This window comes from Mustela nivalis, assembly GCF_964662115.1.
Source record: "Mustela nivalis genome assembly, chromosome: 6".
NCBI classification, from domain to species: domain Eukaryota; kingdom Metazoa; phylum Chordata; class Mammalia; order Carnivora; family Mustelidae; genus Mustela; species Mustela nivalis.
The window spans coordinates 151953304-152197373 of NC_139025.1; the positions used below are offsets into that span (position 1 = coordinate 151953304).

At 48.2% G+C, this 244070-nt stretch overlaps 6 protein-coding genes and 3 long non-coding RNA genes across 31 annotated transcripts; 4 read left to right on the forward strand and 5 right to left on the reverse strand.

The window, feature by feature from the left end:
- Positions 1-11107: 11107 nt before the first annotated feature.
- On the reverse strand, positions 11108-13856 carry RPS17 (ribosomal protein S17). The gene is made up of 5 exons (XM_082736201.1): positions 13604-13856; positions 13187-13338; positions 12922-13027; positions 12458-12523; positions 11108-11234 (listed from the first exon to the last, which is right to left on the reverse strand). Exons 1-5 carry the CDS (start codon positions 13604-13606, stop codon positions 11154-11156), a joined length of 408 nt encoding a protein of 135 aa, XP_082592327.1. The 5' UTR covers positions 13607-13856; the 3' UTR covers positions 11108-11153.
- A 7-nt stretch (positions 13857-13863) lies between these two features.
- LOC309867391 lies at positions 13864-15761 on the forward strand. Its single transcript, XR_014313146.1, has 2 exons — positions 13864-13986; positions 14603-15761. It is a non-coding gene; the product is annotated as an uncharacterized lncRNA (long non-coding RNA).
- Positions 15483-112994, reverse strand: CPEB1 (cytoplasmic polyadenylation element binding protein 1). 11 transcript variants are annotated; one of them, XM_082736168.1, is made up of 12 exons: positions 112872-112994; positions 92759-92933; positions 40110-40301; positions 28438-28664; positions 26454-26706; positions 24498-24611; positions 24074-24178; positions 23039-23175; positions 20371-20569; positions 18994-19088; positions 18380-18460; positions 15483-16938 (listed from the first exon to the last, which is right to left on the reverse strand). In XM_082736168.1, the coding sequence occupies exons 3-12, from the start codon at positions 40261-40263 to the stop codon at positions 16828-16830; spliced, it is 1476 nt and encodes a 491-aa protein (XP_082592294.1). In that variant the 5' UTR covers positions 40264-40301; positions 92759-92933; positions 112872-112994; the 3' UTR covers positions 15483-16827. The 11 variants fall into 11 exon arrangements, with proteins under 11 accessions (XP_082592294.1, XP_082592299.1, XP_082592292.1 ...); XM_082736173.1 differs by lacking the exon at positions 112872-112994 and adding an exon at positions 112431-112551; XM_082736166.1 differs by lacking the exon at positions 112872-112994 and adding an exon at positions 111966-112277.
- LOC309867387 lies at positions 110873-125136 on the forward strand. Of its 2 annotated transcripts, XR_014313141.1 has the most exons (6): positions 110873-111322; positions 119082-119187; positions 120434-120619; positions 122174-122363; positions 124129-124214; positions 124750-125136. It is a non-coding gene; the product is annotated as an uncharacterized lncRNA (long non-coding RNA). The 2 variants fall into 2 exon arrangements; XR_014313142.1 differs by lacking the exon at positions 124750-125136 and having other exon boundaries at positions 124129-124733.
- AP3B2 (adaptor related protein complex 3 subunit beta 2) lies at positions 122893-151745 on the reverse strand. Its single transcript, XM_082736148.1, has 26 exons — positions 151464-151745; positions 143953-144028; positions 143746-143820; positions 143390-143485; positions 140309-140469; positions 139968-140034; positions 139686-139868; positions 139311-139594; positions 138924-138978; positions 138524-138595; positions 137203-137265; positions 136732-136864; positions 136365-136474; positions 135749-135925; positions 130448-130634; positions 129563-129681; positions 129040-129148; positions 128628-128745; positions 128050-128233; positions 127813-127873; positions 127376-127482; positions 126958-127186; positions 126484-126568; positions 126175-126272; positions 123448-123586; positions 122893-123343 (listed from the first exon to the last, which is right to left on the reverse strand). The coding sequence occupies exons 1-26, from the start codon at positions 151574-151576 to the stop codon at positions 123193-123195; spliced, it is 3252 nt and encodes a 1083-aa protein (XP_082592274.1). The 5' UTR covers positions 151577-151745; the 3' UTR covers positions 122893-123192.
- Positions 151746-152026: 281 nt separating this feature from the next.
- On the reverse strand, positions 152027-172783 carry LOC309867377 (uncharacterized protein). 7 transcript variants are annotated; one of them, XM_082736187.1, is made up of 5 exons: positions 172678-172783; positions 172108-172167; positions 153380-153581; positions 152824-153113; positions 152027-152130 (listed from the first exon to the last, which is right to left on the reverse strand). In XM_082736187.1, exons 1-5 carry the CDS (start codon positions 172705-172707, stop codon positions 152098-152100), a joined length of 615 nt encoding a protein of 204 aa, XP_082592313.1. In that variant the 5' UTR covers positions 172708-172783; the 3' UTR covers positions 152027-152097. The 7 variants fall into 7 exon arrangements, with proteins under 7 accessions (XP_082592313.1, XP_082592318.1, XP_082592312.1 ...); XM_082736192.1 differs by lacking the exons at positions 172108-172167; positions 172678-172783 and adding exons at positions 155168-155185; positions 156789-157619; XM_082736186.1 differs by lacking the exon at positions 152027-152130 and having other exon boundaries at positions 152138-153113.
- A 34-nt stretch (positions 172784-172817) lies between these two features.
- On the forward strand, positions 172818-178683 carry LOC309867383. Of its 5 annotated transcripts, XR_014313136.1 has the most exons (5): positions 172834-173603; positions 173845-174053; positions 176032-176076; positions 176217-176355; positions 178360-178683. It is a non-coding gene; the product is annotated as an uncharacterized lncRNA (long non-coding RNA). The 5 variants fall into 5 exon arrangements; XR_014313132.1 differs by lacking the exon at positions 176032-176076 and having other exon boundaries at positions 172818-173603; positions 177188-178683; XR_014313133.1 differs by lacking the exon at positions 176032-176076 and having other exon boundaries at positions 172818-173603; positions 177210-178683.
- On the reverse strand, positions 178646-223697 carry FSD2 (fibronectin type III and SPRY domain containing 2). Of its 2 annotated transcripts, none has more exons than XM_082736152.1 (16): positions 223598-223697; positions 220054-220243; positions 218494-218664; positions 202261-202306; positions 200596-201217; positions 200364-200459; positions 198615-198845; positions 197332-197354; positions 196302-196423; positions 194086-194241; positions 192229-192363; positions 191336-191486; positions 189045-189178; positions 186967-187099; positions 182811-182987; positions 178646-180867 (listed from the first exon to the last, which is right to left on the reverse strand). In XM_082736152.1, the coding sequence occupies exons 5-16, from the start codon at positions 201178-201180 to the stop codon at positions 180615-180617; spliced, it is 2196 nt and encodes a 731-aa protein (XP_082592278.1). In that variant the 5' UTR covers positions 201181-201217; positions 202261-202306; positions 218494-218664; positions 220054-220243; positions 223598-223697; the 3' UTR covers positions 178646-180614. The 2 variants fall into 2 exon arrangements, with proteins under 2 accessions (XP_082592278.1, XP_082592277.1); XM_082736151.1 differs by lacking the exon at positions 223598-223697 and adding an exon at positions 222305-222431.
- Positions 223157-240101, forward strand: WHAMM (WASP homolog associated with actin, golgi membranes and microtubules; the record flags this gene model as incomplete). Its single annotated transcript, XM_082736150.1, has 10 exons — positions 223157-223750; positions 225055-225228; positions 227505-227655; positions 229031-229200; positions 230129-230294; positions 231886-232073; positions 233314-233400; positions 233661-233756; positions 237571-238036; positions 239288-240101. 10 exons carry the CDS (start codon positions 223157-223159, stop codon positions 239587-239589), a joined length of 2394 nt encoding a protein of 797 aa, XP_082592276.1. The 3' UTR covers positions 239590-240101.
- Between the last annotated feature and the right edge of the window lie 3969 nt (positions 240102-244070).

Here is a 244070-nt window from a genome sequence, read left to right on the forward strand (position 1 = left end):
CTGGGGACAAAAACTAAATACGTATTTATTACATCACAATATCACAATCTAAAAGAATAAAATACCTGGGAATAAATTTAATCTGTGAGAAAAATATTTGTTGCCTGAAAATTAAAAACATGTCTGAAAAAGCTTAAAGACTTAAATACATGGAAAGATACCCCATGCTCATCAATTGGAAGACTTAAATGTCAGTATTACCCAAAGCCATCTATAAATTCAGTGCAACTCCTATTAAAATTCCAATGGTGTTTTTTTGTTTTTTTTTGTTGTTGTTGTTGTTTTTTTGTTTTGTAGAAATAGAAAAGCTGACCCTAAAATTCATATGGAATTGTATGGAGTCCATGTGTTGGGCTCAGCTGTGTTCCCCAGAATTTGTATGCTGAAGTCCTAAACCCCCAGTACCTCAAAGTGTGACCACATCTGGAGATAGGACCTTAAAAAAGGTAATTAAGTTATCATGAGGCCTTTAGGGTGGGCCCTAGTCTGCTGGGACTGGTGTCCTTATAAGAGGTTCGGACACACGGCAGGACACAGGGTTGCACATGGTCAGAGGAAGACCGTGTGAGGACAGGCCTCTGCAACCCAAGGAGAGAGGGGTCTTAGGAGAAACCAAACCTGCCAACACTTGGATCTCGGACTTCCAGCCTCCAGACATGCAAGGGAATAAGGATCTGTGTAAGCATCTCCCCTCCCTGGTCTTCGGTATTTTGTTATGGTAGCCCTAGCACATACAACCCAAGCAGCAAAAAAGAAAAAGAAAAATCTGATATGAAACAAAGCTGGAAGACTCACACTTCAAAGCTTACTACAAAGTTACAGCGACCAAAATGTTGTGGTACAGGCCAAAGGACAGACTAAGACCGAGGGAACAGAACTGAGATTTCTGAAATTAACCCATACATTTATGACCACGTGATTTTTGACAAGGGTGCCAAGTCCATTCAACGGGGAAAGTTTCCTGAAAGAAAACATAGGGATGATTCTTCATGACCTTGGATTTGGTAAAGGAGTCTTAGATGTGACACCAAAAGCACAGGTGACAAAAGGGAAAAAAAAACTGGACTTCACTGAAATTTAAAACTTTTGTGTATTAAAGGACAAAACTGACAGAGAGAAAAGGTCACCTACAGAATGGGTGAAAAGGTAAATCATATCTGATAAAGGACTAATACCCAGAATATACAAACAACTCCTATAGCAACGACAAGATCCAGTTAGTTAAAAAAATGGACAAAGGACTAAAGAAGATACAAAAGTGGACAAGAGACACATGAAAAGATGCTTGATATCCCTAATCAGAGAAATGCACATCAAAAGTATAATGAGGGGCATCTGGGGGGCTCAGTCAGTTGAGCGTCCCACTCTTGATTTCAGCTCAGGTCATGATCTTAGGATCCTGGGATCCAGTTCCGCATCAGGCTCCTTGCTCCGTGGGAAGCCTGCTTCTCCCTCTGCCTGCCACTTGCCCTGCTTATATGCACTCACTCTTTCTATAACAAATAGATAAAATCTTTTTAAAAATATATATAACAAGATATCATTTCACACCCATAAGGATGGCTATTACTTAAAAAAACAAAACCAGCAACACAGAAAATCCCAAGTGTTGGTAGGATGTGGAGAAATTCGAACTTGTATGCATTGCTGGTGAGAATGTAAAATGAAGTAGCAGCTGCAGAAAACAGTCATGCATTTCCTCAGCAGATTAAGCGCAGAATTACCAGATGATCCAGAAATTCCAATCTTTGGTATACACTCAAAAGAACCAAAAGCAGGAGTTTAAACAGACACCAGCACACCCAGGTTCACAGCTGCATTTTTCACAAAAACAAAAAAGCAGAAGCAGCCCAAATGTCCATCAACAAATGAATACATAAAAATACATACACACACACACACATTCTGTTTATCCATATAAATATGAAGTATCATTTAGCCATAAAAAGGAATGTAATTTCCTATATGCTACAACATGGATGGGCCATTGACTGATGAATGGATGAAGATGATGTGGTAGATACACACAATGGAATATTACTGAGCCATAAAAAATGAAATCTTGCCATTTGCAACATGGATGGATCTAGTGAATATCATGCTAAGTAAAATTAGAGAAAAATATTGTATTTCACTCATATGCAGACTTTTTTTTTTTTAAAAAGATTTTATTTATTTATTTGACAGAGAGTGAGAGAGAGAACACAAGCAGGAGGAGTGGGAGAGGGGGAAGCAGGCTCCCCTAGGAGCAGAGAGCCCAATGCGGTGCTCGATCCCAGAATCCTGGGATCATGACCTGAGCCGAAGGCAGACACTTAATGACTGAGTCACCCAGTTGCCCCACTCATATGCAGACTTTAAGAAACAAAGCAAACAAGCAGAAGGGAAAAAGAGAGAGAGAGAGAAGAGACAGACCAAAAATCAGACACTTAACTCTAGAGAACACACTGCTGGTGACCAGAGGGGCGGTGGCCGGGGGAGCAGGTGAAACCGGTGAGGGGGATGAAGGGGGGTCCCGGTGGGGAGCACAGGGTGATGCATGGATGTGATGACTCGCTGCAGTGCACACCTGAAACTAACGTAACACTATATGTGAACTGGAATTAAAATAAAAACTTAAAGGAGAAAAAAAAAAAAAGAAGAAAGAACCTGCCAAGAGGCTTTCGTAATTGAGGATTCCCTCCTTTTAGTAGGTTCCTACTTCCCTGGTTAGCGATAAAAGTAAACGAGTCTATGATGGGAACTTCTCCTTAATTTGTAAAGTTATTGCATTATCTGCTGCTTTGAGTCTCTGGCCAAAGCTGATCTTGAGAATGGAACAGTTCTAGCTCCTCTTTCAGCTCCGCAAGGAGACCTCCGTGCCGTGGCCGACACCACCAGCTACACCTGGATTGACACTCCCGGGAAGCTGAAACTCGATTACATAAGGTCATAAAACACAACAAGCTGCTTGGCTTACAAAGGCGATTCCTTCTACACGGACTTTCTTGGACTCATTTGATTTCGACGGACTTGGGTCCTTGGGGATCACGGCTTCAAAGCGCACTCCACACACCGGACGTCATCCTGCTTCGACTAAGCACACTAACCTCCCCGCTGCCTTACGTGCTCTCCAGTACTCCCAGCGCATGTCTGTAGCTGCTCACCACCCGGCAAACAACCCCCGCAAGACCGCAGCATCAGAAAGGGAAGAGAGAGGACCGAGCTGGAGCCATGACCTGTGAAGGCCACCGAGTGTGCAGAAGCACGACCTGTGGCCACCATGCAGGGGGCAGCACAAGCTGCGGGAACCAGACCGGTCACCCTGCAGGCTGCGACCACAGGACCTGAGAAGGTAGAGGCAATTTCACTCCCCCCAACAGCTGTCAGGAGGAGGACAGGGTGTCGCTGGCTGGGACACCCTGCTCACTTTGGAGGCTGCAGCTGAGCTCCTGGGGACCCCTGAGAAAAGGCGGAGGAAGGCTGCTAAGACACAGGCCTTCTCTACACGGGGGCAGAGCACCTATGAACAAGCCCGATCACCAGTCCCCCTGTCACCGTACACTGTCGCTGCTTTAAATCCTGCTACACTGGGACATCTGGTGGCTCAGTGGTTTAAATCCTGTCTTCAGCTTGGGTCATGATCCCAGGATCCTGGGATCAAGCCCCACATGGGGGGGGGGGCTCTCTGCTCAGCAGGGAGCCTGCTTCCCTCTCTCTCTCTCTACCTGCCTCTCTGCTTACTTGTGATCTGTCAAATAAGTAAATAAAATCTTTAAAAAAAAAATCCTGCTACACTACTACCTCTCTCCAATGAGAGCCACATTCCATTCCAAGGCTGCCTTGCAACTATAGAGATGGCTACAAAGCCACAAGAAAATCTCTCATATATCCCTCAGACAACCCAAACTTACTTCAACTTTATGATGGCTTTATTTTCCCCTAAGATTTATTTATTTGAGACAGAGTGTATGCCGCGCACGCATACACACACACATACACACACACACACACACACACACACACACGAGAGCAGCGGGAGGGGCAGAGGGGGAGAAACAGACTCCCCACCCTGTGTGGAGCCTGACTGGGGGTGAGGGGAGGGGGGATGGGCTCCATCTTACGAAGTGAGTTCATGACTTGAGCCAAAACCAAGAGCAGGATGCTCAACTGACAGAGCCGCCCAGGTGCCCCTGATTGCTCTATTGAGAGAGAGAGAGAGAGAGCGCGCACGCGCGAGCACATGAGTGAGCAGTGGGAGGGGCAGAGGGAGAAGACTCCTTGCTGAGCAGGGAGCCCAGTGTTGGGCTCTATTCCAGGACCCTGCAATTATGACCTGAGCCAAAGGCAGATGCTTAACGGACTGAGCCACCCAGGCACCCCCGATGCCTCTTTCAGACAAAATCCCAGGAAAATGCAACTGTTACACCATAGCTTCCCCATACGGCCCCCTGAAGGCATAGTCTGCATCCCCTGTAGTATCAGCTGAAGACAGTGAACCCACAGCTTCCTCGAGATGTGCACATTGGCAGAGTGGAACAGGGGCCCCATTTACAATGACACCAGGTAGGTCTTCGGAGTCTACCACCTTGTTGGCACAACTGGGAAATCCTATGGATTTCTCGACCTCTTCTGACACGACTACTGCTGATGAGCATCTGACTTACTCTACCACAGTCCGTTCATCTTGCTACCAAAATTACCATTGTTCGTGGCCCAGCCCATACTAAGGAGACGGATACTCCATCACCGGGAACAGTAGGGCTGACAAGACTGATTGATGCGTGCTTGAAATGGGTCCACTATCCTTTCTCTACCGATTCATAAACCTGCATTTATCCCTAGATGATGTTATGGACTATCAGGCAAATATCATGCAATCTGAAAATTTGTATCACAAAGTGATATAAAAGGGGGCCATCTACATCAGGGAAACACAAATCAAAACCACAATGAGATACCACCTCACACCAGTCGTTCTGACTACTGGCTAAAATTAACAAGCCAGGAAATGACAGATGCTGGCGAGGATGCGGAGAAAGGGGAGGGAATGCAGGCTGGTGCAACCACTCTGGCAAACAGCATGGAGGTTCCTCAAAAAGTTGAAAAGAGAGCTACCCTATGACCCAGCAATCGCACTACTGCGTATTTACCCTAAAGATACAAATGTAGTGATCTGATCTGAAGGGGCACATGCACCCGAATGTTTATAGCAGCAATGTCCACATAGCCCAACTATGGAAGGAAACTAGATGTCCAGCCACAGATGAATGGATCAAGAAGATGTGGTAGATATACACAATGGAATACTATGCAGCCGTCAGAATAAATGAAATCTTGCCATTTGCAATGATGTGGATGGAACTAGAGGGTATGATGCTGAGCGAAATAAGTCAATCAGAGAAAGACAATTATCCTATGATTTCTCTGATATGAGAAATTTGAGAGGCAGGGAAGGGGGTCGTGGAGGGTAGGGAAGGAAAAATGAAACAAGATGGCATCGGGAGGGAGACAAACCATAAGAGACTCTTAATCTCATGAAACAAACTGAGGGTTGCTGCGGGTTGGGAGGTAGGGAGAGGGTGGTGGGGTTATGGACACTGGGGAGGGTATGTGCTATGGTGAGTGCTGTGAAATGTGTAAGCCTGATGATTGGCAGACCTGTACCCCCGGGGCAAATACTACATTATATGTTAATAAAAATAATTTTTTTTAAAAGGGTACAGATAGGGCGTGCACTGGGCCAAATGGACATCCTGAACACCCCTTCCACTTGCTCTTACCTCCCATCAGATGGGACAATGGTACAGATGACAGAATATTAAGGAACCAGAAGACAGTTTGTCCTCTGAGGCTCACCCTGTACCCAGCAACTCTGAATGGATTTTACTATGTCAGCTTCAGGCTGTTCCCACTGTTCTGTTATTGTCTGCATGAACAGAATGGATGGGGTGCTGTCTAGCTAGACATCCTGATGCCGCAACACTGGTAAAGAAATTAAGAACATGTTTTGTCTTAGCCTTCCTTTGTAGACTAGATCGACCACAGAACTCATTTTATAACAGAAACGAACTACTTGCTTACAAGAACTCTGAATTCTTGCTTATAAGAATTCGTTACAATTTCATACCTCACACCATTCCCGATCATAAAGGCAAGTATAATGTAAAAATCTAGGCCATTAGAAAAACCTGTGAAGAAAGGATTTAAACGGTCAGAAGTACCACCTCCGCCCTCTGGAAAAATCCAGAACACTGTCATTAGGGGACATTTTAAGTGTCTGTTCTCCCTGAGGGGGGAAAACAATTTAAATTAACCTCACCCTTCTTGCTGTGTACTGAAAGACTGACTGATTGCTGGTTATATCAATTCTTCGGCGGCATTAAAGAACCAGAACTAGAATTTATTGTTGTCAATGTGAGGACCTTTGGACCAGCAGACGAGGATGAAAGCGTAGGATATCCAGGAAAGAGAAGAACAAGTTCGCTCCATTTCTCCTTAAGATGAGTCAGCTGGAAAAAAAAAAAAAAAAGATGAGTCAGCTGGGCTCAGAGAAACCTTAGTGGAAACTCAAGGACTGTCCCTTGCTCAGGTAAAGCTATAGGGAGGAAACAGAGCTAGTGCTCGTTAGCCAGACCTAGGTGACTCACGAAACAAGACTCAATCAAACCCCTCGCAGGGGTCCTGAGTGTTTCACACACAGCCTCTTAAGGCACAAACATTTGCCAAATCATCAAATGATTCAGCTGGTTCATAGGCCATCCTCCAAAACTTCAAGAAACAACAAAACAAAACAACAAAAGCACGGATGGGCCATGCTTACTACAAGCCGGTCACCAAAATTCACATTATATGAATCTGGTTATGTGGGGCACCTAGAACACGCAAATTCGTAGAGACAGAAAGCAGAATAAAGGTTACCAAGGGCGGGGTTCGGGAAACAGGAAGTAACTGTTTAATGGGTAGAGTTTGTGTTAGAAACAATGAAGTAGGGGCGCCTGGGTGGCTCAGTGGGTTAAGCAGCTGCCTTCGCATCGGGTCATGATCCCAGGGTCCTGGGATGGAGCCCCGCATCGGGCTCTCTGCTCAGCAGGGAGCCTGCTTCCTCCCCTCTCTCTCTGCCTGCCTCTCTGCCTGCTTGTCATCTCTGTCAAATAAATAAATAAATAATCTTAAAAAAAAAAAAAAGAAACAATGAAGTAGTTTTGGAGACAGTGTTGGTAGTCATTGTGAGAAGGCAAATGTATTTATGTCACTGATTTGTATACTTACCAGTGGCTAAAATGATAAATAATATCTATCTGTTACCATAATTAAAAACAAAATTCATGGAACTGATGATGGTTAAGTCTATGAGAGCAAATGAAATTTACTGTTAACGGTACTGGTTCAAGTACTGTGAGGTATTTTCTGCAAGATACCTACTGATGATTAAGGTTTTGAACATTTTACATTCTTGCAAGCTTTGAAATTTGTCCAAAGAAATCTTTTTCTGCCCCACACAGATTTCTATCACCACTAATTGCCACATTAGCTCAGGCTGATTCCCACTTCAGGTTAGATTGAATTAGTTCTCATCCTTAAAAAATTCTCACCTGTAGGCCCTCTAAGCAACTGAGTCAGAGGCTAATTCCTCAGTCTCTTTGAATTCAGTTTAACTCCTGCACGGAGCGGTATGGATAACATTTTCTGACTCATTAAGACAAGGAAAAGCACTCAAAATCATTTGTCTTCTTTTTAAATTCTCTGTGACTCCCAGTGTTGTCACCTCTTCAAGATACCATTTGGCAACTCAAAGGCTAATAGTCTGAAACAGGAAGTCTCTATTCTCTAGGCATCTTTCTTCCGGAGAACCTCACTCACCTTTGATAAGCTTTCCTTCTTGCTTGGCTCACACATGAGCCACGCAGACCTTGAAAGTGCAACACTCGAAGCCCAGTTTTCGCTTTTTAATGTCGAATATGCACCAGTGATTTTCAGAAACTAACATATCATGACGTGGTGAGAGGTATGGCCCTTGAAACGCTATTGAGTTATAAATGTGTAATTTGCAATTTGTCAGGCAAAGTGATGAGTGCCCCGTCCTGTGTTGCAACAATCTACATCCAGCCTGTTAGCAGGGAGACCCGCACGCGTAACATGGGAAGGAATGCGGCTGTGTCCCAATAAGACGGACGGACACATGAGCTTCATACCGTTGTCACAGCTCACATTACTGTCCTGCCGTGGTTATTTTAAGGCACCTGGAAACGCAGAAACCAGGCCTAACCGTTCCCGCCGCCCGTCCTGGTGTGCTGACCCCCGCCGTGGGAAGAGAGAACGAGCTGGGTTCACGCTCCTCACCACGGGGAGGCTGTTTGTCTCCCCACCCCCACCCCCATGTCTAATGAGAAACAGAGGGGACTCCAGGGACCGCAGAAAAAAGGGTAAAACTTCACGCGCTGTTATTTTGAAACAATCGATACAAGTCAAGCGTCCGACGAGTTGAACTTCGCAAAGAAAGAAAACACGTTTGAAACCAGTGACAGGGGGGTTTCTGGTGTCGAGCGGACACTGTGGTCTCCACGAAGGGCGCTGGAAGTCCTGCCGGCGGACACGACAGCGAGCAAGTCCGCACTTGCGGGAGGAGCGGGGAGCCCGCGCCCCGGCACAGCCACGCGCTGCGAGCGGCTCCGCGCTCCGGCTTCGGCCTGGGGTTCCGGGACGCGGCCGGTCCTGCCCCTGCGGCTTCGGGCTCCGTCACTGCAGGCGGCGGCGAGCAGAAGGCCAGCGGACTGACTTCCCGCGCAAAAAACCGGTTTCGGGTCCATTTACACCTTCACCTCGACACTCCCGGCCTCCGCGGCCGCCGGGCTGGGGCGTCTCTGACCCGAGCGACGTGCTCTCAGCTCCCTCGCCGAGAATGAATGAATGAATGAATGAATGAATGAATGAATAAATAAATAAATAAATAAATAAGCTTAACTTGCGCATTTGCTCTCTCCGTAGGTCCCTTTTCTGTGTGCGTAGTAAATCCTCCGTTAACACCATCACCGAGGATGATACAGAGAAACGGGAAGACATTACCTCGGAAGGTTCGGGAGCTCCGTGCGGCTGCGAAGGAGCAGCGGCCCCCGGAAGGCTGTCCGCTGTGCTTGTGCCGACAGCTTCGCGGGCCCCGAGCCCCAGGGAGACCCGGGGAGACCCGGGGCGTACCTGCGTCGGCCCCGCCCACCCCCGGAAGGGCCAATCCCAGCCCCCGAGGGGCGGGGACTGGCCACGTGCTTCCCACAGGTGCCGCACGAAGGTGGGAGGAGCACCTGTCCTCCGCAACTGAGGCCGAAAAGCCCCCAGCCGGCTGGAGCCTAAAGCAGCTTCTGCGGGCCGCTCAGCTCCCGTGGGAGCCCGGTCCTGCACGCCTAGTCCGGCCCCAGGTCTTGGGGTGCGGGCCCGGCTCAAGTCCAGGAGCAAGGGCACTGCCTCACCGTGTGGAGCGCAACAAAAGTCACAGCGAGCTGCCCCGCTGTGGCTTCACGTTTTACCCTTTAACAACCCCCCCACCCCCCATGCAGAGCCCAACCCTTTCCTCACCGCTGATCAAAACCCAAGGCGGGACGTGGGGGCAAGGAGGCGCTTCAGGGACGGTCAGGTTTAGAAGACAGTAATATTAGCTGGCAAGGCCCCGAACCCGCACCAAAAGATGGAAACAAAAGTTTACTGTAATAAATGAGACAAAGCTGCCTCCTGGAGTCAAAACATCATCACAACAGTATCTCCTCCCAAGTCTGTAATCACAGTGGGAAAGTTCATAGTGGAGACGCTCCTTAACCCTAGCCCGAGAGCACCAAGTAAACACCGCTAGTGTGACAGGCTGATCCTGCGCCTCTCAATTCCATGCGCCGGGAGCAGTGTCACTTCTGGGGGCTTCCTCCAGAAAAAGGCTGTTGTATCTGAGGAAACATGAAACCACCCAAACTGAAGGACGTTCTACAAAGTCAGACCATACTTTTCAAAAATGTCATGAGAAGACCTGGAAAGGAAGCTGGAGGAACATGAACCCTAGGCGCCCTCCGTCATTCTGGGTGGGATCCCGGACCAGGGAAAAATAACTGAGACATTGGGACATTAGCTAAAATCGATCCCGGTTGGATCAATGTTAAATTTCCTGATTTTGAACACTGTACTGTGCTTTTGTAAAAGAATGTCCTTGTTACTAAGGAAACAGACACTGAAATACTTGGGGCAAAAGTCTTGCCTCTAAACCTCAGTAGACCTGAATTGAATTAGTGCATATGCATGTATCTTTGCTCACACGTGTGTGCACACATACAGAGTCTAAAGTGACTGGGGCAAAATGAACAATTGGTAGATCTGAGCATTTGATGTTCCTTGTACTGTATTTGTAACATTTCTCTGAAATGTTTTTCCATCAAAATTGTTGTGCATTTTTACGCTGCTTGCCGTATCTGCCTCATAGAAGCAGAGGGGCAAGGGTCCGGTCACCTCCTTGCAGAAGTCTCCACACCCATGCTTGAGAACATGCGCAGCTCCACCATGGACAGAGCAGCAGATAAATGTGTAGATCACCAACTGAGTAACAACTCCTCCTCCTTTCCCTCTCTACTCAGGACCAGCCCCGGTCTCTATTTGACCCACAGCCTCAGCAGACCCCTAAACTCCGTGATCTATCCAGGATCCAGCCAGCGAGCAGCCCAGCTGCACTGACCCTCCCCACCCCCTCCACTCACACTTGCATCTCCTGTGTGCCAGGTCCTGGGCAGACACCACCCACCCAATCTCCCACCCATAAAGGCCAACCCTTGAACATGCGAGGAGTGTTAGTTACCCTTTCAGGACAGGTTCATTAGCCCAGACTGAGTGTATCTGGGAGAGGCAGAGGATCAAACACCCGGGGCATGCAAAACAAGAGGAAAGCATCTCCTGACTTCCACCTGCAGACAAGGTTAGTGCTCAGGGCCTGCCAGGACGAGGCAGGGTGGCTGAGCTCTCCAACACGTCTGTATGGGCACTGCCCAGAGGCCACTTACAGATACTCCCACTGCAGAGCGCTCTTCAGGATTTCTCCCTCTGGAAAGAACTCCTGCCCTTAGCACTAGTGCCACCCAACCCACACAGGACGCAGGCAAGGTTGTTGTCCAAGGTTTATTGATGATATTACAGCACAGCAGAAAGATTCAAACGGCTCCACGTGGTGTTTTGAAATTCATCCCGACTGTAGGCTGAGTGACCTGCAGGTTGGACAGGCTGCCAAAGTCCTGGAAAAACAACAGAACAGGTTCAGTGTGGCTATACCAGTAAGACCTATGATGAATGTCCTATGAACACCACCAGGCCATGCCTCCACTAGCTTGGCGTCAGGTTGGTGGGACCCTGCAGAATCCCAAGAGGTGCCTTCTCCCTGCCCCAGAGCAATAAACTCACAAGGGAGCCTACCTGAGATATGAAGGCACATGCGTCCCAACACCCACACCTAAGGGTGCTCTCCTGTACCCCGTAGGATTTCTAACAGCATCCTGGCCTCTATCCACCAATGCCTGCTCCTATCCCCCAGCTCCGATAACCAAACATGTTCAGACATTACCAAATACCCTGAAGACCAAAATCGCTTGCTTTGAGAATCACTGCTCTAGGCCGCATTCAGTGTCCTTTCCTTTCCAGGCCTGACACGACTAGGAAACATCACTAATGCAACTGTTAAGAGCCTGCCACATACCTGAACTTAATATCCCTCCCATTTTATCCTCGAAAACCAGTTTTACAGTTGAGACAATAACGCTGCATTGAGGACAGTGATTATTTCTGGAGAAAATACCCCACAGCTGACTTCAGCTATACCAGTGATGTTTTTCTGAAGCTGGAGGCTGAGTACACTGCAGTTCATCGTGTCCACTCCCTTTCTGAGCGTCTTAAACATTTCATGATCATAAAGAAAAAATGAAGCTGCTTCAAATCACTGTGTACTGGACTCCAAAGCCAGGCTACTGTCACCGAGCTGTGTAGAGCTAGAGAGGCCCCATGAAGACAGCTCAAGCATCTGGGAAGCACAGAGAAAGCAGGGCACAGGTCTCTGGAGAGGTCAGCACGCACACAAGGAGTGACGGCCCGGATGGAAAGCACGAAGAATGAGAGGACAACCACAGAGGCAAGAAGCAAACAGAAGGGAGAGCGTCCTGGAAGTCACGGGGGGGACAGCCACCGGCTTTAGAACTCTCTTCCTGTGGAGGGCCATCTCCCGCCTCCGTAACCAGCCGACCCCATTATGGAGGCAGCTGTCCAGGGGTTAGCAGTGTAGACTGAATCCCCAACACTGCCGCTCATCATTTTCCAGTGACCACTCCCTCGGGGAGAAAGGCAGGTAAGAAGATGTGGCTCCCTGGACGGGGAGGACGGCGGCAGCTGGTGTGGCTGCAAGAGGAGAAAGCTAGCGATGGTCCTCACCAGCGGCAAAGTCCTCCTGCAGGAACCCGCCAGCACTTACCAAGAGTTTCAACATTTCCTTAGTGTCAGGATCCACTTCAATGATCTCCTGATCCAGGGCCGAGACCTACAAAGAACAGGGCAGGCCCCCAAACGATCAGAGGGTCGTCTCTCCCTCTCCCCGCCCTTTCTCCAAGAGTGTTCAACCAGAGATGGAGGGGGGATGCCCACAGCCCTCCACGGTGAGCAGCCTGCTGAAGGGCTCCCGGTCCCGGGCTGCCCTCTCCCGCTGCCCCTCTGTAAGGCCCTCGCTGGCGCCCAGTCTGCAGAAGACCTCAGGCGGCGGGCAGCGGCCCGGGCGTGCTAGGCTCCGGCAAACCACGACACGCGCAGCACCAGGGGCTCTGCGGCAAGAGCGCCGGCAGGGCCGAGCGGGGCTGTCCCACCGGCACCCACACTGGGGGCGGGGCGACCGCGGGTAGGAGACCCCCTCAGACTGGCCGGAGGCGGACCCCGCGAGCTCACCTCGGGCACGTAGTTGTCCCTCCGTTCTCGCTCCTCCTCCTGCAGCTTGATGGAGATGCCCCTCACCGGGCCCCTCTGAATGCGCTTCATCAGGTGCGTGACGTAGCTGCGGGACACACGCCCGGCAGCCGTGAGCCGCGGCCGCCGCACGGACGACGACCGGCGCCCCGGGCAGCCCGCGCAAGCCTCGGGGCCGCACGACCGCCCGCAGGGAAGCCCGCCGCGCGCCCCTCGCGCGCCCCCTCCGCCGGGCCCGCCGGCTCACCCTGCGATCTTGTTGCGGAGCTTCTTGCTGGGGATGATGGCGATCTCCTCGCACACGCGCTTGTTGGTGTGGAAGTCGTTGCCCAGGCGCGTGTAGTACTTCTCGATGATGACCCGGGCCGCCTTCTTCACGGTTTTGGTGCGGACGCGGCCCTGCGGGTGGGAGAGCACAGCGTCATCCGCGAGCCAGGACAGCCCTCCGACGGCGGCGGCGGGGTCCGCGGGCTGGGGCTGAGCCCGGGACGGGAGGAGGGCGGGCCGGGCATCGCCGGAACGCGGGGCTCAGCGCGGAGGCCAGTGACCCGCGGAAGCTGAAGCCTGGTGGGGCCCCGCGGCCCTCCTCGAGGGCTGGGGGCCGCGGAAAGCAGCGGATGGAGGACGATTGTAGCGGACCGAGGCCTCGGGACAAGATACCTACCATGTTGGCGGGTATAGTAAAAGAGGAAACAGGAAGCACAAGCGAGGCCTATAAAGCGCGGCCAGAAAGGCGCTTCCGGGGAACCCGGGACACTCAGAGCTGTCTCAGGTGCTCCACAGCGACCCCCGGCTCAGCGGGGCGGAAGTGCAGGCGGCCCGCCGCAATCTGGTAGGCGGGGCAAGCACCTGGCCCGCCCCACCGTGGGCGCGGCTGCCGCTCACTCCGTTCCTAAGGCCTCTGTCCACCCGCGTCTTCTGCTCCTTGGTTCTACAACAGGATCGTTTTATGTTCCGTAGACTAGAAGGCGTGCAGGTCTTCTGCACACGCCTGAGACGGAGGGAGGCTCTAGCGTCGCTGGGATGGCGATTCGGGAGCGTGGAAAGGTAAGGAGGTAGGGATGGTGCCCCGCCCATGACCCTCAGCCTCAGGGACTTGCCTTTTCTAGTCTGGGAGAGGGGTGCCACTTGGATAGGCTGATCCCGTTTCTTTCAAGTCTTTGCTCAAGGGTCACATTATCAGAGGGGCTTCTCCTCCTTTGATCCTTTTTTAGCATCATCATCTTTTTTAAGCTGCTTGTCATGGTGACTTGTCTTAGTTTCTCCACTGAGGGTGAGCTCCAAGACTGGAAGGGCCGTTTTTGCTTAGTGAGTCCCCAGGACCCCCCATAAAGCAAGCTCTCAAACGTGGAAGCAGAGGACCATGTTTGCCAGCAGCACTCCCAACCATGGAGGCAACTCCCGGTGAGCAGAGTCTTCAGGCTGTTGCTGACGCTCCCATCCCCAAGCCAGGCCCTTCTGAAGCCCACCAGAGCAGACCACCCCTGGCATACCCTGCCCCTGCCCTCCAGCTCTGCCCCCACCCCCCCACCCCAATCTGCTGAAGCAAGTCCCATGCCCCCCGCTGACTTCAGGAAAGGCTGCCTGGCTAGGTTGCTGGAGTTAAGGGCCATGGGGCTGAGCCTCTCTCATCCCTCAACTCACTTCTGGTCACCTTGGCTAGTGCCGTCTGACTTTGAACTGATTGGGAATGGAAGGCCAGAGGACAGGAAGCCCTCTACCTGAAAGTGGCCCTGGACAAAATGGGGACAGAAGGGAGGAAAGATGTCACTGCAGGAAAAGGAGAAAAAGCAGAGACCAAAAGGGAGGATCACACTCCTCCGAGGGAGTTGCAGGCACTTACTTTACCAGCAAACTTCTGTCAAGCAGCTGCTAGCCAGGCCTCGAGGGAAAGCGAAAGTCTCTCCTTCTTGGCTGGAGGACTCCCCCACCCCCTCCAACAGTGAGTTCTTGCACCTCTCACCAGAATGATGCTTCGCTGTGCCAGGTTCCCTCTACCTCGGACTAAACTGGAATCCAAATGATCAATGCAGGCGCTGGGCCCAGGCACAGCCTACCTGGAAAGATCATCAGTGGACACGCTCACAAATCCTGGGAGCCTGTGACAGAGTCCAGAGTAACGGGGCTCTCTGAAGAATACCAGCAAGTGCATTTCTCCCTCTCAGAGAGGAACTGGGTCAGCACAGGTGAGTCCAAGATGATGGAAAGCCTTCCCAGAAGGCTTGGGAGAGCTTGAGAACAAGTGGCCTGAGGAGCTGTGCCTCCAGTTTCTCCACGCTGGGTCTGGGGCTTTGAGAAGCATAAGGGATTTTTATGCTTGGATCAAAGCTACCCACCTGCCAGAGAGGCATCTCCAAGATGGATTTGACCCCGGAAGTGACCAAGAAGTGCTTGCAGGGGCAGGTCTCCCCATGGCCCCACCGTCAACCTGGGCTGGAATCCCATCACAGAAAATCCAAAGAAACACAAATTTTTACTCTGCAGTCTTGTGACCCTGCGGCCCCCTGGCTCCCACACCGCAGACACAGAGACAGAACGAGAACTCTGCTGCAACGTGTTTATTATGTGCCAAAAAAACTACACCACAGCTTACTCCACACATCTGTAGGAGAGTGCAGTCTTGCCTGCATATGCTACAATGAGGTAGAGACTTCACACACAGCTTCACGAAACCCACAGAGTAGCTGGGATATGCAACAATGCAACGGCAGCTCAGCAGGAGGGAGAGGGGTTATGACACTGGTTCTTTGGCACACAGCTTCCCAAAGAGGGGCAAGTAGGTTTTTTGTTGTATTTTTTTTTTTAAAAAGAAGAAAGAAAAAGTCAAGTTTTCAAATTCCAGTAGCATTTCAGTGACTGCAACTGTTGCTTCATACACTTCTCAAATGAAAGAAATAAGGGAAGGGTACTTGTCCCCTCTGAGAGAAAGGGCTCCTGTGAGCCTTCATCTGCCCCCACCGAAAAGCAGCCCTTTTTTTTTTTAGCTCAGTTACAAAAGAAAAAAGTCCTGTGACTTTGTGATTAAAAACTTCTATCAACCCTCCCCCCCACGTAAGTGCAACTTAAGAAGGTGCCATAAACCATTTAAAACTATACACAGCAGCCGCTCAAATACCGCTTATCCGGTCCAGTTTCAAATCCGAAAAAAAATTTTTATTCTTGGTTGCAAATGCCTTGATTTGCAACTGTGAGAAACAGTGACCAGCAGTCCCCCAGACACAAATTTGCTATAATGTTAAAAGCTGCCAGGAAAGAAAAAAAAATCTCTTGTTCCAAACGACTTAAAAACTGTTTTAAGGAGTGTAAAAAGGAACCGGTAAAAACCCTCGAGCGTAAAATATGAAATATGATTTTGGTTTAAATGAAGAGCAAAGTCTCCTTGTTGTTTACAGTAAAAAACACCAGCTGAACACTCAGTTTATGCCGTTCAGGTGGGGGTTAAATAAATGGAAAGGCACTGTATGGCAACTGCAAGAATGAAACCGAGACCTGCGTATCACCACCATCAGTATTGCAAGGAATGTAAAAAAGCGCTTTTAATAAATAAACCTAGATGTAGGCATCGTGTCAATACCTTCCGGACACGTAGTTCTTTTTTTGCTTTTCATCGGCAAAATGAGGAACTAAAATCTGGGAAAACTACAGAGTCGCTTGGAGGGTGAGCCAGAGGTCCTTGCCCTGGCGCACCCCCTGAAAACAAAACCCGACAGAACTCATTGTGCATTAATTAGTGCAGAAACAAAGACAGATTCAGCAAGTGCAAAGGTGACTACGATTTTCCCTTGTCCTTGGGAAGCCAGCTCCCTGGTCGCCAGGGGCAGGATGCTGCAGGCAGCTGCTGACCTGCCAGCCTTGGGCGCCACAGGCCACTGGGCCCGGCCAGCCCCTCTAGCTGGCATCTCGGTTCTTCTGGTTCCGCATCAGGGGGCTGTGGTGGCGCAGGCCCTCCATGCTGTGCCGCCAGTGCCAGCAGCTCCGGCAGAAGTACTTGAAGCACACCTGGTTGGGGGAGAAGGAGGAGAGAAGCCACACTGTCAGCACCAGCTGTGTGTGTGTGTGGGGGGGGGGGGTGCTGCAGGAGCTGCCCACCTGCTCTGCTGGAGAGGGAGCAGGGATTCCTGGCAGCCTCCATGCAGTTAGAAGGTATGGTCTCGGGGAACATTCTCCCCACCTTCCCCCGACCCGACCCGACAGAGGCCTGACTAACCGCAGCAAACCCACTAAGTGCCCACCTCAAGCAAACGTGCTGGGCTCCTACCATGTACCCGCACTCCCTCCTACCACCGGGCTGCTTGTCAGGGCCCCTGCCCTGCTCACCTCCTACAGAGCAGCTATATCATATGGCTGCTCATTTGGGAGAACATTCAAAGACAGCTGCTCCCGTCCTAATGCTAGGCATGCTGCACTGAGAAGAGACAATGGGGTATGCACCACAGTCCCGGTCCTACCTCTGGCTAGCCGTGCCACCTCAGCCAACCCACCAGCCTTTGAACAATTACCCAAACATGGGGTCATCTGTGAACAACAGGGACATGCAGGAGTCTGCTAGAAGAGGCTCATCAGAGAGATCCGTGCTCTGGGCTTTACCTAATAACCTGAATTTACTCACACCCCCCGACCCCATGGAGCTTCCGGTTGAACTCTTCCCTGCCTGAGCCTCTGGTCCTCTGCAGTCAGCAACACTGCAGAAAAACCAAGCATGGCTGACCACTAGTGGCTGAATAGGCCCTCCCCAAACCTCCCCGAACTCTCATCCCAGTATGGTACCAGGCCAGCCGCATGAACACCCCTGGGAAGCACTGCCCAAACACACCCAGAGCCCTCCTCCCTGCCACCCAGGAACATTCAACAGAAAGCTCCCCACTTCTGACAATTGTGGAGAGAAACCAGGTACGAATATCTGGAGTCTGGAGGCTCACAAGTGAAGAAGGGGTCCTCAAGGAGGGGATGACCAGTGGAGAAAGGCCTGATTCGAACTACTGTGCCCAGGGACACCTGGGTGTGATCCCAGAGTCCTGGGATCGAGTCCTGAGTGTGGCTCCTTGCTCGGTGGGGAGCCTGCTGCTCCCCCTGCTTGTGTGATCTCTTTCTCTCTCTCTGACAAATATATAAACAAACCTTAAAAAAAAAAAAAAAAAAAAAAAAAGAACTACTGTGCCTGGCTCACAGGTGCTGCTAACCATACCTACCCAGGTTCCTTTCACCCGCAAAGACATCCTGTTGGTGGTCATGCCACCAGCAAGGGGAAGGGCAGGGTATCAAGACTCAACAAAGTTTCCCAAGGACCTGTTTCCCTGGTCTGACCATCAGGGAACATGACTGCTGCCTCCTTCATGCTTTTGTAGACAACCCCAAGAGCACCAACCTTCTAGGGAGAAACGCGGCATGATAATTTTTAATTGAGGGCAGGGACTTCCTAGATATCACCCTGGGGACTCACCTGATCTCGACAGAAGAAAGGACCAGGCTGAGAACTGCAGATATGACACAGAGAATCCTCTAGGTAGGGGTCAATCTGAACCTACACAATGCGAAAAGAGGAGAATGAGCACTCTTCTCACCAGGAGGCCAGATGGGCCAGGAGAGAGGGGACGTTACTGGGGTATACACGGGATTGCAGGAGGTCTCGTTTTTAAAGGGGAGAATTATGGGCAGAGCACAAACAGAGTCCATCGAGGACAGATGCGCACACACAAGGCCAGGCTGGCGGGCTCCAACATCCATCACCGCGTCGGCACGGGTTTCTGGGCACATTAGTGCCAGCAATCCATCACCCGGCAAAAGGTGTGTTCAGAGGATACACATCAGGTTGGAGAACGGGAAGCCAGGCTGCCCGAGCAACGCCCGTCAAACTACCGGTGAGCGGAGACCCCTCCGATGCTGAAGCGGCTCAAAGTTCCCAGCTCCCCTCCCTCCTGAGGCTGCCACCGCCTGGCCACGCCCAACCCCAGCCTCACGGGGCTCCCTGCACACCCCCAGCTGGGACCGGCTCCAGGCCCAGGCTTGCCCTGGGTAGTGAAGACCCAGAGTAAGGGTACAGACTGGCGCATTCACCTTCTTGGTAAACTTGGTGGTTTTGATCTCCACAAAAGCAGCGCTGACTGCTTTCAGGTAACTGCGCTGGTTATTGAAAGTCACACGGCCAGACCCTAGGAACAAGAGAACAAACCTACCTTCTAGCCAAATTCTACCAAATGCTATTTGTCAACACTCAGGAAACCCTGGCTCTAGAGCAGGGCTGTCAGACAAACATATATAAGACACTTATGTAATTTTAAGTCTTCAAGCAGCCACACTGAAGTAAAAAGAAAGTGGTGGAATTAATTTTTATAATATAATTAATTACACCCAATATATCCCAAATATTATCATTTGAACACGTGGCACTAGGCATATTTCAAGCATTCAGCAACCCCGTTTATCAAGTGGTGTAGTTCCGTGGACCACGGGGGCACAAACCACTCAGGAACCAGGAAGGATCTGCTGACGGAGATGGGGGCAGGCAGAGACTGGTGGGGTGCACACAGATGCACAGGCAGGGTCAACACTGGGATCCAAGACGCAGAGAGAACACCCTTCCGAAGGGACAGCAGCAGGCAAACCCCTCCTGGCCTAGAGGCCCTCCAGAGATGCAGCAGGGAAGCCAGAAGAAGACTCCTCCTGCCCAATGCTGCCTCTGCCCTGCAGCCTCTTGTGCCCCTGATCCACCTCTGCCCTGCAGCCTCTCTGGTCCCTGTTCCCAGCCTGCAGTGCAGCCCTACACGGAACTCCTTCCCGACCAGACTCAGGGTGGGCAGGCAGAGTAAGCACCTGGGGAGGCTGGTTAGCCCTGCCTTGATCACACAGGTCAGGCCCTGCTCCACCTCCAAACCCCACCACCAAGATTATTCTGCTATGGCTGAGGAATGAACCTCCTTTCTCAGGGGGCTGACCAAACACCCAGCAGTGAGGGCCACAGACTTCCTTCAGTGAGGACAGCATAGGCCATGAATATACTCTGCTGCCTGAGTCACCCGGCCTTGTCCTTCAACCTGATCTGGTCTCTGACCCTAGAGACAAGGCCACTTTTCAAGAACTCTTAATTTGAAAAACAGTCACGTTCAGGGAGGTCCCGGCCTTTTAATGAATTTTTGTTGCTGATGCAAACTGGTTTGGCTATGAACTCTTAGCTTCCAAACAAAGTTCTGGTCTCCCCGTCACCTCCTGTGATCTCCTACCACTTTCTCCCCTTTCATGGGCAGCGGTGGGACAGCGGAGGGTGCAAGGAGCAGTACCGACGGCTTATCTAGACAATGACGCTGCGCTGCTGGTGGATGTTGACCTGCAGACCTGGGCCAGGCCTCCCTCTCGGCTCCCGTGGGAAGAATTACGGTCTCGGTCTAGCAAGGTCCCAGGGGCCACCAAGCTGTCCCACACAAGTGGGACACTCACCAATGGGATACTTGTGCTTATCTGTGTCAATGCCAGCGTACACCACTCCACCAAACAGGTCATTCAGGATGGCTGCCAGGGCCTCGGCGTTGAGCATCCCATGCAGAGCGCCGACAAACACCGTCCTGCTGGGGTCGAGTCTCTGAGATGGGCTCCGGACAAAGTTGCTGTCAGCCAAGACCCAGGGGATCACCTGTACCTGGAAACCACCCAGAGGTGTGTGAGCCCTGGCAGGGAGCCAGAGAGAGACAGGCTGTCGTGTCGCGAGGCACATGCCCAGCAGCGGGGGCGCGGGTGTACTGCCCAGGCCCAGGTACACAGGCGCTCAGCAGCCACCTCACCCCAACCACAGCTGGGTGTCACGCAGTCTATTGTCCCAAGTGGGGAAAAGAAGTGGAACAGCAGCCGCTCATCCTGGAGAGCAAGCACTAGGCTGTGGTTCCAGCAGAGGAGCACAGAGCCACCGAGAGCGCAGAGCACGTCCTTGGCGCAGGAAGGACTCCGAGACTGAAGGAGATGAGCTGGAAGGACAGAGGGTGGGGACGCTCAAGGCCCCGCTAGGAGACGGCCACTGCCCAATGTGTGCGTGAGCAAGCGTGTGCCAGGGGCAGTGGGAGTGACTGGAGACAGGCAGGGTGGACAGCTCACAGGGCAGTGTCACGGCACAGCAGGAGCAGTGTCCTTTGCCCCATGAGTCCCCTGAGCCTAGAACAAAATCTGGCACGGCAGGCAGAGTACCTGATGAGGAAGTGCTCCGACAGAAAACTGGTGTTTTTGGAAAGTTGGTTCATGAAGATCCAACAATGACAACACCAGAAAGTCTCAAAACGGGAAGAGATCGGAGACAGAAGCTACAGCTGAGAGGACCTAGAGGTCCAGGGGACACTGGGCATAGAACAGGCCAAGACCAAGAGGATTCTTTGACAGAGGAGGCCACATAAGTCAGACCATCTGCCTGGTGGGAGACTGAAGAGTTGGGGCTGAGGGGGTCCAGGCCGAGAAGACCCTGGGATGAGCACCTGACGCCAGTTACCAGGGAAAGCTCATTTCAGGGGAAGATGAAAAAGGCCATGTTGCTTTTCCCACCCTCATGGGGAGAAGTATCATGTCCTGGCCTACATCCCAGGGGCCAGCAAGCTTTCTGAGCATTCTCTTACACTGGGTGCAAGAATCTAGGATTACAGGACATCCCCAAGAAGGGCCCCACAGGAAGGTGGGGCTCAAGGAGGACATGAGGCTGGAGAAGGGAGTGGAGCAGAGCCACAGGAGTGACTGACTGAAGTGACAAGGAAAGAAGAGAAGAGAGTCCAGTACTGATGCCCTGGTGGTGGGGAGGGGACACAGGAGAGGAGAGTCTGAGAGGAAGAAGAACCAGGACAGCCTCGAGTCAGCACATCATAGACCGATTGCAAGGTGAAGACGTGGGGACAGGAGATAGGGGCCAGCAGGGGCACTGAGCCAGGGGCCTGTAGGATGGCCATGGCAGCCCCTCACCATGAAAGCAGGGGACAGGGATGATGGAGCGGGTTAACCAAGTCCTGGAGTGTAACAAGGTTGGGGAGCTGCACAAGCCCCATACAGCAAGAAACGGCAGCCCCCAAGACCAGCTTACTGTGCCACTAAGAGTGTGAATTCACATGAGGAAACAGCTATAAAGAGCCAGGCTTGTTACTTGGATTATTTTATTTTAAATCCAATGTGACCAGCTCAATAGTGCTTTTCCCCCTTCACCCTACAGATTTTAACTGACTTTAATTCCTAGAGCAGTTTCCAGTCCACAGAGAAATGAGCTGGGAGCAGAGCTCCCACGTTGTCCCTGCTCCGATGCGTGCACAGCTCCCCCGCTTGGAACAGCCTGCCCCACGATCAGGGAACCTGCGCCAATACAGCATCACCCCTGAAGTCCATGCTTTACCTTAGGGCTTACTCTCGGTGCCTGCTGCACATCCTGGGAGTTCTGACAAACATGTGATGATAGGAGCCCCCCACTGGGGTGCCAGCCGGAGTGGTCCCGGGGAGCTACAAACCCCCAGTGCTCCACCTACACCTCCCTCCCTCCCTCCTCCAGCAACCCTGGTAACTGCTCGTTTTTTTACTACAATAACCATTGCATGTCCCATTTTATAAATGAGGAAATGAAGGTTCAGATATATTAAATATCTAGTCCAGTACTGCAGAAGTGATGTTCTCTGGAACCAGATTTTTAAAACGACAACATTGATCTGAACACAAAACTTCTTTTGACCATTGGCCAAGAGGTTCTCCGTGGATGGTGTGGGCTAAGGAGAAGTTCACCCACCACGGGCTGGGAGGTCAGGAGGCACAGCCTGAGGGCAGGACTAGGGAGAAAGAGCTATAGATTAGCAGTTAATTCCAAGTACAGAAAGCTGCTGTTTTCTATTTCATTTCTAAGACCAGATGTTTGGGACAGAGATGTTGGCTGGAAAAAGGGCTGGAACATAGTCTCATCACCACAGGCAGGAGCACACATATGCCAGCCAGTAAGGTCCGGAGGTTGGTTGCTTTTCTACTGTAACAGAGTATCTTGTTGTCCTTACTGTAGCATGGGAGGAAAGCTCTCCCACAGTTCGCGGGGTCGCCTGCCCCATGAAATCCACTGCCTCACATGCCAAGCACCCAGCCCAGAGAGGACATCGTGCCGACTCACCTCCTTGCAGCGCATCCTTCGGCTGGACATCTTAAAATAATATTCACTCAGACCATCTGGGCTCAGCGGGTCATGGGAGCAGGCCTGAAGCAAGGCCCGGACAGACTTCTCTAGTTCGAAGACCAGATACACATACCCTATTTCCAATGAAAGGAGGAACAGCATTAACATCCCTGGGGTGGTTACTCCTCAGCCTTGGTTTTGTAGGAGGGGGTTTCTTCCAAGAGAAATGGCCTCGTGTGTAAGATACATGTCTGTCCTACTCCCGGAATGTCTTTCTGAATAGAAGCACTTGCCAGGTCGGGTGGCTGGGCCGAGGGAGGAAGAAGCATACGGTCTCCCACCCAAGGGAGGGAAAGGACAAGGTGGGACACAGGATCTCATCATAACCATATGGATCTTCATCCCTGAGCACACAACACGTTCCAGTTAGCAAAGCCAGGCTGGCCTGAGGCAGGGAGGGTGACAGGTCTGTGGCCAGTCTGCCGGGGCAAGGGCGTATTGCTTTAAAAGCCTAGTTAGAGCACTGGTTTGGTTCATTGGAACACTTTCGGTGGAGACGGGGCAGAGTGAAAATAGCACCTTTCTACAGGGAGGGGATCTCGTTTCAGACCAGTAAGGAATCAGATGCTTGGTCCTCATTCCTGCCAACTCCAAAGGGATCTCAGAATTAGGTCAGGCAACAATGTAACTGGGCAAGAAAGGCAGGCAAAGGAAAGCTTTTCGAATGCCTCAGTTAGAGAGGAAAGTAGCTGCCGGGGTTCAGGTTTGGAGGGAAGTGCACAAGGAAGTTGCCCACAACAAGACTCACAAGCAGCCCCGACTGCAGTGTAAGTAAGTGTGGACAGACGGGACGTGAGCTCAAGGAAGCAGAGGGCGTGTGCGGAGTTGGAGAGGAGTGCCAACAGCTGAAAGTTCTGTGCCCTGGAGTGCCCAAACCATGTTACCAGCATGCAGCTGGGCCAGCCCAGCATCCCTCAGTGCAATTGCATACTAGGGAGGGGAAAAAAAAAGCTCCTACCATGTCTGTATTACCTTTAGGCATATTACCTTTGGGAGGACACCGGGGGTGCTTGCCATCCTTACCAGGCCACTCCACACTCAGAGAGCCAAAAACACGGAAGGTGTTAACCAATCCAGCTGCAAGAAGATGGAAAAGAATAGCAGAAACTGATAAACCCCCCACCCCGGGACAGTGCAGCACAGGACCACCAGTGCTCTTCTCCCAGACTTGTCTCCCTTACAAACAACTCAGAATTGACCCTGGGTCTCCGGTGACAAGTGTAAGCACCAGACACAGAAGCAATACATGGTCTATAAAATGCACCCCTGCCCTCACTTATTCCTGATACCCTGAGCTCGGGCCCTGCTTCAGCCCTGGCCTCAAGTCCAAATTTAAGGTTCTTGAGACAAGGCCCACCTTCAGTGCTCAAAGCAGCGGGTTTCAGAGGCAGCTCACCTTCCGTAATATCCCAAGGAACACCTCCTAGGAACACCTTGCAAGAGTAGATGGGGTTCTTGTAGTTCCGGGGAGGAAGCTGGCCACTCCAGGTACAGGTGGCTTCATTCACAGCTTTGGTAGACAACAAAGAGAGAAATGGGTCAGAGGATCAACACAGTCACTGTTCTTTTCTGGGATGAACTTATCCAGGAAGAACGAGACAGAGGACATCCATGAGTATTCTGAAAGACCAGAAACCTCACAACTCATCAAACCAGTCAGCCTGGTAGGACAACTCTAAATCACTAATTCTGTTGCCACTAGAACACAGAGGAAGAGCAAAGCAGATGTGTAGGGTGAAATGATCACAACCCAAGCGATTTTCAAACACGTGACTGATAAGCTAACCACAAAGCTGTTTTATCTAGTCATGGCTTACAATACTAATTTCTACTTTAACATCAACAAAGCAATTCTGTTTACAATGTCCTATATGCTTACTGATCCAAACTGGCCTTCTCCCCGGATGTTCGAATGAAGAACATACACTACTGTTTCCCAGTCTTCACTCTGAACTCAGTCACAGAAGTCAGGACACAGCCAATAAAAACTGGCAGGAGCAGCCCAACGAGATGAGAATGTCTCCATTGTTCCCCTCCTCAGAACCATGTCCTATCACTGCCAGAGCGAGCTTCACGGCACCTGAACAGACACTAGGCCATCCTTGATGCCAATGCTGTGAGATAATAGATTTTTTCCCCCCAAACACCCCGCTTCCTATTTATACCAAATGCAAGTCTTTCTAAACCCACTGTGACATTTCTCTGACTCAAACAGCTCGTTAAGGAACCCTTCTCACTGTACAGAGTAGAAACCATCTTCTGGTTGGCCTGTTCTGGAAACTTCTAGAGGCCTCTCTGTTCTTGGCGACCAGCTTGGCCTTTAGCCCATCTCAGTCTGTTCCTTTCCAGATCAGTGGGGACTGGCCCATTTTAGTCCTTCAGCCCTAGGGCAGCCAGCCAATGAAGCCAACCATCACGTCCATCCAGGACAACGACATGGAAGCTCATTCCTTAAAAGGCACAGGCCCGATGTGATGCTATGCCAAGAACTTGGGTACCATCAGCAATATTTCGCAAACAAAAACATAAATCAATATAATGGCCTTATCCAAAAGCAAGGTAATGTCATTTCACAGGCAAACAATGGCACTAGTACAAACATGGGTTGCCAAAACCACTAAGCGAACAAGGCGGCAGAAACAGCAGGGGAGAATGAGATCAGGTCCGGCTCTGTGATGGGAAAGATGGACAAACTGAAGCCTACAGAGACAAATGGATGGAAACACTGAATATTCACTCAGTCTTCAACTCCAGAACCTTAGGAGAGCGATCAGTGCATCTCCCTAGAGCTTTGACAACTTACCAAGACTCCTTAACTTCCAAGTACTGGTAATAAGATGAGGAACAGATTCCATACGTGTTTAAGAGAATGTAATGATAAAACCTAAACATTCCTGAGAGACCAGGACATCCCTTACCTTAGAGGCTGATCCAAGGACCACCTACCCCACAGTACATCCCTGAGGAGACCAGTCAGAAAGCCTCAGGGAAGAAAGCTCCAGCATGGGTTGTATCTGACCCATCTCTGAATTAGAAAGGGGAGAGGTAGACACAATCCTGGACATTGCTTCCAGGGTTTCTCCTGAACACACCCACCCGTGAAAGAACCAAAGCAATGCCCGTACACAGCCAGTCTCCATGGGAGAGCACAACAGAGAGGTGGGTCCAACCCCATATGGGCACAGCCTCTTTCCTCTCTGCTCGGCCTCAGAGACATTCTGGAATTTGTCCCACTAGTGCTTACTCCACAGAATGGACCACAGACAGTTCAGCAGTGTGTGAACTAGGGTCACTTACTAGGTGTGACCAGAACCAGGCCCCAGGCCCCAGGCATGGCCACGGCCACACTCACCTGCAGCTTGCCGGTGCAGCCTGGCCTCTCTCTCGATGCTGAAGGGGTCTTTGGGAGCTTCCAGGAGGTCCCAGGATGGCCACACAGAAGCCCCTGGCCATCTCTTGGATGCACTGGTTGGGGACGGGCTGACAGCAGCGAGAGCAGCTTGCTCTTGGTCCATCCGGGACGCAACCCCCATCTTTAAAGGATCTCTGGGACCACCGCCCGTCAGAGACAGGAAGGGCAGGGGAGGGGAAATACGAAGACTTGACTAGGAGAGGAAAAAGGAAGATGCGAGTTTTTAAAGGACAGTTTTGTTATAAAAGTAATAATCATAATCTATTTAGAAATTATACCATTTAGCTCTGGTATTTTCTCTTATGCATTTTCTTCCTATGCATGTTTTATTAGTTGTCCTTACACTAAAATTTAAACAAATCCTTTTTTCCACTTTTTTTCATATTCCCAGGCAGTCTTCACAATCATTTTTAATTAATTTATGATAATCTACTTAGGGAACAAGCTACATTTCACTAACCTATTCCCCTACTGTTTAATATTTAGACGCATTCCAAGTTTTCAGGATTATAAATATAAATTTTAAGATACAGCTTCTTGCTTTGTGTAGCTTTTTTTTTTTTTTTTGGTCCAATTCCTAGAGATAAAATGACAAAATGCTTTCTAGGAAGTTCTGCTTTCTGTCAGAAATATATGAGATTGTGGATTCCACTATAAGCTTGTGTCAAGGTTCTATATTTTACTAACTTAAGTGGGTAAAAACGATACATTATCAAAAAACACACAAACTAATTGTTCAGAATGTTTCCTGGAAGTTCAAATACTGCCTCTATTTCCCTCTGCCGTGAGCTGTCTGCCCACAAATAACCCTTGGGGTTGGGTATCTGAGAGAATTCTTTCAACAAAATCCCAAAATATCGAAGCCAGTTTTGTGGTAAATTTCCAAGGCTGAGCCCCATCCGAATCAGCACAGGCAGAACCAGAAGCATCTAACCCCATTTTACAGGGGAGTCAACTACAGCCCAGACAATCAAAGGGACCTGCTGCTGGTCGCTGTTCTGGAAACACGGCCTAAACGGATAAAACCAACAGGCAGTGGAACACCAATACCAGCTTTCGTATTCTAGGACAGGCTGACAGGAGACCAGGCAGGTGCTAAAAGGTCACAGGATGGATGGGAAACTAACTATGTCCAGCACTACCAGTCTTGGATACAGACAAGAGGGTAGGAAGAGCAGCCATCGCATGCTCTCAGCTGTGAGTTGGTGAGGGGGAGCGGCAGCAGAGAAAGTCGGGTGCAGAAGGCACCTGAAATTGTATTTGATTTGAGGATGATTTCTCCCTGCCATTCCCATGTATGTACTTGCCCCGCCCCCATCTTTTGTCTAGTCTAATCCACCCGCCAATCCTCCTCAGCGCAGGTGCTGCTCCCATCACACACGGCTGTGCACAAGGGGCGTGTGGTCACGAGTTAACTCTGAGGCAACAGTTCACAGATTCGTCACAGCCTCACTCGGAGAGGTGACACAGGTCAGTAAGAACAGAGGAGCTACAGTCAGTCTGATCTGGATTAAAATCCTGGCTCTGATAATTACTAATGTGTGATCTGTAAAATCTTCACTTAGAAATTTTGAGAGAATATATGTCAAGGTATGTAAACATACTGTTTCAAGGCTAAAGAAAACCACCAAGCAGGTCAAGAAAGACAACAGTGCAGGACTCCCATATTAACTTTTGAAATTAACTATTTCTCAAAGTGCTTGAAGTAACTTGTAAGAGGAGAGTCTACTGCTTGGGTCCTGAAATGTACCGCTCAGTGAGCATACACGGCATCATCTCCTCCGTGGAGGAGGAAGGTTCTCAGCACATTCCCCGTGGCCTCCTCGGATTCCGTCATTCCACCTCCCGCCGGCACTCTGGTGGACACGCTTCCCACAGCAGGCTCACTGGCCCTGCCCACCTCACTCCCTGACAAGCTACGTACAATCAAATCTGAGAGATGATCTGATCCAGAACTGAAGCCACTGGTGTCTGAGTCAGAGGGACTGCTAGAACGGGAGTCCAAGATGGGCCGGGTGTCCAGGCGGGATCCTCTAACTGACGGTGCTGGGAACTTGTCCACCAAGTCAGATCCAAGGGGGTCCAGAGGCAGGAAGCTCAAGGGGGGTTTCCCCAGGACGTTGCTGAGTGGGTTATGAAGCATGCTCAGTACTAGGAAGAAAAAAAAATAAAGACATCTCATGACCTCTTAGTTTTCTTCCCAAACAGCAGTCCTTCCCTTTTTCCGCACAGCCACCTGAGAAGATACACAAAGGCACCACCGCAAAAGCATGGCAGAACCACGGGGAGAGTGCAATGAGCAGAATGACGTCCCAACACCAACCATGGCCCCATAAGAAGCAGCTCCAGGACGGCTTTCTGAAGACCAAAGTTCTTGCTGCAGCAGCAGCAGACGTGCTCCCTGCCACCCAGACTTAAGGGTCAGTGCCAGTATTTGGGAAACTGTGCTGGCAGGAACCCTGGTCGTAGCTGCTATTAACGCTGGATACACACGTCTTGCTGCCACAAGAGACACCTTCAGCACAGCTAGAAAGCCCAAACCACACTCCTTCCTCACTGCCTGCCAACGTGTTTATTCGAAGAATTCCCACCTTTCTAACAGTATCTAGCTACATTACAGAATTTCATGTCACACCCCATAAGTCTGGTTCAAAAGGAGCACACCATCTCTTCTGCAAACCTCCCTCGTGCAAAGTTCTTGCCTCTACAGACTCTCTCCTATTCACCCCTGAACTTCAGACACTGAGGATGGGAGCAAAAGGACAGTGAGTGTAAGCCAACTCTGGATTAAGACAAACCAGGCTGGAACCCTAGGTCCGACACTGCCTCTCCGCGGCTGTGTGCTCGGTGAGGCTCGTGGAGTCCCCGTTTTCTCATAACATCTTGAGTGGAATATCAACTATTTCGTAGCTTGTCAGGAGGGCTTGACAATCGAGACAGCAGATGGACAGTGCTCAGCAGAACAGTGCCCAGCGCGCAGTAAATATTTAAATACCAAATGTCAAGAAAGAGTGAACCAAAGCAAGAAGAGAGGAGGGAGGTAAAGTGGAAGAAGGGGACGACATCCTTCCACCCTCAGCCTTGAAGACATAAGGAATCCAAAGGAAAATGTGTCTTTTACCCACGAGGATAAAGAATAAAAGGGCTTTGCCATGGAGCATGGTGGTATGAAGCCGAGGAAGAAGCGTTCATCTGATACTGTTTCCATCTAAAGACAGAGGAAAGTGTCCACCTCCAAATGGCTGTGAGGTGAAGCCAAAGTCATGTGTGCCTGTGTCAGCGAGTGTGTGTGTGGACGTCTGTGTGTGGTGGGGGGGGGAAGCGTGTGTGCACCACTGCATGTGTCTATGTGTGTGTGGGTGGTGAGTTGTGTGCACACACCTATCTGTGTGTGTGTCTGGGTGGATGCATGCTTCAGTGTGTGCACTGCACATGTGTGTGCACGCACATCTGTGTCTGTGTGCAGAGTCCCTGTGTGCGTTTATGTGCACCTGTGTCTGTATGTGTAAGTGCACATGTGTGTGTGTGGTGCAGAGGCTCAGTAAGTGGTGGCCGTGCCCAGCTTCCCAACCCAGGTCACCGAGTGACACACAGGTGGCCAGAGTTGAATGCCAGCTTCGGGCTGTGCTGCATCCCAGGCGACAGGCAGAAGCCTCTCCTGAGACAGAGGCCAAGCGAAAGCACACTTTCAAGGCCGCTCACACACACGCCATTCACGACAGAACGCGTGTGCCAGAGGAGACCAGCCCACTCTCCTGCAGCCCAAAGATGAAGATAAGGTGGGCGGATCTTCAACTTTCCAAGCACAGGGGATACTGTGGATGTGTGTGTGTGTGTGTGTGTGTGTGTGTGTGTGTGTGTTATGCTGGTAAATATATCCTAGATTCACCAGAAAACGGCCACCCCAGTCCCAAGCAGAGGTGCTACTCTCCATTCCTACCATGTGGAAGAGCGTTTCAGTCCCTCCACGTGGCAGCCACCACGGAATGCGCTCGGCCAACCTCATTCTAGCCGATCGGACACATGTGTGTGCGGGGGGGTGGGGGGAGGGGGTGGGAACTGCACCTTGCTACAGCAAGGAGTCTGTTAGTTTATCACTTTGTCTTTAAGAAAACATTCTTTTAACTAAGGCCTTTGTAATCCATTCCTAAGCACAGCCCATAGCTGTTTAACGTGTGTCTCTCAATGCTGGATTCTGACATCCACCAGAAATAACCCTTATCAAACTTCTCAAACACTCCTGACAAGAACCTGCGTCCCCGCAGCACAAAATCCAAGCCCCCGAGCTCATGCCCTGAGAAGGCAGTGGGTTGCCGACTTACTGGAGCTCCTTCCTGGTGCTGCAAAGCCTGGCATAAAAGATCCATGAGAACAGCAGCTCGTCCCCACCGGCCTGAACCTGGACCCAGCGCCCCAGAGGCCACATATCCCCCACATGCTACAGAAGTAAGCGTAGGTGCTGAGTAACAAGGGAGCAACCACATCATACACAGCTTCAAAAACCAAGTTCAGGTGCACAGACTTCATGGTGACGGTATGAGGGGAGCAGCAGAGGCGGCTGACAGGACGGCCCCCTGCACCTGGGGCCCAGCTGAGAGACTGTGTCTACGCTCGACGGGCCACTCTCTCCACACAGGACCCATGCAGGGCTGTGAAGGAGGAACTGGGACAAGAGCTCCAGGGGAGGCGAAGGACGGGTCACACGGTGCAGGTGAAGGACAGAAGCAGGTCAGCACAGAGGATGCAGACGCAAGCCAGCCATTTCAGTGTGCTGACAGCTGCAAGAGGAACGAAGGGGCAGACAGAAGAAACAGGAGGGGCTGGGATGGCGAACACTGAGCTTTGAGGATGGCAAGACGAAGGACAGTGACCAGCCGTGGGCTGACATGGAACGTGTGGAGCCTGAGAAGCTGGACAGCTCATCCAAAGGGATATTAAAGGGACCCATGGTAATAACTGGGCCTGGGGTTAAAACAAACAAGCAAACAAACCCCGAAACCCTCAAAGAAGGAAAGAATGGGGAAACTGGAAAGAACAACAAAAGGAATGGCTGAAGTAAGTGGCCTATGAGGCCTGGAAGAATGAATGCTCTCTCTCACTTGACAAAGCAGCACCGGGGAGGAAAAGCAAATGCACGAGTCAGAGGCAGCATTCCCCAGGGAAAGACAAGACAGGACTGTGTGTCAATCCGAGAAAAAGGTACAGCACTGTAGGGAGCCCCAGGAGTTGTCGAGGGACACACAGCATAGAACAGCAGAAAAAAGCTCAAGAGAATGTAGCTGGCCCATAGGGTTTGTGTCTGGGGATGTCAAGGACAATAAATACAGGCTACAGTAACTGTCTTCACCCAAGGTTTCTTAAAAACATGTTATTTGGAAGAGTCAAAAAGCAAAATGGGTGTCCCTGTGACCACTCTTCTCATTCACATCAGCTTCTGTTCACGACCGTGCTGTATTTCTGTTCTCCAGCCACAAATCCATCCACCTCAACTAACTCGCTTTTTTTTTTTTTTAACCATGCCCGCAAAGATATCTTGAGAGTCTGTCAAATTCCTGTGTCAAAGCTAAGAATTAGGTCTATGGCACTCCGCTCAATGTGATAATAAGCCTGTCTAAAAAGAAAATGGCATGACAACCCACGTTGGCCACTAATGAACTCACTTCCTTAAGTGCCCATGGTTCATGGTCAGTCATCTGTTCTACAATCTGAACCAGGTTCAACCAAGCTCCTACCATCCACTAACAGCAACTTCCACTTCCTACACACAGAGCATGTGCCAGATGCTCGGTCAGAAGCACTTCAGGAAAGTGATCTTCACTAAATCCGAAGCAGTGATTACTAGTACCAAAGAGAACCCAAGGCTCAAAGGTCAAGTGTTGGGCAAAGTAACAGCTAGTGAGTGACAGGATGTGTCCCAGCTCCTTCTGATTCTGAGCTCTATCTTCTGTAATGCACCATTCACTAGCTACTTTTTTTTTTTTAATACCCAGGACCTTACATCTTTTTGTCTTCATGTTCCCGACACCTTTTATTCAAATTCCTTTAAGACCATCAACTACTGACAAAGCTCTCACACCTACCAAATGTCAGTGCCTTGGGATCTAAATCATCCAGGCCTTGAAACTTCTCTAGGGCCCTGCCACTTTAGGAACTCATTAAAAATGCATCGTGGGCCCCACTCCAGACCTACTAATTCAGAACCTACATTTTGAACAAGATCCCCAGGAGGATTACGTGCACATTACAGTTTGAGAAGCACTCATCTAGAAAAACCTGAGGCTTGCTACATCAAGCTTCTGATCAGTTCCCCTCACCACACCCCAAAAGCTTTTCATGTCATCATTTCCCTTGACTTAAAGATTGTAGGTTAAACACAGCTCTTACAGCATAATGGCAACTAATACCTAAACTAACAAAAGCACGGTGGCTATATAGGACATTTCCCAAAGAATCTGATCTCTGAAAACATGGGTGGGGTGTGCAGTGGGGAGTAGGGAGGAGAGAGGGAGGTGACAATAACCAGGAGCAAAGAATACACAAGTCTGGTATAGACTGTGGTAACAGTTTCGGGAAAAATGTTGACTAGAGCAAGCTGAATGTCGAGAAAAATATTCAGGACAGCTGGAAGTCTTTGTAAGCTCATGCTGGGGAAAAACAAAGGGAGCTAGGGCCTACTGCTTGAAGCAGACACCGGTGAAGAGACAAGGAGAGGTGCCACGAAGGACACTACCGGGTCACACGACAAAACCGGACCACGAACAACAGTTTAATGAAAGTGTAGCAACGTTGCGTTGACTGGAATTGAGAATGTCTCTGTTACATAAGAACATCTCTGTTCTTAATGGGTCAGGAAGAACTTATATAGAGACAGAGAAAGAGAACACGCAAGTGATAAAGGTAAATGCCAACAACAGGAGAATCCGGATAAAAGAAATACAAGTATTCCTTGTGTAACTTTAAGACTTTGGTAAATCTGAAATTATTCCCGAAGTTTTTTTTTTAATGACATGAAGGAAAACTAGTCAATTCCCATTGGACTTTCTCTGCCTCTTGCAAGGTAACTGGATCTAGCCCAAAAAGGAGAATCAAGCACAAGAAATAGGGCCTAGATTCCCCAGCGGGGGCGGTGTCGGAGGGAGGGTGATAATTAAGTACCTTTCAAGCCTTAGCCTATAAGAAGAAATAATCTTCTTTTAAACAAGCTTTTTAAAACCTCAGAAACGTGCATGAATATTTGCAGGCACACATGTGGACAAAGTTCTGCCTTCTCAACCAAGCATGCCGACCCCTCCAACAGTAATTAGCTTACACCTGGCAGAGAGCAGGTGACCCGCATCTGCGGAAGAGTCCCGGAAGGCTGGAGACCTCGCCTCCCTTAGAGCTGGTATGCTCACCGAGGCTATACTCTTTCCAGCAAAGTTATTTGACTTAAGGACACAATATTGACATGGAGGCAACACAGAAGTAGGGAAAAAAATTTTAGTTCATCCCAGCCCATTATCAAAACAGAGGCTGGCAGAAGTAGTTACTTGCCACAGCCAATTTGTGACCGTACTCCTTCCAGTGGCTTCAAATACTTTCTTTAGAGAGAACTAAACATATATAGGTACGGGTAGAAGACAGTTACTCTACTCGAGGAAGGCAAGACAGCAGAGGCACCTCCCTGCCCTCTGTTGGGATCCTTGCAGCCATTCGTAGACACTTCCATATGCCAGTCTGGAAGAACAGGACAGAGTGCTCCACTGAATGCAGTGCCAACCACACAAGAACAAGGGCGAGGGGCTTCAACTGATAGCTCTGGAAATGACAAGGCCATCCAGCAGACCTAAGATCAGAAGGCCCCGGGATTAACACAGCTGGGTCACATCAGCCCCTCCACGCAGTTTCTTGCAAATATTACAGTGGAAGGGGCCAAGGATATGGAGTTTGACTAGAAGATATAGGGAAGACAAAATCTTGTATGAAGAGGCATAGGATCTTCCAGATGTTCTGATATTTCCTTCAACCCACAAAAGGAGCCAGGTTTCTGGAAACTGTCACCTATGGTCAGATGCCCTGGAGTGACCTGTCCTATAGTCAGCTCACACAGGGCCTGGCCAGGTAGTTCTCTCAATAACTACAGATCAAAGGAAAAGCTTCTGGGGAAGATGGCACCTCATTTCAAGAGATGGAACCTGACTTACTCCCGGCCCAGGCCATGAGATCATAATTCCCTTGGTGTAAGGCTGCTGGGTGGCCAGCATTGACTTTTACCAGCTGAGAATCGGGAGGGAAGGAGCCAAATAGCTGGCAATTGACAGGTTCCCCTCTTTCTCCTAAAATAGGAAGTACATTTTTTGGAAAGACACACTCTTTAAGCTACATAACTTAAATCCCGGGGAAGTGACAGGTCACTCATGTTGCAGGCCAGTAACTTATCTCGAAATCTACTTCCCATCACAGGGCACAGAGCTTCACCAAGGCCAGATGTCGAGTATTAACCCAGATGGCTTGGGGGGTGGAAAGTGTGGGAGAGAATTCCATAGTCACCCTTCAACGAGAGCCAAGGCCCTGACCTCTGTGCTCTATTCCTCAACTCCACAACTCGGGGACTGGAGAAGTCTGAGCTTCTGGTGGCCAAGTGTATATAACTTGGGCCTTCCAAAAGTGACTAAGAAAAGCCGTGTTCGCTTTCTGGAGCAGAGGCACTCATCCCCACTCCCATGCTGGCAAGAATCGGCATCAGCGACAGACAGCTCTCAGGGAAGTCACGGGAGGAGAGGACCTGGCAGAGGGTTCCAACTCATTAAAGCTACCTCCGAGGGTACAGGAGACCAAATCAGCAGTAATATTTTTAGACCGATTGTTAACTTTCTCCACTTTCACCCTTCTATGCCAGTTCCTGTGGGTTTTACAGCTGAGTCACTGTTCGAATTTTCTGAAGCCTTCCCCAAGAGTACAAAGTCACCCCGAGTCTGGTGGTGGCAACAATAATGGCAGCAAGAGCTTGGCACGGGATATAGGGATCGTAAGACAGTGTCTGAGTTTGAGCTCAGCTTGGGGAGAGACCAGGCCCAAGACATCATAGTCAGATGCCTGCTATCTACTGGGAGTAGTCATGGGGAAAAAAACCCAGACCAGGGGCCATTATTTCTAGCCTGAGATTTAGGGCCACATACCTACAATACCTCCTTTCCTATCTTAACCCTTGCAGCACACATGCTCTCCTACACAACTTCTTTTTCATCCAGGAGGCACCACACGTTTACTGCTTCCCAGGCCCTCCCGCTTCTCTGCACTGAAAGCTCTCCCCTCAGTAGACTGCCTGACTCCATGACAGTGTTCACGTCCTAGTGAACGACAAAATCTTCTGTAAATATGTGTCTTCATGCTTTAGAAGCTAGGAAGGTTCACAGATACTGATCTTTGAAGAAATCTATCCATCCAGCCGATCAAAACAAGTAGGAAGCAGAAGAATGGAAGAGACCTTGACCAATCTACAGTTCAAAAGTACCCAGGATTAACAACAAGAACAGTGGCTTGGCATTCATTATTCATTCAAAACACCCTTATAAAAAGCCAGGAGCCAGGCACTGTGCTGCATGCTGGGGACAGAAGTGACAAAGTGGATAAGTGAATTAGATTTGTAGAACTTGGTCAGGCCCAGGAGGACCATGTTCTATGGATGAGAAGCCCAACTCTGTCACCTCAGAAAGGCTGAATGTCATCTCAGAAAGGCTGCTTGGAAGGACAGCAGCAGAAGCAAAATGCCAAGAGTGCCCCTCTCATCCCACGCTGACCCAGCCTGCACACCCGACAGGGAGCCTGCAAGTAACAGTACAGGGAACATACCATTCATAACCTGACCAGTTAGTGGTCAGAGTAGAAACCAGAGAAGGCTGACAGGTTAAGAATCCCTGAGGAACTTCTAAAGGACAGGGGTCTTTAGAGATGCCTCTGGCATCCTCAGCCTGAACATCTGGTCTACCTGCTGGGCTTCGGTACAAGGCACACAAGGACTCCCTGGCTTCCAGCTCCCCCAACCCGAAGTAGATTCTCAGCCATGCCCCTTCCTGCTGAGTAAATACTATGCATGCAAGGGTCCCCACGTGGGATCAGGAAGACCAACCCATCAGCTACTGCTGCTGATGGGCAGACACCCAGGTGGAGGGCAGTCAGAACTGTCCGCTGCACGCCCTGGCCTTGAGGGGCCTCGGCAAGGGAACACAGCCCTTCTGGCTGGACAACCCAGGGCTGATACAGAGATACTCCAACGCAAGTGTTCTCATCCACATGTTCAAGTTCTGCTTACAGGAAGGCAGGTGTAACAGAAAGCACAAGAGTTTTAGAACCAAAGAGACATGGGTAGAATTCCGGCAGCTGTGTGATTTCTGGCACTTCACAACCTCATCTTTACAACGAAAGTAATGTCTGTACCCACATCGCAGAACTTTGGAGGCATTAAAGTTATGTGATAGACTGTGTGTGGGAAGCAGTCGGTAACCAGTGGTTTTTAGGCATTCCACCCCCCATCCTGAGCTCCTGGGGGCAGCTTTCAGAGCCCTGCTCCTCCATTACAGGACTTAAGACACTGCCAGGAAGACAAAGGAAGAGCCAACACATGCCCTGGGGTCTAAGGGAAACACCCACTTCTAATATTAAAAGGGCTTCCTTCCCAGCAACAGGTGAGGCCTCAGGGTAGGCACTGTCTTGAGAGAGGGACCCCACAAAGTGCCATATCCAAACCAATGCTGGCACAAATCTCAAAACCAGATTCCACCTCCAGTGGAACCAAGCAGGCCTCTGAGGCCAATGGAACCCAGGTAACAGAAGGACCCTAGTCCCCTGAGAAAGGTCTCCATGTACCAGCCTCATGCTGAGAACCCAATGAAGGGTAGTCCCTATGCAAAAAAAAGAAACCTAGCTATCTCTCTGTACACATCTGTATCACCTAGGGGAGAAAATGAGAGTGCCCGTCATGCTTGATGAAAGCGATATGAAGCCACTACCATGCAGCATTTAGTACACCTTCTCACCGGTTTTCCCTGGACAGTCATGGGGGTTTTATTCACTGACGAATAACCTAGTACGTGGCTGACAGCCAGAACTCGATGATTGTTGAATAATTTGAGCCAAGATATTCAGTCAAGAGCCCTGCTAGCTCTACCCATGCACCCAAAACTGCTAAATACTTAACAGTGGCAGAGGATGGTCAAAGGTAAAGCCATGGGTGCCTGGGGCAACAGATCACCAAGCAGAGCCCGAGGACGCAGCCTGGACCTTGTGCACCACACGGACAGCCCAGTGCCATGGTGTCTGCAAGGGTGACTCCCGGACTGTCCAGAACTCTTAAAATACCTCCTCCCCGCTGAAGAAAGTGAGCTAGTTGGTCTTCAGATGGGAAAGCAGTGTAGGCACTGGAATGTGGGCTGCGTGTTCCCGCATTGCTGGCAAGGGTGCCCGATCTGGCACTGCAGCTGGCTGGTGGGAGGGCTACAGCCTACTCCAGGAGGCAGCACCCTCATGTGAGCTCTCCGTGAAGGGCCCGAGCTCAGAGAAAGAAGAGGGATGGCTATCACCAAAGTTTCAAAATTCAAAGACATCATGGTTATTAGGGATGAGTGTGTCTTTAACTCTCAGAAAGGAAGACAGAGCTACACCAACCCTGCCCATAGCCAGATCATACCACCACGGCAGCCCTCTAGTCCCTGTGAATGCTAGGGCCACAGACTGCAGTCCCTTCTTGATCCACAGAATCATGCAGTGTTTGTCACTAACGCCTGAGATGAAAGGCGGAGAAATAAATGCATCCCCACTCTGGAGACAAACAGCTGTAAGACAAGACATTCAGGTAGTATGGAAGCCAGAGAAATTTTGGCTGGGTCCAAGCTATTTTTTTATAGCCCAATTTCACAGTAACTTTCAAGCCATGTCTCCAAGACCCAAGTTGGGTCCTCCTGCACTTCTATGTGCTATAATACCTTTCCAGAGGACCCTTGTAGCTAAGACAAACCATAGCCAAAGAACGGCCACGCCCCAACCCGGTGTCAGTGAAAGATAGTGCCTTAGTAAAACGTGGATCACAAAGACAGGTGCCCACCTCCTCTGTGAGCTCCTCCGTCTTTTCCTGAGATACCATGGGAGTGAGGACAAGGTCAGATTCATAGGCCATCCAGGTCAACCTCAGAGTACCACATAAAAGAAGTGACCATGGCCTCTTAGCCAAGATCCCCAGGCACAGGATACTATACTTGCTTGCGTGGGGGAACAGGGCATCTACCAACCTTTCTGGAAAAACCTGAGTCAGCTGAAGGCCAGTACTTCAAGAAATTCTATCTTAATCCAGACGTAGTTACTTATGGCAAAGTTCTTCCCTATCCTCAATCAAATTAAAAAAAAAAATCCAATCCCCTAACCCCAGTCAAATGGGATTTTGCTGAAACAACTGGCCATTAAAATGCCAACAAACACAACAGTCCCAGGCTCTGCAAAGCATTCTAAAAAAAGACCTGCGCCAAATAGGGTGGAGGCCAGAGAAATCAACAAGACAGTACCTTGCTGCCTTGACTGCCAGTTTCTGGAGCGGGGGAGGCAAGGAAAGGATGGCAGGCTCAGTGAATCCCACAGTCGGCATCAACAGCAAATGGCTGCCCCACCCCCACTACCTTTCCATCTCCCCAAAGTATCTGCTGCCGACACTCTTTTTAATAAGACACAATTCACATAAAGCAAGATACGTGGATCTTAAGTTACCTATTCTATTTCCTAAGTTCCCATTCTTCCTGAATACTCCAAGCCTTGGGTCTGGCCAACACCCCCACACCCACCCCCGTGCACCACGAGAAGGAAATAAATGGGCACTGGGAAGGTCTCACCAGAAGCAGCTCAAGGGGTTGCCAAGAACCCCCTTCAATCTGTCCCCATCAAATCCTCCCAAGGCAACAAGGGGCCCTAAAGGGGAGTGGCTCTTCTCTGTCCATTTGGTTACCCTTCACACAAAGAAAAACAAAGCCTCTGCAGCTTAGAGTTACTCCACCCTACTGACCCTGCCTACCCCTAGCCAGGGTCAATGCTCTTACCCATATGTTAAGCCAATTTCAATATCCTAGTGCCACGCAGCCTCACCTGAGGTTAAAATTATTCCCCTGCCATGATTCTGGGACCACCCATCCTCATATACAGACCCCTAGTTTTCAAAGCCACTGAGAAACAGAATCTGGACCTCCAGTGATCAGCCCCTGAGGTCCCCCTCCCCCACCTAAAAGTGTTTTGCTTCATCATCTCCAAGACAGGCCTGGGCACTAGGGGGTTAGCTGGATCTTTTCTGCATAAGACTGTCACCTTGGGGACCCTTCTCAGGGCCACCACAGGTGCAGACTAACAACTCCAGGGAATTTATCAGGGTAAGTGGAAAAGCCATGCCTGCCTTTACGAGCCACCATCTGTCCTGCCACACTCACAGCCAGCATTTTCATCTCTTGCAAAACAGCTCCATGTTGTATTGGGGGGGGGGGAGTGATGCAAAGGGGAAGAGAACAACTGTTGCTGTGGACAGACGTCTTCACTCGCCACCCCATGCGTCCCCCTCCCCCAGCCAACTCATTTTCTGGCACTCACCCGAGTGTGTGCTGCTCTGGGCTGAGGAATCCGAATCCTGGGTGCTCCAGGGTCGGTCCCAGCCTGTGAGACTGAGGGACTGCAGGCCAAGGCACAAGTCATTTGCATCTGGGAGGCCCCGGGAAGAATCTTGCGCAGAGGTGGGGAAAAGCATCCTGCTTGCAAATGTTTCTTCAGAGTCCTGGAAGTCTGCTTTGGACAGGAGGACAGCAGAAACCCCAGAGTTAAGGGCTGTTTTCCCCAGTATTATCAACAATAAGTCTTATTAATAGTAGTTTTCCCAAGCCCGAGGAGCAGACATCCAGGCTGGCTGGACGCTGTGGCCACAGCCTCTGCACTTTTGGGGGCGTTAGAGCAAGAGCAGTTGCCATACGGCCCCCTCCCCACATACACACCCCTATCCCGTCTGCATTACAGACGGGGCCAGCATGTGATCAGGCTGCTGATGCTTCCCGCTGCCAGTGACATCAGCCGGCTGAGCCGTGCAATAGAGAGCGGCATCATCCCTCACAGAATGGGGGAGGAGCAGGAGGGGACGACAGGGAGGAGACTTGCCTCCCCGGGAACAGATAGCACAACAGCTACTTGGAACAGTCCGGGTGCAGTGCTGGTAAGTCTGGGTTCCGAGGCAGCGCCCTCCGGTCTCCAGCAATGGTGGCCAAGCGGCCCTCAGGCAGGACTGAAGTCCTCTCCGCTGACAGCAAAGCCAAAGCAGCCGACTGCCTGCCTGTGTAGCTCTGCCCTCCTGCCCCTCCCTTCCCCTCCCTCTGCTCTCCACCCCCAAACCCAAAAACACTCTAGTCCTGGACTCTCTCCAGCTGCTTGCTCAAGCCCTGGTTTTGCAGCCCAATGCAAAGCTTCACAATCCTGCTAGCAAAAATCTATGTGCTCCAAGTGGCCCCTGAGCAGCACCCTGACACAGCAGTGTTTACCACTGGAACAGGATCACCTTCGGAAAAACGCAGCACTCTGGGACCCTGGGGGACAGCCCCTGGTGCTCCAGGCTTGTCTGGAGCAGTTTATCACAGAGAAAGAGGGTCAGCTGTGGCAGAGGGAAGGGAACCACCGGGCTGCTCAGGTGTCCCACAACCCACACGCCCAGGTAAGTACTGCCCTCACCAGGACGATCCCTGTCCCCAGCGTTCCCTCACCGCGGCAGGATGGGCCCGAGTCATAAGCAGATCTGTCAGGTCCAGCTCCCCCACCCTCCAGCAACCACAGGGACAGACTGGGGCGACACCGCTAAAACAGGAGAGACAGAAGGAGGAGAAACGGTCCCAACCATATTCTGCCTCATCAGACCTCCAGTGTTCAGGAGCTCCCCCCACCCGGCTCTGCTGATACTCTCTCTCTGGCCTTCCAGGCGCACTCCGAGCTACGCCGGCCAGCTGGGAGGCTCACGGATGCCTCACTCAGGGGTGCTGCCCAGGACCCAGGCCCTGCTCCTGTGACCACTCACAGCTCCAGCAACAAAGTCCAGCTCTGCCCGGAGATGGTGGAACTTCCGCCATTTTCTCTTTGCCTCCGTGCTCTCTCCCCCATCAGTCCTTTTCCATCATGACCTGTAGTCACAAGGCTTCCCCCTCTGAGAAGGCAGAGCCAAGTCCCAGCCTCGGCAGGCAGGCCGCTCCCACCTAGACCAGGTGGGAAGCTCTCCACCTCGCTTGTTCCTGTGTTCCACAAGGAGTAACCAGATACAGGAAGCCGGCCCACCTGGGACCGCCTGTGACAGGGTCCCAGGTGGGCAGAGGCAGGGGTGATGCTGTTAGCCACAGGAGAGGCCAGCCAAGCTCCCTGCACTGTACACCCTCACGTCCTGGGGCACTCAGGCATAGCCGGGAGGGGAGAAATGACCGGTCCGTGGGAGGGACTCCTCCCCTCGGTGGTTTTTTCCTTTTCCTTTTCTTTCTTTCAGAGATCTGCTGCTGTGTCATCCATCCACGTTATTCCTGTCTGGCTGTAGACACTGCTCGCTTGCGCTCTGTGTTTGCTAAAGCCCCGCTCACCGCTGCACCAGGCCAGTGTTGCCCTCACCCCAGAATACTCCCTCCTGCCGCTCGATGCTCATACTTTGCACAAGCTAAAAGTACACTTGAAAAATAATCTGTACATATTAATTACAAAAATGTAATGCTACCATTAAAAACATCCACATTTAAATATCCAATCCCCCTTAACCCTGCTATCCGTATAGTCCCTTCCACCCCACAACGAGGTCAACTGTGCCCAGAAGCCCCTATCCCCACCCAAACCTCTCAAGTGAGGATTTTGTACTCCTGACTACCCTCCTGCCCCTGGCAAAGGGAACCTGATCGCCGACTATATTCTTGCTGCCCACAGTCTAGTGTGGCCCGCCAGCAGCACCAGCATCGTGGGGGCTTGTTACAAATACAGAATCTCAATGCACCCCACCCCCAGACCCACAGAAAGGATCTACATTTTAACAAGATTCCTAGTTGATATGAACCCACGTGAAAGTCTGAGTGATACGATCTATGCCACTTCTACAACCTTCCCACCCAACCTAAGTTGACAGACCCAGGCCCAAGCAGCAACGCAGTCCGAGGACACTGATGTGTAAGCGCATCCGGGGCACTCCAGGATCAAAATACAACCTGACCTTCACTCCCAGTGTGCCCACTGAAGGCATCACCTCCAGCCTCATCCAGACATTCTCCATTCCATGGTTTCTTCCAGAAAAAGGTTTTCACCACCACTGCAGGATTCCTTCACTAGATCCTAAAAATCAGTGGAGCCCATACCCATTAAATGCTTAACACTACAGGCTGGGAAAAGTTAAATAGCTTTACACGTCTGATGGATCCTGCTTTGGCTCACAAGGTCTGCCACTGTGCGATCTTGGCCAAGTTACTGAGCCATTCTGAGCCTCTTCTTATCTGCAACTGCAGCTCCCTTTCAGGATCGCATGAAGTGTCTGGTACACTGCCTGACACAAAGCGTTTTATCAGTGTTCTATTTTCAATAGGGTGACTGCATAATTTATCATCCAAACCAAGGCATTTTTGAGAGAGAAAGGGGGCAGATTTTAATAACTATACCAGAACAAACATCCAATTTTAAAGTCAGTTACAGAGGGGTGCCTGGCTGGCTCAGTGGGTTAAAGCCTCTGCCTTCGGCTCAGGTCATGATCCCAGGGTCCTGGGATCGAGCCCCACATCAGGCTCTCTGCTCAGTGGGGAGCCTGCTTCCTCCTCTCTCTCTCTGCCTGCCTCTCTGCCTACTTGTGATCTCTGACTGTCAAATAAATAAATAAAATATTTAAAAAATAAAAAATAATAATAAAAAAATAGAGTCAATTACAGTAACAAGAAGTACAGCATCAGGTAAACAGTTAACAATACCGCAGGTGACGTATGGGGACAGATGGCACCGCTACTTACCGTGGCAAGCACTGAGTATCATGGAGAACTGTCCGATCACTAGGCTGTACACCAGAAACTAACAGTACACTCTAGGTTAGTGATACTTCAGTGAAAACAAACTCATACCCGGATAGCAGGCTTAAACAGAGACGGTGGGTGAACTGGCTCGCACGATCACTCCATCTGCAGCCAGTTGTGTTCAGAAACATTTTACTCAAAAGACTTCTTTTTTTTTTTTTTAAAGTAATCCTTATACCCAGCGTGGAGCTCAAACTCATGACCCCAAGATCAAGAGTCACACACTGTACTGACTGTACCAGCCCGGGGCCCCTCCAGAAACCTTGTAGGCCTTTCCAATGGCTGCCTGATCCCATCTCTCCAACTTCCCATTCTGCTTCACCTCTTCCCTCTGTACTGAAAGAGAGCTGGAGAAGTACACTCCCAGCCACACTAACTCGAGGGAAGAGGTCTCAAAGGCTCATTTCACTGAGCAAAAGCTTTTCTTTGCTTCTCAAACTCATGGCAGATGCTGGACAGGAACCTGCCCCTTTTTACTGGATGCTGGTCTTCATGATCTCTTGCTGAGCACCAGGTGGGCACTCTGATGTACTAAAGGCTGGTAACCAGTGCAAGATGAAGTGAAAATTCTCACTCTAAGGCAACCTTTTGAACAATCTCTCTCTTAAATGCTTTTTCCTACAAGTTTTCTTTATCCATACCTATACAAAGCTTCTGATTTAAGTTTCTTAATTTGGTTCAAAAATTTAAAGTCCTTTCTGGCAAGTTAGGGGAGTAAGACGAGAGCAGCGCCAGGTCCTCATTTGTGACACCATGAAGGCAGGAGCCATCGCCCAAGGGTTGATGGTGATTGCAAAAAGCTGGCTGAGGCCCATGGGAAGCCTGAGTTGGGTTCAGAGCAGATATCACAAGCTGATCCTAGGGAAAAGGAGACCTAATTTTGAGGAGGCAGGAGGGAAGAAGGTAAGCAAGGTAAACATGTTTGCATGAGTCTAGCCGTGGGAGAACAGAGGCTGGAATGTCAAAATGCTGCTCTGCCGAGCAACGAGGAATGCCTGTGAACTCAAACAGGAAACAATGTGCGAAAGGGCCCAAGAGGAGCCAGACGTCAGAGCTGGGAAGGCCGGAGATGAGAGGGAGAAGAGGGAGAACCGCTGGGGAGAAAGAAGATACGTACACCAATGGCATAAACAGACCACAAAGCTGCATCTATACCATGACCAGAACATGACAATTCTGTGCACTGATGGAACTTTTGGTAAAGGAACACAGAAAAATACCAACAGCGAACATGTGAGGTTAGCGGGCTGCTAGTGCACATTCCTTTAGTAACTGCACAATCACAACAATGCAAAAGTAAGATCTGTCCCCTCTTTTCTTTTCCCTCTTTTGTCCTTAAAGCAGCACATATAGTTTGCTCAGCAACCACACTGGAGCACTTTTACAAAAATCTCAACTTCATCCCCAGATTCCAGTCCCTGGAACAGGAGAGGACGACACTGGATCGTTTGTCCCCATTAGATTCTTTCAAATGACTAACTTTATAGTCAGCCGAGTCTACTTAAGTCAATGATTTATGGTTCTTAAGGTTTTAACAAGCCCATAAAGTAGCATTTCTAAGAATGTATTTCTAAAAAGACTGAAAACAATTTTCTCACCCAAACATCCAGAAAGCCAAAATGATCTTGAAAATCCATTTTGGCAACTTAAAGAGAAAGAACAAACATGCAAGGGGTCAGACATCTCAAGATCATTTCAACTCCTCTGTTTGCTCTATGTCCCTTAACCCTCGTAAGCCAAGGAGACTGTGGGCTTCTCCAGAGCAGGACTCCTCAAACTTTAAGGGGCACATGAAGGACAAGGGCATCTTTCTGGAACACAGATTCATATGCAGTGGGTCTGGGTCAAACCCAGAACTTGCAGACCTAACACACTCCCAAATGATGTCAACACTCCCGGTATGCTGGCTACACTGAGGAACCCAAGTTTAAAAGGGTTTTTCTGCCCCCAGATTGTCTCTTCCAGGTAACTCAGCGCATTCTTACTCAACACCACTTTTTTCACCGTGTTCGCTCCACTAAACAAGTACCTTCAATGGCTCCCTGTGGCCTCTCAGATCAAAGCCAACCTTCAGGCCTAGGCTTACTTATTAACTTTCTCTTACACTATTCACCAAACATTAAAGGTTAAGCTTGAGTTAATCAGAACTCCCCGGAAGTTCACACTCGAGAGAATAATTTAATGCCAACCTGCATGCTCATAGGTGAAACAAGTTTAGACAAGAGAGCATCCAGGACAGCTAAGACATTGAGGGAACACTTACAGAGGACTGTAGTTATACGTCCTATCACATTACAGATTAAGGTATTAAGGTAGGAAAGACGACAACTGACTTTTGATGCCCAACCATAAAAATGGGATCCTTGGCTTTAGTCCTGAGTAATCTTCAATTAAAGTCCACAAATTATTTCCATGAAAATAAAAAGTGGTTTCTACAATATTCTTAAAATGAGTATTAACAATGTTTAGATTCTAAAGTGTCATGTACCATGTTCATATACTGAAAGATTAAATATTGTTAGAAAAGCAAATTCTCACCCAATTGATCCACGTGGTCAATGCGAACCCAACAATATACCTGGCCTTTGAGCAGTTCAGGGGGGACAGACCCTTCAACACACGGTGCTGGAGCCACCACATAACCACATGAGAAAGAAATGAACTTTGACGCCCCCACCTCACATCATATATGAACATTAATTCAATGTGGATCAAAGAGACCTAAAAAAGTTAAAACTAAAACTTCTCTAAGGAGGGGCGCCTGGGTGGCTCAGTGGGTTAAGCCGCTGCCTTCGGCTCAGGTCATGATCTCAGGGTCCTGGGATCGAGTCCCGCATCAGGCTCTCTGCTCAGCAGGGAGCCTGCTTCCTCCTCTCTCTCTCTGCCTGCCTCTCCATCTACTTGTGATTTCTCTCTGTCAAATAAATAAATAAAATCTTTAAAAAAAAAAAAAACAAAAAAAAACTTCTCTAAGGAAACACAGACTCTCTGTGACTTGGGGTGGGGGAATGGACAGAACCAAAGGTTTCTTACAGAGGACAAAGAAAGCAATGATCATTAGAAAAAACTTCAGGGGTGCCTGGGTGGCTCAGTCATTAAGCATCTGCCTTCAGCTCAGGTCATGATCTTAGGGTCCTGGGATGGAGCCCCGGGGACCCGGGCTCCCTGCTTGGTGGAGAGCTTCTCCCTCCCCCATGCTCCTCTCCCTCTAGAGTTTGCTTCTTCCTCTGCCCCTCCCCCCACTCGCACTAAAAAAATCTTTAAAAAGTACTGAAGAAAAAAACGTTTGATAAACTGAACTTATCAAAGTTAAAAACTTCTGTTCATCAAGACATCATTGAGAAAATAATCGGGCAAGCTACGAAATGGGAGGAAATATCCACAGATAAGATCTGGTAAGTGGCGTGTATGTAAAGTGTATAAAACCTTAACTCAAAAATGAAAGAAAAAAATATTTTTCAAAATATTGAAAAAGGGCAAAATATTGAAAAGGTATTTCACAAAGATATGCAACTGGTCAGCAAGCACTTGAAAAAGTACTCAACATCATTAGTCAAAGAAATGCAAACTGGACCACAGGAACTACTCCACACCCACCAGTCTGAAATGAGAAAGAACGGTTCCACATTCCACCAGCATTCAGGGTGGCCGATCGAAACTTCCATGCATTATTACACGTGGTGCAATCGCTTTTGAAAAAGGTCTCGAATTTCTTACACAACTAAACAGAAGACGATTCTATGACCCAGCAATTCCACTCCTAGTTCTCCCAACCAAGAGGAATGAAAGTATGGGTTTACAAGCAGGTCTGTACTTGAACAGCCAGCAGTAGCCTTATTCCCAACCACCAAAACCTGGAGACAGACCAAGTGACCATTAACACAGGAATAAAATGTGGCACATGTAGTAGGACCCAGGGGTCAAAAGGAACAAGCTGATAGATGAAACACGGAGGAATCTTAATCACCAAAAGCAGCTTTCCATAAATGGAATTCTATCTAGGTACTCTTGTCTGAAGTTCTAGAACAGGCAAAACTCACACATGGTGAAAAGAAATCTGGTGGTTGCTTCTGCGGGAGACCAAGTGGAGAGCAGAGGGAGCTAACGGGAACCTTTGTGAGGGGACGTAATACGGGCATTGTGATGGGAATGGGGCCGGCTGTGAGCGTCTGTAGGGATGCGTCTAGTGATCCATATGGGATCTGTGCATTTCACCCCGTAGACATTTTACCTCAAAAAACTGTAAACGAGGGGCGCCTGGGTGGCTCAGCAGGTTAAAGCCTCTGCCTTCGGCCTGGGTCATGATCCCAGGATCCTGGGATCGAGCCTTGCATCAGGCTCTCTGCTCAATGCAGAGCCTGCTTCTCTCTCTCTCTCTGCCTGCCTCTCTGCCTACTTGTGTTCTCTGTCAAATAAATAAATAAAATCTTTAAAAAAAAAAACTGTAAATGAATATTGAACATTACTTAATGACGTACATACTGACGATTTAGGGGTGAATTATATCCACATCTGCAACTTACTTTGAAGCACCTTATGAAAGTACGACAAACTGATAAATGGTTAAAGGGATAGCTAAGTGGGTATGTGTTAAAGCAAACTGACAAAATGTTGACTGTAGACTCCAGACGGCGTGCAGGATGGGGTTCACTTCATAGCTCATTCAGCTTTTCTGTATGTCAGAAAACTTCATAATAAAATGTCGGGGGAAAATTAAGTCAGACTTTTTCTGACAAAAGGCAAGTCTGATTGAACTAATTGGTTTGACAATAAGAACTGACTTCGTTAGATTTTATGGTTGACATTTTCCATAAGCACAGCAAGTTAGAATCTATAGACCCAAGGTTTTGACAGTACATACTTAAAGCAAGTGGTAAGATAAAAAGAATTTTAAGATACTTTCTTGGCAAAGATGTATTTTTAAAATTTTTAAAAAGATTTTATTTATTTATTTGACAGACAGAAAGCGGGGGGCACAGGCAGGGGGACTGGGAGAGGGAGAAGCAGGTTCCCCGCCAAGCAGGGAGCCTGATGAGGAGTTCAAACCCAGGACACTGGGATCATGACCTGAGCCAAGGCAGATGCTTAAATGACTGAGCTACTCAGGCACCCCTTAAGCTAACAGTAATTTTCCCAATGTTTTTGGTAAACAAGGTCTTTAAGTTAAACAACGATAGACACAGGAGTTATCTAAAACTCGTATAAAGTACTCTCGGTACACTTTAAAAAAAACTGAGAAATTCAGTAACTGTTAACTTAGGTAACAAGTCTTTTCACAAATTAGATGGTTTCCAGTTCCTTCTCTGTCACAAATACGAAGGAGTGAATGGAACTGTCAGCAAGTACAAGACTAAAAATAATGACAGATGTCTGATTTTTTGCATAGAACTTGAGGAGTTCAAACAACTCAGAGATGCTGCTCTAATAACTCCTTCATTTCCCATCTATTTATTTATGTGAATAAGTTTACTCAGAGCACAGATCTATAAAAACAAAAAATAGGAATATATTTGGTGTTGAAAACCCTGAGTCATTCCAGCAATAAGTGAATCATCCAAAATTACAAGGGTTTTGAAAATGTCTCATCTATCTAATTAAGAAGCACTTCCAACAAACAATTATTAAAGAAAATCTTATGAAAATTTGTAACACTGAGATTGTCTTAATCAATTGTCCGAGCAAAGACCACAGCCATTTAGTCACAGAAAATAATTTAAAACTTCAATTTATGTACTGGTTTTTTTTTTTTTTGCAGAGAAGTACAGCCTATGATCAACAAAAGACCCATAAATATAAAATATCACATTAGGAGAAAATTCCATAGGAGAAGTAGACTAGAGATAGGACAAAAGGAGAAGAGGAACCGTGAAAAATATCCTACCATTAAAGAATGGGCTTATATATTTTTCAGATAGATAATAGGTATCAAATAGGTCTATTCCACCAGACACACTTTCACTTATGACATCAAATTACATATATGCAAGAAGTACGTTGTATTTTTTTAATTGTTTTATGGTAAACTATACATGAAAATTTACCATTCTAGCCATTTTTAAATATATAAGTCTTTTTTAAAAAAATATTTTATTTATTTGATGAGAGAGATCACAAGTAGGCAGAGAAGCAGGTAGAGAGAGAGAGGGAGGAAGCAGGTTCCCTGCGGAGTGGAGAGCCCGATGTGGGGCTCGATCCCAGGATCCAAAGATCATGACCTGAGCCGAAGCCAGAGGCTTTAACCCACTGAGCCACCCAGGCGCCCCTATACAATTCATTTTTAAATATACAATTCAAATTGCATTTTTGTGTAACCTGTCAACACTATGTATTGCCAGAAAGCTTTCATCTCAAATTGAAATTCAGTGCCTATTAAACACTAACTCCCCACAAGCCCCATCTCCAGTCCCTTGGTAACCAATTTCTGTCTCTATGAATTCAGCTACTTCAGGAACCTCCAAGAAGTAGACTCAGATATTATCTGTCCTTTGTGTCCAACTTAGTTCACTTTGTAGGATCTCCAAGGTTCATTCACATTGTAGCCTGTATCAGAATGTCCTTCCTTAGGCTGAATAATATCCCACTGTAGGTAGATACCTTCTGTTTACCCACTCAACTGTCAGACATTTGCATTAGTTCTACATTTCGGCTACTGTGAAGAGTACTGCTGTGAACACTGATGTACAAAAATGGCTTCAATTCCTTCACATATATACCTAGAAGTGGAACTGATGGCAATTCTACGTTTCAGTTTTATTTTTGGGAAACCCACACTACTTTTTACTCTGGCAGTACCACTTCACATTCAGCAGTGCACATGTGTTCTAAATGCCCCACATCCTCACCCACACTCCTCTCTCTTGTTTTGACAATGACCATCCTAGTGCGTGTGAATTGGTATCTCATTGTGGGGTATACTGGTTGTGGTGGTTTGTTTGTTTGTTTTAGATCAATGGGATGTGTACAAACCCACATTTCAAGACTGCTGCTGCCCCATTCCTGAATCTCCTAGGCCATGTTTTTAAAAATCTCCCCCACACCAGGGTTTTGTTTGAACTGTTTTTCTTCTTATGGCATCCAAGTGGTCCCTTTATTTTTATTTTTATTTTTTTAAGATTTTATTTATTTATTTGTCAGAGAGAGAGAGAGAGCAAGAGCGAGCACAGGCAGGCAGAGAGGCAGGCAGAGTCAGAGGGAGAAGCAGGCTCCCTGCGGAGCAAGGAGCCTGATGTGGGACTCGATCCCAGGACGCTGGGATCATGACCTGAGCCGAAGGCAGCTGCTTAACCAACTGAGCCACCCAGGCGTCCCCAAGTGGTCCCTTTAGACAAAAGCCATCTTCCCGCAGGATTCTGCCTCACTGATCACAGTGATGGTCCACAGGTGAACATGGGAGCCAACCTGGGCCAGAATAACCCATTCCTAGGAAGGAGTGAAGGCCAGTCCAGGTATGGACACAAATCACACCAAGCTAACTGGGAGTACTTTCTGAGATTTTTCTAATTAAATATAGTGGAGGAAGAACCATTTCCTAGCTTCAGGATGCTAGAGAATGTGAACATATCCCTTTCCTCAGATAAAAGGGCAACTGTGCAAAAGGAGAAAATGAAACCCACACTTGGGGAGAGGCTGCAAAGAGACAAGATCTTGTCCAGATTGAAGGCCCTGGTTTTAGCATCCTTGCTTAGTTTTCTGGCCACTTCTTCCTCTCTGTGAGGTATATACCAAGAGCCTTCCAACACATCTCACATTTTGCTAAGGCTGGTTCTAATCAGTGTTTGATCATTTGCCAATAGGAGTGTTCTGCATAGTTCAGGCCCTTTAGCCAGAACTGACCAAACAAGTAATTACTTCCATTAGGATGAGAATTTCTGGGACAGAAGTCCCTAATGTCCCACACCAGATGAGGGTCAGCCACAAAGAAAAGCAGGAAAGGGTCTAAAAGACCACTTGGTTCAATCTTTTCCACTAGAGAGCAAACAAGGCCCAGAGAAGACCAAAGTGACAAAGCTACTAAGTGGCAGAGGTGGGATCCAAATCCAGGGACAAAGATGTTCTGCCTCCCTCCTACCCTGGGAAACTTTCTTATGCCAGGTCTGCACTCATGCATGTCCCAACTCAGGCTTGTTTCATCCATAAATTATTAGTGGATTCTCTTTTTTCCAATTAAGTGAACCTATCCCATCCTATCAAGGGTTCAATTCTTAACACTCGCTTCTCTCCTCTCTTATTATCGTCCCCCCAAGCTCTCAGTTTTTCAGCGAAATGTCAAGTTCACATTTTGGTGTTTTCAAGACTCCAATGCCACGTGCATGTGGCGTTTCTGAAAGCGACCACTTAAATTCTTCCCCGTGGAAAGCAAGAGAGGACTGCTGATTCAAGTCCAGCTCCACCTCGTCTATGGCTCCCGGTGGGGCAGCATCTGAAACAGAAGGTCTTGAAGACTCTGGTCCAGGGTCCTGGCCTACAGTATGCTGTCAGAGGCTGTGCCTGAGCTGTATGGAAAACTAGTGTGATCTAAACACAATCAAGTGTGAGGTTCTCCTGTTCAGATTTGGGGTTTGCACAAGTTCCTTAAACAGGATGCCAAGTTGGAGACCCCTTACAGTGCCAAACCACAGCAGATCTAGAGAACATAACAGCTATTTTTAAAAGGACTGGGTGCTTTCATATACTATGGAGAGACTAATCTGGTAAGTTTCTGAAAAGTGATCTGACAAGTCCGCTTAAAGCTCTGAAAGATATTAGATAAAGGATTTTACTTCAGAGATTTATTCTAGATCCAAATAATCAGATATAGCCAAAAGTTTTAACTTTAGGTACTTTCTACTAGTGTTTAAAACAGACACATATGTAAGCAAATGATCTCCAATAATTTGAAATTCTTAACTTTTAAAACCATGAACAATTTAGCAGTCTGCTAAAGTCTATTGCTACCTTCTAAGAATAATGTTGTTAAATATGTAAAATAGTGATAATTTGGGGTTTTTTTTAAGATTTTATTTATTTGATGGGGTGCCTAGGTGGCTCAGTGGGTTAAAGCCTCTGCCTTTGGCTCAGGTCATGATCCCAGGGTCCTGGGATTAAGCCCCGCATCAGGCTCTCTGCGCAGCAGGGAGCCTGCTTCCCTCTCTCTCTTTGCCTGCCTCTCTGCCTACTTGTGATCTCTGTCTGTCGAATAAATAAATAAAAATCTTTTAAAAAGTAAAAAATAAAAAAATAATTAAGAAGTTTTATTTATTTGAGAGAGAACGTGCAACTGGGGAGTGGTTTAAAGAGAGAGGGAAAAGTAGACTCTCTGCTGAGCGGGGAGCCTGACACAGGACTCTATCCCAGAACCCCAGGATCGTGACCTGAGTTGAAGGCAGACGTTTAATGGATTGAGTCACCGAGGCATCCTGATCCCCCCCCCCAAACATTTTACTTACTTGAGGGGGAAACAAGGGGGTTCAGAGCAGAGGGAAAAGGACAAGCAGACTCCACACTGAGCGCAGTCCTGTCATCGAGCCAGATGCAGGGCTCGCTCTCATAACCCTGAAATCACTACCTGAGCTGAAACCAAGAGTCAGACACTTAACCAACTGCCAGAGTATTAGGCCCTACTATTTTGTGATTTGCTGCCAATGTTTACAATAAAAATAAATGCTACATTTCAGGTAAACATTAGTGAAAATAAAGATCTATTCACCTAGATCCAAGTTCCTAGATTCCCTGAACTCTATCCACGGATCTGGGTTAAGAATTCCATATTATGTGTGTTTACACAGTAATATGCTATGTAACTTTAGAGACATATAAAAGACAATGACTTATAAAGAGACATATAAAATCAATGACTCTAAAAGATAAGAGAAAGAGCAAAATCACTACTAGTGTGTTCACAAAGCTTTCACTTTAATAAATATGTGTGTGTTAGAAAAATACTGGATACGCTAAAATGTTAGTTATCCCTCAGCAGTGGGACTACATAGGACTGTTTCCCCTTTGTCTGTTTTACAATGAGCATATTGAACAAGAAAAACATTGGTTATAAAACAGGGTAATGTAACTAGGATTTAATATCCCCTAAATAAACTCAAAAACTTTTCTAAAAATTTTTATAAAGAAAAATTGGTATTAGAAGATTTTAAATTTGACACTAGGAGTTTAATAACAATACAAAATTGGGATCATAATTTAAATACAGTAAGCCACAGAATATTAAAAATAGAAGGGGCTTTGGAACCCACTTAGTCCAGGCCCTTCACTTCACAGCAGAAACACCCTCCCTGCTGTGGATTCCAGCTTTAACCCCTGACCTCTGCACAGTTCCCTCTCCCCCCATAATTGTACTCACTACTTCTTCAGTCAAGAAGAAATAAGAAGACCTGCATTCAGAAGCTGCCATACACACAACACAGTGGGAGTTTTCCTCCCTGTGATCAAAACCATCAAGGCTTAGTTTTGAGCGGCAAAGCTCTGACATTCCAGCAGATGGGGATGGTACCACACAGACCAAGGATTTTAGAAATCATATTCGCTACTTCATAAAGCGAGAAAAAGAGCAGAATGCATGGACAGGCTCTAGAATAATCTGGTAAGGTACAATTCCTTCCACCAACTGGAGTCTCAGGATTGGTTCCCCCTCCCACTTTCTACCACAGCTCCTCTACACGGTACTCTTCTCCTCAAGTCCAAGCTCACCTGGAGCTGGGCTGAGAAAATCGGAGCATGAGGTTGACAGAATTGGACACAGTGAGGGACAGACACAAAGATGCCAGCATGGAGCTCCAGCTTGCTCTCCTCCATGCCACATCTGTGATCCCACCCTACAACAGGCCCTGGAGAAAAAACGAGCCCAGATCCACCTCAGGGAGGCACCGGCTCCCCTGCAGGCCTGACCCTCGCAGCCAGATGTCTCTCGCTTCCTAGAGCACCCTGTGAGCCCTGACTGTCCACGCACACCAGTACTTCAAGAGGCCTGCTCGGTAATGTTTCTGTGATCCTTCACCTCCACTGGTGACGTAATCTAAGTCCTATAATATCTAAGTCCTCTAATAAATCCTTAGTCCATTATGACCATTGTGGTTCTGCTTTCTGGTCAAACTCAGAGACTATCTCCTAAGAGGACAGTATATGGAGCAGAAAAGTCATCCCCACAGTAAACAGGACAGCAAGAAATTTCACTTCGAGAGCCAAGGACATAAGCAAATTTGGACTGGCTGCCAGGCTCAAGAATCCAAAGGTGAAGCCAAGAGGATGGCTGGCACCCCCTGGCCTGCCAGTCTGACCCACATGCCTCCGGGACTGCTGTGTCACATTCAGAACACACTAGCCACATGGGGCTACTGACCTCTTAAAAAGTGGCTGTTCCAACTAGGGAAGTGAATTAACATTTTAATGAAAAAACTGGCAACTTGGGTCTCTTATTGGAACACTTTCAGTATGGTTCAGTACTGAAAGATATTAATCTACATTTTCAACTTTATATTTTATAAGACTTAAATACATAAACTATTTCAGATGAAAATTTGCAGTTCAAATCAAGATAGGCTGCCAGTGTGAAATATAATGCAGGTCATTAGAATAAACTGCATATACTCTTGCAATAAATTCATGTATCAAATGATGTTATACACCTAACACTAACACAATGTTATATGTCAAGTGTATCTCAATGAAAAACTTTAAACTATATATTCCCTGCATTTTGAATCATAAAACACCTCCTAATGTTTACATAAATCACATGTTGAATATTTTGGACTAAAATTATTAAAATGAAAAAGATAAGAACACATGGAGAAGGCATTAAATCCATTTTGTAAGTGTTGACACGGAAGCTCAAGCAAGGTGAAGCCCAGGTGGCCAGGGGGGCTCTCCGATGCCGACATGACATACCAGCACTCAGAGCAGACAGAATCTTCACGGGTCAGACAGACACTCCACATTTCGGACAGAAAAGGCAGTATCTCAAGAATAGACAAGCACAGGGTAGAAAGTAAAAGCTCACTCTCATTCCTGCAGCACTGTTTCATCTCACTTCTAATCTCCTCCGATTAGTGGTTTAAAATAGATTTCTCTTATATCATTTTCTATGCATTTGTGAACACCTGTACCAACACTGCTGTTATCCAACTCCAAGTTGTGTCAATGTGTTAGGTTTTAAAAAAGTACTTAAGTGAGATTCTCATGTGTCAGGCACCAGCTAGTATGAGGAGGGAGGAAAAACAGCTCCGGCTCTTGCCTTTGTAGATTTGCAAGTCAGTGACTCTAGTGTGGAGCACAACCACAGCGAGCTGCCATGGGAGTGAAGAGACATAATGAACAACAGTACGCAAAGGAAATTCTGGGCCCTGGGGCTCCTGACTGCCTCAGTCAGTGGCGCATGCTGCTCCTGATACTCCTGATCTCAAGATTGTGAATTTGAGCCCCAAGTTGGGTGTAAAGACTACTTAAAAATAAACGTTAAAAAAAAAAAAAAGAAAGAAAGAAAGAAAAGAGGTTCCTGGCCCCATGGGGGAAAGTAGGTTAGGATTTCCCTGAGGAAGTATACTTTCCAAATATCGTGTCTAATTTACAACATCTCTATTAGATAGTTGAAGCACCATTTTCCTAATAGAAGAATTAAAAACAGCCAGTAGCTCTCAATTTTCAGTTCATAACCCCTGCCTACTTTCTCTGAGGATGAGATCTAGTCAGGTAGCCTTTCCTTTACATTAATAAGCTGGTATTATTTTCTTCTTCAAGGTTAAAATAATAAAACAAAACTCTAAAAAAAATTCTGACTACATTTTCCCAAGCACTCAGTTAAGGTTTAAAAGCACTTTAAACTGAGGCACTGTTTGCAGAGACCCTTACTTCTAAATATTAATTCCCTTAAAAAAAAAAAAAAAAAAGGCACATTAAATTTGTTCTCTCTCCTACTCTCTGAATTTTGGTCAGAACAAAAAGTTACGTAAGTTATATTTTGTCTGAAACAGACCGACTGCTGGTAAAAAACAGGAACTCAACTGATGTGCCTAAGAATGAACACTTAGAATTAGCCAGTATTCCGTATTCTGGGGAAGAAGCGAAGGACAGAGGCTCAAGGTGAAGTCAAATACAAAACCGGACTCCTTCCTCCACAGGGACGGGGAGCTACACAGGTGTGACTCGGGACAATCACAATTCTGGGCCATCATTAACATCTTGAAGAGTCAAAAGTGTCTGCCCGTCTAAGCCCATTTTAACACATTCTCCTCCCGGGATTTTACTCACAGGAACTAGGTAACAATGAATTAAAAAGCTACATGTTTTCTTTTAACATCACAACAAAGGAAGGAATCACAATGGTCTTTCAGGCAGTTTGGTTTATCCAGAGTTTCTGGTAGTGTTTGCACTCAAAGAGAAAAAGAAGGTCAGTAGGAAATTCAACAAGGGAAAAGATAAAAGACCAACACTGTTTAAAAAAAAGAAAAGAAAAAGAAAAAAAGTTGTTCCATTTTAAAACAAATGGGAAGAGGGTTGCTGGGGGGAGGGGGTTTGGGAGAAGGGGGTGGTATTATGGACATTGGGGAGGGTATGTGTTTTGGTGAGTGCTGTGAAGTGTGTAAACCTGGTGATTCACAGACCTGTACCCCTGGGGATAAAAATATATGTTTATAAAAAATAAAAAATTATATGAAAACCAAAAAAAAAAAAAAAAAAAAAAACAAATGGGAATTCAACTAAGAAGTCTGCTTACTGAGTGAAATAAGTCAAGCAGAGACAGTCAATTATCATATGGTTTCACCTACTTTGTGGAGCATAAGGAATAACTCGGAGGACATGGGAGATTGCGAGAAGGGAGTTGGGGAAATCGGAGCGGGAGACGAACCATGAGAGACTGTGGACTCCAAGAAACAAACCGAGGGTTTTGGAGGAGAGGGGGTTGGGAGGTTGGATGAGTCTGTGGTAGGAATTGTGGAGGGCACATATTGCATGGAGCACTGGGTATGATGCAGAAACAATGAATTCTGGAACACTGAAAAGAAATTAAATAAATATTTTTTTAAAAGAATGGCTGCTTCTAAAGATTGGAGTTGAAATCCCATTTTTTTCCTGTATTATTTCTAATGGCTATTGGAAGTTTCTCTAGAAGCAGTGAGAGAATTATAACGTAACTGCAATTCTAAATACTGTGGTATTAGGTCAGAATTTGGCCTTTCTTTATGCCATGTCCATATCTGCCTAATGGTAGAATAACCAAATAAAAAATGCAAGGTACATTCTTAATTTATTCTGCACATTTCTGTTCAGTATGTATTTTGTACATAATATCAGGAAGCAAGAGATATGCTGTAAATTTCTGCCTAGAAAGATATAGCTTATCAAAGAATTTTCCAATAAAAAAAAAGTCTACTTACCAAACCAGAAAAGTTAAAGGTATAATATGCAGAGCTGAGGAGTCATTTTGATAATTTTCTTCTCTGCATAATACATAAGACAAGCATTCTCAAATTTCTGGAGGGACCATAAAAGGATAGCATTTCCATAAATCATAAGGAGCTTAAAAAATTAAAACTGTTCAACTTAGTAATTGTATTGCTAAGAATCTCTAAGTAAATACTCATAAAGGCAGAGAAATGCCCACCTATAGAGAGGTTTATCACAAAGCTATTAATGTTGAGAAGCTGAAAATAACTATTTCGCTCATTAAGAGGTAGGAACTTAGCCGTTAATATTCCTGTCTCTACACATGATGGAGTAGAATGCTTAAGTAGCTGGGGAAGGAGAATCAGCTACAGAAAGCAGAATTAGAACTGCATGGAAATGTCCAGAAGTACACAGAAAGGGATGAACAGTCTTCCAAACAACCCAAAAGTAGACCATAGGCAGGACATATAAACTGGCACTGAATTTTCCAAATCATCTCTACCAGACATAAATCACAATAAAATTCAGAAAATGGTTTTAAGAATTTAAAATCTGGGTAAGCTCTCTGACAAAGGAATTCATGATATATTGAGTTTTATTTGAGAGAGCACACACACACACACACACACACACACACGCACACGGCGGGGAGGAGAGAGAGGGAGAGAATCTTAAGCAGCCTCCACGCCCAGTGCAAAGCCCAACATGGGGCTCAATCTCATGACCCTGATGATCGTAACATGAGCTGAAATCAAAAGTCGATGCTCAACCAACTGAGCCACCCAGGCGCCCTGGAACTCATGACATATTTAAAAACAAAAAACAAAACAACAACCCACAGTGTTTTCAAATAAAAACGAGCTGTCTTTTAAGAAAAGAACTTGGTAAACCTTCTGGGATGCTCTTGGTCATACGTATCAAGAGTCTTTTTGGGCTTATCTCCTGTACAGATGTTAGCAGTCTAGTTAGTATTTCTAGATTCTATCCTGAGAATGAGACATGGTCAGAGACTGTCCAACAGGGAAGTTCACTGCCACGTTCAGAGTTAATGTCAGTAGTGTGCACAACTTCACCTGATCTTGGCCAAAAGACCAAGAAGTGATGTGCACAACTTCTAATAGGAAAGGAAAATATAACATGAGAATTATCTCCTTCCTCAAGTTCCCCAGCTTGGAGGTACCTTTAGAAGATTCTTTCATGTGCACAAAGCACATAAATGCATAGCTTTTAAAAAGTATACACACAGAGCCAAATGTACTATTTTACATCTTTCTTCAAATATTGTATTTTGGAGCCACTTTTTTTTGTGGCAGGATGGTAGTCCATCCCATGAGCTTTTGCCACGTCTCCACTGATGGACATTTAGGTCTTTCCTAGTAGTTATTTCTTCTTCTACAAACAGTAAGGCAATATACATCCCTCTACATTTATTTTTAATTTCTTGGGCAAATATGCTTGACAAGTGCATTATTCCTCATGATCCACTATGTTTAAAACTGATAGATGTTGGCCAAAATTGCCCCAAGAATAATTACAGTCTGAATTCCCAACTATACATGGACTACTTCTCCACACCCTTAACTTTACTTTGTATGAATCTAATCAGTACAAAAGAGAACCCCAGGTGCACCTGGGTGGCTCACTGGGTTAGGGCCTCTGCCTTCGGCTTGGGTCATAATCCCAGGGTCCTGGGATCAAGCCCCACGTCGGGCTCTCTGCTTGGCAGGGAGCCGGCTTCACCCCCCTCTCTCTGCCTGCCTTTCCGCCTACTTGTGATCTCTGTCAAATAAATAAATAAAATCTTTAAAACAAATACAATCCCATTGTTTAAGTTTGTCATTAAAATTCTTAGACTAAATGACAAGGGTCTACTCTCTCTTTTTAACTTCTGTAAGATTTACCATTCTTTCATTGGTTAATTGTCCCTTTTCCCTCCTAGTATTCATCTCAGAAAATGGATCCACCTAAGTTTGCCAAATTTGATCCTACTCTCTCTTATCTGCCACAATCAGCAAGTCCTACTAGACCTACTCCTGAAATTCACACTAAATCTGTCCACTTGCCCTTGTCTCCATTGTTACCATACTAGTCTAAGCCAACACATTCCTCACCTGGACTACTGCAATCACTTCCTTTTAACTCCACTTCACACTTAACACACTTCCCACCCCACTAAAGAGCCTTTCTACCCCTCAACTATAATAACTTCGACCCATCCCACCTACTGCAGGACACTCCCATTTGCTCTGCCCTGGTTTTAAGTCACTTCCTCTATATGGCTGGCTCCTTTTCATGGAGGTCCTAAGCATAAATGTCACGTCTTCAGAAAGATAATCTCCCTTACCGGTATGCAGGGAACTGATTCCTGCAAGCACTAACCCCTCCCACGCTGCCATTCTCTAGCATATCCCCTCAGTTCAGGTGCTTTCCTGGTACTTAGCATAACCTGAACTGTGTGTCCCTGGATCCCACTAGACTCCTACAGTCACATGCATACAGTTCACAGCTCCTCTCTACAGAGGCGCATCTGTATTTCCAGCACTGAGAGCAGTTTATTGTATGAGGACTAAAAGAACGGTCTCTTCATGTGTGTTCTGACCATTTTTAAAAGAGGGTTTAGTCTAATTCATAAGAACACTCTGTAATTTAGTAAAGTTAAGCCTCTGTTACATACTGCAAATACTCCTTTCTCCTTAGTCACACATTCACCCACTAAAAACAAGCAATTTAATGTTGTTTTAATTTCCACAGAGTTGGGCAATCACGATCACAACCAATTTTAGAATATTCCATCACTGCGAGAAGAAATGAGTATCCTTTAGCACTCAACCACTTCCCTCCAACTTAACCCAGTCCAAGGAAATCTATTATTTGGGTCGCCTGGGTGGCTCAGTCAGTTCGGTGTCCAACTCTTGGTTTTGGCTCTTGCCACCATCTCAGGGTCATGAGACAGAGGTCTGTATCAGGCTCTGTGCTCAGCAGGGAGTCTGCTTAAGATTCTCTTTCTCCCTTTCTCCCTTTGCCCCTGCCCACAACACATTCTCTCCCTAAAATAAGTATTTTTTAAAAGATTTTACGTACTTATTTGACAGAGAGAGCCACAGCGAGAGGGAATGGGAGAGGGAGAAACAGGCATCCAGCCGCACAAAGAGCCCGATATGGGGCTCAATCCCAGGACTCTGGGACCACAACCCGAGCCAAAGGTAGAAGCCCAACAACTAAGCCACCCAGATGCCCCTAAATAATTCAATCTTAAAGAAAAAAAAAAAAAAAAGGAAGTCTAATAATCTACTTTCTAGATCTGCATTAGTTGCTCATTCTGGGCATTTCATAGAAATGAAATGATGTAACACGTGGTCTTTAGCTTTTCTCACTTTAGCATATTGTTTTCAAAGTTCATCCATCTTTTAGCATGAATTAGACCTTCATCCTTGTCTATTGCCAAATCACATTTTATTATATGAACATATCACACCAGTTCGTTCATGTACTTATCAGTTGACAGACACCTGTTTCCATGTTTGGGATATTATGAATAGTAAGTTATAAATATTCATATGCAAGTTTTTGTGTGGATATGTTTCCATTTCTCTTAGGTCTACACCCAGGAGTACATTTCTGAGTCATATAGTAAACTGTTTGTCCTTCAAAACTGCTAAACTACTTACAAATCAGCTGTAATATTTTGCAGTAACAACATCTGAGGGTTCTAGTTGTTCTACAACTGTTATTACCCATTTTTTTTTAGTCACCCCACTTTCCAAACACTGGACAATCTGAACAGAAACAGGTAATTGCAGTGGATCAAGACCCATCAAACACATGACATCCGTGAGCTCAGTCATACTGGAGAAGAATTTACTGGTCAGCTTCGGAGAATGCTGGAGACTCAGTTCAATATTATGGAAGAAAGTAAATGAAGAAAAATAATCAAGCACTTACGTAGCTTTACTAAGTGTTTCATTCTTCCATGTAACCAAATAATTGATAAGTGAAGTTTACTTTTAAGGAAGTCTGTCAACTAATAAAGGCATGAGAATTAGGGAAGCTGTCTTTGGCAATCCCCAATTATTACTGCATCCCTGTGGTAACTGTCAGTGGCTGCACAGCCAGATTACAGCAATGCTCACAGTCACCTGTGAAGGTACCCTCCACAAGGTGCCCTGAGGGCAGGCTGGAGGCCGCTGCACACCTGCTTTCAGGCAATATCAAATGCAGAGTCCCTTTTAAAATACAAGTTATAGGGGCACCTGGGTGGCTCAGTGGGTTAAAAGCTCTGCCTTCAGCTCAGGTCACGATCCCAGGGTCCTGGGATCAAGCCCCACGTCGGGCTCTCTGCTCCGCAGGGGGCCTGCTTCTCTTCCTCTCTCTCTGCCTACTTGTGCTCTGTCAAATAAATAAATAAAATATTAAAAAATAATAATTATAAATAAATAAAATAAAATAAAATAAAAGTTACAACCAATACTGACCAAATATTTTCATAAGACCAACAGAATCATGAGGCAGCAAGCGTAACATGAAATCTACACCTGAGAAAATAAAGGCTAATAAAGGCATGAACAAGTAATTTTGAAATAAATATGCCCAGAAACTACAAGATCTCAGGAGACCTTAAAAGTTAAAATTTGATTATGTAAGTAAAACTGGTGAATGCTGAGTTTGGTATAACAGAGCTAAAAAACTTAACTGGAAAGACAAAGTACTTTTCCAAGAATTATATTAAGCAGGAGGACAAAAAAAAAAAAGTTGAAAAATGAAAGAAAATTGGAAAAATTATTCGCTACCATGCAACGGATGTGCGCTAAGCTCCTTAGATAGGCCATCTCTTACACATTTCTTTACAGCAACCGTTCACAACAGGTACCGGGACTAGAGAAGAATTAATACAAAGGTTAAGTCAAAATTGAAAACCATACAACCTTCCAGAAAATAAAATATGCTGATTAAGACAGACATTATCTGAGAAACATCTGAGATCATAGAAGACAGAGAACTACAAGTTTAGATCTGAAAGAAAGCAGGAACCTGGAAGAGAAAGTAAAACACCAGAGGACCCAAGTCACGGATCCTCTGACGGTACCTGTACTGCTCAGTGACACTGGGGTTTCGGTTTAAGACCTGAAGGAACAAAGGGGAAGAGGTTAAGATGGCCCTACCCAGCAGGGAGTCTAACAGGACACCCTGTCCACTAGGCTGGGACCCCCGCAAATGCACCTCTCAGGGTAAAAATGAACCAGAATGAAGCCAGGGACCAAAACCTCTCATCAAAATACCAGAAATTGGAAACCAGAGCTTAACAGCAAATGAGGCACAGTACAGGACAAGAAGTGACTAGAACACAATGCCAAAATGTCCAAAACAAAGGGAAGAGACAAAAAAAAAAAAAGAAGAAGAAAGAAAGAAAGAAAAAGAAAATAGTAGAGAGAGGATGAGAGACCAAGGATCGAATGAGTAAGTGGAGTCAATGTTTAATTGCAGTCACAGGGAAAGAGAAAAATGAAGCAGAGCACATACGTGAAGAGATGATTGTGAATTGAGCAGGGAAAATACCCATCCACATATATAAGAAGCCTAAGAACCCACAAGTGAGAAAAATAAAAGATATCATATGCGGACTCAAGAGTGAAACAGCAGAGAAAACACCAGGACAAGATAACAAATCACAGAACATTAAAAAACAAGAGATTTGCAAAAAAGAGCAACAGATTTCTCAACTAAACCTTAAAAGCCTAAAGATAATAAACATACATGGAGTGGAATGATAAATGCCAACCAAGAATTCTATAACCAGTAAGGTATGTCCTAAGAAATGAAAGTGAAATAAAGACACTATTAGGGAAAATTTTTTTAAAACTGATTGCCAGTAGACTCACACTGAAGAGAACACAGACGATGTTCCTCTCAGACCTGGAAAGTGAACCTATATATTCAGAAAAGAATAAAGGAAGAATATATGTGAGTTAAACTAAATAAATTATAGTTATATAAATTCCTTCTAGAGTTTAAAAATGCATATACCTGGAATTAAAATGCATTGTAACAATACCACAAAAAGTGTGGGGACAGGGCAATCAGAGTTCTACAAATTTCGTGCATTTTCCAGAAAGGGATGAAAAAACTAGAGTAGAACAGTGAAAGAATGTTTAATCAAAGAGCAGAAAACGGCAGTCTGAATAAAGAATACCTGATTAACCTAAAAGACAGTCACAGAGGACATGAAGGACAAAGAGAAGATCCAATAAAGTTGACAGGTTTAAGCATAAGTATGTTAATAGATGTTTAAAAAAACCCCAAACTACAATTAAGACACTCATTGGTAGAATTATTTTTTAAAAAATCAGAATTTCTACTAGCTGCTGCTTAACAGAGTCTATTCTTAGAAATATAAAGTCAACGACAGGTTGAAATACATAGTAAAAGGAAGGCCATGCCAAAGCTAATCAAAGAAAGGTGCAACTAAACAACTGTAAAAGTCAACTTTTAAAAGATTTTATTTTATTTATTTGAGAGAAAGAGAGGGAGAGAGCATGAGCAGGAAGGAGGGACAGGGAGATAAACAGACCCCCTCCCCACCCCGCGAGCTGAGCAGGAGGCCTGACACAGAGCTCCATCCCAGGATCCTGAGACTATGACTTGAGCCAAAGGCAGTCACTTAACAGACTGAGTCACCCAGGTGCCCCTCAAAGTAACTTTAAGTCAAAACTAAGATAAAAGCAGGACATTTCATAAGTATAAAGGGATTAATCCGCAAGTAGGCTACAATTCTAAAATTTTATCTCTAAAAATCCATAAAACAAAACAAAACAAAAATATTGTTTTTAGTAACTGGTCAGATAAACAGACCAAAAATTTAAAAAATACAGAATATGTGAAATGTAAAATCAACAAACCAGACCTTCCAGACACAAGAACAGGGCATGAACATATCTTTCTTTACAAATGCACACTTTCTTTAAAAATGTACAGAGAACATTTAACAAACTAGATCGTATGCTAGACCTTAAATAAAGTCTCAACAGATTTCAAGACTGAAATCATATGGAAGGTTTTCATCTTCATTCCACTATGATTATAGAACAACTCCATTACAAAAAGACAAGAAGTTCCAAATATTTGGAAGATAAATCATGCACTTCTTCAGGGGTTAACAAGACATCTTAATGGAAATCAGAAAAGATTTTAAAATAAGTGATAACTAAAAAGTCACCACAAGTTCTAGAATGCACTTAAAGCCATACTTAGAAGGAAACTTATAGCCTTTGATGAACATATTGGAAATATTAAAAAAAAAAAAAAAAGATCAGGGTGATGTCAGGTAAATGGCCAAGTAAGTACCTCCAAAAATTCTTCTATAAAAGCAGTGAAAGCATGGCAAAAACTGTTAGAATCAACTTTTTCAGAACTCTGGAAATTAAACAAAAGCTTACAGTAGTTGGGGAACATCAGCTGGATACTGGTAAAAACAGTATGTTTTGTGGCCTTTTAATTTGCAATATTCCATCTTCTCCTCCCTAGTTCTGCAGTCACCCTGAAAATAAACAGCCCACAATCACAATGAAAATTAGCAGCCTGACAGCTGCTAGGAGGAGTAGAACAAGGTCAGAGCTCAAATCCCATCCTTTGAGACTGTCATTACTTGACCTTTCTAGTGGTTCCCTGAAAGTTCCTGTTTTTATTAAGGCTAGCTTTGCTTTACTGGCTCTGGATCTCACCTAATATTAATAGCCTTACTCCAGGGGAAGTTTGTTCAACAATCAAAGGCAACTGTTAAGCATCTGGTGCCTCAAGTGGTAAATAATAATTTGTGCAACAACAGACTGCCAAAAAATGCTTACAAGGAAATACTAGGGAATGAGATATCTATAGCGGGATTTTAAAAGTTCAATATAGTTCTGGGCATTTAGAGGGCCACATACATGCTAAGACCTAAGAAGGCCCTGAGAACTTGCCCCTTCCTGGATCAAAGTTAAGGCTCTGCACAAGCAGCGAAGTGAAGGCTACTACAGGGCCATAAGCTATATGGCTCAGCCTGGAAGATATGCTGAGCCCCTTACCAAAGGCTGGAGACTTACTGGTTCCAAGCACATAAGGAAATCTCATTGCTGTCATAAGTTGACCAATAGGATAACTAAGTAGAGATTCTACAGAAGTAGTTGAGGAAAGCCACTGAACAACAGAAAGAACAAGCAGCCCTGGGAAAGAGGGCTAATCTGATTTCTAGACTTGTCATATTAAGTACCCACTTTTCAACAAAATGTTTACAAGATTTACAAAATCTGCAAAGAAGCAAGATAATATGGTCCATTCACAGGGGAAGAAAGGAAATCAAAAGAATTACCCGAGAAAGACTAGACATTCCAAGCACTAGAGAAAGACATCGGTCAGCGGTTTTAAATATGTTTACATAAATAAAAAGAAACAGCTAAGAGATTAAAATATGAGAACCATCTCTCCCCAAACAATAAAAGAGTTAATATTATAAAAAGGAACCTGTTGGAAATTCTATGGCTGAAGGGTACAATAAACAAATGAAAAATTCAGTACAGCATCTCAGGATTTAAAAAGAAGAAAGAATGAGCAAACCAAGAGACTGGTACAATAAGATTATCCAGTTTGAGGAAGAGAAAGAAAAAATAATGAAGTAAAGTGAAGGGAGTCTTGGATATCTATGGGATATAATCAAGCATACTGATACACATACATTAAAAGTCCCAGAAGGAGAGAAAAAAGGGGAAGACGGACTAAAGAAAAATGACAAAAAACTTCCCAAAGCTAATTAAAAACATCAACCTACACCTCCAAGAAACTCAGTAAGTCTAAATAGAATACATACAAAGAAAGTCTCACTGAGACATCAGAATCGAACTGTCAAAGCCAGAAGCATGGAGAATCCTGGAATACACAAGACTAAAGCAACTCCTCACATACCATATACAAGGGATCCTCACTAAGATTAAGGCAGTGCTATTTCTCATCAGCAACCCCATGGAAACCAGAAAGCAAGAAGAAACGCTCAGGGTTTCATCTGGTTGAAAGAAATAATTCAACCAAGAATTCTATGGCCAAGAAAACAATCCTTCAAAAATGTTAGAATTTAAAACATCTTCAAATTAAACAAAAACTGTGCCATCTGTCATTAGCAGACCTGCCCTACATAAACATGTTACTCAGTCCTTCAGGCTAAAATGAAAGGATGCTGGACAGTTACTTTAATCCACACAAAGTAACAAACACACCACAGAAATTACACAGGTAAATAAAAAAAGACTACAAATGTATCTATTTATATTTTTTCCTATCTTATCAAAAGATCACTGAGTAAAAGCAGTAATTATATATCTGTGTTAATGATCATACAATGTATGAAGATGTAACCTGTATGACACTATCAGTACAAAAGAGGGAGGGAATGCTGCAATACTGGAGTCAAGTTTTTGTATATATTGAAATGAAATTGCTATTAATCTGAACTAGACTGTTATAAATTGATTTTTGTAATCTCTAGGGCAACCATCAACAAATTCAAAAAATATAGTAAAAGAAGACAAGGAAATTAAAGTAGTACACTAAAGAATATCCACTTAGGGACGCCTGGGTGGCTCAGTTGGTTGGACAACTGCCTTCGGCTCAGGTCATGATCCTGGAGTCCTGGGATCGAGTCCCGCATCAGACTCCCAGCTCCATGGGGAGTCTGCTTCTCTCTCTGACCTTCTCCTCATTCATGCTCTCTTTCACTGTCTCGCTCTCAAGTAAATAAATAAAATCTTAAAAAAAAAAAAAAGAGGGCGCCTGGGTGGCTCAGTGGGTTAAGCCGCTGCCTTCAGCTCAGGTCATGATCTCGGGATCCTGGGATCGAGTCCCATGTCGGGCTCTCTGCTCGGCGGGGAGCCTGCTTCCTCCTCTCTCTCTCTCTGCCTGCCTCTCTGCCTACTTGTGATCTCTGTCAAATAAATAGATAAAATCTTTAAAAAAAAAAAAAAAAAGAATATCCACTTGACACAAAAGAAGGCAACTAATAAACAGAAAAAGGACATAAGAGGGTGGGAGGTTGGGGTACCAGGTGGTGGGTATTATGGAGGGCACATAAGGCATGGAGCACTGGGTGTGGTGCATAAACAATGAATTCTGTTATGCTGAAAAGAAATTAATAAAAAAAGGACATAAGAAATATTGCAAAATAATAAAGTGACATATATTCTACCTTACCAGTAATTACATTATATGTAAATATACTAAACTCTCCAACTTAAAAACCAGAGAGTGGCAAAACGGATTTTTAAAACCCTGAACCAAATATACACCATATAAAAGACACACTTGAGATTCAAAGACCCAAAAAGGTTGAAAGTAAAAAGATATAAGAAGATATACCCTGAAAACAGTAATCAAAAGAGAGATGGAGAGGCTATACTAACATCAGACAGTATAAATCTTAAAACACAAATTGTCCCTGGTGAGGCACCTGAGGGCCTCAGGTGGTTCAGCAACCACCTCTTGATATTGGCTCAGATCATGATCTCAGGTTTGTGAGATCAAGCCCCATGCTAGGCACACCCAAGGCAGAGCCTGCTTAAGAGTCTCTTCCCCTAAAAAAAAAAAAAAAAAAAAAAAAAAAAAAAAAAAGAGTCTATTCCCCTTTTCTCTCTGCCCCTCCTCCCTCGAAAAAAAGGTCTCCATGAAACAGATGTAACGATTATAAACATAGTGAACCTAGGAATAGAGCCAAAATATATGAAGTTAAAAGACAACTGATGAGATAAAACATATTTTAACAATAGTTGGAAACATAAATACTTCACTTTCGATAATAGAACAAGAAGACATGAAGAAGATCAACAAAACAGAAGACTTGAACACTATAAGCCAACAAGAACTAAAGACATCCATATGACATTCTGTCCAACAAACACAGAATACACAATCTTTTTTTTAAGATTTTATTTACTTATTTGTCAGAGAGAGTGAGCACAGGCAGAGTGGCAGGCAGAGGCAGAGGAGAAGCAGGCTCCCTGTTGAACAAGGAGCCTGATGTGGGACTCGATCCCAGGATGCTGGGATCATGACCTGTGCCAAAGGCAGCCAGTCAACCAACTGAGCCACCCAGGAGTCCCCAAAATACACAATCTTAAGTGCATACTGTATATTCTACAAGACAGACAATATGTAATGCCACAAAATAAGTCTAAGTAAATTTGAAAAGAATGAAAACAAACTGTGTTCTCTGACCATGACGCCATTAGCAATTAATACAGAAGGAAAACTGGAAAATTCACAAATATGTGGAAATGAAGCAACATAATGGATCAAAGAAGAAATCATACAACAATCCAAAAATACTTTGCAATGAATGAAAGTATCACATACTAAAAGTATCACATACTATCACATACTAATAGAATGTAGTGAAGGCAGTACCTGGAAGGCAAGTTACAGCTGTATTAAAAAAAGACAACCTTAGGGGTGCCTGGGTGGTTCAGTGGGTTAAGCCTCTGCCTTTGGCTTGGGTTGTGATCTCAGGGTCCTGGGATAGGGCACTGCATCGGGCTCTCTGCACAGCAGGAAGACTGCTTCCCCCCTCTCTCTCTGCCTCTCTGTCTACTTGTGATTTCTGTTGAATAAATAAATAAAAAAGACAACCTTAAATCAATAACCCAAGCATTCTGCCTTAAGGAACCAGAATAAAAGTAAAAACAAAAAGTAGGAAAAGTAAAAAAGATTAAAGGAGAAATAAATGAAAAAAAGACTAGAAAAACTATAAAGAAAATTCAACAATGGGGCCCTAGAGTGGTACAATTGGTTGAGCATCCAGCTCTTAGTTTCAGCTCAGGTCATGTTCTTAGGGTTCTGGGATCCAGTGCCACATGGGGCTCCCTGCTCAGTGGGAAGCTTGCTTGGGATTCTCTTTCCCTCTCTGCCCCTCCTGCTTGTGCTTTCTCTCAAATAAATAAATCTTTAAAAAAAAAAAAATCAACAATACCCAAAGCTGGTTCTTTGAAAACATCTGCAAAACTAACAAATCTTGAGCCAGATTGACCATGAAAAAGATCAAACACTCAAATTACTAAAATCAGAAATGAAAGTGTGGGCATCACTACTACCAATCTTACAGAAATAAAAAGGGGAAAACTGTATGCCTACCAGTTAGAAGACTTAAGAGAAATGAACAAATTCCTACAAAAACAAACTGCCAAAACTGACACAAAAGGAAACAATCTGAGTAGACCTATAATGAGGAAAGAACCTGAACTACTGATCAAAAACTTCCCACATGGGGCGCCTGGGTGGCTCAGTGGGTTGGGCTGCTGCCTTCGGCTCGGGTCATGATCTCAGGGTCCTGGGATCGAGTCCCGCGTCGGGCTCTCTGCTCAGCAGGGAGCCTGCATCCTCCTCTCTCTCTCTGCCTGCCTCTCTGCCTGCTTGTAATCTCTCTCTGTCAAATAAATAAATAAAATATATAAAAAAAAAAAAAACTTCCCACAAAGTCCATGACCATATGGCTTCATTGGTGAATTCTACCAAAGGCTTAAAAAAAGAAATTATACCAATTCTTTGTAAAGTCTTATGAAAAAAATGCCCAAGAGACAACACCTTACAACTCAGTAATAAGGCCAATACTGCCCTGATACCAAAAGCAAACAAAGACATCACAAGAAAAATCATAGGACCTATTGACCATATCAATATAAATAAAAATCCCCAACAAAATATTAGCAAACCAAATGCAACAGTGTATGAAAAGAACTGTACACACCATGACCAAATGAGATTTTTTCCAAGAATGCAAGGTTGGTTTAACATAAAAATCAGTGAAATATACTATATTAATAAAAAACAAAAATCACATGATTATCTTGACACATAAAAATTATTTGACAAAACTGAACATCTTTTCATGAGAAAATAAAATTCAATAAACTAGCAACAGAAGGGAATAACCTCAACCTGATAAAGAGCTTCTACAAAACTCCATAGCTAACATCATACTTAATGGTCAAAGACCGAACGCTTCCCTATAAGGCTGGAACAATACAAAAATGTCTACTCCTGTCACTTTTATTCAAAACTGTACAGAGGTTCTAGCCAGTGAAACTAGGCAGGAAAAAGAAATAGAAAACATCAGACTGAAAAGAAAAAGTTTTATATTATTCAAAGACGACATTATCTTAGACATAAAAAAAATCCTAAGGGATACACACACACACAAAACAATTAGGGCTAAAGGATTTCAGTAAAGTGGCAGAGTACAAGATCAACAAACAAAAATCAATGACATTTTTATATACTAGCAACGAATAATCTGAAAATGAAATTAACAATTTACAACAGAATCAAAAAAGAATAAACATATTTACAAATACAGGACAAGACTTGTACAAAGAAAACTATAAAACATTCTTTTTAAGATTTTTATTTATTTATTTGACAGAGAGAAATCACAAGTAGATGGAGAGGCAGGCAAAGAGAGAGAGAGAGGGAAGCAGGCTCCCTGCCGAGCAGAGAGCCCGATGTGGGACTCGATCCCAGGACCCTGAGATCATGACCTGAGCCGAAGGCAGCGGCTTAACCCACTGAGCCACCCAGGCGCCCAACTATAAAACATTCTTGAAAGAAACTAATAGACACCTCATGTTCATGGATTGAAAGACTTAATATATGATGTTGATACTTTCTAAACTGAACTACAAATTCAAGAGCCCAGCTGTATTCTTTGCGTAAACTGACAAGCCAATCTTAAAATTCAGATGGAATTGCAAGTAACCATGAATACCCAGAACAATTTGTGTTGGAAGACTCACACTCTTTGATTTCAAAGCTTACTACACAAAGCTACAATAATGGAGACTGTGTGGTACGGGCTAAAGGATGGACATAAATCAATGGAACAGAACTGAGAGTTCAGAAATAAATGCTTACATTTATAGTCAACTGATTCTCTTTAGGGATGCTAAGCCCATTCAAGGAGGATAGAATACTCTTTTCATCAAATAGTTCTTGGACAAGTGAATATCTACATGCCAAAAAATGAATTTAAACCCATTCTTCACACCATATGCAAAAATCAACTCAAAATTAATCTTTTGGGGGCACCTGGGTGGCTCAGTGGGTTAAATAAAGCCTCTGCCTTCGACTCAGGTCATGATCTCAGGGTCCTGGGATGGAGCCCCACATTGGGCTCTCTGCTCAGCGGGGAGCCTGCTTCCTCCTCTCTCTCTGCCTGCTTCTCTGTGATCTCCGTCTGTCAAATAAATAAATAAAATCTTAAAAAAAAAAAAAAGAATCTTTTCATTCTAAATGTAATAAGTGAAGCAAGAAAACCCTGTGCTCGATAGAGGGAAGACACTATCAAGAAAGCTAAAAGACAACTTACAGAATGTACAAAATATCTGCAAACCATATTTGATAAGCGTCTAACATGTAGAATACATAAAGAACTTATAAGTTCAACAGTAAAAAAAAAAAAAAAATTACCTAAGTTTTAGATGAACAATAAGGATTTAAAGAGATATTTGTCCAAAGAAAATATACATGGTTAAATAGATTAATTATCATTACAGAAATTAAAACCATAATGAAATACCATATTTACTACCCACTAGTTTGGCTATAGTATAAAAAATAAAAAGTACTGATAAGAATATGGGAAAAAACCACCCTCAGGACGACTGGGTGGCTCAGTGGGTTGGGCCTCTGCCTTCGGCTCAGGTCATGATCTCAGGGTCCTGGGATTGAGACCCCCATCAGGCTCTCTGCTCAATGGGGAGCCTGCTTCCCCCTCCCCTCTCTTCCTGCCTCTCTGCCTACATGTGATTCTCTCCCTGTCAAATAAATAAATAAAATCTTTTTTAAAAAATCACCCTCATACATTGCTGGTGGCAATGTAAAATGGTTGCAGCTGCTTTGGAAAACAGTTAAGCAATTTCTTAAAAAGTTAAACACTGAGATACCATATGATCCAAAAATTAATTCCTAGGTATATAACTTCCATAGTAAATATTCTTAAGAGTATTATTCATAATAGCCAAAAAAATGTAAACAAGCCAAATATCCACCAGTTGATGAATGGATAAAGAAAACATGACATATCTATATAATGGAATATTACTCAGCCAGAAAAAGGAATTATGTACTGATTCATGGTAAATACAGATGCATGTTGAAAATACTATGCCAAGTCAGGAAAGCCAAACATAAAGGACTACATATTACATCATTCCATTTACATGAAATATCTAAGGTAGGCAAAAATCTATAGGGACCAAAAGACTAGTAACTGCCAGAGAACAGGGAAATAGTAAAGGAGAGTCATGACTAAGGGTTGTTTTCTTTTTGGGAAATGAAAAGATTCTCGAATTAGTGGTGATGATTTCACAATTTTATGAATATACTGAAACCACTAAATTGTGAAACTTTTAAATATGGACATATTATATACAAACTTTATCTCCAAAAATACTACCAAAACACTTCTATTTTGAGAAGCTAGAAAAAGAACTGTAAATTAAACTAAATAAAACTATCAGGAAGAAAAAAATTGATGACATAAAAGCAAAGTATTAGAGAGTGGGGGGGAATATTCAAAGTCACAAGCTCATCTTTTTTAAAAAATTAATAAACCTAAAAAAGAAAAAAGAAGCACAAATTACCAATGTCAAGAAATGTCAAGAATTCTATCATCAACAAAATGAAAAGGAAACCCACTAAGTGGGAGAAAATATTTAAAAATCATGTATCTGTAAGGAGTTAATATCCAAAATATTTAAGAACTCATACAACTCAACAGCAAAAAACTAAATAATCCAATTAAAACAGGCAGAGGAGGGGTGCCTGCGTGGCTCAGTGGATTAAGCCTCTGCCTTCAGCTCAGGTCATGAACTCAGAGTCATGGGATCGAGGCCCACATTGGGCTCTGCTTGGAGGGGAGCCTGCTTCCTCCTCCCTCTCTCCCTGCCTCTCTGCCTACTTGTGATCTCTCTCTCTCTCTCTCTCTCTGTCAAATAAATAAATAAATAATCTTAAAACAAACAAATCCAGGCAGAGGATCTGAACAAGTATTTTTTGGGAGGAAAAAAAAAAAAAGACAGATGGCCAAAAGATCATGAAAAGATACTCAACTACTACTAAGTTATTGAAAAAACATGAATCAAAACCACAATCAGATTATCTAACCCCATTCTAACCCCACAGCAGTTAGAATGGCTATTATAAGAAAAAAAAAAAAAAACAAAAAAAAAAAAAACAAGATGTAACAATCACTAATGAGGATGTGAAGAAAAGGGAACACTTTTACTGTTGGTGGGAATGCAAACTCATATAGTCACTATGGAAAATGGTATGAAAGTTCCTAAAAAAATTAAAAACAGAAATACCATATGACCCAGCAATTCCACTTATGGATATTTATCTGAAGAAAAGGAAAACTAACTCAAAACTAACTCAAAAAGATATATGCAGTCCAATGTTCACTACAGCACTATTTACAATAGCCAAGATATGGAAACAATCTAAGTGTCCACGAATGAAGGGATAAAGAAAACAGGCTACACAAATGTAACAGAATATCATTAAGCCATAAAAAAGTACTGAAATCTTGCTATTTGCAATAATCTGGACGGAATGTGAGGGCATTATGCTAAGTAAGTCAGACAGAGAAAGACAAATACCGTGTGATCTCACTTATATATGAAATCTACGAAACAAAAACAAAATAAATTCAGAGAACAGAGCAGCGGTTGCCAGTGGCAGCAGAGGGGGGTTAAAAGAAGGGAGTCCAAAGGTACCAACTTCCAGGTATAAAATAAATAAGTCATGGGGATGTAATATACAGCATGGTGACTACATTAATACTATACTGCATATTTGAAAGTTGCTGAGTAAATCTTAAAAATTCTCTTCACTAGAAAAAAATTCTTTATGTATGGTAATGGAGATTAACTAGACTTAATGATCTAGCGTACATTTTGCAGTATATTCAAACACAAAACCAAACCATTATGTTGTATGCCTGAAATTAGAATGCTGTACATCAACTGCATCTCAATAAAAAAAGAAAAAATACTGATAATTCTAAAACATTAAAAGGCTACTATACATAAGTTTATGCCAATGAATTTTAATTTTTCAATGGAACTGGGAGAAATTCCTAGAAAAACTCAAAAGAAGAAACAAAGTATGAATAATTCTGTCTCTATTAAACTGAATCCATAATTTAGACCCTTTCCTCAAAAAACAATACAAACACTCCAGGCTCAGGTGGATTAACCACAAAATTTAAGCAGGCACACTATAAATTTTATATAAGCTCTTCCAAAGAAAAGGGAAAAAATAATTCCCAGTTTGTTTCAAAAGGCTAGCATAACCTTGTTACCAAGGATATTTTAAGGAAAGAAAACTACAACCTAATCTCTTACTTGCATGGATACAAAAATTATAAAGAAAACATTTGCAAGCCAAATTCAGCAATATACTAAATAAAATATATTACGACCAAACTGGGTTTATTCTGGGAAGGTCAAGTTGGTTTTAATTTGGTATTCTTTCCTGAATGTTCTCATGTTTGTATGATAAGTGAAAAAAGCCAAATAAATACCAATGAAAACTAAATTTAAGATTCATTCATGGGGGCGCCTGGGTGGCTCAGTGGGTTAAAGCCTCTGCCTTCGGCTCAGGTCATGATCTCAGGGTCCTGGGATCGAGTCCCGCATCGGGCTCTCTGCTTAACAGGTAGCCCTGCTTTCCCCCCTCTCTCTCTGCCTGCCTCTCTGCCCACTTGTGATCTCTCTGTCAAATAAATAAATAAAATCTTCAAAAAAAGAAAAAAAAGACCCATTCGTGATTTAAAACACACACATTCCACCAACTCTGAGAAGAAATTTCCTTAATCAGATAAAAAAAAAAAATCTCCAAAATTTCAGCTGAAACAATTAATGAAATGCTCAAGATTTCCATTCCTGTAACCCCTTCCACAAAACTAGCAATAACACATATAGGCTTGTTATTGTCATTTCTATTCATTGCTCTTCTGTGTAATCTAAAGCACTGAAGTAAGTTACTGGAAAAAAAGTAGAAGGACTGGAAAGAAAGAACAAAACATTCATAATTTGCAAACAACTGTGTATGTAGGAAATCCACAGGACTCTAAAAAAACTAGTATTTTTAAGTAAATTCAGCAAGGTCACTGAATATATTATCAATATACAAAGAGCTATTCTTTCTAGGTGCTAGCAAACAATTAAGTAAAAAATTTATAATTGTTTGATATTATCTAAAAAAAAAAAAACAAAACAACCAAGACAGCTCCTCAAAGAGAACACAAAAAATACCATTTCCTCAAAAAAAGATTTCTTAAATACAGCATTAAAATGCTGACAGTACAGAAAAAAGCTCAATAAATTGGAACTATCTTAAAATGAAAAAAGAAGAGCTCATGTTCATCATGCTCATCTTAAAAAGAGCTCATGTTCATCAAAAGACTAAAAAGCCAGTAAGTTGGAGATATTAGCAGTGCATAGATCTGACAAAGGACTCCACTCCACAATAAAGAATGCCCTACAAGTCTGATTCTCCCAACTGGAAAAAGGCACAAAAACCCATGCAAACTTGTTGCAGAATATTCAAAATCACCAATAAAGACCTAAAAATGCTGAACTGCAGTGACATCAGGAAAATACAAAAGTTAAAACCACATGAGGTATTACACTGCATAAGAACAGCTCCATGGAAAAGAGTGACAATGTCAACAGCTGGTTAGGGTGTGAGGACTTCGGCGTAGATATATTCTCTCTGGTGGGGAAATAAACTGGTACAACCTCTTTGGGAAAGGCTAAGGATTATGTATTGATTTTGAAGATACTCATTCCTAGATGTTAGAGAATTTGTGTACCAGGACTCACCCACAAGAACGTTCATGACACCACTATTTAACAGCCAAAAACTACCAACAGCCCAAAAGTTAAACATTAGAATCAATAAGTTATGAAATATTTTATAATGCTAAATATATCCATCAATTTTAACTACAGTTGCATGCAACACAGATCAGTTTCAAAAACAAAGCAGTCATAAAAGAATACAGTATGGAATAAAGTTCAAAATGTAAATACTTTTTAGGGATATAAGCATGGGGATGAAATACTAGAGAAAAACCACAGGAAGACAATGGTTCTATCTGAAGATGGAGAAATGATCATTAAAGAAACATGGGAAACTTCCAGAGCATTGATGATGTTCTGTTTTTTAAAAATTTATTTATTTTAGAGAGAGAGCGCATTCAAGCAAGCAAGGGAAGAGGCAGAGGGAGAGTCCTCAAGAAGAACAGACTTCTGGGTGCCTGAGTGGCTCAGTAGGTTAAGTCTTTGCCTTCGGTTCAGGTCATGATACCAGGGTCCTGGGACTGAGCCCTGCATCAGGCTCTCTGCTCAGCAGGGAACCTGCTTCCTCCTCTCTGCCTGCCTCTCTGCCTACTTGTGATCTCTATCAAATAAATAAATAAAATCTTTTAAAAAAGAAGAAGAACAGACTTCCTGCTGAGCACAGAGCCTGACACAGGGCTCAATCCCAAGACCCTGAGATCATGACCCAAACTGAAATTGAGAGCCACTGCTTAACCAACTGAGCCACCTAGGTGTCAAATGTTCTATTTCTTGACCTAGCTAAAGGCTATGTGGGTGTTTACTATATACTTTAATTAGAGTAAAACAATGGTTTTAGCAATATCCTATACATGTGTGCTACACTGCATGATATGAAAAGTCAAGGAAACTGGTTCAAAAATGAAAAAACAACAATACCAACAAGTAATCTAAAAAACCAGTAAAAATAAAGCCAAAATAAGTGATGATGTATAAACATACAAAACTAAAACCCTAGATGCTAAGAGGATTTTCAGAAGATGGAGGTATAGAAAGCACCAGCAATTAAGCTAGCACAATCAATATGATGTAACTATTTTCAAAAAAAAAAAATTTTTTTTTGAGAGAGAAAGTACATGCATGAGCTGGGAGGGTGGGCACAGAGAGGGAGAGAGAGAATCTTAAGCAGGCTCCACACCCAGCCCAGAGCCAAATGTGGGGCTTGATCTCACCACCCTCAGATTGTGACCTGAGCCAAAACCAAAAGTCATCCGTGTAACTGAATGAGCCACCCAGGCCCCTATGTAGCTATTTCAGAACTCTGGAATCGGATGAAGGCTTAAAACTTGAGGATAGGCTGCATCAATTTTGGTCAATTTCAGTTTCCAGCTCAGCCGCAGCTACACTCACCCCAGGACCAGCTATGTATCTGTGCACATGTTCCTGGAGCAGTCTGCATATGGTCTGGAGGAGTTAAGGTGGGTAAAAAAGACCTGATCATCCAAATATTGGGGATATGTGCTCTGAACACTGATCACAGGGGAGCCAACACAAAAACAGACAGACACTGCTGCTGCTCCTCCCCCAGCACTGCAAGACCTAGCCCCTCTCCCTCCAAGTGAAATAGCTTCCAGGGCATTCGAACAGTAGGTGCCATGTTCCCCCCTTCATTTCCCACCTTTTCTCCCTACAGGAGTCAGGCAATGGCTAGGACACTGTAAGATAACCATCTATCTGGAAAAAATTACAAAGTGCCTGTACATGCTCAGGTAAAGGCTCAGGAAAGACCTGAGAAAACACCTAAGTATAAACATGCCTCAGGCTGATCCTCAAAACAGACTGTCTACAACAACCAAAAAACAAAAACAAACAAACAGAAAATAAATCAAACCACAGAACTAAAGCCAAAAAATGAAACAAGCTGAAAAGCTCAGCAAGAACATTAACAAGAAAAAAAAAAACAAAAGAAAATGCTGGGAAAGGCAAAGAATCTGTTGTCCAGAGTTACCTTATAATCCAGTGTTCAATAAACCAATCTAAAGGCACACAAAGAAACAAGTATGGCCTATTCAAAGGAAAAGAAATCAGTAAGACTGTCCCGGAAAAGACCCTGGAAGATAAAGAGTGGTTTTAAATATGATAAAGTAATAAAAGAAAGATGTGGATTAAGTCAAGAAAACAACGTGTGAACAAAATGGAAATGTTAATAAAGAAACAGAAAACCTACAAAGAAGAAAAAAAAAAGCAGGCAGAAGAAAAGAATCAGTGAACTTTAAGACAGGACAATGGAAAATGGAAATGATCAAGGCCAAAGAAAGTAATAAAAAAGACTTGGGAGAGGGGAGCCTGGGTGGCTCAGTGGGTTAAAGCCACTGCCTACAGTTCAGGTCATGATCCCAGGCTCCTGGGATCCAGCCCCACATCGGGCTCTCTGCTCAGCAGGGAGCCTGCTTCCGCCCCCCCCCCCCACTGCTTGTCTCTCTCCCTACTGTCTCTGTCAAATAAATAAATAAAATCTTAAAAAAAAAAAAAAAAAGATTTCACATAACAGCTCCTTGGGGACAGATGTGGGATACCATCAGGAAGACTAATATATGCATCCTGGGAGCCTCCAGAAAAACAGAATAAAAGGTGGCAGAGAGCGTACCTGAAGAAATAATGGCTTAAAATTTCTAAAATAGGGTGAAAATGAGCATGAACCCTGAAGCAGTACAAAATAATCCAAGTCAGATGAATTCAAAGACCACACTGAGGTACAGTATAATCATATTTTCAAAAGACAAAGAGAGGGACTCCTGGGTGGCTGAGTTGGTTTGGCATCTGCCTTGGCTCAGGTCATGATCCCAGGGTCCTGGAATCGAGTCCCACATCAGGGAGCCTACTTCTCCCTCTGTATGTTATCTGTCAAATAAATACATAAATTCTTTAAAAAAAAAAAGAAAAAAGAGGGGTGCCTGAGTAGCTCAATGAATTAAGTCTCTGCCTTCAGCTCAGTTCATGATCTTGGAGCTCTGCATCAGGCTCTCTGCTCAGCAGGGAGAACCTGCATCCCCCTCTCCCCCTGCCTGCCTCTCTGCTGACTTGTGATCTCTCTCTGTCAAATAAATAAATAATATCTTTAAAAAAGGGGGGGGGGCACCTGGGTGGCTCAGTTGGTTAAGCGACTTCCTTCAGTTCAGGTCATGATCCCAGAGTCCTGGGATCAAGTCCCGTATCAGGCTCCCTGCTCCATGGGGAGTCTGTTCCCTCTGACCTTCTCCCCTCTCATGATCTCTCTCGATGTCTCTCTCTCAAATAAATAAATAAAACCTTTAAAAAAAAAAAAAAGAAAGAATGAAAAGATAAAGAGAATCTTAAAAGCAGCAGGGAGAAGCCAATCACCATATTCAAGGATGCTCAGTAAGACAGTCAACAGAGTCTCATCAAAAATTTTTGAGGCCAGAAAACTATGGGCCCATATGTTCAAAGTGCTAAAAAGAAAAAAAAATACTAAAAATCCTATACCCACAAACACTGTCCTTTAAATGTGAGTAATAAATTAGGACATACAAACAAAAGCTGAGGAAGTTCGTGGCCATTAGGTAGACCTGCAAACAGGCTCCAGGATGTTCTGCATAATGAAATGAAAGGACACTCAACTGTAACCCAGAGCTACATGGAGAAATGAACGTCTCCACAAGAGTAATCACGTGGGCAATTACAAAAGCAGGTGTCACTGCAATGGAATACTACTCAGCCATAAAAAAGAATGAAATCTTGTCATTTTCAATGACATGGATGGAACTAGAGGATATAGTGCTTAGCAAAAGAAGTCAGAGAAAGACAAATCTCTATGATTCCACTCATATGTGGAATTTAAGAAACAATGAAAAGAAAACAGACATTTCAACACAGAATATACTGGTGGTTGCCCAATGGGAGGTAGGTGGGAAAATGGAATAGATAAAAGTGGATTAAATAATGGACATTGGGAAGGGTATGTGCTATTGTGAGCACTATGAATTGTGTAAGACTGATGAGTCACAGACCTGTACTCCTGAAACAAATAATACATTATGTTATTTTTTAATTTTTTTAAAAATATTTTATTTATTTATTTGACAGAGAGAAATCACAAGTAGTCGGAGAGGCAGGCAGAGAGAGAGAGAGAGGGAAGTGGGCCCCCTGCTGAGCAGAGAGCCCGATGCAGGACTCAATCCCAGGACCCTGAGATCATGACCTGAGCCGAAGGCAGCGGCTTAACCCACTGAGCCACCCAGGCGCCCCACATTATGTTATTTTTTTAAAAAGTAAAAAAAATGGATTAATACCACACTTAACATGAGCTCTGAGTAATGTATGGAAGTGTTAAATTACTATATTGTACTATATTATATTACTATAATACTGTAAGTTAATGATACTGAAATTTTTTAAAAGCAGGGATCATTGTAATAATGGTTTATAACTTCTTTCCATGTGCTTTCAAAGATTACTGAATTTAAAGAAACAGAATAATTACTGTGAAAATTAGTATGACTATAACTTTGGTTTGTAATTTGATATTTTGTTTTCTACATTAAGATTAATCTTGTCACAACAACTGAAAGGGGTGAGTAGAGACTTGTAAAAGAGCAAAGGTTTTGTATGTTACTGAAATTAAGCTAGTATAAATCCAAATTAGAGTGTTATAAATTTATGATGTCAAATGTAACCATGGCATAGGAACCACAAAGAAAAAAACTATAGGATACACAAAAAGGAAAAAGGAAAGGGATTTAAAGGTCTCACTACCAAAAAAAAAAAAAATCAACATAAAAGAAGACATTAATATAAGAAATGAGAAGCAAAAAAAAAAAAAAAAAGCTGTAAGACATATAGAAAACAACACAATGACAGAAGTACCTCCTTATAAGTAGTTAAATGTAAATGGATTAAACTCTCCAATCAAAAGATAGAGATTAGGGGTGCCTGGGTGGCTCAGTCAGCTAGGTGTCCAACTCTTGATCTCAGCTCAGGTCTTGATAGTAGGGTTGTGAGTTCAAGGCCTGTGCTGGGCTTCACACTGGACATGGAGCCTACTTAAAAGAGAGAGAGAGAGAGAGAGAGAGAGAGAGAGAGAGGCTGGCAGAATGGATATAAACACATGACCCACCCACATGATGTCTACAAAAGACTCAAGACACAAAGACACAAAGACAGGTTGAAAGTGAACTGACAGGGTACCTGGGTGGCTCAGTGAGTTAAACCTCTGCCTTGGGGGATGCCTGGGTGGCTCAGTTGGTTAAGAAGCTGCCTTCCGCTCAGGTCATGATCCCAGCATCCTGGGATCGAGTCCCATATCAGGCTCCTTGGTCAGCAGGAAGCCTGCTTCTCCCTCTGCCTCTGCCTGCCACTCTGTCGGCCTGTGCTCATTCTGACAAAAAAAAAAAACAAAAACAAAAACAAAAAAAACAAAAAAAAAAACCACACCTCTGCCTTTGGCTCAGTGTCATGATCCCAAGGTTCTGGGATTGAGCCCCGCATCAGGCTCTCTGGCGGGGAGCCTGCTTCTCTCCACCCTTCTCTCTGCCTGCCTCTCTGCCTACTTGTGATCTCTGTCAAATAAATAAAATAAAATATTAAAAAAAAAAAGAAAGTAAACTGACAGAAAGATGTATTCTATGCAAATAAAAACCAAAAGAGAGCAGAGTAGATACACTAACACCAGACAAACAGATTTAAACCAAAAAAGGTTACAAGAGACTAAGAAAGAATGCTCAATTATAAGGTTCAACACATCAAAATAGAAAAATTATAAATATTTACATACCTAGTGACAGACCCATACAAATTTATGAAGCAAATACAGATAGAATAGGAGAAAAAGTCTACAAGAGTTCAATATTTCAATATCCTGTTCACAATAATGGATAGAAAAACCAAAACGGAGATATTTAAAGAAGGAACTACAAGACTTAACATGTCAACCAGTCAGATCTGACATACACAGAACATTTTACCCAACAACAATGAATACACACTCTTCTCAGGTGCACATAGGACATTTTCTTGGATAGACTGTATGTTAGACCACAAATTAAGCCTCAATAGATTAAAAAAGATATATATCACATGAAGTATCTTTTCTGACTACCACAGATGGCGCTAGAAGTCAATAATAAAACTGGAAAATCCACAAAACTGTAGAAATCAAACATTTTTTTAAACATATTTTAAACAACCAATGGACCAAAGTAGAAAGCACAAAGGAAGATAGGAAATAATTAGAGACAAATGAAAATGAAAGAACAACATACCCAAACTGTGGAACACAACAAAAGTGGTAAGAAGGAAATTTATAGCTATAAATGCTTTCATCAAAACACAAATCTCAAATCAACAACCTAACTTTACAAGGTAATAAGCTAAAAGAGCAAAAAACTAAGCCCAAAGCTAGAAGGGAAGTAAGAGCAGAGATAAACAACATAAGAGACCAAAAAAAGAAAAAAAATCAATAAAACTATAAGTTGGTTCTTTGAAAAGATCAACAAAATGGACAAATCTTTGGCAAATGAACTATAAGAGAGAAGATCCAATTATTAAAATCAATGACAAATGTGGGGCAAGTACTACCTACCCTACAGAAACAAAAAGGATTGTGAAACAGTACTATGAACTATACATCAAAAAAATTGAAAAATCTAAATGAAACAGGTGAATTCCTAGAAACACAAAACTTACCAAGACTAAATCACAAAGAAATAGACAATCTGAATCAACAACTAAAAATCTTCCAACAAAGAAAAGCCCTGAACCTGATGGCTTCATGGTTGGACTCTATCAGACATTTAAAGAAGAGCTAATACCAACCCTTCTCAAACTTTCCCCAAAAACTAAAGAGCAGGGAATACTTCTCAACTCATTCTATGAAAGTGGCATAATCCTGATACCAAAGACACTACAAGCAAACTGCAGACCAACATCCTTTATGAAGAATGATCCAAAAATAAAAACTGAACAAAAACATTCAACAAAATACTAGCAAACACAACTCCACATTGCACTGAAAGGATTACACACTGTGGCCAAATATGATTTGTTCCTGAAATGTAAGGATGGCTCAATGTACAAAAAATCTATATGCCACATCAATAAAATGATAAAAAGGAAAAAAACCCCACATGACCACATGACGATTTCACTTGATGTGGAGAAGTATCTGACAACATAATTTCATGATAAAAATCACTCAGCAAAATAGAAATAAAAGGAAATATACCTTCACATAATAAAAGCTTTATATAAAAAAAAACATAGCAAACATAATACTCAATGGTGGGACACTAAAAGCTTTTCCTTTAAGATAAGGAAAAAAAATAAGGATGCCCACTTTTACCACTTTGATTCAACATAATGGAAGTTCTAGCAAGAATAGTTAGTCAAGGAAAAGAAATAAAAGGCATCCAAATTGGAAAAGAAGTATAATTATCTCTGTTTGTAAATGATATGATTATATGTTTAAACCCCAAAGAGTCCACAAAAAACTTCCCTTAGAATAAATAAATTCAGCTAAGTATCAGGATACAAAGTCAACATAAAACAATCAGTTGCACTTCTATACACAATGAACACTCTAAAAAGGAAATTACAAAAACTATTCCATCTAGAAAAGCATCAGAAAGAATACTTAGGAACTAACTGAACCAAAGAAATGAAAGACTTGTGCGATGAAAACTAAGAAAATAACTAAGAAACAAAATAAGTTAAAGACAACATAAATAAATGGTAATACATCTCATGTACATTACAAGGATTGGAGAACTTAATACTGTTAAAATGTCACTACAACCCAAAGCAAACTGCAGATTCAGTGCAACACATATCAAAATCCTAATAACAGTGTTGCAGAAATAGAAAAACTCAACACCTAAAGCAAAGGCAACAAAAGCTAAAATACACACATAGGAATACATTACTAAAAACATTTTAACTATCAAAGAGATGAAAAAGTTACCTACCAAATGGGAGAATATTTGAAAATCATGTCTGATAAGGGATTAATATCCAAAATACATAAAGAAAAACCCATCCTAAAATTCATATGGAATCTCAAGTGTCCCTGAATAACCAAAGCATCTTAAAGGAAAAAAAAAAAAAGAACGAAACTGGAAGACTCACACTTCCTGATTTCAAAACCCAATCTAAAACTACAGTATCCTAAACAGTGTGGTATTGGCATAAAGACAGATATATAAACTAATGAAGCCGGATAGAAATCCCAGAAATAAATTCTTACGCACACGATCAAATGCCAAGACTATTCAGTGGGGAAGGGCAGTCTTTTCTACAAATGGTGCTGAGAAAACTGGACACACACATGCAAATATAGTTGGATATTTAACTAAAACCATAGAGAAAAATTAACTAAAAAATGGATCAAGGACCTAAATGTAAGACCTTAGAAGAAAACACAGGACAAAAGCTTCATGACACTGGATTTGACAATGTTTTCTTGGCAACAACACCAAAGGCACAAGTAACAAATAAAAAAATAGGCAAATCAGGTTTTTAAAAAATTTTTAAACTTTTGTACATCAAAAGGCACTCTCCAGAGGAAAAAGGCATCCCACAGAACAGTAGAAAGTATTCGTAAATCACATATCAGATGAGGGATTAACATCTAGAATTTACAGAGAACTCCAAAAATTCAGCAATATATACAAAAAACAATCTGATGTACAAAGGAATTTGAGTAGATGTTTCTCCAAAGAAGATACACAACTAGGCCATAAGCACATGAAAAGGTGCTAAACATCTCAAATCACGAGGGAAATGCAAATCAAAACTAAGATAACACTTCATACCCATTAGGATGGCACTATTAAAAAAAAAAAGTGTGTGTGAGAGTGTGGAGGAACTGGAACACTTGTGCACTCTTGGTGGGAATGTAAATGGTATAGCTACTGTGGAAAACAATAGTGATTCCTCCTCAAAAAATTAAAAACAGAACTACTGGGGCACCTGGGTGGCTCAGTGGGTTAAGCCGCTGCCTTCGGCTCAGGTCATGATCTCAGGGTCCTGGGATCGAGTCCTGAATCGGGCTCTCTGCTCAGCAGGGAGCCTGCTTCCTCCTCTCTCTCCCTGCCTGCCTCTCTGCCTACTTGTGATCTCTCTGTCAAATAAATAAATAAATAAAATCTTTAAAAAAAAAAAAAACACAGAACTACCATGTGATCCAGCAATTACCTCTTTTGGTACATACCTGAAAGAACTGAAAGCACAGACATGAAGAGATTTGTACACTTGTGTTTATGGCACTGCTAAAACGTGGAAGCGACCAAGTCTCCAATCATCCAATCAATGTATGAATGGATAAGAAATATGGCATATGTATAATAACAGATTATTATTCAGACTTAAAAAGGAAGAAAATTCTGACAAATGCTACAACATGGATGAACCTTGAGGACATGATGCAAAAGGGAGGGACATACGCCACTCCCAAATGACAAATACTGTATGGTTCCACTTACAGGAGGTACTTAGAATAATCAAAATCATGAAGACCTAAGGCATAATGGTGGGTGCCAGGGGGTGGCAGGGAGGGAAGAATGGGGAGTTCTTGTTCAACATGTACAGAGTTTCAGCTTTACAGAAAGAAGAATTATAGGGATGAATGGTGGTAACTGTTGCTCAACAATGTACATGTATTTAATGTCACTGAACTGTGCACTTAAAAATAGTTAAGATGGGGGCACTTGGGTGGCTCAGTGGGTTAAGCCTCTGCCTTCAGCTCTGGTCATGATCTCAGGGTCCTGGGATCAAGCCCCGCATCGAGCCCTGCATCGGGCTCCCTGGCCAGTGGGAGGCCTGCTTCTCCCTCTCCCACTCCCCTGCTTGTGTTCCCTCTCTCACTGTGTCTCTGTCAAATAAATAAAATAAAATCTTTAAAAAAAAATAGTTAAGATGGGGAATTTATTTTACCACAACAAAAAAGAAAAATCTAGACTTTAATCAATATAGAATGTGGGGAGAGAAGAACTAATTGGAACATAAAATTAGGGCCTCTTTCAGCTTCGGTACCCAGTTTGTGAGAAGGTATACATTAAGCAATTGTATAAGGACACCCACCCTATTGCACAGTACTCAGCAGGGAACCCATGGGTGTTGAACACCTGGTCCTTGACGGTCTAAACCTGAAACCAGGAATCCAACTCTTCAACATCATGACCCTAAAGCATGTTCTCTCACAACTGTTCTCTCTATATACCCAGACTATCACCATCAGTACCACCACATGGTGTGTAAGTGCCATTATGGGCATTAGTCTACAAATTCAACACACTTATTCAATTGCCCCCCCAATCCTAGAGAGGGGTACGGCTCTTGCTCCCATGTTACAGGTCAGCAAACATAATCTCAGAGGGATAGCCAAGATCAGAGCAAGTAAGCACACGGCCAGGGTCTGTTCTCAAGTGAATCTGCAGCCAGGGCTTGCACCTTCGTGCAGGTTTATTATGAAACAGGCAAACTGAGTACGCTTCTTCAAAACTATACCTTATCTCTTCCCTGTTTTGAGACTGTGTACGTTTACATTTAGAACACCACACAGTGGGATCAATGAACAATTTGAAATAGCCAAGAATGATCTCGTTACATCTAACAGAAGCAAAGGAATGTGAGAAGATCTCAGAGGTGAGAACCAAACCACACTTTAGAAAGAGAAGGATTTTTCTAGGCAGAGAATATTCAATTTTTGAATATTCAATTTTCTAGGCAGAGAATATTCCACTTAACAGTTCAGCTATGTAGCTGAACAGCATTTCCTACATGACTTCATCTAAGCCAGTGATTTTTAATTATATACAATGGAATCTCAAGAAACAGCCCAGGATAAAGGAAAAGAACCCTGAGGCTGAGGTCTAGAGATCTTTCCTGGTGATGCAGATCATATATGCTACCTGTATTCTTTAACTGTAGAAAATATTTCACAATATAGACAGAAACAAAATTAAGTAGGCTCTACACCTAAGACTGACTGAAATTTTGGATTATGACAACAATTAGGGTCTACAAAGATGTAGGAAAAAACTCTCATGAAATCCTGGCAGGACTGTAAACTGATTAATTCACTTTGAGAAAGAATTTAGCAACTTAAGTTTGAAGACAGTATATACCCAATCACTCTGCAATTCACTTCTAGGTGCGCAGGCTCAGGAAGTGCTTGTTACATGCACAGGAGTCAGTAATACAAGGATGCTAACCAAAACACTGTTTACAATAGCAAAAATCATTTACCAATAGAGGATCAGGTAAATATTATATTTATGTAAAATATTACTATTATACAGTGATTAAAATACACTGATCTGACTTAAAAGTATCAATATGAAGACCCTGTAAATATAATACATGGAAAAAGGCAATACAGGCATATCTTGTTTTACTGCATTTTACAGATACTGCATTTTTTATAAATTGAAGATTTATGGCAACCCCATCTAGCAAGCCTATCGGTGTCATTTTTCCAACAGCATTTGCTCACTTCTTGTCTCTGAGTCACATGGTGGTAATTCTTACAATATTTCAATCAATACGCTAATAAGGCTTTGCAGTGTGGACAAAATAGCCTTCTCGCAGAGGAAGATGCCATCTAGGACGTTCACAGCTAGAGAGGGAAGGGCAGGGCCTGGCTTCAAAGCTTCAAACGACTGGCTGGCTGTCTTGTCAGGGGCTCATGCAGCTGCTGACTTTAAGCTGAAGCCTGTGCTCGCTGAAAATCCTAGGGACCTGCAGAATTAACACTAAACCCACTCTGCCTGTGCTCTCCCCACAGAACAACAAAGCCTGGACAGTACATATGTTTACAACATGGTGTAATAAATATTTCAAGCTGGCTGTTGAGGCCTACTGCTCAGAAGATTCCTGTCAAAACATTACTGCTCATTGACCATGCACCTGGTCCCCCACGAGCTCTGATGGAGATGTACAAGGAGAGTGCTGTGGTTTGCACACCTGCTGATACACATCCATTCTGTAGCCCATGCATCTAGAAGTAATTTCAAGTCTTACTATTTACAAAACACATTTTGTAAGACTATGGCTGCCATAGATAGTAATTCCTCTGGTGCATCTGGACAGAGTAAACTGAAAAACCTCTGAAAAGGATTCACCATTCTGGATGCCCTTAAGAACATTCGATTCATGGGAAGAATTCAGAATATCAACATGAACAGAACTTTGGAAGAAGCTGATTCCAAACCTCACTGATGACTCTGAGGGGGTCATGATTCCCATGGAGAAGTCACTGCAAATGTGGTAGAAAGAGCAAGAGAACTAGAACTAGAAGTGGAGCCTGAAGATGGGACTGAACTGCTGTGATTTCGTGACCAAACTTTAACAATGAGGAGTTGCGTCTTGTGGGTGAGCAAAGATGCTTGAGATGGGACTGACTCCCAGTGAAGAGGCTGTGAAGATTGTTGCAAAAACAACAAAGGATTGAGAATATTACATATACTTAGTTGCTAATAAGGCGGAGGCAGGGTTTGAGAGAAGGGACTCCCAGTTTTTTCCACTGTAAATATTTATATTATTATATTAATTTTATGTCTCAAAATTGAGAATGTGTCCATGTATTAGTATTCTATCTTAATTTCATGTTATGTTACAAAAATTTTTATGTAACTGAACACACAGAAAGCCATTATTCTCAAAAGGTATTATTCTAATAACTACATAATACTCCATCACATAAATACACAAAAATATATTTTCCTCTTAGGAGACACTTGGGTTTTTTGTTTTTCTTTTTTTCTTTCCAAAATCTTCACCATCATAATGATGCTCTAAATATCCTTCTACATAAATCCTTATTTGTCTTCATTATTACTCCTTCAGAGACATTCTCAGATCTGGACATAGTGAGTCAAAGAACATGATGATTTTTAAAGCAAAAAAGTGATCTTTGAGGCTGAGTTGTAAAGAAGCTGCAGTGGCAAACCCAGGAGCAATGCCAGGAATCTTTCCCAAGCACAAAAGAAAACTATGAGTCAACACTCGTTTTCTCCATCATGGGAAGGCAGCCCGCTCAGAGGTGTGGCTTCCATTTTGTCCTCCACCTTTTTGCTGGAAAATGGGAAATCAGAGTTCAGAGGACAAATATTTCTTTCATATCACTGGCCACCGACCTCTGACAACTCTCACAAGAACAGCCAGGGTCTTTGCCCAGCCCACAGTACCTGCCCACTCTGGCCCTCCCACCCCCTTCCCTACTCTTCCTTCCGTGCCTCAAACATGCCAAGCTCCTTCAAAAGCCTTAGTCCAACCTTTTCTGTCTGGAATGTTTTCCTCACACTCTTTACATGATCCAGCACTTTCTCTCCCTTTAGGACTCCATTTTAAACACACCTCCTCAGAGAGTTCCTACCTAGGTCACTCAAAATGTTATTACTTCATAGCACTTACTAAAACTGTCAATTATTTTACTTATTTCTCCACTTTGTTTTTTCCTTCTGTTTCCCATCCATGATGGGAGAGGAGGTTCTGAGGATGCCATATCAAGTCAGGAATCCTTGGAGCCTAACAACAGTGACTGGCACGAAGTAGGCATTCCCTATTTGTGTTGAATTTCTGATGAATTCGGTCAATTGTGGCAGTGGGACCAAGTGTACAGTAAGAGATGTGGACTCTCAAGCCAGATTTTGCAGGGATGGACCTGAACTACAGGTCCAAGGTTGAGCTGATCATTACTTAATGTTCTAGCTGAATGAGGTCTCTCAAAGATGTCCATGTCTTCATCCCTGGAACCTGTGAATGTCTCAGAATGAAATAATGATGTCTTCTTCACCCAACAGCCAAACAAGCCATCCCAAGGCCAGGGCAGCATGATCCAGGTGCAAAGGCCAGGGCTCTATGGAGTAAGCCCCGGGTACAGTGGAAATCTGACCTGCAGTATCACAGCTTCTTCTGGAGCCCAAGACCAGCCCAGACACAGAAGTCAAAGCTGGGTACACACCTGCGGACACCTAAAGATGCTGTCTGTGGGAGCCCAGCATGAGGAAGTGCCCTGATGCTAAACAACATGCACTGTTACAGCAGACTTTGGTGTGCCTCTGAAATTAAGCCCTTACTGACTAGCTAGGTAGCCCCGCATAAGTCCTCTAACCCAGAGGAGATTTGGTTTTCTCATCAGTAACATGGCATCGACTCCAATTTTAAAAGAAGTTCTACTGTCGGCAAAGTACCATCAGGCCCCATTGGGCGTTAGGGAGAACTCATTCCTGAAAGGGTCGAATGATGCAGCAAACTTCATTGTTGTCTTATTTTAACAAACTGCCACAGCCACCCCACCTTAGCAACCACCACCCTCAAAAGTCAGCAGGCAGTGACATCAACACAAGACCCTCCGCCAGTGAAAAAACTAGGACTTTATGATGGTTAATATTTTTTAGCAATAAAGTATTTTGCTAAGTATTGCTAAATATTTTTATTAAAGTATTGCTAAAATATTTTTTAGCAATAAAGTATTTTTCAATTACAGTATATACTATTTTTCAGACATAATGCTATTGCACACTTAACAGACTACAATATGATGTAAGCATAACTTCCATTGCTGGGAAACAAAAAAATTCCTTTGGCTCGCTTCACTGCAAAATCCACCTTGCTGCAGTGGTCTGGAACCCAAACCACAATTTCCCTGAGGTGTGCCTAAGTTCCCAGCATGTCTGAGGTAACTCAGTGAGATTTAAGCCATTGTTGGCTGTCATTCATACTGGAATAAAATTCATACAATTTTCTCAAAGAAAAACAGAACACGTATGTTGAATCAAGCAGATTTTCTGAGTTTTTAGCTTGGCATAAGCTAAAGGACAATAAGGGTCATTAGCACATGACATATACCAACAAACAGAATAATAAACTTGTACTTTCTTGGAAGTTAGAAGAGATAAGACCAACTAGCATTCTTAGTTCCCACTGAGTCCTTCTCCCATTTGCCCTCCAGTTAGAACAATTTAATAAAAAAAAAAAAAAATTTTTACAGTTACCACAAGTCAGTCTTGTTTGTCATGAAATCTCTCCTTCAGACATTTAGCTACTTCATGTTCACATACACCTGCATCTTTAAGGGAATTATTTCCACTGTCAAGTTAAGATTTAAATCAAAGGATACATGATGAAAAAAACCAGCAATTACTAGTACTTTTTCTGCAAACCCCACTACTGCCAAATTTCTTCAAGGCACATTTAAAAAATTAAAAACATGTTCATTTTCAATTAAACTAATTCAAACAAGAAACATTCCTTCAACATTCTTACAGCATTCTGCAACGTCCACAGAAGATTATGAAACGACACCTTTTAGGACTTCCAAGCCTTCTTGTGAAGTGCTGTCTTCGGGTATGCTACTGTCTCCCCTCCACTAGCCCATGGGATAGCCCACATTTCATCAGAACTAAATGCCTGTTGACCTGCTTTCACAGTTAAAAGCAATTAAAATATTTAAGAGATTCACTGTCCACCACAGCAGCCACTAGTCACATGGCTACCAAGCACCAGAAACATAGCTAGTTTCAACAGAGCCACACTGAAAATGTGAAAGACACTAAGAAGAGAATATGGTATCTCACTAGTAATTTTTATATTAACTAGATATTAGCTTATTTTATATATGTTAGTTCAGATAAAATGTTAATATCCCTCTTAAAAAAAAACCTTCTTAAATGTGACTACCAGAAAACCTGTAATTAGATCCATGACTCACATTATAATCCTCTACATAGGTAGTCCTGCTATATTTGACCTACCCCTTTTTATCCAGTCTTTTTATGTGTCATAAAAGAGATCTGTGCATCATAAATCGAAGGCAGTCTTCATCCAGAGGGGAACCCAATCCACAAAGTAAGCTACAAAAAGGGGCCAGTATTACCATTCAAGGTCATTCTTCATAGGCTTCACAAGAAAGCCACTGAGAAACAGGTTTACATACATAAATCTAAGTCACCTTGTAAATGATCATGAATTCCTCGGTTTACGGGTGTAGTGCAGACTCTATTGAAATCCAGAGAATTATCCAATATGGCATTTATCCTTCGAAAGATATTGGCATTGCTACAAGTGGAGAGCGCGGGTGCTTCCTGGTTGTCCCAGCAATCTTTTATCCGCCCAGCTTCTTCTTCCTAGACACAGGAAAAAGATATTTAGGTTTTCATCCTAGACAAAAAAAAAAAAGACACTTAGTTTTTTTCTATACTCCTTTATGGTAAATAAGCCCCCCACTTTCTCCCAAGCCAACAATGAGTTAGATAAAGTAACAAGGACTTGAATTTTTTGCCTATATATTAAAACACTTAATGAATCCTATAATGAGCAAGGTTTCCTGAGAGGACTAGAAGAGGGAATAAGAAAAACACAGAAAAATACAAGATACTACCCCCCAAGAACCTTCTAATCTAATGAGACTTGTATAGGAATTAGTATGGTGTGGCAGCAGCAACTGTAGAACCAGAAAATTCTGGAGGTAGATCTATATAACAGAATATTATCTTGAAATTTAAAAAATGAGGGGCACCTGGGTGGCTCAATTGTTAAGCATCTGCCTTCTGCTCAGGTCATGGTCCCAGGGTCCTGGGATCAAGTCCCACATCCCAGCTCCCTGCTAAGCCTAAAACCTGCTTCTCCCTCTCCCACTTCCCTTGCTTGTATTCCCTCTCTCACTGTCTCTGTCAAATAAATAAATAAACAAACAAACAAACAAACAAACGTAAAGAAATCTAAAAAATGAAGCACTTGGGCACCTGGGTGGCTCAGTCAGTTGAGCATCTGACCTGGTTTCGGCTCAGGTCGTCATCTCATCAGGGTCCTGGGATCCAGCCCTGCCTGCATCAGGCTCCCTGTGATTGTCTTCCTCTCCCTCAGCCCCTCCTCACTGTGTGTTTTCTCTCTTAAATACATAACTCTTTTTTTAAAAAATGAAGCACTGAAACGTGCTTCCCATGGATAAACCTCAAGCACTTGATGCTAAGTGAAAGAAGCCAGTCACAAAAGACCACCTATTATGAGCCCATTTATAGGAAATGTCCAAAACAGACAAATCTAATCTAGAGGAGTTGCCTTCATCTAGGGGTGAAGAGAGAAGTAGTTTTGGAAATGGTGGCTAACGGGTTCAAGGTTCCTTTCTGAGATTCTGAAAACATTCTAAAATTAGATTTTGGTGATGACCACAAAACTGTTAACTATACTTAAAAAAAAATCACTGAATTTTATGGTAATGTGGATTATAGCTCTACATAGCTGTTTAAAAAGTTTGGTTCTGCCCTTTATTTTCAGTTGCTTAACCTCTTTGCCTCAGTTTCCCCATTTGTGAAACAGGAAGAGTACCTACCACCTTTTTTTCCTACCACCCTTTTGACAAGATGTAATAAAGCACTTAACATGGTGCCTGGCATACGCTGGCTGCTATTTCCATACCTAAAGGCACAGGAGAAGACATGGTAAAAGCACCAAGAGCAGTACAAGCACCACCCAAAGGAATTGTTCCAGTGGTACAACTGAACATAGTCATTAGAAGTACAGAACTCATTTAAGACCCTGAACTTGCAATGCAGATAGACAATCCAACACCCCCTGCCGCAATCAGAGCGATTCCCTTGGTATTATTCTCTAGCTCAGTAGACAACACCAGCATCCACCAGGTATCCCAGACAGAAATCTGGGACCATTCTTCACTCTCTCACTCAGGATATCTGAAGCCTGACACAGTTAGCAAGGACATACTGGCTGACAGTGTCATTTCTAAGGGAAGTCTGACTCATCTGCTCCACAATTCCCAATTACCTCAAGGAAAAGAAACAAAACTCACACCAAGTAAGGTAACTAGCACCTAGAATCTTATCGCTGGTCACTTCAAAACCAAACTTTTTTTTTTTTTTAAAGATTTTATTTATTTTGACAGACAGAAATCACAGGGAGGCAGAGAGGCAGAGAGAGAGGAAAGGAAGCAGGCTCCCTGCTGAGCAGAGAGCCTGATGCGGGGCTTGATCCCCGGACCCCGGGATCATGACCTGAGCCGAAGGCAGAGGCTTTAACCCACTGAACCACCCAGGTGCCCCCAAAACCAAACTTTTAAAAAGCTGGGTGTCTCTATGTATAGCCTATTACAATTCAGGTACGCATGAGAATAACCAGAAGTACCTAAGAATTTTATCAACTTTGCAGGATGGCCTTAAAGGGTCAAACTTGAGTCCCACAGCATTCTCAATCTCTTTAAAAGACTGGTATCCTCTGCAAGCTGTCAGGAGGAACAGAACACACAGTCCTGCAAGGATGTTTTCCCACGCCCTCCAGAGAGCCACACACACAAGGCCCCTTTCACAACTGTAGATTTCGAAGATGATTCTCAGCCTCACTAAGGCAACATCACAAAGGGTAAGATGCAAGCATTCACCATCAATCTGCAGGTCTTAGGGCTACAAACTTCACTCATTTGCTGCCTAATCAACATTAACCAACTGTCTGCTATGTACAGTGAGCAACCAAAGTGTAGGCAGATTAGACTCGTTCAGCCGACGATTTCTGAAGTCTAGAAGGGGAACGAAGATCTGATCATGCTGTCAGCAGCCACCACACTAGCTACACTGTCCTCTCAGCCAAGGGCGGGCCTGAAAGAAAAGGTAGGAAGAAGGTCTGAAGCACAAAGAGGACAGAGGGGCATTATCGAAAGTTGTCCAGTGTGGCAAACCATGGGTATACAAGAGTGAGAACTGGAAAGAAGGCTTCATGCTAGGTTAAGGAGTTAGAATTATTTCCTACATCAGACGTTTCCAAATTTTAAGAGGCCCCTCTTAATACACAAATACTAATCTGATTTTAATTCACCAGTACGGATGTGCTCTTAATCTGTGGATTCCCAGATCCTGGCAAGGAGGTAAACAACCATGAAAGAGAACAGGAGGAACCAGGGAGGGAAGCGCCACAGTCGTCTGGGGAAGACACGGGCCCAGAGGCCCTCCGGGAGAAACCCACTTCCCCAGGAGAAGGGCAAAGTCTAAGAATCTTACCATCTCAAGCAGCCTGAAGAAACCCAGTTTAGAAATGCACTTGGCCAAAGCTGCCCCGCTCCAAATCCCATCTGGAACATAGACCAGAACTTCAAACCCCAGCAAATGCCGTCCGGAGTGCCTCCCTACCCCACTCCCGCTCAGGGACACCAAAAGGAAATGGAATGTTTGATTAGTATCCCAAACAGCTTCATGTGGCTTTCAGATTTTATATTTATGTGAATACACATAACATGCTTGGCACAGTACCCGGCACATGAATACACGCTGAACAGAAGAATGCTGGTCAGCAGTATCATCACTATTACTCCAAGGGGTCAGAGGCCAGCACAAGGATACCTGAAGAAAAGACCATTTGCTATTGAAAGGAAAAAACGTACTGAGGACAAAGCCAACTATTCTTTTGAAGACCGCAGGCCCTTCCATGCTTAATTTTCTTAATCCTTTTACTTAGAAATTTTAATTAAAAGGACTAAAGCAGGATACAAATTGAACTGCCTAAAACATGTCCCTAACAACACAATTTAGTGATCCTTCAAACTCTCCAGCTAAAAGAATTCAGTTTCTCATTTTCAAAACACAGACCTTTCATCCACACCTATTCCTTTGTATACTCTATCTTAACTGATGCGTTGGTCTGAGCTCATACCAATGTTTTACCATAAAGAAAAAGACCCCCCTCCCTTAGTTATACTACTGTTGTCTGATACTTTTCATGGTTATTTTTGGCATATTTTGCCTCAAAGTGAGATCATTTGCAGGATTGTCTTTTTTTTAAACCTTTATTTGGTCTTTCACAATGGACAGGAAAGGAGGCTTTAAGAGGATCAGAGACTTGAAATGCAAATCATAATACTATTGAGAACCACGGATCAAAAGAGCAAATTACTTGGCGATGCTAGTAATTCTTACTGTCACTGGCTAAAAATGGTGTTGAGACAAAACCAGCTGTACCTCCTTATTGTCAGAAAGAACAGTTCATGAGGAATCTACAAGCTATTGTAGAGCAGATCTCAATGTTCTCCTCAATAGGCAAAAGTTGGCATTCCCATCAGGACACACTGGTCTCCTACAGCAGTAATTCTCAGCTGGGAGAGGGAAGGAGACAACCATCAGAAAAAAGCATTCCCCTTTTCCACAAGGGAAGAATCTTCCCCAAAACTGAATCACTGTTTCACAAAGCAGAATGAACACAGGCTTTGGAGTACAAATACTAACACTTAAGTGTCTTCTAGGAGCCTTGGTAGCCTCGGGTATAGAACAGAGTACCATCTACTTTGCAGACTTTGTTGTAATGAGGAATCCATAAAGTACACGGCTAGGCTCATCCCAGTCAAGTTCACCAAGAAGCCCATTCACTTGGTTAGCACTTTTTTTTTTTAAAGATTTTTATTTATTTGACAGAGAGAGAGAAATCACAAGTAGGCAGAGAAGCAGGCAGAGAGAGAGGAGAGCAGGCTCCCTGCTGAGCAGAGAGCCCAATGCAGGTCTCAATCCCAGGACCCTGAAATCATGACCCAGGCTGAAGGCAGAGGCTTAACCCACTGAGCCACCCAGGCACCACCCCCCCTTTTTTTTTAAAGTTTTATTTATTTATTTGACAGTCATCACAAGTAGACAGGCAGGCAGAGAGAGAGAGGAGGAAGTAGGCTCCCTGCTGAGTAGAGAGCCCTTTGTGGGGCTCGATCCCAAGACCCTGGGATCATGACCTGAGCCAAAGGCAGAGGCTTTAACCCACTGAGTGGCCCAGGTGCCCCTCACTGGGTTAGTACTTCTAACTGGAGGTTTTCTGCACCTGTGGTTTGAAACTATCACTCATAACGCTTTAAAAATCTGAACCCATACTACCTCACTAGGTTTTCTACTTAAAGATTAAGACCCCAAATTTCATACTTATTAGTATGCTAGAATTGCTTAATTCGAAAACCTTGGCCTTGCCTTTGGAGACCATAAAATCCAGCATGGCCATTTTTTAGGTCTGTGGATACTTAATGGTCATAAATAAATTCCAACGCTACAACCTCTATGTTGATTATAACTCAGTTTGCCATTAATAAAAAACACAGTACCTATATCAGAGACCCCCTCAAGACTATTCCTGCTAATCATTTACCATGGCTTCATGGAAAAGCCAGTTGAGAGACTTATGGGGAAGACTGTCTGAATGACACACAGTTTATTCTTCCAGATGGAAGTTTTTTTTTTTTTTTTTAAGATTTTATTTATTTATTTGACAGACAGAGATCACAAGGAGGCAGAGAGACAGGCAGAGAGAGAGGAGGAAGCAGGCTCCCTGCTGAGCAGAGAGCCCGATGTGGGGCTCGATCCCAGGACCCTGGGATCATGACCGGACCTGGGATCATAACCGGAGCCGAAGGCAGAGGCTTTAACCCACTGAGCCACCCAGGCGCCCCTCCAGATGGAAGTTTTAACCTGGAGTCCATACACTGGAAAATACTAAGCCTCCAGCAAAATGATGTTCACACTAAAAAGTTTTTCTGAGGATAAGATATTCTAATTAGAGAGGCTTTTTTCAGATGAAAGCATTAATCTTGAACATTTAGATTTTTTCAATTAAAACACACCAACAGAAGAGCATCTGGCTGTCTCAATCAGTTAAGCATTTGCCTCTTGATCTTGGGGTTGTGAGTTCAAGTCCCACCCTGGGTGTAGAGATTACAAAAAGAAAAAAAAAAAAAAAACATGACACATCAACAGAAAACAATAAACTTAAATGTCCCCAAAAGAACTGGTTCAGAGATTTACTTTGGCAATTTGCCTTTATTTTTACAGTAATAAAGCTGAGCAAAACCTCTACAGCATTTATACTCATGATTTTGGAAATACTATTTAACTACAACTCTTTTTTTTTTTTTTTTTTGACAGAGAGAGAGATCATAGGTAGAGGCAGAGAGAGGAGAAAGCAGGCTCCCCGCTGAGCAGAGAGCCTGATGCGGGGCTCAATCCCAGGACCCTGAGATCATGACCTGAGCCAAAGGCAGAGGCTTAACCCACTGAGCCACCCAAGTGCCCCTTAACTACAACTTTGAACAGACCTTATATGAATACCCACTTAGATAATTATCATTCAGGCAAAAGACTAAGAAATGCTACAGTTTCACCTGAGGAATGGATATGTTTTCTTTAGGGAAAAATGAAAATCATCTAGCCAAATTCCCATGTGTGCTTTGTCACCTGGTCATTCAAAGTCAGTTTCTGCTTGAACTTTACAGACTCTACAGTTAAGAAATGCTTCTCTGTGGGGCACCTGGGTGGCTTAGTGGGTTAAACCTTTGCCTTCAGCTCAGGTCTTGATTCTGCACAGCGGGGAGCCTGTTCCACACCCCCCTCGCCTGCCTGCCTCTCTGCCAACTTGTGATCTCTGTCAAGTAAATACACAAAATCTTTAAAATAAATAAAAAAAAATCTTTTTTTAAAAAAAAAAGCTTCTCTAGATTTTTCTCCTTGACTCTTACTTGACCATTCTTTTTTTTTTTTTTTTTAAGATTTTATTTATTTATTTGACAGAGATCACAAGTAGGCAGAGAGGCAGGCAGAGAGAGGAGGCAGCAGGCTCCCCGCTAAGCAGAGAGCCCAATGCGGGGCTGGATCCCAGGACCCTGGGATCATGACCTGAGCTGAAGGCAGAGGCTTTAACCTACTGAGCCACCCAGGCGCCCCTTGACCATCCTTAACTGAACTTCCACCTCAGGTCTTCTGTGCAACACTGTAAGAACTTAAAATTTATTGAGTTGGTCCATACAAAACTGTCAACATTCTACCTTTTGCAACCAACAAAATGGCAGTTTCCCACAGTTCAATCTAATATTTCATAAATATTAAAAACCTGTTAGGTTAGATGTTGAGATTACAGGTAAATAAAACATAATCCTTGGCCTAAGGAGAATTAGTAAAGCAGGAGAAAAAAATCTAGTTAGGTAAGTGGAGATTAAGTACAAAATGCTACATATACAAGAAAGAACTAAATAAGGTATCTGGATGGCCTGACAACTCGGACTTTTAATCTAGAGAATGAGAAATCAGAATTTCTCTAAGCATGAGAAGCGACAAAGAACATACAGAGTAGATACAGAACACAGTAAACTCAAGAAAAGGAAGTGGCAGAACAGGGCTGGACAGGGAGGGTCACCAGGAACAAAGGAGAAATGGCTGCAGGTCCTTACTTGGAGAAAGACAAAGTGAATCCATCACCAGATACAAGACTCAAGATAGCACTCCTTCTTTCTTTGCCTTCATGATCTGACCTTCCACTTTCTTCTCCACTGCTTCCTTCCCATCAGTCTGTAAGTATGCCCAAGGCTCTCTCATCCTAAAAACACCAACACACCTTGTTGACTTAAAATTCCTCCCATACCACTGCCTCCTTTCTCTTGCTCTACTACCAACCTTCTAGAAAATACGCTATACTTACTTTTTTAACCTTCTGCTTGTCCTCTTAACCCACAATATCCGGCTAGTATGACCTCCTCTCTCACACACACACACACACACACACACACACACACACACACACACACACTAAAGAACTGCTGCTAAACTAATGACTTCGTAATTGCCAAACCCAACCAATATTTCAGGTTTATCTTACTTGGTATCTTTGGAGATCTGATCCTTAACCATTCTCCACTCTCTGAATTCAGAAACCCCCTTCTCATTGATTGCTCTTTTCTGGATAGTTTTCATTTTCTACAGGATACAGCCAATGCGACACACACACACTCACACACACACACTCACTCACTCTCTCTCTCTCTGGAAAAGGAAATACTACAATTTCCAAGACAGGTTTATGAGAACATTAAGGGATATTTAATACCATGACTGCTCAAGAATATCCAGAACACATGGTCACTGCAACCATAGCTCTTGTCCCACTTACCTGTCAAACTGTTAGCTAGATGGGCTGTTAGTTCTGTGTTTGATAAATGGTTAAGGTCTTGATCTAAGCAGGACCTTGATCTAAGCAGCACTCCGCATACCTGCAGCGTTGGCAGGGACTCAACACAGACAGCCCAGGAGAGGCAGACCCATTTCACACCACTTTCACAAGTATGTTCTACCACCTCGACCCAACCTCCAACACCAGCAGTGACTCCTTTCTTCAATGTTAAGATCAAAATCAATACTCAGTCACCAAGTCCATCTCTTCTGTCAGATCTGACCTTCCACTTTCTTCTTTAAGCAACTCACAGTCATTTCAGGAACTGGGGTTTTCAACCCCTTGGACCAGAGACAATTCACATGAACAACAAACAAAGAATTCATAAACAACATAACCTGGTGGTTGTAGACCCAGAGGTTATAATTACATTTATGGACTGTATTTGCATCATATGCCAGGAGCCATTCTGGAGACAGGATAAATAAGATAATCTGTGCACCCAAAGAGTGAGTCTAATGGGAACACAAGCACGTAAGCAAACATGTGCTGTACGCTAAGTCCAGCAATAAATATATAGAGAAATAACAAGAATAGTAGGAAGGTGAGAAGATAAAAAGGTTTTACCAAACAGTCATAGGAGTGGGGAGGACATTCTAGGTAAAAAGAACAACATGTACAAAAGGCAAGTAGTTATGAAACAGTGATGCTTTTAGTGTATTAGAAATACACTAAAACTAGAATTTTAAGTGCAAGGGACACCATCCTATGACCCAGCATTGCACTCAGGCTCGTTAATGCAAGGGCAAAGATGGACTGTAAAAAGGCACCTACAAGAACAGTCACAGCAGTTTTAGTTATACTCAAACTCTGAAGAGAAGCAAAAACTAATGCCCATTGTGTTAGTGGTCCCCAAGACCACCCTCACTAGGTTTGATGATTCACTAGAAGAATCACAGGACTCAGCATACAGTTGTACTGAGCACATTTATCACAACCAGAAGATACGGAGGAAAACCAGCAAAGGGAAAAGGTATATGGGACAAAGTGTGGGAGAAATCAGGTAAAACCTTTTTTTAAGATTTTATTTATTCGAGAGAGAGAGAGAGAGAACATAAGAGGGGGGAAGGTCAGAGGGAGAAGCAGACTCCCCGCTGAGCAGGGAGCCCGATTCAGGACTCAATCTTCAGACTCCAGGATCATGACCTGAGCTGAAGGTAGTCACTCAACCAATTGAGCCACCCTGGCACCCCCAAGTACAAACTTTCCAGGATCCTCTTCCAAGGGATTCAAACAACATAAGCTTAACTGCTTAGCTCCCCCAGCACTAAGCTGGGACGACACACAGAAGTTTTTGCCAATCAGGGAAGCTTGCTGGAGACTTAGCTCCCCGGGTTTTTATTGAGGGGTGGTTACATAGACAGCCTCTGCCTGGAATATGCCCAAATCCCAGACCCCAGGAAGCAAGCAGGTGTTCAGCATCCATCATACTGTTTGCACAGTTTAGGTGTAGTAAGTCACTACTGGTTCTGGGACAACGGCAATAAACTTGAACTACATGGCAACTTGTTGAAATCTCAGACACTAAATTAAGTGGGGGGAAAGGTCAGACTCAGGAAGAGTACATGCTACAGAACTTCATTTTAAGTTCAAAAATAGGCAAAACCAATTGAGGACAACACAAGTCAGAGTAGGAGTTAATCCTGGCAGGGGGGTGGGGGCGGAGGGCAGGGCACAGAGATACCAAGCGGGAAAGTGCACAAAGGAACCTTAATGAGTACTGTAAATGTTCGGTATCTTCATCAGTGTGGCCGTTACTTAGGTGTTTAAAAATAATACAAACACGTAAAATAGACTATATTATACACTTAAAATTAGTGCCTTTTACTATATACTATACAGACATTCTCAATTTTTAAATATTTTTTAAAGATTTATTTATTTATTTGAAAGAGACCAAGCAAATGCATGAGCAGGGTGGGGGCGGAAGCTGACTCCCAAGGAGCAGCGAGCCTGATGCAGGACTCGATCCCAGGACCCTGAGATCATAATCCGAGCCAAAGGCAGACGCTTAACCCACCTTGCCACCCAGGCAACCCTCTCTCTCAATTTTAAAAAAGGTCAAAGAGGAGACCAGTAGGGATTAAATTCAGCCATTAAACTGAAGCCAGATCATGATGGGCTTTGTGTGCTACCACCAGGGATCCTGACCTTCACTGTGCAGTGGTAGTTCTCCAAGGGAGGACTTTTGGACCCACAGAGGTCCCAAGACCCTTTCAAGGATCGACAAAGCCGAAACTACTTTCATAATTTTAAGATACCAATTTCTTTTCTCATTAAGCTGACATTTGCAATAATGGTACAAAAATAATTGCAGTGGGTAAAATTGGCATCTTAGCAGGAATCAAGGCAAGGCAATGCCAATAAACTGTAGTAAGCAGTTACGGTACTCTCCGTGCTCTTCAATCACAGAAACAGCCAGGTTCTCTGACCAAGGTCCTTGAGAAAGCATTAAAAATGTATTTACTGGGCGCCTGGGTGGCTCATTGGGTTAAGCCGCTGCCTTCGGCTCAGGTCATGATCTCAGGGTCCTGGGATCGAGGCCCGCATCGGGCTCTCTGCTTAGCAGGGAGCCTGCTTCCTCCTCTCTCTCTGCCTGCCTCTCTGCCTGCTTGTGATCCCTCTCTGTCAAATAAATAAAATCTTTAAAAAATAAATGTATTTATTAAGTCTTGACCCTTGAGTACGGGCCTTCAATATTCTGTGAGACAAATGGGAAGCAAGCATGAAGCCCAGCTGCTGCATATTGAAATATAGTAGTTGTTTCAAGGCCATGGGTTTATGTGACTGAGTTTCAGAAAGAATTGGGGTTTTTTTGTTTTGTTTTGTTTTGTTTTTTTAATGAAACCTCTTTTTTACTTGAAAGAGCCGACCTACTATGGTTATCAAACTTTGGGTATTTGGCAAACATTCTCTTGAAAACAAAGCAAGCTAGACACTTCAAATAAAATACTAATGGTCTGTACTTGTTACCAATGATTAAAGTTTGAGCTTTGAAGGAAAAAACAGAACTCTGGGAAATTTTCACCTACACCCTTCCTCAATACTTTAAGACTTTTCTGTGAAACTGGTGATGTTATTAACTAGCGTCTCAGCATAGTGTGTATATGTGTATATGTAATACATTTACTATGCAATATTGCATAACAGTGAACCAGTATTTGTCAAACGACTGAAGTATAGGGTTACAAAATCAGACATGGGTGAATGAGCTAGCCAAAGTATAGGAGGATCAATATGCTTTAATGTAACAAAGTTAAGAACAGTACACCCATCTGGCTTCAGATTCCATGTTGCAACTGACCTTGAGGAAGTTAAAACTTGCAGAGTTTTGGTGTAGTATCAAAGAGGAATACCCACAATAAAATGAAAAGGCTACCCAAAGAGTCCTCCCCTTTCCAACTATATTATCTGTGTGAGGTCTAATTTTCTTCATATATTTCAACCAAAACAACATATGGCAACAAATTAAATATAGAAACAGACTGGAAAATCCAGCTATCTTCTAATAAATCTGATACTGGAGAGATTTGCAAAAATGTAAAAAATGCTCACTCTTCCCATTTTCCTTTGTTTTCAAAAATCTAATTGTGTTAATATGTAATGGATTTGTAACTTTAAGATTAATTTATTTTTCCAGTTTTAATTTCTAACGGGCAAGTATCAATAGATATGATCCACATACACAAAAGCTCTTGAGGTCCTCAGTAACGGAGTGCTGAGAGGAAAATGTCTGAGAACCTCTGCCTTATGGAGCAGGTGATCAAACTGGCACTTTTTGAAGATCTTACAGGAACATCCAGGCAGAAATCCGACCACCCTGAAAGACTGAAGAAATGTTTCTAAGGGCATAGTGAACTTGGAAAAGACTCTCAGAAATGCACACGTGAGAAGGGAGAGGAGCTCTGATGTCCCATCTCAAGGCTTTAAGAGATGAGCAAAGGGTGGGCCAGTCAAGATGAGGAGGGAGCTACTCAGTAGAAAAGCTTAATGGGAAAGAGCTAAGCAAAGCCGGTGAGGCTGGCTGCTCGAGGGGAGTGCTGTATGAAGATGTGGTCTCAACGTGGGAGAGACATGATCGTGTTTACAGACAGAGGTGGAAGGTGTGGCAGCAACAATGCACCAAAAGGTCCTGAGAGTGTGAGAAAGATGGACTCCAATGCACAAAACTGCTCCCTGAATAGGGGATAAGCCACTCCTGCAATAGCCAGAGATTGGGAATGTAATCGGAGCCAAGTCCAGTTGGTGAAAGAACAGGACCTAGATGACCCAACTCTGCAGGACCCAGAGTGTATAAGCCTGTATTAGTCTCCCATTGCAAAGGAAAAGATATGCTTAGAGAAATTGAAAATCTTGTTCAAAAATCAAGCAGTTAACAGAGCACAAGGACTCAAATCAGGATATCAGACAGCACATCTCCTCCTCCTCCCCTTCAAGACAGCATGAGAAATGGAGAGGAGGAGAGGAGACCGAGCAGGCCAGGGAACTGCTCCGTGGCAACTCTGAAGCTGTATGGGAGGCTCTCACAAGGGCAGGGAAAAACTGTTCTGTTTCATGTGAAACATATGGAAGCCTTGGCAATGAGAGACCTCCCCAAACTCAGGGTAACATGCGCAGGAAAAGTGGCATGATGGAAGAACAGATATAACCTCCTGACCAGAAGCACTAAATTCAGCTTTGTGAAGTTCAAAATCCAAGGCAAGTTTGAGTTTCATTTGAAAACTCCTAAACTAACAGGCACCTGTGTGGCTCAGTCAGTTGAGAATCCAACTCTTGATCTCGGCTCAGGTCCTAATCTCACCATCATGAGTTCGAGACCCATGTTGGGCAAAGAAACAAAAACAGAACCTCCTGGACTTAAGCAGGACCTCAGTAGTCATTCCTGGAGGTCAGGGACACAGAGGGATGAGCTTGGGAGACACACCCATCCAAGGACCAAGGGTGAGAAGGATAGGTCTGGGGAAAAACAGAATGACTAGTGGAATAGAGCTCCACACAGAGTAATGGGTGTGAATAGGCAAGAACTAAGGAAGAAGGGAGAAAGAGCAGACTGAAAACACTCCTCCAAGGGAGACCTGACCTAGCAGCAGCAGTAGAAAGCAGCAGCTATGAAAGGATGCAGGAGCCAAGAGAGACAGAGCACATCAACACCATAGTTACAGAAATTGCAAAGAGGTTTCCAAAGAAAAGCTACAAATATGCATTCATCTAGCTTCCAGAATTCTGTACTGGGGCCTCCAGTGACTGAAAAAATAAAAAAATGAAAACCAAAACACCCCAAACACAGTTCTTTCCCCCAAGAGAACACTAGTCTAGTTGGAAAAAAATAGACTAATTGGGTGGAGGGGATAGAATTAGATTAGCCTCAGGAGATGAGTAGAGAGAAGAAATTGGTTCTGTTTTTAAACCTGCTGGGTTTAATATGCCTCCAACAGATAGAACTCCTTCAATAGGCCAATCAGACCAACGGGTTCTGAGAACAAGCAGGGCAACCTAAAACTTGGTCCCAGAAAGAGGGGCTAGTGCAACAGGAATACACAGGCCCCTCTGTACAAGAGGAATGAAGAGCCAACAGAATGAACCACAGGGAATGTGGCATTCGGGGGGAGGAAGTCTGTAAGTGCCAAGACAAGAAAGACCTATCAGACAGGAGAAGGAGGGAGCTATAGAGTCTCACAAGACAGGTGGAAATTTTAAGTAGAAGGAAATAATCAGAGACCAACAGAGCAAAGGACGAGGTGCATGAATTCTAGAAATACCAGGCTGGAAATCAAGAGACCTGTGTTCCAGTGCTGGCTCTATCATCCACTCGCTGTATTAACTTAAAACAATCACTTCTCATGTTAAGCTTAGTCCTCTTATCTGAGAAAATAGACATTAGAATCTGTGTTTGTTAACTCTGAGTTATATCTGGGAGACAGGTCTCTAATATCTTCTGAGCTTCACAACAATTCCAAAATTACAGCTTAAAAAAAATGTCTCAAGAGAAAGGACAGACTCCGGAGACAGATGGCATCAGAGCCAGAACGCACAGAGCACAGGTGTTAACGTAGTAAGAGATTAAGCGTTCTGTCAAAAGACAAAAAAATCCAACCAGCCCTTCAAGGTAACTGCTTTCCTCCAACAGAGAGCTACTCCCATACTTTTATCCAGAAGACTTTGGGCCAAGATGCTAAACCTGTCGGGATGGTACCTATATCTGCACAATACTGACCAAGAGTAAAGAAACCAGTAACGCTATTATAGCTAAGTTACTCCCAGAATCAACAGCTAGGTGCAACTGTGACCCATTTTTCGAACACAAACCTGTCCTCTGAGGATTCTGCATTACCTCAAGGCAAGTCATCACAAAATGCCTTAGCAATCAAAAGTGTTAACTCACGGTAATCTAAAGGGTGCTCCAACTATATATGAATCCTAAAAACAAAGTGTAAATCAAAGGTTATCCATGCCTCAGTGTTCTTCTGCACTCCTGCACACAATGCTCAACCCCATTTAATCAGGAATTTTCACCCCAGGCCTGTGTTATTTAAAAACATTCATATTACACATTAAAGCAGCAAAATAATTCTTGACAGGAAACTTTTTGAATTCCAATAACAAAACTCCATGAAATTTATGTTTATAATCCAAATTTAACACTGAAGTTTGGTATTGACTTTATGGAAAGTCAGATAATTTTCCCATGAAAAATGCAAAATATCACACACGTGATGTAACTTTTCATTCCATCCTTTCAGCCGGTTTACTATAATTGAGATATGTCTTGTTTTGGGGTTCCTATCTTACACATAAAAACTTCTAGCACTTGGAATCTACTCTTACAGAAGGGGATGAACTCTCATGAGCAGGTGTGACCGAAACAGGCAGCAGCAAAGGCAGGAAAGAAAACAATGAGCATTTCCAAAGCAGTAATATGGGGAGCCAATGAGCAGGGTCAGCGGTGTCCAAAAGACTTAAGAATAGTGAAAGAGTACAATCAATGCTTCTTGGCTTTAAACCAAACAACAGATAGAAGCAAAAAGTCTTATAACCTCCTCTTTTCCAAACTTTGGGTCTAACCCCCTTTCTACCCCTTACCCTCTGTCGGCAGGCTTTCTGGCAAGTTCTCCCCAGAGTGAGTACAGGTTAGATACTGCCTAGGAAAACAGATTTGCAGGACAGGATGGGATTAGCACAGCTCTTCCATAGGAAAGAAAATAATTTGCTATTTGATCCTGTGATTCTTTTACTGACTTCAACACTAGCTACTAAAGACAACAGTCTACACATTAGTATCCAGGTTTGGTGTACATTCCTGTCCCAAACTTTAAGCCATTAATTTCCGTTTTAAACAAACACATTATTTTAGGGAATGGTCATTTAGTCAAGGTACCTGAAACCAATGAATAAGAAAGTCTACACAGGTACTCCCTACCACAAAAACATTAAAATAACAGCAGAGAGCTACTTCAGTCACCTCACCCTTCTTCCCTACCCCCAAATTCACAAACACTTAACTCATAGCTGAGTGCCTGAACTAAAAACATTTGCTAGAGAAGCAGGTGGAAACCATTCTAAAGTTTCCATCTTTCCAAAAACCCAGACATTAAAAAAAAAAAAAAAAAAGTTATCTGGTATTGGAGTCTGCATTTTTGCAGAAAAATCCCTTTGGCAAAGGCTCTGAATATGGTCTTTACTGCTTTATGCTTTAAATGTTTTGGGAATAAAACACAGAAATAAAGGTACATATCCCTTTACATCTGCAAGTACGGCTGTGTACACTGCTGTGAGTTCCAGTTTCTTTCACCCAGAATGAAACCCAGTCTCTCATTCCTAACACAGGGCTATTTTATGTCCTGGAAGCTTATTCCAGAAGATCTTAGCGCATACTGCTAAAACCCTTATTAATTCTTCCTGGAAATCTAAGAGGTATGATTATGGGAATTTTAGCTAAGAGAGAAAAGGTGAGATTTAATAAGCCACATTCTACTTTTAGAGGTCTTAAAACAATTACATAATTTCAAATTTGCCTATCTCAGAAGAAGAAATTTATTGCAGTTTTAACTGTCCTGAAAAAGGAAAGTCTGTTGTGCAGAGGGTTGAGAGGGTCACCCCCACAGTGGGAGGAGACTGATTTCTCCAGACCTCTGGCTCTCTCAGGATCAGCTAACTGCTCTGACACACATCGCGGAATGATAGACACAGCACATTCCTCCTGACATCAACACTGCTGCACTAATGCTCAGAAGACCCACAGTGACTTCCACAACAACCAGAGATTCCCTCCAACGCAGGGAAGGTTTACTGTGCCTGCAAATGGACCGGGCCATAAAGCACTGCATTTTTTTTTTTCTTCTTAAATTTTACTTATTTTGACAGAGAGAGATCACAAGTAGGCAGAGAGGCAGGCAGAGAGAGAAGGGGAAGCAGATCTCCGCAGAGCAGAGAGCCCGACGTGGGGCCGATCCCAGGACCCTGAGAACATGACCTGAGCCCAAGACAAAGGCTTTAACCCACTGAGCCACCCAGGCACCCAAGCACTGCATTTCTTATACAATGTACACCAACAAGAACTCCTTGACCCCTATGACTTACCAGAATGCACACAGTTTCACACTTTGAAATATGGCACCAAAAAGACCTAGGTTCATACTTGGGTTTTATCCCTTGACATCCCTGTAACTTGATTTCTGAGCCTGACCTCATTTGCAAAACGGGGGGAAAATCTCAAAAGAAGATTTTTAAGACTGAGATCCCAAACTAGCCCTCAGCTTGACTCTTGTCTTCAGAGGCATGTTACCTTTGATCCTTACACTGTTCACAATTTTTTTTTTAAGATTTTATTTGACAGATCACAAGTAGGCAGAGAGAAGGGGGAAGCAGGCTTCCAGCCGAGCAGAGAGCCTGATGCAGGGCTCGACCCCAGGACCCGGAGATCATGACCTGAGCAGAAAGCAGAGGCTTAACCCACTGAGCTATTCAGGCACCCCTATTCACAATTTTTTAAGTGCTACATTTATAACAGAGACTAGTAGCTTAACTAGGAAAAAAAGTCAAAGATCCATCAACTCTGGGCCCACATTTTTGTGTGACAACAACCAGCTCCTGGCAGCTCCCTTCACACACAAACTTTATAGCTCAGTAGGCACTACTCTTCTCTCTCTGCTTCCCTCATTTATGTAACCTCAGTCCCCTGCGGGGATCTGAGCACACAACCAGTTTTAAAGATTAAAAACAAAATAAACACCTTGATGACTCATGAAAATACTCAGTAAGGCAGCTAGTATCACGAGCTTACTTGCTAACAAGTTTGGTGGGAAGCCTGGAGTCTTCCTACTTTCACCACCTTCCTCTGCTTTCTGCCTCAAGATGACTGCCATGAAAGGTGGGCCCGCGTAGAATACCCACCCCCGCATCAGGTGCTTATGGCCCAACCCCAGTTGCAAATGTTTCCGTTCTCCTTGACCCCACGCACCAGCTCTGGCGGTGCAGACAAGCCTTGGGGGGCAGGGGGCGGGGAAGGGCGGGGGGGGGGTGGTGCAAGCATTTTTGTATTACCAAGACTGACTTACACATAGGGTGCCCAACTTCCAAATTCTAGTCCTACAGACTGAGCATGCATGGCCAGGCCTCGAAAGTTTCAGTCCGGTCACTGTGACAAACACCAAACTCTACAGCAACGTGTTCTGGGAACAAAGAAGCCAGCTTCACCGGAACCACGGAAGACCGGGGGTGAGCCCCTCAGCATTACTATCGCGAGGGGCTCCCCCCCCCCCCCGACCCCGAGCCCAGAGCTCCCCTGAGCTCCAGAAGCGGAACTTCCTTCCCTCCTCTCCTACCTACGACCAAAAAAACCAGCCAAGCAGCGAAACAATCACCGGCCTGAGGTCTCCGAGGTTTTGTGCTGCCTGTTTGGACTTACTCTTATTTTTAACCCAGCACGCATCCCCAGGCTCAAACGGAGCCTTAGGGTGCAAACTAGGCTCCCCAGCCACACTTCCAGCAGCACGCTGTCACCTGGGGTTGGGGGAGGGGCGCAGATGAGAAGCAGGCCGCACACCTGTGCCTCCCAGAGAGCCAACTGGCCCGCCTGCCCCTCGCCCCCGACACATGACGCAGAGCAGTTTACTCAGGTGCCAGAACAGGGAGTGAGGCGGCGGAGCGGTAGCCAGGGAGACCAGAGGCAGTTGCCAGAGAAATGCAGCGCTGAGCACCAAGGCTTGGGGGGGGGAGTGCGCGTGGGGGAGGGGAGCCCCCGTCCCCCCCGCTGCGCTTCCAGAAGCGCCCCCTGGCTTCCCAGCGCTGTCACGGAGGCTGCGGCGCTTCGCAGTGCTCCCGGGAGGCACGTGCAGAGGGCCGAGGCCTGCAAGGCGCACCCCGCTGGCCGCCTGCACCGGGGCTGCCTCGACCTCCCGGAGGCCCCGAGGCAGCCCTGAGCCCCCTCACGGAGTCTGTGGCCGGGCCCGGGCACCCCGCGAGCACGCTACTAAGTCAGAAGCGACTGAATGACACACAAGACCCGCTCCAGGACGCCGCCCAGGGAGCGACACAAGTGACGCACCCAAAGGTGAGTGACCTGTCCTTGGTCCGGGTCCCCACCACCCCAGTGGGGCTGAGGGCTGGCCCAGGCCTTCCTGGCCCGCTACCCCCGCAGCTGCAGCTCCACCAGACCTGAGGCCGGGGCGGAGTCCGCACCCCTTCGTCCCAAGTTGGTGCACCCGGCCCAGAGCTGGACTGACCAGAGAAGGGCAAAACCAGGGCCGCATGCACACGTCCTCTCGCCAGGCCGCCGGGTCAGGAAGGCTGAAGCAGGTGCGGCCTACGCTCCCTCCCGGGCGGCGCAGCCTCCACGTCTGCACGTCCGCCCGCCGGGGTCCGCAGGACCCACCTCAGAGCCGCCGCCTCAGGCCTCCCCCGCGCGAAGCCCCGGTGCACGTGCTAGGCCACCCACCCGCGAGCGACCCCACCTAGCTGACCCCGCCCCCAGAACGCGGCTCCCGCACAGTCGAACGTGTGAAGCCACGTGACCCACCGGGCTGGGGAAGCCGGGCCGCACGAGGGGCCTGATCCCTCCGCCTTAAAGGAGCCGCGCCCGCTGCCGTCGTGGCGCTCTCCAGGCAGCGTAGGCCCGGCGCGGGGGAGTCGCGGCCGCCCGTAGCCCCGCCCCACCCGGGCCGCCCGCCCACCCCCGCCGCCCCCTGGGTACGAACGAGGCTCGCGGGGGGCGCTGCGAAGCGCGTGAGCTCCCTGCGCCGGCGTCTTCGGGTCTCACGTGCGACGGCTGCGGGAGATGGAAGTGTTCCCGGCGCCGAGGCGCCCCTCCGTCCGGTGGGCTCCCGTCTGGACATACACTCGAGGCCACGGGGAGTCCGCAACCCAGCCTGGAGGCCCCACCGGCCGCCCCCGGAGGGCCGCGGCGCCTTTAAGCCCAAAGGCCCTGAGTCACGAGGAGGCTCCCTGCCCCCCCTCGCCACACGCCCCTCCACGAGGCCCCACGCCCGCGGGCACGTGACCCGCGCCCCGCCCGGGACTCGCGCTCACGGGGCGGGGGGGCGGGGAGGAGGGGACCGCCGAGCCGGCCGAGACTGCGCGCGGACCGTTAGCTGCCGCGGCCGGGACCGCGCCCCGCCCAGCCCCGCCCCGGCGGGCGGCAGGCGGCGGCGGGCGGCTCTTACCAGCGGGAACGCCATGGGGCCGGCGTAGCCCTGCGGGACGGACGGGCCGGCCGGCGAGCGGCGGGCCGGCGCGCCGAGGGACGCGCAGACACGTGGGCACTATTTTTGCAGCGAGCCGCGCACAGCGCCGCGCCCCGGGCCGCTTATAAAGCCCCCGCGGAGCCGCCGCCCCCCCCCCCGCCGGCCGGATGCGAAGCACCTGTGTCGGCCCCGCCCGGGCCCCCGCCCCCGCCGCCCCGCCCCTCCCGGCAAGCCCGGCGGAGGGCTCAGCCGCCCACCCGGAGCCGGGCTCCTGGACGGGGGTGGCCGCTGCCCGCGCCCGGGAGCCCAGAGGCCCGCGCCCAAGCGCGCCACTCACCCAGTGACCCTGCTCAAGTCACTTTCCTCCTCGCGGCCTCACTCTCCGCACCCCGTACGCGGTACGCGTAGGGCGAGACTTACCAGACCCTGCGACGCGGCGGCGGCGAGGTGCTTTGTCAGCAGAGCCCCGTGTCCCTGCTCCTGTTCTTCCAAGGACCCCTCCAGGGCGGGGGCCAGCCGCCCTAGCCAGTGCCCTAGCTTTTGCCTCTGCCCCCAGGACTGTTAGATCTGCTGCTCCGTGTGCTGGAATGGCCCGGGTGCTGGAAAGGGGGACGCGTCGGGGTTTCCCAAAGTTCCAAAGACACCAGGGATCCTCTCTGGACCGTAGTTTCCTGGGGAAACTGCTTCCGACGCTCCTGCCCTGCTGTAATAGGAAGCTTCAGGGAGAGCGGACAAGGGACAGGGCGGGGATCACAGGACAAGAGACACCACTGTGGTCCTGGCTGTTGTCAGGAAAGGCGACCTGGGGTGGCTGGCGTAGGAGCGCACCGGAAGCCCCAGGCAAGCGCAGAGGCAGAGAGGGCATTCCAGGCGGGAGACCAAGCAAAGGCGGGGAGGGAGGATTGAACAGAGCAGCTCAATCTCACCAGGACGAGGATAATGCTGATACCACAGGAGGGAAGCCTGGGCCCAGTCTGTGAAGGGCCTTTATTTTGCAGACAGCAGGGAACTATTAAGAATTGTCAACAGGAGAATGGCCGTATCGGGTCTCATAAGATGTGACTGGACACTCAGTAGAGGCCGAGAAGAAGTAAGGGACTGGAGTGAGGAGAGGGACCGGCGTTTGTAGGGCGTGACTAAGTGAGGCACATGGGTTAGCTCATCATTATAGCACTAGCTATAAAGCATTCATTATGCACAAGGCTTCTCCTGGCCGTTGGGAAAACAGGACTGCCGCCTTTCCTGGCAGGCTGGTGAGGCTGGCCTGGATCTAATGACCAGGGCCGGGGTGGGCAGGTAACTTCAGGTTTCTGTGGAAGGAGAGGAAGTCAGTGGCCTTATCTGCTGTTTCAGGAGGATTAAGGGGAGAAGGTAGCCAGGATAAGAACAGATGGGAGTACAAGTCCACAGGAAGATTCCGAGTGACAGTGAAGTTGGCTGGTCTCCATTCAGAAGAATGTCCTCATGCAGGGAGCTTCCTTGTGTTGCCTGGGTCATGGGCAGAGAGGGTGATGCTGCAGGGGCAGGGCAAGAGGGGGTCCTGGCACCCCCTACCCAGCAACTATTCTGACCTCTTTCTGCCCAGCCATCTGCCCTCCTTCTCACGCTGGGCCATTCCAGCCACCGAGAAAACCATACCTCGTGTGGTTCAGCTTCACTGGGACCCTCCTTCAGGGGTTCCTTCCTGGGGCCCTTCCTTTTTGGGGAACAGCCCAACCCCCAAGGCTTACTCTGGCCCACAGACAGCATAGTACAGCTGCTCCAAAGTGGTGCATCTTGCTTGTCTTCCTGCGGGTGCAACCTGGACACCATAGCCCAGGAGCCACCTAGGGTGAAAGCACGGAGAAGGCCCAGACGCACGGAAAGGGCCAGTGGCAGATAGATGCCATGCCAAAATAAGGTCCCGGCCTAGGCAGATCTTTCAAGACATCCTCAGTTGTCTTGGGTTTTTTTCAAGGTGAAATCTTATTAATTTTAAATTTGGTCACTAATTCGATTTTTAAGAGCAAAGCCCCCATACATCCAGGGGCCCCATGCAGCCCTTTTGCTGCAAACTTGTGTACATCCTTCCTTCTTGACCCAAAGCTGAGCAAGATAAGAATCTGAAACCTGGAATAGTGCCCAAGGGAGTAGGTATCTGGGAGCTCTTTCATATTTTAAAACTCCTAACCATAAGAAAATGAAGGTGTCTTTCAGGTGACTTGGAACAGAAATTGCTGCTGCCTAAAATCCCTTTTCCTAAACTTGCTGGCACAATGGTAATAGCTGACCTTCACTGAGCACTTACTACATGCATGGCAGAGTTCTAAGTGTTTTACCTGTGTTTGATGAGAAAACAGAAGCTCAAAAAGAGTGAAGTACCTAGCCCAAGGACTCCCAGCTAGAAATAGAGTGGGAACTCAAACCCAGTCTTCTTGCTTCAGAGCCTTGACCAGATAAGAACAAAACCTCCAACACCCTTATGTGTGCAGTTCTTTCTGACTGACCCCAGAGCTCAATGCAGATGGTGACGAATGGAGTGGCTGAGTCAAAATGCAGTCATGGCCTCAGGTGTGGCCTGCCCCTTTGCTCCTTGCCCTCACTTGGCCATGCCTGCAGGTAGAACAGGAAGAACAGTACTTCTGACTGGAAGGTGTCCACAGTCCACAGGGTACAGTGTGAAAAGCAGCAGAGGTGGAGATATTAAATGACTCGGTCAAGTCCCGACAGCTGGTCACTGGCAGAAGTAGCAGGAACAAATAGGCAGCATTATCCATTCTCAGAGTCAACAAACATCCTTTGAGCCCAGCAATGCCTGGCACTGTCTCTGCAGTCAAGCTCCAGATTTGCAAGACAGGTTTAAGTGCAATGGTAATTCCCTGGACTAAGTTTTAAATGCATGTACAAGGAGGACAGGAGGAACCATGTAGTCGTGTATGTGCTCAGGTGTTCGGTACTTCCACAGCAAGCAGCTGAAAAAAGAAAAGACAGTGTGGGGAGGAAATAATGTTCCTGGTTGAAAAAGATCAGAAGAGGGATTGACTTAAGAACTCAAGACCACAAGGTAAAGTTAGGCACACAATCTCTCCTAGACTTTTCCTAAGCTCTGTGAAGAAGAAACCATGTTCTTTTGTTTGTTTGTCTTTTAAAGTGGGATTAAAAGTGTGAATCAGATCCACCTTGCATCATACACAAATGTGAATTTAAAGTGGGTTGAAGGTATAAATGTGAAAGGCACTACTTGGAAAAGTTTCAGAAGAAATATTAGAATATTTTATTACCTCAGAGTGTGGGTGAATTTTGTAAATCAGAAACATAAAGCACAGGACATAAAGGTAGATTGATAAATTTAGCCACATTAAAATTTAAAACTTTGATTAAACAAAAGATCTGTAAAATTTGAAAAAAACAAGTCATAAACTAGAAGATACTTGCAATGTAAGATCTATAAAGAACTGGTACATAAGTTCTTATACATAAGAACTTCTATAATCAATGAGGAAAAGAGACAACCCTATAGAAAAATGGGCAAAAGATGGGAACAAGCAATTGACAGAAGCAGAAAAAACCAAATGGCCAACAAACATAGCATTAGGTGTGTACCCTCAGCAATAACCAGGAAATGCAAATCAAACCACAGGAGAGACAATTCACAACTCTCACACAGACAAAATGGAAGTCTCACTTTCCCAGTAGCAGGATCACTGCCACTGAGAGTATAAATTGGCTCCCCCATTCTAGTTTTTTGCTTTTATTTTCTACATGTTTTAAATTGAGGGAAAACACATATAATATGGAATGTACAAATCTTAAATGTTCAGCTCAATAATTTTTTTTACCTACATATATACCCAGGTAACTGTCACCTACATCAAGGCATAGAATCTTTCCAGAACTCCACAGGATTCCACCATGCTTTTTCCTCCTTCATACCTCCCTCCTTAACTATTATTCTTACTCATTTCCTGACCTCCATTCTTCCTGTTGTAGAACTTCACATAAACATCTGGCTTCTTCCATTCAATATGGACCCACGCATGTTGTTGCCTGTGGCAACAGTTCAGTATTCTTCTTGTTAAGCCATATTCCATTGTGCAGATGTACCGAATTTGCTTCTCCATCCTCCTATTGATCAGTATAGGAATTGTTTCCAGTCTGGGGACTCTTGTGAGCCAAGGTACCATGAAATTCTTGATGTGAATTACAGCTGCTCTGCCAATGCTGTTTAAGTTGCACATGTTTATATTCTAAGACCTAGCAATTCTAATATTAGGGTAATATGTTAGAGAAACCTTTGCATATTTTAAAGGAGGCCTGAATAAAAAATGCTAATAGCTGTACTATTGACAATTGCAAAAATAAAATAGCAACTTTAAATATCCACCAGCAGGAGAGTGCATCAATAAATTGTGGTAGAGTCATACAATGGAATACTATGTATAAGTAAAAGTAAATGAAATAAAGCCAGACCATGTCAACATAGATGACTCAGTAATAATATTGAGTGAAAAAAGCAGGAGGTAGGAGAAGATACACTTTATGATCCCATTTATATAAAAATTTAAAACATGCAATATACTGCTATCAAAAGTATGTATATATATATATATATATATATATATATATATATATATATTATATCATTTAAGGGCCTATCCATATGTAGAATAAGTACAGAAAAAAATGCACATTGATCAACAGAAAATTCTGATAGTGGTTTACTTCAGGTGAGGCAGGAAGAGCTTGTGAAATGAGTACAAAGGGTATTGCCTAAATCAGTAAGTGCTTTGGTCCTTAAGCCTGGGAATCAGGACAATAGCCGTGGTTATGTTATATTCGTTATCATAGTTTTTTAAAGAAATAAGGGACAGAGATCATTAAAGGCAGTGGTGTGCCGGCAGAAGCCTGACAACAAGCTGTGAGAAGGGAAGTCACTGCAGTAACCACCTAGTTCTGCGATGTGAATATTCCCACCACAGCTGATTTCCAGCCACCAGTGCGACACCACCTGGCTCAGAATTCCTGGAGGCATGGCGGTCGGGGCTCTGAGCCAGCACAAGCCCACTCCAGCACACCGCGCGCTGAGTATGGGAGCCAAGTGCTTGCAAAGCCAGAGCCTGGGGGCCAGGCCCCGCTCTGAGGACTTTCCCCCACTGTGGGTCTGGGGCTGGATGATATTTATTTGTGGCTGTAAAGCTAACAGCTCGAAACAATGACATGTATCACCTTGCACAATCTCTGCAAGTCAGGAATCCAAGAATGACTCTGCTGGGTGGCTCCAGCCTGGGGTTCCTCCTGAGGCTGCAGCTGAGCTGGGGACCAGAACTGCAGTCATTGGAAGCTTTGCCTGGAGCTGCAGTTCTGCTTCTTAGTTCGCTCAGGTGGCCCCTGGCAAAGCCTCAATTCTTTTGTCGCATGGACCCCTCCATAGGGCTGCCGGCTTTAGCTCAAGACATGTTACCCAGCCCTCTCCAGAGCAAATGACCAGATGGAGAAAGAAAAAGACTGGGGTGGAAGTACAGTGACTTTTATAACATCTCAGAAAGGACATACTGTCACTTCTGCAATATCCCACTATTCACACCCATCAAGCCTGATGAGAGGCTCAAGGCCACAGATGGGAAACAGCAGGGATCCCCATGCACGGTCCTGGGGGTCAGTTACCACACTGATCACAATGGAAGCTGAGGGCTGTTGGCCCGAGATGCTGGAGAAAGGGTTAGAGATATCCAGAGTCTCAGGAAAAGGAGCAACGGGAGAACTCAGGCATGGCCTTTGTTTCCAGCAAAGGATAAAGACAGGATTCAGAATCTACTTGAAAGAATGCAGCTACCATTGTCAGAATCCTGAGGCCTCCGTCTTGCCTCGTCCTAGGGGTATCCCCTCTCCCAACCCCTCCTCTTCTTGCCTTCCCTCCGCAGGTGCAGATGGCTGGCTTCTGATACATAAAAGCCTACATCGAGGTCACCTTGCCCAGGCCCTCAAGAGCTCCTTCTTCTGCAGAGCTGCTCCCTCACATTCTCCCTCAGTTAAAACAATCCTGCTAATTTCCATGCACCCTGCCCCTGCTACAGGGGTTGCTGGTGCCCTAGTGGCCCCAGAGACCAGCACATGCTACCGTGCCGCCATTGCCAAACACGAGTCCGTCCCGGCTGCCCGGGATCCCACTTCCAACTGGAGTTGGGTATCAGATAGCTTCAAAGCTCCATGATCTCTGAGCGAAATAAAACACTGCACAAGGGGCAGGGGCTGTCATCACACTCAGCTTCTCGTTTACATGGGTGGTTCCTTCTATGAAAACTTGGGGAACTGCATACTTGTCATTTGTACAATTTTCAATATGAATATTATACTTAATTTTTAAATAGTATTTTTAAAAGTCTTTTTTAAAAAATATTTTACTTATTTACCTAAGAGAGAGAGAAAGCAAGAGACAGAACACAAGCAGAAGGGCAGAGGGAGAGGGAGCAGCAGGCTTCCTGCTGGACAGGGAGCCCGATGCGGGACACAATCCCAGGACCCTGGGATCATGACCTGAGCCGAAGGCAGAGGCTTAACCAACTGAGCCAGACACGGACCCAGGTGTCTGGGGTCTTCCCAGAAGATATGACAAGCATTCTGTCGGAGCTCTTGCCAACCTCTGTTCTCTAGGTACCACGGGGAAGCCGCGGAATGTTTCTGTTCAAGCGGCATCTCGGAGTGGAAGATCTGAAAAGTGGCTCCAGCTGGAGGACTCCTGGCACCAGGATAAGAAGTGGTGAGGTGTTCAGGGAGTGTGGGCACCCCCAGCATTGCTCACGCTCCTCAGGACGGTTCCAGGCCCAGCTGTGAGGCCTCAGGGACACCACAGCATCCTCCGCAGTAATGGAGCAGTAAGGATAGGAGCTCCTAATGGCCAGGGTCTAACAGTGCAGCCCTAAGTGCTTTCTTGATAGATGAGTGGGGTGGGGGTTGGGGCAGATAAAGGGCTCAGACCACTTTCTAGTAGAAAATCCCAGACACTATGTCCTGCTTTTACCCCCTCGTTCTCCGCAGCCCACCCTGGGCTTCACCCTTCCAGGTACTCTCGTTCACTGTCCTTCTCTTGATCCTGGGACACAGGACTGAGCAGGCAGTTAGAGAAGGAAGACCCAGACCACCGCCTTGAGGACCCCAGTCCATGAGCTCTCCCACACACACCCGACTCCGCCACCGGTTGTAGGCTGATGGAGTCCGACAGGATCTCCGGGGCTGGGCAGGCCTTCTGTGGTTCACAGCCTTGTCCTGGTGTCCAGTGGTCCTAGCTTTGTCACCACAGTGCCCAAGACACGTTGGCTACTCAGTCACCGAGGAGGAAGAAAGGACCCAGGCAGGCCTCCTCCCACCCCCACCAAGCCCTGGCATGTTGAGCTAGAGTAGAGACAGGGGTGACCGAGCAGGCCATGAACTTGGGTCAGCAAGTCTCAGGCAAGCAGCTGGTGGTGAGGATCCTGGCTGTCCAGAGGCCAGGCCTTCTTGTGGGTCAGAGTTTTCCTGCTTTCCCTTCCTTGCCCAGTCAGACCAGGGATGCCCTGTCACACTGAGTTACACATGCAACCCCTTTAATCTGCAGGCTATGCTAGGAGGTGACCCCAAAATGCCCAGAAGAAGGTAGGGCTTGTCCCATGCTGGGCGGGTTCCCAGCATGGGCACAGCCTTGTGGTGGCTTCCTTGATGTCACTAGATAGGGGATATCTTTATCTTCTGCAGACAGATCTGTCCCCCGGCCCTGGCGGCTAGCCAGTTGCTGTAGCCGGGGGACAGATCTTCAGGCCAGAACCTGAAGACTTTGCCTGGGGTGCGACTTTGAAGCCGTGCTGGGCTGGGCTCCAGTTCCCAGGCCCTCTCTGCGTTCACTGTGCTCTGACCTGTAGAGACCCATGGTCAGGCTCGGACCACACTCAGACCTCCTGGGTCTGCCGTCACACTCTGCCCTGGGGACGCTTTCTGCCTGCCTTCTCTCCCCCTCCCTCTCCTCCCCGCAGCTGTCCCCGGACACTGGCAGAACAGAACGCTAAGAGGACTTCCTCGGCTGCGCTGCAGTCCGGTCCGGGGCCCTCCATGAATCCCCAGCCCTGGGCCAGCTTCCTGCTAAGGGTAAGGGGACAGCGTGAAATCCAGGAAGCCTGAGCCCAGGCCCCTGAGGCCCTGGGGACAAAGCGGCACCACAGGTACAAAGACTTGGGTCAGTGACAAAATACAGGGTATAACACAGGTTGGAAAGAAGGATGTTCTGGGGGAGACTGAAGTCCCCCAGCCCCCGCAGGTCTGGGCAGCTCCCCCCACTGTGTGCTGGGCGGGCCCTTCTCACCCTGGCAGAGACCCACTCAATCCCGGTGGCTCGGGGAAGGTGTGGCCAGGGACCTAGGCTCTTGGGAGACCTGGGCTGGGCCAAGGACTGGGGCAGCCACTCCCTTCCCCTGGCAAAGGTTTGCTCTCCCTAGACCATCCCCTCAGCCCAGACCCGGCCCCTTCCCCCTCCTGGCTGGGAGGCTGCTGCATCTGCCAGCTCCAGCTGCACTGCCTGCCCGCCGGGGCTCTGTGCTCTCCTGGCCAGCTGCCCAGGCACACCTCGCTCTCCTCCTCCCTGCCTCTCCCCTGACACCAGCACAAGAACCATTTTCTCATGAAGGTCTGAGACTGCTAAGCCCACAGCCTGGGACACACTCTGGAGAAAGCAGCCTGGGGCTGGGACCAACGTTCTAGCACACGGAGTCTCACTCGAGGTTGGATCCCAGGGCCCTTCCTGAGAGGCTGTGGGAATCTGGGCTGCGAGCTCCTTGAGGGAGGTTGGGGGAGATGCCTGACGCACTTCTGGTTCCAACAGACTCCGTTCTGGGGCCTTTGTTGCAAAGTACAGGTCGGCAAAGAATTCTCTGAGGGTCCCCGTTCAGTGCCTTGGGAACCGCGCTCACCTTCTTATGCTGCGGGCGCTGGGGATTCAAGACAGGAGAGCAGGCTGACCTCTCCGTCTGCCCTTGACTGGCCGATCGGTCCCATCGCCAAACCTGCAGTGACAAAAACCGTGATTCCAGGGAGACTGTGGGGCTCCAGCTGCTGTCTAGCGCCACGGAGCCCAGCGTGTCCCCAGAGACGGAGGCAGGGGTGTCCCCTGGCAGTGCCTTTGTCCGCCTTCCCCGAGAGGAGGCCACACCTGCTGCACCTGCCTCTCCCCTGCAGAGACCTGGCAGAGACACCTCAGGGGCAAGGCGTTGGGGAGGGAGGACCAAGGGTCTAGAGCCTCAGTCACAGAGGAGGGGTGGGGGGATGCTGAGGCGTGTCCTCTCAAACCATCATTTGAGTGTGTTTTCCTTGTAACCCTGGCAGTCAAAGTATTCTGGGGGGAAAGACTTCCAAAGTCAAAACCAGGTTTGGATAACACTGCGCCAGCCCCTTTGGGGCAGGGATAGGTCACGATACAAATTGGCGCAGTAAAATCCCTGAGAAGGTCTGTGGGAAATAAACTTGTTTCGTTTAAATCCATTATTCCTAGGGCGCCTGGGTGGCTCAGTGGGCTGAGCTGCTGCTTTCAGCTCAGGTCATGATCTCAGGGTCCTGAGATTGAGCCCCACATCGGATTTCTGCTCAGTGGGGAGCTTGCTTCCCTCTCTCTCTCTGCCTGCATCTCTGTCTACTTGTGAACTCTGTCAAGTAAATAAATAAAATCCTTAAATCCGTTATTCCTAAACTTGATCATAGACTCTCATTTTTTTGTTTTTTGGTAGAACACATGCTACGGTGTTACATTTTACATATTTTGGAAACACTGCTCACTCAGCCGCTTTCCTCATGGAGAAAGGCGTCAAGGAGCCCCGATACTCACCGCCACCTCCGGAAGCCTCGTCCCAGCTGCAGAGGCCGTCCGTCTTCACTGCTCAAGTGTGTCCACGGAGCAACCTCAGCCCCCGGGGCTCGGTGAGAAAGGGCTCTCTCCTGCAGACGCCAACTGGAATATGTGGGGTTATCCGACACGGGGCTGTTTGGGAACGCTGCTGTACCTCTCCCGCTCCCGCCCCTCCATGACGGCTGGTTGGGTCAGCGCCCCAGCCGGGCAGGGGCCCCACTGCCGACACAGTCTGAACCCCACGCCGATGTCGGGGAGTCCCCCACGTTAGCGGACTTTCCCAAGGGCCCATGAGGGAAATCCATGGGGGCTGACAGTGACCAGAGAGGCCTCCCTTCTGCAGAGCCTGCTAGCAAGGACAGGGAGATCTTCCAGCTCGGCCCCCCCACCCCTGCCTGGAGCTCTCTTCCACACATAGGCCTGGAGACTCACGGAGGGTCACCCTGGAGTCCGGCCAGAGTCACCTATGGGAGTGAGTCCCAGCCTCCCCTAGAAAGTCAGCGATGATCATTCACAAGAGTCACACGACCGCTCAGAGCAGCTTGCCCCCGCCCCCCCTCAGACAGAGCCCAGAAGGAGGGAAAGCTGAGGCAGCATATAGGGAGAAGCCTTTTTATTGGGATTCTGCTACACACACAGTTGCAGAAAGCCGGGAAGACAAGGGCGCAGTCAGGGGCTGCCCCTGCACAGAGCATGTGGAACCCGTGGGGAGGGGTGTGATGGGGGAGGGGGGCTGGGAATGACCAGAGGGCAACAGCTCCGCCACCCCCACCCTTGGTGCTATCTGGCCTGAGGAATCTGCTAGGAGAGAGAAGAGGGAGAGAGAAGGAGGGATGGGGGCTAGCAGCCAGTGCCACGAGGGAGAGACAAGCAGGGCTGAGAACTCCCGGCCCGCGGGCATCACTGGGTCAGAGCCTGCACCACGTCCTTCACCAGCATGGTGCCGATCACCATCTTCTCGCTGTTGACGGTCAGCTGCGCAGCCCCCGAGGGCCGGGCGTCCAGGGTGAGCAGGACCAGGCTCCCGCTGGTCAGTGTCCTGCCTGCAAATCTGGGGTGAGGGCAGAGGCGGGGGCTCAGCCTCGTGGCCGGGGGCCCTCCTGCAGAGCCGGCCTGCCCAGAGCCCATCTCGTCCCCTCTGCTGGTGGCCGCTACCTGTACTCGTCAGAGGTCCCACAAGGGACACGACCCAGGTTGGCAACGGTAGTCACTTTCTGCACCACGACGTGGTCACTGCGACAGCTGTCTGGCAGCGTGAGCTTCTCTGTGATCTCGCTCATGCCTGTCAGCTTTCCTGGGGGGGGGCAAAGGTCACGGTGAGGGCAGAGGCCATGCTGGGTCCAGAGACTGGCACCTGCATCTGTCTGAGCACCCTCCACTGAGTTCCCCACAGGCTGGACAGGTCTTAGGCTAAAAGTGGGTCTGAATCCCTCAGACTCAAGGAGGGGCTATTTCCGTCCTGGACCGCACCCTGCTTCGGGAAGCCAGCCTCCCCACCCCGAGCTCTAGCCATGCTGCTGACCAAAGACGGATCTGGCCCTTCCCCACCATCAGACTTCTGGACTACCCGCCCCGTGGGAGGGAGGGCCTGTGGACCTGGTGGCTAGTGTCCTCTACCCCTGCGGTGTCCTCCACCCCAGTCCCCACATGCTCTGGTCGTTCCTGGCTGGCCCTCCAACCTGAGTTCAGGTCCCTCCCAGCTCCAGAAAGCTGAGTCCCCACAAACAGATCGCTGGTGGCGATTACACTCTCGGTCAAGGCACTGGTCCTCAGTGGACAGGCCAGAGTGCAGTGGTCACGTGAGGCTCTGAGACGGACTTCTCATGTCACCTGCAGCACGAGCTCCGGATCCCCGGGCGTTCACAGCACCCCACAACCCCTCACTCTCCAGGCCAGAGCTCTCCTCTCCACTCACACACTCGGTGAGTGTGTGACCTCCACACACGGCCAGCTGTGTGACCTCCTGCCGCCTTCCCTGCAGCCCCTCTGTCCTCCCTCTGCTGCTGCCCCCATCCCCTTCCTTCTGGAGTGATGACATTTCCGTGCCCCTGTACCTTTACGCTCCCTGTGGCCAAGGGTCTGAGTCCTTAAAAAGTCCTCTCTATCGTGCTATCGCTGTGTCTCCCTCCCCATTCATGGCCAAAGTCCTCCCAAGAGGGCTCCATTGTCTCAAGCCCTGGCCTCCTCCCACCCGCTGCAGTTGGCCTCTGTCCCCTCTTTGCAGTGACCTGCTCTCACATGTGGGCAGCAGCCGCCTGTCGCACGGAGCAGAAGGTCTTGGGTCATCCTGGCCTGTAGCCACCCACCCCAGGACAGTCTTCTGTCCTCTCTCCTCCCCGGGGCCTCCTTCTGCCTCTCGCTGTTCCTGCTCTTACCCCTCCCCTCTTTCTCCTGAAGAACGCGAGTTTTCCTCAAGGACGCTCCCTGGCCTCACCTTCCCACCCACCTCTCTTCCAGAGACATGTGGCTCATTCACAGCTCCAGCTCTCACCTCGGCTCCTGACTCCAGCTGAGAGGTGTTGCCGGGGCACAGACCCACACCTGTGGTCGCTTACCAAAGGGCCAGCTCCCAAACATGCCCCGTGCCCCTCACCATCAGCTCATCTGGAACCAACCACGCTCCTCCCTCCTCCCCTGCCGAGCCCATTCCTCCTCCTTTGGCATCAGGGGTTGGGCAAATTTCAGTGGGCAAGCCAAATCCAGCCCACGGCCCATGATGTATTTTATATTTTTTAAGTGTCGGGGGGAGGGGTGCAAAAAAAAAATCAAAAGCTTAATATTCCACGACATATGAAAATTATGTGAAATTCAAATTTCAGTGTCCATAAATAGAATTTTATTGGAGCATAGCCACACTCATTCATTTACACATTATCTGTGGCTGTTCTGTGTTAATACCAGAGTTGAGTCATTGAGCAGAGATCACATGGCCCACAAAGCCTAGAACATTTGCTTTCTGGCCCATCACGGGAAAAGGCTGCCGACTCCTGGCCTAGGCAAGGGCACTGCCATTCTCCCTGCCACCCTGCCACCCGTGTACACCTCCCTCTTCTCCTTCTCAGGGCAGCGAGCGGCCCTCAGCTGCCCCCTGGTCAGCACCACTCCCTGCCCCAGCCCTGCAATGCCTTTGCCAGGGCGCTCATCCCGGTCCTCAGCCTCTCTCACCAGATCTAGTGCAACAGCCTTATACACGGTGACAGGATTTAGGCCAAGGTCACACACCGAGGGAGTGGCGGGGTCAGAATATCGAGCCAGCGCTCACAAGGCCCCATGCTTCTCCGCCCCAAGCTGTCCTGCCTCTTTGGCTGCCGCAGGCTCCCCAGGGCGGTCCCAGCTGCTGCTGGTGTTGCCGGATTCCCCTTGCTGAAGCCAAGGTCCCTTGGTCCATTCCTCAGGGACCTGGTCCCTTCTTCAGACACCTTCGGGGACCCTCCATGGCTAGGAAAATGAGGTCTACAGTCCTAATCTCCCTCACAGTGCTGGTGGACCTGGTAGCTTTGGCGACCCCTTCCAACTCCCAAATTCTGGGACTGAAATCCTGTAGCACAGCAACCCAGGCATCCAGAAACTAGAGCAGACCTTTCCTTTTCAGTTTTGTTCTGACTACCCCTCTGTGCTGTGGACTCCTGAGCCCCAAACCAAACTCTCCTCTGTTCCGGGTAACTTTCCCTGACACGTACTCACGATATTTCCCCCAAGCTGGAATGCTGGCCTAGAATTTTCTGCCTGGCTGAGTCCCCCTCCCTCCAAAGCCTCAATGATGTGCCCTACCCTCAGTGAAGCCTCTGTTCTGAGGCTCTGCCTGAAGCTGGGGAGGCTCCTCCAGCAAAGACGGCACTGTGGATGACTGAGCCCCTCCCGCCCACCCCAGGGAGCACTCACCCTGTTCCTTCTTGAACTCATTCTCGCTCATGAACACAGGAGCCATCAGCTCCCCGACAGGTGGCTGAATGGAGACATAGAACTGCCGGGTTTGAGTACTGCAAAGGTGGGAGGAGACAGAGGGAAAGGAAATGAGGCTGGAGTCTTGCCCCTCACTTCCCACTTTGCCCGAAGGCAGTAAGAGAGCAAGAGAGAAGGTCTGAGGGCCTGGAATGGCTTCCACACCCGGAAGCACATGACATATCCCTGCAGTTCTGCTCCCTCTTCTCCCCATCCTCTGCCCTGCCCCACCATGAGTTAGATGCTCACCACAGCTGGAAGTTGGCCGCCTGGGTTGAATCACAGAAATTAATGCCCATTACAGCAGTAGCAGATTCTCCAGGTGCCAGGGACTCTGCGGGTACGAGGCAGGGAAAGGGGGAGGAGGGACACCATCACCTAATAGGTCTGGAACCCACCACTACCAGAGCTGACCACCCCACCATGCACTCCTGACCTTCTGGGCCCCTGGGAGATGGTTCCTGGTTTTCTCCTTAAATCTAAATACTCTCCCATCCTCTTCCCCCATTTAAGTCAGTCCTGAAATCACCAAGGCCTCAAGCACCTTCTGCCCTGATACAGAATTGCTTGTTTCCTAGTCATCTTGTCTACCAGGGCGTGATCATATCAGATGCCCTCTCTGAGCCCTCACAGCCTGGCCCGGCACGGAGGGCACCGGCAGCCACAGAAAGACTGACTCTGCCCAGAAGCCGCCTCCTCCACCACGTCCAAGGCCCTCCGTACCGATTTCAGGGAACTCCTGGATGCTGATGCCGGCAGGCAATTTGGGGGTGCCCACGTGCAGGCCCTTGATGGGGGTTTCAGAGCTGTTGGAGAAGTGGATGTGCACAGACACCATGTGGGGGTCCCCCGAGAAAGGCTGACGGCTGAAGGTGTAGTCCACAGCCAGCCCCTCGCCAGCTACACGGTGTAGCAGCTCCTGCCTCCCAGCACCTGACGCTGGACTCAGCAGCTGGAGGGGAGGAGGGCCAGTGTGGAAGTGAACAAGGAGAGGGCCTGTCCCACCTTGCCCTCACCTAGGATCATCGAGCAGTGGAGACTCAAGGCTATCCCCTACATCTCACCCCCACACTCAAATCCACACTTTAGGATGCACCACAGAGGTGTCCCTGCCCCAGAGTCCCTCCCCCATCCCACTCACCGAGGGCACCAGTGGGGAGTCTGTGAGTGTCAGGCCCTCCAGGTCAGTAGCCAGACTGGTGGACACAATTGTAGGGGGAGATACAGGTTGGACACTGGCCGGGGTGACTGTGGGAGGAGATGAGGAAGGCTATGAGGGAGAGGCAATGCGGAACTGGCTTGGGTTGAGTAGAGAGCACAGAGCTCAGGGAGCACACGGTTCAGCACCGCGGACAGCGACGCCAAGGGCAGCCTAGGGGCTCCCGGTGGTTTTCCGCTCCTAGATTCCAACCCCACACCTGGGGAGTTTGTCCCGCTGCCCTCTCAAACCCAGGAGTGTGTTCTGTCTCCTCCTCTTACCCTGGAGATCTGAGGAACCTAATCCAGAGCTCCCATGGACCTTCTTAAGCCACCCTCCCGAGGTTTCCTTCCCCTGCTATTTCTACTACCCAAACTCACAGTCCTCTAGGTCAAGCAGGGAGATCTCCTTGGCTACGGGGGCACTTTTGCCACTGGGAGGCTGAAAGAGAAAAATGGGATGCAGGTGAGGGAGGAGAGAACCTGGCCTGTTGTGGGTTGGATAGGTGATACCATGGTCCGTTCTAGATGGCGCAGAGATGACTGGGCCTGGCCCAGGACATGGGAAAGGCTCTGGCCCAGGAGCCCACTGCCCCGCTCCGGGCCCAAGGCTCTCACTGTTTTTTTCCGCCAAGAGGCAGGTTCCACCTGCTCCTCCTCTGTCTCTGACGTCCTCTCAGACTCGGAGGAGCTACTGCTGGAGTCACTGCCCTCATCTGAAGATGAACCATCTCCTTGTCCCTCAGCCACCTTCTTCCTCTTTTTGGTCTTCCTCTTCCCACCTTCCTCCTCACTCTGTTCACTGGAGGAGAGGAGTGGGGGCAAATAGGGCTCAGGCCCAGCCTGGACACCTCTCCTTGCCTCCCAGAAGAGCAGGAGAAGCCCAGGAAAGTGGGAGGGAGGAGAGGGGAATCAAGCCAGTGGAGGTCACATGTGGGTTTCTGTGCCTGGGCCCCTGGCCCCTGGCCCCAGACTGCTTCTCCACATTGCCCCCGTGAGGGGGCAGGCCCAGCACAGAGACCCCTGCAGCCAGCCACAGCAGCCATCATGGGAGTGGACTGGAGGTCTGCAGTTCCCACCAGATCAGGAGGAAGCTCAGGGGCTCTTAGGAGAGTGGCTAAGGCTGAGCATTCCCCCTTGTTTTCCAGAGGAGACGCCCTGAACCCCACCAGCCACCTGGCTGGCTCCCGTCTTACCTCTCACTGCTCCTCCCTTTCTCCTCCTCCTGGTCTTCACTATCAGACTCGCTGCTGGACTCCCCGGAGCCACTCTCGCCGCTGCTCTTGCTGTCCGAGGCGCTCTCGGACTCAGGGTCTGTGGAGGAGACGGCTCAGGGCCCCTCCCTGTGTGCAGACCCCCTGGGATCCAGAACAGGTGCCCTGGGATCCCACCATGACTCAGCAGGGAAGTTGCACCCTCCGAGGTTCCCCCGGCCCCAGACGTCACCTGGACCCACCAGGACACAGATGGACTCGAAAGCGACGTGCCACCCCCTGGGCCCACCCACAGACATACAGGTCTGCGCACGCAGCTGCACAACCCCCTGAAACCATGTGGAACACACACGTGGCCAGGGCCACGGTACCCCTGCTCTGCTGATCTCCTCACCGCTGTCCGCAGACTCTGTGGGGCCTGACTCCCCCTCAGAGTCCGAGTAGAAGGGCTTCTCCTTCTCCTTCCTCTTCTCTCGATTTGAGCACTTGGTCCATTCAGGTACCTGGAGATGGGGGTGGGACGAGACCAGCATCGAATCATGGTTGGGGCGGAGGAAGGGAAGCTCGAGGTCTCTACCGCGCACCCTGCCCTCCTCGGTCCGGTCTCCAAGACAGAAGAATGGGGAGGGGAGGGGATGCTGCTGACACAGGGAGAACTGTGAACCCAGAAGCAGGCTACAGCACACCAGGGGAAGGGGAGGGGCCGCACGGGGTGGAGGGAGAGAGCACGGCACACGGGCAGGGGGACCTCTGTGTATTCGCCCAACAGGCCCACGTGGGTCTCGATAAGGGAGAGATCTTCTTCCTGCATGTGGGGAGGGTGTCAGGAGAGCCAGGCCAGCACTGCCGGGCGCTCTGCTACCTGCGCCGCACCCCCCGCTCCCCAAACACACAGTTCGACCATCACCCCCGCTGACCTCCACATTTCGCACAGATGGGTCTGGCGCTTCCTCTGGCCAGTCTGGGAGCTCCTGGTAGCCTGTGGCCTTGGCATTGAGCAGGTGGGACAGTGAGCCCAGCTGGAAGTGGTCCCGGTCTGGGGGCAGGGTTAGAGGTGAGGGCAGGAGGAGGTATTAGGAAATGCCCTGGGGGAGTTATCTCCCAGGTGGGGTGGACAGCTGGACCCCCCCAGCTAGGCAGGTGAAAGCAGTGGCTGTGTCCTGTTAGGGACTTCCAGCCAGAAGTTAGGACCTCGTGCCAGGAGATAAGGTTGTCTGGCCTGACTAGAGCCCGGGCTGAGGGATGGGGTGGGTGGGATTGTGGAGGAGGGCGGAGAGGGGGTGGCAGGGGGCTCCAGGCCCAGAGACGCTGCTGGCCCATCTGCTTGATTCTGTCTGGGGAGAGGCCGACACGTGGGTGGGGCTTCTCTTCCGGGGCAATGGGGTCTGTGTGCCTCGGCACGGCCAGGCTTAGGCAGAGGCCTGGTTGGTATGAGGATAGCAGCTGTGAGGAAGAGGCTGGCCAGGCTGGGTCGGGAGGAAGAAGACCTGCCTGGTCAGGCTCTGGACCCCATGGGGAGGGTGTGCAGTCGGAATGGGAGTGGGAAGGAATCAGGGCCAGAGGCCCAGCCCGTGGTATCCGGAAGGTAAGGCAGAGAGGGGGTGCTGTCAGGAAGGAGAGAAGACCCTCCTCTTTCCTGAGAGATTTTAAAATCTGTCCCCTCTTGGGGACGGGGGTCTGGCAATTCTCCAAAGGTCCTGATGTCTGGCTAAGACTGGAAACTCAGGGGCACGGGCCGGGTCTGGGGTCCTGACCAATTCCTCCCCCTCCCCCAGGAGATCACCCTTGATTTCAGCTCCCACCTTTGAAGGATGACTCCAAGACGGGGGCTGGTTTGGGTGCCAGGAAGAGCTTCTTGGCATGGCGGCTGAGGGCCCCTCCCTGTTCTGACGGGACAATCAGCTGCCGGGTGAAGCGCGCTCGGTCGCGGATGTCATAGTTCTGGTCGTACTTGGCCAGACTCAGCACATACTGGGTGAGCAGCTTCGTCTGGGGGACGAGAGTGGGGACACAGGGGTGGGCGGGCCCTGCAGCAGATTCCGCAGGCCGACACCTGCTGGCCTGCTGCCTCTCCCACTCGCTGCTGTACCGTTCTGTGCTTCCCCTCAAGCCCCTGGCCCTACTCCTGACCCCAGCTCCGACACCTGCTGTGCCCCGCAGAAGAGGTCGCCCTATTATAATCTCTTCCCTCTGGGCCGTGGGCTCCATTATTCCTCAGTCCGGGGGTCCCCCTGTCCCAGACCAAGCTCCTACCCTGCCCACTCCAGCCTGGGCCAGCCTCTATACTGTGGGGTGCCAGGGCGAGTGCGGGAGGCAAACGGGGATCCCCTTGGCAAGGGCTGTCCTCATGTCCCATTGACCCACACGGTATATTCTGAGCAGCCCAGAGTCCCAGAGGCCGTGAGCTCCCACGGAAGGTTCCGAAGAGACGAGAGCAAACTGCAGCTGCCTTTGGGGCTGCTGGAGGCCTGTGTGGTCTATGGAGGCAGCCACATCCCAGGACCCCAGATCTTGATTTCTGCCTTGATCCTGGCCTTCCCAGCCCTGCGTTCACGGCATGACAGGCAGCCGACGTCCTTCAGGGAGGCCTTCCAGCACCATGTGCTGTGTAAGGCACTTCACATGCTCTCATGTAACATCCCAGCCCTTCTGAGAGGCAGGGGCTATGCCCCCCCTTCCAGAGGAGCAGCAGAGTCAGAAGTGACTCCTCTCAGGTTAAGGAGTCAGTCAGCGCTGCTTCTAGGCCCAGGCTCCCCAGAGCGGGCCATCGACCGGCTTCCCCGCACCGCCTCCCTGCTGACATAGGCTGCTGCCCTCACCCGGGTCTCCGCCGCTTACAAGCAAGACAGAACCACCAAGTACACAGATCTCGTGTCCCACAGCCAGAGTGCCCAGGCAGCAGGAAGCAGCGGAGGAAGTCTAGAACCCAGTTGGGTCTTCCTGATGTTGACAGGCATCCAGCCGAGGACATGACTAACCTCAGGTGACCCAGAGGGAGTGTCAGAAAGATGTCCATGAGATGTAAATCCCCCAGCTGCTGGCCGAGAATCAGAGCCACTCCTGTGGCAAAGCTAGAGAGCAACTGTGACTCTCTTGTACCTACGACGTAGCCCATAGGGACTACAGCAGTACAGCGCCTACAACACTGTTCCCATCACAGGTAAGCACTCTCAGCGCCAGACGGCCCAGCACACCTTGCAGTGGCCCTCATCACAGACCCTCCCCCCCTGGGCCAGACATCGTCTGACCAGTCACGGCCGGTCGATGCCCTTCTCGACATGGTCCACTGTCAAGATGCTGCTGATTCCCTTTACAGACATCCCAGCTGGCTAACCAGATTCTCTCCCTCCCCAAGTCCTTGCCTAGTTCTGGAAAGAAGTGGAAAGAAGTTGTTAAGGGTTTGGATCCCTCTGTCCGCAGCCTTAACTGCACATCAACAACCAACCCAGGAAGGGCCTGGTTCACCCCCCGCTTGTCACTGCAGGATTTGCTTATAACAATTCACTACCCTTCCACACCCCAAGGACCCACCAGAAATCCTAGCATCCAGCTGCACCACCAAGACTCTCCCCTCCCTCAGCCAGGATGTGCAGGATTCACGGGCAGCTCAAGAGACCCAGGAGACCTGCTTCAGTGCACCAAGAACAGAACGAGGTTCCCACGGACCAGCAGCCTCCAGCTTCCGGGGGAAGACTTTTAAGTGGTGAACATGGACCCGTTTTTGAGAACCAATGTCAACGCATCTGCTACCTTGGAACCACCTGTTAAATCACACCGGGATGCTGGTTCTTCAAAATACGAAAGCAAAATATATCCTGACCTCACATATGAAAACAAGCTCTAGATGGCTGTGGCCCGCAGATAGTAAGGTCCTCCCGCACAATCCCTGCCTCCTGCTGCTCATGCCTTTACGTAATCGTCTTGCCGTCAGTGTGGGCAAGACCCAAAACTCGCTTCTGATCAACAGGCGAGGGCAAAGGTCATGGGGGTAAAACATAATTCCGTGATTAAGTTTCATTATATAAACCTTGCTCTGGAGACTTTTTTTTTTTTTTCCCCTGGTGACCTGGAAGAAATAAGCAACCATGTAGGGAGACCCCTTTGGCAAGGAACTGAGGGTGGTCTCTCGAATGGAGGGCAGTCCCCAGCCAGCAGCCAGAAAGAAGCCGAGGCCTCGGTCCCACCACCCCAAGGCACTGCATCTAAGCACCAACCAGGCCAATCTAAGAGAGAACCCTTCCCTGCAGAGTGCCGGACGGGAACCCAGCCCTCAGTGGCATCTCGGGGCAGCCTTGCACACGACCCAGTGAAGCCGCGCCTTGACTCCCAACCTGCAGAACTGTGAGAAAATACCCACACTGTCTTAAGTCCCTGGGTTTATGGTGACTTGTGACACATCAAGAGAAAACTACTACGATGGATCGGAAAATACAAAAATCTAAATCTAGAGAAGATATAGGTGGGATTTTTAATTGATCTGTGAACGGGGAAACAACCTTCTAAATACGAAGGCCCTGGAAGGAAACAGAAATGGAAAAGTTAGGATACTGAACGAGACAGGGATGTGTAACTTTTGGATGACTACATGTAGGCACCAGAAATCTTTTTTTAAGAGTTAAAGAAAGAGACGATTAAAAGGGATCTTTTCTAAGTGGCAGGCCTATGGCTAACTTATATTTTTACTTACTAGTTTTCTGGGTTTTCCAAATGGGTTATAATGATCATGCATGGCCTTTATAATATGTTAAACAAAAATTACTTTTTTTTTTTTTTTAAATTCTGCAGAACTCTATCAAAATTTTCCATCCACGGTGGAGGCCAGATTCTGGCTCCCACCGCACTCCTAGCAGACCCTCCTCCCACACATGTCAGCTGGCATATCAGAAGCAAACTCACCGCTGAAAGTTGCCCCAGGTGTCAGACCCCAGGTGCTGTCAGGACCACCTGCCCTGGGCTGCGGCCCCCAGCCCTCTGTCAGTACCTCTCTATTATCAGAGCTTTCGTGGCTTCTGGCCCGGAGCCTGATTACTGGCTGAGGCTTACAAGGCACAGCTATGTCCAGCCCCTTAGCCTGGGCCAGGACCCGGCATGTGCTAGAGACAAGTAAGTGGGGAGTGGCTGGGATTGCTGTGGCCCATGGCAGCCCAGAATGTCACCCACGGTACCGGGAGGGGGAAGCATTACCACCCTTTTGCACAAATATCCATATGCACCCCCATACCTCCTCCCTCCCGGTATGCCAACGATTCTCTTTCCTCCGGCACTCTGAGGATAGGCTGGGAGGAAACGAAGTGGAAAACGGGAGGACGGGAGAGAGGAGAAAATCTCTCTTTACTGAATCAAAGAACCGTCCTAAAGGGCCTGTGCCTGGGACCCATGTTCAGGTAAAGGGCACGTGGAGGTTCGCGTCCATTTGTCTGAACAGCCTATGCCGGCTGCCATGACGGGGCCAGCCCCCGGTGTCCTGTCTGGGAGACGGCTTCAGCTGGCCACAACCACACTCTGCGCCAACCCTGCTACAGTTCTTCCTGCCCTGTGTCTCCTACTGTTTCCCCTACTTGGCTGGGAGCATTTGGAGGCCAGTAAACACGTCTCATCCACGGTCGTGCTCGAGGACAGCCCCGCGGTGCCAGGCACTGTGAGCCCTGGAGAAATCTATGTTAAAGAAGGAATGAGCAACTGCACCGTAGCTCACAGTGACAGTTTGGGGCAATGCCATGGGGACACAGCAGCCTTCAGGAACATGCGGACATCACCCATCACCATCTTGGGGCTCAGGGGTTCTGCTCAGCCCATCTGGGGGACTTCCCACCCATGTGGCTTCATCTTTCCAAACGGCCCTCCCGCCTGTTCCTTCCTCCCCTCTGAACAAAGGAGGCACACAAATATTCACTCAGGGAGTGCACTGTCCAGTTTCGCTTTCCAGCCTGTTTCTCCCTCGACACCGACAGTCACAGACCCTGTCCACCATTGCTTCCACGCATGACTGCTGCCTGTTCCAAATCCTGACCAGCGTCCCAGCCCCTGAAGGCCCTGCCTCTCCAGCTTAGTCCCTGGGACCCACCAAAGCCACCAAGGACCAAAGGAGCCACTGAAGACACAAGTGCCACTGCCTGGAGACGCGATGGGACGGCAAAGAGGCCACCTGCAGGCGGGTGGGGATGTCACCATCTCCAGGGTACAGCCTCGCTGCTGACCCAAGCCACCTGCTCAGACACTCAGCTCTACAGGTCGCCCAGCTTTTTTTAGGAAGGACAGAAAGTAACCATTTTGGGTTCTGTGGGCCCTAGGGGCTCTCACAACTTGTCAACTCTGCTGTTGTTGCACAAAATTATCCATATGTAATAAACAAATAAACGAACATGGCTGTGTCCCAATAAAACTTTATTTACAAAAACAGGCTGGCTTTGGCCCCCTACCTCACTTAACTGAGAGGGCCAGTGAGTGTGGGAACTGCCATAGTGCTTGGACTCTCTGACACCTTGAGAACTCTGCACGTAACACTTTATTCTTAGGAGAATCTCCTCGGACCATCTCACAGCTTGCTAGACATGTACCAGGCTTTTACTATCCTGATATACCAGCCTAGCTGAGCCATTCACTTGGCTATGGTACCTCCCATAACCTTTAACCTTGAGAAACACAACATATACCAGTATCATCCCAGACCAAGCAGAGACTTACCCTCACGTCCCCGGCACAGACTGGCCAAACATAGCTATGCTTTGGGAGAACGGACAGACCCCACCTCCTAGGAGTGCCCACCAGTGCCCACCATCACCGGCCCCTCCCTCAGGCCCACCCCTCTGTGGTTCTGTCCGGCCCTACTGTTCCCAAGGCAGCAGGGAGGAACGCTCGCATGGGCAGACCGGACGTCACAGCCCCATAGGGGAGCCTCTTCGACCCCGTCCACCATCCTTCCTGGCCCTTGAGCCCTTGGAGTAGCTGTGGACCCTGCGGGTACACTAGACATTTGACCTGAACTCTGTCTTCAAACAGAAAGAGATGCTGGAGTTCCCGGCTGCCTGGCGAGGGTCCCAGCTTCCCGCCTGGGCTGTTTCTGGGGCTCAGTATGCGTCCGGGGATTACCTCTCCCTCCTCACCTGCTTGGAGTTGGTCAGGTAGAGCTTGGCTGCCAGATTGATGACCTGCAGCTTGACAATGTCCTCCTCCGCCGTGAAGGACTTGGCCATTTTCCTCAGGACGTCAGGTGCGATCTTGGGGACGTGCTCGCAGTACTCGCCGATGAGCCACAGGATGCTGGCTCGGGCCATGGGCACCTGCGGGTGTGCCGGAGCGGTCAGGACCCGGGTACGTGTGGACGTGCGGGTGGGCACGTGGCCAGCTGAGCAAATGCCATGCCTCCCATCTGTGCTGGCCAATGAACAGTGGGGTCCTCGGGAAACGGGCCGGGGGCTCAAGGGATGCCTTTATTCGAAAGTTTTAACGTCACAAGACAAAGAGAAAAACACGAGGTCCATCGGCCAGAGCTTCAGAGAAAATGTGAGCCGTGGTTCAGGCCGTGGAGCTCAGCAAGGGACCCGCAGCGGGGAGAGCCAGGCTTGGGCAACCCGTGAGGGTCACCTGGTCCCCCCTCTTTCTACCTGTGGTCCTTTCAGAGCCTGGATGGAAGGTATGGAAGCTGATTTTGTTAAGGCTGGGGAGGAAGGAATCACGGAGGAGGCTGGGATGAAAGGGCAAGTGGAGGCACGCCCTCACCTGGATGTTGTCCGTGAGCTTGGCCAGGTGTTTGATGATCTCGCCGTGCTGTGCCGGCTGCATCTGCAGCAGCTTCTTGATGACAACCACGGACTCTGCCACCACCAGCTCTGCCAGCCGGGAAGTGAGCATGTGGGCCCCGGGTGGTGAGGCGGCCGCGCGCGGGGGAGTGCACGCGCCTGCCCCGCTCCCAGACCCTCAGCCCTCCTCCACGGCCCCCTGCACTCCTCCAGTGGCTCTCAGAGATGTGGCCACACTTAGACGCTGAGGTGGATGGACAGACGAACATGCATCATGCCCGGACAGACAGGCCTGTCTGTCAGACGCCCTCCGCTCATCAAAGGCAGACACGCAGACCAGCACTGACCGTCACGGTTAGACAGCAGCTGCACCAGGCCATTGAGGCAGGTGTCACGGACTCGGCCGATGTTAGTTGCACAGCGCCCAATGGCCTGGATCGTGGCTGCTACGAAGTCCTTGTCCATGCTGCGGATATAGGTCTGTGGGACACCACAACAGAGTGACCCCTGCTGGCCGTGACCCCCTTCCCCATGATTCTGCAGGCCTGAGAGTGGCCTTCCAGGAAGGCTGTCACCCCTCATTCAATGACTTGTCATGCCAGAGACAAAACTCTGGAGGGAGCAACCCTCTTCCCCATTCCACAGTGATTCCCAGGCCCACAGCCACCAGAAGACACTGGGAGGGGGTGTAAGACAACCATTTCTCTACTTCTGGCTCTGAAGAGAATAGTGGCCTCTCAGGACGATTGTCACTGAGCACCAGGAGCTTCCAGGCAACTCTCCGGGGTCCCTCCCCGGGAGCTGGGCCTGGCCCGTACCTGGAACTCCCGCAGGACAGTAGGGATGTTGGTCTCATTGGCCAGGTTGGTCAACACCTCCAGCTGTGGGGAGGCAAAAAAAATGGGCAGGATGGCCAGTGCGCTTTGTGTATTTCAACAACCCCTGGTCCCAAACACACTTCCCAGGCTGGGAAATAATCCTACGGGCAGCCCTGCATCATCCTTAAACTGATGAAGGAAATAACAGACTGTAAAACTTGTCCAAAATGCAGAAAGACCCGTTTGCTCCCTAAATGGATTCCCTGAGTTCGCGGATAGACAGCATGAGCATGTCACCCTCCACCTCCACTGAAAACAAAGCATCCTATTGCTTTTAGGATAAAGGGCAACATCCGTACCATGGCCTATAAAACTCCACGAGCCAATTGCTGTCTACCTCTGTCCTCACAGTGCTCTCCCCCTTACCCTCCATGCCCCAGTCATACTGGCTTTTTGTCAGACCTCTTCCTGCCTCAGGGCCTTTGCATATACTGTTTCCTCCCTGTGAAGCAGTTCCTGCCATTCCTGTCCCTGCATTCGCCTAGACAATTCGCGTTCATTTCTCAGGCCTCAGCTCAAGCCTCACCTCCTGGAGGAAAGCCTCCTTGGCACCAGACTAGACCAGGGCCTCCTTCTCTGTGCTGACAGCTCTCTGCACTTCTCTTTCTGACCATATTTCTCAAATGGATTTTTACATTTGTTTTGCAGTTAGCGGCTCAGTGTCTTCTCTCATTCCACTAGACTGTAAGCTCCAAAGGGCAAAGTGTCTGATGAGTCTGCCATCTCTCGTACCCTGAGATCTAGCTGTGACTGACAAGTAGTAGATGTTCAGAGTTGGGATTAACTGCCACTGAATGAAATTACTCAGTAAGGAGGAGGCAGAGCAGGAATGGAATGTGGGTAGGGGCTCCTGACAACACTTCTGTGGGTGTATGCTTGTGTGATCCCCTGACGGGGGTAGGTGTGTGGGGAAAGGAACATGGTGGGTGGAAGACAGGACACCACAGTGGGGGCAAAGGAGGAACTCTGGAGTCAGCAGAACTGACTCTGCGCTAGGGACCTTGGGTCTACATTTTTACCAAGACCATGTCTGCTTCCTTAGTTTATTATGAAAATCAGGTTACTTTACATGTGAAAAGCGGTAGAGGTTTAACAGGTGATAGGCCAAGGCACTGCCCGCAGCCCAGCTTCCTGAGCAAACACTTCTGACTCAGTGGCCCTGGGCCCAGCCCCAGAACCTGGCAGGAACCACGGTGGCCACTGCGGATGTCCGGGTTTGTGGGTGGGGGCAGGAGGGAGGCGGAAAGCCGGCCTCACTCACCTTCAGGATCTTGATCTGGGTCGGGTCCGTGGATCTGATGTAGAAGCTCTTCAGGTAGGGCTCGAACATACCCTGGCGCGAGAGAGGCGGCCCCAGGGCGCTCCTTCGCAGCCCGAGCAGGCCTCATTCCCAGAGCTCCCCAGCTCTCCCGACCCCAGGCACAGACTCCCTCCTGCCGCCGCCCTGTCCTCCCACCTCCCTCTCAGACGTGACCGTGTCTTTTCTCTCTGGGTTTTCCTCCCTCAGCGGCTCTCAGGGTCCTGGCCCTGCTCCTCGTCCTGCGCTTGGGGTCTGCCCTTTCCCACGCTCCGCCCGGCTAAGGCATCCCCCTCCTGCCGTCCCCGGGGCCGCCCGCACCCACAGGTGCCGCTTCCCCGACCGCCACGCAGGACGTGCTCACCCGGCGCTTGATGGACATGGTGGCCACGTTCTGGAGCACCACGTACTGCACCTCACTACCGGGGAGACAGGTCAGAGGTACCCTGGGCCCTCCGCCCGGCGAGGGACAAAGAGCCGAGGGAAGGGAGGTGGGCCAAATAGGAGGGAAGGGAGGGCGCCAGTCGGGGGTGGGCACTAACGGGGTCAGTACGGGGCGGGGAGAGGGTAGGGAGGAAGAGTGGGGCACGACGTGTGCACCCAGGGTCGGAGAAAAGCTGGGAGGGCCTGCCTACCCCTCCGGAAATGGGCAGCGTGGGTGGATGTAGGTCAGCCCGCGGGGAGTGGGGGTGCTGCCCCCCCAGCCACCCCTCCCCTTGCCGGTGGGGCAGGCGGTCGGTGGGGGGCGCACCTGTGGCTGCGCAGCAGACGCACCAGCGCCTTGGCGATGACGCCCACCTCCGCCTTGGGCGCCAGGTGGAAGTAGAGCTGTGCCACCGCCATGACCACCGCGGCGCTGCGGCTCTGCAGCAGCGGCTTCGTGTTGCGCAGCAGCAGCCGGTGGTCGGGGTCCATGACGTAGGGCTTTCGGGCCGGCACTGTTGTGGTGGCCGCCTCCTCCGAGCCCGGGCCCTTGGCCTCATCCTCTTCTGAGCCATAGAAGGCTTTCTCAGGGTTCTCCTCCAGCAGGGATTCCTAGGCGGAGACGGGGGTGGGGGTGGGGGGCAGTGGGCGCCTCCTCCCGGCCGCCCTCCTCCCCGCGCTGCTGGGGGCGGGGTCCACTCACGTTCTGCGTGGGGCTGAGGAACTGCGTGCGCGCGTAGCGGGTGAGCATGCTGATGATGACCACCTGGCCCCACTCCTCCACGTCGATGAGCAGGTTGCAGAGTTTCCGGTAGTTCTTGTGAATCAGGTCGATGCGCTCTGGGCAGACCTCCTCGAAGGCCATCACCACGCTGCCCGCCACCAGCTGGGGAACAGACAGGGGCAAGAGAGTGTGAACAGGAAGGGCAGAGGGCCTCTGGGCCCCTCCTTTCCACCACCCACCCGTGTGTGCCCATGTACACACCGTGGTCTTGTCGGCCAGAAGCTTCTCAATGACCTCAATCAGCTGGTCCTTCTGGTCAGAATCCAAACTGAAGGAGAAACGTTTGTGATTTGCGATCCGCCCTCCCCAGCCTTCCCAGTATCTGCTCACACTGTGCTCACCACCCCCACCCCAACCTTACTGGTAGACGTGTGAGCTGCCACCAACACTGTCCATCTCTAGCAGTTCCCCAAACCGTTTCAAACCATCCCAAGTACAAGAGAAGAAGGGCGATTTGCAAGACTTGGGAGAGCCCGGGGAGGTGGGGGGTTGGAGGCTTGGGGCCACCCCCTGAGGAGTGAAGGGCTAGGTTGGGGGCGTACCTGTAGAGTTTAGGGATGGCGTGAGCAGCTGTCTTCCGTACATAGGGTGACATGTCCGAGGCAGCTTCCTTGATGGCCAGCATCATGATGGGCACGATGATGGGCACCCGGATGCTAGAGAGGACGCGGAGGGCACTGGCACGAATCAGCTGGTTGGGGTCCTAGGAGCAGAGGTGGAGGCAGAGCCCTGAGAGAGCACAGTGGCCTGATCGGAAAGGCCGTGTCTGTGGAACTCACTGTCCCTAGCTACCAGCAGTTCCTGCCTCCCTGAATGAAGTGCCAGTCCTAGGGACCCCAGGGGCAGGGGGACCATTTGAGGGAACTGACTCTCATCCCCGCTGCAGAAATCTGACACCGCAACAGTTGTGGCAGTACGCTGCTTCATTTTTTGGGAAGAGGGAAAATCTTCCAGGATACCTAGAGTTCCTGAAACACTTCCTGGTCCTTGGGTGGGATTTGGGGTGGGGGAGGTCTTTGTATTTATGCCAGAGGTGACTGCCTGCAAATTCAAACCGGCCTCCTTTGCAGAGCTCATCGTTAATACTCCTTCCCCCCAGCAACCTCCCAGAATTTGCTCTTTTTCCTCTTCCTTCAGTGTTTAGAACAGATGGGCACAGGAGCCTCTTCTTTGCTCCTGTCGCCTCCAGGGCACACGGGAGCACAGCCTTAGACATGGTACATTGCAATCATGAGAGAGCAACAGCAGCTGCGCTGGCTGTAAATTGCTGTGAACTTTACAGAATGGTGGACAATGGGAGGGGTGCCAAAACACAGACAGGTGTCTTCTTGATGTTCTAAAACGGAGGAAGAGAAGATTCACAAAATGACAGGGCACGGTGATGGTAATCCCTGTCAAAATTCTAGCAGCGATTCTTAAACACATGGTTTAGAAGCCTTATTTAAAAACCAGGAGTCTGGGCGCCTGGGTGGCTCAGTGGGTTAAGCCGCTGCCTTCGGCTCAGGTCATGATCTCAGAGTCCTGGGATCGAGTCCCACATCGGGCTCCCTGCTCAGCAGAGAGCCTGCTTCCCTTTCTCTCTCTCTGCCTGCCTCTCCATCTACTTGTGATTTCTCTCTGTCAAATAAATAAATAAAATCTTTAAAAAAAAAAAAAAACAGGAGTCTGGGGGCACCTGGGTGGCTCAGTGGGTTAAAGCCTCTGCCTTCGGCTAAGAGTCCTGGGATTGAACCCCGCATCGGGCTCTCTGCTCAGCAGGGAGCCTACATCCCCCCCCCCCCCCCCCCGTCTACCTGCCTCTCTGCCTACTTGTCATCTTGTCATCTCTGTCAAATAAATAAATAAAAATCTTTAAAAAATATATATCTTTAAAATAAACAAACAAACAAATAAATAAATAAAAAGCAGGAGTCTGGGGGCACCAGGGTGGCTCAGTGGGTTAAAACCTCTGCCTTCAGCTCAGGTCATGATCCCAGGGTCCTGGGATTGGGCCCCACATTGGGCTCTCTGCTCAGTGGGGAGCCTGCTTCCTCCCCCTCCCGCTTCCCTCTCTTCCTGCTTGTGATCTCTGTCTAATAAATAAAATCCTAAAAAAAATAAATAAATAAAAAGCAGGAGTCTGTATTTTCACAGAGTCAAATCATATCCTATCTACGGCTCTAACCTGTTTTTTCCCTTGTATTTGGAAATGATTATGGATTCACAGGAAGTTACTAAAAAAAGGATTTTCCTTTTTAATAGGGTAAGGAGGCTGGTAGATTTCAACACTGTGGATCTTGATTTCAGCAAGCATTGGTGGGCGTCTTGTAGCCCCTGGCTGGCCATTTTTGATGCACTGAATGATTGAAACATTTTCGTTTCACTTCATATGTAAGCATGTGAAGAACAGGACTCATGTCTGCTTTGTCTCTGTATCTCCACAGCCCTTTGCACATGAAGGGTGTTAAGAAGTTCTTCTGCTATTGAATAAGACCGTTTCTAACCAGGTAAGAAAATGCCAGCTGACTGTATAGTTAGGTGGATCCACATCTTGGTCAAACATACTTGGGGAAGATTTATGAGCAGACTGGCATCTTCCTGGAAACATGATACACAGTGGGACTGAGTCTGCTGGCCTAGTCTGTGCACTTTATCAACATCTTGGAGGAAGATGCAAAATCAGGAGGACAAGAATTAAAATTTACAGTCACCCTGAACTGGATGCTGTGCTAAACCAATAAAATGAACTATAATAGGGTTTCATGGGGGTCCTAGGGACCAACTGCATTAAGACAGGATGTAGGGAGACCTAGATTATTTGACTGCCCACTGGAGTCTGTCTGAGTTGAGCAAACCACAGATGTGGGCTGCTAAGGAAGCAAACAGTCTCAGCCTGGATTGATCAAAAGAAGGGAGAATCCTTGCTGGAAATGAATGGTTCTAATCATTGCTTCTGATTGTTCTAATTGTATAATGGTCCTAATCACCTTGTTTCAACGCTAGAGGAATGGCCAGTTGTACTGAACTCACTGGAAATGGACAGTCATGTGTTTATGGCGTCTGCCCTGACCTTTGAACCCAACACACACACACACAGACACACACATACACACGCCTGAGGCAGCTCTCCTAAGGGGTGAACTTTGTTGTTTTCCTCTGGGTAGAGCTCATTTGTTTTCAACAAACCCTTCTGTCCTTCTCACTGAATTCCAGAGTCATTATTCTCCACAGAAACCCAGACTAGGAGCCCCCGCTGGTGCCAAGGCTGTGACCCGCAGAGGCGAGGAACCCGGTCAGCCGGCCCCTCACTTAAGGAGGAGTGTCTGGCTGTGGCCACAATTCCTTTATACCAAGGGGCAGGGAGCCCAGGGCTCTCCATGTTCAGGGGCTCGGTGGTTCCTTTTCGTGGCTGCCATCAGCACAGGCTCTTCAGGGGAGGAGCGACAGGGCCTCTGGGCACCTGCCCCACGTCTCCCGACCCTTGGGAGCTGGCCTCCCCCTGCTGAGGGTCCCGCTGGTTCTCTGCTCTGCCGCAGACCCTCCCCACTCCAGGAAGGTAGGGCCGGGGCCCCAGCCTACCCCCCTGGCCCCCGGCCTCTCCCGGGCTGCTCCTCTGGCACAGGGGAGCAAACGACCCCTCTGACCTTGAGGCCGCGCTGGAAGGTAGAGATGGACAGCAAGGCCAGGTCCTGCTGCTCCTCGGCGTAGCGCACCAGGTACACGTACACGAGCTTCTTCACCTGGGGAGGGCAGTTTCTCAGCGGGATCGCGTCCCCCGCACCCCAGGAGATGTCACCACCCGCGGGCTGTGGTCCCGGGGACCAATTCTTCCCGTGGCGGGGGAGCGTCCCCGGTGTGCCCAGGTCCTCCGCTCGGGCCCACGCAAACAGTGACTTCTCCTGAACCGAGAGCGCTCTGAGCAAGCCCGGCCCGGGGGGCTGCACTGTCCTCCTCACCCCAACTAGCGGGAGCGTGGGGACCCCTCCCGGGAGGCGCTCACCTCTATGTTCTTGCAGGCCACGTTCTTCACCACGGCGGGGAACAGGTCGGAGGCGTTCTTTCCCCGGGCGATCATCTGGGGCGTGGGGCCAAGGGAGGGGGAGGAAAAGCGGGGAGGCCCACGCTTACCACGGAAGGTCCGCAGGGAGCCGAGGGGAGCTGCTCTCTGATCCCTGCCCCCCACCCCGAGGTCGCCTCCCTCACTCACAGCCACGATCCTCTTCATGGCCTCCAGCTTGAGGGAATCCTTGTTGGTGTCCAGCATCTCCTTCAGGTCGTCATGCCTGGCGGGTGCGGGAGGCACGGGAGGTCAGCAGGGGGCACCCGTCCAGAGCCAGGCAGGAAGAAGGGACCTGGGCAGGGGAACCGGGGTCGGGAGAAACGGGGGCCAGCCCATGGTACGGGCTGATCTGGGTCCCCCTCCAAAGAGATGTTGAAGTCCTAACCCCGAGGACCCCAGAAGGTGACCCTCTTTGGAAACGGCTGCCACAGTTGTAATGAGGAGGAAGTCACACGGGAGTATGGCTGACGCGGTGTTTCTGGTGTTCTTCTCAGAAGGTGGCCATGTGGACAGAGAGACGCAAGGGATGCCAGGTGAAGGCAGAGAGTTGGGGTGATCCACCTCCACGTCAAGGAACACCAGGGATTGCCAAGAAACCGCCAGAAGCCAAGAAGGGGCAAGGATCCCTCCGCAGGTTTCAGAGGGAGCGTGGCCCTGCAGACCTGCCTTCTGGCCTGCCAGCCTCTGACTGTGAGACAACACACTTGTTCTGAGCGACGCACTCTGGGGCTCTGTGTTACGGCATCCCTAGGAAACCCCTACAGGTGGGGACCCAGAGCTGGAAGAGCAAAGGTCTGGGGTACCAAAAGTAGGGGCCCCACCCAGAAAATGGCCAGTTGGAGAGAAGGGAAAGCTCTGGAGCTCATGGGAAGCAGTCAGTGTCCAAACAGGGACAGAATGTTCTTGCCCCAGCCCAGGTGTGTTCCTGGGTCCGGACTCCACAGATTGACCTAACTCCCAGGACTGGACGGGTCCCAGGGCTCCAGAAATCTCTTGAGATGCCCTCAGAACAAAAGCCAGAGCTGTCACTGAACATTCAACGGGGATTCCAGGAAGTTATAAAACTGTCCTGGGAGAAATAAATGAAGATTTGAATAAATGACCCCGGCACACGGCTGAAAGGAAAAGGGGTCTTCCTCAGGCCAATACATAAATTCCATGCACTGTCCAGGGAAATTTCAATGAAGGCATTTTGTCAAACTTCCTGACATGGCAGCAAAATTTGCCTGGAGCTCCAAAGAATAATTTGGGGAAGAAGGGAACAATGGGGTAATGACAGGCAGCTCACCCTCTGGGAGCTGCAAATACAAAACAGGGCAATGACAAAAACTCCATGGTACCAGTCTAAAAACAAAGTCAAAGGTCCTAGGGGACGATTTCATCAATAGGTCTGAATTGGTACATTAGGAACAAGTAACCCACCAGTGGAAGGAAGAACCTTTCCTTCCTGCACATGCATGCTGCTGGGACAGCTGCTGTGCAGCAAAGCATTGAGCTGGTCCACATTTGGCATCTCAGGCCAAAAGAAACTCCACATCTGTGATGAATTGTGAAATGATTCTTAAACATAGAAGTGGAAGGGGAAATTCTTCTTTCCAAGGTCATAAAGTTATCAGTAACCAGGTGGCTAAGGTTTAATTTTTTTTTTAACTTTGATATATATGAAATTACATTAAAGAAAAAAAAATAGGGCAACTGTATTTGTTTGCTAGGGCTGCTGTGACAAAGCATCACCCACCAGGTGGCTTAAACAACCTAAATTGATTTTCTCACAATTTTAGAGGCTAGAAGTCTGAGATGGTGTCAGCGGACGTGGTTTCTTCGGAGTCCTCGCCCCTTGGCTTGTGGATGTCTGTCTTCCTATATCTGCACAGAGTCTCCCCACCCCTGTGTGTCCCTATGTCCAAATTTCCTCTTCTTATAAGGACACCAGTCAGACTGGATTGGAGCCCTAAAGACCTCATTTGAACATAATCACCTCTTTAAAGACCCCTTCTCCAAATACAGTCATATTCTGAGGTACTGGGGGTTAGGATTCCAACACAGGAATTTGAAGGGGACACAATCCAGTCTACAATAGCAACAGAAAGGAAAATATTGGGGATGTGGCAAATTAAAATTTAATATTCAAAATGAAATACTGATATCAATTTAAGGTCTACATCCAGCATTCACTGTCACGGCTGCCGCAAGCATAGCCACCCTCTGCTTGCCCTCCCAAGTAGACATAGCCCTGAGCTGTAGCTCCCCAATCCATGAGTAGAGTACAGTCTGGTATTCCTTGGCCAGGTACCCTTGTGCAGTGAACAACCTGCCCAACCATGCTCAGTGGAGCATGGGAAAAAATGTGTCTGTACACAGCTGATACAGTTGTGGGACAACTGATGTGCTCATGTGTCACCAAAACAGTTCCAAAATGTGGTGAGCAGCTGTGTGTGGGGTCCTGCACGGTTCTCTCCTCTCCCAGACGATACTCTGATAACCCATAGCTTGTGACCCGGGCTAGAAAGGAATCATCAACGGTAGAAATTAAAAAGCAGTGAAACATTTAGAAACAATAGAAAATCAGAAGTTGGGGGAGCAGTGAGAGCAGGGAAGAGCAGGACGATGGTCACAGGCAGGCACGTGTGATGCTGCTGCAGGGAGATGCGTAAGGACGGAGGCTCAGGGGAAAAGACGGGACGGCTGCCGCGCTCCTGCTGCATCCTGCAAGAACACCTGCGCACCTCCACACGTGCCGAAAGGACAGAAGTGGGGCTTAGAGATGGATGTTCCAAGGCTTTTAGGAAGTGTCTTTCCTGAACAGATTTTCTGAAGGAAAGCGAAGTAGAAAGATGAGGCTTTCCAGAACACAGAGGATTTGCTAGCTTCACATGAAGGCCAAAGATGTGCAGCCCCAGCCGTGTTGATCTAAAATTCCCTCACGTGGGGGATACCCCCCAAACCAGAGGGTCCTCTCACTCCCCCAAACACACACCTGAAGGTCAGTTCCCAAGGGGCAGAGCTCAGAGGAAGAGGGACAGACCGCGCAGCCGCGCGTGGACAGCACTGCAGCTGCGGCGCGGGGGAGGGGAGGGAAAGCCGGGCCTCAGTGTCCCCAGGGGACAAACGCCCACCACTGAACTGCCAGGTCCTTCCACACGTACACCTCACGGTCAACTCACACGTCACCAACACCTACACACGCAACACCCCCCGCCCCCACCGGCACCATCCACACACGTACCACACACACTCCTATATGTCCCCCACATCTCCCTCCATAGACATGCCCACCCCCACCACAGACACAGCTGCACCCCAGACACACACAATTCAGACGCAAACCCACCCACGCCCACAAAAGCCTTCTGCAGACACACACCCACAGCCCCCAGAGAAACCCACCCACAAGACCTCCGTTCTCTGCCACGCCCTCATCTAGACACTCACAACCCACACAACGCAGCCCCCCATGCCTCCCCCGCCACACACCACGTACACAGACTCCCTTGGACAGAACTGTCACTCCAGGCTCATTCCCCAGTGTCCAGCGGACTCCTGGTTGAGATTCTGGATGAATTGAGGCTTCTAGGATCAAACACACACAGCCTCATGGATCCTTTGGCCTCCTTCTGAGGGGTCAGCCTGGGTCGACCTCCCCGGGAGCAGCCAGAGTTTGCCGGGTCCCCTTTCGCTCTGGGTGTTCTCTAAAGCAGACTGCCTCACGCCCCGGCGTCCTCGCCACTCCCAGAAATGCCACAGGCCCCTGTCAAATGCCCCAGGGCACCGCTGCAGTGCCCATACCGCCCCAGCCTCCTGGCCTAGTGCCTGCACCCCAGGCCCTGGAGGCTCCGGGCCAGGCCCAGGGGAACTGAGGGAGCAGAGGGACTGGGGGTAGACAGCACACAGAGCAGGACCCCCCAATGCCCACTAACAGACAGCAGCTCCCTCCTAGGATGGGCCCACTCCGGGCCCCACGTCTTCATAGCACCAGCTTGTGTGCCCAAGAGGGAGAGGAAGCGAGGGATACACAGCGAGGCTCTGAAGCCTGGAAACTCCAGCCTCCCGTGGTCAGATCCCCTTACACCGCCTTTACTCTGACCTGTCCCCTGGCCTGGCCTGAGGAACTCTCCAGGGGCCAGGCAGGGGGCAGAACCTGGCACTGAGGCCAGCCGTGCTCACCGCCCCCTTGATATACACCTTCCTCCCTCTCACCACCCAAACCCCAATCTACCAGGTGGGCCTTAGCCTGTCTCAGAACCTCCCCTGGAGCCCACCTGAGCCAGGACCGGGGATGGGGGGGGGGACAGGTCAAGGTCGGATCACAACATTATCCCTCTCCCTGAGAGCTGCCGGAGTTAAGTTCAGCCCCCTCATGCCCTCAGCCCCCACACTGTGCCCCTGACACCTCCCCCTGCCCTCAGGACCCTAAATCCCAGCTGGGTCCTCCTCCTGAGGAGCTGGGATGGGGAAGAGTCTGAGCTGAGAGCAGCGGCTGCCCACCGCTTCCTTCCCAGCGTCGGGAGAGGGTCCCCAGGAGTCCTCTGTACCTCAGCAGCTGGCTCTGGCTCTGGCTCTGACCCTGACTCTGGCCAGGCTCTGGGCAGGGTCCCTCCGGGGGCGCTTCCGGGGCTGTGTCTTCCTCCGGGGCCTGCAGCCACCGCAGCTCCTCGGGCTGCAAGGCCTGGTACCAAGGTGGGGGCCCGCCTTCAGGGCCCAGCACGGGGCTGGCGGCCTCCTGGTCAGCCCCACAGGCCCCTCTGCCCCCCGCCCTCCCCGCGGCCCCCGGGAGCTGCAGGAACCGCTGCATTGGGCACCGCCAGGTCCTGTTCTGAGATGAGACTGAGCTGACCCGGGAGCCAGGGACGCCTGTCGCTGTCCTAGACGGCCCGCCCCCGAAACTCGGAAACCAGACACGGGCAGGGAAGGAGGCTCTGGTTTCCTTTTCACTGCTCAGAGACAGGACTCAAGAGGGGGAGGAAGGTAGGGAGTGGGGACTAAGACACCCCAATCTCTGGCCAGGGGGTAAGTGGGGCAGGGGAGAGCTGATCCAGACAGAGGGGAGGGACGCCCTCCTCACCTCCACTCTCCGGCCACATCTGGACCTCGGCCTCCCTAGAACTGCTCTTCCTCAGAAATCCTGAGCACCTCCTGCCCACTCTGACCCGACCCCAGAGCCAGGTCCTCGATTCCATCCTTCCTATGGGCCTTCTCTGATCTCTACTTCCTCCCTCCCCGGCCCAGGGGGTTCTGCCCCCTGGCTCCAGCCGCTCTCTCACTCACACCCCTGGCCCTCCTGTCCGTGCTGCCCCTACCCTGCCAGGAGTAGCTGGCTTTATTTGCTGCATTTCAGACCCCCTTGATGTGCCTCAAATCCCCACCCACAGCCTTGCTCTCTTGCTCTCAGAGCTTCGCCACCTGCTTCTCACAGCAAATGAAAGGCCCCAGACAAAATCCCCAACACCTGCCTCGCCTCTCGTCCTGCCCCCCCCCCCCCCCCCCGGGGCAGCAGTCCTCGTCAAAGCCAGCTCCACCCTCCCCCCAGCTCTGTGCGCCTCGCCTCCCACTACCCCAGGGGCCGCCAAGCCTTCAGTTCCCTTCAGCCTCTCCCACACTACCCGCTCCCCCCAACAGCAGTTAGACTTGCTCTCCCATCCTGATAATAAATAAAAAAATAACAGCACAAATAAAATAAACAAACCTTCTCGAACCACTGATCTCCTCAGGCAACTTTTTTTCTCTCCCCTTCACAAACTTCCAGAAAGCAAATTTCCCATTTGCTGTGTTTGATCTATTCACCTCTTATTTGCTTCTCTACTCACTGTCACTGGTTTTAGACGCTGATAAGAATTTAGGGCTGAGGGGCCGTGACGTCTGGAACTTACGTGGTTCAGCCAAAACTGCTGATGGCTAGAGGGTTATACAAACCAAATATGGCAGAATGTCAACAGTGGTTGGATGGAGATGGTGGATATTCTGGTACTCCTTGTATCACGCACTCAATTTTTCTGTTTGTTTAACATTGCTCATATAGAATGCTGGGGAAAAATTATCTAGCTCCCCCTCTTCGGACTTGGCCAGACTCATCCCCCAGGACAGGAGGTGGGGAGCAGAGCGGGGTTGACCTGCTCTTTGTCAAACCAACAGTCATGATTTCTTTCCCTTGTCTGTGTTGACCTTGCTGGTGGCCTCCTCCGTCTTGAAAGCACATTCGGTTTTCCTCCTGTCTTTGGTTTACTTTTCCTCAAGCACCTTCAAACACTTTCCCCTGCATTCTGGTCGTGCCTAACGTCTGCATCTTCCCAGTTCATCTCTGCACTTTCTGCATGCATTTCATCAACTCTCCCTGAGTTACCTTAACTTCCTTCTATGGCTTTGATTAATGCATATGTTAATAATCTCTCCTGCAATCCCAGCTACCTAATAGGCTTGAATATATCCCTCAGAGCTTACAGTCTGTCAAAAGCTGGGCTCAACATTATTTTCACCAACTTGCTTGTAACGTCTTTATTTCCAATAACATTGTACGGTGCTACCATCTATCCAGTTACAAGAAATAGTGACCTGAGTATTACCCTTATCTTCTCCCCACCGTTAAGCATCAGGTCTGTGACTTCTACTGCCTCAGAGGTCCTCAAATCCTCTGCCCCTCCCACAGTCTAGACTACCCTCCCGTCCCCCTCCCTTGTCTCCTGCTCAAACCAGCATACCCCCAACGCCTTCTCCCCAATCCAGCCGAGAATCCTTCTAAAACGCCAGTCTGAGATCACCTGCTCTTGGTGAGCCCTTGGCATCCTCCCAACCCTCATTTCTGGTCACTCCTGGGGCTTGCACACGATTCGGGCCATATTGTATTAGCACCTACAACACGCGTGACCTGGCTCCCCACCTCCCTACAGGCTCTTTCCTCTGCCTGGAACATCCCTCTCTCTCCCCTCCCTCTGTCCTCCACGGATAGGGACCAGCTCCTAGCATCCCTCTGACGCTCCTGTAATACGGATTCTTCCCCTGTGCTCTCCTCTAGAGCAGCCAGAAGACGAGGACCGAGGGCTGTCTCAGGTTCACGCCTGTATTCACAGGGACTAGGAGGAGAATGGACACAGCAGCCCCTTACAAATGCTTATTTCAGGATTTACAAACAGACGAAAGGACCAACGAGTGAGCCGAAGGTGGGGGTTTGGTGGTAGAAGGGTAGGCGGTCCAGGTGGGGCAGATCTCTAGGGTCAAGGTGGGAAGCAGGAGTGGGTGAGCACCGGCAAGATGGGAGGAGATGGGGGCGCGAGCGCGGGGCCAGAATGAGGTAAATGGATTTGTAGGAGGGGCCAGGCCTGCGAGGTTCCGAGGGCCCCAGCGCGGGCCTTCCCAGACAGGCCCCAGACTCAAGCTCAGGGACGCTGACCCTTCCCCCGCGACCTTCTGGAGCCGGCTCGCCCGCGCGAAATCGGCGGGGAACCTGTAGTGCAAACCCGCAGACCAGGCACGCCCGGGCGGGAGGGCCGGCCCCTCCCCGCCGGCCTGCAGCCCCTCCCGGGGTCCCGGCTGGGTCTTGGCGCCGGGCGCCGGCGCGGGGGAGGGGGGGTCCGGGGCCCGGCCGCCGCGGGAGGGGGCAGGGCGGGCTTCCGGTCGGCGCGGCCGGGGCGCTGTCCATGGTGCCGGCGCGCCGCGGGCTCCCTCACCGCTTGTAGTCGGAGGAGAAGATGCCGCCGCTCGCCGGGTCGTGGCCGTACTCGGGCTCCCCCGGGCCGGCGGAGCCGCCCTTGTCCTCGCCGTAGGCGGGGGCGGCCGACATGGGGCTGCCGGGCAGAGCGCTTCGCCGGGGCGGAGGCTGGGGCCGAGGAAGCGAGCGCAGGCCGGGCTCCGCAGAGGCCGCAATCTGCGCGAGCGGAGGCAGCGCGCGGATTTATCAATCAGCGCCGCGCCGTGAGGCTCTTAAAGGCACCGGGGCGTGCGGAGCGGAGGGCGTGTCCACGGAGGGGGCGGGGCTGTGCCGCGGGGTCTGGGCCCGCCCCCACTCTCGGAAATCCCCGCCCCCTCCCCTTCCCGGGAAAGGAGACCCCTGTCCTTTAGAGGGATTCGATGCACCTCCGCGTCCTGAGGAGGGACAGCCTTCCCTCACCCTCCCGACCACAGGGTCTTGGTGGAAGGTCCCGACCACCCGGCTCCGCTCATTCCAGACACAGCCACATATGCTCCCCCGGGGCAGTGGAAGGAAAGCCGGGGACTGAAGAGGAGGCTGAACTCATCTTTGCAAAATAGTTTAATGATCATTCTGAAGCCCCAGTACACAGTCAGGAGGGCCTAAGGCCACACCTAGTCCACACTCAAGTTCAGGTCCACCGACATCTAGAAAGGAAGGGAGAGGGGAAGAAACTGGGTTAAGGTTTGGTGTGACAGCCAGGGCTCCTGGATCATGTCAGGCCTCCAGCTCAGCTGCCAAGGCCCAAAGTACCCCCAAGGAGAGATGGCCTGGATCTAGAGAGAAAGTAGTGACCAGGTTTTGGGAAAGGGGTGAGATCCAGTTGGGCCCGAGTTTGGGCCATGGGGTTGGATGGCTGAGGTCTCTTGGCTGGGTTTGGAGGAGGAAGAGGAAGAGGAGGAGGTGGTGAGGAGGGCTTGACTTGGAGAGCAAGAGTTCATAGGGCTGAGTCTTGATCTAGACTAGGTACCAGATGTGGGATCAGAACCAGAATTTGTGGGGCTGGGTGTAAAGGGCAAGAAAGATGGGCTCCGTAGGTAGGTTCTGCTGGGGGAATGCAAAAGGGGGTTAACAAGGACCAGCGCAGCGTCCGGGTTTGGAAGCTGGTAGGCTGGAGGAAATAGATGTGCCCAAGATCTGTGAGCTGGGGCCTTCCTGGAGTGGGCCCAAAAGAGTTTTAGAGAAGTGGAACTTCGAGTTGGCAGGCCTGCTTTGTTTCTGGGTGCTTTGGGTCCGGCAGAGTAAAGTGGATCTTGAGTTTGAGGTTAGCCCTGTTTGTTAACTGGCTGTGGAGGTGGAGGCGGGGTGGGGTCGTGGCTGGGTAACGGAGCCACACTCACCGAGCTAACAGGACTGCCGTCTATTCGCAGGGGGTCCGGGGTGGGCCAGGGGCCGAGCAGACGCAGCGCAAAGTGCACACAGTTGCTGCGCGTGGGGTGGTAGGCGGGCGGATCGGCGTCCATGGCCTCGCGCACACGGCGCTCCAGGGCCGCGGGGTCAACGCCGCCACGTCTACGCAGCACACGCCACAGCGAGCGGGAGCGCTGCAGCGGGCGCTGCCCCTGTTTGGATACAATGCCTTCGCAGGAGCCCAGAAACGCGTGAGGCCCTTGGCCGGCGACATTCCTCCCTACAGGGATGGCCCAATGGCTGTAGATCAGAGCCGGGGTGGGTCCCGGGACCCTAGCCCTGTGATCCCGCTCCCAAATATCCCAGGACTTGGGGGTCCTGAGCCCCATACCCTGCGGGACAAGTACCCTTCTCCAGAGACGCGCGCCTCCAGCCTGGGACCTGCAGTTTTCATTCCCCGTGGGCCCCACCCACGGGTGGCGCAGAGCTGCGACCGGCAGCCTCTCTTCGCAGACTGGGGCCGTCGTCTCAGCCGGAGATGCTCACCTTCGAAATGGATGATCTCCCCGCGGCCACAGTACACTCCCACGTGGGCCCCGCACCAGCGTCCCGTGGGGGACAACAGCCTGAACAGGAAGAGGTCTCCCGGCTCGGGCTCCTTGCCTTCCAACTCCACCGCCTCGAAGTGCCGCCCCAGGAAGGCCTCAGACAGGAAGAACTTAATGGTGCTCACTGCCCCTGTCAGGGCCTGAGAGGAAACAGGGCCCCGACCACTGGGCGTTTGCACAGGCTGGGGTGCAGGGGGAGCCGGTTCCTTCCCCTGGGCGTCGGGTCCGCTGGGCCTCCGGGGGCTCAAGGAGACCTGGCCCAGGGCCAGGCCTCACTAGCCCACCTGTGCCTCCGTGAGCTGAATTCCAGAAGCCTGCACATCACGGGTAAACCCTGCCTGGAGCCACCACTAAGAACCCCTCAATTCCCAACAATGGCGACCGCCTCCTCATCCAACCTTTTCTTCCCATCCTAAATTGCAGCCTTTCCACTCCCCTCCCCAACCCGGAGCTCTCCCTTCCTCAACGGGTCCCATCTTGACATTCCCTGGAGGCAACAGGCGGACTCGGTGGACCCGAGTCGAGCAGAAGGCCTGAAGAAACAGAAACCTGAGTGACATGCAGACCTGAGACAGACATCTCCTCTGGGGACTGAGTGGTCTAAGTCCCCTCCAACAGCCTCGGCCGCAAACATCTATTGAGCAGCTGGTCCTGTGATGCTTAATACCATTTTACAAGAGAGGTACAGTACCCCTGTTTGCAAGTTGAGGAAACTGAGGCTGAGGTTCTCCATTGCCTGAGTGCACACAGCTCGGGTCACCTTTACCTCCCTTTCCTCTGTAAGGAGGTAAGAAGGCCATTGAGTTCCGGTTTGTCCTATCGCCTGGGAACAGAGCGCTCTGGGGACTTGGAGAGATGGCCCCCTGGGCCGTGCCGGAGATGGGGTCTGAGACAGTGCCCGGGAAAGAAGGGGAAAAGAGGGCCCGTTGAGCACTGACTAACCCCAGGCTGGCAGAGGACCTGGGAGAAGGTCCCAGGGCTGTGGGTATCTTTGTTGGGACGGAGGGGCTTGACTCCGGCGGATTCAACAGGGATGGGAAGGAACCCCATGAAAACGAGGAGTGGGCGGCCCAGGTCCGAGCTGCAGATGCCAACCACTGCGTGTCCAGTTGCTCCGGTCCCTGACGCTTGCGTTTCCTTCCTAGCCCTCGTCTCCAGTCCCCTCTACTTATTCCTGGGGGAGTCTCATTTTCCCAGACTGGAAGCTGTGGCACACTCAGGTGAGCAACTCATCCCCAATTGCCTGGAACTTTCCAGGTTTTTAAAATTGAAAGTTGCGGTGGCTCAGTGGTTAAGCGTCTGCCTTGGGCTCAGGTCATGATCCCAGGGTCCTGGGATTGAGCCCTGCATCGGGCTCCCTGCTCAGCAGGAGGCCTGCTTCTCCCTCTCCCACTCTCCTGCTGTGTTCCCTCTCTCACTCTCTGTCAAATAAATAAAATCTTTAAAAAAATAAAAATAAAATTTAAAGTTGCACATCCCGAACCCAGGAAAACCTGGATGGTCACCCTAGACTCCAGTCTCTCCACGTCCTTGGACTTCAGGAGACCACAGTCATGGTCATGCTTTCTGGCAACACACCACGTAGGGCGGGCACCTGGGTCCTGCTTCCCCCCCTCCCGCTTTATCATTAGGCCAAGTCATGGTCACAGCTGTGCCCCGGGCCTCTGAAGCAGCAGACATCCCACCTGGGGAGACAAGACAAGTTGAGGATTTCTGCTCCGGTTACCTGGGACGTGAAGCTCATCTAGAGAGAAAACAAAACAAAACAAAACAGCTACCACCACCTGACCGCTGAGGAGGGAGGGTTCCAGCCGCCGCCCCTCCCCCTGAATTCCCCTAGGCTGTGCGCGCTGTGTGTGGGGCTGTCCATGCACAACTCTGCATTTCTTGTGCCCCTAAGTCTGAAGTCCTGGATGCAGGACAGGGAGACCGAATCCTGGCTGAGCCACTTCCCTCTATGGGACATACACACAGGACTTCCTCCCTGCGGGCCTCAGCTTCTCGTTTGCGAACAGGGTCCGATAAGCTCAGAAGGCTGGGCATCACAGGCCCATTGTGAGACACTGAGAGCCCTTTGTGAGCTGGGCAAGGAGAGACGGGCGGTGTTTGTTGATCTTTGGTCCGCTCCGGAGCAGACCGAGTTAGAGAGGTGGGGGGAAGGCATCTTTCCCAGCTCAGAGAAGAACAATGAGCCCTTAGAGGCTGGCTGCCTCCGTGACCCCTACCCCGGAGCTCTCCGAGAATTACCCAGTTGGAAAGGCCCTGGCAGGCAGGGCCCCACCCAACTCTCCCTCTGAAAGTTTCCAGTGGTGGTGGGGTCATGGGGCACTTTGGCCACTGCCAGTCGGGCCCTGGAATTTGAGTCAGGGTCTGGACGAGGTGTCCCTTCAGATAGTGGATCTAGGGCTACATGCGGTGCTCCATCCATAATATCTATTGCCAAAAACTATGCTAAAGCCCCACTGAGCCCTAATGACAAAATGTCCTAATGTCATAAAGGAGACACTGTTATTCTTCCCATCTTACAGACACGGGAACCACGGCTTGGAGAGATTACCAAGGTTACAGGCTCGTAGGTGGAGAAACCAGGATTCAACCCCAGATGGTCTGGTTCTAGTGCCCTTGACCTTAACCACTGCACAGTATTGCCTCTTTCATGTTGCCAGCGCACGAGTGTCCCCCCTGCCCCCAGACCTCACCACCAGGCACTAGTTAATGCCAAGTACTGACCCCTTGTATCCTTCCTGATCTGGAGAAACAGCCGCCCTTCCCTTTGACTTTCATTGAACCAAGCCTCCACTTTTTTTGTGAGAAAGGAAAAGGACCAGGGCCCTGAAGCTGGGAGCCAGAGCCCAGTCCTGTCCTGACAATTCTGCCTACTCTACTCCGCTGGGGCTGGCCTGAGCTTTTCCTCCCTTCACCCTGAGGGTTTCGGGGGAACAGAATGATGAGGGTAGCCCTGCACCAGGGTGTCAGGCCCTCTCTCTGAGGCCCCTGCAGGACCTCAACCCAATGGGGTCCTGTCACTGCTGTTGTGGGCCAATGTGGTGGCCCTTGGTTCTGTGACTATAGTCTGACCCGAACTTCCGGCCCCTCCCATCCCCCTTCAGTATAGTCCCAGGCACTGTTCCTCCGTGGGAGGCAAGAGTTTGGGGTCACTGCCCTTGGCTGTCACCTTCAGTCAGAACCAGGTTTGGGGCTCCCTCTTGGGGCAGAGCAGGTCCTACCCTTGAGCCCCCAACACCCTGCTCTGGCCCTTCCTGCTCTTACAAAGGGTTTGGTCACCTCTTCCCTCTTGGCACAGAGGGACCCCACTGGAATCCCAGCACCTACCCCAAGCAGCTTACCTTGCAGTGGCCACACTCCACACCTTGCTGGGTGCTCTCCTTCTGTGGCCAGAGCAGGGAGGACAAGCCGTCTGTCCCTCAGGTAGACAAGGAAGCCAAGCAGGAAGCCCTGGGGCCCTGAGCATTAAGGCCCCAGCCAGTTTGATAGCTGCACTCCAAGTGCCCTGTCCCCAACCTACTGAGGTCTGAGAAACTCTGTATTCCCTTTAAACGTGTTGAGACTTGCTTTACCGACTAACATATGGTCTATTTTGGTGAATATACCAAGTGGATTTAAAAATTTGTTTTGCTCATTTATAGTATTCTAGAAATACCAATTGGGTCAACATGGTTGATAATGTTCAGATCATCTATGTCTTTATTGATTTTTTGGTAGTTTTTCTATCAGTTGTTAAGAGAGGAAGGTTAAAACTTCTGACAATTGCAAGATGGTCTATTATTTCTCCCTTTAATTCTATTGAGTTCTGTTCTGTGGATTCTGAAACTTATTAGATACATAAACATTTTATGAGTGTGATGTCTGATGAGTTGACCTTATATCGTTATGAAAATGTTCCTTATCTCTGCTACTACACTTTGCACTGAAGTCTATTTCATCTGTTGTTGTTATGCTCCCTATTTGGAGTTTCTGTCTTTTACCGTCCTATTACTTTCAATTTGTTCTCTTTATATTTAAACTGCAGCTCTTGTAGACAGAATATAGTTAAATCTTGTTTTATTCATTTTGGTAATCTCTGCTTTTGAGTTAAATTGTTTAGCCCATATATATTTAATATAATAAATGATATGGCTGGACTTAGGTCTACCATTTTTTTTTAGTTCTTTTTGATTTTTGTTCCTTTGCTCTTCCTTTCCTGTCTTGTTTCAATATACTCAAGTTTATCGTCATTTTATCTACTGTTAGCTCAACCTCTGTCTTAATTTTGAGTGTCTCTAAGTATTGAAATATACCTACTAAACTTTTTACAGTCTACTTAGAGATAATATCGTATTTCATGTAAACTGTAGGAGACTTGTAAACAAATGAGTCCATTTACCACTATCCCCTACTCTATCCTTTATGCTGTATTTATTATGTGTGTTTTAACTATATACTATAAAAATCAGAAGCTAATGTTCTAATTTTTGCTTTAAAGTGTCCTATCTCTTAGAGAAAGTGAGAAGACAAAAATAGTCTTTTGCATTTACTTCTGATCCTCTTCCGTTTTTTTTTTTAATTGAAGTCTACTTAATCTACAGTGCTCCGTACGTTTCAGGTGTACAATAAAATGATTGAACAACTCTGTGCGTTTCTCAGTGCTCATCAAGGTAAGTGTACTCTTGATCCCCTTTATCTACTTCACTGGTCCCTCCATCCCCTTCTTCTCTGGCAATACCGATTTGTTGTCTGTATTTTTTTTGTTTGGCCTCTTCATTCATTCGTGAAGGTTTAAGATTTTCTGATGTAATTTCTCTTTAGCCTGAAGAATTTCCTTCAGCATTCCTTGTGCAGGTCTGCTGGCAATAAATTCTCTTAGATGATTTCTTTATCTGAAAAATATCTATATATCATCTTCATTCATTCTATTGGATGTAGAATTATTAATGATTTTTTTCCCAGTACTTTAAATAAAGACTCCCCCCTCCCCCACTGTCTGACCTTCACTGTTTCAGGTGACAAGTCAATGAGAACTCCAACCTTTGTTCTCCAGTATGTCATGTGTTTATCATTTTTGGCTGCTTTCAATATTTTATCTCTCTTTTCAGAAGCCGGATTGTGATGTGTCTAAGAGTGGTTTTGTTCATATTTAATCTTCTTGCGGTTCCCTGAGATTTTGAATCTGAAAATTTTGTCTTTACAAAACGTAGGGATTTTTGTTGTCATTAATTAATCACATTTTCCTACCCTGTTTTCTCTGAAAACTGGAACTCCAGTTAATGCCATCACCTGAATATTTTTTGATAGGTCATATTTTTTTTTTCAGTATTTTTTTTCTCAGTCCCTTGACTGAGAGGTCTCTTGATACTTGATTTCACTGACCCTTTTTTGGATTCTGTCGATTTGCTGTTAAACTCACTCATTGAATTTTTTATTTTATTTTCAGTTCTAGGTTTCTTTTTCTTTTCTCTGTTAAGATTTCTCTTTCATGTATCCATTATAACTTTTTCCCTTAAACACTCTTATAGATATTTATAATAGCTGCTTCAAATTCTGCTCCCCACAACATTTGGGGATTATTGCCATTCTATCAATTCTATTAATATTGAGTTACATTTGGAGGTGGGGCATCTCTAGGATTTTAAAAATGCGATAATGGACATTGGGTGGGGATGACACCTTATACAGAGTCTGGATTTTTTTTGTATCTTCTGAAGAATGTTGATTTTTGTATTAGCAGGGAGTCAAATTAATAGCTGGAAACTGACCTTGTATTTGTGTAGTTTGGGTTCAATGTTTGTTATGGTGAGTTTAAGGTTCCTCATTATTATTAGAGTGAATGCCTTAATCCTGGTGGATCTTCCAAGATGTGGCCCCTGTGGGATTTCAGTGGACAATCTAAGACATTTACCCATGCTCCTCTGAATTTGTGAAAATCATACTATAAATCCTATCTCTCTTGGAGCAGGCAGCAGCTGAAATACCTGCCCTTCTCTTCCTGCCTTTGAGCTGTTGCTTTCTGCTGGACTCCTTGGGAGTTTCACCTAGTAGCTCTGCAGTATGGGGGTCACCCAAAGATTTGAGGGGATTTCATAAGCAGGTTTAGGGGATTTCCTCTCTGCAGATCCCTCCTTTCTGGGTATTCTCCCTCAATATCCAGCTGCTCTGGCAGCTGGTCTGAACTTCACCCACTGATATCTTTTTTTTTTTTTGTTTTTTAAACTATAGTTGCCATGATGTATATGACATTCCGGGACTATCTATAACTGTGAGTCTGTGCCTTTTGACCACCTTTACCCATTTTTCCCAGTTCTCCACTAAAATCCACTGCTCTCTTAAGCCAAGAAGTCTGGCTTTCTGCAAGAGTTCTAGCCACCCACACTGCGCAGACTGGGGAGTGTCCTAAGGAGAAAGTTTTGTAAGGAGGGATCTCACCCAGTGCAGCTCAATTCCTTCAAGGATCAAATCTCCAGGTTCTTTGAATTCTTGGTTACTCTCCAATTCTTCCAAATCATTTAAGAATTTTACTTTATTTTTATTTTTTAATAGTTTTTTTAAAGATTTTATTTATTTAATTGACAGACAGAGGTCACAAGTAGTCAGAGAGGCAGGCAGGGAGAAAGAGGAGGAAACAGTCTCTCCGCTGAGCAGAGAGCCCGATGTGGGGCTTGATCCCAGGACCCTGGGATCATGACCTGAGCTGAAAGCAGAGGCTTTAGCCCACTGAGCCACCCAGGTGCCCCGAATTTTACTTTTTTATTTTTATTTTATTTTTTTAAAAATTTTTAAAAGATTTTATTTATTTGACAGAGAGAAATCACAAGTAGACGGAGAGGCAGGCAGAGAGAGAGAGAGGGAAGCAGGCCCCCCGCCGAGCAGAGAGCCCGATGCGGGACTCGATCCCAGGACCCTGAGATCATGACCCGAGCTGAAGGCAGCGGCTTAACCCACTAAGCCATCCAGGCGCCCCCGAATTTTACTTTTTTAAATGAACATTTAAAGTAAACTATTTTTGTTGTACATTGCTATGAATTTTAACACATGTATAGATTAATCATGGTCAAGATCGAGAACAGGTTTACCATCCCAAAGAACTAACCCATTAAATCATATTTGTATGGTCCACTTAGGACAATTAATGAATCAAAATTGGCACGTTATTTTTTTTAAAAGATTTTACTTATTTGAGAGCACAAGCAAGCACAAGTGGGGGAAAGAAAGAGGGTGAGCAGATTCCCCACTGAGAAAGAGAGCCCAACAGGGGGCTTGATCCCAGGACCCTGAAATCATGACCTGAGCTGAAGGCAGACACTTAACTGACTGAGCCACCTAGGTGCCCTGACACATTATTATTAACTAAGGTCTATTACTTCATTCAGATTTCCTTACTTTTTTGCCAAGATCCTTTTCCTGTTTCAGGATTCCATCCCAGATACCATATAACATTTAGTCATCATATCTCTCTGGGCTGTTCTCAAAATGGTTTTGATTTGCCTTTCCTTCATAGTTGAACATATTTTCATGTGCGCACTTCTCATCTGTAAAATCTCGCTCAAGTTCACCATTTTATAATATACAATTTAGTGGGTTTTAGATTGTTCAAAAACATGCACAACAATCACCATGTTTTTGGTGATTGCAGAACATTTTCATCACCCTCAAAAAATACCCTATATCCATGAAGCAGTCACTCCTGAATCCCCTCGTCCCCCAGCCACTAGGAACCACTAATCTTTTTGTCTCAACAGATTTGCATATTCTGACATTTCATATGAATGGAATTATATAATCCACAACCTTTCGTGTCTGGCTTCTTTCACTTGGCACAATGTTTTCAAGATTCATCCATGTGTAGCCCTTGTTTTTATGGTCAAATAATACTATGTTATATGAATATGCCATATTTTGTTTATTCATGCATCAGTTGATCGGCACTCGGGTTGTTCTCACTGAGTATTATGAGTAACTGTTATGAATATTCATGTACCAGTTTTTGTTGGAACTTATATTTTCAGTGCTCTTGGATAGATATCTAGGAGTGGAATTACTGGGTCATATGGTAATTCTGTTTAACTTTGTGAGGAACCATCCAACGGCTTTCCAAAGCAAACAGCAAATTTGCAAATATCCAAAGCAAATTACATTCTTACCAGCAATTTTCCAATTTTTCCACTTTCTTACTTATACTTGTTTTTTTTTAATTATAGCAATCCTAGTAGGTTTGAAGTTGTATCTCATTGTGGTTTTGATTTGCATTTCCTTAATGACTAATGATGTTGAGTATCTTTGCATGTGGTTATTGGCCATTTGTATATTTTCACTGGAGAAATGTCTATTTAATACCTTTGTTGATTTTTAATAGGGTTGTTTTTATTTTTAGGTAATTAAGAATGCTTTATATATTCTGGCTACTAGTCTTGATCAAATTATAGTCCATAAATATTTTCTCCCACTCTGTGGAGTGTGTCTTTTCACTCTTTTGATATATATAAAAGTTTGACACCTGAAAGTTTTCCACTTTGGTATAGTTCAAATTTTATTTTTTAATTTTGTTGCTTGTACTTTTGGTGAAGAAAGTATTGATAATACAGAGTCACAAATTAACAGCTGTGTTTTCAGACTCTTCTAACTTAAACGCTTAGGCCTTTTATCCACTTTGAGTTAATTCTTGCATATGGTGTAAGGCAAGGGTCCAACCTCATTCTTTCACATGTGGATTTACAGTTTTCCTAGCACAAATTGTGGAAATAGTCTTTTCCCCACTGAATAATCTTGGGACTTTTGTTGAAAATCAATTGGCCATAGTTGTATGAGTTTATTTCTGGACTCTGAATTCGATTCTGCTGATCTATACGGTTATACTTATACTGGCATCACACCGTCTTTATTATAGATTTGCCGTAGGCTTGAAGTAGGGAAATGGGAATCCTCCACCTTTTTTTTTTTTTTAAGACTGTTTTGGGTAGTTAAAGTCTCTTGCAATCCTATATGAATTTTAGAATCAGCTTGTCCATTCCTTTAAAAAAAGAAAAAAAGGCAGTTGGGATTTTGATTGGGATTGTGTTGAATTTGTAGATCAGTTTGGGAGAGTACTGCCCTCTTGTCTTCCAATCTATGAAAATGGGATGCCTTTCCATTTATTTAAATCTTCCTTAGTTTCTTCCAACACTGTTTTGTGGTTTTCAGTGTACAAGTCATGCTCTTCTCTGTAAAAAATAATTACTAAGTATTCTTTTTTTTTTTTTAAAGATTTTATTTATTTATTTGTCAGAGAGAAAGCGAGCGAGATCGAGCACAGGCAGACAGAGTGGAAGGCAGAGTTAGAGGGAGGAGCAGGCTCCCTGCGGAGCAAGGAGCCCGATGTGGGACTCGATCCCAGGATGCTGGGATCATGACCTGAGCCGAAGGCAGCCGCTTAACCAACTGAGCCACCCAGGCGTCCCCTAAATATTCTTTTTGATACTATTGTAAATGAAACAGTTTTCTGAATTTCATTTTCTGTTCATTGTCAGTGTACAGAAATGCAACTGAGGGGCGCCTGGGTGGCTCAGTGGCTTAAGCCTCTGCCTTCAGCTCAGGTCATGATCCCAGGGTTCTGGGATCGAGCCCCACATCGGGCTCTCTGCTCATCAGGGAGCCTGCTTCCCCCTTTCTCTCTGCTTGCCTCTCTGCCTACTTGTGATCTGTCAAATAAATAAATAAAATCTTTAAAAAAAATGCAACTGATTTTTATGCATTGATCTTATCTTCTGATAGCATCCTGAATTTATTAGCTCTATTAACTTTGTGTGTGTGGTGTGTGTGTGTGTGTGTTCTTTAGGATTTCCTATATATAAGATAATGTTATCTTTAAATAGAGGCAGTTTTACTTTTTCTTTCTAATCTGGATGGCTTTTATTCATTTTTTCTTTCATAACTGCCCTGCCTAGAACCTGTAAAATACTAAATAGGGAAAGCAAGAACAAACATCCTTTTTTTATTCTTAATCTTAAGAGAAGAGCTTTCAGTGATGTTATCTGTGGGTCTGGTGTGTGTGTGTGTGTGTGTGTGTGTGTGTGTTAAAACACACAAAACATAAAATTTACCATTTTAACCATCTTTAAGTGTATAGCTTAGTGGCATTAAGTACAATCATACTGTCGTACAACCATCATCACTAACCATTTTCCAGAACATTTTCATCATCCTAAACTGAAACAACCCAGAATCTCTGTCACAGTTCCCACCTTCCTTTATGAGGCGATTGTAACAATATCAAGAACAAAGATGGTCCAATAACAATAACAAACCATACAGGCCAATAATTTTTATGAACAACGATGCAGAAACTATCTTCTAAAATATTAGCAGACTGAATGTAGGAATGTATTAAAACTCACCATCAATTTGGGTTTATTCTGAGAATTCAGGCATGGACTAAAATGAAAAAGCTGTTAGAATAAATCACCCACTATCAGATTAAAGAAGAAAAGCCATATATTATAATCTCATTAAGTATGTAAAAACATTCAGTAAAGGTTAATATCTAAGATAACAGCTTTTAAGCAAGCTGGAAATGGGAAACAACTTACTTAACAAAGATTATCATGGCAAACATATTTAATACCAAAGTGTCAGAGCTGCTCATGAGTTGAATTGTGTCCCACAAATATTAGTATGTTGAAGTCCTCACCAGTATCTCAGAATGTGACCTTATTTGGCAATGGAGTCACTGCAGATGTAATTGGTTAATATGAGACCATTAGGGTGAGTCCCAATCCAACGTAACTGGTATCCTTACCAAAAGAGGAAATATGGACACAGGAGCAGACACACACCCAGAGTGAGAACGCCATATGAACATGAAGGCAGAGGTCAAGGTGATGAATTTACAGCCTAATAGACATTAAAGGTTGCCAGGAAACCACCAGAAGGTACAGGAGAGGCAGGGAGCAGCTTCCCCACACAACCTTCAAAGGAACCAATCCTGCTGACATGATGATCTTGGACTTTTAGCCTCCAGAACTGTGAGACACTGACTTCCTACTATTTAAGCCGCTCAATTTGTAGTACTTTGTTACAGCAGCCTAGTGAATTAATAGAGCTTCCTTTCAAAATTAGAACAAGACCAGGATGTCTGCTATTACTGCTTCTACTCAACACTGTACTGAAGATGTTAGTGTAAGGGAAGAAAAAAACCTCCTCCTCGACCCTCTTAGGGTCTCTGGCTGGACTGGAGAATTACGCTGATACAAGATTAGCATGAGAAAAGCATACAAATATTATTAAATTTCTACCCATCCATGATGGGGGGGATGGGGGGGGCCGGGTTCACAAAACAATGAAGACCTGAAAAAGCGACCAGAGAAGGAAGCTTTTTAAACTTTTAGACAAAGAAATAATGTTTGCCAAGAATTAACAACACAGGGATTTGAGCTAAGTGTAGTAAATGGTGAATATGAGGATAGAAAAGTTATATATTGGTCTATTCCTGGTTCCTGACTAGGCACTCCTAAAATCCTTTTAAATTCCTAAGTGATAAGAGCACTAGAAGCATCTTTAACATTTGGCCTTTTGCCCTGGTTTGAAACAGAGTTCCTAAATCCCTTGGATCTGATCATAGGTGAGAGCAATGTTTTCTGTTCTAACGAGGTGACTCTTGGTGGGCTTTTGGGGAGGCTGGTCACCAGAAAGACCAAGCCACGGTTACAAGGTCAGAATTTTCAGTTCCATCTCTCATTCTCACGGAGAGTAAAGGGGCTAGAAATGGAGATAATTTTATGTATATAAAAAATGTTAAAATTTTTATTTAAAGTATTTATATTTAATATAATGTATATACAATCTCCATATTTGTAATTACCTCTAATAACATTAATAATATTACATAAATCACTACAGTAGATATATCGAATCCTATGTGTCAGGCATTATACAAACTTAGTGCTTATGACTACCTGAGAGGTAGAATGGAAGAGCCTGATATATCATGGATCCATCTTGTAATCCCCTAAGGAGCCACTGGAATAGGACTTTTGTAGTTAAATAAATTCTAGAGAATAACTAGTGGCCAGTGTGAAGCATAATGGAAACTGGGAAAGCAGGTTTTCAGGGGTGGCTGGACAAGGACAAATGAATTAAGAGATGAATGTGTTAACTAAGGTCATGGCAGGCCCAATAAAAAGACAGGGACATAAAGGAGAGATTGAGGTAACTGACACTTGAGAATCCCTTTAACTGAGCTGTGCCCAAACCCCAAATCTCCCTTCCCAGGTTAAGAGTTAAGGTTTCTTCCAGTTTTTGATTCACGTCCACTGGTAATTAATAGCACTTTCTACTCTTTCAAAGTGCTAGAACATTAACTTACTTAATCCTTTCAAAGTACAGACAAGCATGTTAAGAGAAAATGATTTTAAAGGTTTTTTTTTCAAGGTCCAAAGGACACAACCAGGACCATAGCCCAGGTGTTCTGGTGGCTGAACCCCATGGGTAACAACGCAGAGCAACTACGGTCTATTTGGCTAATAGGGCTATTGAGAGAGCAGAACCTACATCTTCGTGAGGTTAGAGTCCTGGCTTGTTACAGATAAAGCTTCATGTCCATCTCTATTCAGGATCATTCCAAGAGAATACATTTAGAGGTTTTCAAATCAGGAAGATCACCAATATCCTCCTTGCTTTTCATAATTATGTCAATTTTCCTCAACAGAAGTCAGAGACTTACAGCATCCAAACAAAACTGTAGGGTTTTTTGTTTTTACCAACTGACCCTTCTCAGAGCCTAGCAGAAGCACTGAGGATCTGTCTATCCCCTGATCTTTGTTACACTCTCCTCACCCCACAGCTGGTTCCTGCCTCCAGCGGGATGCCAGGAACACCCCACTGGCCAGCCGAGGAACAGCCTAATGCAAATAAGAACCATCTTTATCATGTTTTTATCACAGGTAATTGCCACCTGGTCTCCAAAAGAGAATGAGTTTTTATATGTAACCATGAAAGTATGTGTATCTGAATAGATGGATTAATCTGTGTTGAACTTGGGAAAACCATTGGGGTGCTTCTGTGGAATTCCTGCATTTGCTTGTATTTGTGGTTCTCAGGTCCCTGGAGGATAGAGAACTCATTATCATCCTGGATCTTGTCTGCACACATGTAGGAGAGCATCTGAAGGCTCTAATTTTGAATATTCAGGATTTGATTGAAAGGAGTAAGGATCCTGGAGTCTGAGAGGTACGTTTCATTTCTGTTTAGTAAGTCAGTTCTCATTTACTGAGAGCTCATTAACTATTTATTATCCACCAGGCTTTATTGGTCAAGTCACTGGAAGGAGAAGCAACGGGAGGGGAGTGACCCACAGCAATCCCCAGAGGACAGAGTCAGCGCCACTTGCTGATAAAGCAGACTCTGGCCATGTTTCACTGGAGACAGTTTCCACAGGGAACAGCTGGGTCTTACCTGAGCAAGTGCAGGTTACACCTGAGTGGTTCAATGACTTATACAACTATGCCACCCCAAGGTATTTTGGGCCACGTTTATATTTGTCAGATTGTTCTTCGGGATTAAGAACAGAGGCAAAACTGTCACAACAACCAGAAGTGAAAAACATCCCTCAAACACACAGTGAAGACACTTACAGGTGACAAGTGACCCAAACTAAAATTTCAGGAGGAAAAAAAACCAAAACAAAACCATGTGAACCTGAAATTGAGAACCCTGTGAAATTTTGAAAGAGACAAAGCATATAGATAAAGCATATAGAACACATATACTCTTTACTTGCACCTAAGAAGTAGTTCAAGCAGAAAATTTTGACCCCAATCTTATTTGAGGATTATACAACTCATGAATCATATATTCACCTTTATTTTGCAGAAACTATTAAGGCTCTAAAATGTGTACAGAGGAGCAACGGGCTGAGAAGACTAAGACAGTCTTGAAGAATAAGGTGCGTGCGCTCATCTTACCAGATACCGAGTCTTACCATAGAGCTGTAACAATTAACACGGCGGGGTGCTGGTGCAAGATGAGATGAAATGACTAACAGAACAGACCGGTGGTCCCAGAAACATTGGTGAACCAATACTTTAAAATCTGTATCTTGGAGTGAGGAGATGTGTCCATTTCATCATCACAGAAACAAGTTAACTAAAACAATGAAAGAAGATTAAGAAAATAAATGTGCCTTCCACTACTATTTATACCCCAGGTCCATGAGGGGGTGGACGTCACTAACAAACTAACAAAGTCAAAGAAATAACTTTCTAGATGGTTTTGTTCTGTTAAGGAGGGGATGATATCATAGGAAGCAATGATCCTTATCTTATTCCAAGCAGAAACCAAGAAAAATCATATCTTTTTTTTTAAAGATTTTATTTATTTATTTGACAGAGAGAAATCACAAGTAGGCAGAGAGGCAGGCAGAGAGAGAGGAGGAAGCAGGCTCCCCGCTGAGCAGAGAGCCCGATGCGGGACTCGATCCCAGGACCCTGAGATCATGACCTGAGCCGAAGGCAGCGGCTTAACCCACTGAGCCAACCAGGCGCCCTTAAAATCCTATCTTAACTTTTCCAGTTTTGTAGTGTTGTAAGAATAGCCTGGCTCTTCTAAAAAATGACAGGTCAGGTTGTGTGTGAGAAAAAAACGCACGTGTGGTTGTCACTGCTGGTGCTCTTCATTTCTCCCGTACATCAAGGTTTCCATCTGGTGCCCTCTTCCTTGTGCCTGAATGACTTCCTTTAATAATTCTTGTAGGGAGGGGATGCTGCTGATTAATTTTCAGCTTTAACATGTCTGAAAAAGTCTTTATTTCACCTTGTTTCTGAAATAAGAGAACTGCTAGAGCATTCTAACTCGACAGTTTGGTTTTGCTTCCTCTTTAAAGATGTTGCTCTAATACGTACTTGTAATGTTTCCACCAAGTTATCTGCCATCATCTACTTCTGTTCTTCTGTAATATCTCCTCATACTGCAACGCCCCCTGGTCCCACGATTGCTTTTAGATTTTTTTCACTAGCTTAAAAGATTTTGATTATGATGTGCCTGGTATATTTTTTCCTGTTTCCTGATCTTGGATGTTTGCTGAGCTTCAGTCTGTAGATTTATAGGACTCATCTGTTTAGGAAAATCTTGGTCATTATTTCTTCAAATATATCCTCCCCTCTTACCTCTTTTAGGGATTCAAATTACAAGTATATTAGGCCACCTGAAGTTATTTAACAGGTCACCGATACTCTGTGTGTATCAAAATTTCAAAACAAAATTTCCTATTCCATGTTGGATAGTTTCTATTACTATGTTTCAAATTCAGTAATCTTCTGCAATGTCTAATCTGCTATGAATCCGACCCAGTTTCTCATGTCAGATGCTGTATTTTTCATCTCAAAAAGTTAAATTGGGATTTTAGATCTTCCGTTTCTCTACTTAACTTTTTGAATCTGTGGCATACAGTTCTAATAACTTTTAATGTCCTTCTCTGCTAATTCTAGTATCTTTGTTCTGGGTTGATTTCAATGATTATTCACCCCATTTGGACTGCATCTTTTTTTCTTTTTTGCATGCCTGGTAATCATTGATGAGATGTTAGACATTGTGATTTTTACATTGTTAACTGCTGGATATTTTTGTATTCCTACAATATTTTTGGAGCATTGATATAGTTCGAAGATGTAATTATTTTGAATGTAGTCCTTTCTGGTTTTATTTTTAAGATTTGTCTGGTGGGACTAGAACTGTATTTAGGTTAGGGGTGTTTATTCCCCACGAATGAAGCAAGACTTTTTCAGTACTCTCCCCAATGCCTAATGACTTACAAGTTTTTCCAGTCTTGGTGGTGGGAATAGGCACTACTTTTTCTGCATAATTCTTTCAGGTGGTTTTTTTTCTGGCATCACGTTTCCTCACATAGGAGCCGATCAGTACTCTGGTGAACAGTCCATGTGAACCCACTTTCTATATTGACCTACCCAGGTCTCTCCTCAGTGGTACACTGTCCTGTAAACTCTAGCTGCCTCGGTCTCCCTGGACTCTCACCTCCATTATCTTCAACTGAGCGAGTCCACTGGCGTAAATATTTTACACTGCTTTTACTTCTCCTATCAATACTTTAGTTTGATACAATAGTAGAGAGATCTATTGACTTTTTTTTTTTTTAAGATTTTATTTATTTATTTGACAGAGAGACAGAGATCACAAGCGGGCAGGCGGGGGGCGGGAAGCAGGCTCCCTACCAGCAGGCTCCAAATACCAACACATTGAGAGTTGGGGCTTAAAATTACAAGTTTTTAGACCACATACATATTTTTTACAGAGGAAGTGAATCACTACATTGTACACCTGAGGCCAAAGTAGAACTGTCAACTATACTAAAGAAAAATGTTTTTTTTTTTTTTAAGATTTTATTTATTTAACAGAGATCACAAGTAGGCAGAGAGGCAGGTAGAGAGAGGAGGAAGCAGGCTCCCCGCTGAGCAGAGAGCCCGATGCAGGGCTCGATCCCAGGACCCTGGGATCATGACCCGAGCCAAAGGCAGAGGCTTTAACCCACTGAGCCACCCAGGTGCCCCAAGAAAAATGTTTTCTAAACATACATATTTTCAGGGGAGAAGGCACATTTCACTCCACAGCATTGTACCTACTCAGAAGTGTCTCCTCTGATAGTAACGACCGAACTCATGAACAATTCGAGAGTGTGTATGCCAGCCCCGTGTCACACGCTTATATGGGTAGCTTTGCTTATTACACAGGTGAGGGAACCGGGTCGAGCTCATTAACTAGACTAGGTTACAGCTGCTAAGCTGTTGCAGAGCTAGGATTTTTAGCTCAGGCAGCTTAACTGTAAAGTTCAAACTCCTAATTCTCTCCTTAAACTCCCTTAACTAGAGGAAAAGTCATTTTGAGATCTGAGGAACTGAGTTCAGGAATTTACTAGTTTAGTTGTTACACTTTTGGAACTGGATTGGAGAATGGCTTCAAATATAAAGTGACTCTTTTGATAACTACTTATAAGAAAATAAACCAGACACAGGACACAGCATTTAAGTGACTTGCCCAAGCAGTCTTTTGGCACATTGGCAGCAAGCCCCTGCTGTCAAACTGGGTCTCCTTTCTCTCATTCCCTAATGCCCCTATGTTTACACAAGTGTCTTGAATTCATTTAAAAAACATCTCCTCACACTGGGCATCCAGGCACTGTCCCCAGTATCCCTCACACAGAAGCCCTGTTTGTACCCCCTTTAATCATCCAGGTGTCACTCTTGTTCTGAGATTCAACTCAGCATTGAGAGAAATCAGTCTGATTTCTTTCCGAGTTTAGTGGAATGTTTCTACTGTTTTATCATTAAGTATGAAATTTAGTATCAGTTTCTTTCAAGTGCCTTTTATCAAGTTGCTATTTGTCTATTCCCATTTTGCTAAGTGTTTTCAATCAAAGGAGATATTGAATATTTTCAAAAAACACTTTATCAACTGAGATGATCATACAGATTTAACCCTCATACAGATTTAAACTATTAATACAGTGATTTATAGAAACAGGCTTTCTCATGTTGTATCATTTCCAGGATAAAACCTTTTTGGTTCCAGATGGAGGGAACAACGGAATCTGCTAATATTTTACTTTAGGGGTTTGTATTTACGGGAGTTTGGCAGTTTTTTCTTCCTGTGCTATGTTGGTCAGGTTTTGGCATTAGTGGGTTGCAAACATAAAATGGGTTGAACAACTCTCCTTGATGGCAGCACTCCGGGAATAAGGGACAGCAGGAGCAGAGACACCAGGATGAAAAATAACAGGATATGCTCAGAGAATAGGATTTGAGACTTCTTAAGTGGACTAAGTAACACAAAGCAGGTTTGACTAGGTTACTAATTAATCTTCAAAACACAACTTCTGGTGGCGCCTGGGTGGCTCAGTGGGTAAACCGCTGCCTTCGGCTCAGGTCATGATCTCAGAGTCCTGGGATCGAGCCCCGCATCGGGCTCTCTGCTCAGCAGGGAGCCTGCTTCCTCCTCTCTCTCTGCCTGCCTCTCTGCCTGCTTGTGATCTCTGTCTGTCAAATAAATAAATAAAATCTTTAAAAGAAAAAAAAAAAAAAAACACAACTTCTCTGCCAAAACACTTTTACTCTCATTTTACAGACAGAAGAGAGTCCGAACTCTTTGGCTTGTATTCAAGATCCTTCCTGCTTTAACCCAACTTACTTCACGTTCAACCTTGTCTGTGACGCTTGTTTGCCCAGAACACTGGGTGTGAGCTATGACGCCACATCCAAATCCTACCCACCTATCAAGGCAATAGCTCAAATGTCCACAAAAACTTCCTGGATCCAACTGAACTATTTTGAATTCCTGCGAACTACAGCAAATCCTCAGCTTCTGGCTTGCCAACTTCTCAAGCTCTTTGACAGCTATAGGGGGCTAGCCAGTGTCAACCCACCCCTGCCCCCAATTCATGTCCTTCCCAGAAACTTAGAACGTGACTTGACCTGCAAACTGTCATTGCAAATACAATTAGTTAAGATCAGGTTATACTGGAGTAGGGTGGTCCTTTGTCCCGGAGGACTCTGTCCTTTTAGAGAAACTGAGACACAGAGAAAACATCCGCTGCAACAGTTAAGATACGAATGATGCAGCTACAAGCTAAAGAATTCCTAGGATGGCTGGTCACCGCCAGAAACCAGGAAGAGGCAAGAAAACCTTTTTACCCACAGCTTCAGACAGAAGCATGATCCTGCTGACATCTTCATGCCGGACTTCTTGGTTCCAGAACTGTAAGAGAATAAACCGTTGTTTTAAGCCACCCAGTTTGTGATGCTTCGTTACGACAGCCCTCGGAAACTAAAACAAGGGCAGTTTTGATCTGTAATTTGTCTTCCTAACCGCAACAGCGCTATGTCCCTAGTCCAGCTGACAGCTATGGAGGTACTCATGCTCTCTCGTGAGTGGGCAACAGTGGTCGGCAGGAATTACCGAAGCTCAGGAGCTCCTGCTCCGAGACGACGCACAGCTAATGCTCAGTAAGCGTAACCATTCTGACTGCAGGGTACGCGGCTGCGCAGATCATCGGGACGCAGAAACGGAGTCAAATACGCGGCAGCCGGCGAGGGAAGGGCCTCGATCCCCCGAAGGACGCTCAGGGAGGAAGGAGCGAGTTCTTGGGGAAACGGGAGTCTCCAAGCCGCTTTCCCAGCCCCCGCTGAACTGCTCTGCCCTCTCCCCACTCCCCACCGGGGACCCAGCAACTGCGACCTCACTCCAGGAGTCCCATGGCCCACCTACCCCGCCACTGACTCGCATCTGCGGGCGCATCTGTGTCGCGTCAGCACGTCCCGCTGTGTTGCGCTATTGCGCGGGGCGGGACTTCCTCCCCACGACCGGAAACCGGAAAGGGCTGCTTTCCACCGGAAGGAGAGAGGAGGCGTTGCCTCGGTCTACGCGGGAGGGGCGGGTTCGTCCGTGGCGTGCGGAGAGGCTGCTCTCCGGCCACCAGCGGGGCGCGCGGTAACTGTCTCAGTAGGCAGGCTGGCTGGTGTGTCGGGTTTCAGGGGGTATGGCGGGGAACCGGCGCAGAGGTGAGCGGTCGGCGTATCTGCCGCGGGGGCCGCGTCTCCGCGGAGCTGGGTCTCGTTCCGAGCTCGCGCCCAGCTTTCTCGACCTCGTCTAAAAAACCCCAGCAGGGTGGTTCGCGGAGCTGCGGTGGGGATGTGTGTGGGAGGGAGAGACACGCCCGGAGTAAGGCTGAAGGAAAGATCATGCAGTAGCTGAGTTCCACATCCGTGGTGGCCCGTGTCGCTTAAGGGGTGTGACGCGAGGGCCTGTGCGGAAGCAGGCGGTTCGCATCGGTGACTCCCGCGTGGGGCAGCGGCACCTGTTGCGGGAATCTGAAGACGCAAACGCCCGGCGGGTCATTCTGAAGCTTCCTAAATCCGCCGGGAACGTCGTCTGGTGTCGGAGGAGGAACAGCCGTCTGGGTCGTCGCCCTTGGTTCAGTTTAAATCGAAGCGTAGTGAGAGGAGGCGGGCGGAAAGTCCCCGAGCTCGTTAGTGACAGAGCCACGACCAGGAGCGAGATTTCTTCATCTCCAGGCCATCATTTTGTCCTCCACGTCTGAACTGGTTCTTTTGGATGGCTAAGCCGTCTTTTTAAGGGAGTGAAGACGGGGATTGACCTTTCCGTGCAGAATGAATCCAAGAAAGGCAAAGTCGGTATGTTTCAGGAGTTAGAACTGTGTCATTTGTTTACCTTTTTGGGGGTGTGTGTGTGTGTCTAGATTTATTTATCTTAGAGGGTGTAGAGGGGGAGAGAGAAAAATCTCAGGCAGACTCCCTGCAGAGCCCCATGAGGGGCTCCATCGCCTGACCCTGAGATCATGACCTGAGCTGAAATCAAGAGTGGGAGGCTCAGCCGACTCAGCCACCCAGGCGCAGCCATTTGTTTACATCACAGATGCTGTGTAGCTGGAGAGGAGTCCGTCGGGTCCCTTCTGTCGTTTCCTAGAGGCCCGAGTTTCACGGATGCGTGCCCCCCCCACCTCCCCCGCGAGACTTCCAGCTAGCTACTTACAGTCCGAGCTCTCGCTGTGAGAACGTGCTGTCACAGCCCGTGGAAATGCTTACCTCGGAAGCCGTCTGAATCGGACCAGCCACTGTGAGCCTGTAAGTTCACCCCAAGTCCAGGTGAGACGCTGTGGGTGCCCTGCAGTCAGGCCTCCGCTGCCTTAGGTAACTCTGCATTTGGTACTCGCGCTCTTTAACCGTATTGGGCATTGTCCCGTCATCTCTCTCGTATTTTGAAATGGAAATGAAGAAAGTGTGTACGCCTCAGAGTTCTACAGATCAGCTTGTACATTAGCAAGTACTGGAAAGCATGGGTGTACTCTTACTACCGAGGAACTCACTCAACTAGACCTTCATCGTGGGGAAGCCATGGACGCTCTGTATTAAGAACTTCTAAACTTTTTGGCCTCAGGACCCTCCTTTAAAATTACTGAGGATTCCAAAGAGATTTTGTTTATGTGGGACATACATATACACACATAAACATACACATGCGTGTGCGTGCACACACACACACACACATTATTTTTAGTATTAGAAGTTAAAACTGAGAAACGTTTCTATCACCAGAACACCCAAGCATATACTGTTGTCCGTGATGAATGTCCTCACATACTGTAGCATCTGGTCAAACTCTGTATGTTCATGGAATCAGAGTGAAAAGAGCAATTACTGTCTCAGTGTTAATGATGAAAGTAGTTTCGAGTTGACTGAGCCTCTGAAAGGGTCTTGGGCCTCCTCGAGAGCCAGGCCCTGAGAACAAGTGCTCTGCGTAAATGTTCCCAAGAAACTTGAGATGATGTAGACATGGTTGCTGTTGCAAGTGATGGTGACATGGGCAGAAATACTACCTTAAAAATGCAGTAAGGAGCAGTCTTTTATTTCCAGGGCCCGTATAATTCCAGGCACAAGGAACACATCTTCCATTTTGTTTTCCTTTCCTCCTGTTGGTTTGCATAGTGCTGCAGACAGCGCTTCAGACTACTAAAGAGGGCTGAGGAGAGAAGACCACCCCTTCGGTGGGTTTAGACATGGACAGGCTATAGGTGGTTTCTATTCCACTCACTCTCCCGGCTGTTCAGCTCTTACCTTCTCCTCCAGTGACCGCAGCACTTTACAGTCTGCACGCATCTCCCTTCTCTCACTTCCAGAACTTGAGACTTTTCGGTGGATTAGTAACTGCACAGAAATGTACTCACTGCTGAGTTCATAATGATTACCTGAGTAGGTAATTGGTGTTTAAAATGCCTTTGATTTTACAGAAATCCTTGGTAGAGGTATATGCAGTTATTTTGGGGAGATTGGCTTGACATTCTTTCAAGGCCTAGGAATATAGTTTTCTGACTTAAAGATATTTACTTATTTATTTCTGGAAAGCGAGAGAGCACAGAGGGAGAGGGAGCAGCAGATTCCCCACTGAGCAGGGAGCCTGACATGGGGCTTGATCTCACAACCCAGAAATCATGACCTGAGCCTAAGGCAGACCCTCAACCGACTGGGCCACCCACGTGTCCCCAGAGTATTCCAATTTAAAATAATGAAACCTAGGGTCTGAAAATACCATCAACTTTTTAGGAAAGGAGATTTCAAGAATACGAGGTGCCTCCATATATTTGGATTTTCACCCTGTGTCTGATAAATAAGTTTGGCTACAATTTTTGGGGGGAGGGGGGAGGAAATCTCTCCCATAAAATGATTTTTAAAAGACACTTGACCTTTGAGAAGTTATCACCTGCGGTCTTTTTACATCCCTGGGGTTATCGTTAACCTTACAGCATGTCCTTTCTCTGTGAAAGTCTTAGATTCTCGGACCAGCAGAGAGCCGTGGTGCGGTGTGCCGTGCAATCGATCAGACTCTGTCACAGGGCCTTCACTTCTACTCATCAGCCTCCAGACATAAAAACCGAATTGATGTTTCAGAGCATTTAAAATATGGGCTCCCTAAGAATAGTAAAAACTGCAATAAATATTAAATGTGAGCGTTAGTGATGTCTTGTGGTGATGGGAAGAAAGCATTCTAAACCTCTTCCTCACGCATCAGATCTTGTCAACACCCTCCTCCTCCTCCTCCTCCCAGGTCAGAAGTCGCTGTTACTAGTGGGATTCTGTGGTGGATCCTTAGGTATGTGGGGACTGCAGAAAGGCGGAGAATATTTTTTATCTCCCTCTCCTCACCCAGCACACATAATTTAAGAGTGCTTTGCTTTCTGATGAAGAGATTTAATTTGGGAGACAGTTTGATGTCTCTTAACCTCTTTCCAGGTAAATCAGCTCTGCAGACCTCATCGCGTCCGTGTTCTGATGGTTTGGAGGGGAGGAGCTACAGTTCCTGCCTCTGGTTTGCGTGCAGCCAAGTGGAGCCGACACAGGTTGCCGGTTGCAATATGCCACTCAAAAAGAGGTGAGTGTGTGGCACTGAACTCAGCCTGGGAGAGGGAGGAATTAGGAGGAAATGCTTCCAGGAAGTGACCTTTGAGCTACGTAGGGATTAGATGGGACAAGAACGGGTCAGTCCATTCCTGCCTAGGCATCTGTGGCTTATCAAGTATCTTCTGCCTTTCTTCAGAGGTTTGGCCTTGCTTTCGGGTAGTACTTCTCTTATTTTCTTTTTCTCTCCCTGTTTCCTCCTCCATCACGTGGGTGTTTGGGGTATAAAAGAAATCAGAGGGTAGGAAGCTTTCTGAGTGGCAGAACGAGATGACAGGTTGACCATGAAGCAGTGTATGTACTCAGGAAATCCATCTCTAAAAAACCAAAGTTCCTTTCTTAAAATGCGTAACTGGGAGACCTAGGTTTTGTTGACTGAGTGCTTTCCTAGCAAGTAGATTATATTCCTGACTCAGACCCGTCTTTTGGAATTTAAGGGCATCTCTTAAGCCCACATCTAGGCCTAGGAATGAGCATGAGGGAGACCGCAAAAGGAGAATCCAAGTTCATAATGCAAAAGCCTTTTTATGGGCTCTGCCTGCATGGCTGCCTGTTGTCTGAGCTGCGCACTGTGTAGCTCAATTGTCACAATTCAGATCAACGACAGTTTGAGTCCGCCAGGATTTGAGTAGACAGAGCAGAGAACCTGATAGTGTTAAAGTCTGGGAAGATGAAGAGAAAGCAATGAATCGGTGAATGGGGCTCGGTTGTTTCCTGGGGTTGGGAGTAGCAGAAAGCAAGCAGGGCAGCAGCACCTGTGCCGGAGCTACTCTGACGTCATTCCTGCCTCCGGGCATCGTGCCCAGCTCGTCGTCACGTGCCTTCTAGGAGACTTGCTCCCTGGATGGAGTCTTCTTCCCAAACCACCGGTTCTCATCTTGAATTTAGGTTCCTTAACTGTGGATTGCAGTGAAGAAAAATCTCTGAAAACTTGAAAAGTCATCAGTTACCTAAAAGTGATCGATGACCATTCCTGTCGTTCTTGACACGCTAGAGGACCGTGCTTTAAAAGCTGGACTTGGTCTTCTGGAGACTAAGAAAACAGAGTCCTTGAAGTCAAGCCGACTCTGCTGTTAGCCTCCTAAAGGAAAAGGTAGATAGAACAGGTCTTGTTTGCAAAATAAATTCAAGACCTACTTATCTACCAACAGCAACTACGCACTTCGAGTCGTCTTACTGTAAAATAGGAACAGTAAATTATTAGATTAGAAAGTGTGGGAGAAGGTGGATCCACGAAAACTCTCACAGTGCGAACTGATAGGAGCGGGGCTGGAAATTGAAGTTGCTCAGGAAAGTGGAAGGAGGACCTCTCCCATGGTGCAGCCTTCAGGGAGTCCAGGGAGCTGAGCCTCTTTGTATGGAGACCAGCAGAGTCTGCATTACGGAAGGCTGTGTCCGAGGGACTCGCGCTGCGGGCAGTGGCCAGCATGTGAGCTGCGGGAGCTTCTGCTTCTGACAAATACTGGAGGGTGGGAAGTGGTGCAGAAAAGGCCTCGATGTCCATGGAACCGCTCTGCTTGATGCCGATCACCCAGCACGTGCTTCTGAAATATTTTATTGAATGTGTCTAAGTGATTGCATATCATTGTCTGAACCCGTAGGAAGTCAGTTATTAAATATACACGTTTCCAAATAAAAGGCAATTTAATTTTATCAGCAACCAGTGTCATTTTATATCCCAAGTCTCTCACCAACTTTCTAGTCCTATCTCAGGTGCCTTCAAATCAGACTATCCTGAATTACTAAACCCATGTTAGTGACACTAAGATTCTGTGTTTTTTTTTTTTTTTACATATTCTCACTCTCCTTTGTTGAGGGAAGCCAAAGATTCTGTTAATAAGTTGCTCAAGGGTTATACAGTGAGACAGGTGAACGTAGGGAAAGAACAGACTGACATGTTTTGTTTTAACTGCAGTCAGGGATTGTGGCCTCGACTGTCTGATGTTCTAAAAATCCTTTTTGTTTTGTTTTTTAACAGATTTATCAGCGGGGTTGCAGGTGAACATGGCCTTGAGGTAAATCCTGCCCCTTATTAAAATTTAGTTTCAGCAGATTATTCGTGATATTTTAGGAACTGGAATATTTTACAGAAAAAAAAAAGTTTTGTTTGGTTCTTTTCTAGACTTAATTTTTTCTTCTTGCAGAAGAAACATGTTTAAACCAAAGTTTTTTACGCTGAGTAATTATGATGCTTTAAGTTGTTCATATGCCTTGTGTAAATTAAGTGAATTTTAAATGTCAATGCTCAGTGCCAATTTTAGTTGTTTTTCCTTGATCAAATAAAAATTTCACTCAGACCTTATATAGGTGTCGAGTTTTTATCATTTATACATGTCCCTATTACACGTGAAACATTTCATAAAGCCGGCTAGAATCCGGAGTTCAGACTTGCCTTATCTGTGATGTCCTACTTCCTACTGCAGTTTCTGCCTCTGGAGCTGAGAACAGGGTTGGAACAGCGTGTGTCTGTAACCTGAACCGTCTGTGCTCACACGGGCCGTACCTTCCTGATTTCAGGCCAGTGATGCAGCGTGGCTGGCAGGTGTGTGTGTGTGTGTGTGCCTGTGCATGTGCGTGTGAGACTAAGGAGCTGCAATATCGTCAAGGTGGGTTGTGAAGTCAGGAATCTGAGCTGCTGCTCACATCACAGGCCGAGTTGGAGACAGGAGGGGTGTTCACTGTCGGACTTCGAGTGTGCTAGAAAACAGAAGATTCTAGAGCCAAGGCGTTTTCAGTTCACAGAAAACCCGAAGTGATGAGGTGATGTCTGCTTTGAGAGGCCTCCACAGGGCAGGACACAGAACGGTCTCTGCGAATTGCCTCACAGACGGAGTCACTCGCTCTGCGAGCTGGGAGGTGCTGAGTGCAGAGCTCTGAGAGACGGCCAGACTCCGGGGCTGGAGAACTGGGGATGCAGCCAGCGGGGCCGGGTCCCGTGGTCGCAGGATGGCACGAGAGCAGCGAGGCCAGAAGTCCCAGAGCTGCGGGCGGGAGACCACCCACCGGAGCTCATCTTGGGTCTCGGTGGGCTGCTGTCTTCACAAGCTGCCATGCATTCGCTGTGCGCCCTATACTGTCGTGCCCTCTCACGGTCACTGGGACTCTTCCTGTCCTATGAAACAAGTACTATTTTTTCTCTGTTTAAAGGGAAACAGGAGCGCTTCAAGATAGTGGGACTTTTCTAAGGTTGAAGGCAAAGCAGCTACAGACTAGCGATCCAGTGTAAATCTTCTGATTTCGAACCTGATTCTCTTTATGGGATGGTCTCTTTATGGGACGGTTTCTAGGATCAGCTGCCACTCACGTCTGTGTGTTCCTCGTTCATTCCCCGGCCCGTTGTTGATGCAGTGAAAGTGCATCTATGTGGTAGTGCGGAGTAGTCCGTGTCCCCGTCTTGCCATCAAGCTGCAGGGGCCCTTCTGTGCCTTCCTACCGCCTCCCCTCCATGGTGTCTCCTGGCCGCGTGTCCTGTGCTGGTTTTGAGGGGGCCCCACCGTCCCTCAGCCAAAGAGCAGGGAGAGCACGCCCACGGGCAGTGGCTGGACGGAGAGGACACGGACTCATCCCAGAGGCGGTGGGAACCTGTTCATGATGGGGTAGCCCTCAGGGACTGGACGATGAACAAGACAGACCCCGACCCGCCTTCACAGAATCGGGCGTGGCAGAGGCCACTGCAAAGCCTGAGCAGGTGGGTTCGGTGAAGGACAGGAACAGCGTCACAGTGTGCAACGGGAGACCCTCATCACAGCGCCGGCAGTGCTGGGAAAACAGGAGAGGGGAAGGCGCATGGCTTCCCTGCTCTTCTTTGTGGACGGCCCCTCGTCTTTGCAGGTCTGTTCCCGGCCGCTGGTGACACAGCGCCGGTGTCGCATCCCTCCCTCCCATTCTCTCGCCCTCAGCCCGAGCTCTGGAGGCCTTGGAGATTCAGATACTTTGCCTATAAAAAAATAGACCGCTACGGCCTGACCACGTGAAGGACCTCTGGGTTCACGCTGGCAGAGCACTCAGGTGACAGCTGGGCCTGGTGGGGATGCACCGAACATCACACGGGCAGCAGCGAGGGCCTAGAGCCCAGGTCCGCTGAGACGAGCGTCAGCACACCCGTCTGCCAGAGGAGAGCGGGAGCCGAAAGGGCCGGGTGCGTGGTGCGTCAGTGCCTGGGCCCACGGGCTGAGGGCTGAGCGGCTGGGAGGGGAGGGACCGCACAATGACAGGAAGTCAGGCCAGAACGGTCTAATAGAAAGTGACGTGCGTGGGCATTGCAATGCCATTACGTATCCTCAGACGGCCAGGCTTTTCCAGAGAAAAACAGGGATGCACGAATCCATGGAGCTGACAGCTGAACGTGTAAAGGTGCTGAGAAATGTCCACATTGAAAAAGGACAATTTTGAGTTTTCATAGTCCAACAGAATGCCGATCTTCCTTGGGGACACTGTTATTCTTATATCTGGAGTCTTCTTGTTGTGCAGGAACTCGTACTCATGCCTGAAAATTTAAGTGTTGATATAACAGAGCTTCAGAAATTCTGTGTAGGGCTTATTTACACAGCATTTCCTATTAATTTTATTCACATACTCCTGTGATTGTTTTATTTTTTATTAACTGACTACCCAAACAGGCCATTTCCAAAATTATTTATCTCTTTTCTAAAATACGCCCTGAGACATATTTTTAAACTCCATTTGTTTTTGAACAATCTCTTAACCTAAAAACCTTACATATAGTAGCATACACTCCTATTGCATCAAAATTTGTCTAGAAGTAGGTATTTTAAAAATTTGTGGATTTTAAGGATCGGATGTATAAAGCCTTCATAATGAAGACATTTGAAACAGGCAACCTCCTGATGTTTCATGTAATAAAATGGGCCTTTTGGGAGAGTGTGCAACAAGTACTCAGGCACAGTTCTCAAACCTTCAGCCTTAGCATGGCCGCCTGGGGGCCGATCACCGTTAGCTGCGACAGCAGCCATGCTCTGTGGCCCGTGTGCTTTGAAAATGGCTGGCCCCGAGACCAGACATGGGGACTTCATCCCCCCGCTACCCACAGACGCCTGCAGAGCTCAGGGCCAGGTCCACAGCCCCGAGGGGACACTCAGAATAGTCTCGAGCGTGAGAGCAAGCCAGGCCATCTCGCCTCATCTTCCCCTCGACTCCTTTTCTTAGTTGAGCAGCCACCAGAAGCTTTCCCTCCCTCTAGCTTCCTTCCAGCACAGCAGAGGCAAGACTAAAGCAAGAAATATGAGTCAGCTAGGACACCCAATCCTCATCCTCCACTCGTAACTCCGTCTCTTCTCTCACATGTCCTTCCGAGGTGGGACCGCGTGCAACTGCTCTAGCTCGGGGTTGGCTTCTGACCTGCCTCTCCATGCTGTCTCGTGTTCCATCCTCTTCTGTGTTCTGTCCTGCCGCCCCCCCCCCCCACTATACACAGTGTCTTTCTCTGCCCTTCGTTCTTACCTTTCTAGGAGAGGACCCTTTGATTTTAGTCTTACTTGAGGCAGAATCCAAAGAAACCCTGTGGCTCGGTGCCTCGTACGTCTCGTATTCCTCGAACTGGGCCTGAGGTTTAGTGGGGTCAGCTCTAGTCCAGCCATCTTACAGGGGAAGCTGGTCTTCCCACAAATGTGCTGGCATGACAGACAGTCTTTGACCGTGATGGAGGCTCATAGGCAGAGAACACCGGCTCAGACGTTAATAGGATTCAGCAAGCCAGTGAGGGTCAGAGGCCCCACAAAGAGGTGCTGGGAAAATGGTGGGAAGTTTTACAGTTTTTGAGGCAAAGGGAGGTTGCAACAGTGGCTTTCTAAGTCTGACAATGTCCACTGGCCGGGGGGCCTCCTGGGATTTCCCTAGCTTTCTAGAACTAGTCCATGCCTACAGGACAGAGTGCTTTGCAGGAGAAGCAAACCAGAATGAGCCCTAACTATTAAGCGTCTTCCCACTGAAAGAGAATTGAGGCTTCAAATCAAACGTGTATGCATTTAATAACATGACTCGAACAGGGAAAACGAGTCGCTTAGTGGTGAAGAATGCTGTCTTTGGAGCCGGATGGCCGGGATTTGATTCCAAGCTCTGAAAACCCATGTTGGATGGATTATCGAACCACTGGAAGGCCTAGCTTTCTTGTTTTTAAAATGGGATAATAGATTTGAGAAGGAAATAGGATAAAATATCTAAGAGTGTGGAATAGTGCTTGGCGCAGAACAAGCTCTCCGCAAATTTTAGCTATTTTTATCTGAAAGAAAAGCACCCAAAGCTGCTCCTTCTCTTCTCATCTGGACTTTAGGGAAAAGGACTAGAAAGGACACCTAAAATACCTAAAACATCCTCTGAAACACACTGTAGGCCTTCATTATTACTACTAAGACCTCCGGATCTGTTCTTGGAAAGTGAATGTTAACACTGGCTTTCCAGATGTTACTTTACCTCGATGATGCAAATCTGTGCCTCATGCACCAAGACAGGCGGTTTGCTCCCAGGTCCTCCTCTTTAGGGACATCGTCAAAGGCCACGCCCACTGTGTAGTCGGCCTGCTCGTCCACCTCCACCTCCCAGTAGTGGCGCCCTCGGACTGGAATTAGATTCCCCATGACAGCAACACACCTGGGTTTAGAAAGGAGCACGTGTGATTTGGGGCGGCCCAGCCTGGCCATGCTGGGCAGTGACGCCAGCTGTTGGGGCCAGTCAGCAGGTGGTCTGCACATGTGGAAGGCGGTGTTCTGAACGCCTCCCGTGGGAAGTGGCAGCCCACAGGCAGAAGATGGGGACTCATGTCCCAAGAAGAGCGAAGAGCAGATGATCAGAATCCACCTCCAAGACGCCCCTAGGAACAATTACACTTAAAAAGGTCAGAGTTACGTTTTGTTTTACAACAAGGCAGCATTCTCCAGAGAAAGGTTCTTGTTGGAGATTTGGCCACGTGAGTATCTCTAAAACAAAATTCGAGGTGGTTCCCCAAATCCCTAGGCAGATTTGTTCAGCTGTCATTAATACATGATTTCTACTCTCAAACCTCAAGCTAATTAATTAATTAATTAATTAACCTATGGAAAGGCAGAAGCCCACCTGCAGGGGCTCATTTGGCCGTGTCTGGAGTCCTGGAAGCTTGACGGCCCTAAATTCTCCCGCAAACGGACCCTGAGAGCTTGTTCGTGCGTTCTGGCAGGGGAGCGCAGCTACTCCTATACCCTTGACCAAAGAACGGTCCTCCTCTACCCGGGCAGGTCGTCCTCTTGGATCCCGCACGCAGCCTTGGGAGGGAGACGCATGGAGCAGCAGGGGTGGCAGGGGAGCCCCGACCAGCCAGCCGGATCAGCTGCCTCGACCCCGGTGGTCCACAGGGTGACGGCTGTCACGGCCAGATTGCCCTCACATCCTCAAACCCCCAGTCCTGAAGGCCACGCGAAGCTCTGGGAAGGGCACTGCACATGAACTCAATCCTGCTCTGTAAAATGAAGCCGTCTCTACTCCAAGCTCCAGACCCACACCTCCAGCCTCCTGCGATCTCATTCAGAACGTCCCCGGCAGAACTCAGACCTTCCTACCCCTCCCGCCGGCCAGGCTGTGGTGGGGTGGGGTAGGTACCCCTCATGTCTTCTCCCTTCTGGGAAACAGACTCACCGTCTACCTAGTAACCTAAGTCAGCAAACTAAGACAGAAAAATAATGCCGTGGTTACAAGCTCAGCTTCTAGTTGAACTCTGACACCAACCCTTCCTTACCAGCAGTGTGCACTGGGCAAATTCCCTTACTTCTCTGTGCCTCAATTTTCTCATCTATCGAACTGGACTGATTACGGTTTGGACCTCACAGGCTGTTGTGATGATCCAGTGAGACCATCCACGTAAAGCACTTGGAACGTGTCCAGTACCTATCAGCACTCCATAGATTACGGCCCCTGACCCATCCCTCCCCTGCCCGCCCCGAAGCCAGCCGGCCACTCCTTGCCGGTGGTGTTTCGGGCCAAGGATCTGCGGAGTCCATCTCCTCTCATTCGCCCTCCAACTGCTGATACTGTCAGGGCCCCCGCAGCCTCCCCTCTGGTCTCCTTGTCCCCCCCACCCTCAGGCCTCTCCCCCACCTCCCCAGCTCACACTGTGATCCTTTTGAAATACGAATCTGATCCTGTCCCTTCCCCTACTTTAATTCTCCGTGACCAGAAGGGTACGGTGCAAACCTGTTTTGCGCTAGAACGCGTCCCTCTTTCCCGCCTCTTCTCATCCTCCCCTTATGGACTCCGCACCCGTGACGTGCCCAACCGCTCGTCCTTCTCCGAACAAACGGCCTGGCCTCTCTGCTTCTGCTGTGTAAGGTTCCGAATCTCCCTTGTCGGCCCGCAGGACTCCCGCTCATCCTTCCAGCCCTTCCCCCTGCAGGAAGCCTTCCTCCTTGGGGCTCCCACAATGCCTTATCTCTCATAGGTGTGTCCCTGACACCTGCGTCTCAGGTGGGCAGGGACAGCGCCTTCATCTCTACCCCAAGCACCCAGCACGGTGTTTCAGAGGGCACCAGAAAGACCGGTAACAGGATACTACACTGGGACTAACTCAGCTTGGCTGAACCCCAAAAGGCCGCGAACAGAACCCCAGATGGGGAGCTCTCCCATATTTCCAGGGGAGGCGCTAGATCACTGGCACAGGCCCCAGTGGCCAAAACCCGTTTTGCAGCTTTCAGTGCAACATCCGAGGGCTGGAGCGGGGCGGGGGGGGGGGTGGAGATGGGGATATGTTGAGGTTCTGTCTGCCTGGGGAGCTTTCCTGGGGTTCACATGCCAGGAGGGAGCAGAGGCGTGGTCAGAGGCGGGTGTTTTCAGGGGACTGGGTGCGGATGGAAGCTCCTACAGGAAAGCTGTCCCCGTGTTGTTCTTGAGAGCATCCTGTCCCAGAGAGGTGCCACCACGGGGAGGCCACAACCTGGTAGCTATCCGACAGAGGGACACACACAACCCTGGTACCAGCCAGGTACCGAAAGGGTGGAAAACAGGACAACAAGCCCCAAATGGCTAAGCCCCCGTCCTGCTTGTCCCCAAACTGGGACAAGTCATCAGGTCAGTGCTCTCAGATCTGGAATCTTAGCCAGTCACCCAGTCATCATCATCATCTGATGAGCACAAGTGAGGTGACATGCCTGACAGGCCTTGCTGTCCCCTGAAAGAATTTTTTTTTTAAAGATTTTATTTATTTATTTGACAGACAGAGATCACAAGTAGGCAGAGAGGCAGACAGAGAGAGAGAGGGGGAAGCAGGCTCCCCGCTGAGCAGAGAGCCCGATGCGGGACTCGATCCCAGGACCCTGAGATCATGACCTGAGCCGAAGGCAGTGGCTTAACCCACTGAGCCACCCAGGCGCCCCCCTGAAAGAATTTAACCCGCCACAACCACGGCTGCTCTGCCCACTCTAAAGTCCGTGTTCCTGCTCACTCGGCCCACGGAAGTCTTTCATCCTATCCTGCACAGCTCCTCCGCGCTCCTTTCTGCCCGCAGGACCGGACGTTGCCCAGTTCAGACAGCAGGGAGTAAAGCCAGTAAGATCTTCAAAATCTGCTTCGTTGAATTTTTTTTTAAAAAAACACAGGTAAGACCTTTATCTCTTCCTACCCTGCCTGCCACCTCCCCTTGGGCTGAATGGGCAGAGGCAGGTGGGTAAAGTCGCTTTCCACCGTACTTTGTGCACACCAACACGCGTATACACACTAACGCACTAGCACACACAACAGATAGGCCAGCAGGGAGCCGGCATCAGAGGAAGAGCCAGACCCGGCAGAGTCGGGGCCCCGGGCATGGAGGCTGCATACCATATGCGGCAGTGGCCACTGGGGCCTCTGTAGGAGAGCCCCTTTTCCTTCTTGGAAGATCCTCCCGACTCTAAATCCAACCCACCATGACCTCGTCTCTTTCTGATGGCCGGGAAGCTGAGAGTCATGTTTCACGTGAATTCCTGGAAATGGAATTTGCTCTTGAACGTGACCTATGTTCTTTCTCTCCCACTGCTTTGACTTTCCTGTTTCAGTAGTGTGTATTTGCTCTGAGTTCAAGTGTCCTCTAAGTATGGGGAAAGAAGTAAGGCATAAAGAAAGGGTTTTTCAACAGGTCTGGAAACAGCTGCAGAGCCAGACAGACGGCGCCCGTCTTTGGGGGACCGGCCCCTGCTCCCAGGTCAGGCACTCGCGAAATCCCCGTCTTCCCCACCGGCCCCCCGGTTCAGCCTCCATCGTGGGTTTCCATCAGGAGTTTTAAAACAATGTTTCGCGATGTAGGAGAGGGACCGCGGGGCCCAGCCCTGGGACCTATGTCCTCGTTTCTGCTCTCCCGTCACCTGCCAGTGTGACCCTCGGCTGGCTTTGTGGTCGGACTCCTCCCGCCCAGGACCCAGCCTCTGTGGCCACGTGTGTCTTCCGCCCACGCCAGCCGGACCCTTTCCCTCCCCCTCCTGGCTCCCCTCCCCCACTAGACCCCGCGGCCCTCATCTATCTCAGGGACTGCTTCCCCTCGAGACGGCGTCTGTCAGCACCCACTCGCACCTGAACAACAGCAAGTATGAGGGAGGCTCACAGAACGTTCCAGTGAGCGGCTGACCAGAAGTACCTGCTAAACCGGGTGTTGCCAGGCAGCGGCTCCTTCAGGGGGGTTTTTCTTTCGCTTCGCACGACCGTAAACCCGTCGTCAGCCACAGTCAGCCAGGGATGGCAGGTGTGCTGGTTCAGGGGAAAGCGGCTGCCTGCGAAGGTACCAAGAGCCCGTCACCGCTGCCACCTCCTCTTGTAGCCCGAGCCTCGCGGGGTGCCCCCTCCTGTTCCCCCCACACCGGGCTCCCTGTGCCCAGCCCCCAGCAGCAGTTTGCAAGTCTTTGCTGCTTCAGGCCTCACCAATCACTCTTAGAAACTGGTGCTGTGGGGCACCTGGGTGGCTCAGTGGGTTAAAGCCTCTGTCTTTAGCTCAGGTCATGATCTCAGGGTCCTGGGAGCGAGCCCCGCATGGGGGGAGGTCTTTGCTCTGCGGGAGCCTGCTTCCCTCTCTCTCTCTGCCTGTCTCTCTGCCTACTTGTGATCTCTGCCTGTCAAATAAATAAAATCTTGAAAGAAAGAAAGAAAGAAAGAAAGAAAGAAAGAAAGAAAGAAAGAAACTGGTACTATTATTCTCCCTCGTAGAGGAGAATGCTGAGGCACAGGTGGTTAAAAAGATCAACCGGCAAATGACAGATCTCCAGTTTGAACCCCCAAGCCCCTCCGATTCCAGAGGCTTGGCTCTGAACCAGGAGGCAGCAAACACCGTGTGCAGGTGGGAACCTCTTCCCGCCGGCCGGGGAAACAGGAACCAGGGAGATTGTTACTGACGTGTCTGACACAGGGAAGTGAAATTCAACATCCCGACTAGGGCTGTCGGGGGGAGGGGAGGAGATGACAGCCCTCCCCAAATCATGGTTAAAACAAAAATCTCATCACAAAGTGGTATGAATAGATTTAAGAACAAATTGTTTAGTAAAAAAAATGCATCATTTGAGAGCACTGTAACTCACTGTCCACTCCCGTGTCTTAGCCAAGTTCTGTTCTTCTCCCCGAGTTCCTGTCAAGTCACTTCTCTTCCTCTCAGACCTGGGTTCAGGCGTTACCATCTCAGCCCAGGACCTTGAGATGGAGATCTGAGCTGAGATGGAGAGTCGGAGCTTAACCGACTGAGCCGTCCAGAGGCCTCATTCATAAATACACTCGTAAAAACTGTACGAACAAACTAATTCAGAGATGACCGAATAATCGGGGGCTCGCTGTCCCTTTTGCTCTGTTCCCTTTCACTGAAATAGCCAGACTTTGACATTTCAAAACCACCGGGTGGGCACAGCAAAGGAGGAGGACCAGCCAGGTTAAGGCAGGCCCAGGGCCTACCGAAGAGAAAAACCCGAGTCCTAATCCCAGCACGAGCCTGCACCAGCTCTGGGGACTTCAGTGGCCCCTCGGCTGGTTTTTCTCCAACCGTGTGGAAGCAACACAGGGAATTAATCACACAGCTCTCCTCCTGGCGCTGGAAAGGTGGATGGAGTGACACAACGTCCCTCAGGAAACGGCCCCAGTCAGAGCCCGGGCTTGGGCGCCCTGCTTCTCCTGGGAAGGCAGAGTTAGGGAGGGCTGCGAGCCATGTCTCTGCGCGCTCGAGATCTGGCCTTGTAGGACAGGAGGGTGGCAAGTGCACAGGGCAAGGGGCTGGGCTTGGGGGCGTGGCACCCCCTGTGGCCAGACAGGGCCTAGGGAGAGGCTGAGCGGCCAGGGCCAAGCTGGGCCTGTGGGTGGCTGGGAGACTCTTGGGCAGACAGCAGAACAGGAGACCAGCCACGGCCTACAGCTCCTGCTGGGAATAATGATGCCCTTCCAAGGGCGGCGCGTAGCCTATGTGAGCAATGAGGTGTCTGGCCACCGCAGTCCAGGGTGACAAGCCTCTAGCCCACCTGAGGGTAAGGAGAAAACGCCTGAGCCGTCCCGTTTGCTCTGCCACCAGACCTCTCTGTGACTTGGGCCTCCAGTCCCCTGTCTATAAAATGGGACCCCAGGGCCTTAATGTCCCCAGCCCCTTCTTGGCCTGGCTTGCCGTATTTTCCAGTGAAGTCACACAGCTCTGCTGTGCCACAGGGTGGCTCCCTTAAGTCCCTAAGGGCATGTGGCCTGGGTGCGTACCTGTGGTGTGGACTGTCACGGGGTCACTCCTGGCACTGGGGCCCCCCATGTTGTGGGCTCGCACGGACATCGTGTAGCTCTGCCTGGGCTGTAGCTGCACCAGAGACTCGCAGGCTGGGATGCCCACCACTGACCTGGGCAGAGAGGCAGAGCCGCGGTTACTGCGCGGTGGGGCCAGCCAGCCAGGTGCCAGCACCAGGCCTCCGCTTTGAAGCTGGGAATTTAAACCCAGCCTCGCACCCCTGTCCTCCGACCACCAGCAGCACAGCCAAGAGCGTGTCCTCCCCACACTCCACTTTCCTCACTCTCTTGTGACTCTGTGTGTGTGCGGCCCTCTTCCCTCCAGGTTCCCCACCGCAGGGGCCCGGGCACCTAGCCCCACGCCTGGCATCTACTGTCAGTAGAGGCGGGCATGAAGCGGATGCCATGGGTCCCCTGCTATCTGCTGGGTCCACCGACCTGAGCCCAGCCCCAGGCCCCCAGTCAATTTATTTCAATTCTACCAGACACGAGTATGAGCCCATAATGGCCACTGTCTAGTCCTGTGACTGCTAACCCCGCTTCAGTCCTGGGGAAAAGAGAAACCTTCAGGGTGATGCCCGTTTCCCGATACGATGCCCTCACTCAACCGGGCCTGGCTGTCCCGTCATGGAAGGCTGCGTGGCCAGTGGGGCACCTTCCCACTTTGTTCAATAACATGAACCAATTGGGGCGCCTCAGTGCCTCAGTGCGTTAAGCCTCTGCCTTCGGCTCAGGTCATGATCTCAGGGTCCTGGGATCGGGCTCTCTGCTCAGCAGGAAGCCTGCTTCCCTCTTTCTCTCTCTCTCTGCCTGCCTCTCCATCTACTTGTGATCTCTCTCTCTCTCTTTCTGTCAAATAAATAAATAAAATCTTAAAAACCAAACAAAAAAACCTTAAACCAAGCACCTTAGGTTCCGGGTGCCGTCGACGGAAGCTCTGGGGAAAACTCATGTAGTCCCTGGCCTCACCGAGCTCACAGTCGGGCTGGGCAGAGGCACTCCTCAGGCCACCACTGGAGGCAATGGAAGGCGGTAACCATGGCGTGGTGACGGCGTACGACGGAGTGCCTGATGCCGCAGAGGGACACCCGAGTGAGCTCCAAAGAATGACTTGGAAGTCACTGGATGACACGGGGACGGGAGTCTCCACAGAAGAGCCACGTGGCAGGATGGAGCCCAGAAGCAGGAGAGCTGGAATACAACCAGGGGGCTGGAGCCACACAGGAAGAGAAGCTGGTGTGGGATGAGCTCGCAAAAAAGGGCTCGTCTGTGAGGCAATGCTGTCTTTTCTTCAGGATGACTGGTCTGTACTGGGAGAGCGGGGACTACCCCACATCCCCCAGATCACCGACCCCCCCTCGTCTGGGCTGGTGCGAGGTGCCAGGGGCTCCTAACGTGTCAGCACAAACTGCAAAGGAAATCGGGATCACTCTGGTGGCCAGAGCCACAGGCTGTGCACTCTTGGGATCTGCAGGCCCCTGGGGCAGCTGACCCAGCCCTTGCCCACCTGTGAGCACCTTCAGCTCTGGGGACCTGGGGTGGCTGTGAGCCTTCCACAGCCTCCCAAGACGGGCACAGAAGTCTCTGTGCGTGCAACTCTAACCTCTATTGTTTTGGCTCAAGATGTCCTCCTGCCCATTAAATTCCAGGTGGGGGGGTGCTTTACGTTCCTCCAGCATCTCATGCATTTGTTAGTTTTCTTGTTTTCTCTTTGCTCCCCCGGATGGTCAGTGCCGCAGGGCAGGGATTTGTCTGTCTAGTATCCCAGAGCCCAGGCACCAGACCCGGCACCACCGAGGCCCACAGCGCGTGCTAAGTGAATGGAAGGTAAAACGTCACTGGGCTGAGAAAGCCAACCTGAGGTTTAAAGCATTTATTCACGTGTCATGCACCTTCAGTAGTACCATTCCAGCAACTTCTTTTTATTTTTGTTTGTTTTTATGATTTTATTTATTTGAGAGAGAAAGAGCATGAGCAGGGGTGGGAGGGGGAAGGCAGAGGCAGGCTCCCTGATGAGCATGGAGCCCGATGTGGGGCTCGATCCCAGGAGCCCCGGATCATGACCTGAGCCGAAGGCAGATGCTTAACCGACTGAACCACCCAGGCGCCCCTATGTTCCAGCAACTTCTCATGAAAAGGAAGCAGCCCCAGATTGAGGTTGCCCTGTGTCCCAAACTGACCTTCCCTCCAACCCTATGCACTTCCTGGGCTATGTCACCGTGTCAGGCATCAAGGACTCTTGTGCCCAGCAAAGGCCCCCCGGGACTCACTCGGTTACGCCCGAGGCTTCGGGTGTTTCCACCTGGGTCAGCTCCACCGTGTACGAGTCCACGGGATTCAGGTTTCCAGACTCCCAGCAGATGAGTGCGGCCTCTTCGCAGCTCTGTATCTCTTTGCTTTTTATGATGGGAGGGGAAGGTGCTGGGTGCGGGACAAAGGGAGAGAGGAACAGCCGTTCTGCTCACACGCAGCCAGTGGGCCCAGAGCCTGGCCAGACAGCACGAGCACAGTCCTGGCACAAAGAGATTTCCCCAGCCTCCCGCCTCCCAAACCCCTCTACCCCCTTGACGCCCCACCTCCCCACTGAATTCATGTGTTGAAACCTATTCCCCAAAGTGATGGTCTGTGGGGTCCCTGGGAGATGAGGAGGGGGAGGAGGACATCTCTTATAAAAGAGAACCCGAAGGGCTCCGTGGCCCCTTTCTGCTGTGTGAGGACAAAGCTGGAACTGAGCCCGCCGTCCCTGAACCTGGAAGGCTTCTCGGCAGACGCTGAATATGCTGGCTCTGTGATCCCGGACCCTCCAGCCTCTGCAACCCTGAGCAGTAATGTCTGTCGGGTATGAGCCCCTTGGTCCATGCTGCTCTGTTGTGGCCACCCAGACGGCCCGAGATGCAGGGCGTCCCTTTCCCACATTCCAGGAGCAGAAGGAGATTGGAAGGTTCTATGCCACTGTGATTGCTTTTTGATATTTTGAGACCAACTCTAAGCAAATGTCCCTTCCACACTAGGAATAGAGATTTCATGTATTCAGTGAAAGAAAAACACACAGGTATTCCTGCCCTGCCAAACGAAGTCAAGGGTCCTGCCACAGCTAGAAAGCCGGGACTCCCGCGTCCCCTGGGGTCAAGGTCCTGCTCCAGGCACAAGTGGGCCCCCTTACCTGTCATGTACACTGCCCGCTCACTGGTGGGGCTGGAGCCGGCCCTGTTCTGAGCCGTGACCCAGAATTCATACTGGGTGTTTGGCACAAGATTTGTCACTGAGCAGTACGTTTCCTTGACAGTCATTGTAAACACTGAAAAGAAAAAAAAGACAAGAATTCAACTCTAAAATTGGCCAGGTAGCTCCAAGTGAGTTGTGCTGAATCTCCCTATAGTAGATTACAGAATTGGCCCCCAATTCCCTCCATCCCTGTATGTGCACTCTTCCGCAGTGTGGTTCGGTTTCCCCTGCCAGCCCTAGACAGGCTCAGCCACGGGACTTGCTGCAGCCAACGGAACAGCAGCAAGCAGGATGCTGGGAGAGGCTCGGGAAATGCCAGAATACGGGGGCTTGTCCTCTTGCTGCTGGGAACACGTCCGTTTCCACGTGAGCAAGCCAGGGCCAGCCTCCTACACGATGAGACCGGGTGCCCCCCAAGTCACCCCATCCATCCCAGCCATGTCCCCAGATCTGTAAGGGCGGCCATCCCAGACCATCTGGCCCTACCCGAGCTGGCCCAGACCAGAAGAATATCCAGCCAACTCACAGAATTACAAGAAATAATAAATGTTTGTTATTTTAACAAACAGGCTGCGTATATATGCATGGAGTAGGGTGGGATAGGGTATTGTTACGCAGCGAAAGCTAACTGATACACCTCTGATCCTCCCCAGACTGGGAAGGCTGTGATAACGCATGACACCACCACACACTGAAGGTTGTGGGAGGGGTAGGGGTGGGGGGAGAGGGTAGCCGGGTGATGGGCACGGAGGGCACACATGATCAAACACTGAACTCTGCCTCTGGAACTAATACACTCTACGTTAATTTATATTAACAAATAATACATATAATACACTCTATGAATTTAAATTAAAAAAAAAATTCCCCTTCCTTCCTGGTCCCTGGGCAGAAAAACCATCCTTGCTTTCAGCACCTAGAACTCTCTACCTGCCTGGCCTGGTACAGAACTCTGTGCGGGAAGCCTGCACACAATGTGTCCCCACAGACAGCTCGTTTCTCCTGGGGTCTCAGTCTCCACGTCCATAAACTGGAAATCCCCAAGCCCTCTCCCCCAACCTCGCTCTGCCTCTATGCACACAGGATAGGCCTTGCCAGGCTAGCTGTGGTCCCCCAATTTCCCCAAGGGCTCAGCTGGGGCTCCTCTAATGTCTGAACCTCTCTTTTCAACAGGTAAATGGCTTATCTGTTACGTGGGGGCAGGGGCAGCAGACACCCCAGGCTTAGCCCCACACCAGCCAGCTGCATTTCCCTGGGAAGAGGGTGGGCTGCCCACGTGGAGGTGAGCGTCTGTTCCCAGGAGACTGCTCGTCGGTCTGAGAATGCAGGTCTGAGCACCAGTGGCCCCCCTCACCCCTCACACGGGTCTGGGGGCTACCCTTCTGGTCTCTACCAACACAGGGCTGCTCTGAGAAGAGCCGGCCTACCCTTCCCTCACATGCTCACCTGGGGCCCATCAGAACCACGACAGCCCCGCCGGGCCTCCCCCGGAAGGGCGTCCCCAGCTTCCGCACACAGTGCAGCTCAGGCATCATCCCGGGGCAGCTCTGGCCCGACAGCTCTACCCACACTCCAGATCCCCTAGCCTGGCCTTGTGACTTGCCCCAGCCAACCTGCCTTTCTGGCCCTTTCTGCCACGCTCCCCCACCTGCATCCCGTTCTCTAGGTTGCCCCTAGATCACGACAGCCCCCATGGACTGGATGTGTAGCCCGCTCCCACCTCTACCCTCTGACTGCTGGGCAGGCAGGGCCCGGCCTCTGAGCGCCCTCAGCCCTTGCAGAGCACCGGCCTCACCTGCTTGGTCCTTCCCGGGTGCGCTGTCCCGCACCGGCCGGTAGGACAGCTGATAGCTCTCCACGGTGTCGTCAGAGTATAAGCTCCAGCACACTCGGACGGAGGACCCCGTGGCAGAGTTGGGGGCCTGTGGGTTTATCACTGGAGCAGACGGAGCTAGATAAGGACAAGGGAGAGAAACACACAAGTGAGGAGCCTTACGCAGAGGGGGAGGGGAACGGCCCCCGCCAAGGGACTACTCATCCCCGGACTGATCTTCAGGCTTTGGAAGCGGACACAGCAGCCCAGACTGGACAAGGTCGGGAAGGCCGAACGTCCCAACCTTGAACTTGCGAGCAACAACCAGCATGTCCATTCCTACTCTGACAAAGCCATACAAGTGTGGGGCGGAGGGGCCTGTGACAGGGACTCGGGCTGGTGTGTGGTTTGCCAGACCTGCCCTAGGCACGGGTCCTTGACCCCTTCCACGCCATCCAAAGACGCAAGACAGCCAGGACCACAGGGGTGTGGCTGCAGCCCGAAGTGAGCCACGGAGGGAGAGAATCCCTTCAACAGGGAAGCTCTGCTTTCTCTGGGGACGGGTCCAGCAGCCACATACTTGTTACAGTGAGAGAAGACTACGCTGGGAGCCACTACGCTTTGGAGAACTATCGTCTTTAGTCTACTGAGTCAATTTGTTCATTCTCTGTAGGTTAGTACTTCTGCCTCCCTACTCCCCAGACTCACACACCACTAGGAAACACTCCTGGTTTTTCCTCCATCACTCTTCTCCCATGGCAGCACCTCCCTCCGACCCAGGCTTGGTACAACAACATTCACTTCCGATGGTGACATCGCTCCGTCCAGGTAAGAGCACAACCAAACTCTAAGGAATTTACCTAGCCACAGCTCAGCCTTGCCTCTCTGCTCAGAGCCTGGAAGGTCCTAACATGACAAAGGAGGGAGGAAGAGAAAGAACCCGTATCCCGAACTGACAAAGTCCAGGATGGATAGCAGGGTCCTTCTATATCCTGCCAGCAACAGCCCCACGGCAAGTAGAGCAGAACCTGCAGTGAGAGGAGAGATGGCCCGGGGGCTGGGAACCACTCAGGACACTGCAGATGTGGGCAGCAGGGGCACGGTCTGCACGGGACCTGGACTTAGGGGGCGAGGTGTCCATGTGTCTCAAGCACTGACTGGGGTGATTGTGCCTTTCCTTCCAGATGCTGGGGCCCGATGATTTGGGCAGCACCATCCCTAGAAGGGATCATCCAATGGGCATCACAGCTCGGTGAAATCACCCCTTGAGCCATGAGTCTAAGGAAGGCCTCCAAGATTTATAATTAAGGATGTCCACTACAGTGTGGTTTGTAATGGGGAAAAACCTAGAAACATCCCAGCATCCAATCTAGTTGAGGACTCAGTAAACAAATGAAGGTATATACCCATTAAAACGATGTTATAGGGGAACTTATCGGTACAAGAAAATGTTAGTCATAATTGTTTTGATTAAAAAAAGCAGGTTACAAAAGAGAATAATTAACTTATTTCAAAAAAATCTATGTAAAGGAAAAACCTAAAATGATACATACAACATTTTTATAGCATAGTTGAGTGTTGGGGAGAAAGAGAAGGCAAGCAGTCAAAACAAAAAAGCTAAATTACAATATTATTCTTAGAAATAAGTAATTACAACAATATTCTGAAGAGCAATCTGGTACCATGTGACGTGCCCTACACATATTACCTCATGCAGCTGTCATCAAAGCCCCAGGAGGCATTATGAAGTCCATTTCCCAGACAAGGAAACCAAGACTCAGAGAAGGCAGGGAAGTTGCCCAGAGACACACAGCTAGGAAGTGGCAGGCCTGGGATTCTCACCCGCTCCATGGGATCCTAAAACTCATCTCCCAGCTGCTGGACTAGTTAAGTAAATAAAATCTGGGCTACTTACTTGGACTGACTCAGGCAGGCAGAGTCTGGGCAGACTACAGAGTAAAAGTATTCCAACGCTGCCTGGGGCCTCTGTTAGCTCCCTGGAAAGTGGGGCAGGCACTTGCCCTAGGGGAGGTCAGCCTCTGCTCTCCCCCTTACACGCCAGGAAGATGTGAAATGAGAACGGAAGAATACTTGTTTCTAAATCTTGATTGCTTTTAGCCGTCAAAGGTCTAACTCAAAGCTCAGGGAGCGGAGCCCGCGGGAAGCGCGCACAGGGGCGCGCACAGGGGAGCACGTACCCGGGAGGGCGTGAAGGGAGCACATGAGCTGCTCCACGTCGGAGAAGTCCAGAGTCTGGTCTTCAAAGTCGGGCTGTGTAGTGATCTCCACGTCTGTGTCTGTATTCAGGAACTTCCCAAGTCTGTGGGAACGAACGAGAATGAAGGGGCAGCCCCCCTTAGGGAGTGTTGACTGCGCTGGGTCACCAGTGACACCCAAGAAGGGCCTCTTTGCTGAATTCTTACATCTTTGTTTTAACATGCTGTTAGCTGCCTTCTGCCATCTGCTTTGGCGACTGACCCGGGGGTCTCCAATGGGGCCTCCAGGAGGGATGGGTGGGGCTGATGTGTGCATCTGAGGGGAGGCGGGGCGGGGGCAGCGCTCCAGCCCTTCACGTCACCCCAGGGCCTGACGTGTGCAAACTCTGGGCTTTCTTCTCCATGGGGCCAAGCCTACTCAACCTGCTGTCCGTGGACGGGGACGCGGTCCTGCCTCCTGGAGATCATGGGGTTTGTGAGGGGCAAGGGCAGAATCTGAAACCAGGTCTGTCCTTTGCCAGAACCTCTTCTCTTAACCCTACGTTATCAAGCTTCACCATCCATGTTGCTGTACAGATGGTGTCTCCTTTAATTCCCATAAAACTCTTCGTGCCTGCAGATAAGGAAGGCGGGTCCTAGGCTGGCTGGACTCGCCCAGGGCCCTGGGGGGAGCAAGACAGAACACCTGTCTGACTCCACAATGTCACACTTCCTGCGGAACGCAGCCTGGGTCCTGGCACAGCTGGGGGTGCTGGGGACACTGGGCCCTGGTGAAAGGAGCGGCTCAGGGAGGAGACCCGACCACGGGCTTGCTGGCTGGGCCCGGCATCCTACTCCCTTCCAGCCCTGGGGTCCTGAGATTCACAGCTAGTGACTCTTCCCTCGAAAGCCACTGCTATCTGACCTTGGGGCAGAAACTGGGACCAAACGCCCAAGGGGAACTGAGTCTATCTGGATAAGTAGAGGAGTCAGGAACAGAACAAGGAAATACATTTCAGAACAAAAATATTACCTGTCAGCCATGGCCACAGCGTCCTAAAAAGGAGGAGGAAAAGGAGAAAGTATCAAACTGATTTTGAAAAGAAATTTCTTTTTCGAACTATATAATGATATAAACACATTTTAAAACTTGGAAATGAGGAAAAAGAAAAGCAGCAGCTGTACCCCCCACTCCAAAGAGGCCACCCCGCTGAGGCTGTGCTCCGGCTCGGATGACCGGTGCTCCCGGGGAGGCTACGTAAGCGTGGCAGCCCCGCCCCGGCCCCCCGGCCCCCCTTACAGATGCTCCCTTCTGCTCCGCCAGTTTCAGACGGACCAACAGTTCCCCGAAGGGGATCTCCAATGCTAATGCAGCCAGGCTTCTGCTAATGGACATCTCGGCTGCTTCTGAGGTTTCAGCGTCACAGAGCAGTGAGAACACTGTCGTACATGCCTCGTCCTGCATGTTTGGGATTGTGTCTCTGAGACGCAGCGACAATGTGGGACCAGTGGTTCGCGAGGTCTGCGTATCCGGGGCTCTCACGGAGCCTGCCAACTTGCTTTCCAGCTTCTGTTGCAGGTCCCTTGCCCCAAGCAAGAGCACGAGCGCCAGCACCAGCAGGAAGGAAGTGCTGCTGGGCGTGGAGGGACCCCCATGAGGTCAGTGTGGAGGCGCATTTGGGAAGCTCGGGAAGCTGAAGGCCCCCTCCCTGCCCCTCATCCCAGACACCAACGGCCCCAGATTCCTGTGGGGTCATGGGAAGAAAGGGGACCCCACCTCTGACCAACATGAACATTTCCACAGCCCGAGGGCATGGGGCCTTGAGGTCAGATTTAACTGGTTTCAAGGAAATAGAAAAGTTGATGTGTGTGTGTGTGTGTGTGTGTGTGTGTGTGTGTGTGTGTTTGCATTTATAAAGATTTAGAATTGGTGCCCTTTTAACTGGAGAGCTGGAAGTGCCTTTTTAGCCTGGACAACCTCCTCCCCAGGGCTCCAACACCTGAGCTGACGAGAAAACTCTCCAAGGCGGACTTTGCCCAGCTCCCCGGCGAGGGGACGGGTCTCCAGGAAGGAGGAACTGAGGCTGGCAGAGGCCCCAGCCACAGTGGAGGGAAGGGCTCCGCCATGTTGAGCCTCTCACTGCAAAGCTGTGCAGGGACATGGGGGACCGCCCCGCCATCATGAACATCCAGGAACCAAACGGAGGCTGGCCACGGGGGTCAACAACAACGCCTCCAGGCAGAGAGGGAACACTCTAACCCGCCCCAGCCATGCCGTCCCTCGGGTTTGTGACCTCATGTCACCTCATGACTGACCTTGATGAAGTCCACCTTCTCCTCATGGCACATCTCCTCAATGGTTTCCATGAGCTCCTTACAGGTGTCGAGGTTTTCCCCACAGCTGACCAGCTGTCCATACAAGGCTTCCAACTTGGCTTTCTTTTTCTCCCCCAGAGCTTGTATTTTTTCTTCATATTTTTGAGCGAGTGTTTCCAAGATCTCATTGTAATGTGACTCAAAGTTTTGTTCTTGTCTCCCGAAGTTCTCCTACAAGACAGGTAGACGTCAGCCATCATCTCAGTGGACGTGCCACGTCCGCGACAGAGCCACTGGGGCATGGAAACGTACCCACCCGGAGCTGTTGCAGTTGCCTCCCCCTGTCTGGTCATCTCTGGCTGGGGTGCTGGGCAGGGGCGCCATGGGGGCTAGGACCAGGAATTGGCGGCTAGAGCCCCGCGGCGCTCTCTCCTGGAAGCGTCTCGCACCCCTCCCGCTGCGCCCTCACCCCAAGCTGCCCCCCTCCACTGTGGCCACTGCGACCTCAGAAGGTGGTCACTGAGGTGTCAGCCTGCTGCTGCATCCTTGGACCTTAACACGGAGATGTTCGCCCTGGGATATGCCACCCAGCTTTCCCTCCTGAGCCCTCAGCGTCTCACGACAGTCACCTCCTTTCCCTGACGCTCACATTGCACAAATGCCAGGATCCCGCGGACCCTCACATCAACTAAGAGCCGGCTGACGGGGAAGGGGAGGAAGGGCTGCGGCCGGACAGCGCTGTCAGGTAGGCGGGGGAGCACAGGAGGGCAGTGCCGAGTCTGGGGGCACAGCAGAGGAGTCACGTTCACACACGCCTGTCAACCCCTGGCCCTCCGGCTCGGGCTGGAAGGCCAAGAGAGCTCTGGCTTCTGACGACGCCGGCCTCACCAGACAACAGAGACGTTTCCCAAGAAAAGGCTCTCAGGACCGGCTCGGGGAGCACCTGCCGAGCGTCTTCCAGGAGCACAGCACTTGCTTGCGATGGCCCCAGTGCTGGTGTGAGAAACTGGGTAAAACTCAGAGCCCTCGCTGGGGGGGACCAGCTTTGGTCTGAGGGCGAGCTGCCCATGCGAGTGTAAGGAGTCCGTCTAGGGGGTCGCACAGGTCTCCCTCCCACCGCGACCTTACGCTCGAGCCTTGCCTGTGCCCTGCGTGGGGGAGGAGTGCAATAGTGCTCTGCCCGATCACGAGCTTCCAGCTTCATGGGAGAGGGGCCTGGGGCTTGGCTAATCCACCCGAGGCGCTCTGTGGCTACAGCCCGAGGCTGTGTTGTGAGCAGAAGCAGAGCAGGGCAGGAAGGGGGTGTGGAGAGTCTCCTCTCAGTCCTGGCGCCCCTTCCCTGGCTGGTGAGTCTGGTGCTGGCAACCCTGTGGTGTGGTAGATACCTAAAGGGCTCACGCAGGCGACTGTGACATGTTTGGTGGCAGGCACGGATGTGTATTCATCTTACGAGACACAGATAAGAGTCGAGCGCACAAACAAGGAGGGATGGGTGTCTTGCTACACCCGGTCAAGGAAGGGCCATGGAAGAGCCCAACCGCTGAGCACGGCTGAGGCCAGATAGAGGAGAGTGCGGGGTTCAGGAGGGAAGGCGGGCAGGTAAGGGGCTCCATGAGGTACATCCCCAACGTGCCCTGGAAAGACAGGGCGGGAAGTCGGCACAGATTCCGGGACTCGCAGGGTCACAGCCGCTGACCCGGCCGCCTGCGGCACGTGTGTACCGGAGACCGCTTCTACACCCGCTCTTACCTCCACCGTGATGAAAACCTCCTCCAAGTGATTTGCAAAATTCTCCATCTCGAGAATCTGCTTTTCCAGTTTAAACATGTTTTTGTGAACTTCATCCTGGCAAACAGAGGTCGGCAAGGAGCCATTAGTGCTCTTCTCTCTCTTCCCGAGCAGGCCTTTTCCCTTCAGCCCCTGCCTGCCCACTCGGGGTACACAGGCCCGAGCCACAGAGCCACGGAGGCCACCTGCTTACCTTGGCGCTCTCCAGGGCCTTGTCGAGTGCTGTCACCTCGTGCTCCTTATGCTCGTCCGAAACCTCCAGCGCCCTTACTGGAGCCTTGCAGGTGACGCAGAAGACCAGGGCGGCTTCGTCCTCGTCCTCCTCCTCGGGGATGACGTAGCACTCGTACTCCTCGCTGGCCCGGCCGTGCGCGTACCTGTAGGCCTCTCGCAGGCCCGGGCCGGTGGCGCCCCAGCCCACGCAGCCGCGCTCCCCGGCCTCGGGCCCCCTTTGCCAGTCCCTCTGCGCCCCAAGCGGCAGATGCTCCGGAACCTCCGTGCAGGGAGCGCTCCCGTCCGCCAGCTCGGAGCCCCACTCGCCCGCACCCCCGAGGGCGTACAGATGCACCAGCTCGTCCACCTCCTCCTCCAGGGCTCTCGGGGCCTTTCCCAGGGCCACGCTCCCGGGGTCGCTGGCCTCCTCAGCCATCTCAGCGTAGACTTCCCTTCCTGTCCGCGTGGCCCCTTCTGGGAAGGGGTGCAGCCGGTCCTCGGGGTCATACAGATCCAAGGGGTAGAAGTGGAAGTCCGGGGGAGCCCCCGCAGCCTTCCCATCCATGGCGCTTCTGCACCTGTGGGCTCCTCCCGCACGGCTCCTAGGACACAGGGAGAGGGAGGGACCCCGCTTACCAGAAGGCCATCCCAGTGAACGGCCGCTGGATTGGCTCCACTCACTCACAATGTTCAAAACATCGCCCAGCAGCTCAGCTGCAGTTTTACTTTGAATCATCCAGGAAGAGTGGTTGACCTTCTCCAGGAAGGAGGGGCTTTCTAAGCTTAAAGGGGGCCAGAAATTACCAGAGAAAGGTCAATAGGTCCCTCTTGACTCAAACAGAGGCCAAATAATGGGAAGTGTCTCTGCAAGAATGACTAAACATACAGTATAAATTGGTGGAAAAAAAATTAAGATTGCAATAAATTAGTGTGCAAGGACAATCCATGAAGTAATCACTTGGGCAAAACCAGTGGGAAATGGTCCACCCTTATAAGTGACAGATAACAAATAAGTAAGATGCCATTTTTGCCTTCCCAGTAAGCAAATATTTTAAAATACACGATTCCCCAAGGCTGGGTAGGGCCCAGCGACAGGAGGGCTCTTGGGACCTGTGGGTGGAGCGCACACGAGCCCCCCCTTTCCGGAGGACAAACTGGGTAGCATGGACCAGGAGCCTTAACAATGTCCCCAATCTTTGAGCTAGTAATTCTCATCAGGATCCCGAAGGGAAATATCCAATACAGAGGGAAAATATTTCTATAAAAAATACCCACCGCAAATATTTTTGGAGGGAGGGGCAGAGGGAGAGGCCGAGAAAGAATCTGGAGCAGAATCTGAGCACAACTGCCCTCATTTCACCCAGCGCCGAGCCCAACACGGGGCTCAATCTCCCAACCCCGAGATCATGACCTGAGCCAAAATCAACAGTTGGACACTCACCCCACCGAGCCACCCAGTGTCCATAAAAATTTTTATGACAGGAAAACAAAAAGTAAAACCCTAGTGATTAGGAGAACGGTTAACTGAGCTAGGATACGCCTACTCTATAGAACACAACGCAGACTTTAAAACACTAGGGAGAGCAGATGATAACTTGTGAAAGACTTACGGTGTGACATTAAGTAAAATAAACAGAACACTTACTCTACAGAGACTGCGATGTTTACCCTTTAATGGCGGTTCGTAAAATCTAGAAAGAAATAATAAATGGTAGAAGTAGTAAATACAACATAGGGAGTGGCTCCTACTTATTGAGCACTTACTGCATGCTTTCTCCAGGCTCAGCAGGTTATAGGCATACCCCCGTGTGGTAGGCACTGCAATTGCCCTCATTTTACAGATGACAAAACTGTGGCTCAGACAGGCTATCTGGAGCAAGGACCTGTGCTGAGGAAGTTGTTAGGCTGGGATTTGAACCTTAGTCTGTGTGGCGGCCCTGAGACTGCGCCTGACGGATGTCCGGGTGCAGGGAGCGGAGGTGACTGGGCGTCCAGCTGCGCTCTGAAAATGTCATCTCACCGCACGGAGGACACACTTCACACGGGCATCTCCATCCAGCGACAGAGTGCAGCAGGGACACTCAGGCAGAGCAGTTTGACACGAAACTCCTCTGAGGGCAGATTTTGGCCGGAGGGCTCCTTGACGGCCTTGCTAAGGCTTTTTTAGGGTGTGCGGCAGGCTGGGGTGACTGCTCCAAACCAACCTCCCTCCCTCCCTCGGGGCCGGGCTGCATCACGGGCTGACGGCTCTCTCAGCCTCTCCCATCTCCCGCCCATTTCATCCCGGACACGGGCTTGCCCTACTAAAATCCTGGTGTATCCAGTCCCTTCAAGAGCTTTTGGTGTATTCGCGAAAACGAGCACCCTTGGCCACAGTCCATTTTAGGCCATTTTCATCCCCTCACAAAGAAACACTGTACTCTTCAGCTCTCATCACCCACAACCCCTCACTTCCACCAGCCCTAAGCAACCGCTAATCTACTTTGTCTCTATTGACTTATAAATGGAATCATCTATTGGAATCACATCAGTGGGATCATATAATATACCGTCCTTTGTGACTGGCTCCGTTCATAACAATGTTTTCAAGACTCACCCGTGTTAGAGCGTGTGTCAGTACTCACTGCTTTTTAGAGCTAGATAATGTTCTATTGGGTGGGCACATTGTGTTTTATTAACCCTCATCAGCTTATTTGCACATTTCCCTGTTTTTAAAGATTTATTTATTTAAGAGAGAGAGAGAGAGAGAGAAGGGAAGGAGCACACAAGTGAGGGGAAGGGCAGAGGGAGAGAATCTTCAAGGAAACTCCCCGCTGATCATGGCACCCAATGTGGGGCTCGATCTCACGACCCTGAGATCATGACCTGAGCCAAAAGCAAGAGAGAGAGTGTGTGGCAGGAAGGGGCAGAGTGAGAGAGAAACTTAAGCAGACTCCCCACTGAGCATGGAGCCCAATGCGGTTGATCTCATGACCCTGAGATCACCATCTGAGCCAAAACCAAGAGTTGGATACTCAACCCACAGCACTGCCCAGGCTCCCTTGCATGTTTCCCTTTTCATTTGGGTTGTTTTCACCCTTTGACTATCACAAGTAATACTGCTAAAATGTTTGTGTACAGGTTTTCGTGTGGCTATATGTTTTCATCTCTCTTGGATAAATACCTAGAAGTGGGGTTGCTGGATCATAGGGTAACCCTACATCTAACTGTCTGAAGAACTATCTGATTGTTTTCCAAAGTGGCCGGGCCATTTTACATTCCTACGAGCAGTGTACAAAGGCTCAGATTCTACCACAGCCCTGTTAAAACTTGCTATTATCTGACTTTTTGATTACAGCCATCCCAGAGGGTGTGAAATAGTATGTCATTGTGGTTTTGATTTGCATCTCCCTGATGAAGACTGATAACAGGTATTTTTTCATGCGTTTACTGGCCATTTGTATGTCTTCTTTGGAGAACTGTCTATTGAAATAGTCTGCCCATTTTTAACTGGGTTATTTGTAAAATTTCTTTATGTATTCTCGAGATAGTCCATTATTAGACACATAATTTGCAAATATTTTCTCCCATCTTGTAGGTTGTCTTTCTACTTTATTATTATTATTATTTTTTAAAGGTTGTATTTATTTGGGGCACCTGGGTGGCTCAGTTGTTAAGTGTCTGCCTTCAGATCAAGTCGTATCCCAGGGTCCTAGGATCCAGCCCTGCACTGGGATCCCTGCTCAGCGGGAAGCCTGCTTCTCCTGTTCCCACTCCCCTTCTTGCCTTCCCTCTCTCACTGTGTCTCTGTCAACTAAATAAAGAAAATCTTAAAAAAAAAAAAAGATTTTATTTATTTGACACAGAGAAAGAGAGAGCACAAGCAGGTGGGACAGCAGGCTGAGGGAAAGGGAGAAGCTGATGCCCCACTGAACAGGGAGCCTGATGCGGGGCTCAATCCCAGGACCCCCGGATCATGACCCAAGCTGAAGGCAAATGCTTAACCAACTCAGTGACCCACATGCTCCCATTTAAAAATTTTTTTAAAAAAATACTTAGGCTCCACACTCAATCTGGGGCTCAAACTCATGATCCCAAGATCAAGAATCACACACACTACCAAATGAGCCAGCCAGGCACTTCCCTCTTTATAGATGGTGTCCTCTGAAGCACCAAAGTTTTAAAATTTGATGAAGTCTAATTAATTTTTTTCTTTTGTTACTTGTGCTTTTGGTGTCATATCTAAGAACTTGCTGAAAACTCTGAGGTTAAGCCAACCTTGCATTCCTGGGATAAATCCCACTTGGTCATGATGTTTTGGATATCTATCTATCTATCTATCTATATATATATCATATATATATATGTTTACTAGATTCAGTTTGCCAGTATTTTTTGAGGAATTCTGCATTCATATTCCTAAGAAATATTAGCCTGTAGTTTTCTCTTTTTGTAATGTCTTTATTTGGCTTTGATGTAAGGGAGATAATGGCCTTGCAGAGTAAGTTGGGAAATATTCCTTCTCTTCTACTTTTTTTTGGAAGAACTTGTGAAGACTTGGCATTAATTCTTCTTTAAATGTTTCATAACTCACTAGTGAAGCTATCTGGGTTTTTCTTTGTGATTTTTTTCCCCCTTATTATTAATTCAGCCTATTTTACATAGGCCAATAGTTGTCAATTTCTTCTTGAGTCTTTTGGTAGTTTGTATCTTTCCAGGAATTTGTTCATTTCATTTATTTAATTTACTGGAATACAACTATTCATGGTCTTCTTTTTAACTACTTTATTTCTGGTAGTTTGGTAATAATGTCCCCTCTTTCATTTCTGATTCTAGTGATGTGAGTCTTCTCTCTTTTTCTCTTGATCAGCCTAAGTAAAAGCTTGTCAGCTTTGCTGATGTCTTTAAAGAAGTAGCTTTTGGTTTTCTTGGATTTTTCTCATTTGTTTTTCTATTCCCCTCTTCATAAATTTTCACTATAATATTTAATACTTCCTTCTTTCTACTTGCTTTGTTCTGTTTGCTGTTCTTTTCTCAGTGTTTTAAAGTGGCAAGTTAGGTTGTTGATTTAAGATCTTCTTTTTAAATACAGGTATTTATAATTATAAATTTCCCTCTAAGCACCACTTTTGCCACATCCCAATAATGTGGCAAAACTTTTGGTATGTTTTATTTTTACTTTTATTCACCTTGAATTATCTTCTGATTTCCCTTTTGCTTTCTTCTTTGATATGTTGATTATTTAGGAGTATATTTTTAATTTCCACATATTTGTGACGTCCCAAATTTCTCTGTTATTGACTTCTAATAGTATCTCATTGTGGTCAGATTACATATTTTTTCATTATTTCTATCCTGTTAAATTTATGGATGCTTATTTTAGCATTTGGTTTATCCTGGAGGATGTTCGATATGCCTAGAGAAGCATGTGTATTCCAGTTGTTGGGGGGAGTGTTTTCTAGACGTTTGTGACGTCCAGCTGGTTTATAGTGTTATTTGAGTCCCTATTTCCTTATTTATTTTCTTCTTAGTCATCCTGTTATCAAAAGTGGAGTACTGAGGTCTCCAACTGATATTGCTGAGTTGTCTCTTTCTCCATTTATGTCACTTTTTGCTTCATGTATTTTGGTGCCCTGTTGTTAGGTACATATACATTAATTTTCTATTTTTTTTAAAAAGATTTTTATTTATTTATTTGACACACAGAGATCACAAGTAGGCAGAAAGACAGGCAGAGAGAGAAGGAAGCAGGCTCCCTGCTGAGCAGAGAGCCCAATGCGGGGCTCGATCCCAGGACTCTGGGATCTTGACCCAAGCCAAAGGCAGAGGCTTTAACCCACTGAGCCACCCAGGCACCCCACATATACATTTATTTTTAAGACTCGTTTATTTATTTTAGAGTGAGAGAGAGAGAGAGGTGGGGGAGAGGAGCAGACTCTGTGCTGAGCATGAAGCCTGACAAGGGGCTTGATCTCACGACCCTAAGATCATGACCTGAGCTGAAACCAAGAGTCAGATGCTCAACCACACGTGGCACCCAGGCTCCCTGCATGTACATTTATAATGGCCATGTATTCTTGATGGACTGACCCCTTTTATCATAAAATGCTCCTCTTTATCTCTAGTAACACTGATATCAATACTTCAAATTGTCCTTCCACTCAGCCTGGAGGCTATTACTTATTTTATGTTTTTAAAGATTTATCTATTTGGGGCACCTGGGTGGCTCAGTGGGTTAAAGCCTCTGCCTTCAGCTCGGGTCATGATCTCAGGGTCCTGGGATCGAGCCCCGCATCGGGCTCTCTGCTCAGCAGGGAGCCTGCTTCCCCCGCTCTCTCTGTCTGCCTCTGCCTACTTGTCATCTCTGTCAAACAAATAAAGCATTTTTTAAAAAATAAAGATTTATCTATTTATGAGAGAGAGAGAGAGAAAACCCATGAGTTGGGGGAGGGGCAGAGGGAGAGAGAGAATCCAAGCAGGATCATGGGGGCTCGACCCCAGGACCCTGAGATCAGGACCTAAGCCAAAAGCAAAAGTTGAACACTAGCCCAACTGAGTCACCCAGATGCCCCCCACTAGAGGCTTTTAAATTCCAAGGCCATGAAATCTTACAGTGCAATGTAATATTCAAAAGGGAAAGGGTGCAGTTTTACTTTTGTAACAAAGAGAGGAAGGGATATTGTGAACACAGAACCTGCATGAAGCCTCAACTGCTGGCTTATTTCAGGAGAGAGCGGCTCTGGGGAAGATTAAGTATTATGTTAAGCATCTGGAATCTAATACTCTTAAAATTATCCCCATCCACATATCCCTTAGAAAGTCTATGTACAGATGTTGTAGTCTGCAGATCGATTGTATAAATGCTACCCCTTGTAGGAACTGGAATGAGACAAAAGGAGTGGGAGGGAATGGCCAGGTAGAGAGAAGGAACAGTGCATTACTCGCTCCACAACAAATAATAACCACTTATCATCCCGCACAGTTTGCGTGGGTCAGGAGAGCAGCCAGGGAAGGAAAAGAAACATTCTTTTGTAAGCTAAGGGGTTTCCAATTCTTTGCTTTCAACAAAACTGAAGGAGGAACTAATCAAGTGTCAGCTGACCTATGACTAAAAATGATTTTTCATAATAGACGACTATGTAATTTTTGGCATACATTTCGGAAAGAGTTCAAAGAGTTGAATGATAGTGCTATAATAATATAATTTGTAATTGCATGTAATAATTCATACATGAAAATGTGAATTAACTTTAAAAAAAAAAGAAAAGCTGTACCCAGCTCACCAAGAGATGCATTTCCATTTCACATTTGTTTTGTTTAGCATTTGTCAAAATTAGTAATGTATGTTGTTTTGCTCATATGTGCCTACAAATTGTATTGATAAATTAATCCAGAAGAAAAAAGAGGTTACCATTTAGAGCCTTATGGTTCCGGAAAATAAAAAAATTTAAATCCCATGCATGTATTTTTTTTTGTAGAGAAGTCTCATAGATGATCAATAAGACTTTCTAAATATAGAAAAACAATACATTAGGACAAAACTCTAAAACTTCTCTTCTGAAAAGTTAAATGTAAACACAAGCTCAAGAAGAAAAAAGAGAACAAGGTAAAATTTCTAATGTTATAAAAGTTTTTTTTTTAAAGATTTATTTGTTTGTTTATTTGAGAGAAAGAGAGAATGAGAGAGATCACAAGTAGGCAGAACAGCAGGCAGAGGGAGAGGGAGAAGCAGGCTCTCTGCTAAGCAGGGAGCCTGACGCAGGGCTTGATCTCAGGACCCTGGGATCATGACCTGAGCTGAAGGCAGATGCTTAACTGATTGAGCCACCCAGGCGCCCCTAAAAGAGTTGTTCATTTGATTTATATATTTGAGAGAGAAAGAGTGGAATGAGTGGGGGGGGAAGAGAGAGAGGGAGAGAGAATCCTAAGCAGACTCGATGCTGAGCCTAGAGCCCGACATGAGACTCAACCTCACGACCCTGAGATCATGACCTGAGCTAAACCAAGAGTTGGATTCTCAACCAATGGGGCCACCCAGGTGCTCCATAAGAGCTTTTGTTGCATTTTTTAGCACACTTGATGAAGGGCAGCAAACTATAGTAGTATTTAAGAGTCCATTAAATAAATTTAAGAGTTACAAAATAGTTTTATTCGGAAATGTAAACATTTATAGCATGTCAGAAAGTGTATCTTTTAAAACTATTAGTACTTTTTAAAATAATGGCTTAAGATATAATTTACACACCATAAGGTTCCACTTTTAAAGTGTACAATTTAGAGATGCCTGGATGGCTCAGTTGGTTAAGTCAGACTCTTGCTTTTGGCTCAGGTTATGATCTCAAGGTCATGAGATCGAGCCCCCGCATTGGGCTCCATGCTCAGTAGGGAGTCTGCTTGAAGATTCTCTCCCTCTGCCCCTCCCCCAACTTGCGTGCTCCCTCCCCCAAATAAATAAATCTTTTTTTTTAAAGTGTACAAGTTAATATTTTAATAAATGTAGAGTTATGGGCTCATCACTGATATCCAATTCCAGAACACTCATCACCTCCCAAAACTCATTGGCAGTTACCCCCCCGGCCCCTGATAATGACCATCTACTTTTTGTCTCTATTTGCTCATTTGGATGAGATTGACTTTTAAGTTGGTGGACTTGGGGTAGATCGGATTGCCTTCCGTAACATCACTGGGTCCTTCCAATCAGTCATAGAGCTGAACAGAACAAAGGTGACTCTGCCTTAAGCAAGAAGGAATTCTACCAGCATGTGGCCTTCAGACTTGAACTGCAGTGCTGGCTCTCGCCTAGGTCTCCAGAAGGCTGGCCCACCCTGCAGGTTTTGCACTTGCCAGCATCCGTAACTGCCTGAGCTCATTCCTTAAGATACATGTCTCTCTCATATTCTTTATACACATACATGTATCCCTCTCCCCCCTATTGGATTCAGTTTCTCTGGAGAACTTTAATACATCCATTTGCAAATTGGGTTGTCTATCCACTTATTGTTGAGGTTTTTTAGTTAGTTAGTTTGTTTATTTTTAATTTACTTGAGAGAGAGCATAAGCACATGCAGGGGAATGGCCAGATACAGAGGGAGAAGCAGGCTCCCTGTTGAGCAGGGAGCCTGACTCAGGTCTCGATCCCAGGACCCTAAATCAAGATCTCAGCGGCAGGCAGATGTTTAACTGACTGAGCCACCCAGGCACCCCTATTTATTGTTGAATTGTCAGAGTTCTTTATATATTCTGGATATAAGTCCTTTATCAGATGTTTGATTTGCAAATATTTTCTCTCACTCTGTAAATTATCTTTTCACTTTCTTGAAGGTGTCCTGTAGAAGCACAGAAGTTTTTAATTTGGATGTAGTCCAATTTATCTATTTTTTTTCTTTTAGCTTGTATTTCTGGTATCATATATGAGAAACTATCACTTAATACAAGGTTATTTAAACGTGATAAAAATTTTTAGATAATACAAAGGTTCTGAGGGAGGTCATGAGCCAATAAAAATTGAAGACCACTAATCCATACACAAAAAAGGATGACCTTTTGTTTTAAAGATTTATTTATTAGAGGGAGAGAGCATGCACAAGTAGTGGGAGGGGCAGAGGGAGAGAATCTCAAGCAGACTCCCCACTGCGTGCAGAGCCCAACACAGGGTTTGATTCCAGAACCCCAAGATCATGACCTAAGCTGAGATCAAGAATCAGTCATCCAATTGACTAATCCACCCAGGCGCCCCTTAGAACGACCTTTTTGGTTTAGAGAACCAGTTGTTATTATTATTTTATTTCATTTAACTGTACAAGTCACAACAGGGGCAGTTGATGTCCAAATATTGACTGAAATTTCTACCCACTGAACTGTTCTACCATTCTAATTAGCCTGCACAAGTCTTTATCAAAAACGCATTCCTACATAAAGCCAGGAATTCTGTGAACTGCTTAACTAACTCACTAATCTATTTTGAAAATAACTTTATTGAATTATAATTTATATATCATAAAATTCACCTGTTTTAGGTGCATGATTCGACAGTTTTTAGTAAATTTCTCAAGTTGTGTAAGCAACCCCACAATCCAGTTCCTAATGCCCCCTTTAACAATGAATTGTGGTAAACCTAATGCTTTTTTTAAAAAAACACCATTACTGGGGCACCTGGGAAGCTTAGTCAGTGAAAGCAACTGCCTTCAGTTCAGGTCATGATCCTGGGGTCCTGGGATCGAGCCACCTATCATCGGCCTCCCTGCTCAGTGGGGAGTCTGCTTGTCCTTCTCCCTCTGCCTGTACTCTCTCTCTCTCTCAAATAAATAAATAAAATCTTGAAAAAAGTAAAACTTGAGAACTACTATTACTAAACCGTTCCAACATGGTACATATGCAATACATTTTGGAGGAAAATAACAAAATTTAAAAAAATGGAAAGACTGAGTTTAGCACTCCCCCACCCCCACCATAACCATCAGTATGAGTCAAACAGCCCCCGCCTTAGTTTCCACTGTGGGATCAGAACCAGCAGACAGCTGTCTGTCTAACCCCTTGGAGTCAGGGGCAGCGCCTCCCTGACCCACAGTGCTTGTCCTTCTGCAGTGAGGGACTCCTCGCTGTTGATAGACTATCCTTTCAATACCTACCCCAAAGCTATGTAAAAAATGCCATTCATGTTTCTTTCCATTTTCTCTGGTTTTGATTGCTTTTTAAAAAATACAGCATTTTCTGCTGCCCTAATTGTGAGATCCACGGACACTGGCCCATGTTCTGCCGGCTGTTCTGTGACTTTCGACCCTGCTGACCCGGCTCAGCCTGCCGTCTGCTCTCGGGACGGTCCCCCACTGGGCTGCTCCCCACACGGGCCTTTCCCAGGCTTCCATTCCTGCCCCCCTCCTCCCTCTCACTTGCGCCAGGTGATTCTGTCCACTCTCGTGGCTCCACGGCCCCCTCTCTGCCAGTGGCCCAAATCCTTGTCTCTAGCCCCGACCTCTGCTCCAAGCACAGGCAGAAGTTTAGAGAAGCCGCAGCCTTCCTGAACATTCTCATTCTCCCACATCTGACACGGCTGGGTGGAGCTCATTGCCTCTCACTTTCTCCACTCTGGTGGGACGTGACAACACACATGCTATCTCCCGAGCCACGAGCCTGTGATCACCCCCACAGGCCACGCCAGCAGATGCCTGAAGTCCCAGGGAGCTGACACCCTCTTGGAGAATCCACTTCCTCTGTGCTCTGCCTTTAACGCCACTGACTGGGTCCTGAGCCCCTCCCTGCACATTCTGCTACGGGCCTTCGGTTTCGTATCTTTTCGTCTGCTCTGTCTGCAGAGACCAAGGATCACTCAGCTGTCCCACCTACGCTGTCAGGGAAAAGAACTTGACCCAGAGAGGGCCCTTTGCCCTCGGGGCCCAGCCCTCCCTTCTCACTCTCGGAGCTCGCTGCCAGCTCCTCTTGCTGCCTGCCCCCTGCCCCCCAGGTCTGTCCTATGAGCACAGGGAAAGGCTAGGGGGGGGCAGTTAGGAGCACAGAGGACTGACCCCCGTCCCCCATCTGGCCTTACTTCGGGAAGAGTCAGAGTAGATTCTGGATGCCAGGGAGGGAGACCCGCTCTACCCTTAACCTGGGGACATCACCAGCCACCTCTCTTCATCTGGGCTCTGTCCCAAATGTCACTCTTCCAATTTAATCAGGGCAATAACCCTCCTTGGAGGTCTCTCACACCCCCGCCATGGGCTCACCTCAGCTCATGCTGACGGCAAGACAAAACACAGCCGCTGACTGGCCTTCTCTGCGCGTGGGGGGACAGTGGGAATGGACGACTCAGGCTCTGCCCTGGGGAGTCCCTGGGACTCTTGCCTCTTGCCTGCCCCGCTCTGAAGTCCGCACAGGATGCTCTTGTTTCACTTCCCCCGGCAGCACCAGCCAGAGCGGCGGACTCCCCGCGGCCAGGAGCGACAGAGACAACGAACACCCCCTCGCTGCATACCAGGCATACAACTGGCTTCTGGGGTCTGGATCCATAAGGAAACTTTACTCCCCTGACTCCGAGACAGTGCACATCACATCAGGGTTCAGGAACACTTCGGTCCCATTCTTGAAGGCTCTGAAACTCTTTACACAGACAACAGTGGCAAGAATCAGTAATGTGCGGCGAGGCTGAGTACCATGGCTATGACCACGCAGGACTGAGGCCCGAGGTACTAGCTCCACTGGGTCCTGGTCCACCAGCAGGTCCACGGGGACCTGGTCTACGCCTGGGCTGGAGGAGGCGATGAATAACGATTGTTCCCAGAGTCAGCATCACAAAGCAAGCAGCTTTGGGGTCTCCCTAGCACCTGCGATTTATGAAGATCACAGAGCCTGGATGTTCTTTGGGGTTACTTGTAAGAGCCCTGCCTACCGTTAGACTCTGGCTGGGGCAGTCCTGGCACCTCGTCACAACGTAGCTTGTTTTAGGGATGGGGAAGTGTAGCTTCAGGTGAAGTAGGACCCAGCTCCCTACGATGGGTCTGCATCCCAGCAAAACCAGCATTGAGATGGACCAAGAAACCTTCCCTCTACAGCCCCACACATGTACCAGACCCAAAGGATTGCAAGACACTCCTGAGTACACGTGCAACAGCCCCACCTCAGCTTGCATCTCTCTTCCATGGTTCCTGAGGGCAAAGGGGCCACCTAGCTGGGGAAATGCCACTTTGCCTTCTCCCCTGCCCTAATCCAGCCTGTGACCCCCACATCTCTTACTGGTCAACAACACAGTCCAAGCCTTCCGTCCTAAGGGGCTCTGAGCCTTTGCTCTCCTGCAAGTGTGGCCACCTAGCTAATCAGAATGACCCCGTTGTGGGAAAGGACGGTCTCTTCACGACATAGTGCTGGGAAAACTGGGTAATCACATGCAAAAAAATAAAACCAGGCCCCTATTTTATACCACTTCCCCCAATTAACTCCAGATGTAGATTAAAGGCTTAAATGTAAGATATGAAACCATAAAACTCCTAGAAGAAAACAAGGGAAAAAGGTCCTCAACATCGGTCTTGGCAACAATGCTCTGGACGTGACCCCAAAAATACAAGCCATAAGAGCAAAAATAAACACGCGGGAGACCATCGAACTAAAAATAACTCCACTGCAAAAGAAACAATCAACAAATGGAAAGGCAACTAGGAGAAAATTTTGCAAACTACTTATTTACACGATAGCTGATATCCAAAATATGTAAGGAATTTGTACAACTCAATAGCAAAAAAAACCCCCAATAATCTGATTAAAAATGGACAGAGGACATAACTAAACACTTTTCTGATATCCACGTGGCCAACAGACACATGAAAAGGCACTCAACATCACTCATTGTCAGGGAAATGCAAGTGAAAACCACAGTGAGGGGATGGCTGGGTCACTCATTCAGTTAAGCATTTGACTCTTGATCTCAGCTCAGGTTTGTTTCTTTTTTTAAATTTGACAGACAGAGATCATAAGTAGGTAGAGAGGCAGGCAGAGAGAGAGGGGGGAAGCAGGCTCCCTGCCAAGCAGAGAGCCTGATGCGGGGCTTGATCCCAGGACCCTGGGATCATGACCTGAGTGGAAGGCAGAGGCTTTAACCCACTGAGCCACCCAGGCGCCCCTCAGCTTGGGTTTTGATCTCAGGGTTGTGAGTTCAAGTCCCATATTGGGCTCCATGCTGGGCATGGAGCTTACCTAAAAACAAACAAAAAACAAAACAAAACAAAACCCCTCAAAACCCACAATGGCATAGCACCTCCCACCTGTTAGAATGGCAGTCCTGGGGGCGCCTGTGTGGCTCAGTGGGTTAAAGTCTCTGCCTTCAGCTCAGATTATGATCCCAGGGTCCTGGGATCGAGCCCCGCATTGGGCTCTCTGCTCATCAGGGAGCCTGCTTCCCTTCCCCTTTCTCTGCCTGCCTCTCCTCTGCCTGCTTGTGATCTCTGTCTGTCAAATAAATAATAATAAAAAAAAAAGAATGTCAGCCCCGAAGACAAGAGATAACAAGCGTTGGTGAGGATGTGGGAAAAGGGAACTCTTATCTACTGTTGGAAATGTAAATTGGTACAGCTGTTATGGAAAATAGTACAGAAATTCTTTAAAAAATTAAGAACAGAACTACCATATGTATGAGCGAAATGAAATCAGGATCTCAAAGGGAGATCTTTACTCCTGTGGTCATTGGAGCGTTCCTCACAGCAGCCAAGACAGAAACAACTGAAGTGTCCATCAACAAATGGATGATAAAGAAGGAAAACCACGGAATATTACTTAGCTGTAAGAAAGAAGGAAGTCCTGGGGTGCCTGGGTGGCTCAGTTGGTTAAGCGACTGCCTTTGGCTCAGGTCATGATCCTGGAGTCCCAGGATCGAGACCCGCATCGGGCTCCCCGCTCAGCGAGGAGTCTGCTTCTCCCTCTGATATCCCACTTCTCATGCTCCCGCTCTGTCATTCTCTCTCCCTCAATAAAGAAATAAAATCTTTAGGGGAAAAAAAAAAAGAAAGAAAGGAGGAGGAAAGTCCTGCCGTTTCCAACCACCTGGTGGACTTAGAGGTTGTTACGCTAAGTGAGAGGAGCCAGCAGAGAAGGACCGAGGCTGTATGGTCTCCCTCACGGACGTGGAACCCAAGCAAGCTGAGCTCACGGGAACAGAGGCTGCAACGGTGGCTGAGCAGCTGGCGAGGGGGAGACATGGGGCAATGCTGGTCAAGGGGTACAGACCCACAGTGACAAGATGAGTAAGTGGTCAGCGCGGCGACGGTGGTGAACGAGGCCGCACTGTACACTCAGTGTTCCCACCGCAGGCCATAAAAGGTAATGATGTGACGTAAGGGACCCTACGGTGAACGACCTTGCCGGGGTCACCGTCTCACGGTATGGCCGTGTGTCACACCATCCCAGGGTAACCCTTACACCCGCCCCGTGTCAGATGTCAAGTGTGTCTCAGCAAAGCGGTGGAAACATGGGGAGCGTCTGTTGCTGCTGCAGGACACCGAGGTCTGGGGGGGTCTGACCCACAGCCTCACTATCACAGACTCGGAACCAGGGAAGGCCCAGCCCAGCTCCCAGCAGGGGAAGTGCTTGAAGGCGGGGACGGCTTTGCAGGCACAAAGAAGAGCCTGGCTTCTGGGGTCAGTGACAGTCTCATTACATGACCTTAACCACTATATGACCTTGACCACCTGCCTCAGTGGCCCCGAGCCAGCTTCTTCATCTGAAAGTGAAGAGGACTTGTTACGAGGATTAAATAAACTAATACGGCCCCAGCGCTCGAGGCCACACCTGACTGACACCTTGCAGGCAGAGATTTCTTAAAACCATCTTATTTCTACCATCTGCTGGCCACAGGCCCTGCATTCTGAGGGCTCCATGACTGGCAAGTCTCCATCAACTCCCGTGGACAGTGGGCACCCCTTCTGCCCTAGTGCCACCCCCCCAAACACCGTCACCTTCTCCAGCGGACACCACTGTTCTTTCTGATGGAGCCCAGGGCTCTGTCCCACGCCAAGTCTCGCCTGAGGTCTTGGCCGGGGCTGCTCTTGCTGCTGAGAGCGGCCCACCCTCCCCCACCTCGCCGCCCCTCCATCACGGCCGAAGCCTGTCACATCCTCAAGAGGGCCACCGCGTTCCTAACATCCACTGACACATAGCACAACCCCCCCTCCCCTCGGCACCCAAACCAGAGCCGGGAGCTCATCCTTGCCGTCACCCATGTGACTGATGCCCGATTAGTGCTGATTCTCATCTGTGAACTCAATCTCCAGATAACCCCCCCACCCCTGACACCACCTTCACCGCTGAGGCCACTGCCCTCTGGATGAGAAAGCTCTGTCTGCCTTTGGTTTCGGCTACTTCTTAGTGCCGTAGCCTTGGGAAAAACCACCTCTCTGGACGTTGCTTTCATGAGCCCATGTGATGGGCTTTTTGCTCGTTCCTGCCTCATGAAGTCAGTATTTAGATGAAATAGCACGATGTATGTGAATTCTTTTGGGTGCAATAATAGAACATTGTGTAAAATGCTTAGCACAGCACGTGGCTCAACGTGAGTCCTCAGGCCGTGTCCGGTGCTGTCATGAGTGTGGGGGTGGCTGCTAGAGTCACTGCCCGGACCTCAGCTTCTCCCTCTGGGGCACTCATGAAGGGTGAGGACCAGGGTCAGAACGTGAAGACTCACAGTGGCCATCGTGAGGAGGAGCCACCCGTGGCTGCTATGGGGTCATTGTCTCCCCGCAAAACAACTGAAGTCGGGAGGAGGCACCAGGACAGAAGAGCCTCACATCCAGGCCCAGACGTCAGCTGGGAGGTCACCGGTCCTCACAGCAAGAGCTTCCGGGGGCCCCCGGGCAGAGGTGTGGAACTCTAGGGACGGAGGGGCCCTCCGACAGCAGGTGAAGAGCTGGCCCCGGACCCAGCTCTCCAGGAAACCGTATCACCTCCAGACCCCAGGGCAGCCTGCTAAAAAGAACACACTTCTGTGCACTACCAAAAGGGAGAAAACCAGAATTCCGTATTACCAATAAATCACGCTGACCAATTCTTTCAACAGGAAGCTGGAGAGTGAAACACCAAATCAAACTGTTATGCAATCGAGAAGGCTGGGAAACATCAAGAACAAATCTAACGAGCACAGATTCTTCCAGGCCTGCGTTTCCCCTTTGGACAGACAAACAAACTGGTCTGGGCACTCAGCACCGAGATGGGAGGTTTGCAACACCCCCGCAGAGCGGCCGTGCCCATTCCGCCTCAGCGTCTGGACTCCTTCAGCGCCTTACCAGACATTCAGACTTGGGGAAGAAAGGACGATTAACACGAATTTGTCATTTTAGGGGCACCTGGGTGGCTCAGTGGGTTAAAGCCTCTGCCTTCAGCTCAGGTCATGATCCCGGGATCGAGCCCCGCATTGGGCTCTCTGCTCAGAAGAGAGCCTGCTTCCTCCTCTCTGCCTGCCTCTCTGCCTACTTGGGATCTCTCTGTCAAATAAATACATAAAATCTTAAAAAAAAAAAGAATTTGTCATTTTATAAATGATGAAACTGAGCCTTAGAGAAATAAATAGGTCACAGCCTATAAAAAATAAAGTAGTTGATAGCTTCTACTCTAGGCCATAGGACTGCAGTAAAAAACAAAACAACAAAAAAGGCTTTTGCCGAAGTCTTATATGGGAGGTGTGTCCCAGTGCATTAATTAGAAAAGCTCCCCCCCAAATGACTGTAACCTTGTGGGGCACGAGCACCTCTGGGAAACTATTGAAAGCTGTGAATTCTCTCCCTAAAAGTGAGCCCCTAGGGCACCGACAGAATTTTGCCTGTAATTTCAGAAGCCCACCCAGGTAGCCCTTTGCAATTCTCGAGCCACAACTAAGGAAACTTGTTATCAAGCGTTGGCTGTACAGTGACACGAATAGTTCAAATCAGCTCTCACAGGCAGAGTCCAAACCTGAAAACTTTCCGTGGGAGACGGGTATGTGTAACAGGTGAAAAATGATTGTCCTTTGGTTTCTCCGTATTTCCATCAAAATACGAAATTACGATTTGTCAGGACACACATGCTGATTAAAATAAAATGTGTTTATCAGCCTGCTACCGCAGCCAGAGGAGAATACTACACAAGGTTCCAAACTGTTCTAGCAAATGGACTCCTGCACTAAAAATACTTTAAGGGCACACTGCAGGAATCGGCAGCCACAGAGGCTTTCACAGCCCATACCAACACCGCATTCAGTCAAGGCGAGCTCATGCTCCAGGAGGGCACAGAAAACATTCCCACTGTTGACTGCCATTTACACATCCGCAATTTAGGATGATACCTCTTTCCCTAAAGGAACAATATTGCATTAACATTGCACCATTAAGTAACTGACTTCCAAGTAATACCCTTTGCATTAGAAGAACAGGATCACCCAGAAACTTGCCTGCTGATTTCAGGGTCCACGGGTTCTTCTTTGACCTCCAAGGCCTCTGGAGAAGGATTTCCCTCCAGGTCACCTGTTCAAGCCCCGCAGCCTGTCCCTGCCTGGCTTACAGCAAGGGCTGTAACTGGAGCATGGAAGGTGACAGGTGATGGTAACATGAGCCAGCTCCCACTGCAAATAGCAACAGTCGTGTGTGAGAGCCCAAATATAGACCTGCCGCGGCTGTCTTGCACTTCTTAGCACTCAAGTGTCACCAGGAGGGGTCACATGCTGTCCCCTGAGTTCCTTCATTTACTGGGAGGATGTGAGGTCTGTAGCTCCCCTGAGCTGCTTGGGTGGCTGGTCGTGTGCAGAGGGTGGGGGGCAGATGCGAGCCATGCAGAGAGGGAGGGAGGGCCTCTGAGAGTCCTCGAGCCGGGTGGCCTCCACCTGGCCTGAAGGACTTTTCCCGAACTGTTTTGAACAAGTACAACTCTGAAGGGAAACAAATGCAATTTCGCTTTTTTTCCTTCCACCATTCCTTTCACATGTACTCACAGTGGAAATCATTCCCCTCTCCAGTAAAAAACAAACAAACAAACAAACAAACAATCCAGCAGACCCGTGACTTTCTGCTCCCTCTTAGGTGACATTCCGTCCTAGGGTTATTTGAAGGCATAGTCTCCATTCAGTAACTGAGCGTACTGTTCAGAATACTAATGCAAAACCCAAACTTCGCTTAGCCAGTATCAAAGTCTTCTCCCCTACCCTAAAGAGTCTGGGCCTCTTTAGCTGGAAGTCTGCCCTGGGAAAGGAGGAATGAGGTTGGGCCCTTCTCACACCTCCTCCCTGAGCTGCTGCTGGAACACCAGGGCAGAAGCTCCAAGATGGTAAGACAGCCTCTAATGGAGCTGATGCCGCAGTGGGTGCTAGCTTCAGGCTCTCTGGGCTGGCAGGTGCTTAGAGCTCCCTATTGTGCACCTCCTTTCCTCTTTGTCTCCCCTCTCTCTCTCCTGGGGAGCATTTTTTTTTTAAGATTTTATTTATTTATTTGACAGAGAGAGATCACAAGTAGGCAGAGAGGCAGGCAGAGAGAGAGAGGAGGAAGCAGGCTCCCTGATGAGCAGAGAGCCTGATGTGGGACTCGATCCCAGGACCTGAGATCATGACCCGAGCCGAAGGCAGCGGCTTAACCCACTGAGCCACCCAGGCGCCCCCTGGGGAGCATTTTTTTAAAAAGATTTTATTTATTTATTTGACAGACAGAGAGATCACAAGTAGGCAGAGAGACAGAGAGAGAGAGAGAGAGAGGAGGAAGCAGACTCCCTGCTGAGCAGAGAGCCTGATACAGGACTCGATCCCAGGACCCTGAGATCATGACCTGAGTGGAAGGCAGCAGCTTAACCCACTGAGGGGCCCTCCTGGGGAGCTTTTTACCTCTCTGGAATTTCTCATTATGGAGACCCTTCCCTCGAGCTCCCACAACCAGGCTGAGAACCCCTCTATCCAGGGGGTCCCTCACATTCCCCTTATAGGCCCTGGTGGACCACTTCCAAGATTTCTCAAATGAGGTTTCCTTACCTGTGCAGTTGGCTCTCTTAGGCAGGATCTGAGGATTCCTTGCTGACTCTGTCTTCCCGCTGGCTCACATCTGGATCTTGGGAGACAGCCCCATCCCTGGCCCCTGCAAACGCTGGGAGGCAGTCGGACCCAATCTGCCACTTCCTCTGACTCTGCCATCAAAGCAGCCAATTTGCTCACCTCAGGCCACCTGCAGAAAGATACAGCAAGCTACCTAAAGTGTCCCTTTGACGATCCCTCACTGGGTGTGGGGATAGAGGACCGGACTCCCAATCCTCCCCGCAGCCCACCGACAATGTTCCCCAGAGAAACTTCTTCACCAGTTTCCCTCCCGAGAGCATGAACGGGGTTCTGGACCGCTTCCTTGAAAAGTCTGCTTATGGTGATTGGATCTCAGAATTTTACATCTGTTGCTTTTTAAAATCTCAGTCAAAATGTCATTTGAAAGATATCATTACTGCCAGGTATCTATAACGTAAAAATACTAGAAGCACAATAAAATATAAAAAGTAAAAAAAAAAAAATTAAAGAAAAAAGTTACGCAAAAATGCATGCACAGGAATGTTCACCAGCACTTTATGTTTGCTCGCGGAAAATTGAGATTCACTTATATCTGACAATATAGAATTTGTTAATTCACTATACGGTCAACTCAATATTGGCAAGTATTAATAATCATATAGGTGCCTATATTGTAGGTGGAAAATACCCACAATATATCTATAAGTAGAAAAAGGGTGTAAATAAAATATCATGACAGCATAATCATAAATATATTAGATGATATGTAGATATATGATAAAGATATATAAACATACTGCAAATAACAAATATATACTACATAGTATAATATGTACTATAGATATATAATAATATATGATATTGTATATAATAATACACTCAAAATGAGAGCAAGGTTTAACTCTTTCGAGTTAGTTTACTTTTTTCTTTATATTTTACACTTATTTTAATAAGTTATATATATACCTTTTATTAATTTTTAAAAATATCTTTACTAAAAAATAAGATATGATATTTGGCTTAGAAAAAGGGCAATATTACAGAAGAACCGTAAAGTGAAAATAAAGCAGGCATGAATGCTGGCAACAACAATTATTAGGTTTGGTGGGTAACTGCCCTTATTTTTTTCTAAGAATATACAAACATCCTTCCCTCACACAAAAATAGAAATGACTTTTATAATTTGAAAACCTGGGGTACCTGGGTGGCTCAGTGGGTTAAAGCTGCTGCCTTCGGCTTAGGTCATGATCTCAGGGTCCTGGGATCGAGTCCCACATCAGGCTCTCTGCTCGGCGGGGAGCCTGCTTCCTCCTCTCTCTGCTTGCCTCTCTGCCTACTTGTGATCTCTCTCTGTCAAATAAATAAATAAATAAAAATCTTAAAAAAAAAAAAAGAAAGCCTGCTAGTGTCATTTTTGTAAAAAGATTTTATTTATTTGTCAGAGAGAGAGACAGCACAAGCAGGGGGAGTGGCAAGCAGGAGAATCAGGCTCCCTGCTGAGCAAGGAATCCCACCCATCCCAGGACCCTGATATCGACCAGAGCTGAAGGCAGAGCTTAACTGACTGAGCAGGTCGGTTAACTGAACAGGTGTCCCTGCTAGTGTCATTTTGATAAAGTAAATAAATTAGAAAGACTACTAGAAAGGATAAAATAACATAAAACAAAGACAGTAAAAAGACATACTGGAAAGAATATACTAAAAGATACCAAAACAGATTTAAAGAATTATCAGTAAATCATACTAGCTAAGATAATATATTAAAAAATGGTTTGGAGAAAAATAAATCCCTTCAACTAATAGGTTCTCTCCAAGAGCACTGCCAAGAGCAGCAGTTCTGAGTCCACCCCCCCCCCACCCCGATCCACAGGGGTCGGGGCAGGGGGGAGGGTGCTCAGACAAGCAACTTCAGACTTCAAGCTACATTCCACAGTAGTTTCTAGATACTCTGGGATCATCTTCCGCAGGGAGAGATGCCCTAACCATAGCTCCAGGCTGGCCCTGGTTTCTGGTTGTTTCCTTTGGGTATGACAGCAAGGGCGAATCTGATGTCCGGATTTCCCAGCTCCAAACTTTCAAAAGCTCTTTCCCTGGTTCCTGAATCTAAACCCTCAGGAGCCCAACCTCAGAGAAGGGCTCCTTCTCGAGGCTTCCAGGGCCTCTCTCCCCACCTGCCTTCCCCGGACCCTACCCCTGAGCCCTCCCAGTGCGCTCCCAGGAGGAAGCCCACCTGCACGGTTTCCCGCGGCGCGCACTGCGCCTTTCCCGGACGCAGACCGGGCTGTCTTATTCCCTTCAAGTCACATCCCATCGCCACGTGCAAATGAGATTTCCCCATCTCCAACAGGTCTTGGGGGGGGCCAGGTGGTCTTATTAGCCTTTGTGTGTCTGTTAGGACACGGTTCTTTGCCGGGTCTCCGTCTCGTTGGCTATAAAAAGAAGGGTAGGAACGCACTGCACGCATACATGCGGTCTGGGAGCTGGGATGCTTTGAAGACCGAGACATCTGTGTGCGCCCCCGAACCTGCACACAGCTGACACCCCAGTAAAGCCTGCTGACTCGGTAACGGCAAATGTGTGGCTTTTACCCACTGGCTGGCGCTTCCAGGTCCTCAGCCAGTAACTCCTACGTTTGATTTAACATTTGGTGTCCAGCAAGTCTGCACCGTCCTCGGGCGCAGGAACCCTCGGGGACTAGTAGCGCCCAGGCCGGTCCCCGTTCCCAAGAGGCTCGCAGTTCAGCGCAGGCGGCTAAGAGGGTAGCTCGCTCAGGTGGGGAACACTCTTCCTACGTGAGCAGGTACAAAGGTGGAAACCGTGAGGCAAGAGTGGAAGTTCCCGGGCTCCGGGGCGGGGATGCGACCCGGACCGCTGCCCAGGGCCCCGCCCGAGACAACTTCTGAGTTTCTCATTGGCTGCCGAGAACCCGCCCTCGCGCTGGCAGCCAATCAGAGGCGCCGGGGGGCTGAGCCCGACGGGCGCTGACGCGAGGGTGAGCCGGCGAGAATGCCGCCCGGCCCCCGGAGGTGCGGGGAGGCCAGGCGCGCGCGAGCCCGGTCCTCGGGCCGCTGAGCCGCCGGCCATGGACGACGAGCAGCCCGACAGCTTGGAGGGCTGGGTGCCGGTCCGCGACGACCTCTTCGCCGAGCCCGAGCGGCACCAGCTGCGCTTCCTCGTGGCCTGGAACGACGCGGAGGCCAAGTTCGCGGTGACCTGTCACGACCGCACGGCGCAGCGGCGGCGGCGCGAGGGGAGCCGGCCCGAGCCCGAGCCCGAGCCGGCCGCTTCCCCCCCGAGCTGGGCGGGCCTACTCTCGGCCGCCGGGCTCCGCGGCGCGCACCGGCAGCTGGCGGCGCTGTGGCCGCCGCTGGAGCGCTGCTTCCCGCCGCTGCCGCCGGAGCTGGACGCGCGCGCCGGCGGGGCCTGGGGCCTGGGGCTCGGGCTGTGGGAGCTGGTGTGGCCGGCGCGCGCGGGCCCCGGGGACGCGGCGCTGCAGGAGCTGTGCGGGCGCCTGGAGCGCTACCTGGGCGAGGCGGCGAGCGGCTGCGGCGGCGCGGCGGTGCGCGACGCGCTCTTCCCGGCCGACGGCGGCGCGCCCGACTGCGAGAGCCTGCGCGACTTCCGGGACAGGGCCCTGCGCGCGCGGTGGACGGCGGCGGGCGCGCGCCTGCGCCAGGTACGCGCGGCCCCCTCCCGCCCGCTCGGTGGGGCCGCTGGGCTGCGCGCGCTGTGGGTGGGCGCGGGTGGGCGGGTAGTGTTCCCGAGAGCCCGGCGGCCGGCCGGCCGGCCAGGTGACGGTGGGCGGGGACGGGGCGGGGCGCGCGCAGGTGCACAGGTGCCTGACACCTGTTGCGGGGCGGGGGACGGCGTGCTCCGGAGGGTCCCCGCGCATCTGGCGGAGCCGGCCGCGCTCACGGGATTTGCCAGAGAATAGCGGAAACAACCGGAAACAGCCGAAGTGCGTGTGGGAAACTACACCACGCGCTCGATGTAAACACTTCCCGGTTCTGCGAGTGGGGGGACGCGAGCGAGGGAGACCGCTGCTCCAGACGTCGAAGGGACCTGGGGGACACGGTTCGGAAAGTAACGCAGACTGGGTCACATGGAAAGCCGAAGGGGAGTGAGCTTTATTTACCGATTCGGACTAGCAACGGGGGTGCACTTTTAAGCTTAAAAGAGGTCGTTTGGGAAGCCGAACAATTCATTCTTAGAGCTACAAACTTACAGAATTTAAGGGGAGGAGGAACGCAAGTCCACAAAAGGGTTTGGGAGAAAAACGACGGCGTGCATATCCACAGTTTACTACGGTGGCCAAGATTTAGTGATCGAACCCCCTGGACATGTCCTATTGCTTGCTTGTTCTCATCATAGGTCGTTCTTAATCTGGATGAGTTTTCTGTGCATTCTTTTGAGGAAGAAGGGTGTGGGAGAGGAATTCAGCCACGTTGCAAACTCTTAATTACATCTCCTTCAGCCGCCTATGGAATGAGCTTTTTAAGTTAAAATGGCTTTATAAAAGGAGCTTGTGAAGGGTGTCACGCCATTGAATGATTACAGCAATAACATTCTACCGTGGATACTGCATGATTTCATTAACCATTCCTGTTTTATGGGGCCTTTTGGTTGGAGGGCAATAGCATCTTCATATTTAATCAGTATTTCAAATTTTAAAGTTCAGGGCATTAAAATTTCTTTAGTTTTGTTTGTTTGGCTTGATTTTTTTTTAAAGATTTTATTTATTTATTTGACAGAGAGAAATCACAAGTAGATGGAGAGGCAGGCAGAGAGAGAGAGAGAGAGAGGGAAGCAGGCTCCCTGCCGAGCAGAGAGCCCGATGCGGGACTCAATCCCAGGACCCTGAGATCATGACCTGAGCCGCAGGCAGCGGCTTAACCCACTGAGCCACCCAGGCGCCCCTGTTTGGCTTGATCTTATAAATAACTGTCCTTCCTTGAGCTCTATTTACTTTCTGTCTTCTAGGTTCTTCAGGGGCACGAGAAAGCCCAGACCATGGTAGCACTGATGAACGTCTATCGAGAGGAAGATGAGGCATACCAGGAATTAGTTACGGGGGCAACTATGTTCTTCCAGTATTTACTGAAGCCATTTAGGGATATGAGAGAAGTTGCAACATTATGTAAGCTTAGTATTTTGGTATGTTTTCTTTATATTTTTTATTTTATCAAATTACCCTTTGTCACATATTTCTTTAGTCCCATTTGACATTGAGTCTGTTTTTGTGCCTTGGGTTCACCGTTCTGTTTAGATGGTATGATATATACACTGAATTTATTTTGTAAAACTAATTTTAAAATGAAGGCATTTTACATTGGTCATCTGAATACATTAAGATTTCTGCAGTTTTTCAAGGGTTAAACACATTCTTTGCTATATCTATGTATTTCTTAGAGTGACTTGTTTTTGATGTGATGCGTATTTACTTGAGCCTATTTTCAGATTCTAAGGACATATGCAGATTTCTAAGAAACTGGATGAAAATATAAATAGCAAGGCCCTGGGTCATAATTCAGTAATTTAAGCTTTAGTAAATGTCGCCATCGCTCTTATTTCCTTGAGCTCTGGAACAGTCCAGTGACCTTAGTTAGAACAGGCATTCTCCTGTCAGTGTTACAAAGGAACCTAGAGCCCAGAGGGGTTAAACAATCCAGTGACCTTAGTTAGAACAGGCGTTCTCCTGTCAGTATTACAAAGGAACCTAGAGCCCAGAGGGGTTAAACAGCTTCCCCTGGGTCTCAACCAGCTGGAGTCAGAAGACATCAGAGAGATCTCTTACTCTCTGCCCCCTGCACTGGGCCAGCCACACATGTTCTCATGCCCCAGCCAAGTTTTGGGACTGTAGAAATGGTATCCTATTTAGAGAAAACTCATACCCCTCAGATTTCCAGAGAAAGTTGTTCTGCTTGTTACTCTGAAAGTTTATTATTTGGATAGTTTTTTCTTCCTGTATATATTTTTCTTTAATTAACAGCTTCCCTGAGATATAATTCACAGACCATACCATTCACCTGTTTAAGGTGTATAATTCAATGGTTTTTAGTATATTCATTTGCATGACTGTCACCACTGTCTAGCTCCAGGACATTTTCATCACCCCCGAAAGAAACCCCATGCCCAGTAGCATCACTCTCCATTCCCTTCCCCCACCCCTAGGCGGCCACCAGTCTACTTTCTACTTCTGGGCACTTCATCTTGTACGGGATCATGTACAGATTTGTGTCTGGCTCTTTTCATTTCACATAATGGTTTCAAGGTCCATCCATGCTGGTGCATGTACCAGAACTTTGTTTCTCTCTCTGGTCCCGTAGTATCACTACATGGATGTTGCACATTTTACTTACCCATTTAGGAGCTGGTGGAGCTTTGGCTTGTTTGGTGGACATTTAAACTTCCATTCAAAAAATTAGTTTCCACTTTTTGAATATTAGGATAAAGCTGCTGTGAACATCTGTGTACATCTGTGTCTATGCGGACATATGTGTTCATTTCTCTAGGGTGTTTACCTAGCAGCAGAATTTCTGGGTCATATGGTAACTATATTTAGCCTTTCCAAAGAACTGTCAGACTTTTCCAATGCAAACGTAACATTTTACATTCCTGCCAGTGGTAAGTGAGGGTTCCAGTTTGTCCACATTATTGTCAACACTTGTCACTGTCTGTCTTTTTGGTTTTAGCCATCCTGGTGGATGTGAAGTGGTGTCCTATTTTTTTTTTTTTTTTACATTTCCCTGATGGCCAGCGTCTATGTATTTCTTAGAGTAACAGCTTTGTAGAAGAATTGGCTGCCAAAAGACTGCTAATATATGTTTTAATTATGAATGTTTAGATTTTACTATGTTTAGGTTAGGTATTATCTTTGCACTTCGGAGAAGAATGATCATATTGAAAAAGCTTCCTGTCGTACCCCTAAAAGAAACCATAGTGACAGCTAACACTTGAATGCTGTGTACCAGGCCCTGTGCTTAACAGCACAGGTGCCATTTAAAAAATTGTGGGTTTTTCTAAATTTTTTAAATTTTTAACTTAATCTCTACACCCAGTGTGGGGCTCACGCTCGCAACCCTGAGATCAAGAGTTACACACTCCACCAACTGAGCCAGCCAGGTGCCTCGAAAGAATTGTGAATTAACAGAGAAACGTAACTTGAGAGCATTCCTGTCTAGAAAATGTTATTCTAGTAAGGCAAGGTGAAAGTAGGTTTTTTCTTTTTCTTCAAACCCCAGAGTATCCCTTTGTCTTCCGGGTGGTGTAGCTTAGAGCCTCCTTCATACTCAGTAAGGAGTTGCTGAATGAAGGAAACTTAATTAAGTAGTAGTTATAAAAGTAGTTGGCATAATCTGTGCAACCAATTTCCTTTCAGTTTCCTCTGGTTCTGCATTACTCTTCTAATACGATTTTCCCATCTTCTGTAGAAATCCTTGGATGAGGATAATTTGGGTCCTAAGCGGATAGTTGCCTTGGAGAAGGAAGCCAAAGAATGGACCAGACAGGCTGAAGAAGCCATAGTCTCTATTCAGGACATTACAGTGAATTATTTTAAAGAAACAGTAAAAGCGTTAGCAGGTAACAGTGTAAAATTCTATACCAGGGTGTGTGTCATTTTCATTTGACTCAACAAACACTTGAAGCCTCTTGAATAAAAGGCCCTGTGTTTCCTAGGAGCTGGGGATTCAGTGTAAGGATGAGTATAAACACTGTACAGTCAGTCTGGTGAGGGGAGAGAGATCCTACTTACATATTCCCTTCAACACACAGAAGATGGCGCTAGCAGCCATCTTCTTCCGTTAAGAAGAGAAGCATGGGGCTCTGAGAGCTGCCAGGAGGCACGAGACTCCTTCAGTAGGTCAGTGAAGGCCTCTGGGAAGTGGCGCCTGCCCTGATCTCTGAAGGGTCAGTACGAGTTGAGAGAGCATCAGAGTGAGGGAAGAGTGTTCCAGAAGAAATGACAGCCACCAGGTTCTCTGGCTGAAGGGAGGCTGGCAAGTGTGAGGAACTTAAGGAGAGCCTGGGGGCTGGAGCAGAGACGGAAGGGGCAGGGACATGGGGCCGAAAGAATGCCGCAGTCGGGTGGCTGGGGCGGGCGAAGGACTTCTGATGGATTAAGTCGTGGTAGCTGATGGCCCCAGACAGGAAGCTAACATGTGCCATTTTGTTAAGTTCCATTCAACAAGGGAAATGACAGGGGTCACGAAGTAGGATTCTCTGTATCTGTTTTTCTGAATGGTGAGAGTTCCACAATATGTGAAATGAAATAATAAGCTTCAAAGAAGAATGGTGATCTTGTGGGGTTTTTTAAAAAAGATTTTATTCATCTATTTGAGAGAGAGCATAAGCAGGGAGAGGGACGGAGGGAGAGGGAGAAGCAGAATCCCTGCTGAGCAGGGAGCCTGATGCGGGGCTCCGTCCCAGGACCCTGGGATCATGACTTGAGCCCAACGCAGATGCTCAACCAACTGAGCCACCCAGGTGCCCCTTGTGGGGTTTTTATTTTTTGTTTTTGGTTCAAACTGTCTGTCTAGCTTGACATAGAAACAGTCTGGTCATATATTCACCAAAATGTAAGAACGATCGTCTCCGGTAGATGAGATTCATGATTTATAATTATTATTTTTAAATGAAGTATCTGAAATTCTTTGTAAATATTTTAAGTACTCTCTACACCTCAATATGGGGCTCAAGCTCAGAACCCCGAGATCAAGAGTCCCATGTTCCACTGACCGAGCCAGCCAGGCGCCCCAAAGTATCTAAAGATTTTATACTGATGTCCATGTATTATTTTTGCAACAATAAAAAAATCACTTAAATAAAACAATTTTTCTCTTAGAAAGGATGTTTTTTGCAAGTAACATGGAAGGCAGTAAACAATTAGCTCAGGATACATTTCCCCCTTTTCAATGAGTTGTAATTATGTTTTATTTTGTTAATTATAATCCAACAGGAATGCAGAAACAAATGGAACAGGACAAGAAGAGATTTGGCCAGGCTGCCTGGGCCACGGCAACTCCCAGATTAGAAAAACTCAAGCTGATGTTAGCCCGAGAGACTCTGCAGCTCATGAGGGCCAGAGAATTGTGTTTAAATCACAAAAGAGCTGAAATTCATAGAAAGGTAAGACAAAGATAAATGAAACCTGGTTGGGAAAAAAAACCACACTTTTGAGGCACCTGAGTGGTTCCGCTGGTTAAGTGTCTTGATTTTGGCTCAGGTTATGATCTTAGGGTCAGGGGATCGAGCCCCTCGACGGGCTCCACACTGGTTGTGGACACTGCTTAAGATTCCCTCTCCCCACCGCCCCAGCCACTGCCTGACGCACATACATTGTGCACACGCCCTCTCTAGAAAGGAAGGAAGGAAGGAAAGGCAGAGAAAGAAAAAGAAGAAAAAAGAAAGGGAAAGAAAAGGAAAAGAATAAAAGAGAGAAAAGAAAAAAAGAAAAGATAAGAAAAAAGAAAAAGAAAAGAAAACCCACACTTCTTCTAGGTAGCACCTTTCTTTCCAAGCACTATTAACAGACTTTCCTTGCTTCACTCATTCCAACATCCTCCACTAGCTGAAAATTTAGACTGTGGAAGTTTGGCCATACAGCTTCTTTCGGTCAAGATGCTTTTGAAATATTCTAAGATGCTCCTGGTAATAACACTGAGCTCAGTGCTGAAGTGGGTAATACACTTCAATCAGTGAAGCAGTGTTTCAGCACAACTCGGGAGGAACACAAAGGTCCTTCCTCCTAGGATCTCAGCCACTTAAACTTCTTCCAGTAACGATAAAGGTTTGAAGCAGGAAACAGTGCAGATGCCTCACTGCTATTGATATTTCTCTAAACCTAAATGTTTTTGTATGTGTCAAGGGTAAGTTAAAGTATCTGTAACAAACATTGAATAAGGCATTTTTGTTTTGTCACTTGAAAGGGAAGAGTGCTTCTTCTGTTTTCTGTTTGGTCTTAAGCAGACAACAGAAAATTGATCGCATGCATCTAACATTAGCTTTCAGTGTACTAATTATTTTAACTTGCTCTTACTTTTTCCATGAAAACAAGATGGAAGATCTTCCAGAACAAGAAAAAAATACAGACGTTGTAGATGAATTAGAAATACAGTATTATGAAGTCCAATTAGAACTGTATGAGGTTAAATTTGAGATATTAAAATATGAAGAAATACTGCTTATAACACAGTTGGACTCAATTAAAAGGCTTATAAAAGGTAAGATTTATCTTTAAATGTGTATGTTAAAATGTTTAAATCACACACCCAAGGAAATAGAGGCCACATTATTACTTCTTATAAGTTGGCTAAAACATCTACTGAAATTTCCTAAAATTTCCTTTTAACATTTTTGTTATTCCAGTGATACAGTCATAGTTAAACACACAGCAAAACAGAGAAAGGACTGGTTATCCCACAGTCCCATGACCTAAATATACGGAGTGAGGACAGTGTGCTGGAGAGCCCTGTTTGTATACTGATGTACACAAGTACCAAAGTACCAAGTACCATTTTAGCAAGTACCAAACAAACAAATGAACCAAAAAACCCCCAAACCAAAAAACCCATAACTCTTTAGAATTTTTATTGGGACTGTGCTTAAAATTAGAGATTAATTTGGGGAGAATCATCATCTTTGAATTTTGAATCTGCCCATCCAAGAACATGGTATGTCTCTCCTTTTACTTACGTCTTTTTCCCCTTCGATTTCCTCTGCATAATTATTTTCTTTGTACTGAATCTAAACATTTAATTTAATCCTAGCTTTAAAAAAAACTTTATAGTAATTTCAGGTTATAAGCATTTTACATATCTAGGGGGAACTTCTATTTAAAAAGTTATCTGGAAAGATGCGTGCTAAATTGTTCTTCATGTTTTCCTCTGGGAATGGGATTCCAAGGAAGGATGGAAGGAGAAAGGAAGAAGAAGATTTCACTTTCTATTTTACTCAGTTCTGTAGGGCTGGAATTTTTAAAAAATACATATGTAATAATTAAATATCTTTAAGGTGCCTAAATGCCACACTGCTGGTCAAAGGTAGTTGCCTTCATGGAGGGCCACTGAGTGCTGATTATCAAGGGCCCTGACTTATCTTCTAAAGAAGTAATAAGGGGGCACCTGCGTGGCTCAGTGGGTTAAGCCTCTGCCTTCGGCTCAGGTCATGATCCCAGGGTCCTGGGATTGAGCCCCACATCGGGCTTTCTGCTCTGCAGGTAGCCTGCTTCCTCCTCTCTCTCTGCCTGCCTCTCTGCCTACTTGTGATCTCTGTCAGATAAATAAAGAAAAAATCTTTAAAAAAAAAAAAAAAGAAGTAATAAGGGGCGCCTTCAGCTCAGGTTGTGATCTCGGGATCCTAGGATCGAGCCCCGCATTGGGCACTTCACTTGGCAGGGAGCCTGCTTCCCCCCGCCCCGCCTGCTGCTCTGCCTACTTGTGCTCTCTGTCAAATAAATAAAATCTTTGAAAGAAGTAAAAAAATGTACATAGTTTTTATGTTCAGATATGCATCACTGTGAAATAAATAGATAGTAATGGGACCCGGAATATTCTAGTACAGAATGCTCAAATGAGAGGGCACTGCGTTGCCATTAAAATTCTGTTTCCATCGCATGGAAAATGGCCTCTTAGCCCTGTGCTGTTGATACGTGTGGCGCTGTGTGTGTGTAGTTGTGTGTGTACACACGTTAATAGTGGCTCTCCCTAGGTGGTGGGGTCACAAGTCATCTTTACCTTCTAACATTTAAAGTATTTTTGTGTGTTATTTTTTATACCCAACCATGTTTTAAAGACGCCATCAATATGTTTCTAGATAAAGAAGAGGAGGTTGTCTATTATGACCCGTGTGAAAGCCCAGAGGAGCTGGGAGCGCTCGCTGGCGTGGCAGGGCTGCCGGGGGACCAGAGCGCAGAGGTGAAGGAGCTGAGCCGGCAGTGCGGGCGTCTGGAGTCGCAGCGGGGCAGGATCTGCGCCCGGAGAGCCCGACTCAGGAACAGACAGGTAGGCGCTCGGTCGGGCAGCTGCTCTCCGCCCTTCCCCTTCCGGGGACTCCTTCTATGGAAGATAAAGAGCGGTTGAAAGGAGGGCTTTCTGCCAACACAGTGATTAATTTCATGTGTTTGTGTAACTATCAGTGGCTTCAAATAAGATATATTTACTTTTTTTTTTTTTTAAAGATTCTGTTTCTTTTGGGGCCTAAGCATTTACCATAATGTCTAGATTTTTGATTAATCTGTTCAACAACTGTGTCGAATGCCTGTTACATACACAGTTATTTAAAAAATAATGGTAGGAAGACACTTCTAATAATCAGCTATAGTATATTCTAAAATTAATTTAAAAAAAATTTTTTTAAGGATTTTTTATTTATTTATTTGACAGACAGAGATCACAAGTAGGCAGAGAGAGAGAGAGAGAGGAGGAAGCAGGCTCCCGGCTGAGCAGAGAGCCCAATGTGGGGCTCGATCGCAGGACCCTGGGATTATGACCTGGGCAGAAGGCCGAGGCTTTAACCCACTGAGCCACCCAGGCGCCCCTAAAATTTATTTTAAATTACCAATTATAGAATATCAGAAATAATGGGGCACCTGGCTGGCTCAGTCAGTGGGGATCAAGTGTTGATCTTGGGCTTGTGAGTTTGAGGCCCATGCTGGGTGTAGACATGACTTTAAAAAAATTTTAATCTAAAAAAAGAAAATTCAGCTTATATCACTCCTTATATTTGGTGAGTGATTTTTTTCTTAATTTTTAAAAACTCCATGATTACCTAAAAGTGATATACTAAGAATGGTAAAGCCCAGTTAAAATACAGTTTTTAATATATTTTTCCAGGTATTTGTGGGTTGGATATGGTTGTCTGGACATGTAGTTACTATTGTAACATTATGGGGAGATGTGTTTAAAACTGTCGCATGGAAACAGATTCTTAGAAACATGCTAATTCAGGACAGGGGACTGCCTGTGTGTCCCCTCATTTCCACTTGGGGGGTTTGCTTTTCCATCTTTCCCGGCACAAAATCAGCTGTGGTCCTTACCACTGGGGGCCGCCAGTCCCCAGCGGTAGCCCATCTGCACGTGTCCCATGACTGAGGGGAGGCAGGACCACAGAGCCACACCAGAAATCCCCGAGTACGATTGCCTCACACGACAGCACAAACGCAGTGCCTCCTTCTGCCAGGCTTCTCTGCTAGCGGCCACGGCAACAATGCACACGCGCCGGTGACTTGTATCGTTTTCCCAGGATCAGTGCAGAGAGAACCATCGGCTCCGACTGCAGCTGGCGGAAGAGAGTGTGAAACATTTCCATCAGCATCATCGTATCCAGGTGGTAAGTGGCTGAAGAGAACACGTCTCATGTTCGCATCACCTGACACACTGGCTTAAATCTACGGAGAGGGGATCTCCCCTGGTGTGGGGGGTGGGAGCGGCCACCAGGCTTGATCCTGGGGAGCCCGAAGTCCAGCCCTGCAGTCTGGGGAGGGGGGCTGGGACTTGGGCTGGGGGAGATATTGCATCCGGTCACTGGCCCTTTCTCTCTCAAGACTTCTATTTGGAGAAATGTACAAACATCTGTTTCTTTATATATAGAAAAGAGACAAGATGAAAGAGGAAGAGCAAAAGAAGAAAGAATGGATAAACCAGGAACGCAAAAAAACACTCCAGCGGCTGAGAGCATTTAAAGAGGTAAGTTCTAGAAATAGTCCCCTCACCTGCATTTTCTGGAGAAATAAATGAAGATCACCCGTACTGGGAGAAAAGTGTCAAGTATTATGAACAGATCATTGGGAACACAAAACGTTCCCCAAACACCATTATTTTTAGTGTAGAAATAAAAAACAAAATTATTAGAATATTTTTAAAAAACATGTTATGTACGTATTTGAGAGGGAGTGAGCAAGCACACACGCATGATTGGGGGGAGGGGCAGAGAGAGAGGGAGAGGGAGAAGCAGGCTCTCCGCTGAGCAGAGAGCCCAACACAGGGCTCGATCCCAGGACCCTGAGATCATGATCTCAGCAGAAGGCAGGTGCTTAACCGACAGAGCCAGCGGGGCACCTGAAAATATTAGAATATTAAGTTTTGGACATTGCTGTGCACCAGGGTGCTTGCTTGCTCTCCCCGCAGGGTTGACTCTGCCTGCTGTAGTGTTGCCCAGCCTCTAGGAAAATAGAGGGCGGCTACACTGGCCTCAACCTTAGCTCATGTTTCCTCAGTTGTAATAAAGGATTCTCTAAGATGCAGGCAAGGGAACAGAGTGACATAGTGTACAGTGAAGTGCTCTGGGAAAAATGAATAGGTTTAAAAAGAAGGTAAATAGCTACTTATTTAAAAACAATGTTAAACTAGTGCAGTATAAAACATACATCTGTTCTCATCACACATCTACAACACACACCTAACAAAGACCCAAGGCTTTAGCCACCCCCATAAGGAGAGACCACCTGCAGGCAGACAAAATTCTGGAATAAGGTATTGAAGGTGTGCTCTGATGCCAACAAGGAAAGGAGCCACTGGACTGATAAATCAGGACATCCTGACTTCACCTTGCTTTCTGATGTGCTTACTGCTCTGATCATAAATGAGCACCTACCGTGTATCAGCCCGGTGCTAGACATGTGCGTTCATTCTCATTTACCTCTTAACCCTGTGACCCTGAGTGGCCACACTTAGTCCAGGCTTATATGCAGCCGCCTATCTCGAACTGCAGAGCCGCAACAGGCCCTCTCCTGCCCGGGCAGCACATCAGAATCACCTGGGGAGCTTGAGTCACGAATGGGGCGCCTGGGTGGCTCAGTGGGTTAAGCCTCTGCTTTTGGCTCAGGTCATGATCTCAGGGTCCTGGGATCTGCTCAGTGGGGAGCCTGCTTCCCACCCGCCCCCCCCCCCCGACCTTTGCCCACTTGTGACCTGTCAAATAAATAAATAAAATCTTTAAAAAAAAAAAAAAAGAATATTGAAAGTCACGAATGCCCAGACCCACCTCTGGAAGTGGGAAGACCGAGTTGGAGCCCGAGGGGATCCATGTTTGCCAAGAAGTGCCGCCCTCGAGGGGACAAAGCCAATTTGACCACATTTGAAAGGAAGGAAGGAAGCAGGAGAAGACAGGAAGTGAATCCTGATACGTGATAACTTGTTGAGCTGAGACAGGTTGTTTTTAAATTTCTGAGGGGCTGCTTGGAGGTCAAGGGCTTAATTTGTCTTGGGTGAGCCCTGGGGAGACAGACCTCCCAGTAACATAAGGCAGAACTCAGCAGGCCAGGGTCACTGCAACTTGCAGCTGCAGGGGTGCTGAGGAGGGGGTCCTGGGGGGTTGGGCATCCCTGCCATCAGGATGGTTGCACGACCCTGGAGTCTGGCCCGGAGTTCCTGGGAGTCCAGTTCTGTGTCTGTGTGTCACTCAGTCACTCCATGACTAGCGACTGCTAGTCATCGGTGAGGTCTGGGGCTTGCTGCCATTGCTCTGCTGTTTGCTGTGGAAAGACTTGGGAAAGTGTGGGAGGGAGACCGTGCAGGGGTCAGACCGCCCCAGTAAAGAGGCAGGTGAATTTTCTGGTGTTCCAGTGCATATAAAAGCGATGTTTATGCTATACTGTCATCTGTTTAGTGTTGTCTATTAATAGCACGAGGTCTCCAAAAATGTACATACCTTCATTTAAAAATACTTTATTGCTCAAATTATGATCAACCAGGCCTCAGCCAGCTGTGGTCTTTCTGCTGGTGGAGGGTCTTGTCTCCATGTCACTGGCTGCTGGCGGGTCACGGTGGCCAGAGGTGGGCTGGCTGTGGCAGTTTCCTAGAATAAGACAATGATGAAGTTGATGGTCTTACACGGACACAGTTTGGGCACCCGAAAACAACTGTTTTTAAAGATTTTTATTTATTTGGGGGAGAGAGAGCACGAGAACCCAAGCAGACTCCTCACTGAGCAGAGAGCCCGACTCAGGATTGATCTCAGGACCGTGAGATCATGACCGGAGCTGAAGGCAGACGCTTCACCGACTGAGCCACCGAGGCACACCTCCCAAAATAACTGTAATAGTAGCATGAAAGATCACTGACCACAGATCACCATAGCATAGTTAATGATGAAAACATGTGAAATATTGCAAAAATGGTCAAAATGTGATAGAGACATGAAGTGAGCAAATGCTGGTGCAAACAGCCCCAAGGGACCTGCTTGATGCAGGGTTGCCACAAACCTTCAGTTTATTAAAAAATACAATATTTGCAAGGCAAAATAAAGCCAAGTGCAGTAAGACGAGGTGTGCCTGTACTCTTTGTTTTGCACTTTTGATATATTACTGCTAAGTCTACATTAGTATCATCACATTACATACAGCCTCTGCCAGGTTTTTTTCCACTTAAATTACATTTTTGAGATGTGTTCTTGTTTACAGATAGAGATCTAGTCCACTCTATTGGCTACATATTTACATTTTCTGTTTCACTGGCTAGTCAGTGCCTTCATTAGGGACCTGCTCCCACCACTCAAGTTTCATTTTTTTTTTTTTAAGATTTTTTTATTTATTTGTTAGAGAGAGAGAGAGATACAGAGCGCAAGCACAGGCAGACAGAGTGGCAGGCTAGAGGCAGAGGGAGAAGCAGGCTCCCTGCCAAGCAAGGAGCCCGATGTGGGCCTCGATCCCAGGACGCTGGGATCATGACCTGAGCCGAAGGCAGCCGCTTAACCAACTGAGCCACCCAGGCGTCCCTCAAGTTTCATTTTTTTTAATAAGGTTATGTTTTCCTTTATCAAAGTAGTACTCGAGAGACCAGAATGTTTTAAATTTACATTTTGGGGGCGCCTGGGTGGCTCAGTGGGTTAAGCGTCTGCCTTCGGCTCAGGTCACGATCTCAGGGATCTCCGGGACCTCAGCCCGGCATTGGCTCCCTGCTCAGCGGGGTACCTGCTCCCCTTGGCCTTCCCCCTTCTGTGCTCTCTCAATCTCTCAAATTTAAAAAAATATAAATTCACATTTTTAAGTTACAAAATTTAAACCTAAAAACTGGAGAAGAGACATGATACAACTGACACTTTGAGGTCCACTCTGGCGGAATTTTTCATACCGCTGTGTTTTACATAGTTATTATAGATGTAGCACTGCATCATCTGCATTTTTTAGACCGTTTCACTGACTTTGTGTACTGTCTGATTTTCACTGCTACCTCATACTTTAAACGGATTCGCCATCATTTTCTCAGCCAACAGTCTCTTGTTATTTTGAGTCTTATTTTTTTATACTAAAACGGAATGTTTTCATCGACGTATGGGTTCACATATTTATTGCAGAGATGGTATTACACATCCAGGGAATTGATGCTTATTCCTTAGGAATCGATTTGGTAGCAAGGGCGGCTGTCCAGAGTGAGAGGGAGCCGCTGCACACACGACACCATCCCTGCAGAGGCCCGTCCGCGTTGGCGCACTGAGTGCGCAGCTCTATATTCCGATGGTTTGCACCGTGGCAAGCGCCTCACAGCAGTGTTTCCTTTCCAGAGATGTCCAGGTGGCTCTGTCCTAAAGACCCCTTGCTCAGAACCTGCAGCTCCACACCTGCCAGCTGGGCCTTCCCCACAGACCCCTCCGATGGCCTCCGGGAGCCACCTGTCCTCTGGGGAGGCTGGAGGCGCACCTGTCTCTGAAGTTAGCTACACGCAAACCCCCGGGGATCTGCCCGGCTCTGGAAAGACTGTCCAGAGCTCTGTTCCCGTTGGCGACCAAACAGATTGCCCATCCAGCAAGGACTTGTCACCGCCCCCACCACCACCCCCGCCTCCCCCGCCTCCACCACCCCTCCCTGCTGGGCCCTTTCCGTATTCTCAGTCCCCCAATCGCCAGAACTCATATGGGAGGACGTCGGTGACAGCGGATCAGCCCCTTCCCCTGGTGTGTGACTCGTCGGACTCATCGGAGCCCAGGGCTGCAGGAGCCCATCACTCCTCAGCGGGTTTCGGAGGCCCAGGTAACCGTAGCGTCTGTCCTCGCTCAGTCCCTCTGCAGCTGGCTGCTGTGGGGGCAATCACCCTCAAATCGGAATCTTTTGGAGGAGTCTCTACAGCCTTAAAACTCTCCGGCATTGGCTGCCTTAAGCCACCACTCCCTTAATGCAAAGTTAGCATAGCCTGAGGTGGAGTTTGCTGGACGCTAACCAGCTCACCAGGAGGAAACTGTCTCTAGACATTTCAATGGTCTGGTGACTTGGGGTCACTCTTAAAGATTCCTGTTTCAGGTTCTTAAGACTTGAGTGTGCGTTTGATTTCTGCTCCTGGAATTTTTCTTATGTTGCTTTGAGTTAAGCCTGCTGTTGAGTCTGCTCTGAGTCACTTGCAGAATTTAATTTTTACGACTTAAGCTGAATATGGGTTGGGAATTATGGTAAAGGGGCATGAGAATGCAGAAGGCTGTTCTTACAGACTGGAGGACTGAGAAGCCGTATTTTGGGAGATCTTTCTAAAGTGAAGTGGTAAAAAAAAAACAAAACCCAGTGGACCCCATTTTGCCTTTGCAAGTACAATACAGTGAACGCACGTGAATGTTTTGTTGAATGAGGGCTGCCGCTCTGACCGGTAGTTCTAATTCCGGCTGATACATTGGCTGTTGAGGAGACGGGCTTAAATCGTCTGCCCGACTCAGAGCTGCTGCTTCGCGGGCGGAGGCAGGTAGATACATCCCAGCAGAATTCTGTGTGCATTTGGTGCAAAGACTCTGCTGGAGCCCCTCCACCTGGGACGGGCAGGGGTTCTGCAGGAGGCGACATGAACCGTTGAATAGAATCGTTCCATGCTGCGGTTCCGCCATACCCTGAAGCAGGTACAAACAAAAACGTCCACACTCTTAGATGGAGACCACCCGGCCTATGCACAGGGGGTTCGCAGCAGTGTGGTGTGAATGCGGAGCAGGGGTGTGCACACCCGGACCTGCAGTTGGGGTGTGGGCAGACCTCTGTGGGGGGGGGGGGGCACTCATCCCAGCCGTCATGAGGACACGTGTGCATGACCATGTCTCTGAGCTGCTGCGGCTCCGAGGACGGGGCGGGCAGGGAGTGATGGGGGGAGAGGAGTGACTCCCCTGCACTCAGCACGCCTGGGGAGGACCTTTCCAGCAGCTAATGAGAGCGTCTGTGTAACAAAAGACGCGCTGAACCATGTCACTAACTGTCCTGGGCCGGGAGTGCGGCCTCCTGATGGCACCTGCTCTGTCTGCTCCACTGCAGGGTCTATGGATGAAGTCCTGGCCGCCCTAAGGAGGGGCAGAAGCCCTCTGCAGAGGCCAGCCGTGCCCGCTCTGACCCGTCCCCACACCTCCTTCAACGAGCAGCTTCTGGCTGCCATAAGGCAGGGGGTCAAGCTGAAGAAGGTTCACTCCGGCCTCAGCCCGAGCCCCAGCAACAAGCCAGCCAGCGACCTGGAGAGAAGCATCAAGGCAGCGCTCCAGAGAATCCAGAGAGTGTCCGCTGACTCGGAGGAGGAGGACAGCGAGGAGCAGGGCCCCGGCGGCGGCGAGTGGGACCACTGAGTGCTCCCCACCGCCGTCCCGGCCGCCCGCACTTGCATGCGGTGATGCAGGCCTGGCACCTGGGCTGGAAACGCCCCTGACAGCCTGAGAGCCCAGGGGGCTTTGCGGGATGTCCGCAGCTCTTCTGGAATGCTGCGGCTCCGAAAATCAGGGCAGGAAGTCTGGGGGTGGGGGGTGACTTCCACAGGCCACATTGGAGCTGGGATCTTAGATCCCACGGTATTACGGCACAGGAGACTAGTATCTATTTTTTCACGAAGGATTATCGAGCATCATTCCCTTACTCGGGAAAGGAGCTGCTGCCACTGGGGTAGGCCGCGGCCTGCAGCTCCTGCCGGGTCTTCCGTGGGCAGCAGTGGTCTCCTCGCCTCGATGGACTGGAATGTGAACACGATTTTAGCAGGAATCAGAGTAAGCTGCTTCCAGCCAGGAACTATTTTAACTATTTTAAATGAAATCTATTTTATGTATCAAGAACTATATAAACTCCTAATAAAGAACTATTTATAATGCGTCAGTGTCACTCATGAGGACATGAAACGTCACATCTGAACACAGCTGTCCCTGCCTGGTGGGGGCAGGGGGGCCTTAAAGCTCTTAACGCGATGATTGCAGGTGGACACCCGCTTGAGCAGATTCTGAGGGTGAGGGGGTGATGTTCCCGGCAGGGACGAAAGTCTCCTGTGGGGATCTTCCCTCCTCGATGTGTGTTGAATTCAGGAAGGGGACGGGGTCAACACAGTCTGCTCACTTTTCAGACGGCCCAGAGTATCCCCCACCGACCTCAGAAGTGTCCCCCTTGCCGCGGCCACCCTGGGTTTCCACAGAACGAGACGTATCGACCTTCCTTTGTTTCCAGAGACGTTATTCACCAAACCCCCCTCCTACTTCCAGAGTCTTCTTAGCCAACTCCACCTCAGAGTCAGGCCCGAGGGGCCCCGCTGGGAGGGATCGGGGCCTTCTTCCGCTGCTGCAGCCTAGACCCCTGTGTGTGGCCACTGTCAGGTCGCCCACAGGTCTGTCCCGTGTCCTGTCCTGCCTTCCCCTACCTCGAGAGGTGCCAACCCGACGCCGGTTCCTGCGTGTGCATGTGGGCGCTCTGCCCTTGGAGCCCAAGCTCTGCTGCCCCGGCCCTGGCCCCACCTAGGTCCCCCGGGGGCGCCACACCGGGGGGACGCTCGCCGCCAGCCACCTGCAGGCCCTCAGTCCCAAACCCCAGGCACACTGAGGGCCTGTGTCTCAGGCCCCCTGGCCCAGCACATGCGGGCCAAGCTTAGCACGTTTTTCTGGGAAGAATCTGGTGTTTTAAAAAAAACAGCAAAGTCAGAGGTTTGCTGGGCTTCCCTATGCTTACTTTGCGGAGTGGTATTGTTTTTAATTATTGTCATTTCAGTATCTTAAGACTTCCTCAGGCATGACTAGGCCTCAGAATTTGCTTTGTAAGGGTTGCCAAAGTCAAGTGGCCTCCGGGGACAGAATCCTTTTCCAAAGAGAGTTCCCGCCACTAAAGCTCTTCACCCAACTGTGTTCCGTGCAGCAGAACTTCCCCCTCTCTGCAGCCGCCTCTCCCTCATTGCCCGCTTCGCCCCTGCTTCCAGTCAAGCCTTGAATTCAGCCCAGACTCTGGCCTCAGGGAATTCAGAGCCGAGGAGAGGGACAAGGGTTCCCTCCCACTGCCTGACTTCCAACCTCCCAACGTGCTCTCCCGAGGCCCCGGTCTCTCTCCCACCCGCCTTCCCGGCTCCCCAGCCTCTCCGCAGCCCACTGGGGACCGGGACTGAGTCCTCACCCCTCGGAGCTGGCAGAAGTCCCCTGGGCAGTCCCGCCCCTCCCGCTGTGTGTCCTCGAGACCAAGCTGCCCCCGCTGAGACCTCTGTGCCTGGGATGTCCCCTGCCCCCACGTCCTGGCAAACCCACACCCATCCTTCAGCGTCCACCCCACGGCCTCCTGCCCCGCCCCCGCCCACTGCCTCCCCCACTGCAGCCCTAGCCACAAGCACAGCCCACCGAGGCCACAGTTCCCACCTGGAACAGCCCTCCGGCCAGAGCTGGTCCAGGACAGCCGTCCGCAGGGGCAGCATTCTCGGGGGTGGAGGAGGAGGAGCTGAGAAAATCGGACTTACCTGCTCGTGCGTTTTCACCCCCTCTCGGAACCTGAGCAGGGGATCGAGACGGGGCAGCAGGTGCTGGGATCATGAGGTTTCCCACTCACGACCACCCGCCAGGTGAGCCCGTGTAAGTGAATGAATTTACACACAGAGCTTTGTGATGCTGAGGTCTGTAAGCTCACGGGAGGGGCCTATGGTTTTCTGCTGCCGCTGTAGCAGCTCCCAGGGACGCGGACACTTCACACAGACCATCAGCTACGGTTCTGAAGGTGCGAAGTCCGCCGGGGCCCCACGGGGCGGACCTCAAGGTGCCAGCGGGGTCGTGTGCCTTTCCAGGGGCTCAAGAGGAAAGGCTGCTTCCCTGCCTCTTCCTGTTTCTGGAGGCACCTGCGTTCCCCGATGGTGGCCTCCGGTCAGCTCTGAAGCCAGCAGCCGCTCACTCTCGGACTGTCGTGCCATCAGCCAGGAAAGTGCTCTGTGTTAAAGAACCCATGAGTTAGACGCCCCCCACCTGCCCGATAATCCAGGATCGTCTCCCCACCTGGAGTTCTGTAGCCTGAGTCACAGCTGCGAGGTTCCTGCTGCCGTGAAAAGGTCACAGAGTCCGAGGTTCCAGAGACTGGGCTGGGGACAGTTTGGGGCTGCTAATCCAGGAAGTGTCTCCGGGAGGGCCCGGAAACCCCAGGTAGCCCCGAAGCCTGTGGTCTGCAGACCACCCCCCAAAGACCGCTGGCACACACAGGCCACAAACTCAGGTCTGTGGCAAGGGAAGCGTGAGGCAGGCACAGAGTCACAGTGGGCTCCTTCCCAGGGCGGGGGCCCGGAAGCACGAGGTCTCACAGGTCTGAGGCCCTTCAAAGTGGCCTGGGCTCTGCCGGTTCTGGAGAAGCCGGTTGTGCTCCGGCCCCCATTCTGGGCCCCACAGACCCCTCCCCCCACAAATCAGCTGGGTTCCATTAGCACCAGAACATACTGTCTCACCTCACCCCTGCAGGTACATACCTGGGGAAACTTGGGGACTCTCACCTCTGCGTTCCCAGGCTGGCAGAGCTTCTGGAAGGGTTCCAGGCAAGCGGAGGAGAAGCAGAGGCCGGCCAGGTGGGGAGCATGTCCCCTTGCAGGGGTGGGGCGTGGGCTAGAACCTGATGTCTCCAGCCTTGGGAAGAGGCTTCTGGGCAGCCTCTCATAAGAGGAACTAGAGGGTGGAGGAGCTCCAGGATGATGGAGGCCGGGAGCAGGTGGGGTGGTCCGTCTGCAGAGTGGGGCAGGGGTGAAGAGGCGAGACAGCCCGAGGGAGGACCCCAACGTCACGAGTCGCGGCACAGGCAGCAAAGATGGGCCAGCGCAGAGGGGAGGGTGGCGGCACTGGAGGGTGGGAGCTGAACGGGGGGAGGCGGGGCGGCTGCTGATGAAATCACCACAGAGGTCCTGAAATGGCCTGGGGGAGAGTGTCCGGGAAGGTGGCCCTGGGCTGGATGCTTGGAGACCCCAACACTCCAAAGCAGGAGGAGGAGTGGGGGAAGGAGGGGTAGTCAGAAGTGAGACAGGACGGGGAAGGGAAACTTGGGCATCTCGGGAGGGTTATTTCAAAAGGCAGGGCAACTTGGCCAAATGTCCCGCGAGGCAGAAGGCAGGGCCCGATGTGGTGTGAGGAGACCCCGCAGGGAGGTGGCTCTCATGGCAGGCAGGGCCACAGGCTAACCCAAAATGTAGCTGAGGGCCTGCGGACGGGAGCTGTCAGCAAAGAGCCTGTGTCCGTGGCCACAGAAACACTTCCACTCGCTGGTGAGCTCCTACGCCAACACATCTGGCCTACCCAACAGTTCCTTCAGGCTAAATCACCCTCCACCTGAAACCTGTGCTGTCAAACGGGACGGCCGCTGGACGATCGCCAGAGCAGGGCAACATCTGAGAAATTCTCGTACTCCCAAGCAACACAAGCAGGACCCAGAGGGAGCAGAGTGGGAGACAGAGTGGGGCAGGGAGGAGGGACACCTTGGCAGGCACAAGATCCCTCCTCCCCAAACCTCGAAAGATATGTAAGCCCCCCCCCCAGGACCTCTGAAGACTCACACTGAAGAAAAGGGGGTCCCAGAACTGACCAAGATCAAATCGCACGGGCCTGGTAGAACGGGAACTCAAACCAGAAATGAACTTGACTGAGGGGGGGAAGAATGAACTTGACTGAGGGGGGAAGAGAGATCTTGTTTCTTCCACTCCTGAGCTGTGGGTTGAGAGTCACACCACCTACACGTGTTTGGGAAGAGTTGGTTCTCTGCCTGATGCAGACTTTGTCACGTGAATATCTGTTCAAACAGCTCTGAAAAAATCTTTTCTGGTAGAATGAGTCTTTGAGATTAACTTTCCCCGCAC

Bases quoted from the DNA above. Each gene is read 5' to 3' on its own strand.
- CPEB1 (XM_082736166.1), bottom strand. From the start codon at position 112,103: ATGTCCAGACGGGAGCCCACCGGACGGAGGGGCGCCTCGGCGCCGGGA. The intron at 23,176-24,073 runs GTAATACAGACA...CATTGGAAATAG, and splicing joins CAAAGGTAATATGCCTAAAG to GGTATGTGTATCTGGTCTTC. The intron at 20,570-23,038 runs GTGAGTCGGCAC...GGTGGTTTCCAG, and splicing joins GAAGGATGCGCTGCAAGGAG to GTACAGGTGATCCCCTGGGT.
- FSD2 (XM_082736152.1), bottom strand. From the start codon at position 201,180: ATGGATGGGAAGGCTGCGGGGGCTCCCCCGGACTTCCACTTCTACCCC. The intron at 187,100-189,044 runs GTACGCACCCAG...GTACCTTCGCAG, and splicing joins CGTGACAGTCCACACCACAG to GCAGCCGCTTTCCCCTGAAC. The intron at 180,868-182,810 runs GTAAAGTAACAT...TTAAATTTTCAG, and splicing joins CACAGATTTGCATCATCGAG to GCATGAGTACGAGTTCCTGC.
- AP3B2 (XM_082736148.1), bottom strand. From the start codon at position 151,576: ATGTCGGCCGCCCCCGCCTACGGCGAGGACAAGGGCGGCTCCGCCGGC. The intron at 143,486-143,745 runs GTGAGCGCCTCC...TGCCCTCCCCAG, and splicing joins TGGCCTGCAAGAACATAGAG to GTGAAGAAGCTCGTGTACGT. The intron at 139,869-139,967 runs GTGTGTACATGG...TCTGTTCCCCAG, and splicing joins TTCTGGCCGACAAGACCACG to CTGGTGGCGGGCAGCGTGGT.
- RPS17 (XM_082736201.1), bottom strand. The intron at 13,028-13,186 runs GTGAGCCGGCGG...TGTGTCCCGCAG, and splicing joins CTCCGCAACAAGATCGCAGG to CTACGTCACGCACCTGATGA. The intron at 12,524-12,921 runs GTGAGCTCGCGG...TGTTCTTTGTAG, and splicing joins GGGACAACTACGTGCCCGAG to GTCTCGGCCCTGGATCAGGA.
- LOC309867377 (XM_082736186.1), bottom strand. From the start codon at position 172,707: ATGCGCCCGCAGATGCGAGTCAGTGGCGGG. The intron at 172,168-172,677 runs GTAGGTGGGCCA...ATTCTCTTACAG, and splicing joins AGATGCGAGTCAGTGGCGGG to TTCTGGAACCAAGAAGTCCG. The intron at 153,114-153,379 runs GTGAGCATCTCC...CCATCCCTGTAG, and splicing joins GGAGATCATCCATTTCGAAG to GGAGGAATGTCGCCGGCCAA.